This window comes from Mastigoproctus giganteus, chromosome 7 (genome assembly GCF_048544385.1).
Source record: "Mastigoproctus giganteus isolate SK-2022 chromosome 7, ASM4854438v1, whole genome shotgun sequence".
NCBI classification, from domain to species: domain Eukaryota; kingdom Metazoa; phylum Arthropoda; class Arachnida; order Uropygi; family Thelyphonidae; genus Mastigoproctus; species Mastigoproctus giganteus.
In genome coordinates this window covers 130,260,610-130,503,798 of record NC_143581.1, presented here as the reverse complement: position 1 = coordinate 130,503,798, position 243,189 = coordinate 130,260,610, and the positions used below count along the sequence as shown (strand labels likewise).

General features: G+C 38.8%; 1 protein-coding gene across 1 annotated transcript; it reads left to right on the top strand.

Moving 5' to 3' along the window:
* Positions 1-42,340: 42,340 nt before the first annotated feature.
* Positions 42,341-239,769, top strand: LOC150083199 (extracellular serine/threonine protein CG31145). Its single transcript, XM_090377902.1, has 10 exons — positions 42,341-42,573; positions 128,157-128,200; positions 133,446-134,493; positions 187,026-187,150; positions 203,153-203,231; positions 218,196-218,288; positions 220,946-221,058; positions 226,433-226,723; positions 236,684-236,765; positions 238,397-239,769. Exons 3-10 carry the CDS (start codon positions 134,012-134,014, stop codon positions 238,677-238,679), a joined length of 1,548 nt encoding a protein of 515 aa, XP_090234028.1. The 5' UTR covers positions 42,341-42,573; positions 128,157-128,200; positions 133,446-134,011; the 3' UTR covers positions 238,680-239,769.
* The last annotated feature ends 3,420 nt before the right edge of the window (positions 239,770-243,189 follow it).

Genomic DNA, 243,189 nt, shown 5'->3' with positions numbered 1-243,189 from the left:
TGATCTTTCAGGACCAACAGCCCTCCTCTTGCAAAACATTGAGGTCCCCGTTAAAATGCAATAATGAGTCTATATTACTAATTTGAAAAAAAAAAAAAAGCGTGCTCCTTGTCTCGATTACACCCTGATAATACAACTCTAGACAGTTGAAACACATTGTCTTCGTGATTCACAATTGCAAAAACGTCAGATTCAAATAACTACTGAATATTAATAAAATTTACTTCTGTTTTCAATCCACTTTATTTAGCCGACAGTAACACGGTGGCGGCACTTGGTAATGGCAGCCGTGGGATGGTTAATTATGTCATAATCACGTGGAGTGAACGAAAAGTGAAGATCCGAGCCAAAGATAAAAAGTATTTAACAGTATTCATTGAAAACGCCCACCGCATGACACGCATAAGATTAATGAGGTTTAATTAAGTACAGTTTTCGTACAACCTTGACGCAAAGCTAATATTTCTGAAAAGTAGACACTCCCAGTTTGTTCTTTCCGTCCATTTCATTACCTCGTAATTAGCCTCAGAATGTTTCGGTGAGGAGATTTCAAATCCTCGCTCGCATGCATGAACGGAAGGGACTCATTTCGCAAACAATTTGCTGGAGTTTCAGCAAATTAGCGTCCTTCTGTCCACTTTGGCAGTCAAGTTCGTTGCCAACGGCATCTGAGAGAATAACCTGTTGGCACGAACAAACTGAAATGTGTTGTGTACACACAAAAGACAGTAAGAGTTCTGAGAGGCTACAAAAGGTGCCGATCATTGCCTGTTAGCGTTAATGTTCTTTCTTACAGCGTCAACCCAAGTAGAATTACGAAGGGATGCTTAGGTAGCTCTTTGATACCAAATTAAGACTTGAGGAAGTCAAGATGATGAGAAAGATGTCACGATTGGCAGTCGTGATGTTAATTAATAATCATTAAGTACAGCATATAATCAGATCGACTATTAACCAGTCTTAGCAAGAAAAACGAAATATTTATACGCAGCCTGTTCGTGCTCCTAATTGTCCTTAAGATTGTACAGATGAGAAAATCGATTTGGAGTGTCGTGTACCTTGGATAAAATATTCAAGGTGGACTGAAGACTATTCCTTCATTAATTACCACGAAAAAGCAGTGTGCTTGATGTGTCAGGAGATTGTGTGAGTTTTGAAAGAATATAATTTAAAACGACACTGATTCCAATAATAAATCTTAGATCAACATAAAGGAGTGCTGCGAAAAGAAAAGTGTTCAAAGTTACAAAACGAATTAAGAAAACACTGAAAACGTATCAGTCAGGAAATTTATCTGCTGTACGTGCCAGTTATCAAATTGCACATTTGATCGCCTTTGAAAGTAAACTGTTCATTGGCGGTGAATTTGTTAAAAGATGTTCGTTAAAAATTGTGAAAGAAATTTGTCCGGAGAGAGGAACAATGGTACAAGACGTTAGTTTGTGTTGACAAACAATTATTCGAAGAGTAGAAGATATTGGAAAGAATTTGTTCCAGCAACTTTTGGAAAACATAAAACAAATTAAATATTTTAGTGTTCCACTGGATGAGAGTACTGGTGTAAATGACACAACCCAACTCCTCATCTTCATGTGTAGAATTGATCATAATTTTGTACCAGTTGAAGATTTAGTAGATATCTTTTTGAAAATTTCTGCCAATCTATCGAAAAGTTAGGATTAAATATTAAAAACCTGGTGGGAGTCACAACTGACAGTCCAAAAAATATTATTTGTAAAAACATTGGGCTTATGGGAAGAATAACCAAGAAAACGATAGATATCGGAGCTGAAACTCCAATTGGAATTCCCTGCATTGTGCACCAAAAAGCTCTTTATTGGATCTCCAACAGGTTATCAATGTGGTTATTTCAACTGTAAATTTTATAAGATCACATGGCCTTAATGTCACTGTTGAAACATCACCGAATGTTGCTACAAAGAAAAAGGGAAACCAATAAAACAACTATCAAATATGGAGTGGTTGTGTGATCTTGCAATTCATATATACATTTCTCATTTAAATGCTCTTAATTTAAAACTATAAGGGAAAGGAAAATTTATCTGATTTGTTTAGTGACATCAAATCATTTCAGAATAAGTTGTTATCATTTAAATCCCAAATTGAGCGAGACAATTTAGTTCACTTTGAACTGAAGGAGAAACACATTTCCAAATAATCGTTGCCTTTCGTTATTACAATTACTTTTTGACAAGTTTGAAAGTCGATTTTCTGATATAAAATCCTATGAAAGAGACATAAGCTTTTGTTTGAGAACCCATGTTTTTGAGAACCCATAGAACCCAGTCTATGGCTAAAAACTACAATCAGAGATTTCAACTTGAAATTATTGATCTTCAAGCCAAAATATGATTCAAAAATAAGTATACAGACTGCGAAAATAAACTATTTGAATTCTACAAGGCTTTCCCATAACTAAATAAGTTATGTATTTTGATATAACTTATTTAAAAATTCATTGCATTGAATTTTTTAAAAAAAAATCATTCTTAAAAATAATTCCAACAAAAATAACAATTATACAAGATGTTAGTTTGATTTTCCGCTAATAAAATAAAATGCCATGAAAATGGCTACTTTGTTCGAATCAATGTATGTTTGCAAGCAGATTTTTTTCATTCGTAAAATCAAATAAATATTTAAAAAAAAAACAGAATAACAGATGAGCATTTTTTATGAAAACCCCAAACACGAGAGGTATTAGAACCTATAGTACATAGTACCGTGAATGGGTTGGAGTTGAGAAGACGAAAGAAGATATTTGTTGATATTGGACTTGAACTTCTGTAGATTGTAATTTTCAGGAAATACGTATGAAGGAAGGTTGTTCCAGAAATCAGAAGTTGAATGAATAAAGGAGGAAGATGAAAAGTTGGTTCTGTGGGTTTTAAGTTGGACAGTAAATGGATGTTGGCTGGTGGCGGCACGTGTTCGGACTGTTTTGAAAGAGAGAGCGGGAATTATAGAAGCTAATTCAGAAGAACAGTGCCCATGGAAGTATCTGTAGAAGAGGCATGCAGAAGAAACAGTACGTCTATGAGAAAGCGAGTGGAGAGACTCTGTTAGAGAGGAGTCATTAATTAACCTACTGCCCTCTTCTGAATGGAATCAAGAAGCCTGAGAGAGGTTTTGGGGGCACCACCCCAGTTGTGGGAACAATATTCCATGGCAGGGCGGATTTGCGATTTATACTGAGTGAGCAGCTGTTTGGAAGAAAAGTAACGCTGAGAGCGAAAGAGAAAACCAAGTATTTTAGATGCAGAGGAAGCAATATTTGTAATGTGCTTGGGCCAAGAGAGAGATTAGGGCCGCCGTAGCCTAGTGGTCAGGCGCGCGGGTGCATAAGTACATGTGCCTTGAGTGACAGGGGTCCAAGCCCGTATCTTGCTGAACACGGTGCTGTTTCTTGTATTCTGTCTATCTTGTGAACTCTTCTGACCGTTTGGTCGTCCGAGTTTAAACATAAAATTTAATTTAATTAGAAGTCAAGGTAATCCCCACAAGAGAGATATCAACTTGCCTAGAAATCGGAGTGTCACCAAAGATAAGCACAGGAGCAGAAGAATCCTTTTTGCGAGATATAAGACAAGACTGAGTTTTAGAATGGTTGAAATCAACTAAGTTGTCTTTGCCCCACTGGAGAATTACCTGAAGATCGGCATTTAAGGAATTGGTAGCAGATTTTCGAGAAGTTGAAGCTGATTGAGCAGGACAAGGTTTCTGAAAGTGGAATGCAACGTGCTATCATCGGCAAAACTATGGATAGGATTTCCAGTCAATTGAAGAAGGTCATTAATATACAAGAGGAAAAGAGTGGGGGAAAGAACTGATCCTTGCGGGACACCTGCATTAGTGGAGAAGTTAGAAGACAGAGAGCCATCTACCATCACCCTCAGTGAGCAATCAGAGAGAAAACTGGATAACCAATTACTAAAAACAGTTGGCAAACCATAAGATGGAAACTTGTTTAGAAGACCTTTATGCCAAACACGATCAAAGAGATGTCAAGAGCAACTACTTGTGTTTCACCGAACCTTTCCATTGAATTAGTCCGCAAATGGGTAGCATAAGCCAGAAATGACCAGTGGATCGACACTCATGGAATCCATACTGGCAATCGTTGATCAGACGGAAGGTTTCTAGGTACTTTAAGAGTTGGCGGTTAATTGATTTCTCCATTACTTTAGAAAGAGTAGAAGTAATTACAATGGGACGATAATTGGATAGGAGCGATTTGTCTCCCTTTTTAGGAACTGGCTGGATATTACCAAATTTCCAAGCAGAAGGAAAAACACCTTTGGAATAAGAAAGTGAAAAAAGCCGGCAAAGAATAGGAGTAAGTTCAGGAGCACAGGTTTTGAGAACAAGTGGAGAAATACCATCAGCACATAATCTTCATTATGTATTGAGACTGGCGTTAAAAAAGCAACCAGATTTTGAACAATTATCTAAAAATATCCAGCCTCAATCATCTCATTAAAAGTTAAGTTTTATCCAGTAAATATTATTGTGTATTGTACTTAATAAAATTTCGAATATTTCAATTTTATGTTTATCATTATAATTATTTATTCACCTTAATATTGAAAAGCAGTGATCCTTTTCAGGTTGTAAATTTTCTAAATTGAGCATTTAAAAGCAAAAATAAAGTATTTTTTTAAACAAAAACGAAAGAAAGTCATATTTTTATAATAAAATCTAAAAAATAAATCACTAACATAGATTTGTTGCACATAAAAGTGCTGGGAATTTGCATTTTTTATAAACAGCCTGAAAAGAAAAACCGGTAACATGAAAATAGAAACTTCCTTTTACGTGTAACAAGATATGGAAAATGTGAGACAATTTTTTCTCGAATCACTCTGTGCGGCCCGCGAAACAAATCTAAAAAAATTGAATGTGGCCCCTGTACGGGAAAAGGCTGGACACTACTGGCTTAGACTATTTTGCTGGAATTCTAATAATCTACACGCAAACCTAAGACATGTTTTCCAAACAGGTTGAACTCTACTAAAAAGTTTGATATTCGGTCTTCTAACCTAAAGAAAGCTTATTCGTACGTAAAAATTTAGCTAAATACTAATAGAACAAGCAAATAAAATATGGAAGGCATACCGAGATAATAGTTTGCAAAACCAGGTGGCACCCTTCATCCTACTGGATGAAGTTACTAATTCAGACGTTTTGCTGGAACATTAAATCAGTCCGATCCTGGTTATAATTCGTCTTAGTATTAAACAAAACAAAGAAGAATGATATAATACACAAACTATAAAACAGACCATTCTCATTTTAAAATTGTTAGCTTATTGACTAACATTAAAGCGGTGTAAATTTCGGAATAAACATTCTTGTTAAGAGTTCATCTTTAAGAGTTGTACTCCCAGTTGGCAGAAGAACTCTGCAGCAAATGATCAGATTCAAATCTTTCTGGTACTTGAATAGTGACATCATTTGTTCTAGTATCAGAAAAACTCTTCAAGCTACTCTCAAGGGTGGGGTATTCCACAGTACCCTAAATTTTCATAAAGAAAAATTAGTTTTCTTTCATCACTCCACGTCTCAGCTAAATTAAAGTCGCACTTATGATTCTGTAATTGCTTCGTCCATTAGCTAGCCCATTAAGTTTTGCAGTTATGCGAGCCATTAATATTGTAAATTTAGTATGAAAATATTCCAACTGAACTAATAATACTCCATCTAGTCAACCACTAACCCCTTAGTCTTCATAACCACAAACGTAAGAAATAACTCCACCTTTCCCAATTGCTATTCGTTATTTTAAACGTATGTATAAATTTCGATACGAAAGAATTTGATGCAATATCATCCGGATGATATTGCATCCGGAACAAATAGCACTTCCGTGGACCAGTCACTAAAACGACAGCAAAAGGGAACAGCCATATTAATCCTACATAATTTCATACGTATAAATATTAAGGTAACCATTACCATCGATTAAGCTTGCAGATGAAGTGATGACATCATCCGGCTGGGGGGAAGGGCGGACCGTCGGCAACTTCTTATTCCCTTCGAAGATCAGTAAGCAACTTCTTTCACTCTGATTTTCCTGCGAGGAAACATTAAAATCAAAAGTTTTTTTTTGATATTCTGAGATGGTATTAAAATAGTAAGATTAACAATAAGACAAGTTGCATCTTAAATTGTACCTTAAACATCTTCCCACGACAAATAACTCAGAATTTTAAGCTACACATCGCAGTTCATAATTAAAACTAAATATGGGATACTGACAAGAAGTGGAAACAAAAAGACAAATTAAATTATGAATTTAGCTGTGTATTGCCACTCCAATCAGTTATCAAGTTAAAGCAATAACAGGAAACCAGTCAATACTGTGCATACTTAATTATTCCCTCAGGGTAATTACTGCCCACTTGTAAAATCTTTCTCCGTATTCATAGAAATCGAAAATTCCATCTGCAGAATAGCTTTATCTAGCTGAGAAAAGGAATGATGTGCTCGGGCTTAAACCTGAACTGAAACGTCAACGCTATGATTGCACCATAGAGTCTCCCCCAAAAAAAAAAAGAAAACTGTGGTAAGAACCATGCAACTTAACAGGCATCCTGATCGTTGCCTAAATTTGTGGTCCACCGTATTTGCCATAGCGATACCTGGGTTCAAATCTCTTAGAGACCGGAAGAATCATCTTCAACCTCAGCCCACCAACTCCTAAATGAAGGAAGCAAAAGTTCTGAAAACATTCTGCATGCCACAGAATCTGTTATGCTGAAATCGAGAGAAACCTTCCTCCGTTGCTAATACTTCGCCACCCCCAATCCTCGACTACAATTATTTTTTTGTGGGAGGGGAAGATTAGCAATAATAATCCAAGAAATACTGCAGATGCCAAGTTTTTGGAGTCCATGACTCTTCCACAATGAACTGGCACCAGCGTCGATCTATTTTTCAATTTTTCGACCGCCTCGAAATTTATCTGTTGCAGGTACTCCGAGTCGACGGGTTCACGACTCCTCCCTCTCTCCGAAGGTCCGCCACCTCCTTTTGCCGCCAATGTCTTCAAGAAAACATTTTCACTAATTATCAAAATAACATAACTTGTATTTGGTATTATACATACTCTAGAACGATCATCCTGTAATTGTTTATTTCTATAAAACTAAACAATTTTATTGTATTTCATAAAATACAATTGTTGCATCGTTAATGACATGAGACCACTCCATTCTCTCATGGATCCCTATAAACACGTTGCACGCAACAAACAAACGTGCTCCTTCTATCAGAAAGTTCACTGCAGATTTGCACCCTCTACACCACACCACTCAGGGAGTGGGCGAGAGAGGTAGCTGGTTCTGCTGCTCAGAACCACTGCCATAAGTTATAGAATCTCTCGTGCCACTTTGGATATAAGATGGGATCGTTCAAATTGCAATGAGGATAACATTAAAACTTTTTTTTTTTTTTTTTATTTTAACAACTTTATTAACAAAGAACAGCAAGCGGCCCCTAGCCAGAAACTGGCAAATCCGCTATGTACATGCATAGATATATATACAATGATATATATATGATACAATATATAATGATACATACAATGATATATACATATAATCGTGTTAATTACAATGTTATAGGTGTGATGAACATGTATCATGTTCGCAGAGCGAATCACATCACGTAATTAATCAGAAGTATTACTTGTGTCCCAGGAACCACAAGACAGCAGTCTTTTCCTATCCTAGGAAGAACGAAAACCGCACCCACTGAAGGTAGTGCTATATACCAATGGGTGTTAGCTAATCCTGTATCCACAGCTGCCCAAACTGGGGTACCAGCTAATAAAAAAAAAAAAAAAAAAAAAGAGAGAATAGATGGCAGGCGATATCAGTTTCAAGAGGCGATAGACATTGCAGGTGTTGGGTTTGTTCCTTGTTGTTGATATGTTGATAAACTTGAGAAGAGTTGCTTTCTTTTCGTGAAAACAGCAGAGCAGAACTGTTGTAGAGCTGAGAACGATTGAGAATTTTCAGTCAGTGCCACTTCATTTCCTTCAGAGCAAGTTGCTGACAGCAGCTTGTAGTGTACATCTGTCATCGTGGTACAGGCTGCACCGATACAGAATGTGCGTCCAGGTTTCCTCAGCACCACACAAGCAGCGATTGGTTTCACACAAGCCAAATTGAAATAGTTTGGAGTTGATGGAGCCGTTCCCAGTAAGTATATACGATGTTGTTAGGCTGGAAGAAAACCATTGGCGGGCGTTCTTGTTGAGAGGGAAGGTAACTGCAGGAACAAAAGAGCGGGTGACTTGACCAGTAGTACTGGAATCCCATCGTGATTGCCACACTGATAAGTTCATTCCAGATTCTCCGTTTCTCGTCTTTGATGTTAGCAGTTAAGTTGCATGAGATGCCGAGAATTTCGCCGGGAACTCCCTGCTTTAGACGATAACATAGTCCTTTGAAGATGACATGCAGGTCTAGTGGTAAGACTCCAGCAAGGGCCTACAGAGCAGCAGAGGACACTGTCTTGCAGGTCCGGAGCATGGCAAGCAGCATAATCCGTTGAATGGACATGCGCTTGGAACGGAGTTTAACATTAACGGCTCTATGAAACCAGACTCCCGAAGCATATGTTGTTATTGGTACGAATACTGCTGTATAATATAGTAAGAGAGTCTTCCTGTTTAGTCCCCAGTCCGATTTGGAAATTCGGATAACTGCTGCAGTGAACTTCTTAATCTTCGAGGCGAGGTGATTAATATGAGAGGAGAAGGTTAACCTGTCGTCTAAAATTACGCCAAGATGTTTTAATTCAGGAACAAAAGGGATTTGCTTTCTGTCTATCTTTACATTTGGAGGTCTTCTATAATCTAACTTGCCTTTAAAAATCATCAGTTTTGTTTTTGTGGCAGATATTCGCAGTTTATGTATACTTGACCACTTGATTAGCTGAGAAAGAGTTATATTGGCTGATTGTTCTAGTTGCAGACGCGATCGACCTGGAATTAGAAGAACCAAATCATCGGCGTAGGCGAAGGCAGAGATATTGTCAGGTTTTTGCGTGAGCCAGCTGTCCAGAACTATGTTCCAGAAGAGGGGCCCCAGAACTGATCCCTGGGGGCATCCTCTTGAGATGGTCCTTGAGAGAGATTGCTGTTTTGAGATTACTTGGATGAGTCTATTTTGGAAGTAGCTTCTAATAACTTGGAATAGTTGCTGAGAGCACTTGGCTTTGGTAAGACGATTGAGAGCGCTCTCCCACCAGAGGGAATCGAAAGCTCCCTCGAAGTCAATGAGTATGGCCATTTCATATTTAGCCCTCGAAGCTGATATGTGGTTAACTAAAGAGACCAATGCGTCTTCACAGGATTTTCCCTTCTTGAAGCCAAATTGGGTTGGAGACATTAAGTTTTGACCTTCAATTAAATCTGCTACTCTGGGTGCTAACAATCTTTCAAATAGTTTGTCAAGGTTTGCCAAAAGAGAGATGGGTCTGTATGCTTTGGGATCAGATTTATTTTTGTCCGGCTTGTGAATAATTTTAATCAAAGCTACCTTCCAGAGATTTGGAAATATCCCCTCAGTAAGACATTTGTTGTACATAGTTAGAAGTATTTCTGGAAAGATTTCAGCAAATTTGATAATTACAGCATTTTCCACAAGATCTAAACCCGGACATTTATGGATATTTATTTTGCTTAGGGCCAGCTTTAGCTCGGGAAGAGTGAAGAGATCTGTTGCAAATGAGGAGTGGTAGGTTGAGTTACTATTCCTGATAGATATTTGTTCTGGAGTTTCTGTAGTGAGATCGTCCAGGGGAAGCAAGCGATCCAGGATGGCGTTAACTGAATCATTCCAGTTAGTGGTTTCTGTGTTGTTGTTCACTACAGTGTTGTACACTTCATGAGAGTGATACTTGTTTTTGCTAATTTTATATAATAGACCCCAGGGATCAGAATTTCCTGTGGAGTGAACTAAGTGTTGCCAGGAGGCAAGTTTTTGTTTTGCAATTGTATTTACGTATTCGTTCCGCTGGCCTTTATAGATATTTTTTAGTCTGGTGACTTCTGGTTCAGGCCAGTACCTTCTCCATTGAAAGTCTCTGCGTGCTTTGTGTACTTTTTTGTGCAGAGTGGAAAGTTCAGCTGTCCACCATGGAACTGTAGTATGCTTGCTAATTTTCTTCTTAGCAGAGCGTTCTGTAGCACGAAGTAAGGCAGCCTGTACATAGAATGCATATTCTGAGGCATTGAACTGGTTCAAAGACCGGCGAGTGTCAACGTTAAAATCCTGGTGAATTGAAGACATAAATAAAGGCCATTTGATGGTTTTGATAGAAAATCTTCTGAGATCTTTTGGAGGAGGAGAAGGAGGGGGACCTGTAGAATTTGGAAGGAGAGATACCTTAAAAGTGATTGCTCGGTGGTCACTGTTTGTGTAGTCAGTATGTATGGTCCAATCAGAGATCCTCGACGACATGGCGGACGTTGAAATGGTGAAATCAATGTTTGATTCTCCGTGGACGTTTGAGAAGGTATGCGGTTGGTTGGGTAAGTTGTGCAGATTTAAATTGTAGGTGAATAAAAATTCCTCGAAAATCCTACTTCTGTTGTCCAAGACACTGCTGAACCATAAGAAAGATTTTGCGTTTGAATCAGTTGTAATTATTAAATATGTGGGATTTAAAATAGCAAACACCTGTTCTAGATATCTTTGTGATAAATTAATATCTGCTGATGGTGGACAATATAGTGACAGTAAGTAGAACGAGAAAGTTGATGTAGAGACTAAAATACAGGTGGAATTTTGATTACATAAGCCAGAGATAACAGTGATATCCAGCTTGTTGTTGAATATGACGATGGCAGATTTAGGATTTGTTGCAGAGGACTGGATGATTCTTGTAGTCATGGGATATCCCATAACTTTGGAAGATTGCCCATAAATGTGCTTGGAGACATAAGGTTCCTGAATGCATATTATATCAAATAAATTTTCTGTTGCAATGAGCCTGATCTCATCAGCAACGCATCTAGAGTGTTGTGCATTGATCTGCATGATTGTAAGTTGGAAGGGGCAGTCTGGTTTGCTGCCTAGCTATGCAGAGAGAGGCACACTGTCCGTCCTTGGTCTCGGGATCGCTTGTACCGCTGGCTGTTCATTATGATTGCCAAACGATGGCATTACCAAGAGACCTGCGGGCCACATATCTGTGTTTAGATATCTTTCTATATTGGGACTTTTGATCTTAATCCGGAAAAAGGAATAGGATGGATGCCTGGTATGGACCTTTATGGGGGTACCGGGTATGTTGAGCTGCTTCAGAAGGTTTTCGATTTGTTCTACTGTTGTTTCCGGGCATAGTCGACTTATAAAAATGCTGTTAGGCCTTGCCCTCCTTCCTCTACGCTGCACTGTTTTGATACCCAATGTGTTCGGATTAGAGCCAATAACTGCATCACGATTATGAGCTGCTTGGGTGAAGAAGGTCTTGTCTTGCTTGGAAGTAACGTTACTGTTGATAGGTGTTGATTTCATTCTCCATGCTCTTGGTTCAACTGTCTTCTTAGAACTATTTTCAAACGGCATGTTGTGACCATCAGTTGTATTTGTTGCATTACTGTCCATTGTTGGTCGGAAGTAATGCTGTTGTATGTTTTGCTGCAGATAGCTCGATTTGGGCTGTTTGGATTTTTTGTAGTTCAGTTCTGAACCTCTGACGGCCGCTTTAGTTGGTCTTTTGGTGTTCTGATGCGTTATTTCTCCTTGCGCAGCTGGTAACTGGTATGTAGTCTGATTCGGTCTGTTTAGCTGAGAGGATCTGTCTCCTCTTAATAAGGAATCTGGAGTTTTTCTTTGTGTGATTTTTTTGATAAATTCTAAATAGTCAGAATTCCTCAGCATTTCTTCAAGAGGACTAGAGACCTCAAAAGCAGGTTTATTATTATTATTATTAATCGGCACCTGAGGTTGCTGCGGTACAGTCTCACTGGGCGCGGAAGAGACAGGATCTGATGTTTGAGTACCCACTTCCCTTTTGAGTATGGCTTCCTTTTCTTTTGTTGAGCTATTCGGGGTTCTTGGGTATGTTTCAAGAGTATCGGCTATTCTGTTAATGCCTTCAAGTATCATCTCAATGCCCTTTGTTTCATGCCCTTCTCTGTGCAATATTAAATCCTCAATTTTCTCGAGACGTTGTACCCAGTTTTCTAGTTTTTTCCCATTGGCCGATATATATTTTTTAAAATTATTTATCTCGCTAATACAAGTGACATGAAATTCTGAATTTTTTCTTTTTTTATCTCTGTTTTTGCTACCGGGTTCAAAGATCGCAACAGATCGTGGTTTATGGTCTTCTGTGTGGGTTACTGCTCCGGGCGTCCTCGGTTCAGGTATGCCGTCCGAATCAGGGTGTCCAATAATTGTAATGTTATCTCGCGTATTCTTTGCTTTTCCAAGTGTTTTCTTCATTGTGGTTTTCCTGTACGGAAATCTGAAAGTGCCGGTCGGGGAGTTATTCCTAGAAACCCTAGAGCTACATTTAGTTGGCTGAACACCGGAGGCACGTATTGGCCTGTCACTTAGACGTTTTAATTGTGCACATTCCTTTCGTGGGCAGGTAGAAGATTTAGATTTCTTCATTGTTAGGCCAAATGGAAATTTCCAGACAATTGTTTACAAGCCCTAAGGATACTTGTAGGGTAGATCTATACTTGGACTTGGGGGGAAATTCCTAAGGGAATTGATTGGATTATCTCAACTGCAGGGTCTATACTAGCACTTTTAACCTTGGAAGCCTATTGTTCCAGAATTCTGGCAATCAGCAGTAACATTATCGGCCGTCTAATTTTAATTTTAAAATTGAAATTGCACTGCACCTGTTACTTGTGGAATTAAGTGGAAAGGATTGACGTATAGCTTACACTTCCCGGATTCCGTAGATGTCAAATATGGATCAGTTTGGTGAAGCTGATACTAGAACATAGTAACTAAACTGGGAGCACACAAAAATGCGACCTGACGATGGCAAGCACTCGACAATCCGATAACATTAAAACGCTTGCACTCTTCAACAGATGTTGAACAGTGACTATAAGCGTTTCTTGTCAGTCTTCAACATGCCAACTAATTGCATCATTACCGCTGTCAAAAATCTCCATACTTATTGACATCCTCCTTAGCACTGCACAACGCGATCTCATCATTAACCGAGAAAACTTAGGGATGACGAAGAAGAACGGGAAATTAGAGCTTGATCTTTCTCAAAAAAAAAAACAACTAATAAAAGCATATTTAAATATGATTTTTTTCTTGGTCCTGCTAAAAGGGATATACATTGAATGATCACTGAATTATGACCACCTCTATGAAAACTGAATGCGACCCGTTGACCACGTGAGGTACGATAGTGCGCAGTTAGTCGACCTACGTAGCATGATAAGGTGTCAGTGGTTCAGAAAGTAGTAAAATTCCGAGCGTGATGGATAAAAGGAAGGATTTATCGGACTTTGATAAAGGACAGATTGTGGGTGCTCAACGAGCTAGTGCCTCGATATCCCAAACGGCTGAACTGGTGGGGTGTTCGAGAGCCGCCGTAGTTAAAGTGTACCAGGACTGGCGTTAAAATGGTTAAACAGCGACCCGACGGAAAAACTGCAAAGGTCAGCGAAAGGTTGATGTTAGAGGTGAGCGCCGGGTCCGAAGACCCGTATAGGCGAACAGACGCAGCACTGTTGAAGAGTTGACTACCCAACACAACACGGGCCAACCCAGAACAATATCTGGCATGACCATGTGTCGCGCGTATGGGCTATACCAGAAGACGGCCCCTACGGCATCCTCTCCTAACCAAGGTTCATCGGCGTAAAAGACTCGCCTGGTGCAAAGAGCATGCAAGTTGGACGTTAGAAGACTAGAAGAAGGTGTGCTGGTTGGATGAGTCCAGCTGGTCGAATGGTTGTGTACGGATTTGGCATCAACAACATGAGGCTCTTGATCCATCATGCATGGTATCAAAAGTGCAGGCCGGTGGAGGCGGTTGTATGGTGTGGGGCATGTTTCTCTGGCAGGAACTTGGACCTCTGGTACATGTGGAACAACGTGTCACTGGTCTCCGCTATCGTCAACTGCTTGCTGACTGTGTACACCCGGCTATGTTACACTTTTTTCCGAATGGCGATGGTGTCTTCCAAGATGACAATGCGCCGAGCCATTGGGAACTTGTTTTGCGGAAATGGTTGAGGAACACAGTTCTGACTTCCAGTATATCGATTGGCCTCCGAACCCCCCCCCCCCCAATATCAAATCAATAGAGCACTTGTGGGACACTATGGAAAAGCATATCAGACGTCTGGATACACCAATCACCTCCATACCTGCATTGCTGACCGCATTACACACAGCTTGGTTGGCCATACCTCCCGAACGCTTCTGACATCTTGTTGAATCAATGCCACGTCGGATAGCTGCTGTACTGAGGGAAAAAGGAGGATCTACAAAGTATTAGGTAGGCGGTCATAATTCAGTGATCACTCAGTGTATATAATTATTATTTATTATTTATTTTTTTTTATTTTATTAAAGTTGGCAGTCCTAGCCAGTTTTCCTGGCAATCCCGCCACCTATATAAAACACCGTACAAATAATTTATGTAATACATACTGCCACTAGTAGTTAAAATCCCTGGCACATACCAGGGATCTACTATTTGCGTGTTGATAATACCCCCCCCCCCCCAAAAAAAAAAAAAATATATAGAAGCGTTCATTCCTGATAAGTCGGCTTAAATAATTGCATCTCAAGGGGATGCTTTGAGATCAATACTTGGCATCATACGAAAGAAGAAAGAAAGAAAGAGCACGCAAACAACATGTATTCGTAATGATGGAATCCGTACAAACAAGTATTGTAGGGATACTACACGATTATGAGTTACAATCACATAGCTAAACTCATTAGGGATTTAAAAATCCTTATTAATACAATACATATATGTATTATAAACCTTTCATAAATATATGAATGAAATAAACCTTAATTCATTAATTACATTATATTTAAAAATACAGTATAATGTAATTATACCCTGTAGACTCCGAATTGTAATAACAGGATGGCGGCATTTTAGTCCATTCCTCCACAAACTCAGTCGACTAAGGAAGGGCCTTTTGGCCTGTCCTAAATCCGACGTTCTATTTCATTCCAAAGATGTTCAATGGAGTTAAAGGGGGGGGGGGGGCAAGATACAGAATGTACGCTTGCCTGCCTCCCTTCCTTACCCAACATTCCTGACAACACTGCAGGGATCTTCTCTTTGAGCGAAATCGTGCATATGTACCGCAAGGCATTCATATTTCACGAACGACGACCAACAGTCGAAACCACGAGAAATAATCCCAGAATGGTGACAACAGCATCACCAAAATTTCTCAAATGGGACAACACACTGGTAAATAACGTTCTCCGGGCATCTGTCAGACAGAAACTCTGCCATAAGATCGTAAAATCATGAACCAGAATCCATAATTCAATAACGCATCTTTGCAAAGTTCAAGGGACCAATTACAATGGGCTGTACATCAGACAAGATTGGCTCTTTGAGTTGGGTGTTTCAGCTCCCTACGTACCGTCCGTGTATTAATATAATTTCACGGGAACTCCCTGAATTCCTGGTTGACAGTATTCCATGAGGCCCGATTGGATCTTCATGCAACTCCTCTGAACTCCCTCCGGTGTCTTACCGTCAACTTTTACGTTATATCCGAACGATTCCATTTGGTGATTACGTCAGCCACCGTTGATCCAGGGCAGTGGTGTCCAATGTTTAATGTCGAAGTACACCATTAAACATTGGAGATTTTCTAAGACACCGCGACCTCGATAAGTACAAGGTTTAACGTCATACTATTTTGCTGGGTAATAATTAATAAAGACGCACAGTATCTTCCTCGAAAATAACTGAACTGCAAGATTTAAGTTTATATTTGAAAATTATTTTCTTATTTAATTATAATTGTCAATAAAATTAAAGAGTAAAATCTCATTTTTAAATTCCAGTAATGATCTCGAAGCACTTGGACATCAAACGTTAGGGTGCATGCTTGGATTTGAACAACTTTGAAGTTTACTGATGTCGGGCAAAGCTACAGCTCCATACTTGGGGCCCCTATGATGTCTAATTTATCTAGCAATATTTTCGAATCTCTTTTGTTAAACCTTTTCGAAGGTCCGGATACTTCGAGCACCTGTGTTACAGTTTTGCTGCAATAGCATCCAATGACTTCCTGTTAGAAGTCGCTAAGCTCAACATATCGGATCACATCGTGTTTCGCTGATCTGCTTATTTTTATGTGAACGCGGCTTTATATGCGCATTCGTGACGCCCTCGTAGGTAGTGGTATAGGTGGAATCGCTGTACTCCCACAGATGGAAAAGACCCCAGTTCGAGTCCCGTTGATGACGTTTTATGGGCCTTTTTTTCACTAGCTGGCTGAGTTAGTCGGTCTCAGGAGAGGGTAGCATTGTTTTCACTCCCGAAAACTCGGGTTTTTCGTCCAGCAAACATTTTCCCCCCCATTTATTTGTACATACAATTATTACATATATATACAATTTTATATGCATTAACATTCTCGTTACACATATATAAGACATTATATTATATTTGATCTACTGATGCATTGCGTACGTGTATCCTAGAGTCACGGGTGGCTCCTAGGCAAAAGCCCATCTCCACCTAGTTCATCTGTTTTGGCGTAGAACCTCAACAAATCTAGCCTAGAAACATGTGCGAGGTATTTTACCACCGTCAATACAAGGCAGCTGCTGTCCGGTGCCTTTCTCTAGGCTCGGGCTTACGTTATCTGTTTGTGCAGAATGCACAAGTCCCGCACCCACCGTATGTAGTGCAATACCAGTGGGTGTGGACAAGTGAATTACTAGTAATTATTATATTAAATAGACATATACAATACTTGTTTTAAACATGCTCTCTGAATTCCTGAGAACCAATAAAACAATATATAACATACAATGGACAATTAACAATACTGTCTAGTCTGTTCGCTGGAACTTTCAACCCTGTCGACAAGCACAATGAGATAACTACTAAATGATTCTCATAAACCTTGCGTTTCACAGAAACCAATCTTTATAATAACAATTGACAAAAATCAACGCAATAACAATTAACTTAAATCTTCTGTTTACACATAAACCTTTGGTCATTTGTGAAGTCAATTCCCAGAAGAAGCTGAAGTTCTGAGCTGAGTCCTCAATATGAAAACTGATCTTGAGAAGGTTTGCAGAGCAGTAAAGTTATGGTCTTCAACTAAGATATTTACATTGTTCTCCAATAAGTTTGGAACTGCAAACATTAATTCCGCTCTAGGGTGAGAGTACAGTGGACAGTTCAGAAATACATGAATCCACGTTTCATATTCCCCACATGTGCAATACGGATCAGGCTCCAGAGCACGCTCAAATAACTTAGCTCGGAGGGACCCATGCCCTGTTAGCAGATACGAAGTTGTCATAGAAGGTCTAAACCACGAAATAACTCCAGGGGTTGTTGAGAATTCCACTTGCGCAATATACTTTCTTGTTACAAGCCCAAATTCGCTCTCATCCCATCTTTTTTGCCAGACAACAGTAAATTCCTTCCAAAGCCTTTTCTTCTCCCTTTTAAAGTCGCTGGCTGGGTCAGTCGTAATTCCAAGCATTGTCTTAGACTGTCCTTTTTTTAGGTAGTAAATCAAACCCCGAAAATCAATATATAAATCTACAGGAATCGTACCACCAAGTATTTGGAGTGCGTTGTTTGAAACAGTCCTTGGAATATTATTGATCGTCAAAAGAACTGATCTTTGTGTGGAAATAAGTTTCTGTTTCACTTTTACCTTTGATACTTTTTGGTACCAAACACTTGCTGCGTATGATATAATAAGCAAAAATATGGTTTTATAGTAAAGGTTCAAGGTTTTCTTTGATAATCCCACTCTTTCCTGGAGACTGATAACTGAGGCTGTGAAAAAGCAGATTTTGTCCCTGAGTTTTGACACATGAGGCACAAAACTGAGTTTATCATCTATGGTGATACCCAATTAGTTTGGGACACATAGGGACACATTGTGGCTAAAATGGTTCTTAAGTCATAAAACTAGTTTTACTGGGGGATATTTTCAGTTTGTTGACTGCAAGCCCATGCCATCAAGTCATCCAAGATAGGCTGTATTTTCTCTTCAATTATTGTCCTTGTGCTTCCATCAGCAAGCACGTTCTAGAGAGGTCCCAACACTGATCCTTGAGGGCATCCTCTTGAAACCTGAGCCCAGTACGTAAGATGTTTTGCCACCGCCTTAACATGCCTGTCGCTAAAGTACGATCGCATAACACTGTAGATGTACGCATCACACTCTGCGGATCTCAAGCTCCTGAGGGCACCTACCCACCATAAAGTGTCAAACGCGCCCTGAAAGTCCACAAACACAGCGAGTACGTATTTAGCAGGTGAGTTGGACACAATTGGTCAGAAGATTTATAGCGTCTTCAGTCGACCGTCCTTTCTTGAAGCCTTATTGTGCTTCTGAACATAACTGATGATCTTCTAGTTTTTTGGTCCAGCAAACAAAAAATCGGCCTCACAACACACTCTTGTTTGTTTGCTTTCTTGTTTAATAGTTTTATGGCGCATCAGATATAATGCGCCAAGTCAAAGAACACACGCAATTTAAAGACAATATACACAGAGCAATATGACTTTAGTCGCTTATGCTCCTAAAACCCTACTACTACAACAATAACAACAGCCAATTCCTGCCACGTGGATTGCTCCTTAAGGTTCATTTTATCTGATAAAATCGGGGGGGGGGGGTAATCGGATACCTTCGGCAATATAGCGCATATTTACATATATACTGTATGAGTGCCTTTGTGTGTGTGTCACGAGTCTTTGGTGCAATCTCGAGTATCTCAAGAGTCTTTGGTGTAAGCAGGGCACATTACGAGATAGTCTGGCACACACACACACACACACACACAAAGGCATGGCTCAGTAGAGTACTGCCGGTCCCTCTACTCCTGGCCTGCCTCCTCGTGGCGCTGTGTGGACAACGAATGGTCCCAATAGGGGTCCAACGTCCAGAGGAACAACACCCAACACACTACACTTCGCAAACATAGAAATAATACTTTTTCTTTAAAACTCTGGCTTTCACAGAGTACTATGATACGCAGATAGAGACATAAACGCGGAGATGGGGGAAACCCCTGGTTCCGCTAGACCCTCAAACACTTTACTTTATTCCTCTGACACATACCGAGTATAAATGGCAAATTACCTTCTCTGTCAATACTGACTTAATTCGAAAACATTGTCTCTTAAAAATCAAGGTAGGTTAGTATATTAACGAAGTTACGCAGTAGATTATTCCAAATCATAGAAATTTGATTGCAATTTCTAGTCTCGTGAAGAATGGATATGATAACAAATACTTCGTGTGTTAAAACTCACTAATCTATAAGGTTTGATGTACTTAAAAAGTGAAATTGAAAAGATCCTTTTAATGTGCTCACTTTTCCATTAACGGAATTAAAATGGTTGTCTTTGATCTCAATAATTGAACTAAAGCACTTCAACCCGTGTAAATTTACAATCTATTCATTATTAATAAAAATTCTAAAAAATTATAGTTTATGCAAATGTTTTCTTTCCGCTTCTTCATTTATAGTTTTCAAAATATAGAAGCTACTTGATTAACATCGAAAATCTATTATCAGGGATTTACAATACATGTATTTACTTAACAGATTTTGTACTTCTGATTCGATTGTTGTTCAATATGGCCCCGCCCCTTTTTTTTTCCTTCTTCGCGTAATATTTTAAAAGTGTATTACGTTCTAGCTGGTAGATGGCGCCACAGAATGATGAGCTTAGAAAAGTAAGAAAACTTTTTTTTTTATTATAAATTGCGCTTGGATTCGCTTTAAAATAGTTTTTGCTGTTTTTAAAAAGATCGGGAGAGATCGTAAATTCCACTAATGACCGACCATAAAGGAAAGTGGATAATAAAGTGGGCCACGGTGTTTACTGATGTAATTGAAATTGATTGTCGAGGAAAGTTAGTACTTTAAGAACTTTTCTAGCAAAAAAACATTTCTGTGGGAACATTAAACGCTGCATAAAAGGGTTTCCCTGTTATTTTCATAAAAGGGAAAATGTATTTTCAAGAACTATAATCGATTTAAAAACCTACCAGCTCCCCTAATGCAGAATTATCAGTAATTTTGTTGCTGTACGGACTGACTTGGCCTAAAGCGGGTTTTTTTTTTGAACTTATTTTTATGAATAGATATAAAAAAGCTCTTTTCACGGTTCTCTAGTTCTTAATATCATTCTCTTCGTGACGGGTTATTACAGCTCAGATCCCTCCTCCCTCCACTAAGCCTTCAAGGTACAAGGTGGAGGAAATAACAAAAATACAGAGAGGGTAATTTATTATTTTTCAATTAAAGAATTTCTAACATTAACAAAATGTTATTAGCATCTTTTTCAAGTAAAAAAATTTGCACGAGATGAAAGACGATATGGTGAGTGAATGTGACATCAGAAGCATCATAAAGGTCAAATGCTCAATCAGTCGAAACAGACCGATATATTTTTTTTAATAAATTTAAGTATTGAATACAAAGACTCACAAGAATATATCGTACCGAAAATAGAGATTAATGCGCGCACTCTTTTGTTTTAGGATACTTTTGTACTGGAACCTGCTTCCAAAACTCAATAGTTGAGCAGCCACTTCCTTTTAGTTGTTTTAATCCTTTATCCTCTTTGGAGCTTCAGTAGCTCCAACTCTACAGCTGTTGTAGCTCAGTGAGACGGGACAGCCATTCTTCATAATGTCAACAAGAGGATTTTCCAAAGATGCAAATGATGGTTTAAATCACAAAATCTATCATTAATTTCTTCTGCCAGTCCGTGCAACTTGCATGCATAATCTCAAGTTATTACAGCATTTCAAATCCGGGTAGAGTTTGTAAAATTTTACTCAAACACATGAAATGATTGAAGGTTACAGAAACCGGGTCCTTCTCGAAGAGTTTCAGTTTGTTGTGGAAGCTGAACACACTCTCTGCTAGATCAGAAATAACTTTTCCTTGTCGAGATATATTTAATTATTGTAAATGCTGAACAAAGCCTGTGAAAAATGCCATGTCTATTAACGACTGGGCCTCCTCAAGTTGAGGAAAAGATTTCCCTTTTTCTTTGTCAAAGTGAAATCTTCCATCGAGTGAAAGAACTTTGTTAGAGCATCGTTTACCGAGAGCCATCTGACTAAACGTCACGTCACCTGGAAGCTAATCGTTGTCTATTTCTTCCATGAAGGCTTTGAACTGTCGATATGTTTTGGTGCTTGAGCTTATATACTTCACAATTTACCTCCATAACCTGTTCACATTTAAAATGTTTAGCTGCCCTGTAAAAAAAATGATTGAACCACACGTACGTTTAAAGCGTTTTATCATAGAGACACTACGCACGACAGATGGAGCCATCGGCTGATGGAGACGTACGTACGCGTTTTATTACATAGCCCTTTCCAATATGCCCCTTCCACTATTGCGGCTCCCGAAGGTCGTCTAGCTGCCCGCCCTTTGATCTATATGCTGTGCATTCGTAGAGTGAATTTAAATGGCCCCTGCAGAACTTTACACAATAGAAAATAACCAAAACTGTATAAAGAAACCGTCAAGAGGAACGGATTTAGCGTCAATTTAATGTACAGTTCCACCAGGACGCTGTGTCGCAACGCAGATGTGTCGCAAGGCAGTGTTTTCTCCACCTTCGAGGGAAAAATAGAATAAGTAGTCTAGGTTTCTTTTCAAACTCTTCAAAAGACAATGGATGGTGTCGCTTTAAGGTTTCCTCTTTTTGTGTTGAGCACACCCCACTTCCGATGACACAATGTGACACAGTTTCGAATTTCTTCACACCAGCTAGTTGATAAAACTCGAAGTCAGATTTCACAATAGCAATTAAAAAAAGAGAAATCCGTAGTATTGTTCAATGTTTAGTTTCAGCATTTAACATATTGGAATAGCACAAATGTCGACTATGAATCAATATTTTCTTCATAAAGTTTCCAGTTTTTAAGGTTAGACAGACCTCTTGTAGATCGTGGGTGGGACATACATTAGACGGCCATTAATTTTGCCAGAAGGTTGATTAGAAAAACGAGTCATCAGAGTACTGTTTGGATACTCGTAATTTTCAGATTCAATTATTTTTATGTTCATTGTTAACAAATATTAAAATGAAAACATTTACTGCATATTATGTATTAAGTGTCTTGCATTTCCCACTGCTTTAATCATTAGCTGTCAGAGGGCAGCATTAACAGCTAATTCTAAAGTATCGTATTTTCTGCGAATGAGAGTAGACTTTTAATCTAAGATGTCACTTTAGTGCAGGAGTAAATAAATATGCCCTTTTCCACCTCTTTCTGATACTTCCCTTATCTTCATTATAACTGTTTCTACGAAGTATTAGGTATCTAGTCAGAACGTGCTTTTAAATTCCTTGAAATCAGCGATTAAGCAGATGCCAACGGAAAGGTGGAATGGGGTGGTTGACTCTTAACATCGCGTAGAATAAAGTCCGCGTCTAAAACTCCACCGTGAAAAACAGTGGAGATTAGTCTAAGCACAAAACCCTAGCATCATCGAAGTTCGACCGTTTTGAGTGAACAGACACTATAACAAAGTATTCTATGTACTACAGGAATCTCCAAAACAACCAACCAGCTTGAACAGGCAGTGATACGGACAAAATACATCGAAAATATGGCCCTTCGTGGGCCTGCAATCTGTCTCACAATAGTGAGTGGTGAATCCATGTAGCACTTTCAACCTCATTCTATTTCCATTGAGCATCGGTAAAAAAAGGAGGACGAAGTTTTTTATACGTTCCTCAAGCATGCCATTGGCTAGATGTATTATTCTGCTGGCAGATCCATAGTTTAGTGTAGACGGAGTAAATAATCCACGTGATCAGCAGAAATCTAAATAATTTACTTATCAGACGTTGTTGCACTTATATGAGAGACTCATAATCAAATCATTCTCAAGACTAAGCAGATGGGATCACACGATTTTAACCTCATTTTATTCATGTCCGACACAGTGTCTACCCTTATTTCGCAGATGTTCCATCCAGTTGTCCAGTTGTGATGATCCTGGTAACATGGACTTGGAGGTCTTCTGTTATATCACAACCGATTAAAGTGAGTGGACACAATCTTAAAAGTGCAAAGAAACTTCAACTAAAGTTATTTTAGCGAGAAAGGCACATTCTCACATCGTAGTCATCTCTCTTTCAAATTCCGCAGTATTTTGGTACAAATACCGTGCATGTAGAGCATACTGGACTTCAGTGGCTCAGTTCGTTTGTTATTAGATTGTAATGATTCATTCTCATAAGTTGTGCTTCCGTTTGTTGGGAACTTCTTGAGGACATTCCGCGCGCTGTTGTTTTCTTTTTAAGCTTTACTGTATTCATCATCCCACCATATTTTCAGACGTGCACGAAATTTTATGGGTTGTTTTGGGATTGTCAGATCCCCTGTATTTGGTTTTATATACAGGGTGTCTCAAAAATATTGGTACAAACGTTTAGGGGAGGTAGGTAACATCTAAAGGAATGTGAATCTCATAGGAACCCATAACCGGAAACGTCACCGTAAGTCGGTAGACGGCGTTGTTCATCAGTTCGCGAGAGGAGAGGGAAATTTTCTGGTTTACTCATTCAAGCAGTAGTCGCCGCACGAAGAGCATACATCGATGAACGAACTGTGAGCTGGCAGACATGCACCTAGTGCATGGATTAGCAGAGGGCAATGGACGAGCCGCTCAACGAATTTATGGAGAACGCTTCCCAGACAGACATGTACCGGACCAACGTTTGTTTGCGCGTGTGCATCAAAATTTGTGCGATTATGGGTCTTTTAGAGGTAACAGGTGTAGTGCAGGCAGACCACGTTCGACGCGAACTCCCGCCATGGAAGAAAGTGTGTTGAATGCCGTCCAGAATAATCCTACTACCAGCACACGTGCCGTTGCCTCTGCCTTAGGAGTGTCTCGTTGTAGTGTACAGCGTGTCTGGCACGACGATTCCTTACACCCCTTTCATCTCCAAAGGGTTCAGTTACTGCTCCCCCAAGATCATCCTGCACGTGTGGCTTTTGCGCAGTGGCTTCTCCAAGAAAGTGTTCAAGACTTCAATTTTCCAGCCTATGTTTTGTTTACGGATGAGGCTTATTCAATCAGCACAATGCTCATGTGTGGGCTCACGACAACCCACACGGTGTGCGCCCCCATGCGGCACAACATCGCTTCGCAATAAATGTGTGGGCAGGTATGGTCGGTGACTGCTTAGTCAGCCCCTACCTGTTACCATCCCGCATGAACTCCGCTAAATATCGGATATTTCTTGAACAAGTTCTACCAGGGTTACTTGACGATGTTCCAGCAAATGTGATACTCAACATTTGGTTTCAACATGACGGGGCGCCTGCCCATTGTGGAAGGTGTGTTCGTGACCATTTGAACAGGCGTTTTGGGCGTCGATGGATTGGCCGTGCTGGACCCGTTGGCCCCCACGCTCACCTGATTTATCGAGCCTCGATTTCTTTCTGTGGAGGGCCCTCAAATCTATCGTGTATGAATCGCCTGTGGAGACGGAAGTGGATGTCGTGGCGAGACTTGTCTGCGTTGCTGCTACTGTCAAAGAAACTCCAGGTGTGTTCGACCGTGTCCGCCAATCCATGCTGCGTCGGTGTCACGCATGCATCGCGTCTCATGGTGGAACCTTCGAGCATCTGTTGTAACATCATGAAATGCATCCATCTCGTACTCCATTGTTAATATTATGTCAGATAAATGTTTGCCACTAATTACTGTCTTAAGTCATTTCTGCTTCTTGTGCCTCTGCTACTACTTTCCCGTGACGTTTCCGGTTATGGGTTCCTATGCGATTCACATTCCTTTAGATGTTTCCTACCTCCCCTAAACGTTTGTACCAATATTTTTGAGATCACCCTGTATAATTGAGTCATAGTATAATGCTTTAAATAAGGAAATAATTTAGCTTTTTAAGAAAGAGCGCATTACTTGTAAAGTCACTTAATCGCAAAATCTCTTGGCACCTGGAGCTGACGAATAACAAAACAAACCCAGCTCATGAAGATCAGTAGATGTACTTTGATTTCGTTGTTCGCTGCATGGAGCCGGTCGGTAGTCCGACTCTCAAACAAATGTTTTTTAATAAAAAAAATCAAAATTCGCTGAGATAATGAAGTAACATGACACTCAGCAATTCCAAATTAAATTTTCGAATATCAATGACTGTATATGACTAAAAAAAAATTGTGTGTTAGGTACATAAAGTGTCCTGCCGATAGCATATTTAACGTGTTTTCCATTTAAGAGTCATCGACAGGCGTTAAAAACATTTTGATTTTCAGATATTAATAAAATTCACTGATAATAATATAACAATGTTTTTATTTTATTAACAATAATTACATATCGGTTACTGAAAGTATTGGTCTGTGATCACTAAAGTAGGATATATAATTTTTACATGAAGAGTTCACGACTAAATACACCATCTATAGTTGTTCCATTACTTGTAGTATTTATAGAAATTTCTGATGTCCAAGAAGTCCAAGTGAAGAATGTTTTCATTAATGTGCAGAACTCTTTTCCAGTCACAGAGTTTAATTGTAAAGAAAAAGATTACATTCAATCTGAAAACACCAAGTCACTTGAAACCAGATACCTTTTCGAATAAACACATTTCCGAAAGATTTTTTGTATCTTAAAACCTTAATATTTCTGTTTCAAAATTCCTCAGCTTTCCAACGATATGCTATACGTCCACATTATCCCGTTTATTACGTGAGAAAATTTCCTCGATCACATGTTCATATTTTTCACTATCCCGGAAAAACTACTGCAATTTTCAGAGGTTTGAAAGTTTTTCCTCTAGTATATAGCTAAGATGAAGCTTCGTGCAAAATTTCATTAAATTTGGTCCAGTAGAAGATAAATTAAACTGGAATAAATTTTCGTAACGCTTTTTCGTTACAAAATTTTTGTAATAACGCCAGTAAAAACATTTTTAACGTCAAAAGACTCCTATAATACACGAAGAAGTTCTCAGTTCATAGAAATGACACGCAGCTGGGCAGTACCCTAACCCAACTAACCGATCAACATATTTAAGATAAAATTAAGTTTAAATAATTCCTACAAGACCTATACGCAATTTAAATAAATTAATTTTTCGTTTAACCTACGTAACAGCCACACAAGAGTAGAAGAATAGAGAGAATATAAAACAGCGCCGTATTTAGAGGTCAAGTAAGCTATACGTTTGGATTTTTAAACAAGTGAGTGATTTGAAAAATGAGCAAAGCTTGAGGTATACTGTATTAAAAAGACAATTATGATTTGATAACGCTGAAATATTTCTGATATCGACTGAAGGCCAGAACTTTTTTTCTAAAGTATTCTTACTCTCACCTGTTGAATGGAACAACGTTGAAAAACAATCCGTTCTATCAAAGAGGATATCCAAATCAATACGCACTATCACGAATAATGTTAATAACTCCTGCTTCGGAAGAAAGTCAAAATAATTTGCTTTTAATCGAAAGTTTAGCAAACGCGACTGATGGGAAACGTGATGTGAAATACTGAAATTAAATCGACAGCGACGGGGCCACGGTAGCCTTGGGGCAACGTTGCCGGCTTGCTGAATAGCTGTTCGAGGTTCGATTCCAGCTGCTGCCTTTGTGGGAATTTTCCCAGAGGCTTTTCGTTCAGCATTGAGTTTGGCGGTCTCAAACCGTGGTCGTGAGGTTTTTCTCCGGGATTGACTCCGATTTTCCCTTCACAACAGACAAACCGCCCTTCGCGACGAGGGGTGCACGAAAATTTGATAGGGCTAGGGTCGCGCGTAGACTAAACTCCGCAGCGTTTTCGCTGCGGACTTTACTCTTGAGGGAAGGGGGTTAGTGGGGCAGCCACGCCACCATCATAAGGTGGGTTGCCGGCAGTCTATTTAGCAGACGTGTTCTGCTCCAGGATGCACTGCATGCACTATAAGTCAGTAGATTTCAACTGCAACTAAAAATCCATCGATTAAAATGCAAATAATTATGCTGCTTAAAAATCAACTGCTGGGGTTTGCACCTGCTGCAAAATATAAGTTTATTACAAGGGGGGAAATTAGTAATGCGCACAGAGCATTTCATTTCAGGCGTGTTTGCATACAGAAAATAAAACTATTTATGCGCGAACAGAGAAAATTTCGATTCTGAGCTTGGCAGAAAAAAATATCCAGCGCTTTAGGTACAGTATATGGAGAGCCCCATGTGATACGTACGAATAAAAGAAAATAATAATACCTGCTGGAATTCTATTGGTAATTGGAAAACAATTTTTAATCAGTTTTAAAGCTTCCTGTGGACGGTTAATGCCAACTGTCTGAGGCAGTGGCAATAAACTAAAGGTCCTCCACATGTGTATTGAGCGGCAAAAAGTTCGCGGTTGTGTGTTGTGGGGGAGGGGGTGTTCAATAGAATCCATTAATAAGATTCCTTGATTTTCAAACCAAGGATCCTTAAATATCTGAATCCAATGCATTTAATTTAAATGTTTAATTCGGGTCAAACATTCACACTTTCTCACTCATTCTATCTGCACGTAGAAGCTCTCGTCGGTGATATACTCCCACTCTCATTTTACCTTCCTTCGAATTACTTCATACCACAAAGAATCTATGCTGAATTCCGAATCTGCTAAAGCTTTAATCGTTCTCGAGCTGGTTTTGATAAAATTCACGATCCCCATTATATATACCATAGTGAAACTCGACATCCCCCCCCCCCAATTCAAGGTGAAACCACCTTTCCATTAGACCTTTTATGTCGGCTTCAGTTGTTCTAACCACGAGTTCAAATTCACTCATTTTATTGATGACACTACTCACATTACTGGTGACAGTTAGGACTAAGTGTTCTTGTACAGTTCACTACCCTGACACACTTCTTGAAATTATTTAAGCTTGTTTCCCGTTCATTTGACAAATCGTCATCCTCGGTACATCTTGCAAATATCGCTGGTGAGGCAACAAACAAGAACCCTTCAAACGTGCAAGCGTTACTTTAACCCATAACATCAGATAAAAAAACGCGTATCTGTTTTTACCACCATTCAGCCACAACTGGAAATCTCACTTAACCTAGCGCCACCTTTGTTCAAAGGTATTCCGTTTCTAAAAAGTGGATTCCTTCTAGCTCCAAGTGTGGCCACGCCTGATAAAAATTCATCTCCCCCAAAATCCTCAAGTCTAGAGTTAAATCCAGGAGGTTTGCAGCGCGCATATATTATAGCCCCTCCATTCGTGCCTGGGAAGAATTGCACACAAACATTCCTAATGTACGCAGTACGTTACATTTTTTCGGCAAGGTCGTTCCTCACAGGGACAAGTAGCTATCCCACCGAATCCAGTTGCCTCTCCCCCCTATCTCTCTTGAAGTTCGATGTTCTTTTTTATGTGAAGCATCCAGACTTGAATACAATATTCCGAGTGAGGTCTCAGCAATGTTTTATAAAGAGGAATAAAATTATCCTTCTCCCTGTTAGCAAATGTCCTACAGATTGTTAGTAGTACACCCAAAGCGTTCCTTTCCTCATGCTTGTACTGCAAGGAAAACTTCTTGTCTGCTTGTATCATAACCCCTAAATTTTTGTCATCTTAAATCGCTTTTAATTCCGTATTAGCATCAGTGTTAAAAAAGGCATAATGAAAGAAAGCGACATTAATTTGAAAGATAAAAAAAAAAAAAACCACAATTTCCATCATCAAAAAATATTTATCCAATTCTTCCTTGAATTTTTCCAAACTCTGCACTTCTGCCATCCTTGGAGACAACTTATTCCAATGATCCACAATGCCCGAAGGTAAACTTCATAAAATCTAGACTAGTGGTACTCCCTACGATGTGATATTTGTGCCCGCAAGTTCTTCTTTCATTCCCCAGTGAGAATATTCCTCTCTATTCATTTCACTAATCCCTCCAGGGCTTTCTATACTCAGTCAAATCCTTCCCTAAGATGTCTAGACATATTTTAAGCCGTTCCTCACGGAGATAATGTTTTGCGTCTTTGATCAATCGATATGACCTTCTTTGCATCCTCTCTAGCAGTTCTACACCTTTCTTCGGATGCGGCCTCCATACGTGTATGCAATGTTCTAAGTGTAGTCACACTATTATCTTATAAAGAAATATAATGATTCCTTTTCTTTAATTGAAAATTAAAGATCCAATAAATCATAGCTAAAATAGTATGTGCTCTTCTTGCCATCCACTTACACTGCATGTTGAACTCCTTTCTGACAGAGAATGACTTAATTCTAAGTCTTTCCTAGGATTAAAGAATAATTAAAGGATATTCATGAAGAGAAAGACTTAATCCTAAGTCTTTCTCTTCATGAATATTCTTTAATTATTCTGTCTCAGAAACTCAATCTCGTCCATTAATAAGGTCCCGAGTTTTCACTTAAGATCGTCGCATTCTCTGCATTTTTGAACAAAGAAATACATTATTATGAGCTATAGACAGTTTTGCATATATGCAATAATTTGTGCAAAGAAACAAGCTTCTTTGCACAAACTCGCATGCATCTCACAGGTGAGTCAACTAACCTGATTTAACAGTTTCAGTTACTAATAACGCTTCCTAAGTAAAAAATTTCAGCTACGCGATTAGCAAAATAAGAACTAGTTTTGAAATAAAATTTACATCACAAAATTCAAGTAAACTCCCTACCTCTTATACAGCATCAGCCAAAAAAAAAAAAGAAGAAAAAAAAAACGTGCCCATTTCACCCATCCATTCGCTCCAAAAGTTTGTCCAATTCTTCCTTGAATTTCTTTAAGCTATCAACTTCCACAACGACAGATGGAAGTTTGTTCCAGCATTCAACCACCGGCTAAAGGAAAATTTCCGCACATCTATTCTACAACCGTATTTCCTCAATTTGAATTTATGCCTCCTCGGGTGCGGAATCTGAGCAAGAGGAAGAATCCCATCAGCATTGAGCCTGCTCAACCCATTCAAGACCTCGGATCACCTTAGACCACCTCGCAGGTGCCTCGTCTCCAGCAGCTGCACTTCGCAGAAATTAAGACTCTCTTGGGAAGAGCACCCCTTTGTTCCCCTCACCAGTCTTATTACCCTTCTCCGTACTCGTTCTAGCAACTCTACATCCTTCCTAAAATGAGGCTTTCAGTACTTAAGGTGTGTCCTGACGACTGCCTTGTACAAGGGGATTATTAACCAGTATGGCGTTCCAAAGCACTCTGCTCCACTCTCAGCCCTGTGCCACATGTGTAATGCTGGGCATTCTGAACCACTGACTGAAATCACACCAAACCAATGCTGGAGCTGTGTTTGTATCGGGTGCATCAAAAGCCAGTTTCCTCATGAGTTATTGGGGATGGGTATATGAATTAAAATAAAAGACCTCTCGTGGGTGGAATGTTTTATCATGTTCTAAGTTGTAATCACGTGCTACCAATGAACACAAACGCTCATTATTTTCTGTTTGTGTTCAAGCTGAACATAAACAGTAAACTAAACTCAAAATGGGAACATCAAAAATAAAGAACCGGATAAAATTTAAATTAAAACTGAGTTAAACAAAAACCAGCCTCAATTTCTTCCTAGAGGACATACGAATTGTGAATCACAAAAGTAAAAGATTCCTAAATATACAGAACCAAATCACGATAGCTATTTTCCATCTCCCTCTTACTCCCACACGAAAATAGTGCCCAAAGTTACCACTTCAAGGGCCTTATGCTCAAGCTGGTTCTGCTAAAGTGGTCTCTTCACTCCTTTGCGATTACAAAATATGGTAATGATTATAGTCATTGTCAGAAATGACTAAGTGTAGTCTTTTGACCTGTGTGGTCATGCCAGAGTACTTTTTTTTTTTTTTCGTTCTGAGAACCAAATGGTTAACCTCAAGATATCACGCTGGTCTCACTGACAAGCTCGTGCCACAGCACTTCGGGAGTTGCTTAATAATAAAATAAGAAAAGCTAATTAGTTGAGAGAAAATATGATAGAGAAAGAGGTTAAAAATACTGATCTAATTTAAAAAGCTGCTTATTAGAAATGGAGAGTGATGCGCGAGTAATTACAAATGTGTGTTATACTGAACTTCATTCAAGTGATGTAGAACTTCTCCTAAACTTATTAGTTTCTTGTCATACGTCGCTAATAAGCCACATATCGCAAGAAACTAATAAGTTTAGGGGAAAGGGATATAAATATGTCGCTTTTTCTCTCCCGTTACTTAAAAGTCGTGCGAGGGGGAAACGTCAGCATCTCGTGACACAGAAAAAAGTTAAGCCATTCACATAACGCGGGCCGAAAAAAAAAAAAGAAGAAGAAAACTCCATTTACAATTTGCTCGTATAATCAGTTAATAACCTCGCGGAACCTGATATTTCGAATTTTTCTTCAAGGACGGCTGGCTGCTGCACGCGACACTCATTATCAGGAGGTCGCTAATGACAACAAGAGGGGGGGAAAATCGCTTTATTACGGCTGTAATTTTAAGTTTATCAAAGGGAGCTGCTTCCGCCTCACTGAATGAGAACAAAAAATGAAAAATCTTCCTTTTCGTGTGCTGCGCTGGGGTTGTTGTGTTGCGGCGCAAATAACCGCATTAACTGATGCATTATGGGCGCATTTCAAAGGAGGAAATGGTGAACAGCTTTCTACACGAATCGGAGAAACGGAGATGATAAAGCGTCCGTTAGGTCAGTTAATAAATAAGCTCGTGGTCGTCCATGCTGGGGTTAGTACAACATTAATCATCTCCTTCATTTGAGGATGAACGCTGTTCGTTAATCTCGAACATCCGTCCCCTGGAGTGCTTTTCATCCTTATTTTCAGTACGGGACAATGGCTGTAGGGCTGCCTCTGTTTTGTGGGGAACGGCTTTCGAGAACACCACATATCAGCGCAGAAAATGTCGTTAAATGACAAGATTGATGTCACAGCAAACGCACACCCGATAATCATTTCTGATGGAAACCAAGAGAGCTCAAAAAAATGAATAATTAATTTCGTTGTAATTCGGCACATTCATTTCATTTATTGCTATAATTATCGAATATTTTGATTGATGGCTTTATTTAACAGATCCCAGTGAATTCCAACAAGTAAACACGACACGAAGACCAATGAATCCAGTTTTCTTGGTTAATGCCAAATATGAAGGTTAAATACGTTATCCACGTGGTTAACAGTGTGTTAGGGCTCATTGGCTGCATCCCAAAAGTTCCGAAGAGGCTGATCCTTAACATGAAACTAGAGGAAATGAATCGCTCTGACATCTTTTTGTAGGTGCGAAAGGTAAAAAAGGTAAGGTAAGCTGCAGCCATTATCAATCCACTGCAGGATGGAAGCATCCTCAACGATTCATATTGAGAGAAATGGACCGTAATCTGCCACGCTGGTCCAGTGCCAGTGGGCAGATCGACCGTATTTAGCAGTCAGAGGCTTGAACCCCGGTCTACTCAAAGAGGATGTACCACTGCACTTCCGCTTCTAACCACTTGTTACAGACGGAAAGGACCCTTCAGCAATAATCTTCCATTCAGATAATGGAACGATTTACAAACACCTACTCATAAAAAAAGAAAAAATATACCGTAACCGTTTACAAATAAATTCTTCCATCATTCTAGACCAATGGTCAGAAACCCTTTTTTCATTATTGCATTTATTGTTGGTCATTATATGATTTCTACAATATATGGCGGATTAGTTAAATCCGATTTCCAACCGCAGCTCCATCTAATGAGCATTTCACACACTGAGATACTTATACATTGGTGCAGTTCACAATATACTCGTAGGATGTGACATCTAAATATGAAGACAATCGGTAAGAATATCACGTACCAGTTGCGTTAAATTCTCCGAGTTGAATCTTATTGCAAACGACATGACAAAGAGAAAACTGCAACGTTACTTGCAAAGATAGCAGCGCGGAAAATATGGAAAAGTCAAAAGACCTCACATATGGACTGTCTCATATCGATGTCGCTTTTGTAATCTTTCCTAACGTAGTCGTATCTTTCTTGATGCTGCCAAGACGACGTAGAAATATCTGAAAATTGGAAATCCTTAAGAGAAAAGCCACAGCTCCAGTAACGCCTTAAATTAGCGTACCGTCCACTATTTTACACTCACTATGCATATATTCAGTGATGAAACACCAGTTCAATATGCAAAAAAATAAATAAATAAATAAATAAATAATAGATGAAATAGGAGATCTAAAGAGGAAAAGTTATTTTAAAGAGCGAGAGTCAGCTTCCTGAACGAATTTTTGGGAAACAAAAATATCGGCCGTCTGAAGGTTAATTAGTTTCTTAAGATATCGACTACCAGATGAGCCGTTCCTTCTTACAAGAGGAGGCAGGAGAACGTGTATTTTATGAGACGAATTTGCCCGAGGAATGAATACTACAAATAAGAGCAAGGGAGAACGAAAATCAATATAGATGTGAACTAAATTGTAAATAAAATAGTAGGAGCGAAGATTGAACCCGATTCGCTTAACCGGAAAAAACAAATCACGCCTCTTCGTGATTTTTTCGCAATGCAACAGAATCAGTGGGCATCGAATGGGCGCCCATGATTTTATTCCAAAAATTTCGGCTTTTGGGCGCTTTAGCATATGCATAAAAGCGCCTCTTTGCCTTCACTACGTCTGTCTGTTCGTCCGCATGTAATAACTGAATTCCCAATGGGTGAATTTCCACGAAATTTTATATTTGGCTCTTTTAGAGCGATTTATCAGGCTTTCCCAAATTTCATTAAAATCGAACCAAAGGAAATCCGGCAATTATTATTATATTAACACCCATTAAGTTTGACCTAACGTTTTTTCATTCTGTAAAGAGCAAAACCACTATAAAACCCGCATTATTTACATACACAATATACTAACACCTCATGGTCCTAGTTGCCGCGGTGTTAAATTTAAAAAACCTTCTTCTGTTACGCAAACAGCACTTCAATAAGACTTCATATTCAGTGTGTTATTTTTATTTTTTTTTCAGAGGTAGGTTGTTTTGTTAACGAACAGTTCTGTGCTACTGTTTCTTATTCCATTTTCTCTTTCGAAATCGTTTTGAGGGCCGTATTATGACCCACCAATTTAAGAAATAAAAATCTAATGCGCCCGAAATGTGTACATCAACAAAATTGTCCTCGCATATCGCGAGTATTCCGCTCCTTAAGCAATTTACTAAATCTGTTCCCACTCCAAGAAACAAAACCTGCTTTGATTACTAAATAAGAAAGATTTCCCAATGCTTAAAATATTCAATTCTCGAACTCATTTTCAAATCTTTGGCATGTTATATTACCCGCCGAAAAGAGCTAAAATAAAGTAATAAATCCAAAAGCAATCATCGAGCCAAAATGTGTGCAAAAAAGGACATTTTAAAATAATTTATTCTGTGGATCAGCTATCGAAATTTAAAGCAACTGTAGAAGAAGGAAATTTATAAAATAAATTCTTCATTTAGAAACCTACTTCAACAATTAAAATAAACCCAGTGAGGTTGTAAGTTCCATTAGAAAATCGAATTCTTTCCTCAAAGTTTAAAACCGATTTAAAGAACTGAGTAACGTGTAAATCAGTATACAAGCTGCGAGATATCTCCATTACAGTGACTCGCATACTTCAAAGCTGTTTACCAGATAGTTTAAGCGAGAATTTCTTTGATGGTAACTGGAACACACTGTTTGCCTGTCACAGCCCATTTGCAAATTGAACTGTGACAGGCAACTCTCTTACTAATACTAAGGAAGAGATCCACATGAAAGAGTCCGTTAGAAATTGGAAACGACATTTAACAACTGGATGTGTGGGACTGCCAAAAGATATTTGAGGACAAGATTAAAGTAAATCTAAAATTGAAACCCAAAAGGTAAACAAATCTCGAACACAGAATTGAATTTAAACCAAAGATGCACCTGTCACAATTCAGTAGTACATCAACAAAATAGGATTTAAGAGTCCAATAGTTTTAAGTTATACCGTTATTTCAAAATAACACAATTAAATAATGCACTGATTGTCTGTGTCAGATGCTCCATTAAGTGCCGGTGAGAACTCCAGAAGCTCTCCTTCTGCTCTGAATTTGTAACTGTGCGTGGTTAATAGGGATCTTACATCAGATAGAAATTTCTGGCCTCCTCTGAGGCTTCTCATCATCTTAGTTGTCTGGAATTCTCTGGTTAATAAGTTTGCAATGTTACACAATAATGGATGAAAAGCTGGATCAAACCGTTTAAAACTTGCCATATTGTAATTATACATCTTCGGTATAATCATTATTTCTGACATTGTCTTCTATATAACTTGCCCATCAACATCTTAAATGATATGGAATACCTGAGATTTTGGTTTGGACTAATAAGTTTCTGGAAAATTTAGCCAAGTTTGGTTCATTCTAGCAATCTTTTCAATAATTACAAGGAATCGTAATGTTATTGCTGATTGGTCGAAGGAACCTTCAATAGTCTTATCTAATGGTTGGCCGAGTTCCGACTGCCCATGACAAAACAGGGTCCTTGAAGATATGCACTAAGACTTTCCTTGAATGAGGGTGAGAAGACGACCTAAAGTTAAGGCAAATCCATTATGTCTGTAGGTTTCGTAGAAAGCAATTTAAACAGGGGACTTCCGGTCTTCGACAAATAAAATGCAATAAATTGTAAAATACAGCACTTTGGTGCTGTATATACTGCATTTTTCACGTGGTGTTGAGCAGCTTCGGAGGTGCTAATAGTTAAATTACTTCGGACTTATATTATTCGTGATTTAAGAAAACTGAAACCGTTATTGTCGCACACGCTTCTCAACTGACCATGGAGGCATCCAAATTACGGTAAAAAAATTCGCCAACAAACACCAGTTTCATCTCTCTTGGTGGATTTCTAATTTAATTTCGAGACCAGGTATCATCTAGTGCGCGTGCGTTTCGAAGTGTTTAAGGATGTCCAGAGGAAATTTAGAGCCTATTGAGCTAATATTCACACGATGCAATGGGCAAAATGCGTGCGATGCGCTCATCTCAGGAGGCCACACCGTAACCTCACGTTCAGCGCGTAAACTATAAATAATTCTGATGGGCAGGAAGGAAGGTAATGCCCGACCTGGGAGCTTCCTGCGCACCGGAGTTTCTCACACCAAGGAAAAGAGAGAGACCGATCGTTTCGCCACTGATTTCCCAGCTGAATACTAAGTTGTCACAGATGATGCACAAAGACAGAGACCGTTCCTTGTTACCCAGCCTCTCCTCTCTACAAAGTAGTGGTGGTGGTGTGTAATGAGAGAATTTTGCCACTTACTTTTCACTAACTTCGCTCTTTGTTTGTTTTCAAATTACTCTTTGGACACAGCGAAAGGCTGACAATGATTTTGGGAACTACCATTTTGGTAAATGACAAAACAAATAACCAATCCAAGATAGAGAGAGAAAATACAAAAAACAATAAATAAAAATTACCACCTCGGTGAAGTGTATGTAACTGAACTCTAAATCTTCCGTCCACCCGGCGAACCCCAGAGTTCAGCTACACTTTTCGGCGGTGATCTCATCTTACTTTACCTATTTACGGAGTAAATTAACGACTCACGGACGGTGATAGATGCTTGGTGGTGACCTCACGGTGTCAGCCTTGTGTACATAAGTGCGTTTGCCTTCTGCTGAAAGGAACGAATGCACTCGGGTGTAATGTACGGACGAACTTAATGGCATACACCTCACGTAACCGTATCTCTTGCCGGAAATACTGCAAAGAAAAAAAAAAGAAAACAAAGAGACCGCTCCTATGCTCTTTTATCATAAGCAGCGGGCAATTTCTCCGAGATGATGACGGAACGAACAGGGTCATCCATTTTATTAAAGAGATTCATGTCCGACAACGAGGAACGGGCGAGTGTTCAAACACCGCGTACCATTCTGCTAAGAAGGGTTTCAACGGAGGGCAGCAAAACCCGTCACTTGAATACTCGCATCACGCGCTCGGATCGTCCGTATAGGTTCTGCTTGAAAAATTATGTAAAGTAGTAGAAATAAAAAATGCACTGGCATCAGTCCCTGGCTCGTGTTAAAGCTACAGGTTCGCCATAGTCGGATAAGAGCCACACATACAGAAGTGTTAGGGTTTTGGGTTTCTTTCAAATTTGCGTGGTAGTGCCAATGGTGAGGAGGGCAATAGACCTTTTATTATGCCTTTATACAACCTATATTATTTTTTTTATTTGTATTATCTATTAGTTCACCGCTTTTCTTATTTAAAAATAAATGTCACGCTAGGCACCCGGAATTCATTTGCCCATTGTATATTGTGTTCGTGAATTGCCTGTTTTGCTGGACGAGGAACCCGAGTTTCCGTTGAAAGGGGGGTAAACTTGCTCTCTACGCCTGAGACTGACTAACTCAGCCACGGAGTGCAAAAAACCCATAAAAGACCCGCGTCATTGGCATGATTTGAATCCGGACATTTTCCACCCGGTGTCGGAGGGCCTGTGGCTGTACTACACGCGCGCAGATCTTTTCCTATTTATGATCCTTTTCTTTAGTTCGTTCCACTGAACATCCTTTACCTTTCCTTTATTATCTCTCTGTTCATCTGTTAACTTACTATTGTCTATCTTGTAGATAGATCTCGTTTGTCCCTGAAGTCTTACAGTAGGCAATTTAAGAGTGTGAACGCTTAGCAAAGAAAGTTTTCATAAAGTTCGCGTATTTTCTTAATAAATTTTCTGTTTTCAATATTAGGGTTAGTAACAACCACCTTTCCGGTTGATATTTTCTAATTTTACAGATATTAGAAACTTTTCTGCAAAAGAGCCATCATTAAATATTTCAAATATTAAAAATACATCGAATGTTACATAAATGCCACGTGAGACATTTCAAAACTCTATCGGAGACCATGAATTAAGAAAGGGAAGAAAAAACTCCTTTTCACAAAAGGAAACGGTTCCAAAGATTGTCTAGACTGAGAATTAGCATCAGAAAAAGATATGGCGGATAACTGTTTTCATAAATAAAGCGCAGTCTGGGTCTTCAAGCTCTCTTTCTTTCTTTTTTACAAAGAAAAAAAAAAAACCTTGAATGTGAGCTTTAGAGAATTTTTGAAATCTTCAGTGATCTCCTGAAAATAGATTTTTTTTTTTTCATTTTTAGCAGACTAAACATCGTGGTTTACAGCTAAGGACAGTGAGACTATAAGTGGATATTACCCAACTATCGATGAACCCTGAACTTTGCGTAAGATAAATGGAGCAATGCCGATGTCCTTTTGACCGGTCGATATCCGCCCTTACAGAAATGCAGGCATTTGCACCAGTGCCTGCTAACGAAGCTCAGTTTGAGGATATGCCCGTAATATACACCTCTGGTTTGGAACACAGCAGAAGCAGTCACTTGAAAACTAACTGCATGGAATGAAACGTCCACGTGCACTTGCCACGCGAGAAAAAATTACAAATGTTCCGGTGGGATGGCTTGTATTAAAGAGTTTAATGTAGTGAAAGGTACGGTATAGAAACTAAAAGGGCAGATGCAGAGATGTAACAGAGTGAGAGAGAAGATAAACGTTGCTGGGTGTGCAGGAATGAATGTTTCCAGTTCAAAACAGAGAATAAAAGAAGTTTCCTGCGAGTGGTGGTTCTAAAATATTTTCTAAAGATTTGTGAACGATTCTGTAATACTAATTTAGCGCAAAAGTTGTAGTTTAAAAGTTTAGAGACTGCTCTTTAATTTAATATATAATTCTTAATATAACGCGTAAAATATAATTATTTATTAAATTAACGTTTAAAAATAAATGGCATAAATCACCAATAGTGAAGCGCGAGATTTATGCCAATAATGAGGCACGAGATTTTGCAAACTGATTTACACAGGGGTCACGTGTAACAGTCAGCAGATGTCGCCACCAGAAATTATGCGGTGGTGACATCTGTCGTCAACAAAAATATTATTAATATATTATTTTTTTGCGAATATTCGCGACGCACCAGCGTGAATGGAACTTTGCTAGAAGAAGCAAATTGTTTTCGGTTACAAAATACAAATAAAAAGTTTTCGGTGCCATTTTCGCAAACTCTTTTAGGTATTCGATATCATTTGTGTTCCGAGTGCAGTTTTTGTGGAAAAGCATTTAGAACTGTAACTGTCACAATAAATATGTAATTAGAACTAATTATCAGAATAATCTTGAGGATTAATTTCTTTTTAACTGGAAGACGACCTCTAGGATTTACAAATTTTGTTAAATCCTAGGGCTTTGCATCTTTAAATGATTTAGGTTTATTTCCGGTTAAAATCCGGAAAAATCACAAACATTAAAGGCCAGTAAATGGCCAAGTGAAAAATAATGAAAATCTGCAGAATTGAACGAACGTCTTGTCCTCTTAATAGTCCGATAAAACAAAACGTTTTAATGGACTGTTCCTTCACTCTGTGCTGACCTGATTTTCTCTCAAGGAATTGCCTCAGCATTGAACCAATTTCAAATAAACAGAACTTCCCAAAAGAGAATTATTTTCATGCTTCTTTAAAAGAAGGCAACGTCGCCATGACAACAGTTTCAGAGATGTTTCCGTACCATTAAAGAGTCGTGTGTACCTAAGTAGCGCGCGCAACTTTGGCCGTTAGCAGACTAAAAAAAAAAAAATAATAAAATACATTTCTGTTATTTTACTTTTGGGCTAAAGGAACTAAGGTTATTAAGGAGTCGGAGAGCTGTGTGTGCAAACAGTGTAAATTCCACGATCGACTTTTTTCTTTCTTGAATGGGAGCATGTAAAGCTCGTCACACACTGGCCAAGTCGAGAACTGTGTAAAAAAAATCCCATAAAAGTTTCTCCCATCGTTGACCGAATTCGAACTCAGGGCTTTTCTATATGGTGTTGAAGAACAGCGATCGCAATCACTGTGCTACTCCCCGAAGAAGACGTGATGTCCTGTTCTACAATTTCGTGTAGAAGGTGGTTGCATTATACCCTACGGCTTAAGAGATTTGCCAATTTCTTTAGGAAAAAGAAATTAGTCACTGTAATTGGACACAAAGTTCCCTACCAGATGGGTTCTATGAGGACGAGAATTATCGTCTCTCAAAAGGAACAATCTATTGCACTGCTAAACGTTCTGACACAGGGTTCAGGAATTTCGCCTCTACAAGTAGCAGTTCTTGAAGGTATGAACCTCCATGCATACTCAGCATTTTATACTTGCCTAACCACTGAATCACTAACAACAACACAAGGAATCGTTTATGGATTGAGTTCGGCTCGCTCTCTCTCAAATGATAAAAATACACTGAGAATCACCCGATCCGGACTCATCCATAAACATCAGGTTGGATTACTGCTCTCTGATTCCAATTGATATGCTGGCTAAAATACCAATTGAAACGGACTTTTTCTTTTCGATGAAGTGCGAGACCAAATAATGGGATGACTTGCACATACGGATCTCTGTCTGTTACATCCAAACTGGCTGAAAACGCGGAAGTGCTGTTGCGTTGTCATTTCTATATGTCGTCTAGTAGTTAGAGTCAGATATCGATCATCTGCAGTGACCCTAGACTGACCTTGTACATTTCTTCAGAATACTTCTCCTAGAACTGTCACTACAACCGGGATATCACCAGGTGGACATTCATGAATGCCTTCCCTTGACTTCCTCTGTCTGGTCTGCTTCCAGCGTATTAAACCACAGGTTTCAATAAATCATTCATGCAATACGGCTGTTCTACTAGCCTATGAAACTTTACGGACACATCTTTGGTATCAGTGTAAATGAAAGTGACTCATGCACAATACTATTTAAATCCTTTTTTGCACAAATAAACGATATGCAAGTGCTCATTTTCACCAGTTACTTTATCTATGTATCAATTTATGTTTGACGTACAGAGGCGAAATTTGCAAGCTGGACCAGGCCCTAACTTTTGTCTATCAGTGTACGTTGCAGTTTGTCTTTTTCACTACAATAGAGAACTATTTATTCTTTGTAGTTAAAATTTTCTCCATTTTCCTTCATCTAATTATCCCGATAACGTTTAAGCCCGCTCAGAAACTGTGGCATAACTGAAGCCCTTTAAATCCAGCAGTAGGCATCCACGCACAAACACAGCAACGCATTCTGTGCGAATGTGTAAGAAGAGGTAATTTCTCAGCCTTCAGTAGACTGTGGAGAAAGGTATTTGATAATTTATGCAGAGCGCCAGAAAAAATATATATTTTTTTATTTTACTGTACATAAATATTATATAAGTATAAAAAATGCGGAAAATAAACTCAGTAAGATCTCACTCATATCTACGCAAACAATACTTGAAAATAAATTATGAAAAAATTTATTCTTCAATTAGTCGACTGATTTTTCAATTAGTGTAAACTCCAGTTTGCCTTAGTTTGATAGAGCGACAGTATAGGCTTATCCTCGCACAAATTTTCAAACACTTTTATACTGGAACAACGATCACGTTTAACATTCGAGATCTGCTGATATCGGACATAACAATACGAAATTATTTTTCCCCTTTTTCTGCTCCAAAAGAACAAACACTCTCGATTATCAGAAATAATCTATTTATCAATAAAAATATATATTTAAATGAAACGTGCTAATCTTTAAATACTCGCGATTCTTAATGTAGCGTTATAATTTAGTTAAACTATTTTGGTACTAATTATTCAATATCTGAGAAATTCTGCGTGTTATTCATTCACAAAACCACAAACAATACATTTCATATATCGCGCATTTCACGTCGGCATCCTTTCTTTAACTAATACCGAAATCGGCTCACATTTCTTCAGATCACCACATACCCGAAGCCATCGTACATTAAATTTGCTGCAGCTTGGGGACGCCCAGCAGCCCGCGCTCCTCAAAAGAAGTCTTCCTTCAATACCTACAAAAACCAATGTTTTCTTCATCCAGCTGTCATTTGTGCTAGATAACAGTAGCGAGCATGATATTCCGCCAGGAGGCGCTGCAGGAGTTCAGCGTGCTATACCTAGACACTCGTTGGTTACGGCATCGTTTCCGCTATCGTTACCGACACCGTATTAAATATCAGAGTGCAATACTTCGAACTGACCGTAGTGTTCTGCTAGAGGGTGGGTCGGTGTGACTTGACCTCCAAGATGACGAGCATCTCTCACCTTTCAGCAGCGATGGACGCTGACCGAAGTGATCGTGAAAAGGCTCGCTGAAGGAAATACCTTCTAAGCTGGTGTGTGTACCTCGCCACAGATCGATCGATCAACTCCGCTCGACAAGAGCCTGCTCCTACGGCCTCCGCTCCCGTGTGGTTCGCAAGCGGCTTTACATGCTGACGGACATCGCGACGTTATTGGAAGGTAAGAGTAATTGTCTCAGCTGACAGGGTGGGATGTCCGGGTTCGTGTTGAGATGATGGAGAGGATAATGAAAGGTGACAGGAAGTGCGTAATAAAAAGCAGAAATTCTTATAAATATTCCGCTCTGACAAGAAAATAATACCCGGCAGGTTTAAGAGTGTAACGAAACGGTCACGACGATTGTGGCGTTGGTGGTAAATATTAACGTCATTACTCGGAAATTAAACTATTAAAACGTGGACTGGATGAATCCAATAAGCTGCGGATTTCTGGTATCTGAACAATGCAAAAACATTGCGTTGAGTTTAAGTGCACCAATAAATGTTATTTCGGTGTTCTATGGTTCAAAAAAATAATATCAGGTAGTTGCGCAGGCTTGTGACAGCCCTCAAGCACTCTACATCGATAAGAACATGTGCCTCTTAAGGCACTTCAGTTCTCAATTGCTATAAATATAAAAGAGGAGTTCTAATCGTCTCCTGTACTTAATTCCTGATCTGTGCTTAGGCACAATCTTCCAGTAGAGTTTGCTTGGAGCCAATTCAGAAAAGTAAGTCAGTCAGTTTACATTTTCCGAAAGCAAGCATCAATCTATCTCAGGGACTCCCAATCGTTTTCCACTTGGGGCAGTAGACTGACGTTGAAAGGAGCTTGGAGTGATTGAACGATAACAGAGTTAGAAGGCTGTTGCTCTTGGCTCAGTTTATCTAAATAGTGTTTATTTATTTTATTTTCATTCTAATCTTATAATGCCCCTTTAAGAAGGGGTACCACGGAAAGATGCTGAAAATTACTTAATAGTAACTAGATCAGTATATAAATCACTTCTCTTTGTCGAAAAAAAGGCAAAAGTTGAAAGGTCTGACGCGCAAGAGTGAATAAGTAAAAAATAAAACGAAGAAAATAATATGATGTGTGTCTTAGGACGATACAATCTCTCAAATCATTAAACATTTCATCATAAATTGCCTAACCTCTTAATTTTTGAAGACGGCTGTTCATAACGTGAGCAGCTGGTGATGAGCAGAATCTATCAATGTGTTCATCGTTGGCAACTCGCCAAATTCGGAGAAGAAGCATTTCTTTCTTTTATTTGGCAGGATTCCCTTTACATCTTTTTCTTACGTTGCATAAGCGAACAGGTAACTGTGCTAACATTTCCTGTTTGTAAATCCTGCGATGAAACACTAATTAAATGCAAACAACCGAATAATACTTTTATATAAACCTTTTATACACATTTCTCGTATCCATATTGTCAGTACATGATTCTGTGAATTGCGTGAATTTTGTGGTTTGCTGGATGAAAAGCCATGCACCGCATGGTATGAATGCGGTGTATGGCTACAGTTATTTGGCTATCATGCGCGTGAATTTAACATTCGAGATTCACAGCTTCAAATAAAAGTGAGCAATCATCAGACACGCAAATAAATTGAATTTATGTGAATTTGGTGGCCAGTAGACATCTTAAAACCACTGCCTTTTATAAACCATTAGTAAATTTGAAAGAAAAATAACTTCGTGCTTATTTCTGCATTTTACTTCATTTTCCAGAAATTTTGTAGCACAAGGCAATCCAGCTTTTTAAATGGAATATTTTACTTATAACAATGACCTAATTTAGGGGGTTTGGCTTTGTTCCTTATAACACGATTAGTTATTTTCGTTCGTGTTAAGACTGTTGATTTCCATTTTCTTCAAAATTCTCGGTTGCTTTAGCCGCTATTAAATCCCTGCCCTTCTTTGACGCTCCGATTAAAATTCGGCCTGATTTTCTTGGCCACAGTTCTGCCTACTTGTTCAAAAATCTCGTCTTGAGAACAGTATAAAAGATTTTAAAGGAAACAGAATTAATTTTGTTTGAAATCCTGTGGGAAATATGTGAAATCAAATAGAGCCAAATTCTAAGCTGGTATAGCTCGAAAATTTTCTGTTTTTAAACCTGCGTTACGATGTTTACGTTTGCTAGGTACAGCTCAGCCAGAATTCCATTTGTTTCTTTCTTTCTTTTTTATTCTCGTGCGTTCTATCCAGAGTAAATAAGAAAAACTTATATTGCTCCATCTAAAGAGTCTCTTGCGTGAACAAGTAAGCTCGTGTGCGCACGAGCTTAACATTCCTTATATACAGTTGAGTCCGTTAAAATCCTTTCATGTCTTCTTCAGATTCACTTAAAGTCTTATCTTCCGCAAACGAAGAAAGAGCATCCGGAGTAGCAGAAAGTACAGAGCATGCACACAACTGTAAAACACATTCCAGGGATTTTCGGCCGAGCAAATGCGATGTCTTATTATATGAATTAATGAAAGAGCACGCATGGACTGCACAATGACCTGACCGGGTGTTCTTTTGATATCACAGTCTACTTACTTCTGATTCCTCACAGCTGGGTGCTTTCAGGTACAGACGACCCGTAAACACAAAAATAATTCGGCCAAATGTTGTTCGGTATTACACGGTAATAAGTTGGAAATTATTCTTCTTCTGTGTCAACTGAGGATAAAATCTGTACAACGTAAATTTATGTGGGTGTGTTTTTTTCCGGTGGAAGAACCTGATGCTAAATTGTGCGTGTGTGAAAAAGAGACACAGAGAGAGAGAGAGAGAGAGAGAGAGAGAGAGAGAGAGAGAGAGAGAGAGAGAGAGAGAGAGAGAGAGAGAGAGAGAGAGAGAGAGAGAGAGAGAGAGAGAGAGAGAGAAAGTAAAATAGATTTCATACCGAGAAAGAGAGGGGATAACTGATGAACAGAGAACGCACAGCAGCAACAGTCAGATGTCAATGTGACTTAAACATCAAATTACACTGTATTTTGAGATCATATTCTATCATTTATATACAATGATGCTATAATATTAATATTACATCAAATATATACTGATGCAGGGTATCAGTATATATTTGCTGTAATATACTGATGTTGAGTATAGTATATATACTCAACATCAGTATATAATATACTGATGTTGAGTTGAGTGCTGCCTTGTGTTCCAGTTTATTAGAAAATAGGGAATGAAAGATCTAACGCGATATGAGGTGCCCTGCACCTCCTTCTGAGATCAACTAAATGAAATGGACTCAAAGAATTCCTCCAGCGTTGATGGAATTTGAATCCAGACCTTTCCACAAATGAAGAACGCAAAACTACTACTTCACGTAGGACAAACTTTCCATCCACTCAAAGAACTTCAGTCATTTTTATCCATTTTTGCCCTTCTCAGTAAAAACACTTTTGGGTATGTACAGAAGGTGAATATTGTGTTTGAGTTTAAGAATTTCGACTTGTAATCATTTCCATACTTATACCAAAAATTAATGCATTAATTTTTGGTATAAGTATGGATTAATTTTTATTTGAAAAATATTCCAAACTCTAAAAGGATGCTCAAAGAATGTTTGCGTGAACCAGAAGTGAGGGTAGGACGTGTATGAACTGCCCTTGCGCGAGTCCCGATGTTAATACCGCAGAAAAGAATGAGACCCGGAATGCTCTGTAGAGAAAGATCGTTGCATCTCTGCACCGTCCATACCGAACAGTCCCTTTTATTCGCGAGTGGTGATTACATTTTGATCACTGTCTTTTTCATTGATTTATGCAGCTATTTTATACACGGACGTTTACTCCTGAGGACGGTTATTGCTATTAGAAGTGGAAATAACACTCCAAAGTCTTTTCCGCTGAAATATTCAGTTCCGTATTTTACTGCTCATGCCAAATAAACCAGTCAACACAGTTGCAACGGCCGAGTTTTCAATCACGTTTGCATATATACTGTACTAAGCGCCTATTGCACTTCTCATATCCGTCCATCCGCATGTCCAATGGATTTTCGTGCGTTCTATCCAGAGTAAATAAGAAAAACTTATATTGCTCCATCTAAAGAGAAAACCCCGTGCATCATCACGGGGACTCATGAAAGGAACTAGAATGGCTGAGAGGAGAAGGCCAGACAGGACGCCATCTTGTGGGACTCCTGCATTGATTTTTATTGTAAAGTCGGTCTTCTTCATTGTGAAGTGAACACTTCTATTCCTCAATAAGGCGGTGAAGAAAGCTAGTAAGTGTCCATTAATCCTGAAAAAGAATTGCAGAAGACCGAGAAGGGCTGTGACGTCTAGGCTGTCAAAAGCAGCTTCAATATCGGCGTACACAATGGCTAATTCGGATTTAGTTTCGAAGGCTTGAAGAATTGATGTCTGTGCGGCCATAAGGTTTGTTATGGTGGATCTATTTGCGACTGCGAAATGGAACTGTTTCGGCTTCTGCGTCATCAGCTGTTTAATGCTGGAAGAAGTACCTTTTCAAGAAGTTTGAGGAGGGTGGAAGAAGTTGAAATTGGACTAAAATCTTTTAGACTTGTTGGCGTTTTAACCTTAGGTAGTGGACTCAGAGTATTCATTCCATTAAGCAGGGAAAACTAGTGTGGAAAGAACAGAGTTGTTATTTTTTATTTTATTATTTTTTTTTTTTTTTTAGGAGCATTAGCAACTAAGGCCATATTGCTCTGGGATATGCGGTGGTCATTCCCTGACCTTTCCGCATACCCCGTATTTGGTGATGACGAGCTCGAACCCCGGTCTAATCAAGAAGCGTGTGCTACGCACTACTGCTCCTTCCCACCTGGATACGGAGGCGCCGGACAGAGTTGTAGATTGAGAGCAATGCACCTAGTATGTAGGGGCTAAGGCACTTAATTAAGAAATGAGGTATCTTATCTCGGCCATCATATGGAAAGGTCATCAGTAGGAGCAAATTGAGAGTTTTGGAGAGGAATTTCAGCAGAAGAAGAATTGGCTTTGAATCTTGAAATGTAGTCAATCCAGTTATCTAGATCAAGATTTGAATTAATGAGACTGTCTGGATGAGTATGGCGCTTTTCCTTTAGACAAGGTAGCATCGGCGTATCTCTGTATTGCTGATGCCTTGAATCTGTTGAAAATAGCTCTTGCTCTGGAGTATAGCATTCAATCTTGGGTTGTACCAGAGATTTTCTACTGCCTGTGAAGGTACTGCTTGTTGTGAAAACTGCGCGCTAGATCTTTGGTCTACCAAAATATGATTTTCTTTTCTACAGTATTATGGCAATTGAAGCTGGGCATAGGCAGAACAAGAAGTAATGCAATTAGGTGGTGATCTGATTTGAAGGATGTTTCTGGTGGAATGTCGACTCTGCAAATTCCAGAACATAGAATCAAGTCGAGGCGATTGGTGCCTCTCGTTGGCTCCTCATTGATAATCGTAAACATGAATAGACAGAGACTGTTCATTAGTCACTGAATGAGAGGGCTGAGATGGGGTGGAAGGTTGAAATCGCCGCAGACAATGTTATTTTATTTTTGACATTGTTATTTTGGTTTTTTTTTTTTAGGAGCATTAGCAGCTAAGGCCATATTGCTCCGGGGATATGCGGTGGTCATTTCCTGACCTTTCCTCATCCTCCGTATTTGGTGGTGACGGGCTCGAACCCCGGTCTAATCAAGAAGCATGTGCTACGCACTGTTGCTCCTTCTCACCTGGCTACGGAGGCGCCACAGAGAATGTGAGTAGCAGAAGGGTGTAACTTACTCGTCAATTGTTGCAATATCTGGAGCTGGGGGTATGTAGATTGCCGATAAATCGATTAAACAGGCATTAAACTTCACAGTCACGAGTACTGCTTCATAAAATAAGGAGTTGCTAGATGTGATGTGCACAAATTTCAGATTGGAATCTTTGACGAAGATGGCAACACCGCCGCCTCTAAATTGAGATCGTGATGTGAAGAACGATGAAAATCCAGCGGCCGGAGCACAGGCTATTGACTCCTGGTCAGGCTCAAGCCATGTTTCTGATAGAAAAATTATATCCATGCTGTTGGACAACAAGAGTTGTTCGAGAGTATCAAGCTTATTTCGGAGGCTCCGGACATTTTGGTAGAAAACTCTAAGGATGAGTTGAAAGGAAATTTTTATAAGTGCTGATCTATTTGTTGATGCTTTTGAACACCTCAACAGATTAGGCCTAGTGGAAATTATACTGTTAATTGAAAGTGATTGAAAAGTAGGGTTATGTGGTGTCAGATCAGTATGTTTATAAGCAGTAGCTGGAGCAAGAAAGTGATTGGAGCTGGACATGTGGTGCAGTGGTTTTCGACAGTCGAGAGGCACTAGTGTAGTTTCGCAATTAGTTAGTCATGCATGGAGGGAACCGTGTCATCCTTCGATCTTGCTCACAAGATGAAGTTGAAGTGGTTGGTTTTGGGTCTTTCGATTCATAAAAAGGCCTGATTAGAGTGCCAACTGGCCACACAGATGTGGACGCAACAGATCTGAATTCCCGACTTTCGCAAACTACTCTAAAGGACGAGTAATTTGGCGTTTTCTTGAGTAAATCTGCGGATACTTTGGTATGCAGTTCTTTACTCATTGCCGCCTCAATATCCTCAGCAGTTGTCAGCGGCCCCAGTCGGGAAATAAAAAGGCTTCTGTGCTGGGAGGTGGTGAGGCTTGCTCATTAATCTCAGAACAGAGGACGTGGAGGTACCAATCCTAATCTGACACTTTTCCTTGATATAGGCAGGGTAACTCTTAATTTGAAAGGGCGACCTGGAGAAATGAGGGTTCTGATTAGCTGCCAATTATGGAGATGAAACAGAACGGGTAGCAGCGATTTTAGCCCAAGATTGTTTGTTCATGACAGGTGAGCAATGGCTGCCTGGATTTTTGTCCATGAAGGTAGAGGTATTGCTGCTTTCAGACAGCAGCTCAGATGGTAAAACTGAAGTCAATTTTGGAGGTGGGATGCCACTTGTGGATCGCACCTCTGTTCAGCTGCACTGCATGACATGAATTGAGGAATTGAGGTTCATCTGAAATGTGATTGGCTCCCTGAGTTTTTGGGCAACATTCAAATTCAGCCGGATTGTGTGAGGTCAAAATATCAAACTCTGCTGATTGGGCGGTGAATTGAGTGTTAATTCTGTTAACTGATTCATTTTGTTTGGAAAACTTATGAGTTTTGAAGCATCCAGCTTTGATTTGCATATCAATATACAGATCATTAAGAGCAGACATCACTTTATCTATTAACACAGGTAAGAAATCGCTTTGCAACTCATCTTCGACAGACTTACTTATTGACTCAATCTGGATTTCTGGCCTTGGGTTGTCCTGTATGGACAGTGCGGCCGTTGACACTATTCCTGGCAAAGAGATATCAGTTTGGATCGTTACATTTTTAGTGCTCCGGGCCTGTGAAACAGTTAATTTGTCTTTGGTACACGACGGTTGCAACAAGCTTTGCGATAAAAGACTTATCTCGCACCTGATACATCCCGGTGTTTTGCAACTGATTAACATTGGTGCTTCGTTATGACAGTTATTGAGAGTATCCGCAGGAAGGATCGATTTAGCGGTATTATGATTCTTTGAAATTACATCAGATGGAACATCTCGCGACAGAAGTTGTTTACTGACCATGTGTATTTAGGTTTTTTAGAAATATTTGTCGAGCCAATCCAAATTCATTAAAATTAGACAATGATAATATTTTGAAGACTAAATGCACAAGGCATAATGTGCATTAATGTGCACAAGGCACCACAGTTTACCCATAAATTTAACTACGTGAGTAGTGTAAAGACGTCGTTTGATTTTATCTCATATATATTTATATATGCACTACTTCGAATATATATTTATTTGAAGTAGTGCAATACCTGGTATCTCGTTGTGAAGGTAGCCACAGTATGATGAGATAAAATCAAACGAAGCCTTTACACTACTCAGGTAGTTAAATTTATGGATAAACTATGGTGTATTTACACTATAAAGTGACCAGACCCCGGATTTCAGTCGTTTGCTCTGCGTTGCAAACTTTCTAGGATTGAACTTGTAGCCTCCATACTTAATGGCTAACATCATTTGCATTATGTTTGTCGGGAACCAATGGTACAACGGAAAGAGTTTTTTTCGGTAGTAAATAAGTGGTAAACGTCAACAAAAACACAGCTGACTGTAGAAATGCTGAAAGCAATAGCACTGAATTGCACTTAACTACAAGTTAAGTGCAATTTTGCTAATTCTTGTGAAGAATTTTACGAAAAATAGCAAATGATGAAAAGAAGTATGAAGAAAAGTTCGCGCAACGGAAAAATATATTTAATTATATGATTTAATTTCTCTTGTTTTTATTTGTTAAAAGAAGTAGGTATTATTACTCTTATATTATTTCTCCCTGACTGGGGGTTCCACCTCGTGACGGGTATTGCTACAAAGTACACAGGGCGGCTGTTGTTATGACTGGTGTTACTGTTGGCGAGGAAGTCTCTGATAATCCTACAGGGGTTCAGGATTGCGGAGTTCCTTGTACGTGTTCGCTGGGAGACCAATTGCTGCTAGGCTGTTATGTAGGGTCTTTGGCACCATACCTGTTGCTGACACGATGGTCGTTACTTGTTGCATATGCCACATCTCTTTGATCTCCTGTCTTAGGTTCGTGTACTTCCTGATTTTTCCCCCATGGGTTTTCTGCAGGATGCCAGTGTTGGGTACCTCTATTATGATATGTCAATCAGATAGGTAGTCTTTTCCTTCTTATCCGTCAGGTCTGTTGTGCGGGATTATCCTATCCGTTATTATGGCGCGGCCCCAGTACAGTACAGTACAGCTCTAGTACTGCCTGGGGTTCGTACTTGTACGGTTCACTTTCTTCGTCCAACTGGTATTTCCTTGCTAGCTTCTGATGTGTTATCCTTTCTACCTGGTCGTGTCTATGAGTGTACTCAGTCTGAGTGATCATCTTGCATTCCGCCGTGATGTGTTGGATCGTTTCTGAGGCATCGTCGACATGTGTCATCGGACACTCCGGGCTCCTTGGCGATGTATGTTCTATAGTTTCTAGTGTTGATTACCTTGTCTTGGATGGCGAGCATGAATCCTTCAGTCTCGTTCGTGAGCCATGCATTGAAAGCAATCTTATCTATGTGTTTTGATGGAGGTCATTTGTAGTGTGTGCCATGGAGTGCCTTCTTTGCCCATATTTCCAACTTCGTTTGTGCCTTCTGGATGGGAAGGGACTCCTCGTTTAGGTTGTTATTTGTTATTTGGTTTTTTTTAGGAACATTAGCAACTAAAGCCATATTGCTCCGGGATATGCGGTGGTCATTCCCTGACCTTTCTGCATCCTCCGTATTTGGTGGTGACGGGCTCGAACCCCGGTCTAATCAAGAAGCGTGTGCTACGCACTCCCGCTCCTTCCCACCTGGCTACGGAGGCGCCTCCTCGTTTAGGTTGAGTGGGTATACCACTTGTCTATCTTCCTTATGGCCTGGTGGAGTGCTATTTGTTATTGTTTGTTATTTTGGTTTTTAGGAGCATTAGCAACTAAGGCCATATTGCTCCGAGATATGCGGTGGTCATTCCCTGACCTTTCCGCATCCTCCATATTTGGTGGTGACGGGCTCGAACCCCGGTCTAATCAAGAAGAGTGTGCTACGCACTGCTGCTCCTTCCTGGTGGAGTGCTACTGTGTTTCTGTAAGTAATACTTCAGGTTAGCAATCGCTGTTTTCTGTTGTTCGATGAGGTCTCTCAGGCCTCCGAGCAACTGTCAGTCTCTCCACGGCTGACTTCAGGTGGTGTTGGCGGCTCTTGGTCATCCTTGTCTTTTTGATGATATGTTCCAGCTCGGTGTTAGTCCAATCTATGACTCCGAAGGAGTACGTTAGCACTGGGACTGCATAGGTGTATATGGCTTTAACTGTGTTTACTCCCTTTCAGCAGGCTTCTGAGTCTCTGATGGTATTTTGTGATCAGGTAGGCCTTAATTTACTTGTGCTGTAACTGCTGAGCCTGCTTCATCCCAAGGTATTTGTAGGCCTCTCCCTCTGCCACGGCTTCGATCTCTTTACCAGGCTGCAGCTGGTAGTTTCGGTTCACTAATTTTTCCTGGTGCCATCCGGTGGTCTTGCATTTGTCTAGACCAAATTCCATTCTAATATCATTGCTGAACCATTCGGCGATCCGAAGTAGTTACTGGAGTTTCTTCTCGGTTACCGCGTAGAGCTTGATTGTCATCCATATACATCAGGTGGGTGAGGGTGTACAGGTTCTTCCTTCCTTTTTTGATGTTATTATTATTATTTCACAGAAAAAAACCTAACCTTTTTTCACTAAGAAAAATTAAAAACATGACCCCCTCTAATAAGTGTTTTGTTTTTTTGATTTTTTCTTCTAATTACAGTTATTTTTCTCAGTTCACATTCTTCACGCAACCCTCTGTTCGTTACGTAGCGTAAAATGTACGGTATACTGAATTTCAGCCTTTCCGTGAAAAAAAAAAATAATAATAATAAATAAATAAAATAATAATAATATTATTATATATATATACACGCGCTATATTTGTTCCGGTTTTTTTTTTTTTTTTTTGTCAAAGTTTGATATTTTATTTTATAAGTTTAGTTCAAAGAAGTCAATGTATTTAATTTATATTTTGTATGTGAATATTTTTATAAATAATTTTTTTTTTTAAATGTGTATATTGTTTCTAGGGGGATTAGAAAATCCCCTCCAGGTGTCCCGCATTGGAATGCTAAGGATCTGGTCACTTTAATTTACACCGATATTATATAATTAAAATTAGACAAATAAAAATCCGGTTATTATTTCTTTTTTCCATAATAATTTGTATGGAAAGAAATAAATTCATAGATTAATGGTGCATGTTAGCTTTGGCCAGTTCGTGCACGCTTCGCGTGTATTGTAATGCAAGACTCGTGAACGTGATGTTGCTTGTGGAGAGATAAATAGAGAGAAAAGAGACTTACAAAAGGAAAAACAAAAAAGTAATATGAGAAAGAATAATAAATATTATATAGTTGTACTAAATGGTTAAGTTTAGTCAACGTACAGAGTTTTACAAAGTGTTACATAAAGTTATAAAATATTCATTTTCCTAAAATCTTTAATCGCAGAAAATGAAAAAAAAAAAAAAACAACATCTAATTTAATCAAAAAATAGGGCACACTTCCTGTTGAAACAGGCAGGAACTTTTTTGAGGAATTTTTCCACATTAAAATGAGAAAGTGGGTCTCGGTGTTTTCTGATTTTTCATCTGCAACACATACGGATCTCAGACCGACCACGGAACACACACAATTTACTACGCACTAAAGTCTTGTGGTATTTATATATCTGGGCACTTAAATAACTCCAATCCAAGCCAATATCGGTTAGATTAGATTATTTTCAACTGATTAGGATCCGGCATAATCGTGTGAAAATTTTCTAAACATTTATTAATAATAAATAAATAGTACGAAATTAATATTTACCAGATAAGTGAATATTCAGAAATATGATATTTGGAACTCTCCCATCTCAAAATAAATGAAGAAAAGTACTGTACCGAGAACAACCCTTAACTTTTGATCACCACTGCACTCTTTTTGACAACTTTCAATTTCTAAGCTAATATTTTTGCTCTTGTAAATTATTTATACTCGCAATACATAAAAAAGCAAAAAACAAAAATTAAATGTTTGGCCTTTGTACATCGTAAATCTAATCTTGATTGCTTAATATCTATGTCAAAGACATTTAATGAATTATATTAATTACATTGATTTATACTAGCAGGAGATTTTAATGCAAGGCTTGGTGCTCAATCAGTGGACAAATGTATAGGATCAGAACGCGAACCCGTGGTCACAATAATGGAAAATGCCTTATAGACTTCTGCATTTTTAATAAACTTAAAATTACAAATACTTTTTTCAGACACAAGAATATCCATAAATTCACATGGGAAGCAAGAAACACAAGGTCTATAATAGATTATATTATCATTAATGAAAATTTAAATGACAAAATTAGAGACACTAGGAGTATTCAGAGGCAGTGAAATTGACAGTGATCACTACCTAGTAGAAAGCACTTTCAAAATAAAAAGAAATTATCTTAATAAAAAGAAGAAAATACCAACAAAAACTACTAAGAAATCAAAAATACATTTGTTGGAAGACGAAAGCACTAAATTCCTGTATGAAAGTCGATTGAAAGATAAACTCAAATCAGATGAAAGTGATAATGTTGAGGAAATCTGATCAAACATTAAAAAATCAATTCTGGGAGCTGCTGAAGAAAGTCTTGGATATAAATCTATAAAAAATAAAAACTGGCTAAGAACTTGGAATGAAGAATTGAAACAAACAATCAATGAGAAAAAAAGACGTATAAACTGTTCCTACAAACTAAAGACCTACATCTACACATAAAATGTAAAAAGCTTCGAGCAGAAGTCAGAAACCAGAAGAATCCGAAGAGATCACTGGGATAAATATGTTAAATCTTTAGAATGTGATATCACGGGCCCACAGAGAAGAGATTTTAAAATTTTTAAGAAATTACAACTAGACACAAATGGTCAAATAAAAACCAACTCCATCTCCCAAGCAGAATGGAAGCAACACTATTCCAAACTATGGTATAATCCAGGCAATAGGGAATTGGAAGATGAATCTGTGATAACCAAAGATGACGAAAATATAACAATGGAAGAACTACAGTTAATATTACAAAAATCAAAAAACTGAAAAAGCCCAGGCATAGACCATTTGAATGTAGAACTATTTAAATATGGAGGCACCTTACTAAAAAACGCACTACTAAAATTATTTAACATCATATGGCATAACCAACAGATACCTAAAGATTGGGAAACAGGAATAGTAATCAATTTACACAAAAAAGCTCCAGAAATAAACCTAACAACTACAGAGGAATAACACTGCTATCAACAGCTTCAAAGCTATACTCTAATATACTAAAGAATAAACTTAATAAATACAGTGAACAATTCTTAGAAGAAGAACAATGTGGGTTCAGAAAAGGGAGAAGCACAATAGATGCCTTTTTCTCACTACAGCAAATTTTGGAGAAAAGAAGAGAATTCAATCTACCAACATTTCTGCTCTTCATTGATTATGAAAAAGCATATGACAATGTAAACCGGGAAAAACTTTGGCAGATTCTACATGAAGAAAATATTCCAACCCAACTCCGGAAAGCGATCCAAAGCCTATATAAAAACTCAAAAGTCTGTATAAAATATTCTAATGGCCAACTATCAGACCCAATTAACACCAATAAAGGAGTGAAACAAGGATGTGGACTATCACCAAATTTATTTAATATCCACATCAATAAAATTCTTAAAGAATGGAAACAAACAATTAACAATGGAATAAAATCCAAACTATATTATATGCTGATGATCAAGTTATAATGGCAAAATCCAAAGATGAACTACAGATAACAGAAAATGAACTTAATAAAATAGGTAAAAAGTACGAGATGAAAATCTCCACCTCAAAAACAAAATCAATGGGATTATGTGGAAAAAACATACAAAGAGTCAAAATTGTTATTGATGATAAAATAATAGAACAAATATCTGACTTCACCTATTTGGGAAATTTAATATCAAATGAAGGGAAAGACGTCCACTCTAAACTACAAAAAAATAATAAAATGAATGGAACGATTAAACGCCACTTCGGAAAACAAATGACAACTGAAGCAAAATTACGACTGCACAACATCACTTCAAAACCAGCCCTCTTCTACAGCTGTGAGACTTGGGTCATAAATAAAAAAGATGCACACAAACTAGAAGCAGCACAAATGAAATTTTTAAGACCATTATTAGGCTTTACAAGACTAGACCACCAAAGAAATATAGATATCCGCGAGAAATTAAAAGTAGATAACATAGTAAATGACATAAAACGGTATCAGGAAAAATGGATCAGCCACGTAGAAAGAATGAACCCAGACCGGATCCCAAAATTAGCCTTTAACTACAAACCTACAGGCAAGAGAGATGTGGGTCGACCAAGACAACGATGGCGAGATCAAGACCACCTCCAAGAGCTACAACGGAACAGGTCTTAAAAGACCTAAGCCGGACCAAGTTCATGATGATGATTTATACAATGGAAAACTGATGTTTCAGGAGTAATTATCTGTTACACAAAAAAAAAAAAAAAAAAAAAATTTTAATTCGGCAACGAACTACTCGACAAAGACTTTTTCGAAGTTTTTAGATATCTAGGTCAATTCAGTAGTGTTGCATGTCCGTTGTAAAAGTCATCGAGCGTAATACAAAGCTTTAGTAGAAAGCCCACCCACACTGCCAATAATCCGCGACAGAAGTGCTTAAGTCCGGATAACTTCCCACCATCCCTAAAGATATAGATGTTTTTGAGGGATGGGGACAGATAACATATCCTCAACTCCAGGAGTATTAGTTTCTAGGAAAAAAATATAGCTGGAAAGACTGGTTAGAGATTATCACGCTAATCTCTAACTGGTCTTACATTGTGGAGGATTAATGCGCACATCCAAAGACGTGGCTTATTTTGTTGCCGCATCGTTCAAATGTTCGCTGGTTTTACTTTCCCTTACTTACCTCCCTCCCACAAGCAATTGTCTGATGTCCTCTTCCCCTTCCCCAAGAATCCATAACGTTATCCTAACAGCGGTTTCGAAAGACGAGAGATCGCACATAAAACTGCGATGGAGAAGTGCGCGTGATGGCCCGACTGACTCACCACACCAATCGTCTGTGCTGACGCTTCGTAACCCAGATGGCGTGTTTCCAAGTTAAGACCTCGTATCTGTCAATGTCCGACGCACATATATTACTATTAAGTAGTGCTGCGCCTATTATTCAGAGGTTTATTAGAATTCGGTAGTCAACAACTACCGGCTGGCCTAGATGGCATTAATGTGAATCGTATTAACCGTTCCTTCCTTCTGTCCATCCACGTATGAGGGGTGACGTCCTCTTACAATATCGCACGCTCGAATGCAACTAAAAATCTATTTTGACGTTTAGTTTGCTTGGACAATGGCATACGTCTCGCGCGTGTATTTTATTTCTCTTGAAAGTTTAAAAGCTGTCTTCACCTCATTTTTAATTCCTTCTCTACTATTTTACGTCCATTTTCTGCGTTTTTTCACGTGCCCTTGCATATGCCAGTAATCCTTCGCAGCAGTAAACTCATAGCAATTCGTCTAACAACAGCAGTTAGCGAGTGCAGATGCACGTGCTCCAATCGCTCATCGAGATAAGTTCGAGTATGTTTACGTACCAGCAAGGAATGTTTACAAGTATTTGTTAGAAGTAGGGCAAAGTTCTAAAGCAAAAGCATGCGTACTGAAATATTTCTTTACCTTTTCATTCGCTACTGCTAAAAGCAATGTGTTTTTGACACTTCAAAGAAACGATTTTTCTTATAGTGTTTTCACAAATAGTGTTTCAAGTTGCACAATCTCGAGGAACGTTTTGAAGTAAATACAGTGCAGGAAAAACTATCGCGCAAGATTTAACTAAACGATTCTTTTCTTCCCTTCCCCCTCACAGAAAACTTTCCCGTAACTTTCACATCATTAGCTTGACAATCTGATTCTGTGATTTTATAAATTTTGCTTTTACCGAAAATATAATAATTAGCGACTAGTGTTTAATTCATTTAGGAAATGTAACGTCGCGTGCATATGGCTACGATATAGTGGACATACATTTTCTCTTCATACCACCAGGGATGGCTACATAAGGTCACAGATATTAGCAAGATAGAGAGAGAACATCACCGTTTTAATAGTCACGTGTGGTTGAACCACGGTCACTCAAACGCTTAATATTTTATTAAAATAACAGCCTATTAAATTCCTAATCTTGAGTATTAAATACGGTTAGGTTACCTAAAATAGGTAAATTAATGGTTTTTTTTTTTTTTTAAATTACGCATTTAGGTAACGTTTCAGGCATCTTACCGATACCCATCATCAGCCCATGCTGTTGACAGACTTCTCCTGCTGATGCTCCTAGGGTATGATGCGCATCAGGTTTCTGGGAGCATCGGTAAAGAGTGTTAGCAGCATGGTCTGATGATGGGTATCGGTAAGATACCTGAAACGTCACCTTAATGTACAGTAGTTTAGGCGAATAGCTTAATAAACTATATTATTAATTTTATGTGGTATGCGAGTGGCATTAAATATAGTAATAATCTTAAAATGGTTAAATTAAAAACTTGGAAATTTGTCACGTGAAGTTTGACTGACAACATTTGTTAGTAATAATCAGTAGAAGTCAAATGAGAGATAAACATCATGAAGTGAGATTGTTAGAATAAAAAAAAAAAAAAAAATCGTGTGTACCCTGTGCGAATGAATGTTTTTTTTTTTTTTTTTTTTTTGTGAAAACATCTTTGCCTTGGAAGAGGTTAGCAAAATCCAAGCCAATAGCATAATTAGGAAGCATGAGTGTAGCCATTTGCTGAATTGTACGGAGTCACAGTGAAGGAAGTATAGTTGCAACAATGCAAATATTTATCATTTGACTGCAACAATACAAATATTTGTCAACAATTTCTTTTATCGTCTCGCATTTTCGTTACATTCCATTGTTATAGATTGACATCAAAAAGGCCATTTAGTGAACTCTTTCCAACATCGAAAAAATAATCATATTCTGAATGATCATCTTCACAATAACTGAGGATAATTCAAAGTGGTTTCTCTCCTGTAAGCCTCCAATATTTCTAAGGATCTGAAACGTGTCGGAGAGGTAGGAGAACTCAGATGGGACGAGAACAGCCCTTTTCAGAAAATGAGAAGCCTAACTACTTATTTTTAAAATCTCACTCTATCAGATAACCTTATGGCCTGATTTCGCTGTCCCAGGGCTTAACATGGTTTGATGTGTGTGTGTGCTAGGTTTATCTAACGGGCATTCTGTCTGGCGTAATTAGTTTCCTTAATCCCAGGTGGGACTCGGCTCTAAACTTTGTTAAATTACTCCCCTCTTTGAGAACTACGCCGAAACAAGTAAAACGAGCAAACCTTGCTGCGTCGACTGCTCTATCGCTAATCGTAAGACGATAATTTTAGAACAAGTTTTATTCTCCGCTGTTGTCGCAATAAATAAAGCTGCTTCGCCGGAACAATAACGATGCGCATAGTCACGTACCTCAGTAATCCCATAGGTTGGTAGGTACGAAATGTGTCACTGCTACACAACGAAAACTAACGACTCTGAGTGCAATTTCATGTTCGTGTAATTTTCACAGTTCCAGTTGCTGTCTTTACACCTCGGTTCAATTCTCGCGCGTCACGGATAATCAGCCGCTTTCTTGTCAGCTTCCTAGAAAATATTAATGCTGACCCGCAGTTCGGCGTTAAGGAACTGAGGTTGTTGCGAACCAGCTGCAAAAGCCCGTAAATGAAGGAGATAATGCCTCGAAGAACGGCGCAACTGCAATCGGAAAAACAGAAACAAACAGCATCCGATGGAAAGTCGCTTGGAATTAGTGAGTGGGGATATTGATGGAACAAAGAACGAGGACAGTTGACAATTGCTCGTTAGCTAGCAGCGTGAGACTTTTAGCAGAATGACGTGTCAACACGTCATTCTGTTGAAAAGACAAACAGAATCGAGAAAGAGATATTATAAAATGCTCCTTCGTTAGTTTCAATGTGTGACTGCATTGCCTTAATGCGCTTGAAGAAATTGCAAAACATTTTCAATAATAAAAGATATGAATATATAGCAATGAAAGCTGCTAATGATTTGTTTCGGTCCTTATTCCGGTTATATATGCTTATATAGAGTGAGATATTCGTGAGTGAGTGTTGTTTATGCTGTTATTATTCTTACTTCCAAATATGTAATTCAAAATTTTACACCGAATACGACCTGGGGATGAACATGACTGCAATTTTATTGGGGACACGGGTGTAGACCTGTTTTGGGCCCCTCTTTATTTTGTTATAACTGTGTTATGATGTTATAACCATTTAAGAAATATTTTTGGGGCCCTTCTGTGTCAGGGCTCCGGTGCATAACATCGTGCATCCCTCTCCTTTCGTACGACCTGGACATGACAGAAAACTTCCTCTAAGAATCGTCCCTTAAAATGCAATTAAAACTAGAGATAATTGAAAAGAACGAACACGGATCGACAGCGACATCTATCGCATCAGCGCTGCGCATGTTCGTGATAAGAAAATCAACAAAGTAAAGCTAATCAAGATGTCCTAGAATTTCCAAATGGGAGTGCTTTATCTAAAGCACTCCATAAGCCGGACAAAGTAATGGTTCGTAGTTTAGTTAGCGAAGGGTCACAGAACACCTGTATTTGTTTAAGGAAGAAGAAGGGGGAAAAGATTTTGAAAGATATTACGAGTATGTATGTTTTTTTAGAAGTATACTGCAAAAACAAGTGTTACTTTTGAGGAAATTGGGGTAAAAATGATAATTTACTGCACTTCCGCTATTCACCACCCGGCTACGGAGGTCTGTCTGTACGCATCCAATAACTCGACTTCCAGTGAATTGATTTTCATGAAATTTTGTATTTCGCTCTGTTTAGAACGACTTGTGAACCCTTTCTAACTTTTTATTAAAAATTGGTAGATAAAAATCTGGCAATTTCAGGATAGTGTGGCGGATGCGCAGAAACGAATTTTTTTCAGTTGGCGCATAAAAGACGTTGCTTTTTTCTATAAATCCTGAATTATTACAATTTATTAATATGCCTGAAATGTAACGCACTGCGTACATTAGCCCCCCCCTATTTAAGGCGTACCACCTTGGGTGCTGAAAATGCAATCGAAGAAAATTGATGTTTTACTTATCAGGAGTAGAAAAGAAAGATTGGAAAATATTGGGATCCACCATGAAAGTGGGAGTGACATTTTCGAGGATCCCGAAAGACAATCTTGGCAAACGCTTCAGCCAGCTCGAGCACGAATCTCGAATTTATCAATTGCGTATATTTATTTTGGAAGCCACAGTCGTGTCACTTTGAAATGATTTCATTCCAGTCCAGTTGTGGTGCATTTGTTTCACGCAGCGGCGTATCACCCAAACTACACCACAACCCTGAACTGGGCGATGGGTGGGAGAAGTAGAAAGTAGGAAAATCGAAATAAATGAACCTAAAAGAAAGGATATTCTACAGTCGAGTAAATTTTCCAATGTGGAATTTCAATAAACATCTTAAAGATCAAATGAATCGAATAAACGTGTACATGAAGTAACACTACCTACTACTGACAAAGCTAGTGGTCTCCAAAGTTTGATTCAATTCAAAAGTATACACATTCCAACTTCCTGTCATATAGGCCGGATTTATAAGATTCTTACTGGCAGAGCCCACTACACCTGGCTATTTGCCAACAGTGCCTGTGGAAGTAGCGCTATCAAGGCCGAAACAGCAAAAGCAACGTCATCGTTTTTTCAAGCACGTTGCCCGACTCTTCTGTTTGTCCCGAATACACGCCACTAAATGTCATGCGACTTCGTTATTCTTTCCAGATGTAGACGAGCTATTGTATAAACAATAACAAAAGAGCTTACTGCTCTTTTACTATTGTTTATACGCTTGTCTAATACTAGGAGGGACGTATCCAACGAGTCACCAAAATCACCATGCTACACTTTTGACAGCTGCTCGAGAGTTAGTGGAGAAATTTATATTCCAAGTGCTCACAGTCAGCAGACATAATTAATAACAGAAATATTATAGTCGTGGTCATCGTAGAAGCCATCACGGTCAATGCTAAATGGGGCTTCCACCATTTCGGAGCTGGTCCTAACTGCAAAGTACAATTTCTAACTTGAGCCTTCTGCTCTAAAATCGTACGCAGAATAATTCGAGAATTTTATTTGATTAATTATTTAATTATTCTAGGAATTAATAAGTCACAGAAGAGAAAACTTTATTTGCATAACGGAAATTTTATGGGAACAAAATACTGCACAACTTACGATTATCCGATTGGTAAAAAAATAATAACAAAATAATAGAATACTGACTGAAGACAGGAACATTAAATTGCACGTGCGCGTGATTTTTAATTAAAATGAACTAAATCAAATACCTGAAATGAATAACCCATCAGTTCGAAGCACAGAATGCCATCGTTGTGACAGTAATTGAATTTAAGTGTAAAACGATATAAAGAAAAATAAATCTTAATAGTAATTAACCCTACGATATTTATTATGCTGGATCGGTAATTAAAAGCTTTTCAAGGTCTTTTAGTCTCTTAAAAAATGCACGCTTACCTCACTAAATTAACATTTGATCTTCTAGAACACCCATAAGGTTGCGCAGTAAATGGCCTACTGAAGATAAAGTTAATTAGAGTTAATGCGCGTGCATTTCTTAGAGAAGAAGAGAGGGGTGATGGAATTTTGAAAACTTGTTTATAACGGGTTTAGTTGAATATTAGCGTAGAAATTAACCAATCTCAAGCAGAGCAGGCCCTTGTGGGTTGCACAATTGATAATATTGCGAGCCTCGCAATTTTATCAATAGAATGTAATGAAGTAAGAAATCTAAATTTTGATATAACTTTAGATGTTGAACAAAAAAATTTTCGTTATAATTACAGTTTTGTTGGTTAAAATCAATTACATGAGTGGTATTATTTAACGGTGATTTATTTTTGTGCGCTTCGTCGTTATTGGGTTAGGTCTGAGTTGGATCTAGGGTTTGAAACGCCATTTCGAGTTAATTGTAATTTAACTTTGATGTGTTGAGTTTGATGAAACCAAAGAAAACTTATTTTACTTTCCATCTTTGACATTGCATTCCATTTTGATGGTTTTATTTGATGTCGAAATATAATTAATGAATATAGATATTATTTTATTTTTAATTTGACGCCATAGCATATATGCCTGATATCCTAATTACCTTAAGTCCAGGGAGCCCACCAATCTGGTTCAAATTGGTTCTCGCATTTGCTAAGACCGGCTCTGATCCCCATTTAGTCTTCAGAACAACCTAGATTCTCGTGGCATTCACTCAACGAAGTGTCTGAAGCCGAAACTCGTGGTTCTGTTGTGCAATGTTGACAGCTTGACAGGTTGGTAGGAAGAAAAAGTTTTCTTCATAATGCTACTCCCATCTGCGTCAAACAGCAGGAACCGGAGTTCTCAGAGTTGACAACATTTATCCAATCCTCCAGTGTTCAGTATTGGTGTTTCGTTAGTCCAGTGGAATAGTACTTTTTTTTTTTTGTTGTTGTTAACAGGAGTAGAACCAGGTTTGGCCATTGGCTAGGACACCTGGTCTGTGACAAGGTACGAGCTGTGCGTTATGAAATACCTCTTTAGTTACCACTACTGTATGCGGTTGTTATTTAATTTTCTGTTACCGTACACAAGTCTTGTCAGCTCTTGTTGACCCTTCTGTCATCAGCGAGCTGTTTTCGAACGCCGGATCGCCAATTAGATACAAAGTAGTATGCGAAAATCCCACCAGTGGTGGTGGTGTAGATGTTTATCGGTACAAGGGCAACTTAGGCCTATTCTGCTATTTGGATAGATGCTGGAGAATTATTTATTTGATTTTAGAAATATTCATATAGTCTGGTTTGTTTAAGATAAGCAAAGAGCTCGTCCAGATTTGCATTGTTTCCCAACAGGTGGGTTAGTGATAAGGGTTCTTGCATTTGCGACAGAGAGCGGAAAGTATTATTTCTGATGTGAGAGTGAATTGAACAGTCTAAGAAAATATGCAGAACTGTAAGTTGTGATGAACAATGCGTGCATATAGGAGGGTCATCACCCATGAGCAGGAACAGGTGAGCCAGGTGTGTGTGTGTGTGTGTGTCTTATGCGTAGTCTTGCCAGTATTACCTCTTCGTGCCTGTTTCGCCTGTAGCTGGAGTTCCACAGTTGTGGTTCACGTTTAATTTAAAACAATTTATTGTTCCTATGGGTCTTCCAAATGTTAAACCACTGGTCTCTACAGATATGTCGGATATGTGTTAGTAAATCTATATAGGGTACTTGGTAAGATGGAGGTGCGGTACTGTTTGGCTGCCTGGTCTGCTGTTTCGTTACCTACGATGCCAACATGCCCCGGAATCCAACAGAAGCTTAGAGTATGATTGCTATTCCGTAAACGATTTAGACCAGACCGTATTTCTTTTACTATGGGATGTGGAGTTGAGAATATATTACTTATTGCGGACATCGCACTCATGGAGTCTGTATATATTAAACTACTGGTGTTGAGATGAATATTGATATTCTTAATAGCTAGCTGGATTGCATACAGTTCTGTAGTATAGCTGCTGCATTCAGTCGGGAGAGATATGGACACTGTGAAGGAGGTAAAAAACTGCTGCAGCACCTACAGCGCCATCTGATTTTGAGTCATCAGTATATATTAAGCAGCTCTGCGCATTGCTATAAGCATGCTCTTCATGCAGTTGTTTGATGTTACAATTTTCCAGGTACTTTTTCCCCATTGATGGAAATATGTGTCACAGTATGGTAGATTTGTGGACCAGGGTGGATCAGGTATTTTCGTTTCTTTGAGAGTGTTTTCAAAATGTACGTTCCAGCAGTGAATCAACTCTTGTAATCTAACACCAGTGGGTCTGTTTTCTTTGGGCTTATTGTTATAAAATGTTATCCATTCAGGATTGAAGAGTAGCGGTTGATTGGGATGATCTGGAAGGCTTTTAAGTCTGGCTGCGTAGGTGAGTAGTGACATTTTCCTCCTGAGGTTCGTTTGCCTCTATATAGAGACTTTGGACCGGAGAAGTTCGGAATGCCCCAAGTGCAACGCGAAGAGCTCTGTGTTGTATTGTATTTGGTCTTGTAAGCACACTTTTCTTGGCTGAGTCGTAGACGATTGCGCCATAGTCTAGACGCGACCTGATGAGAGAATGATATAAGTGCAGAAGAGTGTATTTATCTGCACCCCATGCTGTGGCAGAGATAGTTCTAAGTATATTGAGTTTTTTCAAACAGATGGTTCTAAGATAACTTATATGCATGGAAAAATTTAGTTACGCATCTAGTGTTAAACCTAAAAAGCGGATATTGCTGGCGAGAGGGACTGGATAATTTCTTAATTTAAGTACAGGTTCTGGATGTAATTTGCGTTTTTAACAGAAATGGATCGCAATCGTCTTTTGTTTTGATAGATGATAACATTTTGTTGAGTTCATATCTCCAGCTTATTTATGTAAAGTTGTAGCTGTCTCCCAATGGTATTAATGTTTGGTGAATGGTATGATATAGCAAGATCGTCAGCATACATATATATCTCTATAGTTCTAGGAATATTCACTGTCATTGTGCATTTAGCCTAATTGCAAAGAGGGTAGCACTAAGTATGGACCCTTGGGGCACCCCTTCTTCCTGGATAAAACATTCTGACAGTACATTCTGGTGACGAACTTGAAAGGTTCTGTGCTTAAGAAAATTCTGAATGAATTGTGGTAAATGTCCTCTCAATCCCATGGAATACAACTCTCGAAGAATGCCATACGTCCATGTGGCGTCAAAAGCTTTTTCGATGTCTAGACTGACCATCACTAGATGTTGATTTTTAACATATGAGTTGCGAATATTGGTTTCAGCTCTTATCATAAGATTCATCTCCATACGGAGATGAACTTTCGTTCAGGTGCCGTCCTACATAAGATACTATACTATACTATACATCATAAGATCCAAGCAGGATCTGTTTTTGGCGGAAACCGTATTGGTTGCAATTTAACAGCATTTTACTTTCAAGGACCCATTTTAGTCTGCTGTGTATCATTTTTTCGAGTGTTTTACCGAGACAGTTGGTGAGAGAAATTGGTCGGTAGTTTTTCGGAACTGATTGATCCTTCCCCGGTTTAGGAAAAGCAAGGATTACTGCGTGATGCCACGAGGAAGGATAAACACATTCAAGGAAAATTCGATTAGAGAATACTAGTAATAATTTTAAAGATGTGTTATTCAGTTGTTTTAGCATTATGTAATAGATTCCGTCCAGTCCTGCTGCACTGTTTTTTGCTGATCTGTTTTGCTGACCCGCCTAACACTGCCTCCATAGCATCAGCAAATATTCTTGCACCCTTTCTATTTAAGTGTATCCCATCCCTGTAGACGCAGTCTCTCCTGTTAACAAGCACAGACCACGCTGAGAAAAATTCTACCCCATAAGCCTTGCACAGTCTCTCCAGGGCCGAATTGATCAACAAGGCTCTCATCCGATACTCCCTACTATCGTGTCTGGGCAGAATTGCAGACACTTTTAAATTTAACCCTGACTCGAGACCTTTTTTTCAACATTGACCTGTACTTGTTTAATTAAATCCGCAGATCTCCTACTCTTAATGTCATTAGTGCCAACGTGTACAATGATATCACCTTTTGTGCCCTTAAATGATATCTGCCCTACAACGTCATCAACTTTTGCCCCTGTTCCACCTATCTTTTTGCATAATATGTTCCTCGTTTCCCTGACAACAAAAAAATCTTGCATTATAACCTGTTGTAAGTTCTGTTAACTTTTTGGAAATTTTATGTACCACCCCGTCTACTCTGGTAGCTATCCAGGGACAGAACCTTTTATAGGTAAATGTGATTATGATGAGCCAAAAAATCCGTAGGAAATCAAGTTAGTATTAATTAACTTTGAAAGTTCTCCGAAGGCAGACTCACTATATCTTTCTTTCTTTCTTTCTTTTCTTTTTCTGTTCCGTCACGGAATAAGAATTAAAATTATGTCAGTCTTTTAACAGAACAAACAGACCGAATACAGATTGCTACCTCACATACAATTCACTCCATACTAGAAGGTTTGAATATGGAGTTCAGATGTTTTTATTAATCAGCAATCAGCAATTAATCATATATTTATAAAATTGTAATTAATTCTGGATAATACTACCGAAAATGAATATCTAATAATTACTTTAAAAATACCTTTTAAAGTCATTGCCTGAGATATCAAGATGTCAGATTTCCACTGAGCAAAACCAAAAGGTAAGTATAATTTGAAGTCAGTCAATTAGCCAATTTGTATCCTTTTTGGAGTGTGAGGCCAATACTAGCTGCGCGTTCTGAAGTGCCTCTTTAGTTACCACTGCTGTATGCGGTTGTTATTTAATTTTCTGTTACCGTACACAAGCCTGGTCAGCCCCTTTTGACCCTTCTCTCATCAGTGAGCTGTTTCCGACCGCTGGATCGCCAATCCGATACAAAATAGCATACTGGTGGGGTTTTCTTTTTTTCAAAAAAATAATCAAATTACGATCGAATATTCGTCTTGGGTGTAGCGCTTGCAGGCATAAGGTATTATTAGCAGCATACAGTTCCTTCCTTTTATACTCCTGAACTCCTCGGTACTTAGGAATAAGGAGGAGGGAGATGAATAACAAACAGAGAGACGTGGGAACATCACGAACGATTTTAGCATGTTTCCATTTTGGAATTCTCTTCCGAAGCAGATTCGAGAATGATCCAACATGTGGCCATATTAAGATCACAAAGGACAATTAGGAAGAACAATTTTGGCAGTACAGAAGAAAGCAGTATCAATAATTGCGTGAAATCTTAATAATAACTGAACAATGGTCGCGCTAGTTATCTCAAGGGTGAGAAGTTCGAAGACAAGTCAAGGATTCAGAAAGCTTTTGGAGTACTAAATGCAATTCCATTCCACGGAGCTTTTTCTTCTTTTAGAAGTAGTTGTTTACTTTCGTGCTTTATTCAAATTGTTTAGGAAAATGATAAAAGTTTACTGCCTTCTTTCACTCGATGCCCACTCAAGTTTGAAGTAGCGAACACCTTTCTCCAGTTCCCCCCTCACAAAGTTCAGCGGACTATCAAACACGCAAACCTTTCTGTAACAGAGAAGGAGATAAATAAATAACTATCATAAAGGCAGTTCTTTATTTCTCTAAAACATATTTAACTTGATTTAAATTCAGCTGACATAAGCGTTCAATCCACTGAACTTCTGGTTATGCTTAAGGGCTTAAAAGGAAGCAAAATTACCTTTTAGTTTTCTAGACTTACTAACACTTATACACTACTCATCTTCAATATTTGTAAATAGAACATGACTGCTGATGTCTCTTTACTGTTCGATTTTTTACCCAACCACAAATTCAGCAGTTCGATTTAAGGGAATATTTTGATGAGCTCAGTAAGTGAATATCAGAATTAACCGCACAACGAGCCAATGCACGTTCACAGAGAAGAAAAATGCATGGGATGCATATAAATTATCAGGCGACACAGAAGCCTATGGCAGATATAAGCTAGTCTGTAATCAGGTCACAAAGGAGGTTAGACAGGCGAAGGCAGATTACAAGAAATCTTTGGCAAGATTTCTTGTATAAGAAATCTTGCCAAATTCAGACACAGCATGGGTTTGTTAAGGGAAAGTCTTGTCTAACAAATTTGATAAGATATTATGTGGTTACAAAGGATGCTAAGAAAAACAGCAAGGATTTCTTTACTTATATAAACTCTAAAAGGAAGGGGATGAATCTGATTGGTCCACTTGACATCGATGGTTCGACTGTTGATGATCCTGCTCAGATAGCAAACAAACTGAATGAGTATTTTGCATCTACATTCACACGTGAGGAATTATTAAGGTTTGAAAATGACAGAAGGTTATCAAATTGTAGCAGGATACTTAATGATTTTGTAATAACTGAGAGAAAAGTGGAAGAGAAATTGTTGAAGTTAAACGTAAGAAAAGCACCTGGGGTGGATGGGATCTATCCAGTTATATTAAAGGAGGCGGCAAAGCAACTAAGCAAACCCTTAGCCATAATTATGAGAGCATCCTTGGACTCAGGGGAGGTTCCCACGGACTGGAGATGTGCAAATGTATCCCCAATTCACAAAGGGGATCGAAGGGTGACACGAGTAATTACAGACCAGTTAGTTTAACTTCTGTTCCGGGTAAAATAATGGAGTCACTGGTTAAAGATGCATTGCAGGATCATCTAGACAAGAATGCGGCAATAATTCAGACACAGCATGGGCTTCTTAAGGGAAAGTCTTGTCTGACAAATCTGATAGGATATTATGATGTGGTTACAAAGGAACTGGATGCGAAAAATAATTTTGATATCATATATTTAGATTTCAGGAAAGCTTTTGACACTGTTGCGCATGGAAGAGTATTGTACAAATTGGAGCAGAATGGTATTAAGGGTAAGTTGCTACAATGGATAAAAGGATGGTTGAGTGGGAGAAGACAGAGGGTGGTAATCAATGGGTGCTGCTCTTCGTGGACTAATGTTATTAGTGGGGTCCCACAGGGTTCGGTGTTGGGTCCACTGTTGTTTTGTGTATTTATCAATGATATTGATGAAGGTATATCAAGGCTTAGTGTCGACGTTTGCAATGATACAAAGGTTGGCAGGGTTGTTAACGACAGTGTGCTACTACAACAGGATCTAAATAATTTGGGCAGATGGGCTAAGAAGTGACAACTGAAGTTTAACCTTGACAAATGCAAAGTACTGTATATGGGTAGAAGTAACCCCAGAGAAACGTACCAACTGTGTGGTACTACACTTAAGGTGGTAGAAAATGAAAAAGACCTGGGAGTAATTGTGCAGTCAGATATGAAGTTTTCTGAGCAATGCAGACAGGCTGCCAGGCAGGTCACGGGGTTTTGTCAATGATATATAAGAATTTTGCTAGAAAGGAAAAGGAGGTGATTATCCCTCTGTATAAGGCAATGGTCAGGTCACGCCTTGAGTACTGCGTACAGGTCTGGAGGCCTCATTTTAGGAAGGATGTCGATTTGCTTGAGCGTGTACAGAGAAGGGCAACAAGATTGGTGAGGGGAATGAAGGGATCCTCTTACCAGGAGAGGCTTAAGTTCTGCAAATTGCAGTGGCTGGAGAATATGCACCTGGGCGGTGATCTGATTGAGGTGTATAAGGCCTTGAATGGGTTGAGCACGCTGAATTCTGATGGGATCCTTCCACTTGTTCAGATTACGAACCTAAGGGGGCAATAAATTCAAATTAAGAAAAGACAGAGGTAGAATAGATGTGCGGAAATTTGCCTTTAGCCATCGGGTGGTTAATTGCTGGAACAAACTTCCATCTGTCGTTGTGGAAGTTGATAGGGTGAATAAATTTAAAGAGGAACTGTACAGGCATTTGGAGGGAATGGTGTGGGGTTTTTTTTTTGGCTGATACTGCATAAGCTCATACACTTGCTTTCTTGCATCACATGCCTCTTCTACTACTACTACTACATTCCAGCTCAGAATGACCAATCCGGCTGTAAAAATTGTCATTAATTAATGACATTGAGGAAAATCATGAAATATTGCAGTAATCAATATGAAATATCTCGTCTGCTGTGCTGAGCGTTTCCTAATGGCAATGCATTTCTTCATTCTTCTTAACCCACTGAAGTACTTTTCCTGTCAGAATTTCAAAATATATTAAATAAGTAAATATAAAGCATTTAGTAGTAAGTTAGTTTAAAAAAAATCGATGACAGTTCACTAAATGAATTAAGTTATGCAGTTTTCATTTATTTATTTTTATTTTTGGAAATTGTCTGCCACGTTCTCACGAGAAACCACGCAAGAGTCGCGCTATTTCTCTATGCAACGCTCTTAATTATTTTAAAATTCAGAAACACGCCAAGCCGCGTGAAGTCATGCAGGTGAATTGTCTCGCTAATAAGGCACACGTGATTTTTTCCAGCATGTTTTGTTTTATTGCTATTACCGTCTTTGCAGTTAGAGAATATGCAGTTGTTAAAAATAACTGAAAAAAAAATGTAGGATTCTTATTTTATTTATTTTTTTAAGCAAAAACGGGCAGTGAAACAATAAGAAAAAAATCTCGCGTAATGTAGAACGTGAGGTTTTATAATAACAAAAGGATTCGGGCTCTCTGATACAGGAAAAGCTACACCAGTTAATTTAGGAAGAAATAAATAGAAACCTTCATAATGACACACATTCAGCAGACATTCTAAAGATGTAGCTGAGTGGGCAACTGTAGTACACGCGTTTCAGTAGTCAGGTGGTTGAGCCCTGACTACTAGAAGGTTTGAAATATATCAAACCTTGCCATTATACTTATCCTTGAATATACAAAAAGACCGAAGATTGGTGAGTTAATTCATCAGAAAGGCTGTTAAGACTATTTTGCTGCCATATACACTTCTGCATGTTTTTATGTGAATTCCTATGAAATTATGTTGACATATTATATACAGTTAACGTTACCACGGGATGCCAAGCAAAAGCAGGTTATATTTCGTATCGCCTTCATTTCCTAATTATTTTAAAAGTTGAATTTAAAATCTAGCTGTTCTTGTTTTTTTATATATTTTTTCCATTTCTATGAAATATGCAGATAATTAAAGCATCGAACTATAGATTTTTTTTTCTTTAAGCAAGAGTAAACAACAAGGCGGAAAACAGATGGTTTGCAAGAAATATTGGGAACTTGTAGAGAAAGTTACTGATCCCATTCTTCTGGATGAGCCAAACAAGAAAGTTTTGTCTATTCAAAAAACTAAACGTGTGGTACAGGACTATAATAAACTCCGAATGATTCCGTATACATAAATAAAAAAGAAATAACGATAAATATAATTAATTAAAGTGAGAAATACAAAATGCAGAAATACAAAATATAGGGTTGTTCTCTGGAGAAAAACCTCAAAGAACAATCTGAGAGGGTTATAACTCTCTTCCTTCTCCCACCTTTCCTGGATCAAGTTTGCCGCCGTGCAGTATGGCTATATCAGATTAGCATTAGAGCAACTAAGATCAAGAGGAGGTTTGGTGCTTCGAGTTTGTAAACAGCGTGCTCTATGGCCAGCTTAAAAATTAAGGTTAGCAGCAGCCATTATCAATCCACTGCAGGATGGAAGCCTGTTCAACGATTCATGTTTAGGGAAATGGACCATAATCTGCCACGCTGGTCAAGTGCGGGTTGGCAGATCGACTGTATTTAGCAGTCAGGAGCTTGAAGCCCCGTCCACTCAAAGAGCGTGTACTACTGCACTCCCGCTCCTGGTCACTCTGCTAAGGAGGCCTGTTTGAAGATAAAATATAGGAAGAAAACGCAAAACCTTTTAGTATTGCTGAAAGGAAGACGGTCTTTTGTCGCACTTGCTAAAAAAATAAAATAAAATAACAATAAAACAATTTGTTTGACTCTTCGCGTGCTTAACTATCCAGCTGAGCTTTCGATTTCCCCAAGCAGTCAATCTCAACCTCCCATGAAGGCGATTTATTCCAATAATTAAACTCACTATCCTAAAAGAAAACTTCCTGCAATCAACTCTAAGCCTCCCCCTTCCATCGTAATTTGAATTTATGGCCCTTTGTTCTGGAATCAATTACAACGGTGAAAATTTCACTCTCGTTCATTTTATGTTCACCACTCAGGTGAACGTAATTTTACACCCCAATCAAATTTCCTGTCTGGTTGTCAACGCTCCGCAGCCCACATAAGCAAAAGCAAAGTCTTTCCTCATATGGACTCCCTTTTGCCAATCTCACCAGAAACGTTCCACGTCTTCGGACCCTTTCTAAAAGCTCGAATTGTTTTTTTTTTTTTTTTTTTTTTAGGTGCTCTCTCAATACTTGGACAGATTATTTTAAGTGAAGTCTTACAATTATCTTATATAATGGGATTATGACCTCTCTCTCTATAAGCAAATGTTCGTTAAATCATCGACGTGACACCACAAGCCCCTCTTTGCGGCCTGTCTGCGCCGCTCTGAGAACTTCATGTTCGTTAATTTTCTTGAGAATTTTTTCGGCTCATTGCGAAGACCATATTTGAGGCTTTCGGTCAGAAGCCACAAATATGGTCTTCACAGCTTTCGTTTTCCTGTTTTCTTTTTCGATTAAGTATGCTGCTTGTTGGGTTAGAACAGATCATTCTTTATAATTCTTGGCCTTCCTGGGTTTCCTGTTTTGCTTGGTGAAAAATAAGCGTTTCTCGGGGGTCAAGCGATTCAATTCCCCCGAGTTCGACTACAATTTGGCCCACAGAAATTCCATTCGTCTTGAGGGAATCCGAAGCCACGCCTTTTCCACACTTGGTGATCGTAATCGCCAAGTGTTATCTGCTCGGAAAGAGTAAAAATCTGAAGAGTATGCTGATCCTTAAGAGTAGAAACAGAAAGTAGACACAAATATATATCGATCGACATGCAAACTCGTTAATGGGAATCAACTTTTAAGATAGATGGATTTATTAAATCCATCTATCTTAAACAGCCCTGGTTGATTAAGTTTACACAAAGGATCAATAATTTACACATTGCGAATAATGACGGTTGCACATTATCCTCATTATATTATGATTCAACAAAGATAGCCGAATATGATTTACATTTCACATTTTCAGCGTTAAGATTGATAAAGTAAGTTAGTAGTGATTATTTTAAAAATGAATTTTAGTGAATAATTACAAAATACAAATTTGTCTGAGATTCGTCTGATGATATGCGACATAATTACAAGACTGGTAACAGTATGAAGTCCGCTGAGATGTTGGTCTTAGAATGACGCGAAAACCCGTAATTGTCTATGCGATTGCTTTGCGAAAGAAGGCTATTAGTAATTTTCAGACAATAGGAAATGAGGAATATTGGCCTACATTGCACATGAGGGAGGCCAATACCTTCTCGTGTGTTTCTTTCAGGGATTGGACAAGCTGCAGTGAAACAAAATGCGAGAAAAGAACTCATAAATGGACACTTAACCAGATTAGCAATCGCATAATTAGTATTGATCAGTGCTTCTGTCTCTAATTTACACGCAGATTATTTAATAAACCTCATGTTAGATGGCTGCTCTTCCTAGCAGTCTTTATGTGAGATCTCTTCTTACCCATGATGGGTAAGAAGAGATCTTTGAAAGGTTCTGCAGAAAGCCAGTATCTAATAGTTCATGAATGTCTAAAGGTACTCATTCTTTGTGTTTCGAGCATCCTCACTACCTTTGGTACTAAGATGTTTTATTGGCGTAGTTCATGAACTCAAGATTGTCCTCTATGTAGCTTTGACCTCCTTAAATACTTTGCCAATGAACTACTACCCACTCTTCTTTCCTCGCGTGCACTGCAAACGCAACAAGCAAAAGAGGATCCTTAGCCAAGAACTGGACACCAACATCTTAAGGTTATTCAGTCGTCTAAGAGGCTGGCCGTCCACAAGAATCATCTGCATCCCTGGCATGAATAGAAGACACAAGGTTGCTACCAAATGATAATTATCTACAAGAGCTGTGAAAAAGTAGCAGCAAAGCTGCTTTGCTACCATCCTACAGCTGCAATGTTCTGACTAGCGTGCTGTTCACATGCCTTGCATGTGAATAAATCCCTTAATTGCATAATCGCCACGCTCGAACGTGGAAAACTCCCACGCGCTATATGTGCTAAAAGATTAGTAATTCACCATCATCAGAGTATGGACTGGTATTTCTGGTAATTGATATCATCGGTTTCGTTCGTGCTACAGGCGATGCGTCGATCAGAATCTGTGAAGCTATTTTGCCTCACCAAATAAAAGGAATTTCATTTTCCATATACAGGTAGTTCTCGACTTGACGAGTTAATTCGTTCCTAGCGCGCGCTCGTAAAGCTAAAACTCGGAAAGCGGGAATTTATTTCCCATAGATATAAGGTTAAAAATAGGGGTTACGTTCTCAACAGTGAAATTAGTTAGCTAATTAGTTTAAACAATGATTGATTTATCGAAAGAAATGAAAACGTAGCCTGTAAAATCAAGCAAATTATAATAATAGAGAAATTATTTACTACTTACAAATGTTAAAGAATGTTTGTTCTTCATCATCATCGACTAAATGCACATTCGTTGATCACTCATTATTGGCTCGGCACTCGTTGGTTTGTTGCACAAGGAGTAGTCTTCTTCAGAAATGCTTTAAGAGGCATTTGTTTCCAAGATAATCTTATCTTTTAATTATAAATTTCACGATTGCATGCATAAGCATTTTTTAACGGCACACAAAAAATTGCAACTAACACGATTCGCGTGGAGTAACAAGTTTACGAAGCTTAAAAAAAAGGAATGAAGAGAAGATTCTGAAAATGTATGTTTTTTATACGATTGAAGATTTCAGTAAAGGGGAACACATTTCACCATAATAACGTAAAAAAAACCCACACAATTCCAGCTATCAGTATTTTCGCAAATGCAACAACATCGAGTTTACTACCCCTTTATAATTGCTTGCAGTAACAGAAAAGCCCAATAAACCGGAAAGTGCAAATTGTTTTTGTTTTATGATCGTGACCTCCAAAAATGTGTTTTAGAAAAATATCACAAATGCGTTTAAAATTGATTCTTATAATGGAACATATGATAACGATGAAAGTGTAGTGCATTTTAATGATTTGAATTGGTAACTAATACAATTTACAAACCATGCTCACGACTTTTATATGGCCTTAAAGTCATGCTCGTGACCTTAAAAATGGACATTTTAGAGAGATAAATAGCTGAGTTGTACAGCCAAAATTTCAACTTCCGAGATCTTGAAACGAATTAAAAAACGATATTTTAACGATACGATGGTGTCTCTGGAACTGATTAATATCGTAAAGCGGGGTACACTGTATTGCATATGATTTGGAATGCGGTATTTATGAATGTTTAACATTCATTTTTTTTGCAATTAATGTTCATATTTTCGATTTTGTTGATTTGATACTTGGAAAAAAAAAAACTCGTAAAGCGAGAACTGCCTGTAATTATTATTTCATGAGAGAAAAGGTTGAGGAATGAACTGTCGAAATGAAGTGTAAAGAACTTTTGTAGAGGTCGATATGCGCGCAGAACACCTGGAGAACATTGGTACGGTACGGCTTGTTTCTCTGACGAGAAATACTACAAATGCATCCGCAGACCAGAAAACGAACTAGAAATTTCCAATCACGGCAGTGGTGGAATCGAACAGGCAGGTGTGGTAGGCTGCCAACTCCGAAGCAAAGGTTAAGATGTGTTATGCGTTTCTGTAGAGAGAAAAGTGTTTTTTTTTCCCCTCCCTCTGTTGGGAAGGAAGGAAATCACGATGAAATTCCCGATCACAATATTTTTGTAAGATAATTAGCCAAATTTCTCGAAGACCCGATGAAAGTGAGAGACTTTAATCCAAAATAAATATTAATTTATTCATTACCTGTCATTAAAAAATAAAAGTTAATGAATAAATTAATAAAATATCTCGTATAAAATCATTAAAAAAATATGAAATTTACAGCGAAACCTAGGAATGTGACAAAATAATCGAGTGGTCACGTGAATCAAAGTAGATCGATTTACCCCAGATCGGTAATTAGAAAAAGAAGAATCTCAACTCGTTTTTCGATGTCCAATATTAATGATCTCTGATAAGAATCATTAATCCTCAACGTCGGCAGTTTAATCGATAAAACTGGTTGATTTAAAGCGTTTATTAAGATTAACGTACATTTAGTGTAAAAGAATCGTTATTATACGTGGCCAGGGGGAAAAAAGCAAACTAATTTTACCATAAATGCATCAGACTTTGTATTGTTAAACAACTCGTCTCAGATGCATTAATGTCAAACTGAGCCACAGCAAAATTGTCTCGAGTTTCTAGTCTCGCGGGCTTTTATTCATTAATACAATAAAAAATTTACTTAAAACATTTTTTTAAAAAAAAAATGTCGTATAATACGATGATAAGCTGAAAATTAAATGATTAGTCACACCTCCCTGATTTAAATATTGTAGAAAAGCAATATTCTAAAATAAATAAATATATATATATATATATATATAATAAAAATAATTTTACCACTTCCATTTGAAATCGCCAGGGACCGCTAATGTATGTTTAGCAATTTCTTCTCCAAAAATAATAGAAATTGTCTGCTTTTGGTCACCTATCTTAAAAAGCAAAGCGATATCATTCGATAATTAAGCAAAAACATTCCCCCCTGTAAATTTTAATTTTCTCTTCTGTTGAATCGTTTTTTTCGCAAGTGCAATAGCTGAGATAGTCGAACTTAAGAACTCCAACTTCCTCTAACCACCAACTTTTCAAACAATTTCTCGTTAACCAGAGTTGGTCATAAAAAGGTGGAATTCGTAAGACCGTCCATTATTTCGTATTTTTCGTCTACCGGGCCGCGCTCATTAAAAGCGCGTGTAGAAATTGGAACTGTGAAAGAAATATTTCTGATATGTACTGAACTTCGTGTTTCTTTTTTTTTTTTTATTAATTTTTGAAGGGGAAGTTAAAAATGATCATCTTTGCCTTATTCCATGATCCTTATTGAAGGTTCCGTTAACTTACAAGTTTGAAGCAGCTCACTTTCGTAATTGCTGTCGCACGTGCAACGACAAGAATGATTCGTTTCTTCTTATGTCTATAATAAGACCTCGGAAAACTTCTCCAGGCAGTTTTCTATGTCATTAAGAAATGAGCAGCTTCGAACTCGTAGAGCTAAAAGACGCAACACCAAAAAGCCAAGGAGGGGATTGTTTTCTTTTCAAGCTTCAAACGTAAGTTTCGATCCTTAATACATCAAATTGTTTCCAGGACATTGAATTGCTAATATGATTTCAAAAAAGAGGTGTGGGAGGAGGGCTATTTCAGTACTTATCTCCTTAACATTTCGTCCACCGCGAGTTGCTTTGGTACTGCACTATGAAGGAGTGCATACTAGATTCTCGAAAGCGTTTCCGACTATTTTCATAAAGGTGGTTCACCATCCACAAAACTCTTTCAAAAGTGGAGAGGTTTCTGCACAGAATACAAGTCAAGTCGCCCATTGTTTGAAAGAATAGAGAAACCTAGAGGTGAAAACATAGTATTAGAACTGAAAAATGTTTTCTAAATTTTGACGCATCTACTACTTTGGCCACAGTGCGTCAGTTTCCATAGTATTCCAAATGGTTTATCGCGTGTTGTGTTTAAGGCCGATTTAGACGTTGTGCAGGCTGAAAAATCGAAACAACTCAAGGAAGATATGTACTTCCTGTGACTGAGATCGGCGAAACCGTACTGTCACGGCAGGGAAACTTACTACTAACGCTGGTCACGCTGGAACAGGAAGATACTGAGGATGATTTCTGGGAAGCTCGCTAAGGTCATCGATCATTTACTTAAAGACCCAAACAAAAATGGTTCTGTTTTCTTCGCAGAATTTTTCTATCCATTTCACCCTGTGAATAATCCTCAGACCTTCGGTGCACGATACGGTACATAACAAATTCGGGATGAAAAATTTAGAGCTAGTAGATTAGCTGCAGAAATTATTTTTTGTTTGAATTTTTCAAAATTTATTATGGAACTTAAATCCAATATAAGAAGATATAAAATGTATGTAAATGGCATTATTCGTGTACTTCGTAGCATTTGCAAAAATTACATTCGTTGGCTAGTTCATTGGAGCGCACAGCTACCATGATCCTGTGTCTACCTGACATTAATATCTGATATCAGGTTACGAGAAGTCGTTTAAGAATGGCTGTCACAAATTTTCACGATTCCGATTATGAGGAAGCGTACTTTTTCTTAATAGTGTTTGTTCGGAGCAATCAGGTTTAAGTTCTACTACCTGCGTGAGAAAATACCTGCCAGGCGTGATGATGCCGCTTGGAGTGCCACAGTAAGAGATAATTAATTACGTCGGTATAAAGCGGTTAAGCTTTTAAGCAATTTGCGTAATATCAAGAGATGTACGCAGCGAATCGAGCCCTATGGCCACAATGAACGGCCCAATTCCTCATTGCTGAAACTTATGGTGTGCCCCACCAGATGGCCTTGTGAGCTGATTCACTGAATGCTGTGCACATCACTTGATGCTGGGAGATTGAAAATTACTTCCGGAAATAACAGGGCCGTTTTTCCTCCAAGCGTAGGGTTTTCGTCGGTTTTTATCCTCCAGTAATAGGTAAAATAGCAAACATATTCAGCACGCTGTTTTATAAAGCATGCACAATACATTAAGCGATGAATTTCCACGTGTTGTCTGGCTTTCTTGCAACTGTCTATTCCACCTGTATAGATGTCATGAGCTAAGATCGATGTGCGCGTCGGGAATGACCAAGATGAAATACTTTTGTGGGCATGCATTTTCCTGCATGTGCATGATCGAGACCATCGTTGCTATGTAATTAACCGGACCTTCTCATATCGCTCAACTGCAGACCAACCCCAGACATGCACTATTTACTGGTTTCCAACTGAAAGATTTCGGCCTTAATTATCGTGTCAGAGCGATAAACGGCATGTAGCTAAATACCACAGTGGTAAATTCAGAAATAAAAAATAGTTATAATGAATCATTCGAGGTGAAGTCTTTTTTGATGAAAAATAAAAAACGAACAGAACCTAACGTTTTTAATTAGGAAGAAGAAAAAACCTTTTATTGCCACACTGATTTCATTTAAAAAGATCAACATAAAGCCTAAGCCAACTTATAACCTGCTGTGACCTACCTCAAGATAATAGCAGTGGGAGCGATTGTTCCTGAATGCAAAATTAGCCTTCGGCATGAAATTTATACTAGAAAATTAAATAGGAGTGGAAGAGGAAATTAACCTTTGTCCCCAAATGTTAATCCTCGCTATACGGTTAACCTTACTCCCGCTATTATGCACTTTACACATCAAAAACATAATTCAAAGTAAGAATAGAATACCAACAAGCAAAGTCTAATTTTGCTTTAACGTAAATCAAATTATTATTTGTACTTCGTTCTTAATCTATTAGTACGTTAAGCGAACTGTTCAACAGTAAGAAGACTATTAGCATTTGTAGTGGCATATGATGTAAGAAAGCAAGCTTATAAAGCATCAGCATTATAACCATTGTAGTCACCCTTACGAAATCAAAAGCCTTCTCCTTTACCCTTGATGGTAGTTACATCTTTAAGGAAATCCCACATCAATACACTGAGATCGCTGCTACCCACCGTGTCTTTTACCTCCAGATTCTCAATACATTAAGAATCGCTACTGATAACCAGATCAAGAGTATTGTTCTCTCTTATTGCCTCTCTAAGATGTTACCTGTAGAAAACAGTCATCTAATAAATCCACAAAAGTCTTGTAAGTGTGTGAGTGAGTGACCAACTCAAAAGTTCCAAGCAATATCTGGAAAATTAATATTCTCCATCATAAGGCACTCTGATTTACTGGAACACACTATTTTTCTCTATAATTGTTCGTTGCTCATCACAGATTAAAAATCTTACAGAGTGACTTACCAGATCCGGTAAAATTGTAAAAAGGGGTGTATTGAACACGTGCTACTGGGCAGGCTGAACAGGATTTTCAAACAAATGAGACAAGAAAAAATCCGTAAATGAGTATAAGATTGGAAGAAGTCACTGGTAATAAGCGTGGCGAACTCGGGAGCCAGATGTGGGAGGAGATGAACAAAAAAGGGAGGGAAAGGGTTGGAAAGAGACACAAAGTTGAGATTTTTGTCGGTGTGAGTGAAAATGGTTTAACAGACAGAGTTGAGGTTTTTGTCGGTGTTTCTGAAGATGACTTAGTCACACACACGAAGTTGAGGTTTTTGTCGTGTTAGGAAATATGAGTTAGTAAGAGAGAGAAAGTGGAGATTTTAGTTAGTGTTAGTGAAATGAGTAATTCTGTCAGAGTCGAGCAAGTTTTTTGACAAAGTTTAAGATGGTATAATCAGTCAGCGTCAGTAGGTTGAGTAGTTGTAGTATAAGTTAGTGTTGGAGAGAAGGAAGAGGATTAAGTTAAGATGTAGCAGTCGTCAGTCAGTTAGTCAATCCGTCAGCCAGTAGCAGACAGAGTTTTTTTCAGTAAAGAGTTTTCATAGTTCAGTAAAGAGCAGAAGGCGACTAAAATAGTTGAGAAAGCAGAATACGGTGAAGTTGGCTCATTGTAGGATAAACAAGATGTCTGGTGCCCAGGAAAAAATGGAGCTGAAGCCGATAGAATCCGGAGCCGGACCGAAGGGAGAACAAACCTGTTGACCAGATGAAATGAATCGTTTATAAGGAGCAAAGGTACTGGAAACCAAAGAAGCAAACCCGAAAACTCCTGTCGAACTCTCCAAGGTTTGCGAGATGCGTTCCATATGGAGTTGACGTGCTGTTCACCGCGAGAAAGATGAAGGACATGCCGCAGAGCCTCAAGATAACTAAGTAAGTGGCTAGTTACATAAGTATTCTCATACACACCAAGAACTGTAGGAACCGCGAAATTTGATTAGCTGGACTTTTAAAAGATACTGTGTATAAGAATTACTCAGTTGTAAGGATAGGTTATTTTAGGATATGTGCTGAAGGACATTAGCCAAGGCAAGTTAATAGATATATAAATAATTTTTGATAATTGAGAGCTATTAAATGCTCGATAATTCCTATATTCTATTATAAATCAACAGGGATTACCTTTATTTTAGATATAGGAAGCTTCTTTTCCAACTCTTCTAGTTCAACTCAATAATAATTCTTGAGGATGGCGATATCTATTTTGTAAAGCAGGTGGGACATAGTGTTCAAGACCGTGCGGTCTCAACACTACGGTTCTGGCAGTGGGGAAGATGTCCCACCTGGTTTACAAAATAGATATCGCCATCCTCAAGAATTATTAGCGAGTTGGACTAGGAGAGTTGGAAAAGAAGCTTCCTATATCTAAAATAAAGGTAATCCCTGTTGATTTATAATAAATAATTTTGGAAGGGAATACATATATATAAAATATTTGAAGTAATTGATGCCTTTTTTATAATTGCTTGATAGGCTACAATTAAATATGTTTTGGATGGGAATTAGAAGTGAGTGATATCTGTTAATAGTCATTGTGATAAGTAAATGAATAAGTATTGAATTTTGTAAAGGAATAGAAAGGGATTGATATTTTGTTATTAATGGTTTTAAATGATGCAGGATTGAATATATGCAGAAGGGAATTGAACGAGATTGGTATTGTTATTAATGGTTTTAACTGATGCATGATTAAAATATATATATATATAAGAAGATGAGACTAGATCATGTTGGCATAGGTTTGGGTTTAATCATTTTGATTTTGATGTATTCATGTAAATATGTACAATAAACTGAATTTTATATATAACCTTTGTGTTTTTTTTTGTTGTTCTGAGTACCAGCCTATCCGAAGGGAATTAAATACATCTAAGAACTTTTCCCCTTGAACCTAAAATTTTCTGTGAAGTTAATAGTCAGATGCACAAGTGGGGAGTTATTGTAAAGGGGAACAATTCTCAAGGGGATAGATAAATATATATATAGAATAAGGATATATACAAATATAAATAAATAAATAAAATAAAGAAAAAATCTCCACCCCCACAACTCGACTACAACACACTCCTACTCTCTTTTTTCTTTTCCCGTTGCCTATGTCACACCAAACTGGCTCAAACTTGCACCAGCCTCCACGTCTACTGATGCACTATCTTAGATTTAGCATGCTTATTAACTAAGATGATATCCCCTCCTGTCATCATTTCTGTACACATTGTACTCCTCTGCATCACTTATGCTTGAGTGATATCATGTCTCTGACATCCCGACAATGTCTGTATTTTGTGAAGTGATCAATATTTCAAATTCACCAAATATATTTACTATGCTCCTAACATTAGTGTACGCACCTGTCCTTACTCTTAGTTACCCTTACGCAGCCCTTTTTATTTACTTGTTCCATGATGACTCCCAGGATTTCTTGAAATCCTCAGCATCTTGCTTTCCAGGCTGCTGCTCATTCCAATAGAAGCAGTGCAAGAACCACGGGCAGAGGTGAAAACCTCTGCCCTTGGCTCTAGTTAATCCATTAGTTTGTGTATCCCCTCAAGACATCACTTTTCCTACCCTCCCAACATTGCCTCCATAATGCCAGCAAATAGTCTTGCACCCTTTCTATTTAAGTGTACCCCATCCCTGTAGAAGTAGTCTCTCCTGTCAACAAGCACAGACCAAGCTGAGAAAAATTCTATTCCCATGAGCCTTGCACATTCTCTCCAGGGCCGATTGATTGACAATGATCTCAACATGTACTCGCTCCTATCGTATCTGGGCAGAATTGCACACACACAATTTCAAATTTAATATTAATTCGCGACTTTTCAAAATATTGCCCTATTAACTAAGTCCTCAAATCTACTCTTAATGTCATTAGTACGTCAACATGGTAGACATACCCTGGTCCTATTCCACCTCTCCTTTTTTCATAATATATTTCCCGTTTCCCTGAAGACAGAGTCACTGACAATAACTACCTCTTGTGGAGTAGTGCATTCGGCCTTGGGGGTTGCTGCTGTGTTACCTGACGCACAAGGGAGAATTCTGGCGTTGAGGTGGGCAGCTGAGAGCGTTATGGCCTCCATTTTAATTCCTTCGAGGGCATCCACTCTATCCTTCAAGTTCTCATAAATGCCCATCAGAACCGAAATGGCGCCTAATTTCTTCACACTTTGTGCACCGAACAAAAATCCCCAAATACATCCCCCTTGGCTGTATCGTGTCCCGTTCCAGATAGGTTCGCAAATAACCTGTGAACCATAGCAATATTGGTTCTTTGAGCCAGTTTCTTCGCTGCTCTAGTCTCGGGCATGATTTCTGTTTGAATTCAATTTAATTTGAGAATACTACACAAACCTAATAGATACCTAAATGCAATAATACGTATTACGCTATCAAGTTTACATTGCGCGTAAATTTGATAGCGTAATAATTTATTTATGTTTTAAATTAGTTCAAATTTTGCTAAAAACAACAAATGTATGCCAACCTAAATGATTAGAATCTTACAGCTGCTTATTTACCACAATTAAAACCCTACAATTCAACTGCCACGCACTACACTAGTAGACACAGAAAGAATGATGAGCATCAATGAAATTTAAGGATGAACTGATCGATTTTTAGAAAAATGTAATTTTTTCTCGCGTATGAGTTCCTCATTTGCAGTTTAGTAAACTGCCATGGATTTAGTTGGAGAATTAATTTTGTAGAAAACGCATCAGAAAATCAGTCAGCGAATAAACGTAACGCTGCACTGCATTTATTTATTTATTTATTTTACTTATTTTTGTATGGCAATTCCGAGAACGATAGGTTGTCAAACCGACAACCTATCGAATTGATTCTCTAAGATTTTTTTTTGGTACATCGACTTCACGGATAAAATCGCTAGTACTTTTGAATTCATCTAATCGTTTTGTTTGTGTGTGTCGTTTCAATTTTTCTTGTATGTATTGGTCTGATTGTAATTATAAATATTTATTTTTACGTGGTATTTGTAGCATACGATAAAGATTAATTGCCTTTATAAAACTGAAGCTATCTGAAACACTGTCGCTGAGGAGGTCTCTCTAAGGATGGTAGAGGGCCGCATAAAGCAAATTCGTCTCTCATTTTCATATTCAGGCCAGTGTACAAGTATAGGTATAACTGTTTTGACCGTGTTACAAATTTGGCATCCGGGAGAAGGAAATATGGTTAAGAACAGAAACTAAAAAAAAAAAAAAAAAAAAAAAAAACGAGACTAAACTTGAATTTTTAAACTGTAATTTTCAGGTCGGTTGATTTTTAGCTTTAAGGCGCCGTGGTATCCGTGCCATGACGCGCAAAATCCAGTAATTTCCAGGAAATACGTATGGAGAAGCCTGTTCAGGAGAAGAATTTTTGAATAAGTGACGAAGGCGAAAAGTTAGATTGGAGTTGAACCATGAATGATGCCGGCTATTTAAATACACGTTTCCTTAGCGTGAAAACTATCCGTGAAACAGCAAACCAATATCCTGAAAATATCTGTTGAAAAGGAACGATTCTGCCCCACCCAGTGTTTCTTTCTTTGCCACAAACTTGCTCCACTTTCTCTCATACGAACTTTCATTTCAGACCTTTGTCTGTTGAACGTCACTGAACGCGTGTGTGACACAGAGAGAACTTAGTCAAAAAGAGAGTAGGGGAGGGGAAACAGATTAATCTAACTTATAAAAGAAAGGTTTATTGACAACAGCGTAGCTTCAGCACCATTTTTTTCGGAACAAAAATGACTTTTGAAGGATTTAAAGTCAGTGAATTTTGTCTAAATCCCATCCCCACTGCAAAATGAACCATAGATAGGCATTTAAGGCGGTGAATACTGGACTACTTTTAGTTTTATTGTAGTCTTTCTCTGAAAAACGTGAAGGCGAAAATACTTGAAAGTGGAATTGTAGTAGAGGCCCACTATCATCAGCAAAACATCCGTAGGATTTCCAGCATTGGACGTAGGTTATTGATGTACGAGAGAAAACTCATTTTCTATATACGAAATATATATACATTGTTCTAAAATTATATTTATATCATCATCATCATCAGCCATTTTCAATCCACTGCAGGATGAAGGCCTCTCCAGCAACTTTCCAGTTCCTTCTGTTTTGAGCACTGGCCATCCATTTACTACTCAAAAACTCATGAATTTCATCTATCCATCTCCGCCTTTGTCTTCCAGGTTTTCTTCTAGCTCTTCTTGGGTACCATTCTGTTATTTTCTTAGTCCATCTGTCATCATGTCTTCTAGCTATGTGTCCTGCCCAAGACCATTTTAATTCTTTAGTTTTGATAAGAATGTCCTTTACTTGAGTTTGCTGCCTAATCCATGTGTTTCTCTTCTTATCTAACAGTCCGATTCCCAATATAATTCGTTCCATTCTTCGCTGTGTAGTTCTCAGCTTCTCTTCCATTCTTTTGGTGAGTGCCCAAGTTTCACTTCCATAAGTCATGGTGGGGAGTATACATTGATTCATTATTTTACGTTTCAGACAAACTGGGATATTGCTCTTCAGTATGTGACTATATTTCCTGAATGCTATCCATCCAAAATTTATTCTTCTCTTGACTTCCAGCCATTTATCATTATTACAGCTAATAACTTGTCCCAGATAAGTATATAAGTATATTTATATACATGTCTTTAAAAATATATTATAAAATTATATATAATTTTATAAAATACAATATATTCTAAATATACATTGACAGCTTTTATAAGGTAAACATTAAGTCCCTCAAACCTCCTCCCCATAAGAGATGCAAATTTTGTCACAAAGTCCCCGTTTAATTTCTATTTAACTTTATCAAACTACCAATCTCGACCAATACTGTACATTATATGCGAATCGCTTAATTTAACAATTGCAATATCCCTTATTGTAAAATTAATCACATCCATGTATAATTTTATTCTCTTTTCTTCAATGTCTTGCTGCTTAAAGAGCGTACATTGCAAATACATACTTGTATTATACTGATCAGTACATAAGTGCATGATGTTTAGTCAGTCTGGTTCTCGACAAGTTACATTGCTAAAGGTCTGCGTAATATTTCATTCTACAAGTGTCGGATAGAAGGATAGATGGTCAGTGCTCCAGCAATCCTGCTATAAAGAAACATGTCAGAAAGAAAGTTAAACGAAAACAAAAGTGATAAAACTTGGTCACAGCGGTCTGTTGAAATGCGGAAGACAACTGGATCTTGCTCCCACAACTGTCTTCTTTTAGCTTCAGCACTGATTCTGGTCTTTCCTTTAAGGAATGACCTGAATCGGACCAGAAAAATCTGGGCTAAAAGAAGATTCGCAGTTTAGCTATTAGAAATCTCTCATAAGGTCAAGGACCATGGCACACTGAACATCGCTCGAACGTGACTTCATCTCACTTCTTTATTGCGATCTTATTTCCACTCGGTCTCCTTCAGATGAAATGAAGCGAAAACTTATTCTCTGCTGAATTAAGGGAAAATTACCTGCGAGTGTCAGCTTTCAGAATGCTGCGAGCCCCTTAATGATCGATGTTCAGGCAGCACTGCGACTTCGCGGTAATTTCGAACATGCTACTCCAAGTCGCGTGGCCAAGAGTTATGTTCCCGCCACATAATTATACCTCGTTACATCTGTTTAACAACCTCATCCTCGCCCGGTCTTTCGGCGATCGGAAGTAAATGTTTCGTCCCAAGATTTATTGCTGTTACAGACATTTCTCTCACCATAGCGACTAGCAGACAAAGAATTAACTCCTCGCTCTCCACGTGCTCTTTACTGTGGAGGCGTAACTACGCCATTACAGCGATGGTGGAGACCCAAAGTCCAAAGGGGAGAAAGCTTTCTCTGGGGAGAGGGACAGGGGATGGATGGCAATGATTCATTTTTGTGGTGAGATTAATTCTCTGTGGTCACATCACTCGCCTCTCTACAAAGCGATTGTAATGCCGTTTGTCCATGATTCAACTCGTACAGCATTCTTTCTCTAATTCTCTTGTAATTCCTTCCAGCTTTAAAATGCCATCGCTAGACCTCCAGTTATCATTCAATTAATATTCCACGTATCAATCAGAAGTTGAGAGCAGCTTAAAGAAGGACGGAAAGGATAATTCTTGGAAAAGCAAGACTAGACAAGAAAAAAATGTCAATCAAGGAAGGAGAAAAATTAAACAGATTATGAAAAATGTGGAAGTCAGTTGGAGACGCGCTCGTTCAGATAGACTGAATCCGGCTGGGTGATGACGCAACCACGTCAATTGGATGTATGTGACGATTCTGTTTTTTTTTTTTTTTTTTTGATAATTGTTGGCGCATCAGCTTCTTTGGCCATAATGCACCTCCCAGGGTTTTTTGCAGTACTTTGATCCAAGCCCGAGGCGGGATTCGAAGCCGCGACCTTTAGGTTGCCAGGCAGGCACTTTGCCCACCCGGCTTGCCTGGTCGGCGTGACGATTCTGTGTAGTCTGGAGAATTCAGTACATGATAGTGCTAGACCAATAAAAAAAAAACCTTTTTCCTTTATGGGAATACTGTAAAAATACCGTAGATACCCTGAAAGTTGTAATCGTGAAGAATTTGTTCACACTTCAACCTAAACTTCTCTTGTAATTTTCCGGACATGCGCCTGGAAGAAGACTGTAGAGAGAGAGAGAGAGAGAGAGAGAGAGAGAGAGAGAGAGAGAGAGAGAGAGAGAGAGAGAGAGAGAGAGAGAGAATAAATGAGGAAGTGCAAAATTCAGATTTGGACCACCAATGGAGGCTGGCTAGTTTAGGCACTTGTTCGCGGGTTCGTTTCGGCCCGTGAATACGTCTACAGACATAATACACATACAGTTAGGAGTAAGACAGTTATAAGCAAGCCCCTGCAGTGCCATAATAATAATTTGAATTTTGAACTGTTGTGAAGTTTGAATGTCTATTTATGATCAAAGTTTGTATGTAATTATACTTACTTCAGAGAATATAATTTCTACAGTTTAATTCACATTTCAGACGATTTGAAGGAGTCCTAGATGGTGTCACTGATCGTGTTTTAAGAGTGCAGGTAAACTGTCAGTAGGAGTAGCTGCAGATATGAAATTGGCATGGATAAAGGCCATGTACACCTGCACTCTTCTTAAACTTCGAGTTGGAAGCTTTCACAGTCCCAAGAGTGAATCTCCTTTAAGGCTCACAAATGATTACTCATCGATTAATTATATGACCGAATGGTTAGACTGTTGCCAACGGCCTAACCTATTTCAATAATTACAAGGGATGTATCAGAGAAGTGAATAACAAGCAAATACAGTAAACTCTCGATTATATAAGGAAGCGAGACTCTTAAGCATCTACCAACTGATACAAAAAGCTGAAGCGGTCTTTGTCTACAATGCTTTGAAAACACCAAACTTTCCTCCTCTCTTCAGATCCTTTTTTATGACAATAGAAGAAGAAGGAATAAGATATAATTTAAGAAATGAAGCGAACCTGAAGGTTCCTCTTTTCAGAAAAGCCATAGGCCAGAAAAATATAAAATACAGAGGCGCAAAAACCTGGAATAATCTTCCTGAAAACATCAAAAATGCCATTTCACTAAACAAGTTCAAGAAGCTCCTGACTGAACACATCACCAGGGAGGTCTGATCTAAATCACCTTCCACTCAACTCCTGAACTTTCCACAATGCATACCAGTTTGGAAATTGTGTAAACAAGTTGAAGGAATAGCTGTCATAAATTGTAACATTCTATGCAATTATTTCATAATTTTTCTTTCATACTTGCTATTGTAAAAGTACTCACAATGTAATTATAAGTATGTACTGTTGTTAACCACGCGACATGTGTGGTTGGTTTACGTAGTCTCGGTAATGGAATGTAGAAACATGTTCGATTCATGATGTATCTGTTTTTATTGTTATCTTTTTCAAAGGGAACACCCCCTAAAAAGCCTCTGGCTTATGTGTTCTCCCTCCCTTCTTGCTGTTATCTCCCAACAATTGTAACACAAAATAGGGATAAATAAATTATCAAATTATCAAAATTCGGGAGGGAGAGTTAACTGGGGTCTCTACGACGCGCTGAAGTCCAATTCAGGTGAGTGGGATAAAAATATGTTGTAGGTCTCTCACAATCCTTAGAGTAGTGTGACGAATCTTGAATCGGTTCTATTGCATCATGGCTGTGCGAAATTTCCAAGGCTAAATAAATCAATTATAAAACTGCCATACAACCTGGGGAAAGTCAACAATTTATCTGAGCAAATAATCAAAGATGAGATTGTTTATTTGGTGACTGATCTAGATGGTAGTGGTTCATTATACTACTTAAGTGATTCCAGCGACTGATCCTGAATGGTGACTCACTACTACTTCGCGGCATTCCAGATGGTGGATCATCGCGCTACTCAGTGACAACCCATTGAGTTACCTATTTATTCATTCCAGATCAATCATCAAGTTTTGGTGATTGATCCTGGGGGTAGCTGAATCAGACTGATTTTGGCACTACCTAACCGCAATAAATATAAATGAATTCCTATAAAAAAAAACGTTGAATTTCTTATAAACTGCTTTCCCACCTTTGCTTTCTGCATACTACTTCATTCTAATCATATTTCAGCGTTCCCTCCGTGTGTACCACTTTACAGTTAATTTTAACATCCATCTCAGTGTTTTATTTATTTATTTTTATTTTTCTGATTCGCGTCTCCATGTTAAAACGGGAAGGGTTGCCCTTTGTATTGAACAGAAACTTCATCAATGACTTCATCAAAAAAAAACATCATCGATTTTGAATAAGGTGTCAACTTTAATGAGACCCTACAAGGAACAGAGACATGTTCTCGTTAACACGATAATGATTCGAAATTTATATAACACCGGGGCTCGAAATGGAAAATTTTACGAAACGGAATTGCCCTGCATGGAAGACATGTAAGTTATGAATATCCATATCGCTAGCAAATAAACTGATATTTATGAATACATCGCAACTATAGTGTTCTCAGCATCCAAGGAGAGTATTCTGCACTTCTTAGAATGGATTACGAACAAACTCATAATCCTTAAATATGGTTCCACCATAATTTACTTTCCCATTTCTTACCATGCCTTCACCTGCAAGCAACTTGATCATATTCTGTCCTAACAGTTACAGCGTTGGTCCGAACTTTCGGACAATGTAGTACGACCGTTGATCGTACTACATTGTCCAACCCAATCTGTATATTTTTGAGCGTTGTGTACTATTAAATTTAATCATTTTGTGTTATTGTACAGCATCGCACCCTTTGCGTCCACAGCCACATTGCCTTCTATTTTGGACACGGTCGAAGTCGCTGCGATTATTAACAGGACATCGTGCAGAAGTTATTGTAAAGAAATAAATCGAGCGAACATAACTGCTGTCGTATTAAGCATGTGTGGAAAGATTACTATAAAATAACCCTATCTTTATATTAGGAATCAATGCGTAACTAGCGAGGGAACCTATCTTCCAGCACAACAAACGGCAATCTATGGTACACAATGGACTTGGATCACCGTGTTTGTTTTCCCTGTGCAAATAACGCAACAGCAGGGTTTATTTATTAACGATGAGCGCGCACGCAGATGGCTGAAAGGAGAGCAGAACACCCCCTTTAACGTTGTATGTATTTTTAGTCCATTTTCCAAAAAGTGAACGTATACTTCAGCGTGCCCCCACCACCGTCAGTAAGTTGACCCAACGACGAGAAGAGAATCGCAATTCGCTTGCACTACGAAAAAAAAAAAAAAAAAAAAAACACTAATCGCAAGTTATATTGTGACCACCGACAGCAACAAACCCCTCCTTCCCCTCGATGAATTTTTTAGAGCGCAGATCTCAGTCAACTACAATCACTGCAAGTTGTTTAAGATTCTAAATTTAGAACCACCGTATTTTGTAAAGGAAAGCAAATTCTCTTCCCACGAGAATGTGAAGAGAAACAGTCGATAACAGCTGATATCATAATCATCCGAAGTGCAACTGCCGGGAAGGCCCTCCATTGATAAATCACTCCCAACTTTCTGTTATTCTTTGGGACTCGAGCCCTAAGTGTATTTTTATCACCGAAACTTTGTTGAAACCCCGCTTACACGGCAATACTCTTCACACTTCAACCGCCACCTTCTAATGCGTTTCTTTCTCGTGTTCACTCGGAGTTTGTCATTAATCACATCGTTCGCGAAAGGTAAGCTGCCCGCGAGTACAGAAAGCAGCGAGCATCCACTTTGTGTCAATCTTCATTTTCTTGAGAAAATGCAAGCCGTTAAAACGCACGTGATAGCGCTATCCCTCAACTATCTTTCGGCACCAATTCAGAGAACGAAAAAATGAGATTCCAAATAGCAAACGGACTGAAGTGTTTTCAAATACTGAAGAAAGCATCGAGATGTTTCTTTTTTGTATATATTTTAGAAAACAATGGCGTGTCTCGCACTTAAAAATAAAATAGTTTTCTCCAGGGATATTTAAAAAATATATATATAATGATTAATGGAAAGATCCTGAAGGATTTTACCCATAAAACTGTTATAATATCGCCACCAGTTGTTATTCAGAAAGAGTTCACGTAAAAACCAAGTAACAAAATCTTTTACAGCGCAGATCGCGGTCATCTACACCCACTACAAGTTGTTTAAGATTCTCCTAATTACACCAAGGATAATCACACGTATACCACAAGTTCAACACCTTTGTGTATCAATTTTTTTATTATTTCTCCTCTCGTTCTTCGAAATCCAAATCCGAGCAACTGATGTCAAAATGATGGTGAAGAGCCCATTCGGCAAAGGAATACAGTTCTTAAAAATCCATGGTGACAACGTGGAACGTAATTCTTTCAAAACGATTAAGCGAGGCCCACGGATGTCTGAGTTGGTGGGTTTTTGGAATTTCTACTTCTGGCAGGACTTTAATGCTTCACTAAAGAACAGCGGGAGCAGATCCAGTACTATTCTTCGGGTTAAGCTGTACGGAAATAGTGAGCTGGGAGCGCCCCGAACCGTGACTAATTGGTTCACGCCCTGTGTCTACACGTGCTTTGGGGATCAAGCCTTTGGAACATCATCCATCTGTATAAAAGAATCAACAGGCCTCTTCCCTCGTGTCTAATCCTTGGAATCGCACATCGCTGGGAGGGGACGAACAAACGAGGGGTTGGCTAAGGAGTCCACAGCCGTGACGGAACACGAATGGAATGGAATGCTCGGCGGTTCTTATTTTTCTCGTTGCTGTAGAAATTTTGTTAAGAGGTGGAGCGCACTATTTTTTCCCCTCGCTTGTCATTACAAATATCGTAAGGCTATTCGAGCTTTTTCCTATCAAAAAAAAACTCACCGAGGGATGTGAATGCGAAGGGAAAAAATTACTTAAATTTACGCTACGCTGCATCGAGGGCGAAGAAACAGATGCATTTACAAAAAATTATTTTTGTAAATGACTAAAAAGATATAAAAAAAAATTACAAAAAGCTACGATCGAACTTTTTAGAGACTTGTACATGCAGAAGTAGGAAAACTTAGAAGCCTTTTGTATTAGTTTTTTTTTTTATGGAATGGTGTTATTAAAGCATAATACAAAACGTGTATTCAATCGACAATGGCTGTTAAGCTTGACTGTTTTTGGATTCAATATTTAATGCCCCAAAAACTTTCATTTATATTTTAATTCGTTTTATTTTTCCAGAGATGTCAAATTTTTATTGTTCGGTAAGGACCACTCTGCCGTTAGATGACTAGCGGAGTATCCAAACTGAACACAATTCCACCATCTGCATAATTCCATTCCACGCTGAACTTACCGTTGAATCTTTAAGTTAAAGCGAGCCAATATTCTGTTTGGCAAATTTTGAAAGGCCAATTCTATAATAAGGGAGCTGAAGTTTAATTTAAAAAAAAATAATAAAAAATCATGAAATAGTTACTGACTACGGGGAGATACCGACTCGTGTTTCAAATATAAGCATGCGCATTAAAAAACTATTGAGAAAGCCGAGTATGAGAGAGATCTCTGACAAAGAGCTAAGAATGGGGACAAGGAATACAAGATAAATCAAATAATTTATTTACACGTCATAAGAGACGCGGAAAAATGAATGCAACATCCCCCCCCCGCCACTCCCATCTGTCACGTGACTAATCGTTAAAAAAAAAAAAAGAAAGGAATCCCAGTAAAGATTTCTAGGTAACCCAGAGAAAGGGACAGATGGAGTTGAATGAGTACCCTGCAACTCTCTTGACGACTGAAAGAGCGTTTCAACCAGAAGAAAACAGCGAAGAGGAGGGAAAAGTCATTCAGATTGAGGGAGGGCAGTATACATCCGGTTATACTATAACTCGACACGTGATCGTTAAGATTCCACGATGAACTCTTGGGAGGGAGAATCGTTCATATTTCCAAATTCACTAGGAAAGACCAAAACAGGTGATGCGAAACTAGTGAGTTCAAACTTCCGTGGTCGGCAGGATCATGAATTACCACCTCAATGTGAATGGAATCTTAAATGGATCACAACATCGGTTCGTAAAGAGAAAGTCATGCCTAAAAAATCTGGTTAATTACTGTGATGGGATCAAAAAACAGTTGGATGTAAGAAACAACTTCTTTGGCATCATATATAGATTTCAGTAATGCTTTTAATATATACGATCCCCACGGGAAATTGCTGTATAAACTGCAACGAGCTAGGGTTATAGAGAGGAACTGCAGCTGGAAAAATATGCTGGATGAAGAAAGATAGGAGATCAAAGGTACTCAGAAATGAACATTCTTCAGAGTTGACTACCGTAGCAAGTAGAATTCCTCAGAGACCAGTGCTAAGATTCCCCCATTTCCCCTCTTGTTTCTAATCTTCGTTAATGCCATTTACGAGGGAACTGAAGTAAAGCTGTCAAGGGCTACCATGAGGCGAAAGCTGAAAAGTTAGCTAACGACAAGAAACAGGATATGTTACTCCAAAATGATTGAGATCGGTTACAAATGTGGTCTGAAAAATGCAGCGGGTTAATGTCAGTAAACGTAATGTTTTGGGGAACAGAAAACCAGTATTCTCTTCCCCAAACTGCTGGGTTCTGTTCCTCAAGATTTTTGGGGAATTGGGGAAACATCGCCCTTTTTCACAGAAAGCTTTGGCGATTCGTACTGTAAAAATGCAACCAGTTCTGATGAAAAACGCCATTTTACCTTTCCTCTTTATGCAAGGTATAAAGAGGAATGACAGATGTAAAGACATTTTGACTTCACTCTGAAAATAAACCAGAAAAAAAAATATATATATATAAATAAATAAATACAATTTCAATGTATTCCGACACACACATTGATATTGGGTTTCAGTAAAAACATGGATAACTTTACCTTTTGCATCCTTTTGCCTTTGTTTTACTTATTTATAAATATTGTATCAGTGGTATTTTATTTTAAAGGTCTTGTATTTTATAAATGCAATGACACTTCTTTACTTCTCTCGTTATTCAGTTGAAATTACACATCGTAAAATAATTTATTTTGTTGCTTATATTTCACCAAACTCATCTAGGATAATTATACACATCGATGAAATATATACAAATATGAATAAATAGGTGCAACGAATAACATTTTATATACATAAAAAAGTATTGGTTCTGTTCCGATGGCATTTGAATCCGAATAGCATTTGAATATTTATCTGTTTAACCAAACTTTTCGAAAATCGCGTTATTTGTTCCTCTCCCTTGGCTATAACTTTATCAGAAAGCCATTCTCGCTATATTTTGTATTTCTTCACGAGAAATAAAATAAGCAGACCATGGCGACTATGTTTATCCTCACTTCTGTAAAGATCGGTGGGGATTAACAGAGAAACACAATCTGCTACTGGAATTACTCGGCAGCGTATACTGTATAACCAAGTTCTTTAAATCAAAGTCTAAACAAGAAGCTAATTAGGGCAATCGCGTGAGGCGCCTGTTAATACACGAGGTCTGCCAAAATTTGCATAACACCTGAAAAAACAAAGACTTCAAGATCAGCCGGACTTCTGACAAGCATCTTAAACACTGTTATCGCGTCTATTTATAAGCGTCGTCTAAATACGCGGTAGATGGTTCACTTTCTCTGTGGGCCCGTGTTCGTTCGTCCCTCGCAAACAGGGCGGAACATGGCGTAAACCTTGGCAAACAAAACAGAACAGGTTTTCGATCGATGCTGAAGGCCAACGCTTCAAACAGGAAAGAGATTTGCAGCAAAGAGATATGCCAAACCCACGAACGCTACAAAAATAACCAAACACTACCACTGCTGCCATATACGGATTATTCGGAAACTAAAATTCACGTTTCCCTCTTGTAGCCAGTTGGGAAATCGGGTCTTACTGTCCAAAAAATAATAATAATAAAAAGAGAAAAAAACTGAGTGAGATTGAAAACAGCTTAAGTTATCGGAAACGGCAACGTGGAAGGGTAGAAGAAGACGGCTGCCAAGTTAGAGACGTAGCGTAAAGAAAAGACAGCGAGAGGCTCTGGCATGACCGTCAGGCAAGAGATTACCCTGTCTAGCGAGATGATGCTCCTGGCGAGCACGAGCGAATGTTTGTAGTAGGAACAGCGAGCGAAAGGGAGAAATAAAACAGTCGGGGTGTGGATAAAACACGTGTCAAGCGGGATAACAACAACATCGGCAAATGTTATGGCATCTGGGTCCCAGAGTCAGATGCGAAGAGGCGTCGCCGCGAATGAATATTTACACATGCAGATTAGCGCAGCGGCCAGCTTTATTGAAATTTTAATAAAAGCAACCGGAAGGGGAGTGAAAGGGATACAAATGTTATTCGTCCGGGGACTCGTAAGAGTCCCGCACACACCGCTAAGCAAATGTAAACCTGGGATCGTTGGTGAAGATCCGCAAATAGGAAATTTGTGATCCCTTCCAGTACCGAAAATGTTGAATGGGCAGTACATCCAACCACTGCCGATCCCCATTACTCTGAAATCTCAGAGCGTTGTCCCCGGGCAGGAATTGTAATTAGTGTTTGTCTGAAGGTACAATGAATACGATATGGCTGAAAAGTGCACGCAATAGTCTAAACTTGTGTGTCACGTTTGTAGCGCGGCACGCTCTACAAACAGGGGACGTAATTCACAGAAATTTGATTAAAATGCATTTGTAATGGTGGTGGTCTTTCTCGAGACGTCACTCAGGGCCAGTGCCCGGATAATTACTTTAGCAATAAGGGAAAGGCGAACCACGCGTACAAATACTACTCTACGTGCATTTCCAGCACATTTTTATGGATCGTATTACTCGTGCTCGTGATACCCTTCTTGTAATTTTAAGTGTCGAGGTTCTTTGGTTCCAATACCCCTTGTCCTTAACCACTTTTTTCCCTCTGATTTTTAAGAAGAATGCAAAATCTGATTCTTGCAATTATCCACCAATATCTCATCAAGAATCTTTGATATCGCTATTATTTTTACAAAGTTACGTTATCTTATGGCATGGCTTTTATTTATTATTTTTCAAACGATTTGTCCCTATACCCTGATAATGCCGTCACCAGAAGGTAACTCCATCTGGCTCCAAAGGTGCCTTCTTATCCTAGCAAATGCAGATTTTATTGTAGGCGCCATCATAGACAGCCAATATCGATTAGTGTTTCATGTAGACCATTGAAGCTACCAACCAATCTGATACTACATTCTCGTGTTATCGAAATTAATTAATCGTTAAGCCTTTTCCTTTAGTGGTGATTTCACCAAGTTGATGTAATATAAGCAACTTATCCTTCCGATCTTGACTGTTGTGATTACTTGATCTTCTTTGCAATCCTCTCCTCAGTTTCGTTTACTTCCATCACGTTCTCCGCCTGATTTGCGTCCTTTTTATTTTACTTGCAGTCTGGTGAATAATGGAGTTTAAGTGTATTCCGATATCGACTGCTGAAAGAGATGGTTTTCTGTTTCAGAATTATGTAATTGTTAACGATTTAAAGATATCAGCATGTTTGAATGCAAGCTGAGTATAGCAGCTCGTTCACGAACAATCCCCTTCTTAATTCCTTACCTAAGAAGGGAACAGAGAGAGGAAAATAATTACAAATGACAGAAACTGCAAACGGTTTCAGGTGTTTGAAAAAAAAATTATAATCTGAACTCCTGATGAGATGTTTAGGCATTAAAAAAAAAATTGCTGAAACTCGTTAAAATGCAGTGGTTTGCGTTGCTCTTCAAGTAGCCTCCTCTGACAGTAACTGCCTTAAGGGATTTCTGGAGGTGACGAAAATTTTCTTTGAAGCGGGAAACGTTCAAAATTTCACGTTGGCACGTGACTTTTAACCTAAGAAGTCAACGTCTTTTGCCTATAGCGGATTCTAAGAGAGGAAATGCGCTTCGCCACGCAGTTCTTAAAGCATAAATTCTTTGCCTTAAGCCTCGCTGTCCGATTTAATAACTTCTTCACTTTTGTGATGGCGATTCAAAGAAATTAAAAATGTATTCGTAAGATCCGTCTCGCCCAAACGGTGCCCACCAGTTTTCTCCTCTTCTATTCATATTTTATTTAATCTCTTCAGATGCGATTCTGTTGGAGCCGTATCCAGCTTTCTTATTCTCCCCCGATCTTCCCATAAGTCAGTGTATTACGCATTAGAATGCAATCTTTATTTGGGGAAGGGACAAAGCAACAAAATTTTTATTCTTTATTCATGAACCAACGAAGTAGCAATTCCTTCCCTTCCTCCTTTGGTATCATGCAAGGCCAGCGGAGAATGCAACAGGTGCAGCGCAGCGGAGCGAGTTTTATATTTATAATCGTCGTACGCTTACAGATCTTAAGAAAGCATCCCTTCTGCTATTCAACTAAACTATCCACCAGGGTTGCCAACTTCTGAAAATGAATTTTACGGACAGAAAGGAAAATATTTACATTACGCGCAAACTTCTGTTAGCTGAAAAAGGGCATACAAGGAGTGTCTGAAAAGTTTTAAGAATACATTAAGAAAAAATCCACATCCCAAAGGAAAAAAAAATTAATCTTCAAAGTAACTCGATAGACTTCTTTGCGCGATCTCATATAGCTTCTGGATGGCTCTGTGGAACTCATCTTCTGAAACTCTGTTGAACTCTCTCATCATGCTGGTTTGGATCTCTGAAACGTTCTCAAAATTCAATGCACCTTCAAGTTGAATTTCACTTTGGGGAACAGAAAATATCCGCAGGTGCCAAATCCAGCGAAAACGGGGGATGGTGAAGCCCTGTAATGCCTTTCCTCGCGAGAAACCGCTTGATGATGATCGTGTTGTGTGAAGGTGCATTGAAGAAAGAACTACTCGTCTAACTCGGCTTCGTCTGGCCTAACACGCCGAATTTTTTTCAACAGTCTGTCCATTATTCCTGTAAAATTTAGAGTTGACTGTTCTTTGCGCACAACTCCTTGCCAATAAACAAAAAATCGCCAACATCGTTTTGGTTCAAGACTGTTGGAACTGGAGTTTCTTCGACTTCGGCGAATTTTCTCCCACCCATGCGGCTGATTGTCTTTTTCTTTGTGGTTCGTAAGCAAAGCACTAGGATTCATCACTGGTCATGATTTTTTTTTTAAGTCGGGATCACTGTCTGCCATCTCAATCAAATCTTGACACGCAATGTTCGACAATTTGAACGTGTGGTATCCTTGCTGATGTGAAGCGTGTCTGCTATCATTCCAAGGAACAAGAGACGATCTTCCATTAACAACTGCCGAACTTTATCGATGGTCGAGTCCACACGAGACTGGGATGGTTAATCCCTCCGTGCATCATCCTGAACATCTTCCCGCCCTTCACATACCAGCGAAAAATGTTGGATCGTGATATTGCTTCATTTCCATAAGCTGCACTCACCATTGCAACTGTTTCAGCACTTTTTGCGAATTTAAAACAATTTTATCGCCACTCTTTGCTAGGCCCTTGAATCCGTGGCGACGTGATTTTACTGCGCCAACTTAAACTCGACTTTCCAGTATCATCAGTGTGCCGTTGGCCCAGAGCCAGCTCACACTTGATAATGAATAGTTTCAACAGTGGCAGATGTATAGCGCTAGTAGTATCGTTTTAAAAACAAATCAGTCCTAAATTTTTCAGACACACCTTGTATATTTTAAATTTGGTAGAACAAATAAAGATTTATTTATGTGACGTAAGTCCATAAAGTTTAACAAAAAAAAAAAAAAAAAAAAAATATTTTAAGACTTTGTTGGCCTTGCTGAGAACAGAAAATGAATGAAGTTTATGTAATTAGCATTATTATAGGAAGTGTAAGAAATATCTTTTACAAGGCTACCTAAAAATTGTTAATCATTTATTATTTATTCATTCAGATAGACAGACCAGCAGTAAGGAAGTTGCAGATTATCTGATCTTCCACGTGGTGAAAAAAATAACTAATTATTACTATCGGTAGGGAGACGAATGGTGGGTGGCTACAATGCGAAGTTCAGTCCCCTCGTACGAATGTGAATCGGCAGATAGGCATCCTACACATGAGAGAAAAGTCCTCTTTCGTCCTAAGACCGATTAACTCGACCCAGAGTGAAAACACTCTCAGAAATGGTGACAGTCGGCGACAAAAATAAACCCGGAAATTTATAAATTCCACGTTACTGGGGAGCAACGGAGCAGTGATGCACCAAATCAATTAACGGTGGGCTCACTGTGACCCACTAAGCATCTCACGTTGTATTAACAAGTGCATCTCAAAGCTGTACAACAGTTTGTTTGGAAAAGCTTCAAAAATCTAACAACAGGCTCAACCTGATTCCTGAAAGCCCCATAAAGAAGGAAATAAAACGAAAGCAAGCCCTGGCCTCCTGGCTGTGGCGGGCACATTATTGTATCTTTAGTGTACAATAAAGATTTTCTCTCTCTTCCTTCTTAGACCAGCTGACTGAATTTTGGTAAGCGAAATAGGCTTAGCGGACAGTGAACTTAACACACGAGTCTGGCGCCGTTTCTATAACACTTTCATTGAGGTATGCACTTAACAGATGATGATTATGTTTTCTTTTAAGACGGGACGCATATTACCGTAATAAGTTTGGCGCCATCTTTCAGACTGTGGGCTTTCAAAAGGGTTGCTAACATCTTCCCCGCTCGGCATACTTCGCATATTACTTGTTAAGAGCCGGACGGCGCAAACAAAACAACAACAACACGAAGCGAGAAGCCAACTGGAAACGCATGACTGACATCCAACCTACGCAACTCCTACAACATTATACACGAAGCCCACGCGATGACCTTTGGCCTCGATGAGTAAGACGACTTGCGTAATGTCATGGCGTGTTCGCGAACAGAGGTGACCAGAATACGCTACACTCGGGTTTTTGGGATAAATGACAGACACACAAAGGTACAAAGTAGCAGAATGTAGCCGGTCACGCAGCTGGCTCCTCCTACTCCTCTCCCACAGTAGGTCTAGGTCGTTCTGCCTTGCCGGTTCATCGACATTTCGCTGCACGGGAACTCTCGGATGCCAATATCCGAAATGAAGAATTTTACTAATCCAAATCTCCCTGAAAGAGGGTTTGCCAAACTAGGTTAAGACACCCTGATGAACCACAAGCAGATGGGGGTAGAGGAGGAGGAATATGCGTAGTAATGCCCATTTTTTTTTTGTGGAAATTTAATTGGAAAGAGTCTAATTGTAGTGACAAAAGTTATGGAATGGCTGTCTTAGAAGAAGCTTTATCCGGCTTTCGGTCCCTCACAATATTCATTTAGGAATAGATAATTAGAAGTGAATAAAAATAACTCTTTATTGTATACACAAGACCCAACACCCATTAACCTCCAAGCCAGGGGTTAGACGCTAATTTTACCTTTCCATTAAGCTCTGAACTATGTAGAAGTTAGTGCAGAGGCTAAAGCCCTTAACATATTTCAGCTCTGCACTATGTTGTTGCCTTCGTTCGTCTGTACCGTTTGGTCAGCTTTGATCTTCGCAGCCAAACTTCTGGAATATCTTTCAGTAGAGGCAATGGAACTGCCCGCTCTTCTCCAACCGCAGTCAGAAAATTTTGTTATTTCAATGTTAAGTTTCGGGATTTCTTTTCTTTCTTATGATGACGATGTTGCTTTGCTCTAGAGAAGGTCAAGTTATTTAAAAAAATATTAATCTTTAGCCCGTCTTAGCATAAACAAACTAAAAAGTACAGCTTCCTCACCAGCCAAAAATTATGTATTTTTTTTTACTGCCCCGTTACTGGCTGTTTAAAAATCTAATCTCCTTTAAAACATGTTCTCACAAAGGTTGAGTGATGAGACACTGATAATACCACCATAATTAAAAAAGAAATAGATCCCCTAGAGATAATTATACAATCCTTCATGAAGTTCTCTGATCAGTTCAGACAGGCTGCTAGAAGAGCCCATATGGTACGGCCAATGACTTTCTCAACGGACAAAGGGGTGTGGTGTATAAGATAATGATTAGGCTACATTTGAAACCCCCATGTACTTCGGAGAAGTTTAAAAAACTTCGTTTTGGGAAATGAAGAATTTTAACATAAAGACTTCAGCTTAACAGATTTCAGTGCTTGGAAACTAGACCTACGAAAGGACTTCACCGAAGTATGTATTTAACTTGAAAGCAGTGTTATTTTAGCCTTCTCACGAGCATTTTATTCAATTAATTCTAGAATACAAACGTAATTTATTTCAAGTAGCTGTAGTCCGTGCCGATTGAAGTAGTTATTTCTTTTATTTCATCTTGTGGAGTCCTGCAGTTTCCCTTTATAGCTGCGACCTTTTTGTTATCTTCTTAACGAAACGTCTATAATACTATACTAAAACCACGCAGAATAATCTGAATGGCATTCCCAAGGGTGAATCGAGCCCAAGCTCTGTTGTCTCGTGTTGTCGATTCTACCCAAACTGGCGTAGCAAGCCTTGTTGTATACACTTATCGTGTCTCGAATGCTATTATTGACAACACTCTTTAAATTATCATTTGGACTTTCCCCTTCTGTTCATACCTTTATTGAACCGCATTTGAATTGTTCAGTGTAGTAATTTTAATCTGTTTAAACAGTTGATTCTTCCAATTTTAAGAATAGATTTACGCGTAAAATTATTTGGTTGCCCCTCCCCCCGAATGCTACGGTTCCAATTACATTGCACGTGACAGATTAAAGCCCTTCGTTACCTGAGCTTTCGGAAACGCGTCGACTTGCATCGTTCTGATTATGACGCTTTATGCCACCAAATTGCCCATTTCCTCTTTAGTGTTCACTGCGAGATGCATTTTCTTAATTTCATTTACAAACCTCACGTAATTATATTGACTGCTCCCCTTCCCCCGCTGCTTTCTCTCGTACATTTATAAAACGGCCGGCCCTTATTTTGACAAGAAACCTCACAGTAACCAAAATGTTGAAAAATCTTCCAAAATCTTGATCAGAAAATTCAATTTTCAACTACGATTGCAAAGATGTCCCTGCTTGCAGAAGCTAGAGATTGCAAGAGCAGAAAGCATTCTCCACTGTGATGAATCGCAGTATTCGCTATTTCAGTCTGATGGAAGGATCTCAGTCTGGCAATAGCTGGGAGGACGCTTCCGTACGAATTGCATTGTCCCAGTCGTGAAGTACATGGTGGAGTGGAAATGTGCTGGTGTAGGAATCTATTCATGGTACGAATTTATAACGCTGTAGACTGTACAAAGAATGCATATTCCTACAGTTACATTGTACATAATTCTGTAGCGCCTGCCCGGATGGAATATTACGGTGAAGAATCATGTTTCATAAGTACATGTACGAAAATGACGCTGGATGATTAAGAAATAGCGGTTCAAGAGGATTTGGAAAAAAAAAAAAAAAAATACTTAAGAGAAACAGAGAGCGAAACCGCAATACAATTAAAGTTTCCTGTTTACAAATTATTCTTCGCGTCCCATTTAATTTGACTTCTTTGTATTCAATTATAAACAAACATTTAAGATTTCCATTTCTGAAATTTGTTCGTTTTTATGAAACAACTTGAAAACAATTATAATTATGTTCTGTAATTCTAACCCAATCGCCCTTTTAATCTAAATTAGTGAGGTTTTATTATAGTTCAATCGTTCGTGCATAACCCAATGGATCAGTTCCCAGACGTTATATAACAAACGCACGTTATAAAACGTTATCGGCCATTTTTGGGAGCCCACACACCTGTCGACAACTACAGTATTTTCAAGGATAAGAAGCGGAAAAAGTCGAAAATTACAACGCTGCGATTATCACTTGAAAAGCCCACGTAAAAGTTTGTAATCTCGTTGTAGGTGAATTAAGTACGCAAGGTCTAAGTTTTATCCTACAAAATAGGTATTTATACAATACTTAATAACAACAACGAAATATTGACAAATTTTAAACTTGAATCCGCGTGTTATTAATCAGATAAAATAGGACTCACTTCACTACCAAGTGGTAAAATAAATAAAAAATAATAATTTTTACTTTTCTGGTAAAAATTTAAATTAAATATAACTTATCGAACATCTTAAGTAGCTACATATTAGAATTCCACAGGTCTATTTGTCAGTTATATGAACTTTAAAAATAATAGGACCTATAAACAAATTTATCGCATCGACTATTTTTGTTACAATTTCGCTTTTAAGAAGTTCTCATATTTCTAAGGTATTGAAAGGGGACGGGGAGTTTAGGTTTAGCCAATTTTGGGTTCTATGACATTCCATCCCAGCCTCCACTGAAAAAAAAAAAAAAAAAAAAAAAGAGACATCATTTCACTTATATATTTAAACATACATTTATTTACATTTATTCACCGCTGTTCTCAATTTAAAAGTTTCCTCTTTCAAATACCCTCTGAGCCATTAGCTTCAACAGTGCGAGTAACCATAATGATCTCAAAAATAATATGAATATTTAATATTACTGTAGCAATCTAAGGACTGCAGTTTAGCTGAAATTCAAACTGTGTTGCTTAGCAACAGAACGTACTTAGCGTTAGCCCACAGTATCCCATAATATTTAATTTCGAAAACCCTGAAGCTCCGAAAACGTTAAATCGATTTTCTAGTATATAAAACATGCCCGGAGTCTTCTCATAATGCAAACGAAAGATTATATCAAGTATCATTTGTAGTTCCTGGCTCGTGCGCAGAGTATGTACACCGGAAATCGAAAACAGAACTTGAGCTAATTCTGAAAGGATGCTGGTGTTCGGTAATAGGACTGACAGTAAGCGTCATGACAACGGACATCTGAAGCAGGCTTTCAAAATGCTTTCTTCTCGCAAAACAAGCCTGTGTGTTAACACTGGAAAAAGAGAAATTCCAGCAGCAAAGGACGAAAACGTAAAACTTGGTACGCAACAACTGCTAGCATTTTGAATGATTTTCTGTTCTCCAGAAAACTAACTTGGTTTTGACACCACTTGTTTGGAACGGGATGGATTAGACTCTCATCATTGATTGGAGGATTTCCTAAATTCCTCTTCTATAAGGGCTTAAAGTAGCCGGTCTTGGAGAGGGAAATAAACCACTTAATTAGGAGGCCTAATATCGGTTCACGCATCGATGTCGATTATCCAATTCGTAATAACTTTCATTTTTCATGCACCTAGCAATGGCGGCGCCACTGCCTCATTAAAAAAAAAACGCTTAAAAATCTTTTTAATACTCTGATGTACTCCTAAGGTGGCTGGAGAGGTCTGCATTTTCATTATAGGTTTTTTTTATCTTTTTTTTTAACAGTCTACAATGGGCTACGCATTTTTTGTAGCACTGTATACTGAAAATATTCGAGAATATTCCAGAAACGTACAGAAGACTGTTGAATGTTGTAGAACGTTGTAAATGATTCGAGAATATTCTATTAAGTGGGAGTATTGTTTCAATACAGAAGATTGTAAATGATTCTAGAGAATTTTGCAATAATATAATTGAGGAGTAACAGCTGTAACTTTTAGAATCGAATGCCCATCATTCAGAAAGTGCTTGGTGTGTGTTTGAGGATTTATTAGGCGCATCAGCATCTATGGCCATACTGCGCCACGTTGGTGTAAGTTTCATGATAAACGTGGTAAGGAATTGAGTGTTGGAAAAAGAAGTGCTATTATAACTCTAAATAAAGAAAGTTATTCGTGAGAAGTATTGGCAAAATTGGATCGGGTTGGATATTTAGTGTTTAATGGCACATTGCCATTAGACTAGGTGTTTCGTTTAAAGGAGCAGAAACTACCATTCGACGATTCAGGGAGACCGGCAGTTTGAAGGACAAACCAACGACCAGGACGACCATAACACTGATTTCTAAACGTAATCGACGACTTGCTTCACTGAAATCTGAGCTGAGTTCAATAGGAACAGAGAAACTTCAGTGCCTACATCCACTTTAAAAATGGTGCCACATATTTCAGTGCCTACAGTCAAGCACAGTGAGGTTTCATCGCGATCTGGGTTACTTCTGTTTTTCTGGAGTAGGTAGCATTGTCAGAATTGAAAGAATTTTAAGAAAAGAAGACTGTAAACGCATTCTTGAACTTAATGCAATATCCTCTGGTGTGGAAGAAATTTTGTATTACAACAAGACAATGACCCGAAGCATAGCTCTAAATTGTGCATGGACCTTCTAGCAAATAAATAACGGGGGAGGGGGGGTAATGCAAATTACGGTGTGGCCACCCGATTCACCTGACTTAAACCCAACAGAGCTTTTTATAGGTTCATCTAGACTGTCAATTCCGTGAAGTCTGCCCATCTTCACAAAATTTATAGGAAACTTTGCAGTTCGCTCGAAATAATGTTAGTCAAGACAATATTAGACACTTAGTCAAGATAACATTATAAAATTAATCGCCAAATTGGCACTTCTGTAAAAAAAATCTTAAAATAATTTGTGATGATGTTGTTCTCGCAAGCCCCATCCGCTAGTGAGAGTGGTAAATGTTCCTCTCAGCCCTGGATTTTATATCAGAACGAAACCCCTAGTCTCCAGAACAAAAATAAAATCTTCCTGCGAAACATCAAGGTGGTTTTTATCTTCCAGTTCTCCTTATCTCTTCGCCGACTGCAAACGTTAAGACTCCACAAGAGGTGTTCGCTTCTTTCCGGCAATTGTTATCGCTAGAAACTCATCCAGGAATCTGGTGCTTCTATGCGCGACCGTGTTTCAGCGAAAGTACAAAAGGTTATTACTGTACACAGATTGCTCTAAACGTGTGTGTGTGTGTGTGTGTGCGCGCGCGCACGCGCACACACATGTATGCACACAGTGGTCTCGTACGGTGATTTATCAGCGGTAACTCTTCTGCCAAAGACTTCCATCAAGGTTTCTTTTTCCACCAACGCCTTCCGCTTCATTTCTAACTTGTCCGACTTGATCGCTTGAACCAGATTACAAATGTCGTATCGCTCGTGTTTGATGCCGCACCTCATAACAACGCACATCATTTGGTACTCCCAGTGCGAATACATCTGCGAATTCAATGTGTGCCGTGTGCCTCTGATCTACGCCCATAAAACTTTTTACTTTTATTTAATGATTTTTTTATTATTATTTAAAATGGGAAAAATGATAGAAAAGAATGTTAAAAATTATTTTAAAAATAATTCTGGGAGCACTTCTTGTCCTGATTAACAGAACTGCATTACGCTGTTTTAAAAAAAAAACAACACTCACGTAGCAATGTCCGAGTGACTCAGTGATGATAATGAAAAACAGCAGCTACAGCCCATACTTCGGTTATTTTACATCAAAAAGGGCATGCGCGTAAGCATAAAGGCTCGGATAAAACCTTTGAAGGGGTTTGTTTAACTAGATTGAGTGACATTTCATCCAGAACAACGTTTTCTGTATTTTATTCATTTCACTTCACCACATAGTATTGCATGTTGGTATTAGGGCTTACGTTCTTTTATGGATGGAGAATAAAATGATTGGTATATCAGGCTTAGTGTCGAAGTTTGCAGATGATACAAAAGTTGGCAGGGTTGTTAATGACAGTAATGGCAGTGTGCTACTGCAACAGGATCTAGAAAATTTAGGCAGATGGGCTGAGAAGTGGCAACTGAAGTTGAACGTTGACAAATGCAAAGTACTGCATATGGGGAGAAGTAACCCCAGAGAAACGTACCAAATGTGTGGTACTACACTTGAGGCGGTAGAAAATGAAAAAGACCTGGGAGTAATTGTGCAATCAGATATATGAAGTTTTTTGAGCAGTGCAGACAGGCGGCCAGAGCAGGTCGTGGGGTTTTGTCAATGATATACAGGAATTTTGCTAGCAAGGAAAAGGAGGTGATTATCCCTTTGTATAAGGCAATGGTCAGGTCAGGCCATGCCTTGAGTATTGCGTACAGGTCTGGAGGCCTCATTTTAAGAAGGATGTAGAGCTGTTGGAACGAGTATAGAGGACAACAAGATTGGTGAGGGCAACAAAGGGGGTCCTCTTAACAAAAAAGGCTTAAGTTCTACAAATTGCAGCGCCTGGAGAGTAGGCACCTGCGAGGTGATCCGATTGCGGTGTATAAGGCTTTGAATGGGTTGAGCAAGCTGAATGCTGATGGGATTCTTCCGTTTGCTCAGATTACGAACCTGAGGGGGCATAAATTCAAATTGAGGAAAGGCAGTTATAGAACAGATGTGCGGAAATTTGCCTTTAGCTAGGGGGTGGTTAATAGCTGTAAAAAACTTCCATCTGTTGTTGTGGAAGTTGATAACTTAAATAAATTGAAGGAGGAACTGGCCAAACTTTTAGAGGGAATGGTTGTGTGAAATTGCTTTTGGGTTGTTTTTTTTTTTTTTTTTTTTTTTTGGCTGATGCTACATGAGCTCATACGCTTTGTTTCTTACATCACATGCCTCTATTACTGTTACTTAAATTTTACGTTCTGCTTGTGGTACAGAAACGTATATATGTAAAAAAATTATATGTAAAACATTAAAAAAGTTATGCATCTGCCTAATTTTATGGGTAATATTGTGCTTTTGGCATTGAACATTAATATTTTACAAATTTAGAACGTTGTATATCTATTTATTTGTATTTATAATATGTGAACGTCAGTATTTTTTAAATTTATTATCTTTATTTTAACCTTTATTTTAATACAAGTTAGTGAATATATGCGGTGCGTTACATTTCAGGCGCATTCGATGTTTTTTTTCGTAAAATAAATGAATTCTAATTTTTATTTCTAGCTTTTTTTTTTTTTTTTTACTATGATTATAATTTTAGAGATCACTTAACTAAACTCTACAGTTCTATGTTCTCTAAACTTAGCCAACAGTTTAATTATAATTGTGTAATATTTGTTGCACTTTCACGTATACTTTGTCTCTTTTCTCTGTATATACAGTACTATATATCACGTTATCTTTTCACTACTGACACCACGTTCACGGTCTCATATATGAATACACGCGAAGCGTGCACGGACTGTCTAAGCTCAAAATACTGCATTAAAACTATGAAATTTCCTTTTTCCACACTATTTGTGTGGGGAAAAAAAGAAATGATAATTACTCTATTTCTTTTGCTGCGATTTTAATGAAATTTGTATCGATATACGTTTTTAAAAAGCCCAAATACACAATTTCACGAAAATCCGTCCACTGGGAGTCGAGTTACAAGCGGAGACAATGAAGACAACAGGCGCGTTCGCATATATCTATGGAATTAAGCTCTATGGGAAACGTTCTTTAAAGCCAGGAAAGCTTTAAATCATTCTATGACATTTGAGTCCGAAACACATTTGTACACGTTTTCCTACTGTTTGTATTTCGAAGTCTTCGTGATATTTAATATTGAATGAGTATCCAACTTTTCCTTATGGCAGCGTCAGGATACTTTTTATTGTTACCGTGTGCTTCCAAGGCCAGAGATCGCAAGAAGTGTTGATCTTGATATGGTAAGCAAGGAGGCCACGGATCACGTTCGGCCATTTTAAGATTCAGTATTCCATGGGGTGCACCTTTACTTTATGGTTCTTTGGCGCCCGATGATCATATCTCTGAATTCCTAAAGGAGGGATATATAGAAATCACCTCCTGCGTCTGAGTAACATATGAATTCTATATGGTATGCTAAAAACGGGTCCAATACAATTGGGAAAGCGTTGACGACAAAAGGAAGAATTTTATCAACACTTTTCAACACAGAAAACGCTATATTTTTTAAAACTGTTAACTCCCATATGTTGAAAATTGAAATATTTCTCAAGAATTGTCATAAGGGACTTTATAACGACAGCAATATTTTATTCAAAAATTAGAATAAAAAAATAAAAAGACTCATTGTTATTTACATACACGAATAACATTTCGCCGATGCCACGTGGAATATGTATTTCATGGCATCAGAACTACCGCTGAATATTAAATCTTCATTATGATCGTCGATTCTTATGAAAACGAGGACCCGCATTTGCTGGGTCACTAAAAGGTGTCTCGTAAACTACACAAAATGATTAAGCAACAACACTGTACGTGCTTCGAAGAAGCTATCGCAACTTCCTTTGCATTCTTGTCCTACCTAGAGAGTAAACACGTTCTCGCTGTTCCTACTAACTTCACTCCCTAAATACCATCTTCATAATTAAGCTTCGCCAACCAATTCCATCCACCACACATCGCACAATTTGTTACGGAACAATGTATAACGACGGCGCCCATGTCTGGCGTCTCTCAGCGGGGAGAAGTCGAATGATCTCCGAGAAATACTCGGAGATCATTTGACATTACGGACTGGAGAAGTGAGACAGGTAAAACGAGGTGTGTGTAGTTTTATAGGGTCCCGAAACATTCTCATAGCACTTCATTAATCTCCGCAGCGTCGGCGACTCATGACACCCCGCAGTGTGAAGTTCACCTTGACATCATACCTCCCGAGACCCGCCCCTCTACTTTCAAACGCAGCTAAACGTGGGAACGAAGCCAACAGACAGATATATGGAAGCGGTGGGGTAATAAGAACTAAAAGTGCGAGTAAGGCCGCGTATGCCATTTAGGTCATGGGACCGCTGTGTCTCGTAACGGCAATTTAGAAAGGTCAATGTTATCCTTTTTCAATAATCCAAGGGTTGATGGAGACGCTAAAGGAAATAACACTTTGTGGTATCGAATCACGGAAGGTAGTTTAATAACAACAAGTCCAAGAGTAAATTCAACGCTAAGAACACGTGTTGTATCTGTACATTTCTGTGTTCTAAGGTCGGTTTTGAATTTTTGAGTGATGCCAACAGACCATCTCGTCTAACTGGTGGCAATATAGCCACTGCCGTGTAATAGAGAACAAAAGAAGGTTTTACCTTACACACTTTAAATAAATGAGCAGATGATGGGAGATACCTTGGACTACGAATACGCTAACCTCTGCCTATTCTAAACAAGGTTTGCGAGTTGCATATTTCTCATAAACAAAGGCTGTATCCTATTTAAAGTATTATTTTTATTTAAAAATCTACAACGCTGATTGTAACGCCATATCGGCGCTGCAGCGCAGACAGAAGGGTGCGGTTGAATTGGACCAGCAGAACAGCTAGAAAGAGGTCGGTTTAAAAAGGATGAAAAGGATGTTTTGGGGAGGGGAGAGAAAGTGGGAGCCGTTCCTTCCTCGATACTGAAGCGTGTCATTTGTAACGTTGCAGAATGTTGTATACCTTTGTTTCAAGTTGACCAACATGAGTGCCCTGCTGGAAACGAGAAACAAATGAATTAGTGCGAATTATCCGATTTCTGCATCTTACGAATATTTGCAAGGTCCTTCGCTGTAAACAGTGGTCACGGCGAAGGAACTATGATCGCAGATCTCTGTTAGCAGTTGCGAGTTGATGATCTAACAGTCATGTCCAAGGAAGAAGCGCGCGAGGGGTGGAGGTGCTTTTGTTGCATGACATTGCAACACCCCACATTATCACCTCCACACGACAGCGGTTACAGCATTACCAATGGAAGGCGCTTTCCCAGTCACCATACCGACCAGACCCTGTCCCTTCTGACTTTCATCTGTTCGGGCCTTTCAAAAATATGTGCCAGGGAACCGGTTGATAATCACTATGAAGTTAAATGGCGTGTTGAAACCTGCCTGAATTTTATGACAGAGGTACGAGTGCACTCGCGATGCGATTGATTTCGACGCTGGCACCATCATATCCATCCATTATGTGATGGTGGCAATGTTGTAAAGACTTTCAATATACGTATGTCTTTTCACAGAAACACTTTTCAAACATCCCATGTACTTAGACAATCGAGCTGGATCAGAAAAGCAAGTCGAAGAGCTTAATTTTATTAAATAAATTGTAATTCTGTCTGTAAATTCCCAAGGACAGAGTGTGAGTGGGAATCGAGAAACATGAGAAAAAAAAAAAAAAATACAAAAATTTTTGTATAAATTTTATAAACAAATTAAGAAAAATAAAAATTATAGAACCGTAAAGTAGTGAAATAGGAATACATGTATATGAATCTGTTTAAAAATTTACAAAATTAACATATCCTAAAAATATGCAAAAAAATAAAAAAATAAATTAAATTGTTAGGAGCAGCCACGCAAAATGCAATTAAATAAACTTATTAATACTTCTGCAGTTGGAACTGTCATGATTCCGCAGAAACACACGAGATTTAAAACAATATGAATTACACGTGGGCTTGCGTGTGTGTGTGTGTGTGTGCGCGCGCACAATGTAAAATAGAGTTCATATACTGTACTTACCAATCAGTGGGCGGATGACGGCCTTGACTTCGTGACCTGGAAGACCTTCGTGACCACGTGAAACACTGACAGTACCTAAACCATCAATAAATCGGTTAAATCAACGAAGAACTGCATGCCATTTTTATATATTTAAAGATAACAGAAATAGTTAGAACGTTCGCATATGCGAGTATTATAAAACTGCCATCAGAATGACAACGATGAAAACACGCAAACTGATCTAACCTCACATTTAAAATACTGTCTTTAATGATGACTTTCTGTGATAATAAATCCTTTTGAATTGTCGACTGCATTCCAAGTTATTTGGGAATGTGTGTTATGAATTTTAAGCGCATGTACTATGATTACACATTTAGTATACTTCTATAACACATATGCAAAGTAGTCTTTTTTTTAATTTGTCCGGGGATGTGCTGGATTCTTGATATTTGCGTGAAGTTCAAAAAGCAGATCTCATTTTTTCTGTCAAAAGAATCAGAGGGTATCTAAGATCTTCAGCGTCATGATGCGCGGGCAAACTGTGTTGCTGAACAAGTTCTTGTAACCGAAGTTATCTTTTGTGACGGTGGTATTGCAACGGCAGCTGTCACTGAAGAAGCGGTCAGAAAAATACCACGAAACGTTTGACTCCATTAATATACATATTTCTAATTCGGAAATAAACATAATAGCGACGTACGTTTTGAGTGCTTTATCTTCAAACAAATCGGAGACATTACAATATATCATGAAAAATATTATATTTAGAAAGTTAACTTTTTTTTTTATTCGTTGCAGAAAGACGCTGACGATCTAAGAGAGAATAATTCTTGTAGTAAACTTTATTGCAAACGGTCAAGCTCTCGATCAACCGAAGAGTATCCGCTTAAGCATTCTGGCTTTTCATCGTCCTTGAAACGGCGATCTATCAAGTAATTAAGCGTTTCAGTGTAACGGGAAGTGTTGCTAATCTCCCTAGAAGCGAGATAAGGAATCCTATACGTGTTAAGCAATTAAAAGTCTAAATCGAACTCCCCCTCTCAAAGAAAAAACTGCTTTCAACTGAGCTACAAATACTCCAAACACAGCTGTTTGAAAATTCTTTAATAAGATTTTTTTAAAAAAATAAGAGATTCAGGATACTGTACAAGGTTTGCATTCCAAAATGGCGTAACGCACTTAACAAGGGTGATCCAGAAAGGTGAGCTGATTTTTTTCAAAAAAATGCAGCAAATTCCAACAAATAGAAAATTACTATTCCTCCTCCTCTTTTTTTTTTTTTTTTTTTTTGCGTGTGTGTGTGTGTGTGTGTGTGTGCGCGCGCAGGCGAATTTCATTAAATCTGACCATTTATAAATCTTTTGTATTTTCTTTGCTTCTCACTCGAATTTTTGGGTCTGCGTACATTGGTGGTGTGAAATATGAAAAATTTTTAATGTTACAATATTTGTTTATCGTAAAATTCAAGACTATTATCTCTCACGTACAGAATTGTGTTCTGCTCATTTTCCTGGAAGAGTTAAGAAATTCCTAAAACTAAAATTTACTCCGTAATTTGTAGAAAATTATATCTTACAAATATAATAGAAATATTAATTTTATTATTTATTTTTATTTATTTATTTTTTTTTTTGCTAAAATAAATCCAGGAAAGTGAGAATTAGCATTAATGCCGGAGTATTAGATTAAAGATATTAAGATTGAATAATTAGGTTGAATGTAAATAAGGTTAAAGTTCGAAGAAACACTGGATTTGGGGATGGAAAAGTTATAGACGTAATGTTAAATAGTGGCTAAATGGAAATAAGTAATTTCGAACAAGATAAGAGCGCTAACAGGGACAGCAGCCAGGAACAGGGAGAGGTGCCATTGACGAACAGGCAAGAAAGGGTTGTGAGGGCAAGAACAATAGGACCGTGAAACTGGATTATGATGCGTCTCTTTTGATCTAAGCCACCGTTAGGAAGTAAACAGGAATTTAGTGGACGTCAGGGTTCGCGTCAAAAGAAAACGATACCGGGGTGACTGATATTTTGGTAAGTTGTCCATATTTAGCAGAGAAAGTATGAACAAGGAACAGTGTTTTGGAGGTGGCAAGCAAACATGAAAGTGCCATATACTACCGTGTGAAAAAAAAAATAAGAAAATTTCTGGAGAAGGGTTAGTTTGTGTGCTAGGGCTGTGGTGAAATGTTTTAGCAAGTAGGAAGGAATGAAAAATTAAACAGAGCATGGGGTTTGGTTGCGAGTCCTTGGGGGAGGCGTTCTAAACTTGGGGAAAAAGAAAAGTTCGAGGGAGTAATTCAGCAAGTGTCCACTCTGTATCTGACTTCTCTGTGGTCTAAGGGGAGAAAGTCGTGAGTTTGCCAGTTGAAGTGGAAGTAGATTTTTGGTGGTCGGAGTTCACATTTAGTGGTAGCAAGATGAAGAAGAAAAGGAAGGGAAATGGGGGGAAAGAGAGAAATGGGTAGTGAGGCGTAGAGGACTCGAGTACGTGCGGACTGAAAGTGATGATGTTTATTTGGAAGTATGGAAGAGTGGAAAACATGTGAGTCGAAAGTTTAAGGTTAAGGTAAATGCACAACAAGAAGAGAAAGAAAGTCTTGTCTAGCATCGGAAGGCAGTGAGCTGGTGATCGACGTCCCTGGCAACGTAATAGCAAGCTGTACCTCCGAGGTTATGTCATGTAAGAGACTACACTTGTGTCTAGGGTCCGGCCCGTTGTGCAGATATGTGAGCCAAGAAAGGAAAGAAAAAAATCAGAGCGCCCAAGAAGGGAACTTAAGCCTGTCTGCTACGAAGGAAGCCTGAGGGCAAGGGTATTGGAAGTGGCACCAATTTCGGAATGTAAGTCTATTCTTGTTTTTTTTTTATTGAACCCTGGACTCATAATCTAAACTCTGTAAGAAATTGATTGATAGTTTTCTTCTAGAGAAAATTCAATTTGAAATAGGCAAGTTAGTTACTACGATTGAGATAATTTGTTATGAATGTTAATGATTATGAAATAACGTAATGGTGATACAGGAATAATAAAAAGAGAGAAATAGTATAAAAGAATTAATAAAGAAATATAATCATAGGGGTAGTAAGTGAGGATATGTTAATATGTATCGTTAATACATATTAACGATAATATGTATTAACGTTAGACAAGGTGTTAACAAATGATAACTTAACAAATACGGTTTGTAGAGAAAGAAATCTTATTTATTGAGAAACCTCTTGAATGAAGGGAGTAACTAAGGGAGAATGAGTGATCTGTAGTAAATATTACTGATGTAAGGGGATACCAGTTTTAATACATTTCATGCGTTAAAAGCTGAGAGATCTAACAAAATAATAAGATTTAAAACTGATGTTTTTTGGGTTTTTTTTTTTTTTTGGGAGCATTAGCAACTAAGGCCATATTGCTCCAAGATATGCGGTGGTCATTCCCTGACCTTTCCGCATCCTCCGTATTTGGTGGTGACGGGCTCGAACCCCGGTCTGATCAAGAAGCGTGGGCTACGCACTGCTGCTCCTTCCCACCTGGCTACGGAGGCGCATTACTGATGTAAGCGATAACAAATAGTAATAGATGAGAATGATTGGATATTCATTGAGGATTCATAATATGTAAGATACAATTGATACAAAGTAAAGTGGATAATTTGTAACGGAAAAGGAACGACCTCGAGCATTAGTCCTGAGGGAGAGATAGTGTATTGTACTATACTGTAGTATGGTTATATATATATATAGAAATTGATATGTAGTTTGGTTTTTATGTAAAATTGTAAATGCTGTATATAAAGTTCATTAAAGGCTTGTAATTTTTTTGTAAAATATGTCTTTAATGTTCTGCTAACACCCGCTTTACACACCCTAGAATCCAGAATTTTCTGCGAATTGCAGTCAGATTGGCGTTTGTGGGGTGGGCTTGTGACCAGTAAAGCGGAAGTCAAAACACAACAAAAACAAGTCAAATAATAATGTTTTCCTTCCCCTCACACTGAGTTTACTATTAGCATTGGCACATGATGCAAGGAAGAAACACGCTTATAAAGCTTCAGAAAAAATTGCTCACTTCATATGTCCATCTCCACTAATAGTTTGTCTAATTCTTCCTTAAATTTATTCAAACTATTCACTTCCACAGCAACAAATGGAAACTTTATTTCAATAATCGATCACACCATTGTTCTCGTTTATAAGGAACGAACTGTAGATTCAAGCTTCCTCTATTCAAATCGGAGAAAGGAAGGCAATATTTTTTCTTCGTTCACTTCCTTCACACACACACAGGTTTGTGCTCATTAGTGCAGTCCACGAGTCTCTCCGAGTGGTTCAGGTGCAGCCGGCAAGCCCTTGTGAATTTGAGACCGTGCTACAGAAATTACGTTGTTCGTGATCGGTGAACAACAGCTGTCAGAAAGTTACTCCAAGGTCATTTGCCTGTTGTACTCGATTTATAGCAGTCAAAGTATATTCATTTCTATAATCTGGTGGGGGGGGGGGCTTTCCCCATGGGATCGAGAACTGTATTCTAGTTTCAGTGAGTTCGATCAGCCCAACTGTGTGTGCTTGGATACTTCACAGGTTGAAGAGTGGAAATTCTGACGCCATTTCTCTTTCTGGTCTTTTATTTTCTGCAACATCGCCGTGTGCAACAAAGTCCGCTAGGCGGTTTTTGCCTTAGAGCATGGGGTGGGTATAAATTTGTAGTTTCCCCACTGCCAATATATAGTAAAGTTACTTTACTCATCGATGCAAGATAGTGCTTTATATTCCTTAATTACAATTTACACTTAGAACCGTGTGCGTTGTCGATACCACTGACTGGTTAAAGGATGAATGCTTTTTAGAAATTGAATATATTTCACATATTCAGTTGAATACATGAAATACTAGGTGTGGCAATAAAAAGAAAGTGAAGGAGCTCAAAAAGAGTTTTATTTTAATTCAAAGTAACCACCAAAAGCGTCCAAAGAGAATTTTAATTCGGCGGTTGCATTTTTGTTTGTCCTCAACATCTTGAAATCCCTTTCCTTTGAGGGCAGTTTTCACATTGAGAGAAGGATGAAACCCGCTGGCGCTAGACCGGGGGAGTAGTAACATGACCGCACCAGTTCGGAAACTTTTTTTTTTTACCACGTCTCGTATATTCAAGAAATTGAATATACTTAAATGGAGGCATTGGGTTGAAAATCAGTATGGCCAATGTTATATTGCACCTACTCTTCTTTGGAATTCCTTAAATATAAATCCTCTAAAGGAGTCGGAGGTGGAACAGTACAAAATAAAGTAACAAGCTCCTCAACATATTTGTAATATATTATCCTTGCGAAATATTTTTAGAGCTCGTCATCTGTCTAAGCTTTGCCCAGCCATGTTTAGACGAGCACGCCAACAGCTAGCATCAAATTGACGTTAGTTCTTAAAGACAGTTGTTTGGTTTGTCCGCATCGATAATTACGCGTTACTGGAAAAGCTCTTTCTTTGATTATTAATATTATAAGCTATTGTAATGCCTGAACTAGTTTATGTTCTGACAGTAAGCCATTTTACGACTTATCGAATATCGTTCAATAACGTTAACATTATCAACTTGTTCACCTGCATTACGCACATTAAATGGAGAGAAAAAAAAATCAAATTTATATCCGAAATAAAAAGGGAGTAGAAGGGACGACTCAATTGTTAACTATAGTAGATGGCCCACTTTCGACAAGACTTCAAATGGTTCATTTTGTTGGGTTTTGCTATATTTTATGTGATTGAATTCAATGACTGAATTACTCGACTACAAACTTGTTTAATTTATCATTGTAAATGTTGAGTACATGTTTGGTAAAAAGGTAGTTAGCTGTCCTGCATCGACAAAATACTTAACTTCAAAAGTACAGGGGTGGGCAACCTACGGTATTAGAAATTACTTGCCAGTATATCATAATTATCCACCGAAAAGTCACCTCTGCAAAAGACACCAGAAAGTTCTAGTTCCAATTTAATTTCAAGGTGAAATTCTCTCAGTATCTTAAAAACCTCTTCCTCGTTACCTTACGAGCACTAATTCCCGCAACGTACAAGCAACAAGAAGTTAGTATAATTAAAAATACCAGAAACCCCAAACCAGAGTGGACCGAAATGCAACCGCCCACCCCATATCGCAGTCAACATGGCGATCCTGTTCTGATAACGTAATATTCTATCGTTAGGATAACGTATATTTACTCCGAGTGTATAAAGTAAACTTGAAAAAGAAATTAATTTAATTGAACCGAATTTTAAATAAAAATTACAGGAAAAATATGAACATGCTTACCGGGGAGGGAGGGAGGGAACTGTACAGAATATAGTTGAATAAACCCGTCATTTCTCGACACACTTGCTCAAACGATTAGACGTGAAAGTACTACACACGCGCCACCTTTCAGATAATTCGGCATTTAAAATATGGAATCAGTTCAAAAGAAAAAAAAAAGTCAGAATCAAAACTAGTTTTAATTCCGAAGACTGCAGGCGGTAGGTTTGTATTCAAAATCAATGTGGTTTTTTAAAAGCGACTATTTGTTTTGATTTCATGAATAAAGCGCAAAAGAATGTCAATAAACTTGTAACTCCTCACATCGACTGTTCTGTTCGATCAATTCATTTTCTCTCTCGCTCTCTAACGCGTGCGTTCGCGCGCACACACACAATTATTAAATTATTCATTCGTACGGTACGTTGGCTGGCTTTCGTAAGACCTCAATACGAAATCTTTAATGACTGCCAAGCATAAATGTGATGAACGTGAAAAGACCCTTTTAGCAGCAAACGAGGACAAAATACAGCGCGCAAAATTGGCTCAATCAATTGTGGGAATGTCGCCGATTTCAATGACAAATAAGGTCAAAGAAAAATTAGAGGCTGCTAAGTGGCAGCTGATTGTAAAAGAGATTCGAGAAAACGTAATGACAACGGTGATATAATTAGACGATTACAATGTCCAATAAACGCAAAACATGTAGGGTTATTAATTTCCATTACATAAAATCAGCGAGTGAGAGTTTGAAACTGGTTGGTCGACGAATGACTGTAACCATTAGATAAAACCATAGTCGTGGTTTGTTAATTACAAAATTAGCGCCATAAATTGTTTAAAATGAAAGGGGCTTTCGACTTATAGGCCAATTAGGCTTTAAGAGAATATCTCGTACAAAACTGCGGATTTTTTCTTTTATTTTATATGAATCCCTAGTATTTAAATTAATATTTGCACGAAATTAAATCGGGAGTACTATAGACTGGCCGCGTGCTATTCATTTTAAGCGAAATTCGATAATAAAGTAAATCAAGAACATTTAGTAAACTTACCGCACGGTGGCGCGAGCATAACCAAATAAATGATCAGAACATACAAATTCAGAGTTAGTTCGAACCTCTGCGAAATACGACAGAACTCTTTATGGTGACTTCAAAGTCACCATAGTTTCTTAAAGTCCTCCCTGATTTGTCAATCATTCAGAGAGGTATTGGTTCTAATCTCAGACATCGAGAACTCTTTAAAAAAGGCGTATTCACTTGGGGTTGTAGTCAACCAATCTCAGATGGGAAATGAGAATTTCCTCCCGTGAGTTTGCCTGATAAGAAAAGTAAAACGACAGTTTCCAGGATGAAAACCAGTGCGACCCTTGCCCACAACAGAATTCAGCAACAAAGAGGCTTGTCGATGTTTGGTTTAAGCTTGGTAAAACAGCTTCAGTAACACATGACATGTTAAGAGGCCTTTAGAGAAGATACTTCATCAAAAGCACAAGTATTCACTTGTTTTCAGGATTCACAAGCGAACCAACTTCAGAGGGTATTGGGTATTTGTTGTTATTTGGAGCATTAGCAACTAAGGCCATATTGCTCCGGGGATATGCGATGGTCATTCCCTGACCTTTCCGCATCCTTCGTATTTGGTGATGACGGGCTCGAACCCCGGTCTAATCAAGAAGCGTGTGCTACACACTGCTGCTCCTTCCCACCTGGCTACGGAGGCGCCTACCAACTTCAGAGAAAGAAGAAGAACGTTCTGAATGGCCAACGACAAGTAGAACATTTGAAACTGTTGAAATGAGAAACAATCTGTTGTAGAAAGATTCAGTTTCGCGCTAGAATTTTGCTAGAAAGTTCCGACCCTCTTCAAGAGGGTCTCCTGAATAAAACAGTCTAAATGCAGTCTCACCAAGACTGCATTCAGACTATTTTGTCATCCTTTTACCTAATTGCGAAAATTCTGTATAATCAGTTTATGATATGTAGGATCTCCTATCTGTGATATATTAGAGTCCACGTTATATTAGTGTCTTCCTAGCCACGTATTTATACTGAATAGAAAATTTCATGTCTGGCTGAATCGTTACCTATTTTTTGTCCTGAAACACTTTTAACTCCTCTCTCTCTCTTCTCAACTTTTAAGTAAAATCTGGATTTTTGTTTCCAAAGTGTAAAATCATACAATTATAAGCATTAAAATTCAGTTGCCATTTCTCAGGACATTTATGCATCTCATCTAAGTCATTTTGAAGTAAAATGGCCTAGTTTTGATCGTTATCCATCCATCTTCTAAATCCATCAACAAATTTCGACAACTTTCCCCGCACTCACTCATCAATTTCTTAAAGAAGACAAAAAAGAGAAGTAAAACCAATACCGATCAAACGGTGGACAAATATAGCGAGTGAAATTCCTCAGGGATTCCACTCGCTACATTTGTCCACCCTGAGGAATGTCCGTTTATGATTGCTCTCTGGCTCCACTTTTTTGACCAGCCTTTGATTCAACGGAGGACCTTGCCATTAATCCCAATTTCTCCTAGTTTATATCGTGGCCTTTAATTGGATACCTTGTCAAAAGCTTTCTAAAGGCAAAATAAATAATGTTAAAAGTTGTTTCTCGCATCCAATTTTTTTTTTTTTTTTTTTTACTTCATCATAATAATTAAGTAGGTTAGTCAGGTAAATTGCAAATCCTCTACCATACAGAATAATAATAAATATTATTATGTTGTCGGCGCCCCAGAGTAACTTACGCTCAGCGATCAATGAATTGTGACCACCTCCCTCCCTAATATCGTGTTGGGCCACCGTTCTCACGGATAACAGTCGCTATTCGCCTAGGCATCTACTCCACTAAACGTCTGAAAATGTCGGTAGGGATCTGCAGCCATGCTGCCTTCAAAGCTTTTCACAGTGAGGGAATGGATGATGGCTGCGTGTCCATACATCTCGCTTCCCGTTCCAAAACATCCCAGTGGTGTTCAATTGGATTGAGATCAAAAGCATTTGGAAGCCAATCAAGATGGTGTTCAATTAAATGGTATTCAATTAGTATTTTAGTATTAGTATTAGTAACGGCCGCATGGTGCAAGAAAGCCTATGGCTTATGCTGCACCAGCCAAAAAAAAAAAAAAAAAAATTAATTAAAAAAAATAAATCCGAACAAAACAATGATAAAAACAAAAAAATAAAAATAAATAACTAAATAATAATAATTAATAAAATAAAAAATAAATAAAAAGGAAATTAAACCTATCATCCTATGTGCTTCCCTTACCCGAAAGTACTATCCAGATGACCTTTGAATTGCCCCAAACTGTCGGCCTCTACCACCCATGAAGGCAACTTATTCCAGTAATTTATAACTCGCTGGCTAAAATAGAACTTCCTGCAATCCAATCTAAACATTTCCCCCCGTAACTTGAATTTATGTCCCCTAGTTCTAGCATCATTTATAATCTTGAAAATTTTGTCCTCATTCATTTTACTGATGCCTCTCAGAGCCTTAAACACCTCAATCAAATCTCCTCTAAGGTGTCTAGTTTCCAAACTCTGCAACCCACATATTCGAAGTCTTTCTTCATAAGGACGCCCTTTTGCCGATCTCACCAGGCGAGTTACCCTTCTTTGCACCCTTTCAAGAAGCTCGATGTCTTTCTTTAGGTGCGGTCTCCATACTTGAGCACAGTATTCCAAGTGTGGTCTAACATAAGCCTTATATAGTGGGATTATCACGTCCCTATCTCTACTTGCAAAAGTTCGATAGATCATTGATAGGACACCATGGGCCTTCCTTGCAACCTGTTTACAATGCTCAGAGAATTTCATGTCTGACCGTATCGTAACACCCAAGTCCCTTTCCTCCAGTACTGGCTTTAGTTGAACTCCACCAAGTGAATAAGTTTTTTTGGGATTACTGTTTCCCAGGTGTAATACCTTACACTTTGTTGGATTAAAGCACAGCTGCCATTTTTCTGACCATTCCTGAAGTCTATCTAGGTCTCTCTGAAGAAGCTCAGCTTGACAGTGATCATTAACTACTCTCCCAATTTTAACATCATCTGCAAATTTAGACATCACGCCCTCTATCCCTTCATCAATGTCGTTTATGAAAATTAAAAACAACAGTGGTCCTAATACTGATCCTTGGGGAACCCCACTTCTTACGTCAACCCAATCTGAGGAATAGCCATTTATCACAACCCTCTGCCTCCTGCCCTGAAGCCATCCTTCTATCCATCTAAGGATTTTCCCAGTGATTCCAACCTGTTCCAGCTTATAAAGCAACCGCTCATGTGGGACTGAGTCAAAAGCTTTGCTGAAATCTAAATAAACAATGTCGAAATTATTCCCTAAATCCAGCTCGTGAGTGACCCTTTCGAAATAGCGAACCAGATTTGTTAAACATGATTTTCCCTTTACGAAACCATGCTGAGTATCCTTGAGAATTTCAATTCGATCCAAATGATCCTGAATTCCACCCTTGATCATTGCCTCCATGATTTTCCCTACTACTGAAGTCAGACTGACAGGTCGATAATTTCCAACTTCACTTTTAGAGCCACCCTTATGTATGATTAGATGAATTAGATTGAGATCAAAAGAATTTGGAAGCCAATCAAGATGGGTGGTATCTTCACTGTGTTCTTCGAACCACTAGTGCACAATCGCGGTCGATGACACGGCACATTATTGTCTTGGAAGATCCCGTTTCTGTCCTGCAAAAAATGAAACATGCAGGTGCACATGGTCTCCTAAGAACTACTGGTAGATCTCACCAGTGAAATGCTGGTCCCTACGCACCAGGAGTCCTAGTGCTTGCCAGCAAAATATGCCCCATATTAAGCAACCACTGCCTTTATAATTTCTTATCATTAAAAAAATGATATCCTTTAACAACGTATAAAATAAGAATTTACCTATGTCACAAAAATAATCAGCTCATCTATTTCTATTCTGATTTCAAATATTTCATCCCTGTATAACAGTACCAGTATTTTCAATATCTTCTAATTCTTCTACACTCAATGCGTCTTCAAACGGATGTCCATCCCGACTACTAATGTAATTAGAAGTGCACAACATGCCTTAACGAGCGCAACGTAGACGATAATTAAATATAACTCCTTCTTGTGAGTCAAAAGGTTTCCATTATAAGGTTGAAGCACGTTCTGTGATAATCCAAACGCTTCATCATCAACAAATACATAACACATAATAGATCCTTCTGTTCCTGGCAGTGATTTGCCTCTTGGAATATCCAGAGCATTATTTTTGAGCTGTTTATAGAAATTTGAATTTTGAAAAATAGCACTGTCAGAATCTTTGCCAAATGATCCAATATCAAAATAAATAAGTCTGTCATTTGCTTCAGCTACAGCCAGCAATACTATTGAACAGAAATGCCCATCAATGCTCCAAAGTACTTCGTGAAATTAGCACATCTTTCGAAAATTATGCTAATTTTCCTACATTCCTCTTTCAGGTTATTCCAAAAAAATGGCTCTGCAAATTTTCTTGGTTATTTTGCATGCTGGCTAATGTCCAATTCTGTACGAATAATTCAGGGAGGGTGCAATCTACAAGATTGCACCGCTCCCTTCTTCTTCCAGTCACATAGTTCCCTGAAGAGCTATTGTGGCCACCAACAAAATCCTCCAACTGCATCGAACATATGCTATACGAGCGGCATCGCAAAATGTCACGCCCAAAAGTTCACTGATCCCATCCTTCCGCCTAGTTGCAGGTCTTCCTTTAACAGCAGTTTTTGGAGTTGGTTTTGTTATGGTCTCTGTGGCATCAGAGACCATAACCGCTCCCTAAATACCTAAAAATAATTACTGTGAATTTAAATGTTAGTAATTTAAAGCAGATAAAGAAATAAATATAAAATAATAATAAAAAAAATACTAGTAATCTAATTTGGAAAATTAAATGTTTTAAATTTAGTGTAAAACTTAAAACACTTTTAATATAATACTTATGTACTAATGAAACTCTATATTTTAGGCAAGAAGTATATGAACAGATGGAAAAACATTCGACACGATCTCACGCGCAACCTCCTAAAGAAAACTAAATCAGTACAAACTTTCTGGCTTTCTTGCACCAATCCCAGGGAGTCGGTGAAACTCAATAAGGCCTCGATCTCGTTGCAAATGTTGTTCCCGAGGAATCAACCTTTGGTGCTTCAGAGGGAAACCCTGGTCCGCGCTCCTTGACCAATGAAGCAACTACCAAACACCGGAAGGATATAGAAAATACAATAGTAGCATTTATGAAAGCGCCTATCCCTTGTCCACTTCCTCCTGAATTTTCTGATGACAAAGCATTTTTTGATCCACTAATCCTGACCATAAAAAAGTTCGGTGTTGACCAGAAACTTGAGTGAGGTATTAAAGTCAGAATAATTAGATTGCCAACAAGCCATCCCCCTCACCCACCTCATTTTTCTCGGTATCATCCACATTATCATCCTGCGTCTTCTTACCAGGTTTATTCATCGCAAAGTTCTTACCAGTTCAGAGCCCATACAACCCCATTATCTAACCAACTCGAAGATAACCACCCTCATCTCTCCTAGCAACGCCACTGCATCCTTGGAAGACAGTAGAGAATCGGCAGATCTTTCTTCTTTATATCAGTTGTACTTGTGAATAAAAGAATAACATTGAAAGGGTTATTGCCTTAATGTTACAGCAAACATTTCTACCGGAGGTATTGCAAGTCCCACGTTTGTATCTTCTGCCTTCATTACATCACAGAGTCTTGCTGTTAGTTCTTCGAATGACGTTGTACTCATTTGGAAACAGTTGAAAAATTGCTTCGTCATTTCGTAAATGTACAAACGTAGATGAAAATGCACCTTTCAGAAGGCGTGTATTAACAAAAGGATGAACCCAGCATCTCTTTTTTCTTAAAAAATAACACATTCGCCAAATAAGCAAATAGAATGCGTTTTTACAATAAACTTCCACGATTTAAAATACCCCTTCAGTGACTTAACGATGACTAAACCAGAGTTGGACCCGAAATTTGAGTTCGGGAAGATTCGGTCCTGGGTAGTTAACAGCAAAACAACGTTCGATGTTGTTTTGCCGATGTGTCCATTGCCCCTCGTTTGCACGAAGCCTTAAACCTCATTTGCAATCACAGCGTTCTGAAGTTCAAAAGACTGCGCAAGTGCATAGTACGGTCGCTAGAGCATAAAGGCAAGAAAACCACAGATAAGAAAAGAACACAAGGTTTCAGAACGAAAACACTATAACAATCTCAACCCTTGGAAACAGAGTTTAACCATTTTCAATTAGAACCTAAATTCCCCACTGATTTTAATTAAATTCTCTGTGTGCGCACAAATTATCCCAGCAGCAAGCCACCCTCTGTTGCTCCCTTCTTTCCTACTGAGAAGAAAACGGATTAGCTACTTCGTCAACTTAAAGGGCGAGCAATTTAATTATTGATGAAATAAAGCTGAGGTATAAGTATACACTGTACTTTTGTGGAAATTAATTTCAACTCCCCAGAAACATCTGAAAAGACCTCTGGCTAGCGTGGTTCTTTTTCTCTGACACGCAGTGCAGCAATATTTCTGCGTAGTCTGCAAAAACATTAAAGTCTTCGAAGCTTTCTTTTATGACTATTTGTACGAGCGAGTTTAGTTTCGATCCTAACATTATTAACGATCATCCTCCAAAGATTCAATAATAATATTAATGAATCAATAAAAGTAAATCGTATGACATTCATATTCGACAAATTAATATAAAATTAGGCTTAATGATAAGTTAAACTCAAGTTTTGGCTTCGTTAATATGAGCAGAGCGTAGTTAAATTTCTAAGATAAACTGGATTAATTTATGTGCTTCTGGACACCAAGCTGAATTTGCCAGATCAATTTTATTTGGATGCCAAATTCATAAAATTTCATTACACGTGTATAATCATGCGAGGAAAGGGAAATCGAAGAAAGGAAATAATTAGTTGAACGCTGTCCTCGACGAACAAAACATTCCCAATTCTGCACAATTCGCTTCACAGATTTCGCGCAGCAAAGTCGTCACTCACAGTGCTGTCGTTCTAATCGCGAGCTCTTCCGAACAGCGACTATTGTGTGAGCCGAAAGCAAGACCTTGAACGCGAAGAAAACATCCCACAGCTGTAACGTGCAGAGGTCTGTCTGAATGCCCCGAATAAAGACATTCGCTTTCAAGTAAGTGAAGAGTTAAGAGGGGAAATACTTGCATTGAACGAATGCCATATCGCCGCAACGCCTACGCACCTGCAAGTGACGCTGAAGATCTGTACCCGACTCTCGCAGCCGTCAAACTCAGTTCCCCCCCTCCCCCACCTCCTACATACATTCATCACGTTGAAAGGCCTTGCACAGACGCACGGTCACGAAGTTTTGTATATGCTAATATCTTGGAGGCACACCGAGATAGCCTGCACAAGCTCTGAAGCTTGTCTTTGAGGTCTGGGAAACCAACCAAAGGATATTCAGTAACTTCCAGTTTTATTATCGAATTTTCGTATTCCGTTTGTTGAATTCGTACACCTCGTTATTGATACAGTATTCCCTCATAAATTAGAAGCTCCAATGCTCTTACGCATCAACGGATAGTTCAGCTATGGCTTAAAAAATCGCACGGACAAAAAAGGAAATGAGAAAGGATATCAAGAAGTTGTGGTCCCCATAACGTTAGTTCTTTTTGCATCGGCTCTCGGAGCAAAAAGATCTCCTCTGCTGCCTCTCGTATTAATAAATGTGTAGATTTATCGAACATTACACGATCCCTACAAAGGATGAGGGAAAATGCAGCCATCATGAAACACATCAGAATTTTCTCATTTTGATGAAGACAGAGGACTTCGCAATATTTTGTTTTGCTGTAATAGAAAAATGCGCACTCTCTGATAATGCGGCGCATTCGATGTTTTATTTTTAACACGCCAGCGTTTCTCGAGTCATTTTGCCTTTAAAATTTATTACAATTGTAGATAGTGGTTCGAGCTCACGAGACAAGCACGCAGAAAACGGTAGCGAGCAAATAATACACAAATTTCCGAAATGATTTTTTGCGTTGTTTTTTATGGGCTGCTGAAAATATAACTGCATAAAACATCAGAGAAAGGTATCCATATATCGACAACGTCTTACGAATGTGGGGAAAAATCTTCGCTAAAATTTGGTTGCCCTGGCAACCAAATTTTTATATTTTATAATGAAGACGAGTGATATAAGTTCCTTTTTAGGTTTGCTCTTCAGAACACTAATTTGCTTTTAGATGTTTGGAGAGTGGAAAGTAACTGGTTCAATAAAATGTAGGCGATCGCTGCAAAATCATTTTCGTTATTCACACTTGAAAACGCAGACTAAATTTGATATTTTTTGTTAAGTTGAAAAATATTTAATAAAATCGCACCTGTGTGGTGTACTTAAAAACGGCGCTTTCTAATAGTGATATTGTTTATTCCTAATAGGCGACTGTTGAGAAGAAAGCAACAGAAGAAACGCTGCAAAGCATGTGAGTATCACGTAAGACGGTTCCTTTTTTTTCTTTTTCTTTTTGGAGGACTTCATTAATAAGGTACAGATCTTCCAAGAGTGTGTGTGTTTGTGTTTCGAATATCGCATAAAATGGTATCTTGTGGAGTTCGTTGTCCCATCAAATTGTCACATTCCACAATTCGTGGTATGTGACAATTTGATGTATGAAAATTTGGTGAAAGACAATTGGTGGCTATGACAATTCGGTGAATACGACTTCGTGCATGCGCAACAACGTATCACACACACACACACACACACACAGATCAGAAATTAGGTCGGACGTAGCCCACGGGTCAGAGCGAGAGTGCAGTAGCAAGCGCTCTTTGACCAAGGTTCAACCCGTGACTGCCAAATACGATTAACGATTGTGTTCATGATTTACTGTAAACTCATCTGACCTAGTGGTCGTGCCAGAGTATAAACAAGAACATCCATTAAAAAGGAGAGGAAAAAAGTATTTTAGAAGTACTGTATTTCTTATCTCCGGTCTTTATAATGGCATTCCAGGTGGCGCTGTAGTTAGGATTACGTTGTGTGAAAATTAGGTGGTTCGACACCCATCACAAAGGAGGAATTTTTATGGGTGGGTTCTTGGTTCTCTTCTCCATCTGATAACAAGGGTTTTTATGAAGCAAAAAAAGCAAACAGACAATTCAATATATACAATTCACAGGCATTATATACAGACACCTCACGACCTTAATTGTTTGGCGCGAAATAAACACCATTTTAACCAAGTCCTCCATAGTAACGAAGTGTCTTTTGGAGTACCATCCCTTAGGCAGTCACGTCAGGAACCGCCACGGGCCCCGATGAAAACGCCTCACTGGGCCAGAGCGCTTTTCCACCTAGGGGACTCGGACTGCAATCCCGATCCCTACACAACCTCCAGGAAGGCTTACCCCGCCTACCCTTAACCCATCCACGGCATTACCCTACATATCAAGAACGTATCGTGATCACTAAATTCATCATTTACAGCAAGTTAAAAGTTTTCATTTTCTGTCTTTCTTTGTCAGACTTCTCCCAAAGAATTCACCGAATCGTCGTAGCCACCAATTGTCATACGCCAAATGTCATGCGTTGAATTTCCACATACGAATTGCAGATAGGAATCCAACACGCTCCAAATGGCGTGGCTAGTGGTTCTTTCCACTCCATTTGGAAAGAAGTACTAACTTCGCTACTTAGAAAAACCACGAAGGCAATTTCTCTTCATAATCCTGTCTTGACTCCAGTCCTGTTTTGATTCCCTCTTACTCTGAAACAAAAGAACTTGTTTATAAACCGTTGAAATGCAAATTATTTCGCTTTTGCTCGAATCGTGGAGTTCGACTCAGTCTTTACTAATTATTACATTGGAAAGTCTGTTAAAAGTTGTCTTGTCAGTACTGCAAGTACTGACACGTTCAAGGAGTTAGGTGTCATATTCCGATCTGATCTTCGTCGCTCTTGCCATAGGGTTCTCACATTATGTCAAACTCCTAAGTTCACTTAAGCGTTCCACCTCGACTTTTAAGAGTGACGAAGTTCTAACTCTTCTCTAAAAGCAACTTATACTTCGTGTTTTTTATTATGGCAATATTATTACTTGAGCCTATGACTAAGATATTTATCTTAGTCAATAGGCTCAAGCCTATGACTAAGATAAATATCTTAGTCATAGGCTTGAGCGAATTCAAATCAAATTCATTAAATTCCAAAGCTTTCAAAATCGTCTTGCCTTTCACCATCGAAACCATGAAGCACTTTGTCACCATTTCAGAATCGTCCCTCTTCGATCCAGACTACAATTCCATGGGCCTCTTTTTGTTTACAACACCAAAAACTCTGTTACTGGTTCGCTTGAATTTTCGTGATAAGACTTATTTCTTAGTGCCCGTCCCTCGTACTCAATATTTACTTGCTAGTCCTTCTATTTCCTTCAGTTGTTAAAACATTGATTATACCTTAAGAAATTGCTTTAATAATCTGTTTTCATTAATCCTAATTTTGTATATATTTGAACACAAACGACTGCTTTGTACTTATTCACTGTTATACTCAGCTTTCCAACCAATATCTAGGGTTTTGTCTAATTCCATTTGTTGGATGACAGCGAGATGGCATTTCTCTTTTCCATTCCCAGTAGCAGACTTTAATGGCTTTTTACAGCTTGTAAGCAAAGTTTACAGGATCTCTCGCTCTTTTCCTTCCTCTCTGGTTTACAGTCCTCTTCCTCTTTTGACATCTTAAATTCATTCATTCGCTCAAAGCATCCCTGTTTTACTGTAATCCCCCCCTAAAAAGTTAGAACTGCTTATAGCTTCAATTCTTATGCAATATCAGAATTGTGTTTATAATGTCAGCCTTCATTTATAATACTTGTGTACTGTAATTGCTTTATAATGGTCTTGCATTGTTAAAAATACATTGCAATATCATTATAATCCGCTACTTTTAATATAAATTTAATTTCTGCTGTTATTATTTTTCTTTCGAGTTCGTCATATGCTTTCTAGCACTCAGAGGTGTCACAATGACTGCTATACACTTAAAACCATACATCCTGTTATTTTTTTTCTTTATATAAATATACGCTCAAGTGAATTTAGGGCAAAAGCCTCAACACTACGAGAGCTATAAAACATTATTGTACAAGTAGGCCACGAGATCATTCTGTACGTAGCAATGACAAAACTAGATGTACTTCTTAGTGAGTCGATCTCATATTATGGAGTCACTTCTCCACGGGTTGCCTTGGTATTACACTACTCCAAATAAAAAGCAATGCTATTGCTATTTATTTAAAGTGTATGCCACTACCCATATCAGGTATTGCATCTTTCCTGAAATGTCATCGGGCAGTATCTGGCATCTCACATATCCATCACAGTTGCTCCGGTCCTTACAGTGTCTCGTCTACCTGAATCGATGAATCTGGAGGGGAGGGGGAAGAATGGAAACCCTGGTCTGGGTAGGGGGCATACACTTTAAATAACGGCAATATACTTCTCCATTTTGAGCAGTGCTGTTTTATTTAAAGTAATACAATATCGAGGCTACTCGTGGCGAAGTTCTTCAACAATATATGACCAAGTTTGCTTATTTCTACGCGCAGAATTCGACTTGTACCAATATGCAAGATAAATAAATTAACTGGGCTGTTTTATTAACTTATTATTTAATTTTTATTTTTACGTGAAAGAAGGTGTAAAGCAGTCAGATGTCGAATGAAATCAAATAATGATTTTTATGCCCATTTTGAAAGATGTTCGGTACTTAGTATTTAAATAACATAAATTAATATTAATAATAATAATAATCCACAGCCAGGTGAATGTCGATCGTTAATTCAAACTAAGAAATACCCTACGCGCCGGAAACTTCCAAAGGAGAGACCAAAGTAGAGCTAACGTCGCTCCTTATCTTTCGGAGTTGCGCCTTTATCGCCGACTGCACTCGGATGAGTCGATCCCACCGAGACAAACATTTCGATGGGAAAGTAACATCCGGGATGCACCTGGACTTTAATCCCAGGGCTGTGCGGAACAGCTTCCACTTCGGCATCGACGAAGAAGTGGCGGCCCTTTAGACCTTCCTTTCACGGGTTTCGACTTCCGGTCTGCGAGAAACTCAAACATCAAACCGGCTCTGATGACACGCTCGTGGTTGCGAAACGCGCTACGTCCACCAGGAATTTCGATTTCTGCTGTAAAGGCAGTGAAGGGCGCGATGTTGCGCATTTTTTCACAACTGAATTGCGAAAAATGTTAGCATTGTTGAGAAAAAAAGTTCTAGTAACTGTTTTTCGCAAATGAATAAAAAAAAAAAAAATGCTCTGATGATAAAAATGGAGAAATATTTCGGTCGGTTCATGTCATAAAGTGGCTTAAAGCGTACCAGGTAGAATACGCGTGGTACTGCGGGTCCAGAAGACCCTACAGCGTATCCGATCTTTTCTCTTAATGTCCCAATATCTTGATAACGTAGTGTACACAGTTTTCTGAATTTGCTATCGTTGGAAATAGTTTCGTTTTGTGAAAAGCCGCTGCTCCCAATGATAAATGACCTTTCTGCCTTGTCGGGCCTCCATTTTGGGGAGTAATCAAGGGTGCGATACAACGGAGAAGGTGCGCAAATACGGTTACCCCCAAGGTGCGTTGCGACTCAGTGGACTCGGCGAAGCAGTGCATTATCGTGGTGTAGATTGAAAGCATTTTTCAAATCCAGACGTTTCGTTGAAATGGAAACGCGCAGTTCTGGTGGAGCGGTTTCTTCTTAAAGGGAACTGCTCCACCAACGTTCCCTCGAGGCCAGGGTATGCCGGAACAAGTACGTGGCGGTCGGAACAAAATCGGAACTGCTGTTTAAAAAAGAAACGCGGCCCTTAAATGCGTCACCGCTGGATAACAAGGCTCCGACAATCTCGCTGTTGTATTCGTGGAACCAAATGCACGTGTCAGATGAAACTCAAAGGCGGTTGAAGGTCATTCGTCAGCTCGCGAGAAGGGGTGGTGTAGCGCGAATGACCTTGACCTGCCCGTAGGAGTTTTCTCTACTGTAGTCTCATTTCTCAAAATGGAAATCGTACGAAACAGAAAGTTGGGGAGCGGCAGACTTTCCATCTCGTGCTATTATCATCGTATTCAATAGTCATATGCGAGCGGTTACTTTGCCGAAGTGTCACCCCGCTTCACTCGGTGTTTCTGTGCGTGCCCGTCCCCATTCTGATTTGCGCAGAAGCAGTTTCATCTTTCCACATTCCCTAAAGAAGTAAGGATCGGTTCGCCGTGTAGCCCGATGGCAGTCAATTTTTTCGGCTCGTGCGTCCCTAAATTGTGAACCCCAAAAACTCGATAAGCTTCCGGATAATCGTAATTATCGGAAAGCTTTCAAAACTCGAAATTTAACGCAGTTAAACGAGATTTCTACACGCGCATTTCTTTCCACTCGTGCGACGATGCAAGAGGTACATCTCGAAAAGCTCTTTCGTACCTCGAAGGACGCAACACCACCGGTTGACCACCGCTGCTGGATCTAAATCCGCTCCCCGCGAGCCACAGAGAAAGCGAAACAAATTTCGCCCTCAGCGAGTGCCCCACCTCCTCTTTAAATTGTCTCGCGCGGTGACACCTCACGTGTTTACATTAGGCTTTATGACGTGTAATGCTTTTCTCATGTCCTTGGAAGCGATTACGTCATGGCAGCCGCCTACATCTCTCTCCCTCTCATTCCAGGGCACGTCGGAGCAGAGCGCCAGCACCTCCTGACAGCCGGCTGTAGGACCTCCTCCCCCAGCGAGTGCCTTCCCTCCATCCGAGCCGAGCCAGGTGAAAGAGTTCCGTTCATCATCTCCTACAACCTGGGTTTCTGCCAACGCTCGCTCGAGAAACGTTCTCTCTCTCTCTCTCTCTCTCTCGCAGCCAAGGCACGGGACGCAGTAATAGCGGCATGAAAGTGCGGAGCCGACGCACGTGCACTTCCTGACAAGGTCGATGCCGAAGCTGTTGTGACACAATGGAGTTAAACGTTGCTATGGTTACTCGCCGGTAACTCTGAAAGGGATTTCGCAGTCGTTTCTTCAGTCCGCAGAAAAACGCTCGGTCGGTCGCAGCGACGTGTCGGGCCCACCTCAACCCGCCATAAAAGATGACGACCATCGCCACTGCCGACGAAGCTCCTCGCTCACCCACCGCGCGCACAATGAATCGAGAGGAACTTTCTAAATATACGCCAGAAACGATTCGCAGGTGCGAGGGTGTCTCCGTGTGTGCTCGACACTTCACGCTCGTGCAATAGAGGAATGAAATTGAAACAACGTCTCCTTGCCGCCTTCGCTCTGTCCTTCGGCGGCCTGTGCGTGATTTTTATGCTCGAGACCAACCTGAGGCAGGTCGTCTTGCAACTGAAGGTCGTGACCTCCACTCTCGGGGAAAGCCAGCAGACCGCGGCCATCATCCAGAGGAGATTTCTGAACAGGGAGGAGGCCACCAAAGTGTCCAAAGAAGCTGCGTCTTCCTCTAGCCTCGGGCCGCTGCCGGTTGCTTCGGCTGACCCGAAATCCCGTAATGAAAGTGTCGGAAGTCAGTCCGAAGGAGGAGGAGTCGCTCCTCCCAGCGACGGGTACATTACACCGGGCAACGGCAACAAAACGGACAGAGGCGAATTCGTCAACCTGTTACGTTACGTGAAGGAGTCCACCCTCCCTAGAGGGGGCGGCTGGAGGAGGAAGAGCCTGTGGAAATTTAATCCTACCCTCAGGGAACTTCTCGGGATACAAAAGAGGTAAGTGCACTTTCTTAAACTCTCAGATGCGTTTTATCGGTTGTGTGTCAGCACCCGAAAGGTCAATATCCTCGCCCTAAAACGTGGACACGGCGCGTGAGTCCGGAGCCGCTTTTCCTAATAAGCGATAGTCGGCGCGGCATTACCTTTATCGGGGCATTATTTCGTAGCGCGTTATTAAAAGGGGGCATTTCGCAGCGACGTCTCTCCCCGTACATTATCCCCGAACCATTAGGCCGCTGATGATGCGCGTCACGCACAATTTTGCGCGTACTTTCGACGGACGTCGCTACGCATTAGGCAGATATTGCTCTTTCCTAATGGCCGTATCCAGTTTTGCTCCCTCCCCCCCTCCTCCCGTGCGTCAGTGTCCATTTCTCTCTCCCCGTGTGTGTGCCGCAGATATCTTGTCGGTGACTTTTTTCCGTTGTTATCGTTGTTTAGCGGAAAGGCGAACCCCTGCCTACAAAGGAAACTGCGCCCCCAATCATTTATCTGTTCCATTCTAACGCTCGCGAATGAAGGTAATCGAGATAAAAGCGCAGCATCTGGCAGACGCATTAGGCCAGGAAAGCGCGCTGTTATTACTAACGCCGAAAACGTTACATTAAAAAGTATCAAAAAAACTTATCAAATTTCGACCTCTCTCGGATAATTGTTACGAGATTAGTTGAGAGAGACACGTGGCCAACTCGTACTTCTGCTCGAGAACGGTAGCGCGATAAGAGAGACGAAAGAATGGAGGAGTAGGTCAGCACTCGCGCATCCATTCTTGTCCCGCGTTATCCCTACTAATCCCAGTTATAATTCTGTCATTCCCCGCGAATTGCCTTTTCGAGCCGCTAAACGTGATGTACCGCGCGTGATCGTGAGAAACGTCACGATCGCCGCTTCGGACTCAATATATTATGATTTTGTAACAGATCAGAGACCAGTGCCGGAATAGATTTGCGTGCGATATCACGTTACAGCTGGATATGTTCGCTTATCTGATATCCGAAAAACAAAAGCATCACGCGGGTTGCAAAGTACTGCCACCACTACCACAGATATTACTGGCACTCTCTGGGATTTCGTTCACCACTCGCTAAAGATGTAAACTGTTTATGTGTTTATCTCTTTGTTGGTGCAGTGATACAGAGCGAGGAATATTTGAAAATAAATTTGAAGTGAATTTGATTTTCTAAAACTAGCAATGCCCATGCGCGTAGCAAATACCAACAAAAAGAAAAAGTACGTAAGAAAATACAAATTGACCTTTAGATCAAATTCATCCAGTTGACTTTTGAAATTCTTCAAACTGTCAGCCTTAACAATCTGCACAGGCAACTTGTTCCAGTAACCAAGAAATTAAAATTCTTCCTTCATTCATCTTTCTACCCTCTCAGAGCCTTATAAACGTCAAATAGGTCTCCTCTAAGGTTGCCGAGCTCTGTAGCCCACAATCGAAGCCTTTCCTAGTATGGCAGCCCTTTTGCTAGCTCACCATTCGGGTTGCCCGTCTTTGGGCCTTCCAAGAAGCTCAATGTCTTTTTTCAGATGAGATCTCCATATTTGGACACAATATTCCAATATTACGATACGGGCAAATATGAAGTTCTCTTCATATCGTAACTCCCAGATCCCTTTCTTCCTCTGCTCTTTTTAATTCAACCACACAAAGTGTATAAGTTAATTTCGGGTTGCTATTCCCCAAGTGTAAGACCTTACATTTTGCTGCATTAGAACACAGCTACCAGACCACTTTTGAAGCCTATTCAAGTCATCCTGAAGCAGCGCTGCTCGGCACCGATCATTAACGACTATCCCAATCTTTACGTCATCTGCAAATTTTGACATCACGTCCTCTATCCCTTCGTCCATGTGGTTTATAAAAATCAGAAACAACGGTGGTCCAAGAACCTAGAGGACCCCACTTCTGATGTTACATCGATCTGAAGAATATCCATTAATCACAACCTTCTGCTATACAGCCACCCTGCAATCTATCTTGGAATCTTTTCAGTAATCCCAACATGTTCCAACTTGTAAGTAACCTCTCCTAAAATATGAGTCAAATGCCTTGCTAAAATCCAAAACTATGTCGAAATTGTTCTCTACCTCCAATTCATGAGTAACTTTGTTAAAATAGCTTACGAGGTTGGTTAAACATGACCTTCCCTTAACAAAACCACGTTGTGTGTCCTTCGGAATACAATTTCTATCAAAATGTCCCTGGATTGCACTCTTAATCCTTGCCTCCAAGATTTTCCCTACCACTGAAGTCAGACTAACCGGTCTGAAGTTACCGACTTCTCTTTTAGAACTGCCTTTATCTATTGTTGATACGTTTGCACTTCTCCAGTCCAAAAGAATCTCTCCGAAGTCCAACGAAGCCCTTATAATTAACCTCAGTGGTTCAATACACTCTCTGGCGGCCTCTCTCAAAATTATTGAATATATGTCGTCAACCCCAGGATCTCACTCGTTCTGAGGCTCGAAAGTTTTTCTAATAAACAGTCATCCCTAATTACGAAATCACTAATTTCATATGGCTCTGCCTCACTTGTACAGCCTCTCCTCGGCATAAAGGGTCTTTCGTCAGTAAAGACCGATGTGAAGTTCCTATTAAATCCATCAGCAACCTTAGCTGGGTTATGCACGATTCGACATCCTCCTCTTTCTATATTTTTCAATTCAACGATAATGTTGAATGATAATGGTATACCGGGGGTTCTGCCCACTGCTCGCTTTGCTAGCCAACCCCCATGCACACTTTCTACATAAAATGTAGAGGTATGATCGAATAAGTAAAATCTTTTCTAAGTAAAAGACACCTATCGAAACGCACTGGTCGATATCTAATCAGAAAATGGCCTATGTAATTATTTACCTACGTTTGCATAGGTCACTTAGGAAAAGGCCTTTTGCTTCGGGTTCCATAATGCATGAGGAATATTATTTATTATTAGTATTAAATAATAGTAATCTGTTTATTCACCTTAGTTTTACCCCCTGAACAGCCAGTGGGCTATAGGAGGATGTAAAAATATTTTTTTTTTATGTATAGCATGCAATTTTATACAAATTTCGATATTGAAAATAATGACATTAATTAGAAAATTATAATTACTTAATAGAAAGCAACGATTAACTTTAAAATAAAATTGATATTAAATTAATTAATCATTTCTTCTGTCATTACAATTTGTTTAGCTTTTACGATATATTATTACAGCAAATTATTTACATACTATATATACGCCAATATTGTTGCATCCAAAAGAGCAGGATTAAAATATTTACAAACTATACAAATATTTTAAATATTTACAAAATACTAAACTATATCGGGTCCCTTCATCAGCTGACATTACAACGAAACATCAAATGATGCCCAGCGTGGTAATGTATTAGACAGTGAAGCATGTGCACGAGGTTGGTTGTTGTTGTTGTTATTATGGAGGCTTAATGGCACATAAGCTGCTAAGGCTATAATGTGCCAATTCATTTATTATATTAAAACACGAGTTTTCCATAAATCAGAAAAAAATCTGAAATCAGAAATAAATAAAAAGCCCAGTTTGCCTGAGGAAGTAAAAAAATTCAGAAATATTTGCCTTATCACCAATGAGATTTTCAAGAGTTATTAGTTGTAGCATGACATAATAAATCCCATCTGGCCCGGCAGCACCATTGCGGGCGATTTTAATGACATGTATAAAATGCAGAGGTTTGTTATATGGGAGAAGACGGGCAGTTTGAAAATGAATAGCATGCTTTTCTTTAGTGTTTTTAATTCGTTGGAATGAGGTAGTATAGGCTGGTGTTGCTGAGATTTCTGCAAAAGTATTGCCTAAACCATTAGCTATATCTACAGGATTAGAGAGATCTTTCCCATTCCAGGAGAGGATTGGAGAAGGTATGATAGGAAACTTACCAGACAGCTGTCTAATTTTTTTCCATATTATTTCGGGATCAGTATTTCTGTGAAAACTGGATGTAAAACGGGTCCAGGATTCTTTCTTTGCTTGCTTTTGTATGAAGCGTGCTTTTGCCCTTAATTTCATATAATTAATGAGATTGACTGTGCTCGGACATTGCCGAAACAAATTCTAGGCTTTATTTTTTGCTCTCTTTGCTGTGGTGCATTTTTCATTCCACCGGTAATTATAATGCTTTCGGCCCGGGGGATTTGATAGTGGTATTGTGTCTTTAGCCACATTTAGAAGATGCGACGTGATGTAATCTGTCACATCATCAATATGCTGGAGGCGGATTTTTCCCTCATCAAGGTCGATTGATGACTGAAATTTTGCCCAGTCTGCTCGGACAAATTTCCACTTTCTGCAGGGTTGAGGTAAAGGAGTCTTTGCTTTCAGAAAGTTGCTCAATATTGGGAAGTGGTCATTGCCCATGGGATCGTTTATTACATACCACTCTATGATTGGGACTAGTACTGGTGAACAAATTGAGAGATCTATTGCTGAGGTGTGTCCATCTGGGAGCTGTACGTGTGTCGGTGCACCAGTATTGAGTACAATGAGATTTAGTGCATCTAAAAAGCTTTCAATTAGGCTACCCCGTCTATTTATTTTAGGAGAGCCCCATAAGGGGTGGTGCCCGTTAAAGTCCCCTAATATACAGAGAGGTGGAGGTATCTGTATAAAGAGGTCTTCAAGGTCTTTTAAAGAGTAAGTGCAGTTTGGTGGTAGGTAGATTGAGACAAGTGTTATTGCACTATGGAGAGTTATGCGAACAGCAACAGCTTCTATTTCAGTTTGGAGTGGGATATGTTTAGTTGGGATCTTCGAGTTTACTAGGATTGCTACACCACCATGGGCAGCATTAGCTGTATTTCGATCTCTTCGTTAAAGGCAATAGTTCTTTATCGAAGGAGAAATTTGTGAGGTTAGGTAAGTTTCCTGTAGACAGAAAGCAACTGGAGAATATCGGTTAATTAGGTATTGAATATCGTCAGTGTTGCAACGAAAACCTCTGCAATTCCATTGTAAGATACTGTGGTTCATTTAGGTTTGGCTGAGGATGATTCATCTGACTGTTTTTTGTTTGAGGAGCACTTTTTCCGGTCTTTTTTTGGGAAGCTGGGGCGTCCAGTATCCATAGTGTCATTTGCATGAAGTTTTAGTATGGGATCTTCGTGATCTGAGTATACATCTATTTCCAACCTATTGGTGGATGATTCAGGTTTCTTGTTGTCTTTATTAGTTTTTAATTTTTCTTTGTGATGCGGGACTGTCCGAATATCAGTTGGGATGCTGATTGGAGTGTTGGTCGATTCACTGGTTTTAGTTTGATGTGTGTCTTTTCCTGAGTTAGATAATGTATTTTTAACCCAATTAGACATAGATGTGCTGGGAGGTGTTTGTACTGCTGTTGAATTAAAGCTTCGAGTGTGAGATGCATATGAACGACTGGGCATGGTCAACATAACCTGTCTGCGTGCCTCAGGGTATGTGACTGTGTTCAATTTTATATTTTTGAATTTTCTTCCCTGTTTTCCACATTTCACAAGATTTTGAAAATGCTCGGCGACTTTCTTTGCAGTTGTGGCAGATGGGACTTGATGCTGAACAGTCTGCTTGTGTGTGTTCCTTGGAACCACAAATAGGACAAATAGCTTCTCCTCTGCATGCTTGTTCCGAATGTCCATATTTTTGGCATTTAAAACAACGAATGGGATTAGGGATATAAGCCCGAATTCAGTAGTTTAAATAGCCAGCTTTTACTGAGGATGGCAAATCCGGGGTACTGACAATTAAAATGATTGACCTAGTTGGGACGAGATTTCCATCTTTTTTAGTCATTATGCGTTTGGCGTTGATTACTTTTTGATTACTCAGTTCTTGAACTAATTCCTCTTCAGATATTGTAAGTAGATCCCATTCGGTTATAACGCCTTTCGAGGAATTTAAGGTGTTGTTTGGGGTAATAGATACTGGCAGGCCACCGAATGTCGTTGTTTTGAGCAGCCACTCGGAATGTTTTGAGTTGGCTGTTTCAATTAATAGTTCTCCGGATTGCAGTCGTTTAACCATTTTTGGTGTTCCAGCAATGGATTCCAAAAATTTTTGGATGATGAATGGTGATAATTTGCCGACAGGCTGGTTGGAGAGAGAGAGAGAGAGAGAGAGAGAGAGAGAGAGAGAGAGAGAGAGAGAATCACCAGAAAGTTTGGCATCTCATTGCACTGCACTTCTCTTCGGAGCCTTTTTGGTTGGCTTAATTCGTCATCACTGGGTTTATCTAGCCTTGAGTTTGAAGGCTATAGAGCTGAATAGTCGTTTTTATCCATCGTTACTCCTTTTAGCCCTGGATGATAACTTTTCCCCCCAGATTACCGGCCCCGCCACGGGGAGGCAGGAGCAGTGCCGCTCGGAGGCCAAGCGGTTGAAGTGTTAGTTGATTAATAGAACAAGAAATATAGGAAAAAGAAAGGTGTGTTTCCTTTCTGTGTTCTAACTTGTGGCTTTCAAGTATAGAACTAGTTTTAAAGAAAGACTGTTGATAGAAATGTAGGAACTTAAAAGGAAATAACTTCAATCACTTTACAAGAGCGCTCTATATACCACAAGAATATCGCTTGGCCTCGAAATACGCTTGGCACCCGGGCTTCACGAGGTTGGTGAACGTTATGGAGGCAGTTGTCTTTCAATGGAAGACAACAATGTAATTATTTACCTGCGCATTTGTAGTGACGTAATTTCCCCACCCTCTTCTTCCACTGGCTCTAATAAATATCACTAGGAGGAAAACTTTTTTAATGTACAGATAGATATAAGTTAATTGTTTCTGTGATTATTGCTTTGAAGGTATTCGCCCTCCCTCTGCACTCTGCCCAATTAATAGACGTCGTGTAGCGCCTTAAACTGCCATAGTTCCCTTTTCTAAAATTATAGCCCGTGCATTTACCTTTACCTGCATCATCTTTCTTCGTCTTCCAACTGACGACTGCGTGATCACTACCTGCCAATGGTTCCTGTACTGTAAGCTGTGATATCATCTGATTTGTGAGTAATGATGAGTATAAAATATTCTTACCCCTGGTATTTTCTCTAACATGTTGGTACAAATAATAATCATCTAGTTTATTCTAAAAAAACTATTCCCCGTGGTTATTTTTCCTTCCATGGGTCCCCTGTTGAACGATGAAGCCTTCTATATAACAGAGACATAAAAAAGAATGTACTAGTTCGGGGCTGGAACCAAGCTGGGAAGATGGACATTGTCAACAGCAAGTAAAAATGAAACATCGATTGTTGAGTACGTATTTCAAGTGAAGTAGACAAACATAACAAAGTGGTCGAAAGTTTACCTCGTCCTGTACGCCCATACTTTTATTACGAAGACCTCGTGGATAGGATACTTAGATTATTTAAAGTCTAAAACTACAGCCTGGAATGGTCAACGGTAAATGCGTACTTCGTGGCAACTTCGCTCGCAAGTAACGCATCAATATCATACAGAAGTACCGCACTACGGCTGTTGACAAGTTCCACGAGCGTGGCACCAGCAGCAATCAACGAATATCCACTTTCAACTTGTGACACTCGAAGAGTAAAGTTCAATTTTCTATAAAAACAGATATCCTTAAAGTCAAACTTTCTTTTAGGCAGAAAATTATTCCATTTATGGTAAGCTTTCAATACTTTCTCTCTGATTTTAGACGTACAGTAATCTTGGAAAGCCTTAATAAGCCAAAACAGTGATTTCTTTCGGTGCTTTTAAACTCTTTATATACGCCACTCTTAAATGTGGTACATTTTCGTTTCAGCAATAAAGAACATCTGAACATTTTCATTGCTTATGAAACGTATTCAAGAAACCGTAGTGTATTTCGTTATTGTCCAAAATGGTAACATTTAATTAAACCAGATGGATTATTTTGAAGGTCTCTTCCCACAAGTAATTTCTTAAAATGTAATACTACCACGACCAGATGGACCCCAGTCCTCTTTCATTTTAATGCTTAGTCGCAATACGATACTTGAATTTTAAAACAAGTTTTTCAGTTTTCTAATAGAAAATTCAATAATTTTATCTGTGGGCACGGGTGAGCTTTCACGATCGTGTCCTGAAACTAATTCAGCAATAAATGGGAAAAACTGTGGAGACTCGAACTTCAGTCCTTTCCTCGATATGCAGACGCCTACAGAACTCTGTTGGTGACCGTGAAATGTCTTCTAACACAGAAGAGATTTCTTAATTGAACGCAGCCCACACGGAAGCAATGGATAGAAGACGAAAGTCTTTCTGAAGAACGTGGGCGTTGAAATGAAAGGGGCCGCCTGCACCAGAAGATCCGTTGATGGAAGAAATTACTGAAATATATTCACTCCGAGTGGACAATCTGTAGTAGACGAGCTAAAAATAGAAACAAAAGTCTCAACAACCGTCTGAGTGGGTGTACGGGTGACCGTTAAACCAGACCATTTTTTTCCGAAAAATCTATTAATATCTACTACATAGAATCTTTTCTTTCTGAAATATGGTAATACAATTGAAGCTATTCAAGTGTTACGACGGATGTATTCTTCCCTTCAGGAATGCAATAACTACCAACAATATTCGTGTATTTATAAGAAAAACTGCATCGTTTTTGATTTTTGCATGTTTAACCAATAAGTTACCGTCCAGATCTACTAGTGTAAACATTTTGGAAATTAACTGTTTCTCTTAAGGTCAGTGAATACACAGCGTTGACAGTTACACATTTCTGATCATGGCTGGGAATTAATGGCTGCCTATACATTAAACAAGCAAATTGAAACTTGAATGATCTATCCTTGATAATTTGAAGTTAGTGGTGAATTAGGTTTTTTGGATGTAAGTAGTAAATAATACTATATAAAAGAGATCTTCAGAGAGCAATTAGTTTGTTAAGATTAAGAATAGTTGCTTGTTTTGGAATTTTATAAAAATTTGGACAAAATCCAACCATTTTGGCCTATATGGTGAAATGGTGCCACCTGAATTACATATACTTGGTTATACAGGGTGTCTCAAAAATACACGTCATAACTTCAGGAATGAGTTCCTCAAATGTAGACAATAAAAATATTTTATATCAACATAGTTCCGGAAATGCTTGGTTTCCGAGTTTTGAAGGTCTGTCTATGACACTTAACTGTTCACATCACCTTATAGTAATTGTTAAAATTGTCCACCTTCTGCCTGAATGCAGGCCTCACATCGACGTCTCATGGACTCGCGAAGACGATACCAAATTCCTAGCATGATTCGCATTGTCTCACAACCTGCCACAATTCGATTGAGGAGAGTTTCCACATCAGCTACCGGAGTAGAATACACCAATGACTTTAAATGGCCCCACAAGAAGAAATCTAGTGGGTTTAAATCAGTGAGCGTGGAGGCCAGGCAGTTAGTCCACCTCTACCTATCCACCGACCAGGAAACCTTCGATTCATGCGCCATCGTGCATGAAGTGTGCTTGTTGACGAATGATCAGTGGCGTGTGGTCCAAGAAATCAGGCATTTTGTTTTCCAAAAAGTTTCTGTACGCCTGCCCTGTGAGTTTGTTTGAAAGTACATGGGGCCCAAATAACTTATCACCAAAAACACCCGCCCAGATGTTGAGCCTGAACCCCTGTTGGTGATGTGATGAAAGAATTGCATGTGGGTTTTCCTCAGCCCATACATGCTGATTGTGAAAGTTTTGGATTCCGTCTTGTGTGAACCGTTCACTAAGGCAGGAAAGTGAGGAGTTGTACCACTGCTGCAAGAACCATTGGCAGAACATTACTCGCGCAGGGTAATCTGCTGGTGGCAAGGCCTGTACCCGTTGCAGATGGTAAGGATACAGTTTGTGTTCTCGCAACCCTCCAAATAGTCGAACGTTGAACAGCCAGTTGTATTGCTATTCTGAGTGTGCTGATTTCAGGAGTGGCATGCTGTTTTGTTTGTTTGTTTGTTTGTTTCGGGATTTATTGGGCGCATCGGCAACTATGACCATAGTGCGCCATACATATGATAGTTATGCATGCTATTTCTTCTCAATTACAGAAAATGGAAAAAGAAACCAGAAAATAATTTTTTTTCCCTAACTAAAGGAGGTGATATACTTTAATCATCTTCAGAAAGTTATATATGCTTGAGACATTTGTTTCATTGTTTAAAATTGAGGTAAGTGTAGGATCTTTTGTTGTGGCTGAAGTGCAAAGAATCTGGCGTTCTCTTGTATATTTTGTGCATTCGACCAGAATGTGTTTCACTGAGAGCAGTGTATTACAGTGATGACATTGAGGGGGTATTTCTCCTCTTAAAAGATAACCATGAGTGATATTTGTGTGGCCTATTCGCAGTCGAGCCAAAATTACCTCTTGATGTCGGATTGAACTAAAGCTGGAAGGCCATCGCTCAAGGTTTGGCTTGATACTTCGAAGTTTATTATTAGGTTGATTTTCCCATGATAACTGCCATTGGCACATGCATTTTTTCTGGATTATTGGTCGATAGTCTTGATGAGGCACTTTCCACTTTTTCTCGGGTGGTAGGTGAGCTGATTTGGCAGCATTGTCCGCTAGTTCATTTCCAGGAACCGTAGCCTAGTGGTCAGGCGCGCGGGTACATAAGTACACGTGCCTTGAGTGACCGGGGTTCAAGCCCGTGACTACTGAATACGGTGCTGTTTCTTGTATTCTATCTTGTGAACTCCTCTGACCGTTTGGTCGTCCCGGAGTATAAGCAGGAAATTTATTTATTTATTTATATGTCCTGGGACCCAGCAGAAATGTATGTTTTTTCCAAGTTCTGATAAGCTATGTAAAGAGCTGACTATTCTTTTCACGACTGGGTGGGTGATGTTCATGGTGTTTTTTAGTGCTTGAAGTGCACTTAAAGAATCTGTGAAAATTAAACTGTTGTTAATATCAGAGGACTCGATATGATTCAGTGCAACCTGAATTGCTATTAGTTCGGCGGAAAATATACCGAACTCAGGTGATAACTGATAAGCTAATGTGATGTTTGGAAAAACTGCGGCGATTCCGACGTGGACATCATTCTTTGATCCATCAGTATGTACTATGGAAAAGCTGAGAAACTGGTCCAATACTGCATGGTATAGTTGCGAGAAGTTTTCTCTATGCAAAGTAGATTTATTCCATTCATGCAGATGTAAGTCACATGAGGGTGGAATGATATTCCAAGGAGCAAGAGAGGATGGGAGGCTATGTGCCACATTGTCTAAGGTTAGATTTAGTTCTTCTAAGAGGTGTTTTATTCTCATACCCAAAGGACGATTAGCATTAGGGCGGTTTTGATATAACCTACTGTGCTGTGATGTGAAAAGTATGGGCCAGTTCGGGTGTTCCGGCATAGATCTAATTTTATAGGCGTAACGTAGTATCAGTTGTTGTCGCCTGATTGAGAGAGGGGGTTCGTGTGCTTCAGCATATAAGCTATGTGTTGGAGATGTGCGATATGCCCCTAAAGCAACGCGTATTCCACTATGATGGATAGGGTCAAGCCAGCGAAGGGCACTAGGTCTTGCTGAACTATAGACTGGTGCTCCGTAGTCAAGTTTCGATCTTATTAATGCTCTATATAACCGTAATAAAGTAAGGCGATCAGCTCCCCAATTGGTTGCAGAGAGAACCCGGATGATATTTAGTTTTTGTTGACATGATGTTCTTAGTCTTTTGATGTACTCAACGAAAGTGAGTTTATGGTCTAAAGTGATTCCTAAGAACCGTATGCTGGGATGAACTGTTATTTGTTGGCGATTCAGTTGTAGCTCCGGATTGGGATGGAGTTTGCGTTGGCGGCAAAAATGGATGCAAAATGTTTTTTCTGGACAAAGTTGAAATCCATTAGTCTGAGCCCATGAACAGATCTTATTTATTGCCACTTGCAACTGTCTCTCAATAGTATTCATATTTTTAGCATGACACCAAATACTAAGATCGTCTACAAACAGTGCTTTATCAACAGTGTCTGGAATTTGTCCGGCAATGGAGTTTATTGCAATTATAAAAAGTGAAGCACTGAGTACGGAGCCTTGAGGAACTCCTTCTTCTTGGGAAAATACTTGGGACAGTGAGGTTTTGAATCGTACCTGGAATGTACGCTTGCATAGGAAATTCTGTATGAAAATCGGGAGGTGACCCCGAAGTCCATGACGATGTAATTCACGGAGTATTCCATACTTCCACGTGGAATCATAGGCCTTACTGATATCAAAGCAGACTAACACATGGTGTTCCGATCTGAGGAATGCATTACGGATGGAATTCTCTAGTCTGACTAGTATATCTAGTGTAGATCTGTTTTGTCGGACACCGTATTGTGCAGAATGTAGCAGATTGAGATTTTCAAGGTACCAGATCAGTCGGCGGTTTACCATCTTTTCGAGAATTTTGCAAATGCAACTGGTCAAGGCGATTGGTCTATAATGAGTGGGATTTGTAGGGTCTTTACCTGGTTTAGGGAAGGCAAGGACCGTAGCGTGATGCCATTGATTAGGAAATTTATCTTCCAGGAAGAGTCTGTTGAATAGATGAAGAAGTAACTGTAATGATTCGGTACTTAGTTCCTGAATCATGGAATAGTGGATGTTATCTGGTCCTACAGCACTGCGTCTAGTAATTCGTGTATGGTAAAAGGTAAATTGTATTCTTCATCACCTTTTGAAGAAAAGTTTAACTTTTGTTTTTCTAAACTTGTTTTTAATCTTCTGAAGGTCGGCGTATAACTTTCTATTGCTGATGTTTTTGCAAAGGTTTCACCTAGTATATTGGCAATTCCAGCAGGATCATTTACATTCTGCCCTCTCCATTCCATGATGGGTAGGGGTATCGGTTTATATTTGCCACTCATTTTTCTGATTGCTTTCCAAATTTTATGTGTAGACATTGCTTGATTAATAGTCGAAGTGAAGCGGATCCAAGCAGCCTTTTTATTGCAGCGTCTAACATATCTCGCTCTTGCTCTAGCACGCTTATATTGAATGAGATTGGTTGTAGTTGGACTCCGGCGAAAAGAATTCCAAGCTTTGCTTTGCACTTTTTTTTAGCCACAAGGCATTCATCACTCCACCAGGTTTTTGGATGAATCGGTAATTTTGATGAGGATTTCGGTACGGTTTGTTCTGCTGCATGTAATATCATTTCGGTGACATAGTCAACTGCTTCGTCAGTTGTGAAATTTTGGATTATTTCGGGATCAAGCTTGGTTAATTTTTTATAGGACTGCCAATCTGCTTTATCAGTAAGCCAATGCGGAATTTTAGTAGGATGATGAGTGGGCTTATTAAGTAATTCAATTATTATGGGGAAATGATCGCTATGTAGCGAATCGTTCTTTACCGTCCACTTTAGAATAGGATATAAGGTTGCAGAACAGATAGACAAATCTATTGCAGTGCTTGTTCCTGAAGGAAGGTGAACGTATGTAGGTGAACCGTCATTTAGAAGAAGGAGGTTGTTATTGTCTAGACACTGTTCAATTAGTTTTCCTCTTTGGTCGATGTTGTTGTTACCCCAAAGACTGTGATGACCATTTAAGTCTCCCAGAATGAGGAAAGGTGTTGGGAGTTGAGCTATAAGATTGTTGAGATCATTTTGCTGGAGTGTATAGCTTGGTGGAATGTATAAGGAGCAGATTGTCATATGGATGTCAGCAGCTATACGGACTGCTATTGCCTCGAGGGGAGAGTTCAGTGAGACCTGTTTGGTAGGAATATGTGGGTTTGTTAAAATAGCTACGCCACCATGTGCGATATTCTGATTGGTTCTGTCTTTTCTAATAATGTTATAACGAGACAGTTTTGGTGTATTTTGGGGTTTTAAATACGTCTCTTGAAGGCAGAGACATATTGGTGAGTACTTACAAGAAAGATCGTATAGGTCATCGATATTGGCACGGAATCCACGACAATTCCACTGTATTATTCTGTTCATTATTTATCTCTTATTAGGCTTTCTGAGCGTTTTCGGGTTGTTGAAGTTTTCTGTTTTTCACTTTTGCTTTTATCTTTTTTTGGGAAGGAAGGCCTTTCGGTGTCCATGTCTTCTTCAACAAAAATTTGAAGAACAGGGTCATCTGCTGATTTTTCTTCAGTGTCCATTTGTTGTTGGTGACTAGAAGTTAGGATATGTTTTTCTTTGGGTCCTTGATCCGGACTCTGGACGTTTTCTTGTGGTATGGTAATTGGTGTATTTACAGCTTGGGTTTGAGTTGCACTGTACAAAGATTTTACGTAATTTGAGAAAGACTGTTTTGGAGGTACTGTTATTTCAGTTTGCGATCCGGTTGATTGGAATTTTTTGGTGGCTTGGGCATACGTAGGTCTGTCTGCATGAATTGGTGGTGAGATGATTCTTTTTGCTTCTTGGTAAGAAACATTATGCTCAGTTTTATATTTCTGGATAAGTTTCTCGCTTTTCCAGCGCTCGCATATTCTGGCATAAGCGGGATGATCGTTTTTGCAATTTGGACATACTGATTGAGGAGCATTACAGTTTTCGCAATCGTGTTCGATTGAACCACACTTTGCGCAAGTGGGGGTTCCCCGGCAAGCTGTTTGGAAATGTCCATACTTCTGGCATCGGAAACACCGTAGCGGGTTTGGGACGTATGGTCTGACATTACATACCAGATATCCGGCCTTAATGGATGATGGACGATTCGGTGTGTTAAAGGTCAAGATCAGATTGCGGGTAGGGATCAGATTACCATCTTTTCTCGTGGAGATTCTCTTGACATGAATAACTCCTTGTTCGTTCAGTTCTTCTAGCATTTCTTCTTCAGTTACATCTAGTAAGTCCCAGTTTGAGATCACTCCTTTAGAGGTGTTTAGTGATCTGTGGGGTGTTACAGTTACTGGGAGACCTGCAAAGAAATTTGTTTTCAGAAGTCGCTCAGAATGTTTGGTATTAGATGTCTCAATGAGAATATCTCCTGATCTGAGTCTTTTTACGGATTTCGGAGATCCTGCTTTACTTTCCAATTCCTTTTGAATTCTAAAGGGAGAGAGTTTGCCAACTGCATTCTCACCAGTTGAATGGATGATTAGATAGGTTGGAATGGGATATGTCTCTGGCTCAGTTTTTTGGCGCTTTGCCGTTCCTGCTGTGGAACTGTCTTTCTTTTTTGATATCTGGGTTGCGTCTGGCAGCCCAGATAAGTCTGAGTTTGATTTACTCATGATATGCTCTTTTTGGCCCCGGGAGATTGTCTTTTTCTCCCAGGTTACCAGCCCCGCCACGTGGAGGCAAGAGCGGTGCCGCCTAGTGACCCAAGCGAAGAAAAGGGTTAGTAATAACTAAAAATAAAAAGAGGGATTAAAGAAAGGTGGCTTTCCTTTCTAGGTTATAGTATTTGAATATATCTATTTAATTATAATATTCAGGAGTTATCGGAATTTCGAAACTCAGGAGAAACGTATTTACAATTAAGCGTACTAGATAATCACTCTGGAAAGGCGCTGTGGTCACTAATATCGCTTGGCACTCGGGGCCGGAGTGGCATGCACAACATCCAAAATCTCCTCCTGTACTTCAGGAGTCGTAGATCTTGGTCGTCCTCTGTCGGCAGCACGAGGTGTAAAGGTCCCATGTTCACAAAGGAGGCGATGGATACCTTCAAACGTTTTCCTGTCTGGACATCTTCGTTCTGGGAACCTTTCGTGGAAAAAACGACGATCCTCCAGAGCATTGCCGTCCGCCACATGGTGATGACACATGGTTTCTGAGGAGAGGTAGTATGATAAGTTGTACATTAATTTCCTTCACCACAATCTTAAGTTGAAGGGTAATTGAAACCTCAGGTAGAAATTGCTTAAAATGTCTCCAAGAATCCTTCCTTGGGATATATAACAGATTTGGATGAGGCAGAGTAGAATAATCTCTATTTAGGGATAATCTTGGATATTGTTAAGATTTCATAATAAGTGATTTATTAAGGTTTAGTGATTAAGTTTCTCCAAAGGATGTCGTTCGGGCACATGCGAACTTTAATGGCTGAATTGGTAGTCAGAATCATTTGGATTGTATTTTACATCTTGGAAAATAAAAAAAATAATAATTTTATTGCAGTTTTCGAGTGACGCCTGGTGGATTTATTTGGATTAATCTCGTACTGTATTACTAATTATTGTTAGTGTGTTAATGTTATTGAACAACACAGACAAAGAATTCTCGATTTTTCTTATTCACAGATCAGTGACTATTTAAATGGTAGGAAACACTTCAATAGGGACCAAATATATGGGTAATGAAAAGAGCAGATTTTTAAATAATTCAGTCTTCTTCGGGGTAAAAAACTTTGGACAAATATAAATGTAAGGTGGAGCTGAGCAGGATACGACTCTGGTTGAGTGACTCTTCTAAATCCACTCGGAGCGTAGATTTAGAAGAGTCTGGTAGCAGAAGGGCAACGTGCACTAGACGACTCTTGTTGTGGAGTCCACAAGGGCTCAAAAATCCCAAGACTCTAAGAGGGGACAGTATTCACATGATTCTAGGACCAATTTGGAGTGGTCTGAGTTCTTTCCCGAGAGGTTGTTCAATTCAAGGGCTACTGGTTTCCTGCCGCGAAACTTCTGAATCTCGTCTAGAATCAGATCACCTAAAAGCACTCATAAACAACGCTCGAAATCAAAAGTCCCTAGTCATGATGTAAGTCCTACTGAGAAGGTGGAACTATGGTGGGGCGTCCTAATTTTGAAGGGTGTATTTTTCAAGATAAAATTTTGCCATTCAGGTTTTGAACTTGGTTCGTGTTTTGGTGGATGAGAAGAGTGACATCAGTTAGGGATCTATCAACAGTACGTTGAAGACATGGACCATCATGGAATGCCTAGCGCTTGAATTTATCATAAAAAATAAGCTTTTGCAGTAGAAGGTTAGTTGCACATTTGGAAAAACCTTTAAATACTGAAAATAGCCAGTGGACCGACCTGGAATGTAAGAGCACAGAGTATGGGCTTAAGGACAGGTCCTCCTGTCCGTGAGGAAAAGGGGAATCCACTTTTTTTTTCAGATGAACTAAAAAAGAATTGTGGGAACGTTCGGTGCGCAGTTTTCTGACGGCTAGCGATCTTGAAGTCGTTATGGAGGCAGAAACTGAGAGAATTGGAAGCGATCAATTAACGGCTTGTGCCTTTGCTTTGGATCAATTGTGACAAAGCCAAACAGATATGGGCAGAAAGCAAAATAATATAGATACTGGAAGATATTCGATTTGAAAGCGCATTGTTTAAAGCGATCACCTCCACCAGAATTCAAGTTTAATTCTTTTTTTTTCAAAATGGGAAGTAAATGGGAAGAAGATGTTCGGCCCTAATTTTTTTATTTACCATTTCTTGGCTTACCAATCGGCGTTGAGAATAATAACTTACCGCGTCATTTCAGCCGTTCATTACCTTCTTGCAACATTCTCTTTACTGTTGACACAGACACACCACACTCCTCAGGCCATTTTAATTATTTTCCAGATTGTCTTTTCTTAATATATTTTGCTATGTGAAATTTCACATGCCTGTCTGCCTAATCAAAACGCATTTTGATGTTCTACCCTTTTCTGTAGACATTACATATTTTACATATTTACAGTATATTGTATTCCAGTGTATAAGTCGACCTTCGAACACTATAAAACGAAGTTATAATACTAGTCTAGTCTAGTTGAAATGAGAACACAGTGGTTCTCATTTTTTATTCACGCAGTTCCTTCCAATAAAAAGCAGTCAATCTATGCAATAACACTGAACTTCACTCTTCCCTCGCACAAAATTTGAGAACTAAATGGATTAAATTCTTAATATTTCGAATTCTCTCTCCTTAAAGAACCCGTCAGTAAGAACCATTGGAGTAAGCCAATGGCTAAGCTACACGCATCTTTGGCAAATTTCGAAGCTGCAATAGTAAAGTACGCTGTCCTGTGAAAAATCGTGGATGCCCTTCTGATTTCAGGACATCGAGTGCGATTGCGAAATGTGCAAATGTTTTGGCACACAATGCTGAACAACGGTTGACTCGAAATTCATTTCTAACCTACGCATCGAACAGTGAACGCAGGGAAAGAGTTAACGGAGTTTCGGAGGAAAATAATAGTTGGACGTCACGCGGGGAAAATGTCTGCGCGTGCTTTGGTATTAAACTTTCCCGAGTCGATTGGCAGAGTGTTGAAGAAATTGAGGTCCACAGGTAACCTAATCTCGCATCAGACTGAGAGAATCTGAATTTGTAGCTGCGAGCAGCCGTCAGCAAAGTGTTTCCACTACACGTTGAGTGCTGCATGTCGTGCATTTTCACGGATAACTGCGGTTCACAAGACTTTGACAACAAAAATAAATCAGCACCGTCGATTGGCATGTGCAAGGCACACCGAACTTGGACTATGGATCAATTGAAATCGATCCTCTGTAGCGACCTGTCACGCCTACACCCCGTCCCACTCTGATAAACCTTTTTCGGACACGGAGACCTGGAGAATGCCTGTTATCTGAGTTGTGCTCTCCCAACTGTGAAGTTTGAATACGGAGGTTTCGTGAGGTATTTCTCGTGTATTTATTCGGTCCATACCACGCGAAACCATGAATGATGCATCCTACACTGATGCTGTGGACAATTCTGTAGCCCTGTACAGTGGCAGTTTTATGGAAGAAGCTCTTATATCCTCCAAGAATAGAATAACGTTCCACGTCACAAAACAAGAATTGGGAAAAGAAAACAATGACCGACTTAAGAGCTATTTTTTAAATGGTTTTTAAGCCTCAGAGTTCGAAGGAACTCACCCCAGTTAGTTGAGAAAAAGATTGGATAACTCATAATTACACCATGTTGAATTTTAAATAAAAGATATTTTGGAAACAATGGATGATTTTGGAAGGGGTCTACTCAGTATGGGGTGTATGAAAAGAGAAAGCCCATGAAAATTGGACGAATTAGACTTTGTGCATCTTACCAAAACATGAGTTTGCTTTCAACGGAAAAACAGTTTAATGTACTAGCTGAACTCACTACCTACGAATTCTTCCGGAATTTCAGGAAGGATATGAAGCATCGTTCTCTCCTGACAACTCGGATTCGAAACAATGACACTAAAAAGTTTGAGATCAATTGTATTATCTTCCGAAATGAGCACCCCGCAAATACAAATATGTCTGACATACCTTCTCTCCCTGGCCATACAGAAAAAACAAGTACCAAAATGCAAGTCTGGCTAGCACCAACCTAATGACAGGCATCCGAACTCTAGTGAAGAGCGCTTTCAACATGTTATGATCAAGACAGTGTGAAGCCAAGGTAGAATCACAGTCAGTCCTGGCTACCTTTGACCTAGCTCAGATAGATACTACCAAACCAGGGGTGATTGTCTAAACTTTTAGACAATCTTATACACATTAGCTTAAATATCCACCCCCGTGTAAAGTGCCAATTGGACCACATCTTACATAATGCAAACCAATACACCGCCTTACTGTTTTTTGACACCTCAGCGCGAAATCATCTACCCGATGAAATTTATTAAACCGAGTGCCATCTCATCTTCGAAAGGCTCACCAGCTTTTAATGTAAGGAATTTATTTTGAAGGCCCCAGCTGAAGCTGTCAACTGCATTTCTGATGAACTTCACGACTTTGCAGCTGAAGTTGCATCCAGGAAGGTAACTATCGCTAAAAATTTAAACCCCTGGGTCAACAACCCGACCACACCGGTCTTCAAGTTTTTATGAAGAGCTGGTCCTCACATTTAAGTGTAGCCTGACTCACATTAGATATATATATGAATAAACTCGTAGGTATTCCTTAGTGAATGATTCCTGTAGCTGTTGTCATCACAAAATTTTAAAGGATCTTTGTCCAGAGCTTTATTGAGGCTAATTGCGTTAGATGGAAACATGTTCATGAAACACGTTAAATTGTTAACGGAAGGCTGCAGTGAATATCCCACGCGACTGCATGAACGTCTCTCCAAGTTTGGATAGCTGATGATATTTCAAATCGATGGGGTGTCCACCTTCCCTGCGATAAGTTTTGCCAGCAGCTGGATATTTACGGTTGCGACCTGTATTTTCCATGGAGTTAGGCCGAGGTTGTTATGGAAGACCGATCTTGAGATCGTGAACGGTTAGCCAGTTGACCCATCTCAGGATCCAATATTCAAGCCCATAGAATCTGTTGAGCTGTGTTTGAGGAGCTGAGGACCAAATAACAGAAGCACAGAGCGGCATCGGAAAGAGGCATCTTTTGATGTAGTGTTCATTAGGGTGAGGTGCCTTACACCCAATAGCTCCTGCTTAATCGCCCACATAGCTGCGCATGTCTTGGTCTTCATAAAGTGCCTGCTAAAAGAGAGCCCTTTATCCCAAGTAAGGTCCAGATCCGTGTAGGAGGAAATCTTCTTGACTAGCATGCCACCTATTCGGATATCAATGTTGTCCCTTTAGTCTCTACTAGTTGGGCTGACTTGATCGTGTTAAGCTCAAGACCCATTGGCGTTAAGCAATTTTGAAGCATTTTTATTTGGTGATTTGCCTTTTCCTGAAAGTATGAAATTTGCTCAGCATCTTTTGACGTTATGAAAGATTTCATATCATCTGGGTAAAAAGAAAAGTTTGAAGATATTGCCAAGAAAGGTTCTAGCGCAGCCGCAAATAGGGTCACCGATAGGACACCTCCCTGGGATACATATACTTCTAGTAATTGTGTATAATGGCCGAACATTTTTATGGGTAACTAAGAGGTGCTTAATCCCAATATTGGCCGCTTTAATGGCATCCAATAGTTTCCCCATCTATGTAAAAATATGCTCTGAGAATATGCAATAGAGGAGGTATTGCAAAATTATCATAAACAGCTTTTATATAAAGGAAGACGATTAACAGCTGTGCTTTACTGTTGAGTGCATGGTGAATTCGTAGCTAGGTATCCAGCAAGTTGTTGGTAGTGGATCTGCCCCAGATAACTGCCTGCAAGTAGGGTCTGTGCTGGAAACAGTGCTGAGCTAGACTGGATTGTATCGCTTTCTCAAATATTTTTAGGAGGACTCAGCACATGTATGGGCCTGAAGTCCTTAGATTCCATTGGATTCTTCAATTTGGGCACTTCTCACACAGTAGTAGTTCCGTATCTTTGGTATGGGTGCCTATTCTATGATCTAGTTAAAATGATGCAGGAGAAGGTCAATGATAAACGTGCTGTATAACTTTATCAGAAATCGTTGAAACCGCTGGTCCTACCATAGTCTTATTTGGTAGGATATTGAAGATTTTCCTGAAGGTGTCACGAGTAATCCGTATAGTTTGTAAGAGGGGGTTTTTCCGACTTACCAACTTTCGGAATATCAAGTTAATTTGAGGAAGGCTGCGCTGTTTAAAAGTCTCCCGAGCCCATTTCTGGAAAGTTTGTTCATTCATTTGAATGTTATTACGCTGCTTTTTATAAATTCTCATCCCATGCCTCAGTTTCTCATAAATCATATGTTTCATTGCCTCCCTTTTGCTTCTTAGGAAATGAGTCCTCTCTTTCTTGTACGTTATATGGTCTTTCAGTCAAGAGGTCCGCTTCCACCTTCGGTATGTCTTTTGCTTTTTGAGAGAAAATCTTCTTTCACACTAGAATCGAACTATGCCGAAGTGTAGAGTGAGATTCGGCCAAACGTGGCTGCTCCATCAATAGCCACCTGCCTTAGTTTTCCCCGCAAGGCAGTGGGAGGCTTCTTCTGCCGATTTCATTTTCAGCCCTTACCAATCATAGCTCATTGGGTATCTAAGAATTATGGCCACTTTTAGTAATATAATGGAAAAGATTAGGCTTATTCCCTTTATCCCATTTCGTGAGTGAAGTGTCTTCTGTTCTAACATTGGTCACCGAGTGAAAAACACCTGCAAACGGCAAGTGGTCTGATTGAAACTTTTTAACAACGGGCCTTAATTTTATCTCCTGAAGGTTGTAGAAGATTAGGTCAAGTGACTGGCCACCCCTGGAAGGAGGCATTCTGAGATGAAAGTCATACGCGAGAAGGGCTTCAGCTAGCGTCTTACAAGGACCTAAACATTTAGGCAGGGGAAAGTAAAATCCCCTAAAATCAGCGTAGAACAGTTAGGTCTCAGACTGTTCATCATCCACGCAATTAATATTCTTCTGTGCTCTTCATTGTAGTCGGGTGGAAAACAACGACATTGAAGAGTTTTTAATTGGCTTTTTTTACAACGTGGCTAATAAAAAATGCAGTTAATAAATGTATTTCGTGCATTGACTGAGGAATGAATGCTAAAACTTGCACGAGAGTGAATTCCCTCTTATCGAGTATTAAAATATGATCTGTACGTTCAGTTGAAGTCTTCCTTTGACATTTGGAAATTTTCCCAAGTGCCTCGAGCATTTCTTCACAGTTTTATCTCTACGGCTTAGTCGATAAAGTCTGAAGTCCAAGTCAGTGGAACGGCAGACAGCAAAAGTAGAATACCATCGAACGATTTTTTCTTTTTTTAATCGGGTGTTCTTATAGGTTTCTCAATCAAAATTTGCTCTTTACCACCTTCATAAGGGACAAACCAATTTGAGGATACGTTCAGTTTACAGAAACTAAACCTAAACACCAATGCCTCACCACCTAAGTTGCCTTGTGCTCACCCAAAAGTGCCTCAGATGCAGTTTTTCAAGGAAATCTCTCTCTCTCTCTCTCTCTCTCTCTCTCTCTCTCTCTCTCTCTCTCTCTCTCTCTCACCCGCACAGAAGAAAGAGGAGTGATGGTGAAATTATTTCTTTCATTGTCTCCTACATGTACCAACACCAGTGTGCATTAATAGACCGTGTATATCTGAGAAACTTTAATCCCATGAAAGCTTTCCCATTATTAACAAACAGCGTGATTTATGAACGAGAGGGGAATAATTACACGAGTTCGTGAATCACGACGGAATAGCTAATTGCCACGGAAAACAATCAGCCGAAATCTCAAACATCTGCACCCTGTTTTTTAATAACCATATTAATGCTAGTGATGGTTGAGTGGTGGCAGTTAGGAATGAAACTAACTTTTGATTTCTGAATTGTGATAAAGTGTTTGTCCGTGCGCCAACTGAACAGAAAATGTAGAGCTGCTTCGCCTTTCATCCCGCGCTACTCGCGCATCCCTCAATGAAAGCCGCTGCCAATTCAGACCGCTTCGCATGACGTCATTTATGGGTTTCTTTTGACATCCTCGAAATTTATGCTCGATGGAGTCCTTTGCAGGTTTGTGCACGCTCGTCATAAGTGAGTGCGGCAGGCTGACACCGTAAACTAAAACGAAACTGGCACATATCTGAGGCCGGCGTACGCCAAAATGTGTCACTGGCAAAACCGTATCTGCCAGAAACTCGACTACTCGGATCTTTTCCAATGTTCTTGAGATCGAGTTAACTGTTAGAGTTCGTGTGTCCATTCGAATATGTCGACTCGATGCTCTAAACATTATAAGGAAATTACATCCGAAAGTTGTCAATGTCAGTGAGCAACAAGCCATCTTGGTTGGTTGGATGCTTGCTCATTGTGGATCTGTTAATGTTCATCTGGCCATCACTTAAGGACCAATGAATGACGAAGTGACATCAAACCTTAACGTGTGAATCAAACTTGAGCCAAATTGTGTTAATAAATCGTCTTTCCTGTTTCATTGTAATTCTAGGTATTATTCCCATTTTCATCCAGCAAAGTAATGCTTGTGGTTAACAAACATTATATAGATTTTACTCATAACAGCTCTTTATAAAATCATTTCGTTCTTTGTTCTATTTATTTATTTTTCCCTGTCTTTGCCTTTTAGCGTTAATCAGACAATTATAAGGGCCCCAGAAGGGGTCGCAGTTGGGATCAGATCGTATCGTGCGAGTTCTTGGTCACATGCAACGACAAATGTTTATTCTCGTGATGTAATTCTTCACATAACGCATTAATTATTATTAGAATCGAGTTATATTCTGTACTTTCGCGAGTATATTTGATGAAGCTGATCCGTGAGGGGTCAACTCCATCAAATACACAAGTTGGCATAAGAAAGAACTTTTGGCAGTTAACCAAAAATAAACTATTCTCAGCTGTACGTCAAAGCGACATGCCAAAAGTGTCCAACTCCCTCTTAAGTGTTCGCTGCACTTCTGGCCTTCAGCTTCATCGGGCCACCATGAACTGGTCGCTCGATGAATGCGTTCTTTTGTGAAATAGTGTTCTTGAAGAAAACGGCGACTGCCACAGCTTAAGATAAGTTCTGTTTTACATGACTTTTGACTCACTAAATCGTGTTCGAAAGGATTTCGATACTGATAAAAACACTCGAAAATATTTGTGTCAAGTACATGAACACTTTACGTTCAAAAGTCGCTCACACACACACACTTGAATAAATCCGTACCGTTATTAGTTGATACCGGAAATTGTCAAGAAAGTTTACATCTGTTTCACGATTAAAATTTAGCCGGAAATGATAAACACTGAGTGCAGCTGTAAATACGAAATATGTTTACGATTATTAAACTAAGCAGCGGTCAGAGAAACCAGTTTATGAAGTTGTTCTTAGAGTAGAAGACGTCGAGAATTGTTTTGATAACCTCCACTCCTTTGGTGTCAGAGAAACCATTAAAGTCATGGACGTTTTGGTTCTAAATTGCGTATATTCCATGGTCAATTTTTCCTGGAAATTTTGGATGAAAAACCAATACTGACGGGAACAAAAACGTAAATCGTCTTTTTCCTGCATTATTTAGATTTAAACACGCCGGTATACTTTCCATCTAAATAAAATTAGAAAATCTTCACCCTCTTTTCTTTTCAATTTTTGTTGACGAATTTTTTTCCACTGTATTTTTACTTATTTGGTTTTTATGACTTTTTTTAAAAACTTACTTTCGCTTTTCGAAAAACAAATTTTTTTCTCTTTAAATTAAAAGTAGATTAAGCCGAGGTAAAATTTCCAGTTCTGTCCTCTTCGCAAACTCCACCATTCTGGCACTGGTTAAATTGGGTTTTTCCACATAACGGACCATTGCCATTTCTGGCAATTTGTCCGAGAATACCGGGTAGTACACTAGTAGTTAATATCCATCTGTCAAAGAAGTTCATCTGTCATAGTTAAGATATACCATTCTGAAACAATGATTGTCAAAATACCCGTCGCATCCTCCTGGAAGGGGACATTTTGTCTATACAGCGTCATTTGTGTTAAAAAAAAAAAAAAAGAACCGAGTTAATACGAACGCCAAATTAAATTAATACAATTCGAATGACATCTTAAACATTCTGGTGTGAATCAAATCTCATTCGTCACAGTTATTTTCACAAAAAGAAGATAATAGAATTACATTCATTCCAACAGACATTTTGCCTCCTTTATTTATTCATTGGAACATACAAATATATATATATATATATATATATAAGTAGGTAAGAGTATAAGTGGAGGAATGCTGAGTACATCAGATGTATTAGCAATGGAAAAATTATTTTATTTTATATTCGATCTGCTTTTTATTCCTTTCCTTGTTGGTCTCTCGGGTCGGCTATGAAATATGCGTCAACCTACTTTATTACCTCTTGCTATGTATATTTCATATCAGAAACAGAGGCCTTGCATCTTGCTATATTTCCATTGGTTTTGGTGCTGACCCTTGATGACGAAATTAAAATTTTTGGATATATAACATTAAGTACTATACTGTATGTATTTTAATTTTATTTTATTTTACAAGTACCTATTTCATTTTTTTACGTATTTAATTTTATAGTGTAATTTTTACCTATTTAATTTAGTTTTTAACACTACTTTCAAATGTGCTGGCATACTCAAATTCTCTCTCTCTCGACACAACCTTGAATGAAAGCAAATCAATTATTTCGCTACTCATTATCGCATTCGCATTAACATCCGTTTTGAGCTTTGGTCATCCTTGACCCCAGCGTCCACTTGGATCTCGTTACGGGCCAAGGACAAATAAAATATCCACAGAGAGGCCTCTAGAAAGCGCACCAAAGCATTTCAGAGAGCCGTGTTAAGAGACTTTACTACAAATATTATCAGTTTAATAAATAAACTGAGATCTTTATTTAGCCTGTTGAAGCACTTCAGTATCAAGTAGAGGTTGGATAAGAGCAATATGAAGGTATCAAAGTCACTGTGAAGATATCAAACCCTCTATATTAGATTACCCACCATCTTGCTAGCAGTTCAGTCAGTTGCGCATTCGAACTGCTTTTATATTCGTATAAACTATGAGACGCCATAAAATGGTAAACTCATTTAGCTGCATTGGGAGCGTCTGACATTTCGTTTTTATTCTTAGAGAATGGGAAACAATTATCTGATTGATGACGCAGTGGTAAAACAAAAACAGAAGTTTATTTGGTAAAATCCAGAACGGTGTACCCACTCCAACACGGAGGCAAGGAAAACAGCGGGGAGGTAGTGGTTGACAAGTTAACTCCGCCCACTCGCTGCGTTCCCCTTCTCCGTGACATCACACGCGGATGTCACGTGACAAATCGTTACGTCGGAGGTGAAAATTCACAAAAACAAACATAAAAATAAAACGATTCCACACACACTAACGATGGAACAGCTCTTTCTCAATCCACAAAATGTCTAAAAAAATACATTTCGAAATAAAATATTCACGGCTCCTGCCCCCAAACCACCTCTTCTGCAACCCACTATTACCAAACGATGCCACGTGCGATTACAATGAAATTACTCTTTGTACATACACAAAATGTCCAAAAAAAAAAATGCTCTTTCGTGAAACTCCAAAATCTGATAACCCCTCCTTTCTCTGGCGATAAAATCGCTTCAATCTGTCCCAAATTACTATCGCCGAACCCATACAAGCAAAGAGTTCTAACCGCGGCCAACGACCGGTTTTTTGCTTGAATCCCTCCCGAAGTCGCGTAAAAACCAAACGAAACCTAACCTTTATTCTCAACAAACCAAAGAAAACTCACCCCATCAGTCCTCGCTTGAAGGCCGGTATACACTGCCAACAACATTCAAACACTCCATAGTAAGATTCTCGCTACCCGAGTGCATACGGGTCCCACATATATTCTGCGAGGTAGGAGTCAAGCGGACCATCTACAGTCCTCGATGGCAGTCCAATCTGCACTGGTTAAATTGGTACCGGGCACTTCCACACTGTCCGGTACAGTCATATTGGGCAGTAAGGAAGTCTTAATTATGTCCAGGAGGACTTCTTTACTCCTATTTTCCACGACCTTGAAGAAACAGTGAACTGCCTCGTTGAACTCCACCAAATACCCATAGCCCGTTCACCTCTTTCAAAAACAAAATGGCTCCTAATGACAAGTAATAAGAAGACACTTTTCACACGGAAAAGTGTCTTTCATTAAACTTTCTTACTTAGAATTGTATTTAGTAACACTTTTCTAGTAGGGGTTATAAGTTAGACAGGCTGAACAACTACAATAATTTTCAGGTGGCATTTTCTGAGCTTCAGGGTTGTAATGATGAGCGCAGAGTGTTAGGGTCAGGCACCCCTGCGGTTTCCCACATCTTCCCATATATGTACGCTGCCAAGAAATGCAGTACTACACTGTAAATGCCAGAAAAGTGTGGCGTGTTGTATTATATCGCGTTGTATTCTGGCATTTGGCTGCAGGGCCCTGGTGGGACCAAATGTTGTCCACACACACCGCTAGGAGGTAGCCAGGCTACCCATTATTCTCTAGCTGGTCTCTGTCAGGGCCTGTGACAGAGTGAATAGACGGGTACATACAAGCGCATAACTACGAGTGTTTCATCACACCGTTGAGGCCAGTTCAGTTCAATCCAAATGTCACATCTCATCCAGAAGTGCTTTGCGCTCTATCTTGTAGTAAATATCTGTCGCGTGACACTTCCCAAAAGTCTTTTGTACCTCTTGTAAGCAGCCTGTTGACTCTTCTGCACCTGACTGCCGCGCGGCTGGTAGTGACAGGCAAAGATTGTGTATGAAAGGAGACTTCAACACGCGATTTCGGTGTCGAGTGTTTGAACAGCTACTGGAACACTATTATGAATGGAGCTGCAGCTGTGATACTGCACTGTCGATTGCTGCGCATAAGTAATATCCAGCTACTGGAAAAACTACTTCCCCTCTCAGCAACACGTGTTTCCTGGAGTGATCACTCACGCAAGTTAACGCTTCGGAGATTCAAAATTTAAGAGGAACTTTACCCAAAGCTCACTGCGACTTAAATTCTCTCGCTACCACGGTTTACAGCAGTATAATACACTCGGTGGAAATTTATTAGGAACAACTAAGTGTTACTTATTGATTTGAGGGAGGGACTTGTCACCGAAAGCGAGTAGTTTGGCTACCTCTGGACCGATACTGGTACTTTAATAAGACTTCGAAATGATTCCTGCCTCGCGATATCTTCGAGCACTTACACGGCATCAAACGCTGTTCGGATAAGGCCAACAGAACTTCCCCGATTTTGGAAGAGTATGGTTTCGAGGTGACCTGATGGAAGCTTCCCAGTATAAGACCTTCGCTGTAACAGTATCTGCAAACGGGGAAGGGGCATTCAGTTATCGATTTCTGTTCCGCATACCAAAAAGGAAATGCGATCACCAGGCGACTCGTCTGATATAAAAGGTAAGGGAAGAAAGACTGAAAACTCTCGACGATCGCTATGTTATGTGCGTGCAACAGACGGCGAGAACGAGGGTCGCTCGCTTCACGAGTCTGGCAACGTTTTGTAAAAATAGGTGAAGATGTGTTTAGTGTTCCAGTTGCCCAACTTCGGGCATCATACACAGAGGTGCGTGTATCCCAGGAAGGGGCCCTATGGCGACCCTATTTGCGGCTGCGCTAGAACCTTTCTTGGCAATATCTTAAAACTTCGCTTCTCAAGCAGCCTGTATGAAGTTCTTCAAAACCTCAAAAGATGCTGAGCAGATTCCACACTTACAGGAAAGGGCAAACCAAATACAGATGCTTCAAAATTACTTAACGCCGGTATATTTATTTATTTATTAAATCCCTTTATTAAAGTAGCAAAGTGTTTGCTTTCACCCCTTATACACAGCCGACCGGCTAGAAGGGTGTACAAAAATGCAAGAATTGAAATTATTTACAGTATCTAAACAAATGTGTATATTTACAATATTGTTCACAAAATTCACTCATTGACAAGATTATAGTTGAAGTAAGCTGTACGCTTCAGAGAGGCTCTTCACTCTGTACTGCTTACTTTCGGAGTATTTCACAGGATCTATTGCCAATGAATTGAAAAAGTTCACGGAGTTGTTTGGGAAGAAATTCTTCAGACAGCACAGGTTGCACAGTACAGAGTGTAACGGTGGTAGAGTTGTCATTACTGCGTCCAGCAGGTGGAGTAGAGATAAGTCCTCGAAGACTGAGGGCGTCAATCACACATCTGAGACAGAAGAAGAACATTCCTGGATGCAATGTGAACTCTCCAGGGAGTGATATTTAAGTTGGTATATAACACAGCCCTGGAGATGGTGAATGCGTTGCCCGTGACTCTGTTCATCCATCGCATTACCCAGTACTCGACTGCCAGGAATCTGTTCATGTATGCATATAGTGCGATACGTTGTAGGCACCACTGGACGTATTCTCCGACTACATCGACGTTCAGTAACCCCGTCAGCTCTTGTCGAATTGCCCACATCGCCGAGAAAGTCTTCGATTTCATGGTCGAAAAATGGGTCTGAAAAGTGAGGCCCTCGTCCCAAGTCATGCCGAGGTCGGTGTGAGACTTCACTTATCTGTAATCCGTTGTGATGGCTGTGATGTCATTTTTGATTCTCTTTTTTATAAAAGTAATTTCAGCTTATTTTGATAGGTTTAGTTCCAGACCTGTTTGCAGTACATAGGCTACAAGGCTGTCGATCAGGACGGAGACTCGCTGATTTAACAGATGACTTTGTTCAGCGTCTTTAGATGTTATGTATAATTTGAGGTCGTCTGCATATGATAAGAAATCAGTGTACCTTGCGAGGGAAGTTTCAAGGGCAGTGGTGAACAGTAGACCGGACAGGCACCTCCCTGTGGTACTCCTCTCGTTATAATTCACTCCTGTTGGAAGGATTTATAGCTGATGATGAGTTGTCTTGGTGTAAGGATGAGGTTGATGGTTTTTAGCAGGCTTCCTGTAATGCTAAAGTACTTTTCTAGAATGTAGATGAGAGCGGGAATTGAGAGCTTATCATAAGCAGATGAAATATCAAGGAAGATGACGTTCGGCTGAGATTTACTATTGAGAGCAGTTTGAATTTTAAATAGGGTGTCCAGTAGGTTTGTATATGTAGATCTTTTTGGGATTACAGTATGCAGATGTTTGGGTCTATGAGAGAAGCATTGGTCGACCAGTGCTGATAAGATAGTTTTCTCAAACACTTTTAATAGAGAGCAGTCTACCGAGATCGGTCTGAAGTCCTTAGGTTCCTTAGGGTTTCTTCTTTTGGGTATGGGTTGTACCCTGTAGTGATTCCACATTGTCGGGATTGATCCGGAATTCAATATGAGATTAAAGATTAAAAGAAGGGGCTCCACAATGAAGGCACTACACACTTTAACCATGAATAGAGAGAAGCCGTCAGGACTAGTTGTAGATTTATTGGGAAGTCTATTGATGGTATTTATAAGATGTTGTTTTGTTAGAGTTATAGTTAAAAGGGGCTGTCTGGAGCGCATGACGAAATCGCTTAAGTTGGGGGTTTTTGAGTCTGATGGCATCTCGTTGAAAGTCAAAGATACTCATTCCTGAAATACCTTCTTATCGATATGGAAATCTTTGTTGCATTTGGATGTAATACGTTTGGAGTGGTTTATTCTGCTAAGCTGTCGGATTGTTTTTCGTTTACATTTAAGGAAGGTTGCCCGCTCTTTCTTGTACATCTGGGAGTCAGCTGAGTTATGGCACTTTTTCCATATTCTGAAAGCTTTTTCTTTCCTCTTGAATGCTTCTCTGACTTCAGCATTAAACCATGTATTGGATCTATCAGAAAATTTTAATTGCTTGGAAGCTCCTTGGGAGGCAATTTCAAGTAGTTGGTTAGCCTGACTAGATATAGTAATGTCTATTTTTTTTTTAACGTATTTGATGGAGAATACTGTTTTGGTCACCACCTCATTCCCGAAAGCTTCACCAGCGTTTGAGTTTTTAGTAACGTTGAACTCGAACGTGAAGTGAGAGTGATCAGAAGGAAACCTGTGGTGTTCAGTGGTCAGACCAAGGTGTGGGAGATTGTGGAATAATAGATCTAGCATCTGGTTTTTCCTGGTAGGTGGTGTAGTTTGGTGAACTAAGTCAAATGTGCCTATGACTGATATGAGATCTTCAGTGGCCTCATCATGTCTAGGCGTAGGCATGTTGAAATCGCCTATAATGAAGGTGTGGATATTGAAGGCTAGGTTGGCCGCTATCCATGCTATCAGTTCGCTTCGTGAATCCTCTGTGTGGTCGAGGGTTAGATTTACAAGACAAATTTGGAGTTGTATGGCATCTTTTCTTAATGTGCACATAGTACTCCGAAGTTATCTGATTTGGTCACCTGAAATCTGGACTGCTTGAAACTGGATGAGTACATCCAGTTTCAAGCATTATGGAGGCTGAGGTAATCGAGAGGCTGACCTATGACATCCAGTTGTCTTCCGTGAGATAACCAGGTTTCGATCAAGCAGATGAGCCGATATTCAGCTAGTAACATGATGGTTTGTAGAGGGTGTAGTTTATTTCTGATACTGCGTACATTTTGGTAGAAGCATTTAAGTGGAAATATTGAGACAGGTTGGCATGAGGCTGACGTTGGTTGCTACCCCTCTGTTATTCCCGATCTCATACGGTAGGATGTGGAGGTCAGTTCTTTGTACATTTTTACTATTACATTGAACTGAAAGTGCTAGATACCAGCACCTGGCCTGGAGACCAGGTGCTGGTATCTAGCACTTTTAGTTCATCCTGTTTGTCACAAGTAATTGTGAATGAGGCATAGAAGGGATATCTTGTTTTTACAGGTCTCACAGCCACCTTAATCTCTATTTATTCCTCAAAGAATTTAGATATATTTGCATCGGTTGTGGATGGTCCAAGTCTCGATAAATCAGCAAATCAGCCCAACTAGTAGTGACCGAAAAAAAGAAAGAAAAACAACACTGATATCCAAATAGGTGGCATACTAGTCAAGAAGGTTACTTCCCACACATATCTCGGCTTTACTTGGGTTGAACGGCGCTCTTTTGGGTGGCACTATGAAGACCAAGGCATACGCAACTATGCGGGCGATTAAGCAGGAAATAGTTAGTCTAAGGAACCCTACCTTAATGATACAGTACATCAATAGATGCCTCTTTCCGATCACGCTCTGTGCTTCTCTTAATTCGTCCTTAAGCACAGCCCAGTAGATTCTATGAGCTCGAATACTGGATTCGGAGATGGGTCAACTGATCAGCTGGACGACTGTTCACGATCTCAAGATCGGTCCTCCATACCTACCTCGGCCTAACCCCATGGAAAATATAGGCGGCAACCGCAAATATCTAGCTGCTGGCAAAACTTATCGCAGGAAAGATAAACACTGCGTTGATTTCAAACATCATCAGCTACCCAAACTTGGAGAGACAGACACGCATTCGCGTGAGATCTTCATTGCAGTCTTCCATCAACAATTTAGAATTTCCAGAACTCCCGTCTACCGAAATTGGCCTTTATAATGCTGTCGACACAGAATTCAAATTTTGTGATGACAACAGCTACAGGAATCATGCACTAAGGAATACCTACCAGTGTATTCCTTAATGATGATTCGTTTATGTGGTACAGGCTCCACTTCATTGTTGGGGCCAGCCCTTCATGTAAACTTAAAATGCTCCTGACACACTACCAGTGTTAATTGCGGGATGAAGCTTCCAGAAATGTTAGCGAAAATACCGTATAAACATTTTGTAAAAGTGCATATAATGCCAGCTGAATTTGTAATAAGTTTAAATACTGTTGAACTCCATTGTAACTTGTATCAAGCTCTCCTTGCTTTCAGGCTGTGTTTTTGAGACAAAACCTCGTGTTTAAAGAAATAGATAATAATAATAGAATAAAAGACCCAGCCATCCACTTTTTCAAGGTAACAGCTCGTAGTATTTACCCATGAACTGTTTGATTTCAAAATTCACTTGTATCAGACATCCCTCCCTTCCATGAAAGATTTGTAACCCCTGACACAGCGGCGTTAAACGGATGTACATTTCCTCGGGAGTCAAAAATGTCTTAAGGAGACGATGTTAATCAAAACGCTATGAGAGGACCACGATTTAGTATGCCGAGTGCAAAAGATGACAGTAATCACCGTGCCTCATTTCCTTCCCCCGTACCCGCAGGTTCGTGTTCGCTGCACACATGAAAGATAAGTCCCTCGCGTTTATCATATGCTCACACACGTGTTCTACTCGTCTCGTGTGTCATGCGTTGTTAAATTTCACTGTTCTCCAAGATAAGACGCGGAAAATACCAAATAAGAGCATATTGCACCGTCAGGTATCTGGAGAGCACACATGATGAGTTTCCACGAGCAGTGTTAGGCCTGACATTGAAAATCTTGCCAAACAGAAAGCGTACCAAATTTCACATTAATATTGAACAATATTGCTGCGAAGTATCGAAAAACCTGAATTAAATACGCACGAGTAAGATATTATTTATATTACATATAAAGTTTATCCAAGATGACCCTCGGATAAACTGCATATCTAATTCGCTCTCACGGGATGTTCGCACAACTTGAAATCAACAAAAATGGCTTTCAATTTCATCCATTTTTGTAACTTGCGAAATCTCCCTCAATTAACAGTATTTTGCTTATCCCCTTCCCAAATCACAGTTTAATAGAGGAAGGCCGAGGAGAGGGTCTCAACAGCTCACTAGGTTATTCTGAATTTTCTCAATAAATCTGCGTTCACCTCAATCTCTATAAACCTGGCAACACGCGGCGCATTTTCTTTTGTAGGCAAAAGAAAAAGAAAAGAAAAAAGGCACTTCAACAAAGTGCCTTTTTTCAACTCACCTCCTTTTTGGTTTCTGTAATAATGTGAAAACATAGTGAATATTATGACACTACCAATGAAGATTCAATCGGAGTTTTCCCACTTCCAATTGTCGGGAAAGTTTACTGTTTCAGAGGGAGGGAGATGTTTTCTAGAGTTGTTTCTTAAAAAATAAAGCCAGAAATTTCAGAAATTAGTATTAGTGATGGGAATGAAGCAAGCTGACACAACGTCAGCAAAAACAAATAAATAAATAAAATATGAAACCTCATTTCTCCATCCCCTCTACTTATTTTTTCTCTAAGCCTTCTTTCAATTTATTCAAACTACCCACTTCCATGGTATCAGATGGAAATTTGTTCCAACAATTAATCCCTCTCTGACTGAAAGTCAATTTTCACACATCTATCCTGCAACAATCCTTTCTTCAGTTTAAATTATGTCCCCTCGTGTACGGCATCCGAGAATGGATTCCATCAGCATTTAGTTAACTCAATCCATTTTAAAGCATTAAACATTTCAATCAGTCTCCTTGCAGATACTTAGTTGCTGAGTGCTGTAAATTGCAGAATTGAAGTCTTCTTTCTTCGTAGGAATACCTTTTTGGGTTCCTGACTAATTTTATTACTTTTCTCTGCACGTTTTTCTTCTGCGTTCCAAGAAATCCATATCCTTCTCAAAATGAGACTTCCAGACCTGTATACAGTACTCAAGATGCAACCGTACCACTGCCTTCTACAATGAGATAATCACCTTGTCTCTGCTGACAAAATTCCTGTATATCATTGACAGAACTCAGCTGTCCTGTCTGCACTATTCAGAAAACTTCATGTCGGAATGTACAATTACCCCTTAGGTCTCTCTCATTCTCCTCCTCCACCACCGAGTGCGGCACCATCCAAATGGTCTGTTATCCTGGAATTACTGCATGCAGTACCTTGCATTTATCAATGTTAAACCTCAATTGTCATTTCTCAGTCTATTTGCCTGATTTTTCTAAGCTTCGTTGCAGCCATGCCTTGATTCCTATCATTAACCACCCCTCCAACTGTTGTATCATACAAACTTAGACATTCGCCTGATATTCCTTCATCAATATTGTCAATAAATACTGTAAATAGTACTGAACCCTGAGGGACTCCGCTAATAACATTATTCCAAGGAGAGCAGTGGCGTTGATAACCACTCTGTCTTCTCCCACTCAGCCATCCCTTTACCCATAGCAGTAACTTGCCATTAATGTCAGACTTCTCAAATTTGAACAGCACAATTTTATGTGCAACAGTATCATAAGCTTTCTGAAATCTAAAATCTCAAAATTAATTTTTTGCATCAAATTGCAAACTTTGCATCATACTCCAATAAACCTGACCAGACAAGATCAAATCCACGCTGTCAGTGGAGTATAACTGGACCCCTGTCTAGATGTTCCTGCATTACTTCTTCAATTAACCAATGACTGTTATTTTCCCTGTAACAGAAGTCAAGCTAACCAGTCTGTAATTCCCACATCTCCCTTTGATTCCCCTTTTTGAATTGGGAATACGTTTGCACATCTCCATCTGTAGCGACTACTCTGAATCCAAGAATGCAATCATAATTATGGTGAAGAGTTTGCTTATCTTCTTTGCTGCTTCGTTATTTTTATCCTCAGCAATTTTTTTCCCACTTTCTTCTCAGTTATATAAACTTCTTCACGCGTGAATGCAGATGCTAAATATTTATTCAGTTAGTCAGTAACTGAACAGGATCATAAGCGTTTTCTAGTGGGCCAATGTGGTTTATCCCTTTCTTATAGTACTTACATTAGCAATCATAATTTTAAAAAAATAATAAATAAACCAAAACGTACTGCTTCTTGAGACCACTCAAACTAAGCGCTCGCGTAAGGGCCGGAACTTCCTTCTTCCGTCGTTAAATTTGTATTTCTAAATGGAAGAATCGAGACTGTGTTTTTGGAAAAGGAATGGGAACGAAGGAAAATTTAGCCTTTAGGGGTAGGGAAAGTCTGTCAAAACTGTTATTTTTAAAAATAATGCAGACAGCAACGTAAGATGCAAGAACATGCTTTTCGAATAATCTTAGAAGAGGATAATTATTCAAATTACCCCGCCCGAGCATCACTCGAAGCTCCCAGACGTCCTCTCTCTCTTTCAATGTTCTGCTAATTATAATCTACTAAAGCAGAAATTGGAGAACCCAGTTTTGCACAACCTTCCTCCTTCCTGGAAGGAAAGGAATGATCATCTGCATATCATTATCGTGGTAAGCCGCTCAACGTGTGGAATATGATTCAAAACAGTTTATGATTTTGTCTCAAGCTATGTTGACATTAAAAAAAGCAATGCATCATTTGGCCTCACTAATACCTACATAATATCATTTAGTGTGGGTCCTCCTCCCCATTTTTTTAATGTCAGAACTAGAAACAAAATCTTAACTAGCGTGAATCATACTCCACAAGTTGAATATCTTGGAAATTTCGGTTTATAGCTAATACAAGTCTCTGTGGTTGGGATTTATTGGAGTTCCTACTGCAACGGATACATCTTTCTATGTCATATAGTTTTCTTGTATTCGTTCCGATATCTATTTCTTCCTTATCTCTCGCTCTCCCCCCCCCCGCCGCTTGATACCAGGCAAACAGTAATTCATAGCACGCTCAGCTTTACTGCGAGATTTGCTTCCTTTTCGTTAAAATGCGGTGGAACTGCTACCACATTGGCCATCCAATTTCTGCATGCTCACTTCTTTATCCTAAATGTATTTCTTTCTAACGAATTTTTCAACTCTTTTTTATCTCGACTGAGCCTCGGCGTCGTTTTGTTGTTCATCCCGGACTCAAACTCTTCTTCGCCTCAAAATGCTGGACACGTACCATCAGATATCTCCGAACCTCGGCCCATTCCACCACAGAAGAGAGACAAAGGGGACGTTGCTGTGATACTTTTCCGCTTCGCAGTCAGGTCACGACCGTGTACACAATATTCGCGGTGTAAAGAGGAACACAACGCGAGCCGCATTACCCGTTAGTGTTTATGATATTTGCTAAGAATTTATAAATATTTAATTATCGTTACGACGCGTGTACGGTCTCGGCCGCTGTTTATTCGTTCTTTCTTTCCGCTGTATAAACCAACATCGGGCCAGTCAGCTAACTTCAGGGCCTGTTTGTGTCTGTCATCGAGGCCACTTTGTTTGCATGCGGTTAATCACGAGGGGCAGAGTATTAAGCGCTTACGAGTTCGACCTCTCAAAGTTGTTTAAGTAGGGTTTTCGCAGTACTTGCAAAGCTCCTCCTACTGAAAGCTTTACTCGGGCAAAATCTGTCCCCCCCCACCAACAAGCAGGGCGCATATAATCTCTCGAAACCCATGCAACGTGCGACAAATTCCGCAAAACGCCACAGGGAGGATAATAATCTCCTCGGAGGGAGAAATAAAGAGACCTTAACAAAATTTTTAAATAAAATTATAGGAATCTTTATTCTAGAATATCTCCCTTCTCACTCGGTTTCTGGTGAATTCAGTGCAATAGTCAATCATTGTTATTCTAACTGGCCTGTTCATATCCACATTGCACACATCTACAACTTCTAATCTCGCTCTTCAGAATGGAGCAAACCTTCCTCTTTTTCCAATAAGCGCAATGCTTGTTTTGGTCGATAGAGCAAACCGTAAACAACAAATCACAGACTGCCATGTCCTCCATGACAGTACAGTATAGTAATTTCTTCACTTGTCACAGGTTTCGAGAGGTCTGGATTCGAGTCTCGTCGATGATGAGAGGTAATTCTAAAGCCCTTTCCAATCGGGGCTGTAGTTAGCTGATCTCAGGCGAAGGAGGTGGGTTTTCCTAGGATTTTTCATCCCACACAACATGCAAATCAGCCTGTAAACCCGGACACATACGCTTCTACAGACAATATGGGTTAAGTCGCTGATGCGCTTAAACATCAGTAACAACCACTGGTTGATATAACCTTTTTCGATATCAAACAACCTTCCATATGTGTCCGTCCACTCCTTGGAAGGTCCTCATTTTGGAAAAATATCTCCTGTCTGGCGAAACTGCTGGTCTGAAGGATAAATATTTCTGACAAAAATAGTAGTGTCACAGTTCTTAGATCCAGTCAAAGGGGGCATAGACCCCCTCCTTCCCTTAAGAATGATATTCAAGAATCTTGCCTGCCTCAGCAGCACGCTTCCAGGAAGATGCTTTATTTATTCATTAACAACTTTAATAAAAGAATAAAAATTCTTACGATTATGGTTGTTAAAAATAAAAAATAATTTGGAAAGATTTTTCCTTATAGAATATAGAAGCACGGTAACTTAAATGCACGTGCTTCTGTAACCTCTTGATTGACCACTCGGCTACGGCGATTGTGGTTTAAGTTTCGTTATTGCTAAAACGGTGATGTTCTATATTCTCTATCTCGCGAACTCCTCTGACCTTATGTGGTCGTACCGGAGCATAAACAGAATATTTATTATTAATTTCATTGTATATACACTTCCGCTTAAAAGATTGGAATCACGGCGTATGACAACAGTTTTCTTTAATATATATTTTTTTTTTAATTGGCTATGCCAATGTAAGGTTTAATATAAAAAACAACAACAGAGTATTTTAATTTTTTTTATTAAGCATTGATTGAAAAATTTATAGCAAAAAAGTACTAAAATGATTAATATTAACAGCTACACTGATTTTTCATTAAAATATCTTCCATGACATTTTTGTCACTACCTTACACAGACGTGACATTTTGGCGATTAATTTTATAATAGTATCTTGACTAATATTATTTCAAGTAATCTGCAAGGTTCCCCTTAAATTTTGAAGATTGGCAGACTTCAGGACTTAACGGTCTAGATGATCCCCTAAAAGCTCTATTGGGTTTAAGTCAGGCGATTGAATGGCCACACCATAACTTGCAATTTCCCTCTTGTTGTTAATTGCTAGAAAGTCCCTGTACAGCTTAGAGCTGTACTTCGATATTGTCTTATTGCAATATAAAATTTCTTCCACAAGGTCAAAGCGCAGAGGTTTATTGCATTATGTTGAAAAATGTTATTATAGCCTTCTTTTCTTAAAATTCCTTCAATTCTGACGATGTCAACCACTCCAGAAAAACAGAAGTACCCCCAGATCAGGACGGGACCACCACCACCGTGCTTGACCTGAAGGCACTAAACAATGTGGCACCATCTGTTCTTCAGTTTATCGACTCACATAACTCTGCGCTTGGATCCAAAATTTCAAGGAGCTATTGGTCCACAGTACGTTTTTGCAATCTGCAACTGTACAATGTTGATGGCTCTTAGTCCAAGCCAACCGTTTCTTTTGATTTTTCGGTTTTTATAAATGTTTTCGGACTGCTACACGACCATGAAGAACTCTTGTTAATTAAGACAGACGAAGTTTTACAGTAGATGTAGACAAGGGAATTTCTCTGTTCCTATTGAATGCGCGGTCTTCCTGATCGTGGTTGTCCTTTAAACCCCCAATATCCTGGAATTGTCGAATGGTAGATTGTACTCAATTAAAAGAAACATCTAGTGTTTAGCTAATACTTCTCATGGAATAAGTTTCTTTTTACAGAGTTATACTAACTCTTCTTTTTCAACACTCAGTTCCTTATTTCTTGCCATGTGTATCACGAAGCATAAACACTACACCAAACACTTTTTCTGAATGACGAGTGTGCTATTTTATAAGTTACAGCTCTTATTCATCGAATTATGTTATTGCGAAACGTTCTACTTAATAATAACAATAAGAGCTTAAAACAACGTTCTACAACATTTAGGAATATTTTACAATGTTCTACTTCATTCAAGAATCTTCTACACCTTTCTCGAAATTTCTTAAATATTATTTAATTTTTTCCCCCTATTTGTATACATAATAGACCTATAGGCACTAAATGCCTACAGGTCTATTTTTATTCAATATTTTTCAATGTATGAAAGCAAAAAGGATTTGAAATGTAAACCTGATATATAAATTTATAAGTTTAATGCTCTCTTTCAAACTAGTGCAAAAATACACGCATAAAACTAGTCATCATCCATTCACAGTGCAACTCCAAATTCACTAAGCTAACTGCATTCATACTCTGCTTCTCTTCGTTGGAACAATCGTCCTCCATCTCCTGAAAATCACAACCCATAGAAATGAAGTCCAGCATCAACAAATTTCTTCCGGTTTCCCAATCCTCAACTTATTTCGATAATGTGGATTCCAACAACCATTCGTGTTTAGGATCATCATTAAAAAAAGTATTTAAATGAAACAAACAAAAGAAATCTTAATTTCATACGTTTCCCTGATCCATCAGTAATGGATTAGACTCGTATCGATACTGAAAGCAAGCTCTAAAACAAGCAGGCCGTCTCGGGCAGCGTTCTTTTCGCGTGCACTGCTCGAGGGACGGCATTTTCACAACCACAAGTCCACTTTGTATTATTACATAGTTTTGCTTGAAGGTGGTATTCCATTATTACTGGAAGTGCATCCCACTCTGTCAGATTCCTGGAGCATTCTTCGCGACTTTCGGACGGAATTAGTGACTTCTTCTTATTCTGACCCCTCCCTCCCATTCCCCCGATGGTGAAATCCCCCGTTCCTGAATCAGACGCTCTGTGCAGGCAACACCATTACGTCAACGGCTGGCACCGCGGTGCCAGACCACAGTTCGACAAAGTTGAAATGACTCCGGCCCACGAACGAGGTCAGTCGAGCGAGGAAATGCCGTGGAACAGCTGGCATTTCGCCACCTGGGATTCGAGTGTCGGAGTAATGAAGGAAAGCCACGCGGTGAATGCGATCTCCATACCTTAAAATGAAATAACGGAAATTCGATTCGAATAGTTGTGTTCGCGATGCGCGTGACTAGTGCGCAATGCATTCGCGGTAAGTAGACATTTTAAACGTCGCGAGAAACTTCATCTACGCGCGAATAATTGGAAATTTCAAAATTAAATTCTGGCGCAAAACAGCACGGATTTAATTATCGGTAACGCGAATCTCAGCAACGCAGAATTGAGCGGAATTTGTTAGAGAAACGGACTGTCGAGACGGATGTTAAACGTGCCGGATTATCGCCGTGGTGATGTTTCTAATGGTACGCTTTGCATGTAGCTGGAGGAACGACGATCTTGGACGCTAAAGATATCAGTTGTCACAACTGCAGAAACTATTTAACCGGTACTACGAGTGTGTATACGTTTTCAAATAAATTACTAACAAATATATCGCGCACTTCAGTTTCGTATCAAATCATTCTTGTCTTACATGTTTTTGGGATATTCATGTCTTTTGGGATATTCTGTTTCTGTGTTATATTTATTTATTATCATTAATAGCAGACATTGACAGAATATATCTTAATGCTCAGAATATATCTTAAAGCTTACTTCAGATAAAAGCACAAAATACTACGTAATAATTCATGTAAAGAATAACAATGGCGTCTGAACATCATAGTCAATCACCAGGGATTTTAGTCTCCATTCCATAAGGTCACAGAGACTGGTAGTTTGTTGGAACTGTGATTTCATCCAGTATCCGTTACCGTATCAGAGGTCTAGGCTGATGTACATCGTATTTAAAGGTCTGGTTGAACTTGCATTCATTGGAATTCTTCGTTAATTAAGGGTGGTGTTATTATTAGCCATATGGTGCACCAGCCAAAAAAAAAAAAAAAAAAAAAAATTCTGAGTTACCCTGAGAGAAAGAGAGAGAGAAGGGAATCACCAAGAAAGAGAAGAACGATGATATCCAGCTCAAGCCCATACTCACTAGATGTGAGCCCCTGGGGTTAATCATTGAAGGCGTTTTTAGTAATTTTTGTATAAGTGTTTCTTAAAGCCAATTCTTTTTGTGATGCAAGCGCCCTTTGGTTGTGTGTTGTAAAGTTTGAGCTCGTAAATTCCATTTTCACTTTATGCACGCCTGCTGCATTTTGAATGCATTTTTGAGTTCTCAGGAGAACTGAAATTTTCCTCGGACTAATGAAAGATTCTAAAGGCTTTTGATGTTGCAGATGGACAATTTCCGGGCTGTTGCGAAAACTTTGGAGGGCGAGGTATTTCGAAGAGGAAATTCCATATAATGATATAGAAATTGCAACGGATACTTGAATTTATATCAAAGTTGTTGTTAATTTAAAAAGATATTAATAACTTAGGCGGAACCGTGATTAACTATATTTTTTTATAAACCGGATATAAGACCAAACTATATTGCCGAATTCTTGGCGTTGATCTATTGAGGGAGTTGAAAGTTTCCCATAATATTGTACTGAATTCAGTCATGCTTCTCAATACAGTAAGGGACATTCCATTTTATTTCTACCAACGTAGTAAGGATTATACAGTATAGTAATATCAGAAGAGTGGTAAATAAATTGGACTAATTCCATCTCTTGTTTAAGACAACAAATGCCGACATAGTATGGATAACTTAGATATGGAACGACTCTGAGATTGTGCTCCCCCCCCCCATTTCTTCTGAACCTATTCAATATCATTCAACCTATTCAATATGCACAGATTGTTCATTTACCTACAAGAATACTGGACAATCCTAATCATACAGCCAATACGCTTGATCTTTTTCTCACAAACAACACTTCTAAGTACACGGTCGAAGTGAGAAGTCCTTTAGCCACTTCAGATCACAACTTGGTGATTGTCTCTTCTCCAATGGAACCTTTATCTCATGGCTATTCCCAACCTCGTGTTGTTTGGCATTACAAGAATACAAAATAGGATGACCTGCGAGACTTCTTTTCTTCTTTTCCTTGGTCGGATTACTGTTTCAAAACTTCTCATGTCAACGTTTGCTCAGATCGTGTCAGTGAAATTATTCTTGCAGGAATGGAATCCTTTATCCCACACTCCACTTTAAAATCTCGTCCTTTATCTAAACCTTGGTTTTCGAATAAATATGCTAAGGCTGTTCAAGAGAACAATGTTGCATATTGTAATTGGCTTGTTTGTAATTCTTCAGTTTCATTTTTCTGCCTACACCAAAGCTCGCAACAATTGTAAAGCAGTTATTAATCAGTCCAAACTAGAGTTTGAACAGGCTAAGAGTAGAAAACTTGCTTCTTGCCCTAATGGTAGCCGAGCATTCTGGTCTCTTGCCAAAGCTATTGACCGGAACTTTTGCCCATCTCTGCTCCCACCTCTGTCCAAACCAGATGGTTCTGTTGTCAGTTCAGCCAAGTATAAAGCTGACCTGCTAGCATCCCATTTTTCTTCCAGCTCATGTATTAATGATCTTGGTAAAACACCTCCCAGCATTCCCAACACGCTCCATTCAATGCCTCCTGTGGTCTTCCGTCAAAAGGATATCAGAAGGATTTTGATGAATCTTGATGCTAAGAAAGCTGCAGGTCCTGATGGTATTTCTCCACATGTTCTCAAAACCTGTGCTCCTGAACTTACTCCTATTCTTTGCTGCCTTTTTTTCATTTCATAGGTGTTTTTCCTTCTGCTTGGAAATTTGCTCATATCCAGCCAGTTCCTAAAAAGGGTGACAAATCCCTCCCATCCAATTATCGTCCCATTGCAATTACTTCTACTCTTTCTAAAGTAATGGAGAAATCAATTAACCGCCAACTCTTAAACTACCTAGAAACCTTCCGTCTAATCAACGATCGCCAGTATGGATTCCGCCAGTGTCGATCCACTGGTGATATTCTGGCTTATGTTACCCATTTATGGACTAATTCAATGGAAAGGTTCGGTGAAACACAAGTAGTTGCTCTTGACATCTCAAAGGCTTTTGATCGTGTTTGGCATAAAGGTTTTCTAAACAAGCTTCCATCTTATGGTTTGCAACTGTTTTGAGTAATTGGTTATCCAATTTTCTCTCTGATCGCTCACTGAGGGTGATGGTAGATGGGTCTCTGTCTTCTAACTTCTCCACTAATGCCAGTGTCCCCCAAGGTTCAGTTCTTTCCCCCACTCTTTTCCTCTCGTATATTAATGACCTTCTTCCATTGATTGGAAATCCTATCCATAGTTTTGCAGATGATAGTACATTGCATTCCACTTTCCATTTTGAGAAACCTTCTCCTGCTCAATCAGCTTCAACTTCTCGAAAATCTGCTACCAATTCCTTAAATGCGGATCTTCAGGTAATTCTCGAGTGGGGTAAAGACAACTTAGTTGATTTCAACCCTTCTAAAACTCAGTCTTGTCTTATATCTCGCAAAAAGGATTCTTCTGCTCCTATGCTTATCTTTAGTGACACTCCGATTTCTAGGCAAAAGGATATCTCTTTTGGGGATTACCCTGACTTCTAATCTCTCGTGGCACAAGCACATCACAAATATTGCTTCCTCTGTATCTAAAAAACTTGGACTTGGTTTTCTCTTTCGCTGTCGTCGTTACTTTTCTTCCAAACAGCTGCTCACTCTGTATAAATCGCAAATCCGCCCTGCCATGGAATACTGTTCCCACATCTGGGGTGGTGCCCCCAAAACCTCTCTCCGGCTTCTTGATTCCATTCAGAAGAGGGCAGTTAGGTTAATTAATGATTCATCTCTAACAGAGTCTCTCCACTCGCTGTCTCATAGACGTACTGTTTCTGCTGCATGCCTCTTCTACAGATACTTCCATGGGCACTGTTCTTCTGAATTGGCTTCTATAATTCCCGCTCTCTCTCTTTCAAAACAGTCCAAACGCGTGCCGCCACCAGCCGACATCCATTTACTCTCCAACTTCAAACCCACAGAACCAAGTTTTCATCTTCCTCGTTTATTCATTAAACGGCCGTTTTCTGGAACAGCCTTCCTTCATACGTAGTCTACAGAAGTTCAAGTCCAATGTCAACAAATATCTTCTCTCGTCTTCTCAACCTCCAACCCAAGCACGGTACTAAGTACTATAGGTTCTAATACCTCTCGTGTTTGTGGTTCACATAAAAAAAAAAATATTTGGTTTGTCTGTTTTGCTACATGAGAAATCTTACTTGAATTTGTATTTATTTTATTAGAGAGATCCCTTTTCCACATAAAATTCAAGTATTGAAGATTCGTCAATTTAAACCAAATGCTTGGGTTCTTTCTCACAATGTTTTTTAGTATTCTCTGTTTTCCTTCTTTATCTAACCCATATAAACGCGATAAGCGTGCAGTAGTTCATAACGTGCTGATAACAGCGATGACTCATCCAAGAAACTTTTGTTCAAAGTCAACAAAGTAAATTTCAGAGAACGGAAGTTTTCACAAAAGAAGCGGAACTTGGGCACTTACATGAGTGGGAGAAGTCAATATGACTAAGCGAGACAAAGATGACACCGATAAGAGCGAAAAAAAGGGGAACCAATCTTTCTGAAAGCCGAGGAAAAAAGTATTTTATTTTCTCTGAGAGAAGACATTCTTGGGATGTTCTTAGCAGCAAACTAGTTAGGTTACGAATCGACGTACAAAGTGAAGGATAATCTGCAGAAAGATATATAGTGAGTTGATGGCGGATATTTGAAAAGTTTCCATTGTTTGTGAAGTGCAAGGTTTGTCACCCAAGATAGAGGAGTGGAGTACACTATTCGCATCAGAAGCAAAACTGTCGAAAGAAAAGAAACAGCAGATGACCGTACACAATCCTGATTTATTTCGGTTAGTGAGTCGGTTTGAGGTTAATTAAGCAAGCAAGTTAAATGCAGTGAGTGGCCAGAGAGGAAACAACCTGTCCTTAATCGATTACCACCCATTTGGAAAAGACAGACAACAGGACGGGTGCTTGCTTACAAGGTCTTTATATAAGTTTAAATCAGATAACTTTGAAATGTCAATAACAACTGTTTGAGCTTTCTCGTGCTACAATATACAAAGCGGGTAATGAAAAAAACCGAGTGAATGCAGTTGTGGAATTCATTTTGGTAACCATTAATGGCAGAAGGTTTAAAGTTGGTAGCCGATAGATTTGTACAGTACTCTATAAAAGGTTTGACGTATGAGAATAAATGGATAATAAAAGTCTCTCTTTTTATAGAAAAGAACAGATTATGCATTTACATTCTGCTGGAAAAATGAAGAATAGCTAAACAAAAGAAGGGTAACCTGAAAATACAATTGAAGAAATATCGTCAGGAGGGAAAAGACCAATATTAACACTATTCACGATGCTTCTGTAATCAGAATCATAAAATCAATATCTATCAATTATAATATGTTTATTCTACTGTACTGAACTTCTAGTTCTAAATTTATATACCCGATCAACCGCTGGGCAAACACACATCGAGCAGTTATTTTAACGTTAAAACTAAGAAAGCCAGTGCAATAAAAATAAATCTAACTTTACTTTAAAATAAATAAAGAACAGTTCAGTTAATGCATACAGCTCGATACATTTCAGGCGTGTTCGTTCGTTGTTCTTTTCTCTATTAAATTAATTGAATATATATTTTTTGTCTGCGATGAAAAGAAGTGAGAAGTAAATATAATTATCAACTTATCAATTAATTACTAAGATTACAACTTTACAAAATACTTAAACGCTCTCTAATACTCTCTTCCCTCGTATTACGTGTTCACAAGCGATACCACGTTCACGAGTGTTACTTATGAATACACGCGAAAGCTCGCACGGAATGTCTAAAGCTAACAATATTCCATCAAAACCGTGTTTAATCCACGAATTTCTTTTTTTCATACAAATTGTATGGAAAAAAAAAAAGAAATAACTGACGGATTTGGAATGAAATTTGGAATAACTCGCCAAATCTTTCTAAAAGAACCAAACCTAAAATGTCACGAAAATCCGTTCACTGAGAGTCGAGTTGTTGATGCGGATGGACATTGTGAAGACAACAGGCGTCGATCACATATGTATATACATATGCGAACGTGCCTAAAAATAGGAGAAAGAAAGAAAGTACATTAGAAATATTGTATAATATTCGGGAAAAACTTAGGGAAAAATTACGGGTTATAATGCTCCTATTTTCGTTAACTGAAAGTTAAATTATTGAAGGAAACAGAATTAGTGAAATGAAATGCGAATTCGGCATTTTTACGATATTTCTACAATATACTTTCCGTGAACTTTTTTTCGATTTCGTTCATTTTGTGGTTCTGCCATTTCATGTAAATTCTGTATTTTAATATAAGTGATCGTTTGAAAACATCTGTAACGTGAATGGAAAAAAATTGGCATTATAAAAGGTACACGTTCAAAAATCAATTTTAATAGTTGCGAAATAAAATTTTATTTTCCTGAAGTACTCAGTACACTTTGGCTAAAGTGCTTCTTTGGGGAGCTCCCTAAAACTTCTTGGTTCAACAATTCGTACCGTCTTCAGAATGCACGCACCCTTCAACTATATACAAGACATTTTTGTAAAACACAAACCAGGCCAAGAAAAAATATTCTGAACAGCTAATGAATTTCTCCGCAGTTTAACTGTTCCAAAGATCAACGGATTAAGAAATGAACGGCGTCTCGATGCAGTTGTGTTCATCCTCGGTAGTAGGGATGCTCGCAGTCTCAGTCTCGTTATCGATGCGATAAGATCACAGTGCTCACTGAAATAAAAATTTTAACCTTTCTTTTCTTACTAAAGAAAAAAAACGGATAACACGTAGCAAGTAATGGATCCATCCATTAAATTATAATAAAGTGAGTAAGAACTGGTTCTTACTCCATTTGATTTACAGACGCATCCAGATAAGTTTATTTTAATTACGAAAGAATAAAACGTCAGTAGAATTTCCTGGGTTGGGTTGGGGGGGGGGAGGAGAAGAGATAAGTAATTTTTGAAAGATATTGTAAAAAAAAAAAAAAAACTCAGTAGCACATCCTTTACGATTTTCACATTCCATGAAAAAAAAATAGCAGTGACAAAAATTAATATTTATTTTTCTACATAGCACTAATGGCATCTATGGCTTTCAAATTTCGTTTCTCTCAGTAATTTTTCACTGGCAAACAAATACAAGTCCGAGAGTGCTAAATCTAGAAAAGAAGGGGATGGAGCATAACAATTCGTCTTACATATGACAACTCGGAGTTCAATTTATTCAATTCTTTAAAAGTCCTTCATTTTTTTCAATTGTTCTAACAAGAATTCACTTTTTTTTTTTCACAATTTGGACGCAAACTTTTCAGTCACCCCTCGTATATCTTACCTTTTGCCCTAAACATAGGAGTTAAAGGTCTAAGCAGGAAAATTGATTCCACCAGGTGGGCATAATCATTAATGACTTAACATGACGTGATTACAATGAGGATGATACTTAGAAAAGAAGAAATCTTTATGTTTATCTTTATCGTGTCTTTACTGTACAATAAAGATTTCTTCTTCTTCTTCCAGTAAGTGGGGGAGGGGCAACGAAATGTGGCGGCGTTTATTTCACCCCAAAAGGGGTGGCCAGAAGAAGTAAAAAGGCTGAGAAACGCTGCTTCAGAATATTATTTAAATGTGGAGCGAGTGAGAGATTGTATAATATTCAAGAAGGAAATTTGATGGGAATGTAACATAAACAGAATTACTGGGACGCTGTTGACATTGAGATTTATCACGGGTCGTTATATATCATATTTTTGTACAAGACGATGTGGTTTTCTTTCCGTAACTGACACTAACACAATTACTTTCTGTGAAACAGTCATCGTACTTCGCCCTGAAACTACAACTCCTAAACCCTCTCAGGCAGCCAAGTAATGCAATAGCGTGGCACTTCGGAGACGTGTGCTCAACTGCCTTGTCACCGGCATGTGACACCCCTCTGAATATTACCAGAGATGTTATTTATTCTTATTACATGGGCGGTTACTTGACAAAAGCATATTTCTCCTGAGGAAGAAAACACTTTTTCTTAAGCCAGATTTAGAGAGAAAACGTGCTACAGCTGACCAACTTACTACAAAATACAAAATGGTTGTTCCTCCCCCCCCCCCCCCCCGCTTTCCTCTAGTCCTCTCTCTCTCTCGAAAAGAGAGAGAAAGAAAGAAGGGCACAGTTTGCTTATGTTCAGAATTTATCTATTATACATTCTTCATAAACAATATTTGATTGAAACCTCTGCAGAGGTTTTAGTTATCAATCGTCATGTACTGTATCTCCTCCTTAAATTTGGGTCCGGTTCCCGGGAAAGACGGACTAGTCCGATCTGGCTGTTTGCACGGGGTTCGCGCTGGCCTCGACTTCCCTCATTATACGTAATAGGTCTAACGTAGCCGAGTGGTCAGGGGTTCAAGCTCGTGACTGCTAAATACGATTAATATTTGTATTGATTGATTTATTGTAAACTCCACTGACCTCCTGGTCATGCCGGAGTATAAACAAGAACATATTCGATCGTTTTAGTTCGTGAAACTGATCTCTAAAAGACAGATGTCTGCTTATTCATCATATTATGAGAGGTGGATTATGTGGTTTCATCACCGGCTTTTTGATATTTCGAATAGTTGGGATCCATACAGTGCGATCTTGGCTGTAATGGTGGTTGTGATATTTTAAGCTAGTTAGTTGTTTTCGAGTTCCATTGTGCACGCATCGACTAATTTGGCCAGAGCGCCCAGTTTAAATGGTACTGGATGTAATCTTTCGTGCATCATCATGCTGGTTAAGGATATTCACGGATAAATAAAGACAGCGTGGCTTATGCCACGCTGTCTGAGAAACCAGGAATAATTCACTGGGAACATTCTGCTCCATCCACCCGAAATCGGCCATCTTCAGTGATAAGTGTGCCATATACCAGCATTTTCGTTTATATAAATCTGTTTTATAGTGAAAAGAAAACCCAAATTTTGTGAAGGACCTTGAACTCATGACAGTGGTGGTCGAAATAGCAGAAATCTCTTTGGCTAGTCTCTCAACCGAGGAACCGTAGTATAGCGGACGACATTTGGCTCAAACAATATGGTGCCTCACTGTATATGGTCTTAAGAATGCGGGAATACTTAAATAAAGCGTTTCCGCATCGTTGGATAAGGAGAGGATCAGATGCTGGACCACTGGAAACGGCCACCGAGAAGTTTTGGTTTCTCCATGACGATTATTATAGGGGGGGATAACAAAAGACAAAGTAACCCAAAACAATATCGCAACAACGACTTGTTATTTTATCTGGCCTAAAAAAAACAAACATGAAAATATAGTACTTTAAGACTGGAAACCTCTATGCATCTGATATCGCAGCACATCGAGTCGTTATTCGACTATGAACCTAACCTAATAACGATCCGTAAAAAATAACAGCAATAAACAGACCTAAATAAAAGAAAAAACAGAATGAAAGAGTGTTAGCAACTCGCGAGAGAGCCATTCTTCGAATAGAACGACTGCTCATTCTTTGACCTGACATGTCGTCAATCGAATAGCATGTCGTGTTCTTTGCAGTGGTTCGCTCGAGTTGCTGCCAGATAAGAGCGATAAGTGAACTCCATTACTTGATCTAAGTGATTACTTACACAATGTGATCTCATTATTATTATACGGGATATAAAACGCGATTTAATGTATTGCTGAGGACAATTGTAAGCTTCGATAAGCAAGATCCGGTTTCTAATTTGTATCGATTTATAATGTCCAACTTGACCTGTTGATTACATGGTGGGCTGTAACATAGTGGATTGATCCGTTGATTAAATAGTGATTACGAACTTAGATCCCTAAGTCTCCCCCCCCCCTCCTTTTTAATGTCATTACTGAGATAGCAAGTCGGAATTGTAAACGAAATGAATGTAGTGTGAAGATTCTTTTGGCCAGGGACAGTCAAAGAGTATAAAAGGAAGTGAGGGCGGGTTATCTTCTCAAATCAAGCTTTCTGCTTCTTTATAGTGTTCAGAAATGATAACATACATTGTGCGCAGCCTTCCTGGGAAGTATCACCCAAATCCTGTAGGTGTCTATACCCATTACAGCAGTGTCACACAAACTGGTTTCGGTCCTGGACCACTTTTGGTTCCTAGTTTTACCAGTGAACTCCCAAAATAAAATATTCTGGTTTATTGTTCTCAATAATGAAACACGAGATCGACAAAAAAAAATAATAAATTTCAAACCCGCTTTCAAAATTTGCAGATTTAAAAATAAACCTAACACAGTATAATAAATTAAAAATCTATACGCGTGTCTGTCTGTCTATACACCGTTCGCTACAGAATCGTTTATAATCTCAGCAAAGGTCTCGAGATTGTTTGCAGTATGTGGCTAAAACTAATACTAAGCTTGGCTTCCAGAAATGTTACAAAATGTCTCTAACAACTTACCTTCAGAATTAGCATAGCAGATAATCTTGCTTCTTTTTTCCTTTTTTTGTAATTTGTAATTCAGTTTACCTTCCCGCATTCCTCACGGACTTGTCCGCGGAACGCAGTTTGCGTTTCACTATATTAAAGGACGCAAGCTTCTGATAGAGGTGTCCATACTATCCGCTGATGATGCCCACTGCTAAATCGCATCTCCATCTTAACCACGATACAACACGCACCGCCATTTTGATACTGTAAAGTAATGAATACGCGAACACCAATCTTATTTCATTTCGCCCGCGTGTGTATATATATACATAAACAAAAATTCTGGTTTGAAAATATGCTGTAACAAATTGTTTTCATCTGATTTGTTCTCTCATTTGACGGTCCCTTAACTCTGTTACTTCCTGCCAAGCATAAATTGATTTCTGAGGACCGAACTCTCAAAAGGATTCGTGAAAAGCTGTTCCTACAATGCAATTGAACATCCTTACCAGCGGGCTACACTCGAACACCCCATTTAAGCCACTATGACAACAGAAAATCTAATTTTCTGCTTCAGTGTTCGAAAACTTTTTGCGCATCGATTTCAGTTTCGAAATGTACTTGTTTATGAAGACGAGCTAAGCCCTCCAAAACCACCTTGATCCATTAGGTTCCAAAAATAAATCCTTCAACGTTTTAACGAAGGAAAAACTTCTTTTGATTGGTTCATCAAATAATATATTTATTTAATTCTTTTGAGATTTTTAAAAGTTTTTAATTCTTTCTTTGGAAACTAGTCAAGGAAAGTTAGCAGCTTGGAGATATATTATTAGATACTCAACCTTCGCTGTATTTTGCAATTTTGTATAATGTAATGTATTTGATTCATTCCGTATTTCGGCACGTTATTATAGGGTTTATAACCTGTTATGTCCCGCATAAATAATTAAATTAATTAATTTAAAATGATTCTTTTAAAATTCATTTCAATAAGTCGTTCGATAAGAGTAAAATGATATTGTGTCTTTAACTAAGCAGAATCATTAATTAAAATCTTTTTTTAACACTTAGACACCAAACATTAAAATTCTGAGCCAGTACCCACTGCTATCTGAAGTCGTCTTTTCGTAGTTTAAGTTCTGTAATAAATTTCGGTGTTCTCAAATTAATAAACATCTCTCTACTCAATATTATTCAAATGTAATTCTTGCTTCATCTGTTCAAGTATTATTTTGTGTCCCTTTTTAAATTGTTACTATTAATAAGTGCATTTTGAAATACTATTTCTTTATTAATGATACGCATCACTTGATCTAGAGATAATCTCACCAACTGGGAAAAATTCCACTTAAGTATCACCCAGAACGAGCTGTACGGGGAGAAAGATCCAACAATTGATGCCCTGCTGGTGGACATGGCTACTGATTCCATCGTTAGCGTAGGTAAGTGTAGTTATATCTGCATCTCAGTAATTACCATTCTCACCAGTTTTGTTAACCGTATCAATTTCTTTCACTCGCATCGTAAGGGGGCTGAGTGACGATGCCACGCTGAGAAAACAGGATGTTCCGCTTTGGTGAATGATCAATGGGTGGATGATGAAACAGGTAATGCCAAGAATCTAAAATTATTAAGTCAAAAGCGCGCATCTTCTTAATTTGAATTTCTTATGGCACGATTAAACCACGACACGAACTTCTACAGCAATTATCACCCGCGCGTTGCACGAATAGCGAAAATTAATGGCTAATTAAACGTTTCCGACTACTGGCAGCATTCCCGTCAGATAACCTCCACGGAGTACTTGGCTACTTCACGGTCGAAGTGGAGTCAGAAGTCTAAACTTCCGCTTGGATTTCGCAACTGTAAGAAGAGCAGCAGTTGAAATAACAGAAAAGCAATACATTCGGAAAACTGAACGAGTTCTTTTGAATATTTGACACAATGCACCCATTTCTTTTCTGCTCTCTTCTTCTTTCAAGTTTCCCATTTCTTATTTTTCCATTTTTTTTCATTTGTCCAGTGTTTCCGAGGCCAAAAGAAATGAGTGTACATTGTGTTTGTAAATTGTGTGTTCTGTGGGCGGTTTGGCATTGCTGAATGGAAACCAGAGTTTCCGGGAAAAAACCGTGCAATCCTCGCTCAAGGCCGAACAACAGTAAAAAACAACAACGACAAACCGTCCACAGAACACGGGATTCGAACCCAGGCCTTTTTGTCAAACGATGTGGAGGAACTGCGGTCGTAATGCACGCTGCAGGGGCTTTTCTTTCTGGTTGCTTAAATATTCTCTTATTCAGAATTTTTTTCTGCAGTCGTCATAAAGATGCGCGTGAGACTTTGTAAAGTAGTTTGGCAACGGTATGAAACTGTACCCACCGAAACATTAAAGGGGGGGGGGGGTTGCTTCCACGCCAATTAATCCCCATATCAACCGTTATAGCTACATAGCCTGGCTACTTTATTAGGACCTTAGCTATTAGCGTGTTCGATTGCCGATACGAATTGATACGCAGTGATTAAAAGTGGCACGAGGAACATTGGACTATTCATATAATAAAAATTTTCTTAGTTCCTGGAAGGATTGAACACACTTTTCCGGTTGATCCCACACATCCAGTGCGATTGAGATCATCTGGTTGTGAACCGACTAAGGCAGATGTTTGAAGTCATTGCGTGTTCCTCAAACCACTCTTTAACACATTCTGCGCAATGAACGGATGCATTATCATTATTATTATTATTAAATCAGTTTATTTCCCAAGAAACCTTGAGTCACCCTGGGACGGCTCTGTGCCAGAAAGGTGTGAATATTTACAGACTAAGGTGCGAGGAACACATGTACAATAGACAAGAGTACATGCGTGCTCGACCCGAGATATTTACAGGATTAAACATACAAAAATATACAAAATAAACAGTAATATACAAAATATAAAAAAAAAAAAAACAGTCTGTCTAGAAGCAGGTGAGTATTATAAGTTCATAATCTGGTAGCAGTCCTTGAGGATTTCCTTCCTGTAGGGCTTGTCTTCACAGAACCTATCAGGGTGGATCCTAAATTTATTGAAGATCCGAAGACAATTGGCTGGAAACATGTTCCTCAGGGAATCAATGTTGGACAGCGTAAGGCGTAGAGGGAGACAGGAGTCGGGGTGCTCCCCTCTTGCCCTCTTGCTCCCCTCTTGCCATCGGTATCCAGAGATTAATGTGGATACCGATGGAGCATCAATTCGCCTCGTTATAAGCCGTGCAAGCCTTGAAGACATTTTTTGTCATGATGATATGTCTCCAGGGAGTGGTGCCCAGATTTGCTTGTAGGATAGATCTGGAGATAGTTAGGGGGGTGGCCTACCACCCTGTTCATCCATCTAAGCAACCAGTACTCTAAACTGAGATACTTCTGAAGGTATGAGGCAGGTGCAGATGACCAAATTTCTGAAGCATAGAGAGGAATCGGCGTAATACACCTCAGGATGTGCCGAAAAAGCAGCGCTGGCTGATGCACACCAACGAGCTCTTGCCCAAAGAGCAGCGTACATCTTCTGCCTCATCCTGGCAAAGTGAGGCTGAAATGTGAGCCCAACGTCCCAGGTGAGGCCAAGATCAGTATGAGAGGTCACCTTTTGCACCGGTTCCCCACTCACAAAGATTTGGATATCATTTTTGGCTTTCTTCTTGGTGATCGTCAGTTGTGCTGATTTAGAAGGGCTCAGATGCAGCCCTATTGTGGCAAGATAACTTTCCAAGCTCAATATTTGTCTAGAAGCTTGTTGGTTGATATCATGAATCTGATGATTATGATCTGAGCTCACGTAGTACTTCAGATCGTCGGCATAAGAGACAAAGTTCGGATTCTGAGCAAGGAAAGGCTCCAAAACTGCTGCAAACAGGATAGCTGACAGTACACTTCCTTGTGGAATGCCTCTTGAGACGTCAATAGTTACTTGAAAGTCATTGTGGGTCACAGACAGATGTCTAGGAAGTAAAATAGACTTCAAAATTTGAAGTAAGGTTTCCGCCAGGCCGAAGTAGTGTTTCAGAATGGTAAAAAATAAGCCGATTTTATGTCGAGGAATATGATATCAATCTGTGATTTGTTGTTAAGGGTGCGCTGAATTCTGAAGAGGGTATCCAGAAGATTGGTAGTTGTCGATCTCCTCTGTAGAACGGTATGCAGGTACTCGGGCCTGTGTGCAAAGCAGTGCTGGGCAATTGTTGGCTGAATTACTTTTTCAAAAATTTTGAGTAAAGAACAACTGATGGATATTGGTCGCAGGTCTTTAGGAGATTTGGGTTTCTTGATCTTTGGAATGGGCTTAACATGGTAGGTTTTCCAAATTGAAGGAACTATTCCAGATTGCAGAATTTGTCGGAAAAGGTGAGGGAGAAGGTCGACTATATATGGGCTGCAAATTTTGATAATAAAGAGTGGGAAACCATCTGGACCTACAGTGGCTTTGTTGGGTAGTTTATTGATGACATCAATTAGGGTCTCTCTAGTTATTTCTATTTCAGACAAGTGTACCCTAGGTAGCCAGTCCTCCTGAGAGAGAGAGGAATCAGAGTCAGGAAAATCTGCCTGCAGTAAGTTGAACTGTGCCCATTCCTGGACAAGCTTTTTGTCAATGGCTAGATGATGATGATGATGTGAAAGGATCCTTCTACCACTCTTCAACCTATTGAGAACAGCTTGGTTAAGGACCTGCGTTTTCTTTTTCAAGAAGCAAGCTCTTTCTTTCTTAAAGATGGAACGGTCTGAGGGAAGTTGAGTTTTCTGCCATTTCCGGTAGGCCTTCTGCTTCTTGATGAAAGCCATCTTAGTTTCCTTATTGAAACCCCGATTCGACCTGTTACCAATCCTGGTGATTCTGGCTGCACCCTGTAGCGCAATTAACTTAATAAATAAATTTTCTGTTTATACTCCGGGACGACCAAACGGTCAGAGGAGTTCACAAGATAGACAGAATACAAGAAACAGCACCATATTCAGCAGTCACGGGCTTGAACCCCGGTCACTCAAGGCACGTGTACTTATGCACTTATGCACCCGCGTACATAAGTACTTATGCACTTATGTACCCGCGCGCCTGACCACTAGGCTACGGCGGCCTCATCTTGAAAGCATCCCTGTACTTTCAGGATGACAATGTTTCATCTTTATCAATTAGGATAAACATGAAAGTTGCCAGGTGTACCTGATCCGCAACGATGTTTAAATATGCTCGGGCATGGTGTATGGTAAGGAAACATGATCCAGACCTAAGAGATACATATGTGGTGTGATGAAGGCATCACACCACATATGTATCTCTCTTATGTCTGTATGGATGTGGATGTAAATGTGTATTGTAAACCCTTGGCACCACCATGCCGTGACAGGAAATTAACCGTTAGAACAATCTCGATCGGAGCAGTAGTTCAATCAAAGACAAGACAAATAGAAATGAGGAAAGGTCATTCCATCTGGCATTTTAGTGCCAAAAGCGAAAATATAGGTAGCCATGAGAAAGATCAGCTCCGCAGGATAATAGACCACCACTATGCTCCGATTGTTTGATCATAGCAGAGTGTCAATGTCCTGTTACTTATATGCAGAGTGATTTAACCCACAAATGCGGTAAAAATATTTATAAATCATTATAGTTCTAACCGTGGTCCTGTGATGCATCCTGAAGTACATTTTATTTTAAATATTCTCAGCTACTGCGATATAATCTATGATAGGTAACATTAACTTAGTGAAGAAATTATCAAAATTGTTAGTTCTGTGGTTCAGATTGCCTGTATTCTAGGAGACAAGTGAATATGTTCGTAAAATCTTTAGGAGCAGCAAAAGCTTCGGCATCTCTACCACCCGATTCAATATAACTGGATTAGCTGGTAGATTGAAAAGTTACTGAATAAGCTGCAGCTTGTTGAAATCGCGAGTAATATTGTAAGAGGGATTGCAGAGCAGGAAGCACAGGATTGTGGATTGTGATTAATGGTTACTCTTCAGATGGGTCTAATATTAGAAGTAAGATTTTCCAATGATGGGTTCTAGGACCACTGTTGTTTCTGATTTTTATATATATGTAACATTGACCAAGAGATGGAGGGAATGATGCCGAAATTTGCAGATGATATGAAAATTGAGAGGACAGTCGTCAAGCAGCACTCTTTCAGGGTGAGTTGGATAGGCTTCAAAGATGGTCAGAAATGTGGCATGTACCTTTTAATGCAGTCTTAAATTTGGGGAATAGCAACCCAAAAATAACTTTTACACTTCGTGGGGCTGAATTAAACACAGTACAGGAGGCTCGGAGGGGATTTGGAAGTTACGATTTATCATATTCATGGTATCCTCTCAATGACCTTTCGAACATTTGCTTGTAGAGATGGATAGGTCGCTATCACACTGTATAAGCAATTGTACACTTGGAATGCTGTGTCCTGTGGACTCATCTTAAAAAAAAAAAAAAAACATCGAGCTTCTTGAAAGGATCTGAAAGGGTTAGATCTGCAAAAGTGCAAACACAAGCACCCGTACGAGGAGAGACTTCGATTATATGGACTAAAAAACTTGGTAACTAGGCTACATGGTGTATATAATGCGTATTTACCATTAAAAAATACTCCACGAGAAGGGTTCCAAGTTGGATGAATAGTGAAGTTGCCACATTACTTGAGCAGAAAAAGGTGGCATGGAAAGGTTACAGAGCAATAAAAAGTACTGAAGCGTATAACAACTACAAGATGATCTCTAATAGAGCCACAGAAAAGGTTCGACAGGCAAAGGCAGTTTATGAGAAATCACTAGCAAACAGAGCAAAGAGGGGGGGGGGGGAATAAGGAATTCTTCACATATATAAATGCCAAGAAGAGAAGGACAAACCAGATCAGACCTTTACGTAAGGGAACGGGAATAGTATTAAATACACCAGCTGCCATTGCAGAGGAACTCAACAGTTATTTTGCAACGATATTTACAAATGAAAAGCCTTTTGTGGCAATGGGAAATTGTGGGAGCGAAGTTAAAAAATATGTAATTAATGATATTGAAATTTCGCAAGATTATTTAATGAAAAAACTTTCGAGCCTACAGACCAGTAAGGCTCCTGGAGTTGATGGAATATACCCTATAATCTTAAGGGAGACGGCAAGCGAGTGCATTGTACCATTGGGGCTAATTATGCGAGCATCACTAGACTCTGGGGAGATTCCCTTGGATTGGAAAAGTGCCAATGTATCTCCCATACATAAGGGTGGTTCTAAGAGTGAAGTGGGAAATTATCGACCTGTCAGTCTGACTTCAGTGGTAGAGAAAATCATCGAGGCAATGATCAAGGGTGGAATTCAAGATCATTTGGATCGAATTGAAATTCTCAAGGATACTCAGCATGGTTTTGTAAAGGGAAAATCATGTTTAACAAATCTGGTTCGCTATTTTGAAAGGGTCACTCACGAGCTGGATCTAGGGAATAATTTCGACATTGTTTATTTAGATTTCAGCAAAGCTTTTGACTCAGTCCCACATTAGCGGTTGCTTTATAAGCTGGAACAGGTTGGAATCACTGGGAAAATCCTTAGATAGATAGAAGGATGGCTTCAGGGCAGGAGGCAGAGGGTTGTGATAAATGGCTATTCCTCAGATTGGGTTGATGTAAGAAGTGGGGATTCCCCAAGGATCAGTATTAGGATCACTGTTGTTTTTAATTTTCATAAACGACATAAATGAAGGGATAGAGGGCGTGATGTCTAAATTTGCAAATGATGTTAAAATTGGTAGAGTAGTTAATGATTACTGTCAAGCTGAGTTTCTTCAGAGAAACCTAGATAGACTTCAGGAATGGTCAGAAAAATGGCAGCTATGCTTTAATTCAACAAAATGTAAGGTATTACACCTGGGAAACAGTAATCCCAAAATAACTTATTCACTTGGTGGTGTTCAGCTAAACCCAGTACTGGAGGAAAGGGACTTGGGTGTTACGATAGGGTCAGACATGAAATTCTCTGAGCATTGTAAACAGGTTGCACGGAAGGCCCATGGTGCCCTATCGATGATCTATCGAACTTTTGCAAGTAGAGATAGGGACGTGATAATCCCATTATATAAGGCTTATGTTAGACCACACTTGGAATACTGTGTTCAAGTATGGAGACCGCACCTAAAGAAAGACATGGAGCTTCTTGAAAGGGTAGAAAGAAGGGTAACTCGCCTGGTGAGATCGGCAAAAGGGCTTCCTTATGAAGAAAGACTTCGAATATGTGGGTTGCAGAGTTTGGAAACTAGACACCTTAGAGGAGATTTGATTGAGGTGTTTAAGGCTCTGAGAGGCATCAGTAAAATGAATGAGGACGAAATTTTCAAGGTTATAAATGATGCTAGAACTAGGGGACATAAATTCAAGTTACGGGGGGAGATGTTTAGATTGGACTGCAGGAAGTTTTATTTTAGCCAGCGAGTTATAAATTACTGGAATAAGTTGCCTACATGGGTGGTAGAGGCCAACAGTTTGGGGAAATTCAAAGGTCATCTGGATAGTACCTTCGGGTCAGGGAAGCGCATAGGATGATAGGTTTAATCTCCTTCTCTTTTATTAATTATTACTATTTATGTATTTTTTGTTTATCATTGTTTTATTCGGTTTTTTTTTTTTTTTTTTTTGGCTGGTGCAGCATAAGCCATAGGCTTTCTTGCACCATGCGGCCATTACTAATACTAATACTGTAAGGCTTTGAGAGGGATAGGGAAATAATGAAAGCGAAATTTTCACTATTATAAAAATTCCAGAACTAGAGGCCATAGATTCAAATTACGTAGAACAATATTTAGCCTGGATTATAAGTTTTCTTTTAGCGAGCAAGTTGTTAATTACTGGATTAAGTTTCCTACGTGAGTAGTTGAGGGGAAATTCAAATGGATAGTTTCTTGCAGGAGAAGGAAAACACAGATTATTTATTTTCTTATGTGTATCATTAATTTTTATTATTAATGTTATATTTTTATTTAGTCATTCAATTTGTTTTTTTTTTTTGTTTAGTGCAACAAAAGCCTGTGGCTTCGTTGCACTCTCTGGCTAACACTAACTAGAAAACTGAGTAGCTAGGTGTGGAGTTATAAACATTAAAATCATCAGAGGAAAATGACATTACTGTTAGGAAGTTAGAGTTGGAAAAAGTCAAGTTTCAAAGAAAGCATCCAAAGTTGTTGCGGAGTTCGGTGAGCGATAAAACAAAAAATTAGTCTGATTTCATTATGAGCTTGGTTATTATTGTTAAACACTGATCACTTTCTTATGACTGGAAAACTTGGAGATGAAATTTGTAATACCTTCAGGATCGCCCAAAAAAAAAAAAAAAGACATGTATGCCCTCGTCATGCTCTAGGTGGACTCTAATGCCGCGCTATCCACGCTCCGATGTATCCGTATGCACTTTTATTTGTTGTAACTTTATGTTTTTGTATCTTCACCAGTGGCTGTTTAAGGCCGTATTATTGTATCTGGCTCTATATACAATGTATTTGTCTGTCTTTTATGTTTCATCTCTGTATGTAACTCATGTCCTCTAGCTGCATAGCTGTAAAGGGACATTCCTTCGGAAATAAATTGATATTAATAACAATAATAATAAAAGGAACTTAATCCTCTCCTGGTTTTTTCACGATACAATAACTCTTGGCTTGGGCTGCCCTTGGTTTCACTACATTTAACTTGTTGGAGAGGTCTGAGTTCGAGTGCCGTCGACGACTGGAGGAATTTCTGAAGTCTTCTAGTCCTCTTTACTCGAGGCTGTAGTTAGATGATCTCAGGACGAGGGAGTAGGGTTTTCCTCCCCCATCACAATATGCAAATCGGCTCGTGAACACATACACTTCTATAGACGTCATACACAACATGAATATACTTTATGCGCGGGAATCATTAAAGAAAATAATAATTATTATTATTGCTCTTATATTATTTCTCCCTGATTGAGGGTTCCACCTCGTGACGGGTATTGCTACCAAGTACACAGGATGGCTGTTGTTATGTCTGATGTTACTGTTGGTCGAGGAACTCTCTGACTATCCTACAGGTGTTCAGGATTGCGACTTTCTGGAGTTCCTTGTAGGAGTTCGCTGGGAGCCCTATTGCTGCTAAGCTGTTATGTAGGGTCTTTAGCACCATACCGGTGGTTGACACGATTATCGGGATGGTCGTTACTCGTTGCATATGCCACATCTCCTTGATCTCCTATCTTAGGTTTGTGTACTTCCTGATTTTTTCCTCCATGGGTTTTCTGCAGGTTGCAGTGTTGGGTACCGCTATTGTCAATCAGTTAGGTTGTGAGGACCCATCCTTACAATAATTTAATAAAGTTTTGTTAAATATTGGAAGAATTAATTGTTGTGTAAATAGTTAGTTTTCAGCTCAAATAATATGTGTTAGGAACCACTGGAATTTGGAAGTTTATTCCAGCCACGCCTAGCTCTAGTTATATCTTGTTTGTAAAGGATTCCTTAAGCGAGTAAGTAAAAGTATAATAGACCGAAACAAATCCCACTTAAGACAGGAGCATATACTCTATAGAAAGGGCACTGAGTGCGGGAGTGGCCCTCTTAAAAAATTTCACGGTGCGACTCTAGCAGGTGTGGGCGATGGTAATGGATGTGATTGTGAGGTCACAAAGAAGGCCTGAAACTTTCTTAGTTGACCGGAACTTACGTTTATTTTTCTCGAAAGTGCCAGAAATTTCCAGACCAACGGAAGTTCGGACACAAAAGGATGGAAAAACACGCCCACGGAAATGAAAGGAGACGAATAAGAATCACGAAGGAAAGGATGTGGAAGTCAACGATTGGCCAGGAAGAAAGCGGAGGAATTTTTGAGAGAACGAAGAGAAGGGTCTGAACGATTGATACTGGGCAGATTCGAGAAGTTGAGTTTTGGGGTGATTCGGAAAGAGTCGTGGTCTAGTTTGGGTGGTGGATGCAGGCCTGGGGAGATGGAAGTAGTAGTGGGAGAATTGTGATAAGAACTCTAGATAAGACTAGAGTAAGGAGGAATGTTCACTTGTAGATATTGAAGCAGCATGGAGGGAGAAAGGAGATATACACTCTGAGAATTCTAGAGGTAAAGTTTAATCAAATGAGCTGTCGAGCGACTGGCCTACTCGGAAAGCACCTCAGTCCACGGAAAAAAATGCAGACTAAGGAAGAATATAGGATCCTGAATTAAATCCAGCTGCGTAGTACCCGGTAGGGAAACATCAGAAAGATTACCGTGATCCCCGGATGGACGACCTTCTGCATTCCAGTCCACGCCTAAGACAGACAGGAAGGTAAACCGAGCAAGGAGAAAATCACGTAAGTGTTAGGAAGTTTTCTGAGAATAAATGAACCTAAATTAGTAAGGGCAGGACTATAGGAGAATGCTATATAGTTATGGAAGGATGTCTAAGTGATAAATATATATATATAAGTGTACTGTACTAATGTAATACATAAAGATAATCAGACTAGAGGGTGGCATAAGAGTAATGTAATTAAGGTTCAGTAGTATATAATTGGAAGTGAAGTTCTGTATTAATGTTTAATAGAAAGAAATGACCTATTAAGTAATTAAGAATTATTAGCGATTGGGTAAAGGTTTCCTAACTAGTGTAGAGTTAAAGGTTGAATTTTGAATTATTGTTAATGTTGATTTAAGGTGAATATATCTGATTGAAGTAGGAATTGATTAAACAGGTAGGCTATTAAGGAGTTGTGGATTAATTGATTGGAAGGGCACTATTTAATTTGGTTGATCAATGTTGACTGTTAACCTGGCTATAACGAAATGTTTGATTGAATAAATGTACTTTCCTTACAATTTTTGAAAACGAACTCTTAATGACTTTGTTAGCCAGCTCATTGGCTGATAGTTGGTCGTTCATTTATACGGACTGTTTAGGAGTAGAGAGAGAGGGATTGTGTGAGGTGAATACCATGACCCATCGAAGCCTATGTAGAACATCAAGAGACACAATGTTATAATATATAAGAATATGTATTAGAATTGGATAATTGTTGGTGAAATGATTTATTTGATATCACGATATATACACATTTAAACGTTAGTAACATAACAAGTCTCCAACTAAATATTGTATTCAGTTAAATGTTATTGCAAGTTTTCTTATACATGATATGTCAATAAACAATGTTATATTCTACATTCATCTGTGTGTGTCTGTTATTCCGAAACTCAGCCAGTCCAGTGGAAGAATACCTAATATAATTGGGGTCCCCGTGAGTCTGGGATTTTCTGAGATCAATCAAGTCAGGTGTTAAAGTGGGAGGGGTTTATAAGGGGATATATAAATAAAATAAATATAATAAATAAATAAATATTAATTAATACAAAAAAGAAGATACAATAAGATAACCTCATTTACCACCCCCACAAGGTAGCCTTTTCATTCTTGTCCACAAGGGGTTATGTCCGGTCTATTGTGCGGATTGTCCTATCCGTTATTATGATGCGGTCCAAGTACAGCTTGTGGTTTGGGGTCTCTAGTACTGCCTGGGGTTCGTTCTTATAGTACGGTACACTTTCTTCGATCAACTGGTATTTCTTTGCTAGCTTCTGATGTATTATCCTGGCTACCTGGTTGTGTTTATGAGTGTACTCAGTTTGGGTGATCACCTTGCATCCCGCAGTGATGTGTTGGATCGTTTCTGAGGCCAGGTGGCATCGTCGACATGTGTCATCGGACACTCCTTGGCGATGTATTTTCTATAGTTTCTGGTGTTTGATTACCTAGTCTTGGATAGCGAGCATGAATCCTTCAGTCTTGGGGAAGAGTGTACCGCTCGTGAGCCATGCATTGAAAGCAATTTTATCTACGTGTTCTTGATGGAGATCATTGTAGTGTCTTCTCTGCCCCATCTTTCTAGCTTCGTTTGTGCTTTCTGGTTGGAGGGGTCTTCTCGCTTAGGTTGAGTGGGTATACCGCTCGTCTATTTTCCTTATGGCCTGGTGGAGTGCTGCTCTGTGTTTCTGGAAGTAATCCTATAATCCTTCAGATTAGCAATCGCTGTTTTCTGTTGCTCGATGAGGCCTCTCAGGCCCTTTCCTCCTTCTTTCCGAGAAACTGTCAGTCTCTCCACGGCTGACTTCGGCTGGTGTTGGCGGCTCTTGGTCATCATTGTCTTTGTCTTTCTCATGATATCCTCCAGCTCGGTGTAAGTCTAATCTATGACCCCGAAGGAGTATGTTAGCACTGGGACGGCATAGGTGTTTATGGCTTTAACTGTGTTCCCGCCGTTCAGCTTTGCTTTCTGCAGGCTTCTGATTTTCTAATGGTATTTATTATTATTATTATTGTTGTTATATAAAGTCAGAAATTATCTCCTAATCACGGACTTCTCTGGAAGTTAAAGGGTTGTGTTCGTTAGTTCCAGAACTATTCTCGCATATTTTAATGATAACAGAGTTTGTCCACCCACATTCAAACTCTCCTCCGCCCTTCTTAATGTAACTTGCACACCAGTTTCTCCCACCTTTTCAAGCGAAGTTTTGTACAAAAGTTATTCTTCTTTGATAGCATTTTATTTTAATGATTATCTAAATGTAGAGTTTCACGTGTATTTTTTTGGGAATAGATTCTTATTAAGGGTCGCAACTCCTAGTATTAATATTAGATTTAACCTGAAACTTGGGATTAGCTTTCGGAGGAATCCTTCACTAAACTTTCCAAAGATCTGTTAACAGCTCAACGAATATTTTGTACTTTCTTAAGAAGACTTTCAGTGCACTTAAAATGTGAAGATTAAAGTAAACTGAACAGCGAATTTGGAGAAGCCTCTGTTGGCTTCAGACGCATTCACGGTAAACTGGAAGAACATCTGAACGCTAATGGACGCACTAACATGGAGCTGATCTCTCTCTCTCTCTCTCTCTCTCTCTCTCTCTCTCTCTCTCTCTCTTTGTGTATTCCCCCCCCCCTCCGCATCAGCCATATTCTTTCCATTCGATTATGAGCCATGATCGATTATGGTCATCACTACTAAGAGTTGACGTTTAGAAAATAAGCTCCGATTTTTGTAATAAATGACAACCAAACATTTTGGAGGAAATCTGTTTGAGATCTACTCGTATAAGACTCTGAGAGAAGATAGTAAAATAAATAAAGGCAAAGTTTTCACCTTAATAAATGATTCCAGAACTGAGCGCCATAAATTCAACTTACGAGGAAAGGGATTTAGACCGGTTGTAGGAAGTTTTCTTTTACCCTAACTTATTGGAGTTTAATTACTGGAAAGTTACTTCTGCGGGGAAAAAAAAAAATTAAAAGTTAACTCAACTGGATTAAAGAAGAGAAGGGAAACCATAGGTTGTTTGTTTATTTTTTTTTTATTATGTATTTTATATATTGTTGGCTTATTTTTATTTGTTTTTATTACTTTGTTTAATCCAGGGAATTTATTTAATCCTTTAATTAATTAATTAATTTAAATAATTAATTAATTAATTAAAGTCACATGTTTTGTTAATGTGGATTCCTTGCACTATATTATTAATACTAAACAAATAAATTTTCTGCGTATATTTGATTCTGCCACACACAAGATCAGATTAGTTCACAATATAGAGAGAATACAAGAACATCGACGTATTTAGCAGTCATTTAGGTTTGAACCACATTTAACTGGAATGCGTGTATTATCAAAAATAAATGTCACAATAGGATCATCCGGAAGATTAATTCATCTACTCCAGTGCATTATGTTTGTGTTCTCTGCTCGATTTGACTGCGTTGCTGGAAAACGGGCAACAGCCGAGTTTCCGGGGGAAGAACCTTGCTGTCTATGTCTGAGGCCGACTAACTCAGCCACGGAGTGAAAAAAGCCCATAAAAGTTCCTCTCCTCATTTAACGGGATTCGAATCCGGGCCTGGATGCGTGTACTACTGAGGAGAATGGGACAAGAGAAACGTACACAATTTTCACCCAACTTTCGCTCTCGAGAGCACACAAATCCCTGCGCTCTATGGTTTAGCGGCACGAATTTGAACTCTGTTACGAGTTCAAATTCGAAATGAATAGTGGCGTGAAATGAGATGAGCAAAGCAGTAATAAAAGTCGAAGTTGCACAATGTGTGAATTCAGTACAGTGATATGCATAAAATGTTAATTCATCGTAAATTAATATCTAAGGGAACTCGGTTCTTAAATGCAATTTAAACTTCGTAGTGTGAAATGCAGTGAGATATATTTAATTGGATGGGGAAACGATAAACTTATGAATATGAACTCCATGAGTTATTCAAGCAAGTTTTCTGGATACCAGTGACTACTGACGCTACCTTTTTTTTTATATCATAATAGAAAACAGGTTGGTTAATGCTCGCGGTGTGTTACATTTCAGGCGCGCTATATTTTTTTCTTCTTAAATTCATTGAATTTTTTTCTTTAACTGTGATTAATAGAAGTAAAAAGTAAGTATAGGTGTCGCCTTATCAATTAATTACTAAGAACTAATTACTTAAAAATTAATTACTTTATAGAATATTTAATTCTCTGAACTTAGCCATTCTGTTTAATTACAATTGAATAATTTTTTTTTTTTTATTTTCTTCTCCCGTGTACGCCTTTCTTTGTTTTTAAGTCTCTTCTCTCTGTATTTTCTCTCTCTTTTTTTAGACAGTACTGCATTAGGACTACATTTAATCTATGAATGTCTTTTTTCCGTACAAATGCTAATCCTAAACAAGAAATAATTTATGCGCACGTACGAACATTCTCAAAAAGGACATAATCTCAAGGGAATTTACAGAATTAAATCAAAATTAACTGATTAATTTATTTCAGAAAAAAAATCTCTCATTTACAATTAGTTGTAAAATTAAAAAAATAAAAAAAAAAAAACTCCGCGCAATGTTTGCGATAAAACTTAATTCGTTTATTTAACTATGATTAAAAAAGCCAACACCCAGTATGTTCAAATGCCTAACCTAATTAAAGTGCGTGTAATGTTTCAGATTCTTCATTAGGTAACTGTTAGCCGGCCTTTACAACTAACAGATCTCGTAGCCAAGCTCTTCCGTGTTAAGGTTGGTAAGGACACAAGGAAGGTGGGCTGCGAGATCAGTTGGTTGCAAATGCCCGATGATAGTTCTCAAAAACAGAATCCGAAACGTCGCTTGCAAAGTTAACTGAATTATTTGAACGCTGACTTTAAAATTTAAGTTGTCTCGCATTCATCATTCGATGAATTAATTAATTTAAAACACTAACAGCTTATAATGGACTATTTTATAGTCTTGTCCACTATTTCTTGCATACATTGCTCGATGGAATAGAAATCCGTGGTAAAGTTAAAGACTGCATCCATCTTTATTAAAGTTGTAATGGCCATGCGGCATTCATTAGCTCTATTCTTCAGCAACGCTAATACAGTTTTAATAACAGTCAAAGACCTGTAATCGGCGTGATTAATCACTTTGTTTTCCCTTTTGACAGTAGCAGAGAACTAAATACACCGTGCACATATTGCAATACTGAAACTTATTTCGTTAGTTATTAAATCATACAACAATATTAAAGCGCTGTATTATCGCAATGTTTCACACTGAGTCTGGTTTAGACTGCGAATGTAATTAGTTGGGAAAACGTTGAGATTTTATGCATATTTAATATATGCTCGATCAGTAAGCAGTTTTCAACACCCCTGTTCTTGATAAAGGTTTAATATATTCATCCACGACTACTCTTGATTCTTAATTAAAACAAGAGTAGTCGTGAATGAATATGCAAACCGTCCTGACCAAATTCCTTTAGTAATTACGGTGACTCGTGCTTTATACTATACCTTGGTAATATAGTTACAAATAAGATTTTAGCGTATTTTCTCATAACTGAATTTATTTAATATAAACGGCTTTCCCATTCCTTGGGGTTGTACAGTATATATAATCACCGTCCTCCCCAGACCGCCTGGAAGAGATGTTACTGCGAAACCCATCAGCGACGTTAGGAACTTTTATGGGCCTCTTGTATACCGTGGCTGAGTTAGTCAGTCTTGTGAATTCCTCTGGCGGTGTGGCCCTCTTGGATTATAAACAGAAAATTTATTATTACTATTTCTGGCCATTTCACTGAATTCTGTGTCAGTGCAGTGCATCTTGGGGGGGGGGGTGAAATTCATAGGTCGCCCTACGTGAGACAGACGCATAATTCTGTCAGCCATTTTATTTCCATAATATATTTTCGAAAAAATATATTTTTTTTGTCATATTCTAATTAATTCAGCTTAGATAACTGTATACGAAGTGAATACCCATCCTAGGTCGAACACGGATCTAGGATAGGTATGAAAGTCCGTTACAGTTGCCGCTACCAGCAGTAAATCGACTGACATCTAAATAAATTTAAATTGCTTATATTTTTAATCTTTTCATAATACAATACTCGTATTTTATTTATTTTGTGTCAGATCAGGTCGAAGGTGGGACTCAGTTGAAGTTGATAATAGAATACGAAAATGGCGGCAAAGCTCTCTTCAAACCAATGAGGTGAGTTCATGTTTTATAAATAGCAGTTCATATAAATCAAAGTAGAGTAAACGCTAATTGCTGATAGAAACTAAGCCCGGTGTATATACAATGATTATATTAATTTTTATTTTATTTATTTATTAATTTTTAATAGTTATTACAAGCAGGGTAGTTACTGAAATATATATTTGTTTAGAAAAGTGAAGGTATCTCAGAAGAAACTTATAATTTTCAGAAATAAAAGCCAAATTTCGCTATTTTTTGGTGCATCGAATCATTTTTCTTTCATTTTTTCGGTCATCATTTTTCTTTAGTGAACCCATGATGTGACAAATTGTGAACCTTTTCCAAGACTCCATCTGCCCATGACGCCAATCGGGTTAAACTGCTTTGATTATATATTAATTAACTAGATTAGATCTTCGTTACATTTCCTGAATTCGACACGGGGTATAAACATGCCATGCATTAAATGGCATTATTCCTCTTTCGTGTATCTGTTGTTTGTTAAAACCAGTGTTGCCCTGTCATCGCTTGTAGGTTAAAAGCGTTGCACCGAACACCTGTGGGATACGTACCTTAGGGAACTCGTGAATTAGCAGAAATTAATCTTGACAAATATCATTTTCTTCTTCTTTCAGTTATTTGAAAGATAAATACTCCGATAGTCGATAAAATTTTACCTTATTTTATCGAAATAACTTCTATCAAAGTTAAAAGTTAATGATTTTTGTCTTTATCGGCGAGAGAAACAAAAAAGTAAACATTTTATTTGATGCTCATTAAATTTATTAAAAATAAAAAACATTCCGTAGTAAAAGTTCACGACTGTCATGTTTGCCGAACGATGTAGCCGAAAACATTTCGAGTTTTAATGATAAATCAATGACGAAAGAACGGCCATAAATGTTTCATTGCCTAATTATCGCCGAATGGCAATGACTTTGACATCACCGACATTTCACAAGCGACAGACTCTGCAGATGTCACGTTAACTTTGTCCATTGGGTAAGAAGAATCAGATAAGCTACATCAGCAGTAGCTGAGCGACGTCTCCTCACTTCAAATTGATTTTCATTACCACATCGCGCGTTTGTATCGCCCGCCTTTTGTGTCTACCCAAATTACTTCATCTCCCTTCTCCCCTGTCATTTCGGGCCTTTTCATTTCTCCTTCGGGTCTATTTTCTTAACATTACGTGCGTGCGAAACATCCGTGACGCTGTTTTTTGTCTAATAAATTACCAAATAAAAGCAGCGCGTGTGTTTTAAATCTTTGGGAACAAGAGAAAGTCAGGTCCTTATCTCTCCTCCTCCTCCTACCGAAATGGGATTTTGCCGGTGTTAATTCGATGCCGCCCTGCGATTTCTTTGTTCTAGAGTTCTTTATAGCTTATTGATGTAAATGCGCCTCCTTATCTCAGAAGGGAAATATGGCAGCTATCGGGACAGCGACCTTTTTATCAGTGATAACGGATTCGGAATTCTTCCACCATCCTAACCACACTTGTGATAAACGCCACAAGATGGATCTGGCGATGTCGCCGTGAACATTACGACATCATCCAGTTCAATGTATCGCCAGCAATGCAATTAACTTGGTCGATGGCTTTCTAAGGACATTGACTGCTGCGCTGACTCCTATTGGATACTTTGCAATAAATTACAACTGAGATGAAAGAAACATCTGTAACTATATCCGTGAAGATCTTCGCGAGGTTTTTCTCTAAATATAGATAACCTGATATGCAACCATTGCTTGAAGGAAAATTATGATCTCTTGATTTGCCTAATGCACCAGCTATTCACAGCTAAAATAGGGACCCATGCCATTGCATGATTCGCCTAGAGCGCCAGTTTCAGTCAGTCCAGGACGATCCTTAATTATGATACATGAATATATTGCGGCTACTAACAACAGAACAACAGTAAACACGGGCATATAATGTGGAATTGAGGGTTATTTTCAATGGCAAAATTTCTACAAAGGTGGACGTTTCCAGCATGATTTTCGAAATGAATTCGTGTAGAAAATCTCCAAAGAAATCGGGAAAAAATACAGGTCATTTAAACTGAGTGTGCTGTTTATTTGCAGCGTAGAACTGAGGCAATTTTTGGAAATTTCTTTGGCAATACGACATATATCTGAGGTATTTTATAGCAAACTTAGTTTGATTTTTGAAATGTAGACAAAGGAGGCTTTTTCCGCTTCATCCATTTTAATCTGGTCTAAGTTTATAGTTCTAAATTTACTTGAGATTTAAATAATTGGTAATGGGAAGGTAACAGATTTTCAGGAGGGGATCTGTGAAACCCCCTATATAAACAGTGGAAACTCGTACAGTCTTAGTAAATCTGTGGGTTTAAGTAAAGGCAGCAACGACGAAAATGAAGATCTTTTCTAATTTCGATATTTTAACTAAAGTGTGAAGTCGCGATCTATTAAATATCACGGGGTGAGGTTTGTGTAATAAATGTTCTGTCTCTCTCTCTCTTTCTTTGATTGTGTGGACGATTAATATGAGTTAACATAATTATACATTCTAAAATATTCTAAAATAAAAAAAGTCCTGAAATTCTGAAAAAAAAGGATCGGTGCTTCTATTCCAAATTTATAGCAATGTTTCTGTAGGGAGGCTGAGGTTAGTTATGGAATTGGAATTAAACCCAAAACCTTCCCGAGGACCAACTAACAAAATATGCGCTGAAAATCTGACGTCAATTTGATTTTTCGTTATCGAGTAATACCCAAATATGCTTCAATTTATGTAATTTTATCATATAAAATTATGATAATAATTTTAAATACATTTTACGGGGAGAAAAAATGTCGAATTTCTATAGTTCCCATTTTATAGCTCGACAATTTGTTTTATTAAAAGATCCAAATATAAAATTTCATGAAAATGTTCACTGGGAGTCGAGTTGTTACATGCGGACAGGCAGACAGACACGATAAGTGAACATAAATTTTTTAAAAAAATTGAAATCATAATTAAAACATTGTCAGTTATTACTTCAATTGTGTTTTTTTTTTTTTTTTTTTTTTTCAAACAAGTTGGCTTACATCTCAGGTGCGTTAGATTTTTGTCATTCTTAAATTAATTAAAATTTTTCTTCTCGTGTGATTAACAGAAGTAAAAAATAAATAGCTATCTTAATTAATTACTAATTAGTTAACTGAAAATATATAACGGTAACAGTTTTCACTTCACTTCACATATCTCACAACGCAATATTCACTGAACGTTTTGAAGTACTTTACTTATTCCCCCCTATATTTTTAATAAAAACTGAAATATAACATAAGATAAAGAACAGCAACATGTACCTCAGATCGCACTGTGCAGAACGTTTTTGTAATATACTTCACTTTACTCGTGGAAATAAGTAACCTGCATAAATATAATACGATTTATTTGCTTATTATATTAATCATGCTTCTGCCGTGGTTAATATAATAAGCAAATTGTAATAATTCATGATTTATATATATTAAACTGATAACAAGAAACGAGCTCATCCAAAAGCAATCACTTCATATGCGAGAACCGAGAACATTTCTTTTCTGCGCATCTACCATGTTGTCCACTCGTTCCTTCGATTCATCGCACTGCAACAAACATAACTGCTTCAACTACATTGTACATACAGTACATGAATAACTTATACAAAATATGTATCAAAAACCATCTCAGATAAAAGATTTCAGATCGATTGCACTCTCCTTGAACTTCTGGAAAAGATAAGCGTCTTATCCCCACAACCCCGACGCAGTCTCACTTTGCAGTGCCAATAGGTCCACAGTAACCAACCTTCTAGCAGCAAAAAGCGCCATTGTTGACACCTTTGAAACTAAATCTGGAATGGCAATAAAATATATGTAGATATCGAAGCCGCCTTTGAAGCTTCTTTAGCTCTATTCTTCTGCTACAAATGCTATAAATGGAGATCTACTGTCTTTCCTAACTGCACTAGTGATGAATTGGAGTGTCCACTTAACCATTCAATCGGGACCTTCACCCGAAAGATTACCACTGGCGACCCACAAGGTGGGGTGATCCTGTCCGCCTCCTATTCACTGCGATTCTGAACCCCTGCATATACCCTCGAATTGATTATTTAATATACCACTTCTTCTTAGGATTTATTCAACCTAACATCAAAATGTCATTCCTTTATTCTTTTTTTCGCTCTCCTCCATCTTCCCACTCTCCATCCACCAGTGCTCTTCTATTCAAAGCTGTTCTCACACCCTCTATCCACGTCGTCTTGGTCTTCCTCTAATTTTCTTTCTCCATGGCTCCTCTGGGCAGTCTGTCATCATCCATTCTATCCATTTTATCAATGATGTTTTTTGGACGCTCATTGTATTCCTTGTCAAGTTATTTCTAACTTTTTCAGTCCTAGACTCTCCAGCCGATCTTCGTCAAAAATCCATCTGAACAGCCAGTAGTTTATTTTGTTGCGTCTTTCATTTAAGGTCCACGACTGATATACACAATAAAATTCTTTGTAATATTTCATTATATATTTGATGTTTAGTTTTATTAATGATCATTTTATTCAATAACACAGAATTAAGCATTTCTATGACCTTTCTACCTTCACCCAGTCTTCTCTCAATTTCCTGTACAGATGATCCAGCCCGTCAGCTATTTACTAAAATACCAACGTCTGAGGACACATCTCTTATTACTTCAGGCATAAATGAAAACCTCCTAGCACTTGCCATTTTTCTGCAAAACTTCGGTCTACACCTCAATCCAGACAAATCAACCGTTATGCTATTCTCTCTGAAAAACCAATCTGCTCTTATTCAACTCACAATTGGAGGGTTGCCAATACCCACTGCCACCATTATAAAGACGTCAGGGTATATTTTGAACCTAAGCTAGGATTCGCCATCCACATTGAGGACCTGCTAACCATAGAGAAACAACCAACTCTATGGATCCACCATAGAGAAACAACCAGCAAATACATACTGACTTCAGTATATCCCACAATCCTGTATGCCGCAGAAATCTGGGCCCCAACATTTCACCCCCTGCAGAAGCCAATAGTCAGTTCCGCATATTGGACCTTGAAATGGATGACAACCAAAAACCACCTCCCCGCTCAGGCTAGGACCACACAGATGGCACAACAGCTGAACATCCCGAGGTTGCCAAACCTCATTACCATGAGGCGTACTACGATGGCGATAAAAATGCTAACTGATAACATAGATATTCATTTACGATAGATGTGAGTTGTACGTCCCTCCAGAGTCTTTGAGATCGAGTCCCCAAATCATTCTAAAACGGAACCGGCTGCACACGTGTGATTGATTCTTACCTGTTCAAGCACTTCCATGCGTACAAGCCTCCAAAAAACGGAAATTGATCTACAGAAACTAGTGCAGACATGAAACGCAGACAATTCCTCACTGAGTGAATCTTTCATCTCAAGACCAAGTAAATGTCTTCAAAAAGAAAAAAATTCTGTGCCAGAAATGATCATCCGAAGAGTTCTACGTAATTTTGTTCTACGTTTATAACTGAACTGCACATAATATATCTATATAACATCCTTTCATCATTATTATAACCCTGCCTCGAGAGAAAGATAATAATTTGTACGTATAAAAGTTATGCAAATATCCCCAATTAATATTAATCATTTCACCATCTAAGTGGAAAGCTCCTGGCCCTGCTATCGTGATGAGCATATAGTAGTAATGCACTGTAACCAGCATTTACTAGTAATAGAGATATTTATTTATTTATTTTGTTTTTTGATAATGCAAACGCACCAATGTTACCTCATATTTTTTCAGACAGTTCTGTGCAGAGAAGTCATATAACTATATATACATAACGAATAACTCACAGGGAAGGAAGAGAGGGACTCGCGTCGAAGGAAGTAGGAAATCATCTCGAGACAGATTCGACTGAAGATGACTTTAGAAATTTGGGTGTGGGTTTGTTTCCAGTCATCGATGGGAAATAAACGCACCCCCAAACGGATAACAAACGGCAATGCATCGTGCCGAGTACGCTGGCACAGAGTATAGAGACATTTTTCTGGCCATGAATGTATTTATAATTGTTTGCTGTCCAAATCTGGTCATCAGGTTGTGTTTGCTTGCGATATTCGTCATCTCCAAGATCCAATTTAAGGATGCGATACGAAATTGCAATAGCGGTTTACATATTCTCTCTCTCTCTCTCTCTCTCTCTCTCTCTCTCTCTCTCTCTCTCTCTCTCTGCGTATTCTGTCATATTTTTAAATTCAGGAGTTCCATTTAAAGAATGGTACCTCAATAATTCAAACCCTTCGGAAGGAATACGATGCGAAAATCTACACAATAAAGCGCAGATTAAGTGCCGTGTGCACCATGAACAAACTGCTTCGAAAGCTGAAGGCCAAGTGACAATGATGCAACTAACACAAGCAAAATAGGAAATTCTGGATAGTCTCCTATAACGTGACGTTGTAACTCGAAACTCGAAAGCGGTTATTCAAATGTTCGCATTCAGAACAATAAATTCAAATACGCAAAAGTCAACTTAGTACTTCGCTTGCGCGCACAAGTGCACCGACGATTCCTTATGGGTTAGCTTACAGCGTACTTTTAAGAACGCAGTTGAACTTTTATCGATCACATTAAACATCGAAGAGAGCAAAAGTCACAAAAGCGAAAAACAAGTGAAATATTAGAAGGAGTATACAACGACGAGAAACTGCAGAACACATAATTCCATTTACATCTGCGTGAAATAACCATCTACGCGCACTATCTAATTACAGGGTTGTTTCTGAAGCTTTTTTAAACCATGCCCCGTTCAAACGTTACTAATTATGACTGTCCTCAGTCTCACAAAACTACGGGATACGAGAGATGTTGCATGTGTCCCTCATAACTTACAGTTCACTTAAGACAATTCGCGCAATGAAATGTCATTGATATAGAATCAAACATCATATGTACAAAAGATGATTGCATTAAGTTAAGTTACCGGTGAAACAAGTAATAATTAATCAATTAGAGAATAGAAAAATAATAAAACACATAATAATAATAAACTACAATAATTAGATCAGAGCTAGTCACTTTATAGTTTAAGAGAAGAGGCAAACTTGTGGATGGAGTTCATCAGTGATGGGAAGTTGTCAAAGAAGTCAATGAGAGAGTCATTTGCTGATTTTCAGATTCTGTTCAGTGGACTGAACTTCATAAAGTCCGTGGTGGCAGAGTCAAGGCGAAACGGTATAAGGTTCCTGACTTGTCTACAAGGAGCATTGAAGTTGATTTTGCTAAGGATATCAGATGCTTCATAAGTTCCAGTGATTACTTTGGCTAGAAGGGTGATGTCAGCAGTAACTCTTCTAGAGCACAGAGGCCTCAGATGAAAGTAATCACACAGCGATTCATAATACACTGAGTGATAGAATAGAGGATTGCGGTACGTAAGGTAACGGACAAAGTTTTTTTGGACTGCTTCAATTTTGTTAGTTAAAGTCTTTGTGTGAGGATTCCAGATGGGTGAACTGAATTGTTCAGTTCACCCATCTGGGTGAACTGAACAATTCAATTCACCCATAAAGATAACCGCATATCTGTAGTTTTTGAACTTGTATGTATTCCGTTTGATGAATCCCAGTGTTTTGAATGCTTTACTGGTGATTTTAAGGACATGAGCATCGAATTTAGCACTGCTGGAGAAAATCCCCAAGTCGTTAACTTGGTCACACCTTTCGATGAACACAGAGTGAATACTATACTCCGTATTTATTAGTTGTGGAGATCTGCCGGATGAGAAAGAGATTACTTTGCACTTCGAGGGGTTAGCAGACAAGCCATTCAGAGATAGCCACAGAGAGAATTTATTGAGAGCACATTGAAGCTGTTGAGAATCGGTAATCTCCTCCACTGCTGAGTAGATCTTTAGATCATCTGCATAGAGAGCAACCTGAACATTGGAGGTGTAGATGAAAGAACGAAGATCATTTACGAAAACAATGAAGAGAAGAGGACCTAAGGGGGAGCCTTGTGGTACTCCACTTAGTGGTATAAAACAGTCTGAGTTCACTTGATTGATGATAACGCTCAAGGAACGATGCGTAATATAGCTGCGTAGCCATGAGAGTAAAGGGTCACGGATACCATATAGCTTAAGTTTTTCCAGAAGTTGTTCGTGCGGGACTTTATCAAATGCCTTAGATATGTCTGTGTAGACTGCATCAACTTGAAGGTGGTTATCAAGAGCTTCAGAGGTGTATTGCCAGAAAGGAAGTAAATTTGTGACTACTGACTTGTCACTGCAGAAACCATGTTGATTCTGATCAATGAAAGGCCTGAAGAATTCGAAGAGATGTTTGTGTACTGCTGTGTCGAAGAGTTTAGCCAGGCTGTTTTGCAAGGTTATGGGTCTGTAATCAGTTACATCATTTTTATCACCTTTTTTGAAAATAGGAACTATATTGACCTGCTTAAAGTGCTTAGGATACTTCCCCAGCCTGAGAGACAAGTTTAAGATCCGCAGTATGAGGGGTTTTAAGGTAGTGACAGTCATTTTCACTGTTACTACCTGGAATGTCATCTGGGCCTCTAGCATAGTCATGCTTTTTAATGCCGAATTTAAATCTTCATCAGTGATAAAGAGGTTAATAAGGATATCATCTTTGACACGTGTGAAGTCAGGAAATGAGGCAGGTCTCAATGTATCATTTGTTTGAATTCTGGAAAAATGTTTGGCAAACTCTTGAGCAATACTGAATTCGTCCGATAAGAGAATTCCATCTGCGTTATGGAATTGTAACTTTCTACTGGTTATATTCTTATGCTTCATGTAATTCCAGAATGGTTTGATATCTCTGTGAGTAAGCAGACTATCCTGAACTGACTCTGTATACATATTGTAAGATTTTAATATGAGCGTTTTCACTTCTTTGCGGAGTTGGCTGAATATTTCATAGTATTGACTGTCCCTAATTGCTTATACTTGTTTCTATAGAATTCTTTGGATTTAATTTTATGTATTAATTTGCTGTTATACCAGTGCTGGTAGGTAGAGCGTGCGGTCAGATGGGATTGAGGAACAATGTCAGATATAACTGAGTGGACACGATTGATCAGGTTGCTGGTGAGCACATCGATGTCATCCAAAGCGTCAGAAAGCTGCTTGTCAACGTTGCTGAGAGTTAGGTTGAGCAGAGGCCAGTTAGACATTCTGAAATTGAATCGTGGAGAACGGGAGCTGCATTTGAAGTTATGAGGTCACAGTGATGTCAAAAGTAATTGGAGAATGATCCAAGTGAAATATAGGGTTGTCATTGTCAACATCTATATGAGTAGAGGAGAATATTAGGTCAAGGTAGGCATTTTCTCTGGTTGGAAAATTGCAAATTTGTTCAAGACCATAGCTGTGAAGCATATTAAAGAGAGCCTTAGTCTGCAGTGATGAAGAAGATGGAGTTACTTCTTACGTGGAAAAGTAATATTTTGTTTTCAAAGAGTTGCAGAATTGCGCTTCAAGTTCCAATTCCTTGAAACCTCTGTGAAGTAATTATTCAATAAAGCTCTTCATTCCCTTAAAGAGCACACACGTGGTATTGTATTGTATTATACAGGTTTTTTTTTATGAGTGGGGAAGAGGAATGAAATTTCACCCGGAATTTCTATCATGGCGTGTTTTGTTATGGGCATTCTTCTCGACATACCCGTTTTCTCACATGTACATAACTTTTCAACTAGCCAACGTTGACTCAATTATTTCCCACAGTTGTTGCAAACTGAACTGATGCAGGGGGTTCCTCCTACCTCATCCCACGGGTGCTCAATTATACACAGTGTAAAAAAAAAAAACATTATGGAAATCCTAAATGTCTCGAAACTTTATTAGACATGTTAGACAGACAGCGGTTCTCGACTACACAAATTGTCTGTCCAACATGTGCTCAATTGGATTGAGATCGGATGATGGGGATCACCAATGCAGCAGGCTGAGTTCATTCTCTTGTTCTTGGAACCAATTCTGTCTAATTCTGGCCTTGTGATATGGAACACTATCCAGCTGGAAGAACCGTTTCGCAAATGGATATACTGCAGCCATGAAGGGATGCTTCTGGCAGGAAGCAATTTCCAGATAAACTGTGGCATCCAAATATCACTCCACTGGTTTCAAGGGGTCCAGTGTGAAAATACTCCAGCTAATTCGCATTGTCTCAAAAGTACATCCCTGCTTTTGGGTCAAACAAGATAATTCATCAGGATAAAGACACATCAATTAGCCGCAGGTTCCAAGACGGTTTAATCTTCCAGACGAACTCGAGCCCTTTTTCAGAATAATAAGAAAAAAAGCTGCATATACGCGAACAAGTACATGAGAATGTATAGCGCATACGAGTACAGTACACGAGGTTTTTAAATGATGAAGTAGCTTCGCTATTGTTCTTGCTCGAACTTTAAACACGCGAAAATGTTCTCATTACTTGTATCAGATAAATCACTTACATAGACATATTCTCTATTTTAAAGAACAGCCAGAATCACAAAGATTATTTCTTACGGTTAATATATTACTCCAAGATAACAGAACTTAAACGTTGTTTAGTTTTATAGGTAACTGCTTACTTATTAAGTTGTACCAACAATAATAAGAAATAAAGATATAAAAATATAAATCAGTGGTAATAAAAATAGAACTTTAAGTCGTGATTTTGCAGCTCTCTTTAATGGCTCTCGTTAACTAGGCTTGTGCTCCGCATGGCCCAGCAAGATAATGGGGAAAGTTTTTCATTTAAGATATTGTTACAAAGTAATGCCTGTCTAAATATTGTTCGATTATCCTTGAGAAAAATTTCTAAAATGGAACATTTTGAATGCGCAATCGTAATTCTTTCTTCTGCGCATTAATATTGTCATATAAACATTGAACAGATTTTTATTATTGATTGCGTAACAGCAAAGTAGCAATCATGTTCGTATGCATTTAGGTATGCGCGTGCGCATGTGTATTTAGGTATGCGCGTGCGCATTTCCTCTGCTTTTAAATGCAACGAAGTCCTCCCGATTTTTAACCACAGGAAGCGAAACTTGATCATCGCGATCATTAACCAATATCTATTATTAATGTCATGGTGAAAAATTCTGAGACTGCTATTTGCAGAAGGATTTTTTTTTATCGGTTAATTCATAAATTTCAGTTTAATTTTATAGCTTGGATTTATAGATTCAGATTTGGCTCTGTTTTCTTATTTATTCGTGAAATTTATATGATATTTATTCATGGACTTTGGGTCATCAGATCAGCTGTATGTTTAGATATCACCCATATTTTTGATTCTTTGTATCCAGCGATCTTAAATAATAAATTGCCATCTTATGAATTGTCTCCACCTTAATGAAACTGTACTGTTAACTTATTTCGGTGGTTTGCCAAAGTTGTGAGCCAGAGCACTTCTTCCTTTTCACTTATTTTTTTTCCTGTTGTCCCTCAAGGTTCCTCTTTGGGACCTCTTTTATTTATTATTTACCTTAATGATTTAACAACATCTCAATCAGCCAATGTTCATTGACAGTTATTTTCCGATGATTTGAAAATTTCTCAAGTGATTCACCCTTTGCCTGATGGCCAGATAATTCAGTCTTCTCTAGAAGATATCTCCATTTATCTCCAAAGGAATTTTTGAACCAGTCTGCTTAGCTCACATTTCCCGAGGAACCGCAAGATAAGCAGACTATCTTAGCCGATTGTATTATTTGATGATTCTGTTTCAAGTGAAATCATTGAAGCGCTCAACCAATTTAAAGATCTGGGTGTTGTTGTTTGTTATGATTTTCTCCATCATCCCGTATAAATTTATCGTTTCTGAGCATCCAGGTTACTGAGATTAATTAAAGGGGTGAGTCCGTTATTTTTATGCCACACAGTGGTGCGTTTAGATCAGTTGGGGTAGCCTAAGGCACTGTGGGATTTTTGGGGTCCTTACTGCTAAAAAACATTATTCTCTCTGCGCTCAGTTTCGTTTACCTCTTCTCTGAGTTCTCGGAAAAATGACTCGCGTGGCTTTTATTTTATTTATAATCTGTGAATAATTTTATCGATTAGCCCACTCTCCTGTTCTTGACTCCTGTTTTAGTTTCACTGTTCCTTTCCTCTCTTTCGAACTAATAAATTTTCTTCTTCTTCTCGTACTTTATAAGTCCTAGACCTTCAATGAATCTGGATTAATAAGTACCAAATGGATATTTTTATTAATAAAAGTGTGTTTAATTAATCATTTGGTATGTTTTTTTTACTCATTTAATCAATTTAATTTATTTTAAGCGTGCTTTGATATTGGCTTTTGAATGAGGTGGTTTTATGTTTTAGAATTATGTAATTGATATTATCTTCATGCTTGACTACCATTAGATTAGGTTATTTGTTATTTGGCTTCAACTGTGATATATAGCTGTGATTTGTAACTTATATATATATACACGTTTGTATCTTTGTACTCAATTTTTTTTCACTAATCTGTACAAACAGAAAATTGAACTCTGAAAAGGATCATATTTCAGTTGTTGAATGCTGTCCAACCAAAAGTCAATGTATGTCACTATACGATCCGAACATAGAAAGAAATTAAATTGAATTTAAAATCGTGCCATTGCTACTACCACCCGGTGAGACAATGAATTAAAATTATTGGATAACATTTTTGGAATTACCCTTTTTCAAACAGAGAGAAGCAATGATAATTTCAAAACTGTTCTCATTAGTGGTTCATTCACTTTTCCGATTTTTAAACACAAAATTCTTGTACATAAAATTCCCACCATTATTCGAATTCAATTATCATTATTAATTAACAGATCAACATGATTTAATGGATAGAAAAACGTACTGTGGAACTAAGCCAGTTCGATTTAAAATATGTGTAACGTTTTGATATGAGAGAGAGAGAGAGAGAGAGAGAAAATCTTTATTGTACACTACAGATACCATAATGTGCCCGCCACGGCCAGGGGCTTGACAATGATATAGGGTAATATAAAAATATGTACAGTATAACAAAAAGATAACATAACATTAAATTAACTTAAAAATGTAGCATTAACCATTCAATAGATATGAGTCAAAAAACTTAGGCCAAACTAAAAATTTTAATGCTTTTTAGACTCACCTCAAATTCCTTCCACTCTGCCAATTGAAAGTCGCTGTTCTGGACAAATAACTGAAAGTATTGAAAATACATATGAAATATGTGCGTTCCTTGCTGTACTTATTAAAAGTTTAAGAAGCATAAAAAAATATTTTTTTTTTGTTCTGCTATTGCGCGTAGTTTTCAACTTAAAGTTTGGATAAGGGAGCTTTGATATTATGGTTAAAAAAGTGATGGGATGTGCAAAATGAAGAGGAAGCTAACAAGTATTAATATAGTAAAAAAATAAATAAAAACGAAAACTTCCTTCGTATCTAAAAAAAAGGAGCAGAACTGAAACACATTTATCCATTAAGCTCGTTTACACTTCTCGAACCACGGATGGGTGGATATGCGACTCGCTGTTCGATCAGTGTTCGTAGTGGCGAACTAGAAATCTTCAATATGGCGCACTGCACGACAGTTGGGTAAATATTTTCTGCAGCGGCTGCGAAGTTTTATTACTTTCTTAAGGGATGTTGTCAGCGTCGTAAAATGTACCAGCTGAGATGTGCTAAATAATAGGTTCTCCATCGGGGCACTCGCTTCTTTCAGAGCCGTCCATTTCCTTCAAAAAAGCGTCAACAATTTGCCACCTGCTTTAAATTCTTTTTCTTTCCTCCGGCCTTCCCAAGTGAGAAGATTAAAAGGATTACGCCCTTTTCTGGCCTGACAGTTTCGTTTCTCTGTTGGTAGTGTGATTGCTCCTAATGTTTGACAATCATCTAAGCCCCGTCAACAAAGAGCTTGTCTGGCCTCAAGAGGAGACGGAGGATTTCGCAGTAACTCACACACACACACACACACACACACACACACGCACACACTCTCGTGCGCATGAAAGAAGGCATCGCTTCTATTCATAGTTTAATTGGCATTACATGCACTATCGATTTTGGTTAGCGTAGCTTGCCACTAAGCCCTTAACGGGTGCGCGAATAATTCTTGCACGTATCCTGAAAAGTGCACGAGTTCCAAAATTCCAAAGACGTGTATTTTTTGAAGAATCTACTTTTAAATGTGCTATCCAAGCTGGGTATCTAACATGAAGTGCGGATCCGATAACCTTCGTTGATTCGATAACGAAAATTTGAATGATTTGTCACTTCTACAAAGATGCACCATCCCTGTCCAACTATTTAGGGCATTCATGATGTAAGAGCTTATGTAGGATGCCACCAGGACGTTAGACTCCATCGTGGCAGGCTGTGATGTTAAAGAACTCTGTAAAACGGCCAGAAATGTGTTATGTTATATCCATGCACCTACACAGTTTTTATTCTTAAACGTATAAGATAGTTTGCTTGGTGATAAAAGTTCATTTAAAAATTCTTGGTGGTTCGCCGACTATAGATTCGTATTAATTCTAAAGGCATCGCATATTTCGAAATTTGTTCCTAAACATACAACTTTCGTATTTCGAACTCATGTAACTCGAGGATTACTTCTACAATAGTTTATAATATATATTTCTGTTGGATCTTTCATAGAAGTTGTTTCATTTTGCTCTAAATATTCCTTTGGAGTACTATTATTCCACAGTACTTCTCATAGAGTCAATTAATCTGCCTTGTTCTGAAGAAGAAACTAAAAACATATTTTGAATATAATTGATCGCAGCTCTGTACGCATATAAATAGATAAATGTAATTTAATTTATCCCTTTTATGACCGGTCGACTGAAACAGTAATCGTTAGTGTTTCTTTCTTTGATAACATTGCAAATACTGTATTTGCATTTTTGTAATTTTTTTTGACACTCACCACTACTCCTAATTATTGCGAAACATTTCTTGTAACCGTTTAGGTTTCCCAGGGACAAAGAGACTCTGCCAGACCACTTTTATTTTGTGGATTATGAGAGACACAACAGTGAAATAGCAGCATTCCATCTAGACAGGTAAGTTGCTATCATAAATCCATTTTTAGTTCGATGTTTATTGGAAAGGCGCAGAGAAATTAGAACTTGTCCTGATTCTGTTCTGCTTAGGGTTAGGGGAGATGTTCCCAAACTTTTATAACTTGCACCCTCTTTAAAATATTTCAAAAATTTCACGCCCCCTTTCCAGAACAAGTGCAAATAAACAAATTTGACATAAAATTTAGCTATGAATATACTTTTATAAATTGATATGTGCTTCGATACATTGAATCTCACAGATTGAAATGAAATTAATGGAATAAAATGATCGGAGAAAAATTAATGAAATAATGAAAAAAAAATTAAATTAAATTGAAATAAAACAGCACGCGCACCCACAAACATCCAAGTACACCCCATGGGGGAGGCGCCCCACCGCTTCGGAATCTCTGAGATATGGTATTCGAAAAAGTCAACGATGGAAATGTGATATGGACTCTGTCCATATCACATCTACATCGTTGTGATAATGACTCTGTCCATATGCATTTAACATACTATTAATCGTCAGTACTTCAAGTTTGCCAAGATCTCTTAAACAGACCAGTGCAAAGTATCTAAAATCATAAACTGTGGAAATGAAAGTTCCTTCGGTTAACAGGTGGAATATTTTAGTATTAGTATTATTTAGTGGTAAATGATGCAAGAAACTTATAAAGCAGCAACAAAAAAAAAAAAAAAAAACACTTCCCACATCACCTATCCAATAATTTGTCTAGTTCTTCCTTGAATTTATTCAAACTACCCATTTCCACAACAAAAGATGGAAGTTTGTTTCAACAATCAACCACCCGCTGGCTGAAGGCATATCTTCCCTAAAACCATCCGTCCTCAATTTGAATTTATACCTCCCTCATGGTAGTCTGAGCAAGAGGAAGAATTCCATCAGCACTGAACTCATTCAATCCATTCAAGGCCTTAAACACCTCAAACAGATTTCCTCGCAGGTGTCTTGTCTCCAGACGCTGCAGTTTGCCGAATGAAGCCCTTCTTGGTAGGACTACCCTTTTGTTCTCTTCACCAATCTCGTTGCCCTTCTCTGCAATCGTTTCAGCAGATCTATATCATTCCTAAAATGTGTGCAGTATTCAAGATGCGGCCTTGTAAAATAGGAGGTGATTATCCTATTAATCACCTCCTTGTCCCTGCTAGCAAAGTTTCTGTATATCATTGACGACAAAACCCAAGTATACGACATCAGAATTATTTTTTTGCATCCAGTTCATTTGTTACAGCATTATAGTATCCAATCAGATTGGTCAGACAAGATCGCCCCATAACATATCCACGCTGTGACTGTAATATAATTGCATTCCTGTCTAGATGATCTTGAATTACTTCTTTAAGCAGTGATTCCATTATTTTTCCTGAAACAGAAGTTAAGCTAGCAGGTCTGTAATTATTCATATTGCCTTTACCTTTTGATCCACTTTGTGAATTGGGGATATATTCGCATGTCTCCAGTCCAAAGGGACTTCCCCTGAATCCTCTCATAATTATGGCTAAAGACTTGGTTACTTCCTTGGCTGCGTTCCCCAATATAATTGGATAGATAGATTCCATCCACTCCAGGTGCCTTTTCAATGTTTAGCTTCAATAAGTTTTCTTCACCTTTCCTCTCAGTTATCACAAAATCATTTAGCTTTCTACTTAGAGTTTTATAAACTTCTGGTCCCTTTCACTTAAAGAATTCCTTATATGTGAATGTAGATGAAAAATATCTACTGAATTGTCAGCAAATTGAGCAGGATCATCAGCAGTTAAACAACTAACATCAAGTGGACCAAAGTGATTCAACCCCTTCCTTTCAATGCTAATTTAAGTAACGAAGTCCTTGATGCTTTTCTTCAGCAAAGACTCCTAGTAATCTGCATTATATTGCCTAATCTTCTTTGTGACTTAATATAGGCTAGTTTATGTCTACCATAGACCTCAGTATCATTTTTCTTCTCTGTCACAAGTCTAATCAGTTCATCTGACATTCATTTAGGTCTAAGCCTTGAACAGTATTTCTTCGTTGGTATGAAAAGCCTAGTAGCTTCTTTGATTACTTACCTGAATGCTTCCCATTTAGAATTTGCTGTTGATAACATCACTTGATCCCACTGCACACAATTTAAAAACTGTCTGAGACCACCGAAGTCACCAATACGAAAGCAGAAGCCTTTGCCCTTGACTGTAGTTGTCTTTAAGTAAATCCCATACACTGTGATCACTGTACAGTTGCTTGTTATACTCATCACACATTCCTACTATCATTTTTGTTTTCCCAGTGCTTTTGTCACACCAAATTCAACATTGGACTGGCGCCCATATCTACTGGATGCATTGCCTTAGATCAGGCTGTATATTATTATAGTTAGTAATAATTTACCGCATAGACCGTGTATTGTTCCCACCTAGGATATGCGAGTGAGGATTTACGCATAGTTCACAAGGACTTTGTTTATTCCCAAGAAAAGAATCAGCAAAACCATACTTCCTTCAAAAAATTGAAGTCTTTCAAGAAATGTATAAATATAAAATCAGTTAATTAATCTTTTTAATCATTTCTTTTTTATCGCTTACTTTCAGTAACAGATTTACATCCCATCCACAGAAATAAAATATTATTTCTTTTCATTTCTTTCTCTCAGGATTTTAGGCTTCCGCAGATCTCCTCCAGTTGTAGGAAGGGTTTTAAATATCACTTCAGAAATTTACTCCCTGGCCGATGGCGATTTGCTGAAGACTTTCTTTGTGTCTCCAGGTGAGATTCGTGTCCAATAACTAGAATCATTACAGAAAGTTACTCAGAATTGCATAAAGTGTACGCTGAAAGGACGTAATTTTTTTTAAGAAAAACGATGTTGCAGTTTCCTGATATTCCAGTATCAGATAAATGTAAAACGACATAATTACACTGGGATATAGTAAATAACGTGAAACACACAAATAATCAATCGCCATCAATTGTTTTAATAAGAAAATAAAATTTATTAAAACAATATGAAATGCTGGTTAAGTTAGAAGGTACCACCTTCCTGTATTTAGTTTGTAGGACAATGGCGCAAAGGTCTTCGCAAAAAAACTGCAGTGTGATAATGAAATTATTATTCACAATGGAATGCAGCACCGAAAGCACTCGCAAAGATTTATGCAAATTAGAAAAACATGCACCATTTGGAGTGTTGCCCTAATTCATCCAATTCGTGCATCTTTAGGTCATTTCTTATAATAAAAGGCTCGCTATCACTTAAATGCACGACAATTTTTACTCTAAAGACCACTTGCGTCACCCTCTTAAGATGAGAAGTAATACCTTGCAAATTAACAGGTATTTTATGGGTTTTTTTTTATTAATTTTATTTTGCTAAAACAGATGACTTTCATTTATCTTATAAACAACGCCCTTTTCGAAAAATGGTATAGTTTTTGAAACTGTTAAGAACACTTTCAATCCTGTTTGTTATCAGGAACCCTACTATAGAATTTATGGCATGAATTCTCAGTCACCATGTACATAAAAACGATCCATCATCAATTGCTGGTGATTCTTTTGCCAACAATTAAGCTGAGATCCATTAAGCTTCACTCAGACCTGTTAGAGTACGGACACAAACAACCCAGTAATCAACTTTAAAAAGCGATCACAAAAGTCGATAATTATCAATCCTGATAGGAAACTCTTGGAGTGGAACATTTAGAAACCGTATGCATTCCACAAGAAACTCATAACGACGGATAAAATTAGCAAAAAATCAAAACAGTTAGTAAATCTATTATTAAACCATTTAACATATCTTATCAAATCTTACGAAACAGTACAGACTACATTCAACCAGTCTGCACTGTTTGGTGTTCTTTTAAACATCTCGCGATGAATCCTCGTATGCAATTGCCGCAATATAATTTAAAAAAAAATGGAAATTCTGCATGGAGGGTGATGATAAATATTACATAGTCGTGCTTTCAAACAAGCATATCTCTTTCCTTGTTTAAATAGAAAAATGAAAGATGGCTCCTTCTTCAAAGTATAAAATCCTCCAGTTTAAATTTTGATGAATCGAATCAAAAATTTGCGTTAAGTGACTAAGAAGATTTGCTAGATAACGGTGAAGTCCATCTGGACATCAATTTTGGAGTGAAGTTGGCATCATCACGCTGCTAGCGCCACGACATGCGTAAACTGCACGCAGTGAATAGATCACTCTACAAAATATCACATCATTTTATGTCAAAAAACTGCCCTGTTTATCATTATCCAATATGGCAGCCTCGGCAGGCAGGGCTTGACATAAATATACGGAGAAATTAAGCGTTCAAAACATGCAGAATTGCTTTTACCTCGATAATACATAACTTTTCAATGATTCTGACCTTGCCCCCTGCAACAGTAACAAAAAAGCGCGAGGCTATCGCAAACAAGCCATAGTACAAGACGATGCCCAATTTTGTAGTGGTGCCAATTTTAGATCAGACCTGTTGTCATTCCTACAACCCATTTGGCCCGTTCAACTATCAACGGTTTGAAACCTTTAAAATTGCGAAAAAAAAAGTCGCATATTCACCACAAACCCCATTAAACATTTTTGTATGAAAAAAAAAAGAGAATAATATAACTTCTTGACATGTGGTGAATTATACATGAAGCTGCAAGAAATGGATCCCGTGTTCTGTTTGCCAGGGAATGGCTCGTGTGGACTTTAATTCACTTTATATTCAATTATGCTTTAATTTCATATAATTTTACATTGTACATTTTATTATAATAAAAATTTTGAATAAAAAATATAAAAATAAATCCCGTTTTTATCCTGGAACACGGTTTGTTTTCAATAAAAATCAATTCAGTACAATGGTCCACTTTACCCATGAGAATTTAATCTTCAATATATAAATTGTGTTAAATGCTTTGCTAGACATCGCATATCAATTCCAACTTTAAAAGGAATCATACTGATTCCCAAGGTCCTATGCAATATAAAATAAATAGTGGCGCATAAATAAAAACATATGCAGCCTGTTAGATAAAATTATATGTTCTAATGAGTATAAAATTATATATATGGTTAGTTATTTTAGAAAATATTTTTTCTTATTCATTCTGTGTATCCTCCTAGGAGATATTTAAATACGCGTACCTTCGGCAACCACAGAAATTACGATTGGAAAGAATTGATCCTAATTTCGGCTCGCCAGCAATGTGGAACCACATCTAATAATTCTTAAAGCAGGTCGCCCGTTTATAATTATGTGGTAGCTAATTGAAAGATTGCAGATCACACTGGATGTGACTCACGCATTGGAGGTTACGCTGTTAGGTTAGAATTAAAGCTTGAAGATAATCACGGAAACAGCGCGTCGTTATTAATTAAGACAACGGCAGTGTTGAGATCGAGCCTTTCCAACTATAAGAAAGGAAGCCATTTCTCATGACGGTCACGCATTTTGCGTGGCTTGACTCCCAATTAATTTTCCGATTAATATTATATACACCCTCTGTATGATATACAGTACATTTATCTGCAATGATCACTGGACAAGTACAGTGGTTTCATCACTCGTTTGGAGAGATCTGGATTCGATTCCAAATTCGATGCCATAATTCGATTCCAAATTATGGCATCCCCGTCGTATATAACAGTACCGTACATACAATATTACAGATAATACAATTTACGCTATCGTGCAGAAGATGAAGTACAGCCATTTAAATACGAGGGGGTATCAAAAAGTTCATACCCTGACCTAGACAAAACATCAGTAGGAAGATGTCGTTTTTAATATAAGTTGTCTGTAATATAAGTTCATTCCCATAGGTAATCTTACACCAGAGGTGGAGCCCGGAATCTAAGGAAGGACGCTATGGTTGACAAAGTGGAGTATCGAGCAGTGATCAAGTTCCTGCATTTGCAGGGCAAGAAAGCTCACGAAATTGACGAAGAAATGAAAGCTGTGTATGGGCAGAATTGTCCATCCTATGACACTGTAAAAAAGTTGTAACGGGAGTTCAGTGGGGTCGTAGAAGTGTCTTTGACCAGCCAAGAGAAGGAAAGCCATCAACATCCACAGACAGTGAGACGGTTGCAAACGGTTGAGCAGCTGGTGCTGAGTGACAGACGTGTGACAATTTTCATTTCATCGCAAATGCAGTGGGAATTAGTTGTGGGTCTGCCCACAGCATTTTACATGACCATCTGCACATGTCTAAGGTCTCCGCACGATGGGTTCCAAGATTGCTGACGCCTTTGCAGAAGCCGTTGTCACCACCAACTTTGTTTCCCAGTGCGGCTTCGAACTACTGCAGCATACTTCCTATTCTCCTGACCTAGCACCGTCAGACTTCTTGTTTCGAGAAATGAAGAAACCATTGCTTGGAGGCCCGCTTTGATTCGTCTCAGGAAGTCATCAATGAAGTGGAATCGTGATTTCAGGCAAAAAGTGCGGATTTCTATGATCAAGGCTTTAATTCTTTTCTATGTACTTAGAGAGTACATAGAAAAGGATTAAAGTTTCTGTGAAGTTTCACCTTTCTAGGGCTATTATTTCTAGGTAAGGGTACGAACTTTTTGATACCCCCTCGTATATGCAACAATGTCCGAAGTTCATCCGGCTCACAAAGATTAGAACTGCAGTCCATCCGCACATTTTGACAGTACAGGAGTAACCAACACAAGGAGTTGCTCAATTCCAATCCAGCAAGAACCGCACCCAGCAGCACAGGGAGATATTGATACGAACAGCGCAAGGAGCTTTCCAGTCCAGAAAGCGATAACAACACCCAGCACCACAAGGAGATGCTTAGACGATGATAACTTTCCTCTGTCTTTCAGATGTCAAGAATGATGTTGTTTAAGGGTAAGCAAACCACTGTAATCGGAACGGTACCGCACATCGTATGCTACCCTAATCATTTTTTTTTTTTTTTTTTTTTTTTTTGATTTGGTAGTTGTTGGCGCATCGGCTTCTGTGGCCATATTGCACCTCCCAAGGTTTTTGCAGTACTTTGATCCAAGCCCCAGGCGGGAATCGAACCCGCGACCTTTGGGTTGCCGGGCAGGTACTTTACCCACTCGGCTAGCCCGGTCGGCTCCCCTAATCAATTAAGTTCCGATGTCTAGAGGCGACTGATACGTATTCTGCCATTAGTTGGCCGATCTCATATGGAGGTAGTAGGGGATTTTTCCCGGCGAGTTATTCCGGGCTTTTCAACATGCACAACACGCAGATCTGCCGGTGAATACACATTTCTATGGCTGATGCGCCTAAACCCAAGAAGAACAACAAAACATCTACTACAAAATATGATAATCTTCTTGTATTCTCATTATGTGAATTGAACGGCATGTTGCAGTTTTTTGTTGCAGGTGGGATAACAGCGAAATTACAATAACCGAAGAAGCGCTGAAGGAAACATCTTCGAAACTCTATTAGCAATAAATAGATTCTGAACTTTACAGAAGTGTGACTTTCATTTCAAGCATTTTGTTCCTCTAACCTTCTGTGGCTGCCCTGGAGCATAAAAAGCTTCTTTCTTTCCTATTTTTTTAAATCTGCGATTCTTTATAAATGACGTTTGATCATGTGAACAATACCATGACTGCAAATACTGCTAGGGCAACCAGTTTATTTTTTTTCCAGTTCCCAGTGAGAATAATTAATTGTTCTGCCGGTTTCTCGAAAAGCGCTCTTCAAGATTACCAAAATTTGCATTTTTTTCTCCTCTCTCTCAGATCAATGGACCATACTTCAAACAACAGTGAATGCAAAAGCCATCCTTTCGGTTAAGGCGCTTAACAGCAAAGAAACAGAACCAGTACAAAGATAAAAGCGATTTTTCTTTCAGGATAATGCAAAACCTAACGTTGCTATTAGGAAGTCAACGAGAAGCTTGCAACATATAAGCAGTAGAGAAAGGGGCGAGGCTCTTGAACGTAACACAATGCAATTACGTGACGGGACTCCAGAAACTGACTGCAGCGACCTTGAACAACTCAGATGACAAATGGCTTCCAGATTAGTCTCTCTTTAGGGCACTAGGGCTAATGAAAACTTTCCCTGTTAGGTACAAATCAATTTTTACGACTCGCCTCCCCGTTATACTACTAATGATACTCTTTCTTTCTTTCTTTCTCTTACAGCTAATAATCTCTGTTTCCATGGTAAGTGCAGCTACTACTGCGACACATCGCACGCCATCTGCGGACATCCCGACACGTTAGAAGGGAGCTTTGCGGCTTATCTTCCTCCCAAAACGCTGGCTCCTAGGAAAGTTTGGCGTAACCCATGGAAACGGTCTTATCACAAACGTCGAAAAGCCGCTTGGGAAGTAAATAATGACTATTGTAAATATGTGAAGAGAAAACCCCCGTACGACGAAGGTCGGAGACTGCCTGATCTCATGGACATGGCTGTTCTAGATTTTTTAATTGGTAAGTGTCTCAAAATGTTTCATCCTTTTGTTTTTGAGCTGTTCGTTCATCACCCCAATAAACAGAATCTCCCAACGGATGCAGTCACTAAGCAACACCAGGCGAATCGGCAAGGTTACTAATGGAGTATTTCATTGGCCAAGCAGAGCAACAGTACCCCTAAAGCATGACACAAATCAAGAAGAGGGAATTGGTTGGGATATTCATATTTTAAATCAGGGTAGGGCAACCTGTATTTGCGAACGTGCGTGTTCCGGCCCACGGTCGTTTTCAAAATATTATAATAAACGGCTCTCCGTTTATTATATATATTTTTGAATTAATGGCAAGAAATTAAGCTCGTCAGAGATATTGTCTTCTTTGAGGAAAGTGCCCAAAGATCATGGACCAAATTTGACTCCGTCACACTCCATTAATAGGGAAAGATTCAGTATTAACAAATATATACACTATGTACAATCAATTGGCAAGTCCAAGTTGGCTTCAACAGTTCACCGGACAATACAAGTCCAAAAGGAAAACCACTGGAGTAGTTTTTCCAAGGACAAAAAAGAAGAATATTCAGAGGCAGCAGAAATCCGAAAGTAGTTCTAATATAAAACAAATCATCGTTAGCATCTAATAGAAGTAGTCACTGTGGGAAGTCGTAGTTAGAAGTAACTTTTCAGTACACCTGAGGTATATAAAGAGTCACAAGAACAACAGTGTATCTTGAGTTAACTGATCGAAGTTCATCTCTCCTTTGGAAGACACGTGTAGCAAATGTATTAAGAGCATTAAACGCAACCTGAGATTGAACAAGTAAGGATTTATATTCACTAGTGAAGAGGCCTACGATCAGTTGAAGTTCTTGTCCATAGTCCAAATGGTAGTGACAATGAAGTAAGATATGATCCACCTTCTCTTCAGCCCCACAAAGACAAAGTGCAGTAGGAGACAGTCCCAATTTAAACAGTTTACTATTAATGCTGCCATGACTTCAGAGTCATGGCCCCTCCGTAGCCAGGTGGGCAGGAGCATTAGTGCGTAGCACACGCTTCTTGATTAGACCGGGGTTAGAGCCCGTGACCACCAAATACGGAGGATGCGGAAAGGTCAGCGAATGACCACCGCACATCCTCGTAGCAATATGTCTTTAGTTGCTAATGCTCCTAAAAATCAAATAACAACAACCTCAGAGTCGCAATACAGCGTTTTTCGGAAAACCAACAAGAAAGCAGCTCTGAACTTGAAATATCTCGGAGTTCTGTTCTACAAATGCTTCAATTGGATTCGAAAATAATTTTTTTTTTTTTATAAACAAATAATTATTCTGTTTCTACTCCTGGACCACTGCATACAGTCAGAGGAGAGCATAAGGTAGAGAAAAAATACAAGAACATTACCGTATTTAGCAGTTACGTGCGATTGAACCACGGCCATTCAAACGGGTATGCTTTGTACCCTCGCTCTTGACCACCCGACTACAGCAGTCGATTATGTTCCCACGCAAGATTACAGAACTTCGTAAATTTTCCAAAAATGATAAGCAGAAAAGACCCAGGTTCGCTGCGTGGGCAGAGGGGAGAAATGTAGCGCTACAACATCTCATTTTTAGATGAAACTGATTTTTACTTGGGTGGCCTATAAAGAAGCATAACGTACGGTTTTAGGTACACAGAACCTCCCTTCCGGTTTCATGAAAGAAATAACCACGGAGAGTAAGTGGCTGTGTGTGTGTGTGTGACAGTTCTGTCAAAGCATACCATCAGTTTCTTTCTTTTTTTTTTTAAGGAGAGATTTTATCATCAAAAAACGAGTATTAAGATTGTGTTTCAAAGTTCAATAGCTAAAATTCTAATCATTCTGTTATTTTTTTAAATAATATTTATCTGTGTTTCAAAAGATTTATTTTTAAAATCTATGTTTATATTTGTTATTATTCCTATTATTGAAATGAGATGTCATTTATATAAAAAATATCATTAAAATGATTAAAAATATCAATGGGAAACCTGTGCTTAGTCATGTTTCTTGTCCGAGGTCGGATGATTGACAAGTATACCCTCAAGTCCTCCTCCAATGTTTAAAGCCGCGACCTGCTCTTCATTGTGTTCAAAGCAGAAAAACCAGCCTCACACAGATACGATGTGGAGAAAGGAAGGAGTGCTTCAATCGCCTTCTTTGTGATAATGGAGTACTCCTGTCGGAGCGACAACCAGACTGAGGCCATATCTGTTGATGAGTGCTTTAATTTCAGTTCTCTACAGTTTCTTATTTCCATCAACTCATCTTCTGCAACAGTTAATTCTGCCGATTCGAACGCACTTAACACAAACGGATCTTTTATCCAGTCCAAGGAAGATACATAATTATTGATTCCCTTAAGGGAATCAGTAAAATGAACGAGGGAGCTATATTTTCATTGGCAAAAAGAGAAGAACTAGTGGGCACAAACACAAAATTTTGGTGAGTAACAGGAGGCTGTATATCATGAAGTTTACTTTTGGGCAGCGTGATGTAGATCATTGGAATGAATTTCTTGCAACTGTGGAGGAGATGGATAGTATGATAAAGTTCAAAGTAGAATTGGACAGGCACCTTTTGGCAATGGGAAGGGTATGGATGATGGATTTTGGGAGAGGGGCTGCAGATGCAGAGAAAGCTCCCTCCCTTTAGCTATTTAATACTAGTAATCCATTTCACTACTCTAGTTTTCTTGCAATATTATTTTTATTCTTTTGAAATATAAATTTTTCTACCAGCAACTGGCACTTCCAAAATGATTCGCTCTTTCTCTTTCTATTTTCCCCCTCCTTATTTTAACTGAACAGTTATTAACCCTGATTGATCAAATCCGAAATCGATGCTTGTTTATTATTCCACGACCAGTGTTTGAAGATTAGACTTACTGTAACTTATACGGGCGGGAGGATAATGGACAAGTACCCATAATTTCTATTACACAAAACTCTGAAAGCCACTCTTCAAAATGCTTGATGTTGTTCAAAAGGTAGCCATAAATTTCATAGATGACCCACGCTCTTTCCGATTCATTCCTCTCCTCCCAATACAGGTCGCATTCTGCTTTTTGTATGTGTCCTGTCCGAATTGGTAACTTTTCTTCATTTTCATTTCTTCTGCTTCTGCTCTTGGAACAACTTGTCTTCAAGTGTGCTCATGCGTGTGTCGTGTGAAAAGTGCAACTTACAGATATTAAAGTACGCTATTGACATGTTTCCTTCGTCTTTTCGCATCTTGAAGCCAATAATATTCGACTACTAGAGGTTAAAACTTTTCGTATTTCGAATGGTCATACAAAATTAGAGCGTAAGTGTATACCAATCGATATCTTTGGAAAAGATACATGAGACGCAATAGCGTAAAGATAAGTGTACCGTAATATTAACCACGTTCGATCGTGAAGGATGAATGAGCCCATTCAGTGTGTATTTTACTAAAGCTGCCAATTATAGAACTCGTCAAGGACCTGGTTCATCCGGATGAATCCAACCATATTAAAGTTGGTAAAATGTAAGTGGTGAGAGCGCGTGTGTGGAAAGGATGGGCGGGGAATCATTCGACGAGTCTAATGTCGAAATCATCTGATGTAAGATAATTATTTTCAAGTTATATCGCGCACGAGATGACCGGTATATTATTAAGAGTTATCAGCTTGGGACTTTCAATTTTTTTTGCCCTAAGTTTCATTTTATTTTTTCAGAAATTCTGTGAAAAATTAAAATGAAATCAGGGCAAAAAAAAAATTAAAAAAATAATTGCCATTGTCCCACTTAATTTATTTTTAATTATTAGGAATGAAAATTATGCATCTAAAAAAAAACTGGGGTTTCTCCTTCGAAATCTTCTCTATCATGGAATATTGTTCCCACGTATGGGGCCTTGCCGCCAAAATCTCTCTCAGGTTTCTAGACTCCATTCCAGAGAGGGCAGTTAGGTTAATTAATGATCCATCTCTAACAAAGTATCTCCACTCTCTGTCTCATGGACGTTCTGTTTCTGCGATTGTTTTTCTATAGATACTTCCATGGGCACTGTTCTTCTGAGCTGGGGTCTATAATTCCCGCTCTCTTCCAATCCGAACACGTGCCGCAAACCAGTCAACATCCTTTTACTGTCCAACTTCAAACCCACAGAACCAACTTTACTTCTTCGTCATTTATTTCTCCAACTTCCATTTTCTAGAACAACCTCCCTTCGTACGTATTTCAAGTCTAATGCTAACAATATCTTCTTTCAATCCACGCATACTTAGTACTATAGGCTCTAATACCTTTCGTTCTTGGGGTTTCATAAAAAAAATTACACACACACACACACTGAGTTTGAATTTTTTAAATTTTATTGGCGCATTAGCAACTACGGCTATAATGCGCCACACTGAGTGATCACTGAATTATGACCACCTACCTAATACTTCGTATATCCTCCGTTTGCCCACAGTACAGCAGCTATCCAACATGGCATTGATTCAACAAAATGTTGGAAGCGTTCGGGAGGTATGGCCAACCAAGCTGTGTGTAATACGGTCAGCAATGCAGGTATGGAGGTGATTGGTGTATCTAGACGTCTGATATGCCTTTCCATAATGTCCTACACGTGCTCTATGGGATTGATATCGGTGGAGTTCGGAGGCCAGTCGATATGCTGGAAGTCAGAACTGTGTTCCTCAACCATTCCTGCAAAACAAGTTCCCGATAGCTCGGCGCATTGTCATCTTGGAAGTCACCATCGCCATTCGGGAAAAAGTGTAATATAGCCGGGTGTACACAGCCAGCAAGCAGTTGACGATAGCGGAGACCAGTGATACGTCGTTCCACATGCACCAGGGGTCCAAGTTCCTGCCAATGAAACATGCCCCACACCATGCAACCGCCTCCACAAGCCTGCACTTTTGATACCATGCATGATGGATGAAGAGCCTCATGTTGTTGACGCCAAATCCGTACACGACCATTCGACCAGCTGGACTCATCCAACCAGCACACCTTCTTCTAGTCCTCTAACGTCCAACTTGCATGCTCTTTGCACCAGGCGAGTCTTTTACGCCGATGAATCTTGGTTAAGAGAGGATGCCGTAGGGTCGTCTGCTGGTATAGCCTATACGTGCGAGCGTTCGACGCATGGGCATGCCAGATATTGTTCCGGGTTGGCCCATGTTGTATTGGATAGTCAACTCTTCAACAGTGCTGCACCTGTTCGCCTGTACGAGTCGTCGGACCTGGCGCTCACTTCTAACATCAACCTTTCGCTGATCCTTGCAGCTTTGCCGTCGGGTCGTTCTTTGACCATTTTGATGCCAGACCTGGTACACTTTAACTACAGCGGCTTTCGGACACCCCAGCAGTTTAGCCGTTTGGGAAATCGAGGCACCAGCTCGTCGAGCACCCACAATTCGTCCTTTATCAAAGTCCATAAAACCTTCCTTTTACCCATCACGCTCGGAATTTTACTACCTACTGAACCTTATATATGCTACGAAGGTCGACTAACTGCGCACTCTCGTGCCTCAAGTGGTCAGTTTTCATAGGGGTGGTCATAATTCTCTGATCACTCAGTGTATTTATATGTATATATACACTGTATATATACATACAGGGTGATTCACTACCAGTGCGACAAACTTGCAGGAGGTGTAGGGGGCACAAAGACGAATCGGAATCACATAGCACTGCAGGGTCCGAAATGCCTTCGTCATGCGGTAGAGGACGTTGAACGGGAGGTCGCGTGAACAGCGATCCCGCTGGAAGTCAGCATTTGCGAGCCGTTTCTGTTGAAGAAACCAAGTAGCAAAAGTCCTGCGGAGTGGATAATCCGCATGCTTCAATGATTGGACGCATTGCAGATGGTATGAACTCATTTGGTTTGTTGATAGTATCCTCCATACAGTGAATTGGGAAATACCCAATCGTTGGCCTATCGCTCGAGTACTCGTACTCGGATTGCCTTCTGCAAGACGTAGGACATTCTCCTCATTGTCTGGCGTCCTCGTCGTTGGCTCTCGATTCATGGTACCTCTCGTGAAACAACCAGTCTCACGTAACCTTATGTGCACACGTGCGAAAATCGTATGATGAGAAGCACGCCTGTGCGGGATACGTTCCTGGTACAAGCGCAGAGCGGCGCGCCCGTTACAGTCCGCAGCTCCATACGCGAGGTGCATGTCGGTCAGTTCAACGTTTGAATACTCGTCCATCCTACTGCCTCGAGAACCGGTTCGCAAATGCTGACTTCCAGCGGGATTGCTGTTCATGCGACCTTCCGTTCAACGTCTTCTACCGCATGACGAAGGCATTTCGGACCTTGCAATGCTATGTGATTCTGATTCGTCTTTGTGCCCCCCACACCTCCTGCAAGTTTGTCGCACTGGTAGTGAATCACCCTGTATACAATGGGGGACAAAAAAGCTGCATCACCTTAACAAAAGTAAAACATAAGATATTGTTTGATTACAGTCATTTTGTTTGTCACAAAGCAAAGTATTGCGTCAGATAACGCTTCTATTGCATCAGACAGTAATTGCAAGGTATTGCATTAGCTCTATAAATGCGGCGTTGGAAGGGTATACACGCTCATTAGTATCCTGTTTTGCTGAGGTGTAAGCACGAGGTGTACATATGTTCAGTTGGGGCCAAGAAAAAAAGTGTAGCTGTCGCTCTGTCCCAGGATGGGCTTTCTACGCCTTAACAGAGTGACTACGTCTTCCAAAAAATCAATATTTGAAACCGTTACGTCTTCGTAATTGCCATGCTAGTGCTCCTGATCTAAAACTGTACTTTGAGATGGCCTCTGGTGTTGAAACAAGTGCACGAATTATCCAAACACAACCTTCGAAATGTCATATGCATGCCTATCGGCCCAAAAAGAAGCCTTTGTTGACCCAACAAATGAGGAAGAAGCGACTTTCTTGGGGCTAAAATTCATGTTTCATGGAACTAAGAGCAATGGCACACATCTTTTCTGACGAATCGAAATTCAACCAGATGGCTCGGATGGAAAGCAATATGTAAGAAGGCGAAAATCGAAGGCATACATCCTGACTGCATAACACCGACTGTAAAGTTCCCCACCGGTGAGATGGTCTGGAGATGCATAAGAAGCAAAGGGGTGGGGCGAATTAAGTTTATTAACGGAAAAGTGAATGCAGAAACCTACACTGCTATCCTGGAGGAGTGCCTGAAACCCGTTATTAGGGATCACCACACAGACAGTCCAAAACTGAATTTTTCAACAGGATTCAGCACCTTGCCACACAGCAAAATTAGCAAGTTTTATGCTATTTAGATTTAATCATGTGTTTGTCTTCTTATCTCAAAAAGCTTAAAACATACTTACACCAAAGTTTTCCCTCGTTTTTCTCCCTTAAAGTGCAGTCATACTTCAGAAATTCTGGCATTACAGTGGTGGACTGGCCCGGCAACAGTCTAGATTTGATCCCTATTGAAAATTGCTGGTACACAATGTGGTCTAAAATTGCTAAGAAGAAGCCAGCAAGTAAGATTCAGCTGCAGGAGAGCACTGTAAGGGTGTGGTTGTACCACGAAATTGGGCAGCTGTATATCCAGAAATTGATTAACTCTGTGCCAGATCGTTGCAAGACTGTAATTGCAGCTCGAGGAGGAACAACAAAATATTGAGGACTTATTTTGCTGATTTACAGTACATAATACTATTACGTTAACTTGTCATTTCAGTTTGTACACTTTTTTTTTTTTTTTTTTTTTGTTAGTTGTTGGCGCATCGGCTTCTGTGGCCATAATGCACCTCCCAAGGTTTTTCTACTACTCTGATCCAAGCTCGAGGCGGAATTCGAACCTGCGACCTTTGGGTTGCCAGGCGGGCGCTTTACCCACCTGGCTAGCCCGCTCGGCCAGTTTGTACACGTAAATACAATAAGATGTATGTTTGGTTGTCATGCTTGCTATTTGCATGATTTCTCATATTTCCATTAATTACGCATTTTACCCTTTGGGAAGATATTTATGGCAATTAGGTATATCAGGTGGAGTCTTTTTATTAGATTTCATTCGCAGAAATATATATCCCATCTAACAAATGCATTTCGAACATTTCTGCAACCCACAATGCAGCGCAAAATACATTATTTGCAAAATTCACAAGTGATGCAGTTTTTTTTTTTATGCCTGAAGTCCACCTGCTGTTTGATGAGACTGCAATAACATGAAACTGTTTCCAGGAGGATAATTCCTTCTTTCAAAGTGCTTTTTAATTGAAAGCGGTGCAATACAAAAGCAATTGGCCAAAAAGTGAAGTTGTCCCCGGGTAAGATCTAAGACCGCCTGAAAAAGTTTTTCAGAAATAAAGTTGTTCAGTCTATTCTATTTTACTGTACACATTTTCATAAGCATTGACTATTATGAGCTGCATTTTGATTAAAATACCAGAAACAAAAGAGAAAATTTGCCGAAAATAAAATTGCGCTTCATTGTAAGGGGTTTAGTATAACTTACTTTATTTGATAAGGGCTGATGTGTAATGTTATTAATACCATCGAGAACGTAAGACTCCATAAAATAATGAATAATAATTACAACAACTGAAATCTTACAGCTGTTTTACAACCCTTACAGCTGTTTTTAACACCTTCAACAAAAGATAAATTTATAAAATGTCACCATCAAAAATTCCTTGTTCAGCTGTCACACCATTCCTGCCATTGTCTTTTTTCTTGTCCTTCGAACATTTTGGTGCATCGGGTTCTCAGACCTCAGTGAGCCAAGTTTTTATGGTATTCCAGCTGCAAAAGTGTGCTCGAATCCCGATTCGCATGCTATCCGGACTAAAACCCCTGGAATAACTCTGGACCGGCTAATTATAGCTCGGATTAAAGGTCTTTAAGAATAAGAAAACGAGAGAAATCCTTGTTCCTGCGGGATTTGAATCCAGACCTCTCCAAACGAGGGACAACTGGCAAAATCATTACGTTATCATGGAAGACTCCACCACTGCCATACTAGTTGCTGAAACTAATTCACCATGAAATGCTTTGAGCGTCCTCCTCTGCGAAAAACGTGGACTACTGAAAAAGCTTGAAAATTAAGGTAATAAATGGTGACTGTAAGATTAATCAAACGCGTAACTTCCATTTCGTCGATGTGCTAAACCACTGAGCATAAGATAAGGAAAAAGTTCGCAGATTGCACGTTACGTTTTTCTTAGCGTATCATTACGTAGTGCAGATGATTGCAGAGTAAACCGCTATTTCGAGAAGTAGCCAGTAGATGACAGCACCAAAAGCTGAAGTCTTGAGACGTGTCAGGGTCACATTGCATAATGGAGCCATTATAACTAGTTTCGATCTTTCATTCAAAAACCGATCTTTCATTACACCTAAGTTACTTACACTTCGTAGCCTTAGCAACCTCATTGAAATTCTATCCAGTCAGCTGTTGTGACTCACGACACCGAAGAAGCATTGAGACTTTGAAAATATACTCATTTTCAATTTTTTAAAGGTCTTCAAATAAATGGAGTAAAATAATCGTTATCTCAAAGTTACTACTACTTTTCTATCAGAGAAACTCGAGTTTCCCATCCCACAAAAAATGAAAACCAGCCAGAGTACAGACAGTTTGCAGATATAAATACAATTTAGTTGCCTTTGTGAAAATTCTAGACAACCCAATACTCGCTCTAAGGCAATGGCTTTTACTCCTTATAAGGACTAATTAATGTTTAAATTCTGTATTTTAGTCCATAAACCATTTCCTCACAGAAGATGCACATACGGTTTCCTGTAGGGTGTGTTCATTACGATTAAACTGGTTTTAAGACACGATGTACTGGAATTCAGTTATGAATGTCAAGTGTAAATACTTCTCTAATTCCTCCTGGCCCATAAGCGCGTTAGGGGGAATTAGAGAAATGACATTGATAAACAATAAATTAGATATTATGCATCATTATTAACAATATTTCATTCACTTTTTTCATACGCAGGTAATATGGACAGACATCACTACGAGACTTTCAGGATCTTCGGAAATGACAGCTTTCCTCTTCATCTAGATCACGGTAGAGGGTTAGTAGTAAGAAGTTGTCCTCTTAATTTTTATTTCTCAATTTTAATGAATTTTATTGAATTTGGTAAAAGTAATGTTTTGCTATCCTTAACTAATGAAGTATTTGTTTTCTTCGAAAACAAAGCTTTATAATATACACGACTTCACTTCGTCCGATTCTGCGCTCTCGCGCATAGCACACTGCCCATAAAGCACAGTCCTCCCCACACCGACTGGAAATTCTTAAATTCAAATTCCGTCAATGACTCGAGGAATTTTTATGGGCCTTTTACACAATGTGGCTGAAGTAAATCCTAGATGAAGTTTGCATGTTTTTTTCCTCTTGGAACTCCGGTTTGTTTTCGTCCAGTAAACAGAGCGAAGAATACACTTGAGGTACGATATACCGACGCTTCCTAGCCTTAGTTCCTTTGGAGTCTTAACACACAAACTAATCTTAGCATTATTTCTGACAACTACTCTGTTCATGCTGACTTACCTTACTATTTATCGAAGTAACTTTATATTAAGTGAGACACATTTTAGTGTCTAAGAAAAGTTCTGCTGTTTAGCAACCTGTCATCTTCAATCTCGCCGAACGTGAAGTTCACCAACTGTGTCAAAGTAATTTAATGTATTTTTAGTAACATCTAAATGAATAGAAAGATATTAGTTTATGATCAAAGCACCACACAAAGTCACGTTCAACGTTGAAGAGAACGAAACAGGGATTTAATTAGAGCGTGTTTGAAGCATGTTGGAAGGACTAGGAATTCACTTCGCCGATTACTTATTCTCGAGTTTGCAATCTAGTGTTCTCTGAATCAACTCTGTTTTGATGTTTTCCGGTGAAGCAATATGCAACTGACACATGACTCAGTTTCCTGCACATGATTCTTGTCAGACCACAAAATTTTCTAAAATTGCAAACTGTTTTACTTTGGAGAAATGGCTCGCTGTCGTTTTTGAATTTAGTTCTACAACTTTCACAAAACTCTTGAGTGTTCGCGAGTTCCTAATTGGATTCCCTTAAATAACTTATCTTCGCAATATATCTATTCTCGGACAGTTGTATCCGTCATCCTTGATAGTACAGTGGTTTCGCTACTTGTCAACTCCTTTAGAGGGGTCTGGGTTCGAGTCTCGTAAACGACTAGAAGAATTTCGAGAAGCTTCTTTAATTGAGGCTGTAGTTAACGATTTCAGACTGAGATTTACAATTTTCCATTTGTCAGTTATTCCGGATGTTTCAGCCGGCACAACATGCAAAATCGGCTGGTGAACATACACTTATAGACATAATACACGGTGCACAATATGATTGATGCGCCTAAACTTTACAACAACAGTGAGAAGTCGTCAAAAAGAAATCTCAGTGGCCAAATTATATCAGCGAATCAAATGTCATGTAAAAATACATACGAATGTAAAATAAACGGTTTAAATTTAACCTTTGGACCAGCGTATAATTTTAGTGTATATTTTTTTAATTAAAAACCATACTGCTGCAAAGGTTGAAAAATCGCAAAAATTCAAAATAATCCAGTATTCTCTTTATTATAGTTCACATTTTACAGTTATTTGGTACTCTAGTTATAAGTATAACTGAAAATAACTCACATATTTGAAAGAAAACTTTTATCTTTACTAGGTTTGGGAAATCTCACCACGATGAAATGTCAATCCTTTCCCCTATCTACCAATGCTGTCTCATCCGGCAATCTACCTTAAAGAAACTTCTTGACCTTCACCTTGGAGACCAAAAACTAAGTTCGCTGATGCAACAATCCTTGAAAGCTGATCCAGTCTATCCGGTACTTACAGATGCCCATTTGGAAGCTCTCGACAGGAGATTAGAAATCATCTTGGAAGTTGTGAGGAACTGCTTAAAAGACCATAGGGCAGACGAAGTTATCATGTACGACATTGTGTGATAATCGACATAGTGAACTGGCAAAGAAAGGACACGTTAATGGTGCTGTGCTGGAGATGTCTGTGGTGAACGGGTATAGGTGAGCAAAAATCTTTAGGACATCGTTCACCGTAAGTGCAGTAAGCGACATATCTCACGAGTAGCCAGTCAATGGATTACTGGTTCCTCAAGGAGTAACAAATTATTATCGGCTTTACGAATACCAAAGTTTAGAAGAGTTAAATGTGAAATATCATATCGCTGTTTTCTAAAAGTTATACGGGTCATGTGGACGTCTTATCTTTCCTCGCAGTATCGGAGACTGTAAATAAGTGTTTAGAAAACAAAATCTATCCACGTATACATATCTAAAAATTATATCGCTGGTTGGACAACAACGCAAATATATTGGTGAAGTTAAATGTATAACGCAACAGTTCATCGCCATGAGCTACGCGGTGTTCCTTATATTGAGTATGTGAAGCTAAACATATGGTGAAACGCCATTTCGAATTATTTATGGCGTCAGTAAATAAGACTGCACAAAATTAGGTGAAAATCATTACCAATAATTTAAGGCGAGTTATTTTGAGTTGCTGGCAGACGAACATACAGATTAAAATGAAACATGACCAATAAAGTTATCATTTAACTATAAAACTAATCTCTATGCGCAACAGCACAGAGATAAGTTTTATAGTTGTGTTCCTATTGTGGCAATTATCAAAAGAATCCCCCCCCCTCCTTAGATCTCTAAGGGACAGTTCGTATAAATGTCTCAGAATTATATATTCTCTCCTGTCACTGAACATATCGAACACTTTATAGTACTACTTTTGATTTTTCTTGATAATTCTGAACGAAATGGTCGAGTAGGTTTAAATATAACTTTGCGAGCAATTTTACGAAAACCTGTGTCGAACTGCCACTCGCGTACTCTATTCCAGTGCCTTAGGCCAAAGGTTGTGCGAAAATTTTCGGATCCATTGCATCGAGGATTCTCATCCCACTGATGAAGTAGAATTTTTTATGAGCAGTAGATGTATTTATTATAAATATAACGCGGAACATTTTTACCATAAGCTTGAACTTTAAAGCTTTTTCCAACTACTGCGAACATAAAAATATAAGATTTTTAGAATTTAAAAATGTCAGCGTTTAATTTTACAAAACTATAATTTATAGAAAATAGGAGCTTTATTCAGAACTACGAAGAAAATTTGAATTAGAATCCTAATTTTCTTTGACAAGTTATTTGATACTTTGATATATCCAAAGGCAATCTGAAACTAAAATCAAGATGGAAGTGACGCAATAAATAAAAACATTTTTTAGTTTGCATTTTGAGACACATCGTCGGGAAACGTAGACTAAGCTGAAACTTACCAACAAGTTCTGAAACTTTTGGTAATAGTTAAAAGAGTTTTATTAGTCGAAACAGAATTAAAATGGCGACAGTACATATCAGTATTTGTAATATCTTCCTTCCCCTCTACAAACACATCGGCTAAAAATGAATATCCGAAATAATAATTCCAAAACTTTTGAATATTACATTTCATTTTATACTACATTTTAATTCTATATAAAAGCCACGTTTAAGGCTCATTTTGGAGCTCTATAAATAACAAATTTTATTTGACTACGTTTCTTTTGCATCGAAATGACGTGGCAGTGGGGAGTTCCATGTATAATAGTGCAGTCCCAAACGCTGTCCCCCAGATGTATGGTGCTACAAAAGTTCCACAGTTAGAAAGATATCTAAAATACAATTTCTCTAAACCACATACCTAATATACAAGATCTAGATAAAATCTTATTAATATAGATATTTTTTATGAACTTTCCCTGTGCTGGAGTATGGTGCTATCTTTAAAATGGTTACCTTTTGAATATCTTCAAAAGATTTGGATTTTTTTTTATACTGAAGATTGTCTTCGACAAAATAGTAAATTAACTCACTTTTATCAAATATACGAGTACGGGTGCTTTCTGTGAGTTGTATAATGTTCAAGATCGACGAAGTTAAACTTAATGGTATTTTAATATCAAGAAATTCTCTTTATTTCAGAATATTTATGAATGACGACTATAAGCATCGATTAAACATTAGCGGCAATGACTAAATCAGGATTTTGAATAAATAAAGTTCAAACACTAGCTAAAAAAAAAAAAAGTTGAGTTACTTAAAGAATACGATAGGTGCAGACACATTATTATTTGTGTGTGGGTAGCTCTTTCTAGAGTCATCTACTTTGAAAGTCGCTGAAACGACGAGATTTCTCCTTATTGTACGAAAACCAATCCGGTTTAAAACGAAATAAAACAAAAGCGAAAACTTAAAGCAACAATTATTTCACATTCAGAGCTTAACTCCATGTTAAGGCCTCGCTTGTAATATTTCAAGTTCCTTGAAAGTTCTGTTTAAAGATCCTTTTGCGCATTATGTGTATGGAAAGGATATGGATGATGCTTTTTACAGAGCTTCCCCTTCTCCTCTTTTCTAAAAACGCCCTAAATTAGTTACTGGTTTATGCAAGCTAAAGGCAAACAATTTTAGCTAATAAGAAGCGAAAAAAAAAATATAAATATTTCAATTCGCTCAAAAAAGAAAGCTTTAAAATTTCCAGATATACACAACTGTGAATACCAAGAGCATGCAGACGCTTTCAGTCAGTGCAGTGCTGAGGATATTATCTGGCAACGAAGATTGAAGTACCTTCTGCATCCTTTTTATTTGCTCTCTTTGCATCGAATTAAAGCGAGTTAAGCAGGAATACACTAATCGCACAGATCTCAAAAGGCGCGTCTCGTCTCACGTTATTGTCGGAAGAGTAGAGTACAGTTGCAATATAATTTATAGAATAAACGGAAGCGCCTTCGAGTAATCAGCCCTCGTTGACATTTACGACCAAAAAAGCATCCTATATCAAAATTAGGAGTATTCTATTTATCTATAACCCACAGAAATGTCATATTATAGCAAAATGACGCAATCATTACTGCTCTAATTTCAAACTGATCACGGAGGAGAGAAAACTGTTTATAATGGAAACTGGAACCTTCAGCATCAAATAAAGTTGGTAAAACTATTTTTAAAGTGATCTTTTTAAAGAAAATTATATTTTACCGAAAAGTTTTTTTCCAGTAAACACTCAATTGAATGATTTTCTGAATACTGCTAACTCCAAACAAATACATAAGAAACCGTTGGTACTAACAACGGGCTTCTGAAGTAAGCTGGGTTATTCTGCTCAGCTTCCAAATAGGTCAGGTCTCCAAAGTTTGCAGCCCCAGTTTGTATTACTGATCTCCTTTTTTTCCGTTCCTGCAGATCCCAGTACTAAAATGCAGTTTCAGGATATGCTTCCCCATTTCGTTTTTAACTAAATTTTTTTGTTGCTTCCTAGATAATAAGTTAGCCTGGGATTACTGCTATCCAAATGTAGCTTTTAGTCATGCCTTAACTCTCCTTTTCAACCCGCATAAATTTTATCCAAGTAAATAAATTTTGAACCTGGTTGCCGTTAATTACCTTTCCCATTTCCGTGTCATCAAACTTTGACATCAAACCTATAATAGTCCTCCCGGCAAGCACATTGGTTATGATTACTAGCATTCCACACCCTTTGGAAAAAGCTTGGGGTTCTATTCCCATTAGGGCACAACATCTACCATTATAAAAGCTGGCAATGATTCCGTATAATCCCATTCAGTAACCTTGTTATCACAACCTTAACTATGTTGATTTGTTTGCAAATACAACCAAGGTAGCTAGCTAAGGCCATGAGATATCAGTGTGTATTGTCATTATATTCATTTTTTTTTTTCATTTATTGAGTAAAGCGGCCCCCTAGCCAAAAAAAAAAAAAAAACTGGCAAATCCGCCATACATTATAGACATGGTACAATATACAATATTAACAATATTCATGTATATCATCAATCAATTACATTATCGCATGACAAATCAACTATACTGCGCAAAGGTCATCCCCTCAGCTATAGCACAACGACCTGGACAAGCAGGCTACAACAGAAACCGATGAAGAGACACTGTCCACAGATGAGCACGAGCATCACATCCTAGAGACTGGTCATCGCCGGTAATTTCCAAAAGATAAACAGTTCAACGAACAGCCATCCACCAGCGAGAGCTCAACAGAAATTACTCATATTGACCAGCAAAACCAAGCTGGAAGAAGGCGTTATTGCAGGATATCAAATCCAAGAAAAACAACAACTAAGGCTTCTTGCCAACTGCGTTGACAGGAGCAGAAGGGGACACCCACCCATGAAGGAAACAGAGTACCAACATCCTGTCCACCTCTGCAAAGAAATTTCTCTGTTCCTATATAAAAATAACATACTGTTCCATGTTATTGCCAGTATACTGCATGTATTATAAGGCGGTATTGACTATTGAAAAAAATCCAGAAAAGTCGTGCGCCACCTCATGAAACTAGCTAACATAGCCCTGCTTCCAAAGGCTTGGAGCTCCATCCACGGAGGGCTTCAAAGCTAGGCACTGT

Excerpts from the sequence above, each read along its gene's own strand:
- LOC150083199 (XM_090377902.1), top strand. The coding sequence starts at position 134,012 with ATGAAATTGAAACAACGTCTCCTTGCCGCCTTCGCTCTGTCCTTCGGC. Across the intron at positions 226,724-236,683 it reads TGTTCTAGATTTTTTAATTG|GTAATATGGACAGACATCAC; the intron begins GTAAGTGTCTCA and ends TTTCATACGCAG. Across the intron at positions 236,766-238,396 it reads CATCTAGATCACGGTAGAGG|GTTTGGGAAATCTCACCACG; the intron begins GTTAGTAGTAAG and ends TATCTTTACTAG.